The sequence below is a fragment of the Heterodontus francisci genome, chromosome 32 (genome assembly GCF_036365525.1).
Source record: "Heterodontus francisci isolate sHetFra1 chromosome 32, sHetFra1.hap1, whole genome shotgun sequence".
Lineage (NCBI taxonomy): Eukaryota > Metazoa > Chordata > Chondrichthyes > Heterodontiformes > Heterodontidae > Heterodontus > Heterodontus francisci.
Genome location: NC_090402.1, coordinates 12,441,581 through 12,664,551, shown reverse-complemented (window position 1 = coordinate 12,664,551; position 222,971 = coordinate 12,441,581). Strand labels below are relative to the sequence as shown.

General features: G+C 45.1%; 3 protein-coding genes across 5 annotated transcripts; 2 read left to right on the top strand and 1 right to left on the bottom strand.

The window, feature by feature from the left end:
- The first annotated feature begins 48,903 nt into the window (after positions 1–48,903).
- Positions 48,904–152,510, top strand: LOC137347636 (ral guanine nucleotide dissociation stimulator-like). Of its 3 annotated transcripts, none has more exons than XM_068012251.1 (18): positions 48,904–49,195; positions 121,311–121,421; positions 123,268–123,461; positions 124,264–124,335; positions 124,965–125,158; positions 126,956–127,077; positions 127,711–127,926; positions 128,836–128,939; positions 130,972–131,056; positions 136,926–137,003; positions 138,333–138,419; positions 140,764–140,796; positions 142,048–142,169; positions 144,191–144,286; positions 146,052–146,250; positions 147,381–147,626; positions 150,378–150,492; positions 151,355–152,510. In XM_068012251.1, exons 1-18 carry the CDS (start codon positions 49,112–49,114, stop codon positions 151,528–151,530), a joined length of 2,334 nt encoding a protein of 777 aa, XP_067868352.1. In that variant the 5' UTR covers positions 48,904–49,111; the 3' UTR covers positions 151,531–152,510. The 3 variants fall into 3 exon arrangements, with proteins under 3 accessions (XP_067868352.1, XP_067868351.1, XP_067868350.1); XM_068012250.1 differs by lacking the exon at positions 48,904–49,195 and adding an exon at positions 95,278–95,688 and having other exon boundaries at positions 147,555–147,626; XM_068012249.1 differs by lacking the exon at positions 48,904–49,195 and adding an exon at positions 95,280–95,688.
- A 13,958-nt stretch (positions 152,511–166,468) lies between these two features.
- On the top strand, positions 166,469–185,263 carry ptrh1 (peptidyl-tRNA hydrolase 1 homolog). The gene is made up of 5 exons (XM_068011854.1): positions 166,469–166,603; positions 168,165–168,384; positions 171,651–171,750; positions 180,321–180,366; positions 185,099–185,263. The coding sequence occupies exons 1-5, from the start codon at positions 166,469–166,471 to the stop codon at positions 185,261–185,263; spliced, it is 666 nt and encodes a 221-aa protein (XP_067867955.1).
- A 2,263-nt stretch (positions 185,264–187,526) lies between these two features.
- On the bottom strand, positions 187,527–210,205 carry cfap157 (cilia and flagella associated protein 157). Its single transcript, XM_068011852.1, has 9 exons — positions 209,969–210,205; positions 202,583–202,854; positions 199,110–199,263; positions 196,687–196,954; positions 194,980–195,110; positions 193,601–193,751; positions 190,336–190,550; positions 188,122–188,323; positions 187,527–187,750 (listed from the first exon to the last, which is right to left on the bottom strand). Exons 1-9 carry the CDS (start codon positions 210,094–210,096, stop codon positions 187,652–187,654), a joined length of 1,620 nt encoding a protein of 539 aa, XP_067867953.1. The 5' UTR covers positions 210,097–210,205; the 3' UTR covers positions 187,527–187,651.
- Positions 210,206–222,971: the final 12,766 nt, after the last annotated feature.

Genomic DNA, 222,971 nt, shown 5'->3' with positions numbered 1-222,971 from the left:
TATGTCTTGTTTTCCATTATTATTGACATTCAGGGCGGCACAGTGGTGCAATGGTTAGCACCGCAGCCTCACAGCTCCAGTGACCTGGATTTGATTCTGGGTACTGCCTGGGTGGAGTTTGCAAGTTCTCCCTGTGACTGTTTGGGTTTTCGCTGGGTGCTCTGGTTTCTTCCCACAGCCAAAGACTTGCAGGTTGATAGGTAAATTGGCCATTATAAATTGCCCCTCATATAGGTAGGTGGTAGGGGAATTGAGGGAAGGTGGGGATGTGGTAGGAATATGGGATTAATGTAGGATTAGTATAAATGGGTGGTTGATGGTCAGCACAGACTCGGTGGCCGAAGGGCCTGTTTCAGTGCTGTACCTCTACAATAAAAATTTGAGTTGTTGCTCTTAAGGTATTGGGCTTTTGACTAAATTTTTAAAATGGTACTTATTGTTAATTAGGTTGCCGATGCCTGGTATAGCATGAATCAGCCATTCAGAGGGTGAAAGCAGATAGTATAGGAAAATGCAAGAGGAAACCAGATAATTTTTATTTAGCAAAGAAAGTGACTGAGGGATATAAGAGGCAACATATAGCATGGGATCAAAGGTTATAAGAGACTAGTATGGGATTGAGGGGCATAAAAGATAAAGGATGGGATTAAGAGGAATACAGTAGGGGTTGGAGGGTTATAACAGATGGAATATTGTATGGGATTGAGAGGTTTGAGATTAACACAATACTGTATCTTTTGAATTTTGACACCAGTCTGATTGACTCCCAGATGGTCTGCACACTCCTGTGTTCCAAGTAAAGGTTCTTTGATTTAATTTTGGAAACACCTCACTGCATTAATTTGATACTTCAGACTAGAAACATGACCAACCAGAGAAAGAAGGAACAGTGTGCATTCTGGAGCAAGGAAATGCAGGGGCATAACCCATGTCAAAAAGGAATCATGTCCTCTTCATTCTTCTCTCCCCCTCGTGCTTTGGACTGAATATTGACGCCTTATTTGTGGACAAGTTATGTACAAAGGTCACCAACTTTGTATAAGTGAAAGCTGAGAGCTTATGGTAGGATGTACAATGCTCCCCAATGACTCAATGGGTAAATATTCCACCTGGGGCACTACTGAACCATATGGGCAAGATAGATCTCAAGATGAATCCCTGGTCCCTGCTGAGTTTGCTAATCAGAACTGGGATATTGCTGGTGTGGCATTTTTCTTTAAACTGAACACCACCCACCGCCACCCCCCCCCCCCGCCCCCCCGCCCCAACCTTTCATTTTCACAAGGCACTGACTTCTGCAATTAATTCCTACAAGTGCTGGTGACCCTCCAGATCTTTGCCCCAGTGATTATTTCTCTGCATGATTCAATAGCAAATGCCAACGGACTGTTTGACCATGGAAGGAATTGGTGCCCAAGCCAGATCTCGTTGCCCAATGTCCACATATATACAGGGATGGCCCTGGTCTGCACAACTCATTGCAAACACACATGATGCACTTGACCACAGAACCATCCGCCGAGCAGGAGCATCCCAGATTTCTCTCACCTGCTAATTTCGCCAGCTGCTGTCCCTACAGACATCTTGAATGGTCTGAGATGTGCATGTCATCATGCAATGTAATCATAGAGTTAGCCATTAGCAGCACACTTGCCTCAGAGTTAGAAGATTATAGGTTTGATACCCACTCCAGATGTTTGAACACAAAATCTCTGCTAATGCTCCCAGTGCAGTATTGAGGCAGTTCTTCACTGTCAGAGGTGCTGTCTTTTAGAATCAACCAGGGCCCTGTCTGCTCTCTCTCAGCTGACATAAAGGATCTCAAGGTTCTATTTCGAAGAAAAGCGGGATGGTGGGGGGGATTTATCCTCAATGTCCTGGCCAATATTTATCCTTCAATCAGCATCACTAAAAAAACATTATCACAAGCTGCTTGTGGGAGCTTGCTATGTACTAATGGGCTGCAGTATTTCCCACATTACAACAGTACTTCAAGTAATTCATTGACTATAATGTGCTTTGGGTTATGTTAGGTGCTTAAATAAATGCAGGTTCGATCACTTTTTTCACAGAGACGGTGCATTGTTTTCGATTCCTATAGCTTTCTAAAAACAGGGTGCATTTTCCAAAACAAAAGCAATAGACTTCGGATGCTGGAAATCTGAAATGAAAGCAGAAAAAATTCTGGAAACACTCAACAGGTCAGTCAGCATCTGTGGAGAGGGATCCAGAGTTGCAAGCCCATCAACCTGAAACGTTAACATAAAATGTTAAAAGTTTCCAGCATTTTCTGCTCCTACCAAAAGTTTCTTGCTAGGAGTGGCCAGATGGGTTGTGATGATCTATTCCAGTCCTGTACGTTCTTTGTCTCCTATTTTGTGCTAAAGATCCTGCAGGATCTTTATTTCTAATTTTCTCTCTTGTGTTTCTGCTCAGTGGTGGGTCCACGGCTGTCAACAACCCTGCAGTACCTTACCCAAATAGCCACAGTTCACTGTTGAGTCTTGGTGACATTGAACAGCTGCCTATTCGCCCACAGCGACCATCACAGCTACTACGCTCCATTCTGCCCTCATCTAACATAGAGAAGTCTGCACTTTCCAGCAAGAGCCACTGGATGGCGATCGGGAGCAGCTTATTTTTCCTATCCTTGGTCTAAGGAGCGTTGAGACCAGTTGTAAGAAAGCACCTACATTTATATAGCGCCTTTCACGACCTCAAGACATGCCAAAGCACTTCATAGGCACTGTTGTAATGCAGGAAAATTGCAGCCTAACTACTGTCGGTCCCAACTGGAATGAAGCTAACTGGGAGTTTCCCGGTTGTATCGCTCACCACCGCATCTTAAAGAGGGGGTGGAGGGAGAGGAAAAAACATCAAGGATATCCATTAAAAACTCATTCAATTCTGAAGCAGGATATTTATCTGAAATATGAAGCTGTCTTCTAGCTGTTGATAGGCCCGCTGTGTAACTCCAGCATTCACTTATTATTTTCACATTCTCAGCATTCGCACGCTTTCTTTGTAAAGATGAAAGAATCTGTTCCAGTTTCATCAGCTTGTTAATGTGCAACTTTTAGTTTTATTTCCCCAAAGTGCCGATTCCCAGGGGGATTTAAGTGCTTAGGTTGCTCCTAAAAACAGCGACGCAGTTCCCCGGTGGACTGCAAGATGCAAAAACCAACAGTAATTCTCCATTCCCCTTGCCCTGCTCCCAGCATGGAACAGCTATAGTGTTGCCATGGTGACAAACAGTAAAAGGGTTGTGACACACATTTCCATGTCACCTCTTTACAAGATGCAAGCAGCAAGTTGGAACAATGCAGCATCAAAGGCTGTTGATTGCTCCCAGAGATTACTGAGCAACATTTAACAGAAGGAATGAATTATTAAGAGTTCCATTTACACTTGACCTACATTGCACACGACTGAGCTTGATTGAAGACAACTTGATGCTGTCCCAGTGCCTGTCATAAATCAATCATAGGAAATGGAGTGTGCAGGGCAGTTGAGCGCTTTGGTTAACAAGGTTAAGGGAAAACTAAAGGTTACTGAGTGAGTTCCTGGTGTAGTGGGCTATATATGTTCATAATACATGCAGAAACCTTTCAATGTGTTTAACAATCTCTAAAAAAACAAAAGTCTTGGGACATAGCCCTTGCAAGCAAGGCTGTGATTATGGCCCATCCCTAGTTGCCCTGAGAGGGTGGTGGTTGTCAGCCGTGACACTCCCCTCTGAGTCAGACAGTCTGGTTTCAACACCCACTCACAAGAGACTTGAGCACAACATCTAGGCTGACATTCCCAGTGCAGTGCTTGAGGGATTATTGCACTTTGAGAGGTGCCGTCTTTCGGATGAGATGTTAAATCCAGGCCCCGTCTGCCCTCTCAGGTGGATGTAAAAGGTCCCGTGATGCTATTTGGAAGAAGAGCAGGGGAATTATCCCTGGTGCCATGGCCAACATTTATCCCTCAATCGACATCACTCTAACAGATTATCTCACCGTTATCACATTGCTGTTTACGAGACTTTGATGTACGTAAACTGCTGCCACGTTTATCTAGATTACAACAGTGACTACACTTCAAAAGTATTTCATTGGCTGTAAAGTGCTTTGGGACACCCTGAAGATATAGAATCCTACTGCACAGAAGGAGGCCATTCAACTGGCCATTTCTGTGCCAGCACTTTGAACGGATTGCCCAATTCAGCCCCACACCCCAGCGTTTCCCCCCATGACCTTTTACAAATCACAGGTTAAACCTCAGCTGGTGTAGTGTGTACAGTTCTGGGCACCACACTTTAGGAAAGATGTCAAAGCCTTGGAGAGGGTGCAGAGGAGATTTACCAGCATGATTTCAGTAGTCTGTCTACGTACGCCCGAGCCTACTACTATCCTGTTCACTATTTACTACATTACCTTTGTTTTGTATCACCTGCAGACTTCAAAATTGTACTCCCTATACCCAAGTCCAAAAAAGAAAAAGTAATGCTTGCATTTGTGTCGTGCCTCTCACAATCCCAGGATGTCCCAAAGCGCTGTCTGTAAACTTGAGGTCATCCAAAACTCTGCTGCCCATGTTTTAACTCGCACCAAGTCCTGTTCCCCTATCACTCCTGTGCTCGCTGATCTACATTGGCTCCTGGTCAAGTAAAGTCTCAATTTTAAAATTCTCATCCTTGTTTTCAAATCCCCCATGGCCTCGCCCCTCCCTATCTCTGTAACCTCCTCCAGCCCCACAACCCTCCGAGATATCTGCACTTCTCTAATTTTGTCCTCTTGTGCATCGCTGACTTTAATCGCTCCACCATTGGTGGCCGCGCCTTCAGTTGTCTCAGCCCCAAGCTCTGGAATTCCCTCCCTACATCTCTCCACCTCGCTTTCCTCCTTTAAGACACTCCTTAAAACCTACCTGTTTGACCAAGCTTTTGGTCATCTGACCAAAAATCTCCTTTTGTGGCTCAGTGTCATGTTTTATTTTATAAAGCTCCTCCAAAGCAGCTTGGGATGATTTTTTTATGTTAAAGGGGCTATATAAATATAAGTTGTTGCCAATCCTGCCTCAAATCAGGAGGATCAGATAGATGTGATGAGGGTCAGCACTGCACTATACCCTAAGGATGCCAACTAATCAGAGACTGGACTTCTGATCTCTACTCACCAGGGCTACCTGCAGGGGTTTCGAATCAATAACCTGCTAGCATGGAGCCAAGGCTCATTCCCTTTGCTGTCACTAACATGGTGAAAATGTATCTCTCCGAATGGCTCCTATTAAAACCTGAAATCAGTTTTATAAATCAAACACCTTGTCTTTTTACAGTGTAAAATTGATTAGCTCAATGCTTTTTTAGCATGTTGCATTATAGTGGAATGTGAATTATCTACGAGAACCACAAGGTGGTTCCTTGCATAAAGTGCTATCCCATTGCACAGCTTCTCCTCTATTTGTATTTCATCTTGGAGAATAAACCCAAGCAATGCTTATTGTGTTATTTGCATTGCCGGGGTTATTGGTACCTTGCGTGTAAACTGGGCCCTCCTGATTATCTGCCAATTTCCATGATCTGCTGGGGATCTTGGAGAATACTCGAGGTTTGCTGTTACTTCAGAATTGATTGCAAACTCTTTACACCCGATGCTCATTATCATTTTTCAAAAGCCGGACACTTGCAATGTTAACAAGATTTTCGGAAACTTCGCTTATCTGTTGACAGCCAAAAGTTTCCTCCAATTCTGGCCCCTTGTGAATTTGCCAATTTGTAAATTAAAGAAGCTGCAAAGCCAAGACATGTATTGCGGTGCCAGGAGATGAGGGTTCAAGACTTGAGTTCAGTTAGCCAGTCTGTCTGGCCTCAGCGCCCACGGGGTACGAAGGGGAAAATTCAACAAGGGTTCTCCCTCCTCTGTTCACTACCACAGTGACCCTGGTCAAAACTAGACATGTGCAGACTACGGATAAAACAGTGTTGTCCAATCGAAATTGCTGGCTAGCCATTGGTGTGGTTATGGTGACACCATTTTCACCATGTCCTAATTTTAACAGAAAACATACTACACATGATACAGCTATATGTACTACACGTGTATATTCACATAACATCTACCCATTCAGGAACCAAGGAAATAATGTACTCACATTGATCAAAAACAATCACACTTTGCTTTTCATCGTATCTTTTTGCAACAAACACACAAAATGGTTAAAATTCACAAGCATATCCCATGGCCATATCAGTATTGAGATTAGATGCCTCACACTTTCTATCATACATCAAAAATACAATTAGCCACATCTGGATTCCACATGTGGCTACTGGCTAACATACAGGATGGACAACACTGGGATAGAAACAAGATCCAGCGTGATGCCCTCCGTGGTCCAATAGCTGTCGACACTCACTGCCCGTTTGTCTACACACACGATGAACAGTGACTGGCACCAGGGCTACAGCCTCCTAAGGAATGGTACCCAAGAAATCTTTGGAAGGGTTGGCGCTGAGGTTGGAAACTGGGATAAGGGGGAAAAGAACTCCACAAACATAGTCACACCGGAAAATTCACTTGTAGTGGAAGAGGGAGATGGCCTGAATTCACCCAAGGATAAAATCAGACTTCAATAAGAGGTATGCATCAAACGCAATCCTAGTGCTATTTGGATGAGTTTAATCTAAATCCATTAGTGTCTTAATTTATTTGGGAGGGTCAGCAGATTACATCTATTAATAGTGTTAATAGCAGGGCAGCTGAAGGAATTGTATCGAATCGAATGCTTTTTTATGGATTTAAGGAAATGGGCGGTGAATTTGCCGAATCCTTGTGCAATGGATTAATACAAAGCTCTTCCACGCCCCCTCCCCACGGGAGAGCAGTGATGCTGTTAGACGCTGTCAACGTGCGTGGGACTATTTCGTCTTGTTTAAAAAAAATCTGGAGAGAGATAGGAGGTTATTTAATGTTTGGAGAGGCTGAGGGGAGAAGGAAATGGAGTTTCATCTGCTTTTGATCTGAATGCAAAGGGTGCTGAGATTTGCAATGTGGATATCGGAGCATTAAAGTGACAACATTTAATCTGGCTGTACCTGATCATCAACAACCTGAGAGAGAGAGACAGGGCAGGAGGACAGAACAACGACACTGGGCAAATCCTTCCATGACAACCGAGAAACGAATCTTCTCTCATCATTTATACAGTAGATCTTGGATTTTTTGTGCTTAATAGTTCTGCACACTAAAAATTGTTTTTGAATAATTTATAAAATTGTTCCCAAAGGCTGAATATTTTCACCCAATCTGCCTCAGTTATCAAGCTATAATTGTGGCTTTGCTCCGCTCCTCCTGAAAGAGAATTTGCAATTGTTCAGGTTTAGTGCTGGGTTATAAATTTTTTTAAATCTATAAGTATGGATTCGTTACTGGGATAGGGACATTTTCACCCAGGATGGAAAGTGCAAAGAAGACAGAGTGGGGGAAGAGCTTGTAAAATCATTCTCTCCCCTTCATCCACCCTACCCCCCCCCCCACCCCCAAAAAAAAACCAGACTGTGGGCTTCATCATTCGCTGCTTGGGGAGATGGAGGGGCTGCACTGAGCACATTTGGAGAGATTATGTTTGGAGATGATGAGGTGGAGCTCTCAGGTTAGTTATCAATTCCCCTTCCCCAGTTCCTGCTACATCAACAAGCTGGAAATGACAGATACTTCTGGAGATTGTATTGTCTTTCAAGGTGATCCCTGTGTGGGATCCTACTCAATTATGATTTCAATGTTGTGTCAACCCAACTCAGACAATCCTGCTTTATTTTATCATGTGTTTTTAAAATAAATGTATTTAGTTAGAATTAAGGCTTAACGTTCAAAGATTAAGTAGATGGACGAAGATGTATTAGCCCAGGTTTGAGCTGCTATATTTTCTTCTTAAATTGTGTAGGGTTTGAGGGACAACCCGCCGAACTCGGTTTCAGGCTCGATCGCTGCCGTGCATTGAAAAACAACATTGCTTAGTGTTTGTTGCTCAGCGTCGCCCGTTCCCATGTCAGTGACGCCCAGGTTTTGAATGATGTCATGCTTGTTAGCACAATAGCAGCTATTTCATTTGAAAATGCACCAAGTGGAAGCTTTTAAATCTCAGGAGCATGTCTGTGTCTGCAGATGTGTCGTTCTCCCCCCTCCCCTGATAGGGTAATACCTCTGGGTAATGATGCAAGCTCTGACTTTTATCCCAGATTGCAATCCTACTGAATTTCCCCCACGTGGTAAAGGGTTAACTCCAAGCTGTTTTCTATTTGTCCCATCTCTAACTCTGAGGCCATTCTTCAGGACTGAGCCTAGACTGTAAGTGGGGGAAGGGTGCACCAATATTGGGTTGGGAGACAGGTAATTGGTAATGCAGTCTTTTCAGGGAATCTAGCTGAAACACTCCTTCCCGCTTGTGTTGTGTGAAGGGTGAACAATCACGATGCAATTAGTGCAAGTTTGAGAAGTGATAATCCACACTTGGTATAAACACAAAGGAACAAAGTCCCGTCTACACTGTAGAACAGGGACGGGGCTTTGTGTGTTAAACTAAGGACAGGCCGGATGGAAGATTGTTTAACAGTCTTCACTCAGACGGCCTAGCCATAATCTATGAAGACATGTCTGACCATTATTGAACAATAAATCAACCCTGGGGATATTTCAACCTGATGTAGGTCATTGAGCAGCCTGGTAACTAATGGTGTATTTCATTTCCCTGCTTTGCTGTGGGCAGTTCTGCTTTGGTGCTAAACTAGCTTGTAAACCTCGTGCCATATGAGGAGGTGATGTCTCCCGTACTGAATCTGGGGAAGGCAATCAAGTCTGCCTTTGAAAAGAAGAGAGACCTGTAACTTCGGGTCATCCCGCATGTTCAGCAACTCCTTGAGTCTCCTGAGGCCTAAACATAACAAGGGCTGACCACCGTTCTCAACCCTACTGCAGAAATATCAAGGAGGTTTTTTAGTTGACCAAAAAGAAGTTATATCACTGGCTCTGAGAATATAAGGAGACTGCCTTATAGTAACAATGGCAATGGAGGACATTACAGCAGTGGCTACACTTCAAAGGTGTTTCATTGGCTACAAAGGGCTTTCGGATTTCCCAAGGTCGTGAAAGATGCTATATCAATTCACCGACGTCTCAAAGCACTTTACAGCCAAGGAACTACTTTTGAAGTGCAGTCACTGTTGTGATGTAGGAAACATAGCAGGCAATTTGCACACAGCAGCTCCCACAATAACAATGTGATAATGACCAGATGATCTGCTTTTGTGATGTTGTTTGAGGGATAAATATTGACCAGGACACTGGGGAGAACACCCCTGCTCGTCTTCAAAATAGTACCATGGGATCTTTTACATCCACCCAAGCAGGCAGATGGGACCTCAGTTTAACATTTCTTCCAAAAGATGGCACCTCTGACAGTGCAGCACTCCTTAAAACTTGCACTGGAGTGTTAGTCTTGATTATTGCACTCAGGTCCTGGGGTGGGACTTGAACCCAAAACCTTATGAGTTAGAGATAAGAGTGCTGCCAACTGAGCCACAGCTGACACACTTATGCTACTTTTGTATAACATCATTCTGTGATTCTAAGTCTTGTCTTTTTTCCCCAAAGGATTTCAGCAGTTTATTCAGAGGGGTGCTGATGTTTATTTGATATTGTATGTGCACTGAGGTCACTCTGTGGAAGCTACAGTTTCCTCTTCATTGCAGACCCTATTGAAGACTACAGCTTCCACAAACCCCTCATTCTTCATCTACCAGGCCCCAATGCTCAAATCAGGTAGAAGCACTTCTGAATAGCAGTGGACTTTGAGACAAATACAGAAAATGCTGAAAATACGCAGTAGGTCTGGCATCATCTGTGGAAAGAGAAGCAGAGTTAACGTTTGAGATCAGTGACCCTTCTGAGTTCTGAGTTCTGATGAAAGGTCACTGACGTGAAACGTTAGCTCTGCTTCTCTCTCCACAGATGCTGCCAGACCTGCTGCGTATTTTCAGCGTTTTCTGTTTTTATTTCATGACCTTTCATTCATTTTCCACAGTATTTTGCCTTTGTGTTAGTGGACTTCTGGGATATGTTTTAAGGTCTGGACAAATGAGTAGAGGCTTGTCTAATGTGTACATAAGCTGCAGCTCCCACATGCCAGGTGTAATCATGAGTAAGGAGCCACTGTGACAAGGCACACAGGTGTTGGACTTTGGTAGTGTGCACTCTATATTACCATCAGTCTGTTTGGTGGGCTTGCTTACTGCACTCACTGCCGCCTCAGTTAATCTGACAGCAGTCAGTTAGTGCTACCAAGCACAGAGCATGTAACTGGCTAAATGTGAGTCTTCACATTAGCTATGTGTTGTTGGACATGATCCGTGTAGTGTTGAATTGATAGATTTCAGTGAGAGAGTCAATAGATTATCGTTTGCTGTGGTGGAAAATGGGCGTTTGTAATTTTTCTTTTACGTGTGTCTCTTGTGATAATGGTGCCATTGCTTGGGGGAAATATTGATTCAAAGCAATCAGAATTTTTATTTTTGGCATAGTTCTGTGCTTATTGAAGTGAGGGATATTAGTGCTGGGGAATTGGAATGCTTTCCTTTTTCCAGGTGCCCCCAGGTCAGGTACAACGCAGTCGGATATAGAGTACATCTGCTCCAACAGTAAATCTCAGCCCCAGCCTCTAATACCCACTGTTGAAGATAAAGAAAAGACTTGCATTTATATAGCGCCTATCATGAACTCAGGACGTTCCAAAGCGCCGTACAGCCAATGAGTACTTTTGAAGTGTAGTCACTGTTGTAATGTAGGAAATGCAGCAGCCAATTTTGCGCATAGCAAGATCCCACAAAGGGCAATGTGATAATGACCAGATAATGTTTTCCTCTTGTGATGTTGGTTGAGGGATAAATATTGTCCAGGACACTGGGGAGAACTCCCCTGCTCTTCTTCACATCGTGCCATGGGATCTTTTATAACCACCTGAGAGGGGCAGACGGGGCCTCGGTTTAACATCTTCCCCCGAAAGACAGCATTTCCGACAGTGCTTCAGTCTCTAGAATAGGACAATTGTGACATGTTTTCCATTTCCATGACCAGCAGCTTATGAACGAATGTATGTACAATATGGCTTTTCTGAGTACGATTGATGCTTTATGTGCGGTTGCCAACCCTCCAGGATTGCCCTGGAGTCTCAAGCAATTAAAGTTTAATCTCCTGGACATTGCTTCCAGCAACTCTGGATAAAAATTTAGGTGGGCAGTAAACAAAAATGTTCCTTTTCATTTTCTTTGAACACACTGATAGTTATAAAAATGTTAGGAGATGGAGGGAGGAGAAAAGGCTGCTTGACTGACATCCAAGGGGTTACTGAGGAGTCTGTGAAGTTTCTGATTGCTTTGGAGTGAGAGAGTAGTTGTGTTTGAGGCACCAATGGAGGGAGTGGTTTGAGATGGGAGGGTCATGTGATGATACAAGCCAATGATATGTCCAATTAGAATTGACAACCCTCTTTCTGGGGCCTTACTGGGGCAGATGACAGAGTGGACTCTTCCGCAATAGAAACAAAATAAAGACTCTCCAGAATCAGTCTTGGATTCAAACCATCTAATCGTCTGAATTCCTACAGACTTTTCTTTCTGCCCTCATTTGGCGCCTCCATGCCCCTCCCCTGCCTCCAAAATAGGTAAATGGTGCAAAATATCAGACTATCCAATTAAACCCATTCTCACATTGCCTAGCCACCCTCCCTCCCTACCCTGGCCTCACCTGCTCAGGAACTGATATATTCCACACAGCAATTGGCCATCTTTTCCAGTACTTCAGTCCCTGACGCTCAGCTTCATTTCCAGGGACCATTTTTTTAAATGGCTTTTTGTAACTCCCTTTGGCTGGAGTCCGGTCACCATTGAGTCAAGACCCCACCATCTGTTCAAGTTGTATTTGATGAGGGAAGCAGAAGGGGCTGGGGAGAGAGGGTTGGAATTAAGTTCATGTGTCCCACGTGTGTGATCTTTCTGCCCCTTTATTCCCCTCGTGGGGTGGCCTTGTCTCTCACTAAAACATCTCTTTCAAACACAGGAAATTCATTGAAATCCAACAAAAGGTTGCTGGTGTTTTCAACAAATCATGGAAACTGAAATACAACACAACAGCTTTTATTCTGGACTGAAGTTAGTTGTAATACATTCCACCCTTGTAAAAACGCCAGATGTGGGAAATTTTGGAATTAGCCCAACTTCTTGAGTTTTTATAAACCAGATGTTCTTCAGGATTTTCTTTTCTCCTCCAATTCCTCCCCTTCCTCTCTCGCATGGTCTGATTCATGACAGGGCCACTGTTCCACACACACTGGCACCCTCTGGTACTTTTAACAGTGTTCTGTGAACTGGTCCTCCCGTGATGGGGTATCACCAATGAGTCTGTCCCAGTCTTCACCTGATATCCACACACACACACTTTCTATCAGGTATAGAATCACAGAATTATTACAGAACAGAAGGAGGCTATTCGGCCCATCGTGTCTGCACTGGCTCTCTGAAAGAGCAGTTCACTTAGTTCCATTCCCCCGCCTTCTCCCCGTTACCTTGCATATAGTGTGTAACAATCAGGAGTTATCTGTTATATAAAAACAAGAAGTGCTGGAAAATGCTCAACAGGTCTGGCAGCATCTGTGGAGAGAGAAGCAAAGTTAACGTTTCAGGTCAGTGACCTTTCATCAAAACTGGCTAAGGTTAGAAATGTAATAGGTCTTAAGCAAATAAAGTGGGAGTCGGGCAAAAGATAACACAGGGGAAGCTGCTGATAGGACAGAGGGTCACAGAGAATAACTGACAAGGAGGTCATGGGACAAAAGGCACAGGCAAAGGGTGTGTTAATGGTGTGGTGAAAGACAAAGCATTAGTGCAGAGAGGGTGTTAAATGACAGAATAATGAAAGACCTACCCAAAAGCACAAACATGAAAAAAAACAGTGGGCAGGCACATGGTTAAAAAAAATGAATGATGCAACAAACTAAAATAAAATGAAATTTTAAAAAAGTAAAAATAAAAATGGGGGTGGGGGGGTCAGTCATGCTCTGAAATTATTGAACTCAATGTTCAGTCCAGCAGGCTGTAGTGTGCCTAATCAGTAAATGAGGTGCTGTTCCTCGAGCTTGTTCACTGGAACACTGCAGCAAGCCCAGGACAGAGATGTGAGCATGAGAGCAGGGGGGAGTGTTGAAATGGCAAGCAACCGGAAGCTCGGGGTCATGTTTTTGGACTGAGTGGAGGTGTTCCGCAAAGCAGTCACCCAATCTGTGTTTGGTCTCCCCAATGTAGACCACATTGTCAGCAGCGAACAGTATACTACATTGAAAGAAGTACAAGTCAATCTCTGCTTCACCTGAAAGGAGTGTTTGGGGCCTGGGATAGTGAGGAGAAAGGAGGTAAAAGGGCAGGTATTACACCTCCTGTGATGCATGGGAAGGTGCCGTGTTATTTCTTCCTCTCCTTTCTAGCCAACCAACATGGGCTAATTGCAGCATCGCTTCTGCCACCCAAGCCTAGATCAGCGAGCTTAGTACAGGCTTGACTTTAGTCTGGGACTTTCCTGGTCCCTCTCGCTTGGTTTCATACTGGAGAAGGACTTTAACACTGAGCCACCAGTGGGGGAGTCAGTGAACCCAGGCCTAATCCAAGTGACTGGACCAGCTACGTTTTCTGCTGAGTTTCCATCAAGTAATGATTATATTAACAGCAAGAAATCGATGGCGAATGCAATTTCAACGACCATTACCCTGAGTGAGGAATGCTGTGTCTTTAATTTTTGCTCTATACCTCATCAGCCAAACCATTAACCGTGAGTGATCTCCTGTCCCAGCAAGTCCCAAAAGGTTCGGCTACATTCCTCAATTGAAAAACTTGAACTGGTTCTCAAAACAGTCCACCGATGATCCAGTGAAGATTGGTTAGTGGATTCCCGTTCCTGGAGACTGGGTATTGCAGTCCAGGTTCCAACCTTTCTGAATGGGCTGTCTAGAAATGTTTTAAAATGTAAACTAGACGCCAACACGTGTCTTCTACCATCAGCTAACTCACCTTCTCCCAGTATTCTGTCTTACCATAGAACTCAAACCTTGATCAAACCTCCAGTTCCCTCCTATACAGTTTCGGACTTTGCCAAAGGTCCTCGCCCCAGTCCTAATGGGTTATAATATGATTCATTTAACTCTGTGGCTGCACTCCAAATCATTACTGTTTTGGCAAATCCTGTTCAGTTGCCTACTTCAATTATAGAATATCTTCAACTCCTGTGGAAGGGTCTGGAGTCTGGTTAAAAATTTAGCAATTATCCAGTGAGTGATTGTCTTAAATTCCATTGTTCCGCATGGCAATCTAAACTTTCATGTATTGTAAAGCTTTTCCATCATTAAATATTAACATATGTCAAGGCTATATTTTATCTTAGCCTAACCTAGAGGTTTTGAGCTTTACAGCTTACATTGAGCTGTAATGTTTATGGTAATCCAGTGTTGTACAAGGTCTAGAGCTAATATTTAAGTGTATCTAGACCCAACATATAGTGTATGGGGGATGTGCCAGCCTATTTATAGTTGATGCTTAATAATCTGGAGTTGTTTTCGCAGTTTAAGTCAGTTGAAGTTATTTCTGTTCTCCAAACACAAATGGCCAACCTTGTACATTAAATCCCTCTCCAAGTGTAGTTTTCGCAGTTCAAGGTTGGAATTCAAGGTTCAGCTTGGACACAATGCAAAGAGGATTGTTCCCACAGTGATGCTGTGCTACCTCCAGGAAATCTAACTGCAAAGCTGCTTCCCTGATTAACGTTCCCATGTGGAACTATTTCACTGCAGGATGTGAGGGAAAAGTTAACCTGTGCTTTGGAAGTCAGTAGATTCTCAACCTTTAGCATGTTCACATGTTGAAGTGTTCATCACCCCGTGCCCAATTGGGAATGGAAGCGAGGAAGGCCGGGAAGGCAATATGTTTCTGTGTGATGTCCCGGATAAATCTGTCACAAGATGTAGTCTGAGGGGTTTTTGCCTCCAAATAACATAATTTTTCTGTAAATCCAATTATAATGGGATTTTTATTGACTTATTAAATATTGCAACATCACACAAACAGATGATCTTGTCATTATCACATTGCTGTTTGTGGGAGCTTGCTGTGCGCAAATTGGCTGCCATATTTCACAGTGATAGCACTCAAAGTATGTCATTGGCTGTAAAGCGCCTTGGGGCGTTGGAGGTTGTGAAAGGTGCCATATAAATGCAAGTCTTTTCTTTCTGAACTGTGCCATTGCAGATAGAAGGAACTTTAAAATCCGAGCACTGGGGTCCGCTGCCCGACTTATTGTGTGACTGCCTGTTTAAACTGTGCCAGGGTGTGCCCATTTAAACTACCTGCAGTGCCCTGGCACAATTGGGTTCTGGTGCCAATTGTCTTAAAAGGTACAACTTATGTGGAGCATCTGTTGTTAGCAACATATTTTACAATGAGATCACGTATGCCAGCTTCCTACAGATGCAGGGGCATGTTTTAACGGCAGTAACTGATGGCTAGAGAGAGGGGTTTCTGAACTAAAGGAAGCCAACATAGTAACATTAATGGGGATTTTAGAAACTGCCGTCAGCAAGTTTGCTGGCTACAGATAGTAGGGAGCTTGAGGTGAACATTGGGATGAGCTGGAGCTATACTGTCTCTTACACCACAGGACCTCTTCAACACAGCTCCTGAAGCTGCCACCTCCACCACCTAGAAGGACAAGGGTAGCAGATTCACGGGAATGTCACCACCTCCAGGTTCTCCACCAGCCCAACCTCAACATATAATTTCCTTTACTACAACAGTGACTACTCCTCAACATCACTGGCTGTGAAGTAATTTGGGTTGTCCTGAGGATGTGAAAGACGCTATATAAATGCAACTTCATCATATATCGCTGTTCCTTCACTGTCGCTGGGTCAAAATCCTGCAACTCCCTCCCTAACAGCACTGTGGGTATACCTATACAAAATGAACTGCAGCGATTCAAGAAGGCAGCTCATCACCACCTTCTCAAGGGCAATTAGGGATGGGCAACAAATGCTGGCCTAGCCAGCGACGCCCACATCCCATGAAAGAATAATATTTAAAAAAAATTGGAGATGGGTAATAAATGTGAGTGTCGCCCACATCTCGAGAACTAATTTAAAAAGAAAGACACTGAGCTCTTCTGTGAGCTGATGCAATCCAGCAGGAAATGCAGAGCTTCTTGTCTTTGTGGGTTTCTTGGGTTGGGTTCTTGTGAAAGCCACAGCTAACATGTAAGTCCTCGCTCCCATTTGTTTGCATGGATCTCAGGCTGATACCGACACTCCTTAACTTTCTGATTTTAGAATTGATCCAACAGAAGGTATATGTGGCAAGAACAAGCCAGCAGACCCACCGAAGTCAAGAAGGACAAACCAACATAGAAGAAAAATTAACAAAATATTTGCGGGTTCCTGTGCCAAATCGGGTCACGGCCTGTAATCTGGCCAGTCCTGAGGTTCAGCACTCCAGATAATCATCCAAAGCTCAAGTTTAAGTTCCTTCTATCTCCAAATGCCCAATTTAATAAGCAATTGTATTTGTACCAGCAGATTATTTTTAACATTTCCATTAGGATAATTACGGTGGCCTAGAAATTCAGCTGCACAGTAACTGTTCCTCAGGCACAAAATGGCCTCCTAAGCCTCCAACATGGCGGGCAGAAAGCAAACGCTCATTACGAGCAGTGAGTGTGTCATCTGCCATATGGGTGTAGGCAAAATAAAATCGGCACCCAAGCCCCGTGCCTGAAAAAAGGCGTTAGGCCCTTTGCATATTCAAATAACAGACCTAGCACCTTCTGAGGACCCCTCTTCAATACTGGGTTTCCTTGAATGTAGCTGGTTGCACTGAGGAAAGCCAGGCCTACATGTGGCCTAACTGGCAGACTTGAAAGCATTGGTTGTAGGCTGCAACCAACAAGGTAAATGTTAAAATAGACTTGCTCCTCCTGACCCCATGTTAAAGATGGCACAGGCTAGTTTCCCCATCGCGACCTTTGACCCACCCTACCCCACCAGTGCTGCCACTTAACAAAACCCCCCTCCTGGCCAGATCCCGACTTGTGCCTTTCCCCTGAACCCAGAGTCTGCTGTCTCGTGTTCTGGGCCCTGCCCTCCCAGAGTGACTCCCCTTGATCAGCGCTACTGCATCCCCCTCCCCACCGCCAACTACCTGCCTGATTGATCACACACCCCCCCTCGCCCCACTCCTGACTCAACACATGCAGTCATAAAAAGAGGGGGGGAAAAAATGAATTCTGGGTGATGATAGCTACTTCTAACTGATGCTGGCAGCTTCTGTTTGTGCTGTGATTTGTTCTTTGCATCCCAATGTATTGAGGGAATGAATAACATGGTCTGGTTTCTATATGTTATTTCAGTGCATGTACAAAGTAATTTTTTTAAATTTTGTACTGTTCAAATGAATCAATCATTTGGAGCGTTGTTGAGGTGACTCAGAAAACCCCAGCTCCTGCCTTCCAGCGTTATAAATAATTCCTCATGGTGTCTGACTCATCCTGTCAGAACATGTCTGTGTCATGTCTGCACTTGTACAGTTTAAATCAGCGTGAAATGTCCCGGAACATCACTGCTGTCTCCTCCCGATGACTCCTTAGGTAAATGCACAGCTCAGTCCACAGCCTGTATAACCTCCACCCGCCCTCCAACCCTTCAAGAACTCTGCATTCCTCAAATTCTGGCCTCTTGTGCATCCATGGTTTTAATCATCCACCACTGGCAGCTGTTCTTTCAGCTGCCTGCGCCCTAAGCTCTGGAATCTCCTCCCTAAGCCTCGTTGCTTCACTACGTGTCTTCCCTCCTTTAAGATGCTCCTTAAAACCCACCTCTTTGACCAAGCTTTTGGTCACCTGCCCCGATGCCTCCTTATGTGACTTTGTTAAATTTTATTTGTTAATCGCGCCGGAGAAACGCCTTGAGACGGTGTATTGTGTAGGAACTGAGCTGTACTGACTTATAGGGGCTCGGGTCAGTAGGTGTGGACTTCACTGGCAGTGAGATGTCCTGTGAGGCTCCTGCCCCTGTGGGGTTGAAGGATCAGCAAGGGTTCCGAATACTGATTGTTGCCCGTGGATCCCATTGTGCGGGATGTCAGGGCAGGACAGGAGTGAGCTCGGCGCTGTGAAACCTCACCATGGTTGAATAGTCCTCTGATACTTGCTGCACACTAGGGTTTTTGTTGTTTTTGTTGTCACCACACTCCTGTACTGCAGAGAGACCTGCACTATGTATCAGCGAAACGTCGGAGTGCTAGAGAAATTCCATCAGAATTCCTCCGGATTCAATGGGAGGACCGTCAAACAAACACTACTGTCCTTCTTGAAGCCAGCTCCACAAGTGTTCAGGCAAAGCTCCTGCAAAACCAACTTTGATGGACTGGACACTGTGTCCGGATGATGGAAAACCGTCTCCCCGCCAGGTCCTGTTTTCTCAACTCTCAAATGGCCAGCGTTCCAGGGGAGGACAAAGAAAAACGCTTCAAAGACACTCTGAAGCTCTCTTAGAAGCACGGCAGCATTGACATTGATGACTGGGGTGGGGGGGGGGGGGAGTTTGCTACCAATCGTTCAAAATGGCAACAATTTGTCCATCAAGCTGTGTCACGCTTTGAGTCCAAACGCCTTAATGATGAGGCAGAGCAGCAGCAGAGATTGAAAGAAAAGGAAGCAAATCCTGCACTCCGGATCCCACTACCTCATGGGACGTCCTGCCCCATGTGCCCAAATATCTGCAGGTCCAGAATCGGCCTGTTCAGTCACACGAAGACCCATGGCAGAAACTTGCGACCTTGAGTAGACGTCACCCTCGAATCGAGGGACAGCCGACGATGATGACTCGCTGAAACTGGGCATCACGTCAGAAGGGTGAAGGTGCTCGTGGAATGTGCCCCAGAATGAGTCAGTGCCTTTAGTGGGGAGGGCGGATGAATAGTACTCCATTTTATTTAGATAAATATGACTGGCAGGCCACCCTGTGTCACGGTGCAGCTTATGTCAAGGCTTTACATGTTTCAAAGCAACTCTCTGGCTCTCCTCACTTCAAAGAAACCCCAGAAATCACCAAGCCTTCTTAGATCCATAGAAAAGCACAACGCTGGATAATTCTTGTAAAATAAATGTGGTGCTTTATGCGTTCATTTCCACTGCGGTCAATGGGGGAAGCCTGGGGAATTAGTCACATTTCAGTGGCTGCAATCCTATTCCTGAAAAGCACATCTCATGCTCCATGAGAGGGTAGAAGAGAAACTGTTTGTTTGACAGCCACTGCTACTCTCTCATCCAGCCTCTCAGGTGGACGTAGAAGATCTAATGACACTCTCTTTTGAACAAGAGCAGGGGAGCTCTCCACGGTGTCCTGGCCAATATTTACCCCTCAATCAACATCACAGAAACATGTTATCTGGTTATGATCACATTGGTGTTTGTGTGATTTGGCTGTGTGCAAATTGACTGCAGCATTTCCTACATTACAACAGTGACTACACTGTAAAACACTGAGATGTTCTGAAGTCGTGAAAGGCACTATATAAATGCAAGTCTTTTTTCTTTGTCACCCCCCCCCCACCCCTTTTATTGCTTTTTTTTTACTCAGTAGACTCTATTAGTCATTTCAAGTAATTGTGGAATAAAGGCAGGCAAATGCAGTTGACGTGCAGATCAACCATGGTTTAACTGGGCTGCACAGGCTTGAGGGGCTGAATGGCCTACCCCTCCCCCCCCTCCTCTATGCTCCTGTCTAAATCCGTCTCTCTGAGACCTCTTGAGCTGTTCCCTGTACAGTGAGTCACTTCGAAATGCGGTGACTGTTAGAGACAAATGGTCTGCAAAGATTCCATAAATTTGCTTTCGTCTGATCGAGGTCTTTCACTGGAGTGCCAGCCTAGAGATCATGTGATCAAGTGCTGCAGTGGGGCGTGAAACTGTAACTTTCGGACCGGGAGTGTAGCAACTGGAATAAACTGACATGTTTCTCCTCTGAACACTGCTCTCTTCCTTCTGTGTTGAGATCAAAACACGTTGCACCAACTCCAACTCTGACTTATTCCTTCCCAGAGGCACAGTTCCTCAACTCCCCGGGGTTTTCCCTTCCTCGTACTATCCGAAGGGTTTTGAAATCCGATCTTGTGTCACCTAACCACTGTTTCATTTACTCTGTCACTCTTCCCGACCTGCATTCTCATTGTGATTTTACTCATTCGGTGCAGTCTGCTTCCAGACCATCAGGTGGAGCCATTGTCTCACTCCCAAAGCAGCAAATCTCATCTCCTCTCTCCTTACAACAACAACAACTTGCATTTACATAGTGGCTTTAGTGTAATAAAATGTTCCTAGGTACTTTACAGGAAGAGGCCATTTAGCAACCCCACCCCGAGCCTGTTTCGCCATTCAATGTGATCATAACTGATCTGTGGCCTAACTCCATATAGCTACCCTTGCCTGCCTCCTTCAGTACCTTTGGTTAACATAAACCTATCTAACTCAGATTTAAAATCAATAATTGATTAGCAGTGTTGGGCAGAATTTGACACCAAAACAGAGATATTAGGCCTGGTGACCAAAAGTTTTGTCAAAGTGGTAGGTTTTTAGGGGTGACTTAAAAAGGAGGTGAGTTGAAATTATTGTTATGGTTGAGGTAATGAGCATGTCAGAGTTTATTTTATTTTAGTTTCTACGTCCACTGGTAAGAATGGAATAATTTTGTTAAAAATCTGCTCCCCATATCCTAACTCGCTCCAAATCCAGCTCACCCATCATCCATGTGCTTGCTGATCTACATTGGCTCCTGGTCAGGCAACGCCTCGATTTTTAAAAATCTCATCTTTGCTTTCAAATCCTTCCATGGCCTCACCCCTCCCTATCTCTGGAATCTACTCCAGCCCCACAAATGTATTCAAAACCAAAGAACAACCAAAAGTACACTTGTTGGTTAAGCGTTGTTGCAAATAGCATGCGCTTGCTCAAGTTTCACAACAGCATTATTATGGATACTTTTTGCACTGATTAATCCCACAGGGATACGGATATCACAGAATCAATGGAATGGTGTTGAAAGCAGAAAAGCTGCCAGATCACCTAGGAACTATTTAAAAACAATTTACACTTGCTAGAAGCTACATATATTCATACGCAGGGACCTGTCCTCTGCAGCCAAAAGGAACATGTCCAGGCTTTACCCCTTTTTTTTTTAATTAAGCGAAGTGTGGGGGACAATAGTTCCCTGGTGCATTCTCCATGGCAACGCCTTGACCAATCAGCACCCTTTTCTCATACAGTATAAATTGTTGCTCCCTTTGAAATTTGGCCTTCTTGCGTCTGCCCTGATGAGTGCAAGATGAAAAGCTTTGACAGCATGTCTTTTTCAGCAATACTCAAGTTCTGTACTACCAAGGGACTATTTATTTATCTCTCAACTAACATCACTTAAAAACAGATTATCTGGTTATTTGTGGGATCTTGCTGTGTGCAAATGTCCTACCTTACAACAGTGATCACAATTCAAAGGTACTTCATTGGCTGTAAAGTACTTTGGGGCACCCTGTGGTCACAAGAGGCACTCTATAAATGCAAGTTGTTGGCAGTTGAAAATTGTTGGGGCAATTTTAACCCTTCTGCCCAGTGGAAACTGGGTGATTTACCCTCCAATATCCCGCCATCTTTTTTTAACGTGCTCTTCTGATCAGGCGCAAAAGAACTAATCTGTTAATGATTGTCTTGTTTATTCTTGACATAGGCTTCCCTCTTACCTGTAAAGCTATTGACCATTACTCATCATTCCTTGCTTACAAAAGATCTCTCCTTGTTGACAAAGCATTTTCTTGGTAAATGTCATCCATGCCCCCACAGCATTCTGGGAAAGAACAAATTGACCATTTTATTATCTCTCGCTACAGTACATGTTTACAAGCTATTTAATAGCGGTGTTCAAAATTGAGGGTTTTGATAAGAGTAAATAAGGAAAACCTGTTTCAACTGGCAGGAGAGCCGCTATCCAGGAGACACAGATTTGGCAAAAGAACCAGAGGGGAAATTAGACCTTTTTTCAACACAGCAAGTTATGATTTTCTGAAATGCACAACCCGAAATGGAGGTGGAAGCAGATTCAGTAATAACTTGAAAAAGGGAATTGGATAAGTATTTGAAGGGGAAAATTTTACAGGCTTATGGGAAATGAGACTAACTGGGCAGGTCTTTCAAAGAGTGAGCACATGCACAACAGGCTGAATGGCCTCCTTTTATGCTCTATCATTCTATAATTCAATCTGAGAGGCTTTCTTAAATGCATGCCAGTGCCATAACCTGTGATCATTTTAGCCGACATTCAGGAAATAGCTCAATCGCTGTATTGATTAATGATTAGACGCTATTAGATAGGCTAGTGCTTCCTGTGCCGTGACTATAAAAAGCTTTATACTGATTATAACAGGACTCTCCAACAGTCTGACAATCGATAGTTGTCTATTTACAACACAACGTTATTTGCTCTGAGGTTCTCCACTATCGATGGTGAGATACAGTTCCATGGGCTTGGGTCCTCCCTGCCGTACCTTGGTGGCCATCCCAAAAACAAATAAATAAGGTCAGGCAAGGTAGGCCAATCAATGCAGCACTTCACACCAGAACCAAGTCTCCTCCCCACCCTCTATTGACCAACATTGGCAGCTGCTGGTCGGTGAGTTCTTCAACCAAGTTTGTCTTCTTTATGAAAGGAAATAGTGAGTGGTTCAGATTATTCAAAGAAAATTTGAGGAGAACAGGACAATATATATTCAATTAAACAATTCTTTTTAATTCATGAATGGGATGAGAGCATCGTTGGAACACTTATCAGCATTTATTGTCCATCCCTAATTGCCCTTGAGAAAGTGGTGGTGAGCTGCCTTCTTGAACCGCCGCAGTCCATGTGGGGTAGGTATACCCACAGTGCTGTTTGGAAGGGAGTTCCAGGATTTTGACCCAGTGACGGCGAAGGAATGGGGATATAGTTCCAAGTCTGGATGGTGCGTGACTTGGAGGAGAACATGGGTGGTGTCCCCATGCGTTTGCTGCCCTTGTCCTCCTAGATGGTAGAGGTCGCAGGTTTAGAAGGTGCTGTTGAAGGAGCCTTGGTGAGTTGCTGCAGTGCATCTTGTCGATGGTACACACTGCTGCCACTGTGCGTCGGTGGTGGAGGGAGTGAATGTCCCAGTGTGATGGATGGGGTGCTGATAAAACTGGCTGCTTTGTCCTGGATGGTGTCGAGCTTCTTGAGTGTTGTTGCAGCTGCACCCATCCAGGCAAGTGGAGAGTATTCCATCACACTCCTGACTTGTGCCTTCTAGATGGTGGACAGGCTTTGGGGAGTCAGGAGGTGAGTTACTCGTCTTTTTAAAATGTAAACATGCTTCTAAAACCAGACTCAAACACACAACAGACTTTTTCTCTTAAACTGCATGGAGGTATATCTCCATGTCAAGGTAAGTACTGAATTGTAAATCACAATTACAGCTCTCAGTCATCTTGAATATTCTATTTTACAAGTATTCCCATTTGGAGGGATGGGATGGATGTTCTGTGGTAACCTGGACTATGGAGGGGGAACTTCCTTGATGCTCAGTTCCTTCTCTACTTAGCAGCAGATTGTAGGGCAATGTTTGAGTCATGTAGCTTTGGGTTTTAGTCTGTAGAAAGTCCGAGGGAAGAATACCCGTGACTGAATTAACAAAACAAACAGCAAGGAGTTCTCCCATCTGCAGTCAACTTTCCCCTCTCAACCAAGACTGTCAAAAGTAAAACATTAGTCTTATCTTATTTGTTGCTTGTGCGATGTTGCAGTGCACAGATTGGCTGCCACATGGGTTTAGACAACAACAGTGACTTGATTGGTTACCAAGTGTTTTTGGAGTGTCAGGAGAAGTGGCTGTCACTGTTGTCGTGATAGAATCGTGTCATAGATTGGGGATAAGGAGTCAGCTGTTTAGTACTGAAATGAGGAGAAATGTCTTCACTCAGAAGGCTGAGAGTCTTTGGAATTCTCTACCCCAGAGGGCTGTGGATGCTCAGTCGTTGAGTATATTCAAGACAGAGATCAATGGATTTTTTGACACTGAGGGAAATGAGGGATATGAGGATAGGTTGGGAAAGTGGAGTTTAGGCAGAAGACCAGCCATGATCATATTGAATGGCAGAGCAGGCTCGATGGGCCAAATGGCCTACTCCTGCTCCTATTTGAATAGCAGAGGGGAACCTGACCTAGCCCACTGGGGCAGTCTGGAAGCAGACATTTTGTGTAGAGCTGTTCCTGTTGTGACGTCATGCTCCAGTGACATCAAATTCTGCACAAAATATCTGCCTACACACACTCTGTAAGTAGCAGTTTAAAGTGTAAAACCCACTAATGAGGGCTGACAAGGGGACACTGGTAATTTTTCAGAGAGATGTCTACATAAGGTACAGGGCGAAGTGACAGTTCACACTTCCTCGTTCATTTCTCTCATTGGCAGAACAGGCTCAAGGGGCTGAATGGCCTGTTCCTGTTCCGAAGAGTTTAGTGCTAAGATATAAAAATGATTGGGTTAAACATTGCAAGCCATTTCCTGGGTTTGTGAAATCCAGTTATATGTTGAGGATGTTTTCTCGCTCACTGACAAGCGTGCCTGGTACAGTTAGGCTACAGAAAGGAGTTATAGTGTTCTGTTGGGTCACTTGTCCAGTATTGTAGCATGACCCGTGTTTAAAGCTAGCAGCGATTTCCCTGCTCTTTGTAAAGAGGCAGCCATACGACCAGGAGATTTACGTAGTTGGCCCTGTCTCTGATCCTTTGTTGTCTCCGGTTGATGGCCATATTGATTATCCATTTAGATGTGAGCAGGAGAGGGTCTTCAGACTCGATGTTTATTTGTGTTTTCTCCCAGTCCTTATTACTGATGGAAAGCCAGTTTCAGGTGGGATATTGAAAACTTCCACATTGGAGAAAGGAATTTTAATAGAGGAATTTGAAAGCAGAGTTTGATGAGATGTAAAACCATCCTTGCTCGACATTGTTCAGACCACTTTTTTGACTAGCTTGTTAGTCATTCTGACCCTGACATATCTTCTCCCATTCCATAAAAAGCTACGATCCCTCCTTCTCATCCTGCCCTCTGTGACATTCTCCGAGAACCAACGCGAGTGGTCATCCTCCAGACATGAACTTAAAACAGGGAAGCGACGCTGGTGGTATACTTTTTTTTTACTCACACTTGTTGACAAGGCCAGCATTTATTACCCATTTCTAATTGCTCTTGACAACTGAGTGGCTTGCTAGGCCATTTCAGAGGGCAGTTAAGAGTCAAACACATTGCTGTGGGACTGGAGTCACATGTGGACAGCAGACTTCCTTCCGTAAGGGCATTAGTGAACCAGATGGGTTTTTACAACAGTGATAGTTGCATGGCGCCATTACTGAGCTTTCAATTCCAGATTTTCTATTCATTAATTGAATTTAAATTCCACCAACTGCCATGGCGGGATTTGAACCTGTGACCCCAGGGCATTAGCCTGGGCCTCTGGATTACTAGTTCAGTGCCATTATCACGACACCATCGCCTCCATTGCTGTGGATTAAAGAGTCTCATATGGGCCATACCAGGTCAGGACAGTAGATTTCCTTCCCTAAAGGACATTAATGAACCAGATGGGTTTTTATGACAATCTGTGGTTTCATGGTCACCATTATTGATAGAAGCTTTTTATTCCGCATTTAATTAATATCAACTGAATTGAAATTCCCCAGCTTTCAATGGTGGGCTTTGAACTCCTGTCCCTGGGTCATTAGTCCAGGCCTCTGGATTACTAGCCTAGTAACATAGCCACTATGTTACAATAACAGATACTACAGTATTCATCTGTGTGTGGCATCACATCCAAGCTCTTAAGAAATTGGAGCCTGCTCCGTCATTCAAGAAAATTGTGGCTGATCTGTGATCTCTACTCCACTTCCCTGTCCTACCCCCTTAGCCCAAAAAATCTATCGAACTCAGTCTTGAATATACTCATCGACTCTCTCTGTCTCTATCGCTGTCTCTTTTCCTGCTTACTCTCATTATTCCTTTCTCCTAAGGGAATGTTAGCCTTTATAAAAGGGATAAAGTTTTGTTGCAGTTATACAAAGCCCTGGTTAGACCACATCAGGAGCACTGTATACAGTTCTGTGCACTGCAATTGATAAAGAATATATTGGCCTTTGAAGGAGTGCAGTTCAGATTCACCGGAGCGTTACCAGGGCTCCAAGGGTTAAATTATGAGGAGAGATCCCACAAACTAGTCTTGCACACCCTGGAATATTGAAGGTAAACGGGTGATTTGATTGAGGTTTTTAGGATTTTTGAAAGGAATTGATAGGGTAGATAGAGAAAAACTTTTTCCACAGCTGGGGGAGTCGAGGACAAGGGGACAAAACCTTAAAATCAGAGCCAGGCCATTCTGGAATGAAGTTAGGAAACACCTCATCACACAAAGGGTGGTTGAAGTGTGGAACTCTCTCCCACAAAGAGCAGTTGATGTTAACTCAATTAATAATTTCGATCTGAGATTGATAGATTTTTTTACTCGACGGGGGTTTCACAGAATCACAGAATAATACAGTGCAGAAGAGGCCCTTGGGCCCAGCGAGTCTGCACCGATACATTAAAACACCTGACCAGTCTACCTAATCCCATTTGTCAGCACTTGGCCCATAGCCTTGAATGTTATGACGTGCCAAGTGCTCATCCAGGTACTTTTTAAAGGATGTGAGGCAACCTGCCTCTACCACCCTCCCAGGCAGTGCATTTCAGACCGTCACCACCCTCTGGGTAAAAAAATTCTTCCTCAAATCCCCCTTAAACCTCCTGCCCCTCACCTTAAACTTGTGACCCCTCGTAACTGACCCTTCAACTAAGGGGAACAGCTGCTCCCTATTCACCCTGTCCATGCGACTCATAATCTTGTACACCTCGATCAGGTCACCCCTCAGTCTTCTCTGCTCCAGCGAAAACAACCCAAGCCTATCCAACCTCTCTTCATTGCTTAAATGTTCCATCCCAGGCAACATCTTGGTGAATGGCCTCTGCACCCCCTCCAATGCGATCACATCCTTCCTATAATGTGGCAACCAGAATTGCACACAGTACTCCAGCTGTGGCCTTACCAAAGTTCTATACAACTCCAACATGACCTTCCTGCTTTTGTAATCTATGCTTCAATTGATAAAGGCAAGTGTCCTATATGCCTTTTTCACCACCCTATTAACCTGCCCTTCTGCCTTCAGAGATCTATGGACAAACACGCCAAGGTCCCCTTGTTCCTCAGAACTTCCCAGTGTCAGGCCATTCATTGAATACTTCCATGTCACATTACTCCTTCCAAAGTGTATCACCTCACACTTTTCAGCGTTAAATTCCATCTGCCACTTTTCTGCCCATTTGACCATCCCGTCTATATCTTCCTGTAACCCAAGACACTCAATCTCACTGTTAACCACTCGGCCAATCTTTGTGTCATCCGCGAACTTACTGATCCTACCCCCCACATAGTCATCTATGTCGTTTATATAAATGACAAACAATAGGGGACCCAGCACAGATCCCTGTGGTACGCCACTGGAGACTGGCTTCCAGTCACTAAAACAGCCGTCTGTCATCACTCTCTGTCTCCTACAGCTCAGCCAATGTTGAATCCACCTTATCAAGTTACCTTGTATCCCATGTGCATTTGCTTTCTTGATAAGTCTCCCATGTGGGACCTTGTCAAAGGCTTTGCTGAAATTCATGTAAACAACATCAACTGCACTACCCTCATCTACACACTTGGTCACATGCTCAAACATTCAATCAAATTTGTTAGGCATGACCTCCCTCTGACAAAGCCATGCTGACTATTCCTAATCAAATTTTGCCTCTCCAAGTGGTGATAGATTCTCTCCTTCAGAATTTTCTCCAATAGTTTCCCGACCACTGACGTGAGACTCACTGGTCTATAGTTCCCTGGCTTATCTCTACAACCTTTCTTAAATAGTGGGACCACATTAGCTGTTCTCCAGTCCTCTGGCACCTCCCCTGTGGCCAGAGAGGAATTAAAAATTAGGGTCAGAGCCCTTGCAATCTCCACCCTCGCCTCCCACAGCATCCTGGGACACAAATCGTCCGGACCTGGAGATTTGTTCACTTTTAAACCTTCCAAAACCTCCAATACCTTGTCACTCCCGATGACAATTTGCTCAAGAACCTCACAGTCTCTCTGTCTGAGTTCCATTTCTACATCCTCATTCTCTTGGGTGAAGACAGATGTGAAGTATTCATTCAACACCCTACCAATGTCCTCTGGCTCCACCCACAAATTTCCCCCTTGGTCTCTAATGGGTCCTACTCTTTCCCCAGTTATCCTCTTTCCATTGATATACTTATAGAATATCTTGGGATTTTCCCTACTTTTACCAGGTTTGAGGAATATGGAGCCAAGATGGTGGATGGAGTTAGGATTCCAGTCAGCCATGAGCTCTTTCCCTCTCTCTCTCTCTTTTTCTCTTTCATTCATTCTTCTTCCACACACTATATTAACTTGCACTGATAACTTAGTAAAACATCCCAAGATACTTCAGGAGTATTATGAGGCAAAAAGTAACACCAAACCAAAGCAGGAAACGTTAGGACAGGTGACCAAAAGCTTAACCAAAGACATCGGTTTTAAGAAGGGTGTTAAAGAGTGGGGAAGTGGTGAGAGAGAGGTGGGGTGATGTAAAGGATAAGAAGAGGAATTCCAGAACTTGGGACATGGACAGCCCTCTCTCTCTGCCTCAGCATTCATAGCTGAGGCTCAGATGTGAATAATAACCAGGGGCGCGCCTGGTGCCTGTAAAAACATAACTCAGCACCTTCAGGGTGTAGGAGTGGGGGAAATATGCACTGTTGCATCCTATAGCAGCACTAACAGGGCTTCGGTGATTAGTTTCCCCACCCACGTAATTATCTGTCTGCGTGCGTGGGTGTGCATTGTTCATTCCCCACGATAGAATTACGCACTGAGCTGTCTGTCTGAGAGTGAGTGTATGGGAAACTATATCAAGCCCTGTTTATTTTTTGCTTTGCCTGTGTAACATGCCTCTCGGCTGTGCCAGCTTTCCCTGGTGGTTTGCAGAGCCCAACAGAGCCTGTCTAGAGGGCATGCATACAAAGAGCTGCCAGCAAACCTTCTGCTGCGTCAGGACAGCCCAGCACAGCGTTGCCTCTCTCTCACTAACCACCAGCCCGCACCCCCACTCCAACCATCCCTCCAGAAAGAAACAGACTGATGGGTTACACTTACCACGGATGCCAGCTGCTCAGGAACCTTGCCCACGCGTGAGCCTGAAGGGACTGTTGATGGGCTACTCGACCGTGCAGGGTGGGGTTTAGCTGGTTATTGGCTCCTGGAAGAATGTGTATTGTCACCTGAGACCAGTTGTAAGCTCCTACATTCTCAATGGAGTCAGAAGGTTGCAGGTTAAAGCCCCAATCCAGAGATTTGTGCACATAATCTAGGATGGCACTCCAGTGCAGTGCTGAGGGAGTGCTGCACTGTCGGAGGTACTGTCTTGCGGATGAGACATTAAACTGAATTCCCATCTGCCCTCTCAGGTGATGTAAGAGATCCCATGGCACTAATTAAGGAGAGGAGCTCTCTCTCTCTCTCTTTCTCTCTCTCGTATCCTGGCCAATATTTACCCCTCAATCAACATCACTAAAAAATGATTATCTGGTTATTATCACCTTACTGTTTGTGGGAGCTTGCTGTGCCCAAATTGGCTGCCATGTTTCCTACGAGACTACACTTCAAAAGTGCTTCATTGGCTGGGACATTCGGAGGTCGTGAAAGGCACTATATAAATGCAAATCTTTGTTTTTCTTTTGCTTTTACCACACCCAGTTGAGTTCAGCAAATAGACCTCGGGCCTATCTGGCTCTGTCTGTGTCACTCACTGGGTGATGCATTTATCTATTGAGCTGCGATTGAAAATGCAAATTAAGCAATTTTTAAGAATGGCTTTAAGTGAAAGGTCCTTCGTCCACACAAACGATCCCTGTGACCCTTCAAGACCAAAAGTTTAAAGTGCATAGTTAACCCCTTTCCTGAAAAAAAAATCATAGATCTGAGATGTCTCGTCATAAGCCAGTAGAAATGTTGTGTGTTCTGAAGCAGTTTTATGGTGAGTCGAGGTTTTCCAAGTAAATGCTTGCTGTCTCCCACCACCCACACTCCCAGCACTAGCTGGGGATAGGTTGCCATTGTCCTGTGTAAGGCACTGAGGAAAGATGACACTGTTTACTATATTGGGCTATGCCCAGGAGGTGTACCACAGACTGTAATTGGAGTTGTATATAATTCATTGGAATTTCACCTCAGAAGCAGGCGAATAAATATCAGCTTGTGTCAGCAGAGTTTTTATAAAAAACCCTTAGGAAGACTTTAAAGCAGCACTGCAGCTGGCTCTGATTAGGTAACCCTTCCCAGATGCACTGCATCTGAGATTTGATATCTCAGTGGGCTCCCGAGAGATTTCAGTTATCGAACCAGCTGCTTCGTATTTGTACCAGAGGACCATAGTCTGATTGTTAGAGGTTCTAGCAGCATGACTAGATTGAGGAAAAGGGTCAATAGCCAGAGCCTGGTTTGATTAACGTACTCCGATACCACAATTGCTGGAAATCCGAAACTGGTAAAGCCAGAACCTGATAGGTTAATAGTTCAGGAGTAAATGAGCGCAGCCATGGAGCGTTAGATCAGAAACACTGACCTTTATCTCTGTCAGAATCTGACTGTCTTATTGGCTGGTTTAGGAGTGTGGGCAGAAGAAAGGCAGGTGCCAGGATCTGGTGAAGGGTTCTTAATGATCCTCTGTTTTATTTAGACATCTAAACATTGATTTTTAGTCTAAGCTGCCCAGTGGGGAATGGGTTGGGTTTGAGTCTACACCCTGACCGGTTTTACTCTGCATTGAATAGTAAGATCAGGCGGGTCGCGAAAGTGGGCGTGCGATCCAGTCTCACGCTCTGTCACCCTCTCCACCCACCAGCAAACGTCTCCCAGGCAGGTTAGGCTTCGGATTGTAGAAGCAAGCCCCATGTGGTGCAGGACACCACCCAATGTTAAACAGAGTCAGAGTGACACACCAAATTTGAGTTTTTGATTTAAGATTGCTGTAGGCAGGGAAAATTGAGGCACGGGAGGAGTCCGACAGTTTTTAAGTCCTATAGACTGAGTTGGAGTTGCAGCAGCTGGGATAAGCATTGAGCTTATTATAGTGAGGAGGAAAAGTGTGTAAGACATTGTCATAGATTCAGTAGGGTTGATTATATAGAGACTATTTCCTTTATTTATTTATTTCGAGATACAGTACTGAAACAGGCCCTTCGGCCCACCAAGTCTGTGCCGACCATCAACCACCCATTTATACTAATCCTACACTAATCCCATATTCCTACCACATCCCCACCTGTCCCTATATTCCTCTACCACCTACCTATACTAGGGGCAATTTATAATGGCCAATTTACCTATCAACCTGCAAGTCTTTGGTGGTGGGAGGAAACTGGAGCACTCGGCGAAAACCCACGCAGACACAGTGAGAACTAGCAAACTCCACACAGGCAGTACCCAGAATTGAACACGGGTCGCTGGAGCTGTGAGGCTGCGGTGCCAACCACTGCGCCACTGTGCCGCCACTGTGGAGCCTAGAGCAAGGGAGGATAACCTTATAATTAGAGCTAGGAATGAAATCAGGAAGCACTTTGTCAGATAAATGGTAATGGAAAACTGGAACTCACTCGCCCAAACGGCAGGGACAATAGAAATTTTCAAGACTGATTTTTGTTAGGCAAGGATATCAAGGGATGCAAAGGTAGTTCTAATTGACTGGTGAAACAGCCTTGAAGGACAGAATGGCTTCTTCTGTGTCTATGTATTCAGTGGAGTCTTGATTGGAGTAGTATGAATAGAACAGAGATAAGAAATGGTGTGATAAAGAAGGACGATGGACGCAGGAAGGGAGAGAGGGGTGAGCTATCAGATGACCAGCTCACTCTTCCATCCTGTCCAATGGGTTAATTTCAGCAACAACAGTTAAAGGGTTTCTCTGTCTTTTCTCTATATGTTTAGAGAGTAAATGATAAGCGAGCCAATGAGACTGACGTGTTCTTTTTCATGAAGTGTGTTTGTAAACTGTAAGCAGCAGTGCAGACCTCGACATCCCACAAATATGATTGCGGATGCCATTCATTGCAGGGAGGATGGAGCTCCATTGGGAATTGTAAGTGCAGTTGTTTTGAGTCAGCTTGGCTCAGTCAGTAGTGCTCCAGTGTTGCTCTGGAGTCAGTGGGTTATAGATGCAAACCCCAGCGTAGGATTTGAGCATGTATTCCAGCCTGGTGCTTCAGTGTCGTGCAGAGGGAGTCCTGCAAGTTTGAAGATGTCGTCTTTCAGACGAGACGTTAAATCAAGGCTCTGCTGGCCGATTCACGTGGCCAGAAATGGTCTCATGGCACAATTCCAAGAGAAACATGGGAGTTCACTCTCTCTTTCTCATCAATGATACAACATCATCATTGACCTCATTTGGCGTTTGTGCAACCCTGCCTGCACAGATTGGCTGCTGTGTTTGTGAACATAATAACCGTGCCTACACTTCAAAGTAATACGTTGTTAGTGTAGGCTGTGCTGAGGATGTCATGATGGGCTATATAAAGGCAAGTTCTTTCTTCCCTCTTTAACTTTTGATACTGTGCACACATTGTGCTGACGTGGATTTGTCAGCACCAGCAACAATCTCATACAGAGTCCATACTTTTTCAGTGTCACTCGGACAAAATCACGTGAAATTGGGGCTTGTGGTCATAAAACAAATAATCCATCTTTTATAAAAAGATGAACCTGCATTTATGTAGCACCCGAACATCCCAAAGCACTTTACAGCCAATCGAGTGCTTCTGTGGTCACTGTTGTAATGTGGGAAACTGGGCAGCTGGTAATGGGACATATAAAGAAACAAAAGATGATTCTTGGAAAAGAAAATGGTCAAGAGCAGAATTATTATCAGCAGCTGCTGTCCAAGAGAATGGGAGCAGTGGTTATGATCTGGAATTGTTGAACTTGATGTTGAACCTGGACCTGTGCCCTTGACACAATAAATAAGATTGAAACACCTGACCACTTACAGAGTGAAATTCAGAGCACTTATCATCAGAATGCTTTTGAATTGGGTCCTTCAATCAGCCACAAAACACACTGGAACTGAGCTGGCATTCAGTCCCGTCCAGTTTGCAGTTAATCCAGTTCAGATATTCTTTACAGCTCTTAAGTCTGGCCACTTGAGGTGGAGCTTCAGTAATAGCATGTGGTGCAATGAGCCTTTCACCTCTGGGACCTGGGTTCCCATCCAACATTACCGGATAACCACAATGAGCTTCCACTTTGGAAAATCCCGCTAGCAATAAGACCAAAACACAGCAGAGAAATGTCCATCATTGAAACGGTGAACAGTATTAAACAATCCTGGGATGAATTGGAATGAAAATACACACGCTTCAGGCACAAGTATGTCTGGGAGCGCCTCCAAACTCCAGAATTGTGAGGACGTCTCCCTGCACAGAAAGGCGGAGAAGCAGTTCCCAGACATTTTTTTCTTTTACTAAGTGACTCCTGACAACGCAGAGTGATCGCAGACGTCATCAATGTGTGCGAACATTTGCCAGCCTGCCAGTATGAATGTGCGCATGTGTGTGCATGACATCACCACGCAATGACATCACCACGCAATGACATCACCACGCAATGACATCACCACCCTCAATAGCCGTCTCCATTCACCCGAATGGCATCCCGCTCCCTCCCACCATCCCTGCTTCAATCGCCGCTTCACCGCCCCGCCCCCCGCCACTCGCCCCACTGGCTGCTCTCCCCCCTCAGCCACTCACTCCAGGTCTCCCTTCCCCCCCCCCACCCCCCCACTCAGCCACTTGCTCTCGCCAATGATGCTTTCTCTACCCCTCCGCCGGCCACTTCCCCCCAGCCGCTTGCTGCAGATCTCGCCACTGCTCGCACCCCTCCCCTCCCTCCCCTCGGTTGATCGTTCCCCGCTCCTGGCTTACCCCCCCACCAGCTGCTAGCTCAAGGTCGCACTGCTTCCCACCTCGCGGCCACTCGCTCCCACGTCGCCCTGTCACCACTCGCAGCCCAGTGGGGAACAACTGAATGTGGCTGAGAGGAGGGAAGCAGCGCGGGCTGGAGCAAGTGGCTGGGGGTGGTGGGGTGGTGGAAGTGGGAGCGAGCAGCCGGAGGCGGGCGGGGAGTGGTGAAGCCGGAGCAAGTGGCTAAGGGAAGGCAGCGGGGAGCGTGAAAACGGGTGCAGGAGGGAGCGGCGAAGAGAAGCGCAATGGCAGGAGGGAGCAGGGGACTGTTGGGGATGGAATGGAGGCGGCGATGGCAACCATTGAGGGGACTTTCGGGTTGAATTTGTTTTTTGTGATAAATTGAGCAGCGCCATCTTTAATCCTGGCACACGTCTGAGACGCCACAGACAGTGACGTTTCAGTGGAAGAGGCTGCATTTGCGCAAGTGCTAGTACTGCGCCACCTACTGGTTGTGTTGTCAGCAAATACAGCCTTTTTTAATTCTTTCATGGAATGTGAGCATCGCTGGCAAGGCCAGCATTTTTTGCTTATCCCTAATTGCCCTTGAGAAGGTGGTGGTGAGCTGCCTTTTTGAATCGCTGCAGTCCATGTGGGGTAGGTACAGCCATAGGTGCTGTTAGGAAGGGAGTTCCAGGATTTTGACCCAGCGACAGTGAAGAAACGGCGATATAGTTCCAAGTCAGGATGTTGTGTGAGGGGTTTACTGAAGCAGCGAGGATTCTAATGTTATATCTGATGAGGCTCCACATTTTATCTGAACAGGATGCAAAGGTCAACTGCAGATTCTTGTTTCTTAAGATGGTAGACTCTTGGGACACATATCTTGTGGGTCTCTCCTGGTGACTCCCGGTGCCATCGTCTCCTGCTTGGAGATATTCCTGGAAGTTTCATCACATGACCTCTTGCATCCAACCGCTGCACCCGGTCGAACAGCCTTTCTTCCCCATTTCCAAAATCTTTACAACGAATAAACGAAAGAAAATGGAGTAAAAAGCGCAATCTTTTTAATGCCCCAGTGACGAGTGTTCCTCAGAGCAGTATCCAAGAGATTAATCTTCCATTACTGGACACTCCTGTAGAGGTAGCGACCCTACTATAGAATATAACAACATTTAACATAGCAACCTCAGCACTGGAGATAGGCCCCAGGACACTGCTGAATGGACCTGAAGATTGGTTGCTGTGTGGATGGCTAAGCCTGTTGTGTGTACTGATGTGTGTTATCTGTACTCCCTGAATCCTGAGTCACCGAACTCGACACATTGCTGACGCTGGGGTGTCAATCAATAATGAAAAATGTAACATTCCTGCTGTGTCAAGATATACTTTGAGGGCAATCTGTAGAATGTCTAAGGAAACAGTGAGGGGATAAAGACAGAACCGCTTCCTGTATCTTCATTCTCTGTCCCATATCCCCAGCCTCCAGTTCACTCCCATTTTAATGGTGACAAACCCCTTTCCAACTGCTGTGCACACTTATTAATGTGAACTTGCATTTCCATAGCACCCTTCATGACTTTGGGATGTCCCAAAGCACTTTATAAGCCAGTGGAGTACTTTATGAAGTGTATTCACTGTTGTAGTGTAGGAAATGCAGCTGCCATTATATGCACAGCAGCTCCCACAAATAGCAACATGACATTGACCAGATATTATGGTTTAATAATGTACAGTTATCTTAGTGAAATATTCTGTGTCAAATGTAAGAAGCTGAATCTGCTGAGAGATTAAATCTCCCCGTGCCTGGCTAACTTAATTACACCCGCAACTTTCTGAATTTGGCCGTCTTCATCCTCACAACCTGTGTTGGTTTGGTAGGTCCGATGTAAACATGTCCTCAGTTTGACACCTGGGTAGAATCTCTGATTTGTTCTCTGCAAAGAAAAATATTGTCTACCCTCTGTACAAGACATACTGACTGTAAGTCTCCAGGCTGGTAAACAAACTCCATTACCTGTGTCATACTGCGCTGATTTCCTTTGCTGCTGTTGTGTTGAGGATTGGTTTCTGTTTTGTTGTGTTATGTCAGTGTTTGGAGTTTCTGTTTGGAGTAGCTGGAAGTTTCTTTGGCCTAACAGAAGCTCTTACCCTCACACAATCAAATTGTGAAAGGCTGCACCCTGCAGGGCTCAGGGCAAATGATCAAATTCATCCCTCCGGTAGACTTGCTTCTTGCAAAGCATAGTTCAGTATCCAATATGTTCCTTCATTTCACTGTAAACCTGCTCCAAGTTTGGATCTGATCCCAGTTGGAAGGTCTGATGTCAATGAATGTTGCCCAGTGAATATTACAGCACAATAGATGTTGACTTGTCTTGTGAAATCCACCTCTTTCCTCTAAATGTTGGTTAGATTGTCTTTTCAGTAAATCCATGCTCATTGTGCAGGCTTTAAGAACAAGATTCACTTTTTGCAGGACCCTGAAACTGGAACTCCTCGCCTTCTAAGTGCAATCTACGACTTTGCGTCAGGCATTAACCCAGTCTGCTTACTCAGGCCTTCTCGTGAATGATTTAAAGAGCAGAGCAGTTCTTGCTACCTCCTGGCCAGCACCCTCTCTCAAAAAAAAAGAAGACCGCCACCAAAAGAAAGTACAGATTGAATCATTAGTTGTCTCATTTGCTGCTCATGGGATCTTGCTGTGTGCAGGGTAGATGGAGGGTAGTGCAGGGTAGTGTAACAGCAGGGACTGGAAAATAATGCCAAAAGTAATTTATTGTCTGTGGAGCACATTGAGATGTCTCTGTGGGAGATGGTAAAACGCAACTTTTTGTAAATATTCAGACCAAGCTGAGTATCACCTAACTCTGGCATCTAAATTTACCTAATCTGCTACCCCATTCTCTTCAATCTCAGTGGTGTCCTGTGCTGTGGTAATTTCTTTTCCCAGAGAGTCCTTGTAGGGGTTCTTATAGCTCTTCAAAAGGGAGTTGGACTACACGTTCCTGAGAGGAGAAAGCTTTGCCCCTCCCTGCACTGCAGGAGCCCACAAACAGCAGTGGGTTAACTAATTAGTCGATGTATGGTTTTTTTTTTTTGCTAATGGTCTTGCTGACAGGAGATATATTGGTCAGGGCACTCCTGCTGTTCATTTAATTGTTCATGGGATGACCTGAACAGAGAAAACAGACCGGCTAATGTCTGATCCAAAGTTGTAGGCTGTACCTGGATGGAAATAGACAAGTCATAAAAAAGGTAAGATGTCGATTGCTGACTTTTTTTGCCCCTCCTAGAAGATTGTGTCACTGGGAGGTCAGGTGGGAGTGAATTGATGGCGTTTGTGGCAGGGTGGGGACACACTGGATGGGACGGGCTGTGTGGGACGGGCTGTGTGGGACGGGGAGTGTGGGACGGGCTGTGTGGGACGGGCTGTGTGGGACGGGGAGTGTGGGACGAGCTGTGTGGGACGGGCTGTGTGGGACGGGGAGTGTGGACGGGGAGTGTGGACGGAGAGTGTGGAACGGGCTGTGTGGGACGGGGAGTGTGGACGGGCTGAGAGGGGCATTTGGACATTTCCTTCCCTTTTTTCCTCTGCTCTGACATTGATTTGGACCTCCCAATTGAAAGAAAGGTTCTGATATGAAGAACAGTTGGGTACCCCAGGGTGGCCCGGTGCTTGTGGAACTGCACCCCAGGATGGACCGGTGCCTGTGGAACTGCACCCCAGGGTGGCCCGGTGCCTGTGGAACTGCACCCCAGGGTGGTCCGTTGCCTGTGGAGCTGCACCCCAGGGTGGTCTGGTGCCTGTGGAGCTGCACCCCAGGGTGGGCCAGTGCTTCCAGGAAAAAGAGGGGGGAAATAAGAACAGGGTGGGGATGAACTCACACCTGGGCTCTCCCTGCATTCTTGAGGTGTTGAGCCCCCTCCTCCTTGGACCAGGGGCAGAACATTTAGCAAGGAAACCCATGTGCAAATGCTGAAAATCTGACTGAAGGCTTGCACCTGTATTTGCAGCAATCTTTACCCCAGGGACAGTGTCGCTTTAAGAGCCGTGTTTGGTGATGAATGACATCCTGTGTTGATTGTCAGAGATCTTTACTTGCTGGGAGTATACACCTAGTGATGAGAATAATACAATGTTCCAGTGTTTTTGATGCCATCAGTACAATGAGAAGTGATGGATGTCATTGGTATAAATGGCATGTTATTATGGACTGTTCTCTGAATTATTACCATGGAAATCTATTTATTTAGTATCAAGGAAAATATGTTGGTTTCTTGCCTCTGGTGGTTTTTGGCAACTGTACCTGAGGCTCAAAATATGCTGAGGGGAGTGAGTCATCGCTGATCATTTCAATTGTACAACTATGGAAAAAAAACAGCGATACTGCAGTTCTGCAAAAATAAAATATTTGTGCTGACACTGAAATGACGCCCTGTGGAAATATTTTCTGAATAGCGGGGGGGGGGGTGGGGGGGGGGGGGGGGATGGTGGATGCCTTTGGCAGCTCACTGGGTAAACACGCCAACCAGTGTGGCACAACTCCAGGCCTGTGCTTGAAGTAGTTGATCTAAACAGTGAGACGAAAATGACAGACAGGAACAACCCGGTCCAGCCTACCCGGTGCAGTTGTGACACCTTGGTGCGTCACCTTACTATGCAATCCCCATCCTAATTGGCACCATGTCATCGTAGATTGGATGATGATAGCAGTCCTGGCATTCTCCTCAGTCTCATGCCCTAGGGATGGGTAAATCAGCCAGTGCTCTTTCTGCTGGTTGCCTCCACTGACTCTCACTGGAATATGAGTGTTTGTAGGGCCAGGACCATGCTAGGCTGTGAGGCCCATGTTCTTATAGAAGTCAGTGTTTGGGTACTATGGGGTATGGGATGGTGCGGGAAGGTGGAGTTGAGGTAGATCAGTGATGATCTTGCTAGATGGCAGAGCAGGCTTGAAGGATCGAATGGCCTCCTGCTTCTATTTCTTATGTTCCTAACCTCCCTCCCCCTGTCAAAAACCCTGCTAATGCTGTCTTAGCACACCCTTGCCACTTTGTACTAGACGGTGTCCTGTGGCCCAGCAAGAGTCAGCACATTGGAAAATTAGAGGAGAAATCGCAGTTCAAAAAAAAGGACAGACGTCTTACTAAGAAGCTGCAGTAGGTGTGTGCGGATCGAAGTAGTTTCTTGCTCTAGGCGTGTGTTGTTCTGCAGGGACACGATTCTCCTGAGGAAGCAATTTGCATTTATACAGTGCCTTTGAATGTTGTAAAGCATCTCAAGGTGCTTCACATGAGAGGGGGCATCAGACCCAAGCTGGACGTAGGAGAGGGGTTGGGTGATATAGCCCAGGGTACTGTCTAAGAGGAAGGCTTCACGGGGCCTTTTGAAGGCAGAGGGAGGCATAGCAAGGCAAAAAGGGTTTAGGGAGGGGGAGTCCCAGAGAGTGAGAGCAAGATGGCTCTGTACCCAATGGCAGAGCAGAGCAGTGGGGAACAGATGGGAGACTAGTGTAGAGCATGGAGCCAGAAGAGATTGAAATAATAGGGAAGATCAAGGGAGATTATTGAATACGAGGATTACGAAACTTAGCGACTGAGAAATTGGAGCTGAGCCAAGGTCAGGGTGATGGGAGCTTGTGCAGGCTACAATGCAGGCAGCAAACGAATAGTACTCAGGACTGTTGAATTTCCCAGGCCGATCTGTACATGGCCCCCTCCTCCCACCACTTGATGTCTTCAGCCTCATGGTAGGCAGTTGCTTCTTCCAAATTTAGAATTGTACCTGATGTTCAAGTTAGTTGACATTGTGTTCGCACAGTTCAAACAAAGGTCTGTCTGTCAGAACCCTCCCTGCTTCTCTGCAAATAAATAAATAGAGAAGAAGCAGCCCTTTGTCTTGCCAGACGTTGATGGACCTGTTGTGTTGTCAGCGTGTTATTTTTCTCTTGTCTCTCCATTTTGTGGCCATTCACCCTTTGAACTTCCTCTTCCATGTGCTGAATATGTCACCTGAAACAGTTTTCCTACTTTCCTCAGTCTCTCTAAGTTGAAATCAAGACTCATTTGGATTGAATTTTCAGGCCTCCTGTGAACAGAGCAAAAATGCTTCAGAAATATCGGGTAATGGCCTCCTGCCCTGTAACCACCATCACCGTGGCGACGGCAGTGTTCCTTCTGGGACCTGTTGCTGAGTAGTTGAAGCAGGCCTCTTGAGTCAGGTACTAGGCCCACTTGGAAATCAGGGTTTTATAATGCCAGTATTATCCTTATTGCCACTATCTGGCTGGAGTGCGCGCTGTTCTGGCTTTAAGCCAATATCAGCTGGCAGCCCATCTCAAGGACCCGGAGGGTGAGTTTTACACTTTTATGTTTTGTGGGGCTTGGAGAAGCAGAGGGAGTCCCAGGCCGAAGCTGCTGCCCCCGACTCCCTCCCCATCTCTTCAATCGGTATCTGGGCCCCCCCCCCCCCCCCACCGATCAACCACCCCTGGCTCCACCCACACCAGAGGCTGTCCCAGGGCAACTGATCTTCAGTTTTCTCCTGCCTTTCCTGGTGCTAATGAGGCCCGGCACTCAGAAAAGATCAGGCCTCCTGCTGAAACAACCGGACCTCTGGTCGGTACTTTCCATCGCCCAGCATCCTGAAGTTCGCTCCGGGAATGGTGGGGGAGGGTCGGATTGGGATCTACCACATTGTATTGTCTCCTGCTTTCACTCATTAATGCCCTGGAGCTGAACATTGGAAATCCTCACCCCTCTCAGTCTTCCTTTCCTTCTACATTCTTCAGGCTTTCAAGAGAAAGAATCTCTTGTATTTATAAAGCACTTCTCACGACCTCAGGATGTTTAGAAGTGCTTTACAGCCAATGAAGAGCTTCCAAAGTGTAGTCACTGTTGTAATGTAGGAAGCACAGCAACCTATTTGCACACAGTAAGCTCCCACAAACAGCCATGCGGTGATGACCAGATCATTTGTCTTACAATGTTGACCAAGCTTGGCCACAACTAAACACTGCATCCCCAACTCCCTTTGAATTATAAATAAAAACAAGAAATGCTGGAAATACTCAGCAGGTCTGGCAGCATCCGTGGAGAGAGAAGCAGAGTTAATGTTTCAGGTCAGTGACCCTTCATCAGATTTCCAGCATCCGCAGTATTTTGCTTTTTATCCCCTTTGAATTATCCTGTCTTTGCTTTTATTCTTTCCGACTTGGGTGATATTCCTGCATTGAGTCTTGGGCCTTGAGCCTGTCTCGGAATAATCATTTTTAAAATAGCGCGCTTACTGTGCTAGCCTATTTCTTTGACCTGAATCAGCCTCCACCCCTGCCCGCTCCCCCCCCCCCCGCCCCCCCAACTGCCCTCTCGTTGCAGGATTTTAAGTGAGACGCTGCTCCGAGTGGTATTTTTAACTGGTTGTTAAGTTGGCATTGCATGGAAAATATTTCAGTATGTCAACAGACTTTTAACTCATTTCAAATCTGGGAGTTCAGAGTAAACCAACAGCTGTTGAATTGCCAATAGCATGAGACAGGGCTTAAAATCTCTACAGGTGGTGACATGTACATCATACCAAAATTGGGGGGGGGGGGCGGTGGGGGAAGGGGGGGGCCGGGGAGGGAGACTGTTGCCAGTGAACCAACTTGAAAACAAATGACAGGGTTTATGTAAGGGGAGTGAGATTGGGAATAATTGACTGCAATGATGCTGACAATGGACACGTACCCAAGTCAGCTGATTCCAATGGAAAAGAGAAGTAATAGGATTTTCTGACAGATTGAATAGGAACGAGAGAGAATGTACAAGATTACACACACTTCCTCTCTGAGTAAAATTGCGAAAAATAATGAAAAGCATTAAACAATAGTCATAACATTTCATTTTACAACAGTTTTGATGAAGCAGCAATGAATGATCCTCCGGGACCCATATGAGAACCAGCTCATTGAAACTTGATCTTGGTACTGCCTCGAATGAGTAAACGCAACCTGGTGAGGGGGATAAATGAACAACCAGCTTTAGAGTTGCTCATCCAACTGTTATACAGCGATCACTGAGTCAGAACGGGTTAGGCTTGGGAATCCTATCCTTCACTCCTCATAGCCAGCGGGCAATCAGTGCCAAGGTTCATCAATTGCTAATAGTTCATTCCAGCATCACATGACGAATTTACCCACTGAGCCATAGGGCCAATTACTCACCTCATTTTAATCCTTCAAAGGAAATAAGTGGCAAAGCAGAAACAGTGAAAACCCACCTCCCAGTCTAATAAAGTTGGGTGGAAACAATTGCGAAATTTCTAGAGTACCTAATTACATGCTCTCTTCCCCTCCCCACCCCCAAAGCCTCACCAGGAGGTCTCAAATCACTTTACATGCAATGAGTTACATTGGCTGCTGTTGTGTAGGCAAATATGCTTGCCATTTTGCACAACAAGATCCCACTAATGGGCTTAAGGTGAACAACCAGTTAATCTGCGCTTGTTTTGCTAGCAATTGTTAATTTTATATCAGATTGATAGATTTTAAAGGTATTAAGAGATATGGGGCAAAGACGGGTATATGGATTTAGGTCACAGATCAGCCCATGATCTCATTGAATGGCAGAACAGGCTCAAAGAGCCTAATGAGGAAAAACCTCTTTATGCAGCGAGTGGTTAGGATCTGGAATGGATTACCTGAGAGTGTGGTGGAGGCAGATAAATCGGGGCTTTCAAAACAGAATTGGATAATTATCCGCAGGGGAAAAATATGTGGGCCTTGGAGTGGGACTAGCTGAGTCGCTGTTGCAGAGAGCTGGCATGATATAATGGGCTGAATGGCCTCCATTTGTACTGTTACCATTCAATGTTCCTAAGCTTAATGGTATTGATTGACCAGGGGGCAAAACATTTCTCTCTCCCCTCCAAGCATTGCTGGGGGTCTTTCCTTTCAATCCAACTCTCACCCAAAGAATAATGGAGCATTCCGTCAGTGCTGCACTGGAATGGGCAGCCTAGATTTTAGGCCCAAGTCCCGGTGTGGGATTTGAACCCACGGACTGTCTCCTGACTCAGGTGCCAAAATGCTACCAACAGGAGCAGCAGCCTTGAGGAATACATGACAGAAAACGAGTTATAAGGCTGCTCTTCCATGAACCTCAGAGCGCCACTCAATCCGAACACATCAGTCAGCTGGTACAATGATGTTACAACTTTTCTCTTCCCCTTTTCAAGCATTTGGTACTTGATTACTTGTTAGAAAAAGTAAAGGCGGTTTTGCCCCTTGTGAAGTAAGAATAACGAGAGACTATTCCACAGACGGGTTAGTCCTTTGTGATGATGTGATGTTAATCCAATGGCAAGGGTGTTTATTATAATTCATAGTTTTAAGTTTGCCCCCTCAAAACACAGGTGTAGGATCAAAACCCACAAGAGGTCATCACCAGGGTTGGAAAGAGGAGTTCAGCAGCAAACTTGCATTCATATAAAGTCCAGAAACTTTATAAAAGGCAGTGTAGAGCAAAAAAGTAGGGGTTATGTTTTAAAGGCTCGCTGATTATAGGAGAGAAGAGTGGTGGGCAAATGGGGGTGGAGGGGGTAAGTTCTATATTTCTTGGTCTTAGGAAAGAGCAAGGGTGCTGTGACCGCAATGTTAAAATTGCTGCCTGACCAACCGCCAGTGAAAGGCAACATGAGATTTTACAGTGGAACTTGGGTTGATACCACAGTGCGGTGTCAAGCCAAGCTTAAAAGGTGTTGAAGGGGACTCCACTTCCCCCGACCCCAACCAAAACCCCATCCTCGGCAGCACCTTCCAGTTAAGATAAATTGTTAGAGAGTGCCGACAGGTCCCATGCTACAAGATTCAAACACAGTGAGAATGTAGGGAGGAATCCAGCTGTGGTGCAGTGGGTAACATTCTCATCTGAGTCAGAGGTTGTGGGTTGAAGTCATGCTCCAGAAACTTTGAACACATAATCTAGACTGACACTCCAGCGCAATACTGAAGGAGTGCTGTACTGTCAGAGGTGCTGTCTTTCAGATGAGATTTTAAACTTAGGCCCTGTCTGCCCTGTCAGGTGGATGTAATAGGTACCCATGGTTACTATTTGAAGAAGAACAGGGGAGTTCTTGTTTTTGTCCTGGCCAATATTTATCCCTCAATCAAAAACGGATTATCCGGTCATTGTCACCTGGCTGTTTGTGGGATCTTGCTGTGCACAAATTGGCAGCCGTGTTTCCTACATTACAACAGTGACTACACTTTAAAAGTACCTCATTAGCTGTAATGTGCTTTAGGACATCCTGAGGTCATGAAAGGTGCTATATAAATGTAAGTTCTTTCTTATTAACCAGTTTCACTGGGAGATTATCTCAAATTCCACAAATAGATTGGAAGAATCTGACCCCAGCTCTGTGTTCATATGATAATATTGCACGATAAAATTTTAGTGCCAGAAAATCTTATTAAATTATCAAGAAACACTGTCATAAAATACTTTCTGTGCCTAATAATAGAGAAAGGTGGGAAACAAAAAATGCAGAGAATTCAGGAAAGGAAATAAAAGAAATTGTGTTTATATAGCACCTTCCCCAACCTCAGGACCTCCCAGAGTGTTTTACACTCAATGAAATAGTTTTTAAAACTAACATGGTCACTGTTATAATGTAGGAAACACTGCAGCCAATTTGCACACAGCAAGATCCCACAAACAGCAATGTGATAATGACTACATCATCTGACTTTAGTATTGGCTGAGGGATGTGTATTGGCCATGGTACTAAGGCACATCCCCTGCTTGAGAATATAGTACCATCCTTTATAAATGTCTGTAAGAGCATATGGGGCTTCAGTTTAACATAACCACTGAAAGACAGCACCACTGACAATACAGCATTCCCTCAATATTGCACTGGAGTATCAGCCTGAGTTTTGTGCTCAGTTTTCCAGAGTGGGATTTGAACTCACAACTTTCCCAATACACAGGAGAGAGTGCAACCCATTGAGCCATAGCTGATACCTGGATCGCCCAATCAGAGCTGGGGGAGGGATGGACTAGTATTCATTAACAATTTTCAGGATTAAAGTAATTTTGAAGTTCCAAGAAAAGGCAGGGACATGATTTATGTTTTTCGCTTCAAGGAGCTTTGTTAATGCGATTGGCCCTGTAACCACGGCAACCAAGTGTCAAAAAGGGCCAAACATAATTTTCTGAGTAGGTTGCTTTTTGTTTTGCAGCAGCAGCTGAGGAATGTTTCTGAACTTTAACCTCTAAATCCATCAGCCTCCAATAAGGAAATGAGGAAACACGCAGATACTTGTCATAAACAAGTGTGGCTCATTTTACATAGCAACAGTAGCCAAGTTTTATCTGAATTCAATCTGTTTGTCCATTTATAAAAATCTAAAAGTTATCTTCACAGGAATCCGTGGCATTTTAAAGGAACCGTGTCATTTGACTGTGGAGTTTCACGAAATGTTTTACTTTTGGAAGAGGCCGCTCTGTGAAGCTCTATCAAGGACACAATCCTGCTCGGTGCACTTCATTTACTTTACAGAGACAGTACCTGCCACCATGTACCGTCTTGCCAAACAACTCTTGCATACTTTAGGTCAAAGTTTTGTGGTGGTGAATGGATGCACACTTACTTTCCCCGCCACTGCTGACCTGAACTGCATCCACTATTGCCCCCGGAACTGAGAGGTTCCCTCTGGAAGAGGGAAGGCTGAATTGAGGGGGTGGAAGGGTTTGACAGGGTGGACATAGAGATGTTTCTGCTTGTAGGGAGTCCAAAACTAGGGGGCATAAATATAAGACAGTCACTAATAAATCCAGTTGGAAATTCAGGAGTAATTTCTTCGGCCAGAGAGTGGTGAGAATGTGGAACTTGCTACCACAAGGAGGCAATGTTTAAAACACGATGAAAGATGAAAACATGAGGGAGAGGGATAGGATAGGAGAAGGCTGGTGTGGTGCTTAAACACTGGCATAGTTCATTTGGGCCAAATGGCCTGTTCCTGTGCTGTAAATTCTATGTAATTCTATTCAGTAACCCTGTTAGGAGAAGGGCTTCAGTATTATTGGGCTGACACCAGACCAAGCTGGCTGCCTCGATAGATTTGTAAAAACAAAAACAAAACCCAAGAGAATGCTGGAAATTCACAACAGGCCTGTTATCTAATAGAGAAGAGATATGTTAACATTTCAAGTTCCGATGAAGGGGGATACACAAAGTGTTAACCAATCTTTTGCAGGCTTAAATTCTTGTCTGTACCAATCCAATGTGTTATTGTGTTCTATCCCTGTCTGGAGTAAATCATTTTATTCTCTTAAGTATTAGAGCTTGTTTTTCCAGCCAGATGAGGATACAAAATGACACATTGTCAATATTGGATTGAAAGTGGCTCGGAGTCAGAGTGAGTTAAATCAATAAACTCTGCTGGTCTACCCATCATCCACATCTAGTCTGAATCTGTATTTTAATAAGTCAATCTGAAGACTATTTGTCAATTATACTTTTCTTTCACAAGTCTTGTGTTTTCTTTAGTCAAGGCCAATGGCTGCACACTATATTTTGTTGTATCATTGAACATATTGTTAGGAAAGTGCTTCTATTTTTTTGTCAAATATTTTTTGATGACTTATTTAAATTGTGGAAATGGATTCATTGTGGAGGCTGAAGATTTCATAGATGCTAGACTTAGTTTTTTTGTTGAAAGTTCACTGAAAGGACACTTGAGATGTGTTTGAAAACCACCTTTACTGGCTATCGCATGCCTTAAGATAAATAAACCAACAGAAACCTTGGTAACTTGGGGAGATATTTACAGAGAAGTAACGTGTCAAGATTTATGAGGGTCAGGGGGTGGTTTTGCTTCTGAGATATGGTTCAGTTGGGATGTGGAGAGTGTTGAAAAGCAATTGGTTTTGTAGCCTGCTGAAAAAAACCCAAGCTCATCTTCCCTGCAGCTCTCTAAGAGACCCTGAGAAATCCAGGGCGTCAGCTCCTCTTTCTATACCTCTTTGAAAAAACCCTGTGAATCCAGACTGCTAACTGAAACCCCTGATGCCACATTTCTACTGGAAAGCCTACCAGTCTCATTCTCAACATCTCCAGAACGAACTGCTTCTGAAAAGATCCCAGTGACCCATCTCCGTATACCCGGCCGCCAGACAAAAAGGGACAACTGACATCCTTCCATATCTTTTTTTTCTTCAAGCATTAACAAGTATTTGGCCAAAGTATTCTTGTTTTGTCTTTTTTTGTAAAAGAGCTCTACAGAGAAAATTTCGTTATTTTTCTTTAACCAGTGTGTGTGTGTGTGTTAGGTCTTTAGAAAGGGAACTTTCATATTCCAATCTGTTAATGCTTTGCTCCTTTACTGAATAAGTCTTGTTTTGTAATAAACCGATCATTTTGTTGTTCATTGAAGAAAGCTGGCTGGTGTATTTTATTCTGGGATGAAGAGTAGAATATATGATTGACCGCATTGGTAACTGGGTAAACATTTAGATATATGTTGTGACCTGTGGAGAAGTGGAACTAGAAAAAACAGTGCACTCCTCCCACCTCAGTCGCAACAATATTTTAAAAAACCATTCAATGTGCTATTGTGTTGCCTACAGTAAATTGCAGCATCTGTTCATTCTCTTACCTGCTCCTCGCGTGTTTGCATTGCCGTTTTTCTCTCTTCGTGTCTTTTCCTTCTACTGACTCTCGCCTTTTGTGCATTCTCCCTCCCCTCACCCCACTATTGGTAGCCATGTCTTTACCCATAGCAAGTGGAACAGGGTGACCCAGAGACCCATTTTTTAAAAAAGGCTTAAACTTATATAGTGCCTTTGACAACCACAGGACATTTCATAGCGTTTTACGGTCAATTAAGTCTTTTTTAGTGTAGTTACTGTTGTATTGTTGGAAATGTGGCAGCCAATTTGTGCACAGCAAGCTCCCAGAAATGGCCATGCGATAATAGCCAGATAATCTGTTCTTGTGATTTTGATTGAGAGATAAATGTTGGCCCAGGACACCAGGCATAACACGCCTGCTCTTCCTCAAACTAGTAGCCATGGGATCTTTTACCTCCATATGAGAGGGCAGACAGGTTTAATGTCTCATCTGAAAGACTGCACCTCTGACAATGCAGCACTCCCTCAGATCTGCACCAGGACAGTTGCTGTCTCGGGTGGACAGTGAAAATCCTGGGGCACTATTTAGAAAAGAACAGGGGCTGTTTTTTTCTGGTATTGGGGCCAGTATTTATCCCTCACCTAGCATCTGAAATGGAAAATGTGGTCATATCACATTGCTGTTTGTGAGAACTTGCTGTGCACAAATTAGCTGCCCCCACATCCTACATTACACCAGTGACTACACTTCAAAAGTACATCATTGGCTGTGAAGGGGCCTTGGGACTGCCTGAGGCCGTGAAAGGCGCTATATAAATGCACGTCTTTCTTTTCTCTATACGGGCACTCTTGCAGGCAATTGTTTCAAGAGAAACAGAGCAACATATCAGCTAGATGTAACTTATTCGATTTGAGTGATAGCAATCTCAGAGTATAGATGAGCTACTACAGTCAGTCAAGAATGGGAATGAACTGTGTATCGTGCATTGTTATGAGATCTGAGTGTTACTTGTCAGCAAGATGCAAATCTGGGAGCATGTTGCAGCATGATAAGGGAGGGCGACAAGCTAGCTAGCTGAGAGCTGCAGTGAAGCAGGAGTTGAAAGGAAGGAAGCTTTGTCACAGCATCCGCCAAATTCAGTGCGAAATAGAAAGTGGGGGAATTTCCTCCAGTCAGTCACCGGTCACGGAGGTCCCTGTGCAGCTCACAACGTGAATGCTTGGAAACAAGCATGTGAAGTACGGCTGAAGATTCAGTTATTTGCAGCACAAGAGAGGGAGAAGGAAATGGAGACAAAATCGCTCTTTAATCTTCAAACAGCACTGGCGCAGCCTGTCAAAGTCTGTATGTTTGACCTGCTCAATGGTTTGGTAAGTCAATTTCCAAATCTCCCTTTGCTACTGGGTTGAAAGTCCTCTGTCCCAGTTCACACTAGCCCGAAGTCTTTGGAGAAATTCAGCACCGGGTCTATCTCATGCACGCCTAGATCAGGGAATACTGACAGCAGGAGGAGGAGGGAGCTGAGCAACCTGTACAAGCAAAAATTGGATTCTATTGAACCACAGTTTGCTTAACAGTGCTTCCCCATTCTATGGGCCCCACAGTGTTTTGCATTCAAGATTTATCACCTTTTACAGTAGAGAGAGAATTATACTTTCAGCTTTTAATTTAACCCTGGGGTGTGCTGGGGGAGGAACTGCAGCAACATCAAAGGAAGAATCATGTTATTAACACGTCCACCGATTTATACAGGGCGTTAAACCTTGGTCGTTAACACTCCTGTGAAACCACTTTGGGATGTTTTACCATGTTAAGGGTGTAATATAAATACAAGTAGTTGCTAAGGAGATTGTATGGTGGGGGTGCGGATTTGTACATTTTTAAGTCTGCTCTCTTCATTTCTCGGTGTAAAACCATCGAGAACGCAGCTGCCTTTGATGTCCATCGCCCAACAGTTAAAGTCGGAGCAAGTGTAAGGAATGCTACTCCTCCTCCCAAAACCCCCACCCCTAATCCCACTCCAAAATCCGCGAGGAATGACTCAAATTTGTGGCAGGGATGAAGAGACGATTGTGGTGTTTGAGTCTCCTCCTGCTGGACCCGCCCCCTCCCACCTGGTGGGTATTGGAGGTTGGCAAAAAAAAACTGGAGTCACATAGAGCTGAGCAAGACCCCAGAGACAGTTGTCTAGGCTTTAAGCTCTAGAATGCCCTCTCTAAACCTCTCCACCTCTCTCTCTCTCTCTCTCTTTCTTTCAGCCGCTCCTTAAAACCAACCTCTTTGACCAAGCTTTTGCTGACCTGTCCAAATATCTCCTTATGTTACTCTGTCTGCCACAATTCTGTCCGATAACATTCCTGTGAAGCGCCTTGAGATGTCTTACTACATTAATGGTGCTATGTAAATGCACCTTGTTAATGTAGACAGAGCATTGAAGACAATCCACACAAATTTTAAGAAAAAGGAACATTACGAGCGGGGATTTGCTTGGGACAGGTTTTGCCGCTGAACTTGTATTAAAGTTACATCAGTTGGGAATAGTCCTGGGGAAATTAAGGGAAGAGGTTATTTTATTCACCGAGGAAATGAGTGATATAAGATCTAAGATGCCCATTTGATCCTGTCCCATGTAAATAAATAGAATAGATGAGTGTCTGAAGTGGATGTGTTATATTTGTTGTTGTCCTATCTTTAGTCTGAAATTGTGAAAGGATCTGCATGATGTTTAAGACTCTGTCAGACCTGAGCACATCTCCACAGCCATAACCATCTTTGATACCAGCCGACATGGTGGGGCGAGGATTTTATCGGCTCCCACAATTCATATGATGAGTATCACTCATGGACCAGACGCCAGCATCCTGCTAGATGTCAACTCAGGATGGAGGGAGATTTATATCTCAGAGCAAACTACAGACTTGTCAGCTTAACATCGGTGGTGAGGAAGGTATTGGAAACCATTATCAGGAACAAAATAAACTTTCATTTCATAAGGCATGGGTTAATTCAGGAGAGCCAGCATGGACATGTTAAAGGCAAATTGCATCTGACTAACTTGATTGTATTCGTTGAGGTAACACAGAAGGTTGATCAGGGCAGTGTAGTAGATGTTGCAATTTGCCTTTAACAAGTCCATGCTGGCTCTCCTGAATTAACCCATGCCTTTGGAAGGCATTTGACAGTGTTACACAGGAGGCTTATTAAGAAGATGGAAGCCCATGGAATTAAGGGGGAAGTAGCAGAATGGCTCAGTGACAGGAGGCAAAAGGTGCTGGTGGATGGATGTTTTTCAGACTGGGTGGCGATTTGCAGTGGTGTTCCCCAAGTGTCAGTTTTAGATCTGTTAGTCTGTTCAATTTTCCTAAACAACCTAGACTCAGATGCAGGGAGCAGCATTCTAAAGTTTGCGGATGAGATGAAACTTGGCAAAGTAGTAGATAGTGGTGAGGATAGTTACAGGTTTCAGGATGATATGGACAGGATGGTGAAATGGACAGAAGCATGACAGATAGAGTTCAATGCAGAGCAGAGTGAAGTGATCCACATTGGGAGGACTATTATGGAAAGCCAGTATAAATTTTGAAAAGTATAGATGAGCAGACAGACCTTAGTGTCCATATACACAAATCCTTAAAGGTGACACAGCAAGTTGATTCGGTGTTTTTTTAAAAAGGCATGTGGGTTAATTGTATTTATAAATAGAGGAAGAAAATATAAAAGCAAAGAGATCATTCTAGAACTTTATAATTGCTAGTTAGGCCTCAGCTGGAGTATCGTGGACCATTCTAGGCACCACACTTCAGGAAAGATGTAAAGGCCTTGGAAAGGGTACAGGGGAAGTTTACCAGAATGTTCCCAGGGATGAGGGACTTCAGTTATGAGGAGAGTTTGGAAAAGGTTGGACTGTTTGCCTTGGAACAGAAAAGGTTAAGAGCTGATCTAATAGAGGTTTTAAAGATGATGAGAGGGTTTGATAGAGTAGATAGGAAAAGAACAATTCTCCCTGGTGAATGGTCCAATAACCAGAGGTCATAGATTTAAAATCATTGGCAAAAAATCCGGAGCGGAGATGAGGAGAAAGTTTTTCACTCTGTGTTGTCAAGATCTGGAATAGTTGCCCTGAAAAGGTGCTGGAAGCTGATTCCATAGATAATTTTCAAAGGGAGTTGGACAGGTACTCGAGGATGAGGAACTTACAAGGTTATGAACAAAAAGCAGGGATGGGGGAACTAAGCACGACTGCTATTGCAAAGGGCCAGCACAGACACGACAGGCCAAAGGGCCTTCTGAGCTGAAAGAGTGTGATTCTTATGTCTGGCACAGCTCTGTCACAATCTAGACAAAAAACCATCATTTTGTGCTTGTTTCTTCTGCATAAACTTTTCTGCATTGTAGCAGACGAATCATACACTGTGTTGTTTTTCTTCTTCGGCCTCCTTGTCTCGAGAGACAATGGATACGCGCCTGGAGGTGGTCAGTGGTGTGTGGAGCAGCGCCTGGAGTGGCTATAAAGGCCAATTCTAGAGCGACGGACTCTTCCACAGGTGCTGCAGAAAAATTTGTTTGTCGGGGCTGTTACACAGTTGGCTCTCCCCTTGCGCTTCTGTCTTTTTTCCTGCCAACTGCTAAGTCTCTTCGACTCACCACACTTTAGCCCCGCCTTTATGGCTGCCCGCCAGCTCTGGCGAACGCTGGCAACTGACTCCCAAGACTTGTGATCAATATCACAGGACGTCATGTCGCGTTTGCAGACGTCTTTAAAGCGGAGACATGGACGGCCGGTGGGTCTGATACCAGTGGCGAGCTCGCTGTACAATGTGTCTTTGGGGATCCTGCCATCTTCCATGCGGCTCACATGGCCAAGCCATCTCAAGCGCCGCTGACTCAGTAGTGTGTATAAGCTGGGGATGTTGGCCGCCTCGAGGACTTCTGTGTTGGAGATACGGTCCTGCCACCTGATGCCAAGGATTCTCTGTTGTTATACACTGTGATATACACTGTTATAGGATGTAACTCTCTGACTCTATAAAACAAAGTAACATGCGATTTACAGTGAGCAATGTCTTGGGAGTTTTGACAGGAAATATAAATGTACCCAATTACAGAAATATCTCCAACTATCTATAAAGGTAAGTATGTGTAATTGTATAAAATTACTTATCTTTGCATATAAATAGATCATATTATTGGAAGTAACTTTATATAATTTTCTCTGAAATCTGTCTGTAATTTCCTGCTGCTTGCTCTAGTGTATATTTACATGTACTGTGCCTTGCTGATATCGTTGCTCCCTGACTTGTCTTATTTGCTGATGTTATAGCCTTGGTTTACCATTTAGTCTTGAACAAGCAGCTGCCCATCTGACTGTACTGTTCAAGTCTGTCCTACCCTGGCCAGACTCTCCTCTCTCAAGACCCTTGACCTGACTAAGCTCTCAGACAGGACGCGACTGACTTTGCTGTCAGGCAAGAGGCTGTTCCAGACCCAGTCTTGGGTTGAACGCCAACGACATCCCACTCCACCCCCACCTGTCAGACAGAAATGCCGCCTCAATTGAACCCTCTCCCGCTCCACTGAAAGTTGCGACTGTCTCTGATATCCACCGCCCCCAGCCTCCTAACAGTGGGACCAGGCCAGCTCAGGTTCTGCCCAGGGTTCAGTGAGGCTGGGATGAGCGCTGCCAGTATACAACTATGACGATGCCCACAGTGAGATGGTGCTGGTCTGGCTACATACATTGTCTGGGCCTAGTATGGGCCATGCAGGGCAGGAGTGCAAGTTAGCGGCAAGGCATAGCGTGAGGTTGGTTAAGTTGTGGTCTGGGTGCAAGGGCTGTCCATTGGGGAGGATTTGCAAAAGAAGGAAAAATTACAAAGAGAGTTTAATCCCGGGAAGCCGGTTCAGGCAGAGGCAGGCATGGAGAAGAGGCCGGTTCCTTAAATCTGCAACAACTTGCATTTATATAGTGCCTTTTAATGTAGTAAAATTTCCCGAGGCGTTTCACAGGAGTGTAATCTGATTAAGAATTGACACTAAGCTAAAGAAGAAGATATTAGGGCAGATGACCAAAGGTTTGGTCAAAGAGGTAGGTTTTGAAGAGGAAATTCTAGAGCTTGGGGCATGGATAGCTGAAGGCAAGGCTGCCAATGGTGGAGCAAAGGAAATTGTGGGTGGACCAGAGGCTAGAGTTGGAGGCACACACAGTTCTTGGAGTCCCAAGCTCGGGCAGCTCTACATCACTGCAGAATTCCAAACACCGAGCCCATTTCGACCCATTGTCCCACTGCTAGCACCATGCGTGGGACCTCCCTACTCTAGTTTCACTTGTCTGCTCTTTGCTTGCTCGCTTTCAGTATTTTTCTTCCTCGAGTGTTTCTGTAACTCTCTCTCGAGAAAGAAAACAAATTCCACTGAGGGAGTAACTTTCACCTTCAACCCCAGGCAGTAATTAAGTAGGTTGGATCACCCCTCCCTTGTAGAATCCACCCAATTTTCAAACCCTTGAAAATCCACTCTGCCAAGTTCCCAACCAGATGGACTGCAGCGGTTCAAGAAGGCAGCTCACCAGCACTTTCTCAAAGGAAATTAGGGATGGACAGCAAATGCTGACCTTGCCAGTGATGCTCCCATGAAAGAATAAAAAATCCCCTACAAGTGAATCGGCTTCAACGAACACTTGTGGTAATATTGCCAATATTCTGATAATCCTTTATGTATATAAATCTCCTAATCCTCCCCTTTTATGCTTCCAGAAGTGATCCTTCCCCCAGTTCAAGCTGGCACTCTTCACTCTCTCCCAGCTCATGCTGGCATTCTCCTTCCTTCTGCCCCCTCAGTTAAGGTCCTTTCCTCCCAGTTTAACTGTCCCCCTTCTCCCCTCCTTTCTCTTGGTCCACTCCCGCAGCACAGCTCCTAGCTTTTTCCTCCCAATTTCACTAAGCACACTCCCTGCTTCTCCCCCCTGCCCCCACCCATTGTCCCGCTGCTAGCACCATGCGTGGGACCTCCCTACTCTAGTTTCACTTGTTTCTCTCCCCTGTCGAGCACATACCTACTGGCACTAGTGCAGTAAGTGATCACTGCTGCTGTTGTGGCTTAGACAAGATACTTGTGCACGTGTGTTTTCACCCATGAATGCAAGTACGCAGTTTCTTGGAACACCTCAGATGGGGATGGTTAGCATGTATGTTTAAAGGAGGTTTGGGCTTTCTGCTGTGAGGAGGTGAATGTTGACAGAATACGGGGATGAAAACCTTGCGATACTGTCTTTGGAGGTTCTACCGAAAGCAGGCTGTTGCTCTTTTTGTATATTCAGACTCTTTCCCCTGGTGAATAGTATGATGCAGTGGAGGGATCTGCATGCTAATTAACAGTCCTTCCATGGCCATGATCATCTTTATGCTGGCTTGACAGGGTGCTTCGTCCTAAACTGCATGAGTGTTTTATGGGCTGCCACAATGCTTGCATTGGTGTCAGCTGTGGTTCAGTGGGTTGCACTCTTCCCTTAGAGTCGGAAAGTTATGGGTTCAATCCACTCCAGGACCAGAGCACAAAAACCAAGGTGGATGCTCCGGTGCAGTACTGAGGGAGTGCTGTGCTGGCAGAAGTGCTGTTTGGCTGAGATGTTAAACTGAAGTTCTCTCCGGTGGACATGAAAGATCCCATGGCACTATTTGAAGAAGAGCAGGGGAGTTCTCCCCGGTGTCTTGGACAATATTTATCCCTCAATCAACATCACAAAACAGGTGGGAGCTTGCTGTGTGCAAATTGGTTGCTGTGTTTCCTACGTTACAACAGTGACTACACTTCAGAAGTACTTGATTGGCTGGAAAGCAGTTTGGAATGCCCTGAGGTTGTGAAAGGCGCTATATAAGTACAAGACCTCCTGCCTTTCCCTTCCGACAAGAGGTGCCACCCACACACACCAAGTGGAGGTATCCTGGCGAATATAAACCCAGAATTCCGAGCTGACAATCCAGCCACCTCTCACCGGGACTGGCTGGAGAGGGGTTCAAATCCTCTTCTGATTTGGATGGGAAAGGAAGCAGGTGACGAGCACAGAGTGTCTGATTATGGATTGTTTATTCGTGTGAGATATGGTGCTTGTGGTGTCAAAGGTCACTATACCTCAGAGCACAGCAGTGAGGGATGTGTAATAAAGAGGGTGTTTTATGTAGATACTCATCAGAGAGAATACCGTAAACATTGTGCAATAGACAGTTCACGCTGGGCTGGCTTGGTTGTTCTATTTTAACACGGGGACTTTTCATTTAGGACAGATTTGAGTGTGATGTTGGCCTGTGTGGCTTTCATTTTCCAGTCTAAATACAGTAAAAACATTATGACTGCACTGTAGTAATAGTGATACTGAAACCTTCTTTTGGCACCTTAGTCTAAGTTTACTGATTATTTTTACCGCTCTCCAATCTTCACTCCTGAAGAGACAAAGATTGTTGACTGGTTTTTTTTCCTCGCCACTAGAAAGGGAAAAGGTTGGAGGAGGGGGCTGGTGAAAAATGGGCAGAAAGTGTTGGGAGGTGGGTGGATGGAATTAAAGGAAGGAGGGCTGGAAGTAAGTGAAGAGAGAGAGAGAGAACGGGGGTTGCATCTACATTTAGGAGCATTCTTGAGCTTCGGGTCTCTGCAAGTTGAAAGGAAGGAGAAAAAATAATTTGTTAAAGGGAGGGATGAAGAAGAAACTAAAACTGAGGACTGGGACTGTCTACAATGTAGGTTGAGGCAATGCTGCTGGAGAGAGGTGTCACAAAAGTGTATACGATGGCATATGGTAGAGAGGTTGAATTGAACGAAACGCTGAGGGTCATGGACTGAGGGCGGTGGAGTTTTTTAATACATTCACAGAATATAGGCAAGACCAGCATCTATTGCCCAACCCTGATTGCCCTAACTGAGTGGCTTGCTAAGGCATTTCAGAGGGAAATTAAGAGTCAGCCACATTGTGGTGGGTCTGGAGTCACATGTAGGCCAGACCAGGTAAGGATGGCAGATTTCCTTCCCCAAGGGACATTAGTGAACCAGTTAAGTTTTTTAAGACAATGCAATAGTATCATGGTCCATCATGACTGATGCTAGCTTTTTATTCCAGATTTATTTAATTAACTAAATTTGAATTCCTCAGCTGCTGTGGTGGAATTTGAACTCATGTGCTGGATCATTAGTCCAGACACGTAACCACTATGTTGCCGTTCTCAGTAAGTAAAGTACTCCATTCAGATTTGAGGTGCTTGTCCTTTTTTCCTTTTTATAGCTTCTGAATAGGGTATAATGCCAGAAGGTGTGGTACATTAAGTGTGGCAGCGAGACACAGCAACAACAACTTCTATTTATATAGCATCCTTAATCTAGTAGAACAACCCTAGGCACTTCACAGGACAGATCTGCTTTTCTATATTTTTTCCAACGACAATAAATACTTGCATTTATGTAGCACCTTTAACTTAGTAAAATAGTCGCAAGAGCATTGTCAAACAAAATTTGACACCGAGCCACTTACGGAGATATTAGGACAGTTGGCCAAAAGTTTGGTCAAAGGGATAGGTTTTAAAGGAGGAGAGAGAGATTTAGGGGGCGTACTTACAAAGTTTAGGCCTTAGGCTCGGCTGCCAAAGATGAGGTAAAGGGCGTGGGGGATGCATAAGAGGCCAGAGCTGGAGGAATGCACAGTACATGTCTTGGAAAGCACTCTTCTTGTGAATGAGTCATAAATAATGTCGGTTATATCAAGGGCTATGGCACTCCAGAGAGTGGAAGGGTTAGACAAGGCTTCTCGTGGATTTGAGTTGAAGCTGTAAATAACATGGACTGTGCCAAAGGTCACAGCTAATGTGAAGGCAGGAAAATTATCAGAGCACTGTTTTGCTGTAACATTCATTAACTTGGATTTTTTTTTTAATTATTCTTGGCAAAGCCACATTAATAGCTCTCCTTGAGCAGATGGTAACTGTTGTGATGGTGCTCCCACAATGGTTTTCGAGAGAGAATGCCAGTATTTTGACCCAAAGATGCTGCAAGACCAGTGATATATTCCCAAGATAGTGTGAGACTTGGAGGTGCTGGTGTTCCCGTGACATTATTTTACTCAATAAGTTTACACTGTTACCTTCTTAAAGGGGCACTGTCATCATGAAAAAATATTTAACATGACTGGTTTGATTTTAGCAAATTTATCCAGTGAGTTGCCAAGCCATGCAGTCTTGGATAAAAGCAAAATACTGCGGATGCTGGAAATCTGAAATAAAAACAAGAAATGCTGGAACCACTCAGCAGGTCTGGCAGCATCTGTGGAAAGAGAAGCAGAGTTAACGTTTCGGGTCAGTGACCCTTCATCGGTTCCGAAGAAGGGTCACTGACCCGAAACGTTAACTCTGCTTCTCTTTCCACAGATGCTGCCAGACAGGCAGTCTTGGAGTCTGGTTGAAACACTGATCTGTGCTATTAGTTGGTAAAGGCAGCAATAAAGAACTTGCATTTATATAGCATCTTGCACCACCTCAGAACATCCTAAAACGCTCTACAATCAATAAAATACTATTTGAAATGCTGCAGATAGTTTGTGCACCGCAAACTCCCACAAACAGCAATGAGCTAAATGACCAGACCATCTAGTTTTTAGTTATTGGTTGAGGGATAAATGTAGGCCAGCACACCGGGGGATCTCTCCTGGTTACAGCCAGGGTGGCAATAAGGGCTGTAAAATCAGTCTGCAGGCCTATGAATTATACAGCATGGAAACCGGCCCTTCGGTCCATCCTGTCTGTGCTGGCCATCAAGCACTCTAATCCCATTTTCCAGCACTTGGCCCGTAGCCTTGTATGCTATGGGCGTTTCAAGAGCTCATCTAAATACTTCTTAAATGTTGTGATGGTTCCTGCCTCTACCACCCCTTCAGGCAGTGTGTTCCAGATTCCAATCCCCTCTGAGTGAAAAAATTATTCCCCAAATCCCCTCTAAACCTCCTGCCCCTTACCTTAAATCTATGCCCCCTGATTCCGCTAAGGCAAAAAGTTTCTTCCTATCTAACCTATCAATACCCCTGGGGAGGAAAATGAGCCAGGTTTCCTGCTGCTGGTTTTTATCTGATAAATCTCTACTGGAAAATACATGGATGTGGATGCTGCAATTAGATTTGAGTTGAAGCTGTTCTAAAACCGAGAGGTTGAGAACCTGTGGAGATTCTCGCGATCGTCTGCTATAACTTTGCCATTTCTCCAGTGTTCCAGACCTCCATGTCTGGGATAACACTTGCTAAATGGTCACTTGGACAATGCGCTGAAAGGCAGCCAGCATCCGTGGAAGTGTACCCCAACGGGAAATCACTGCCTTCAGAAGCAGAGGAAAAAAAACTGGAGATAAAGAGAGGAAATATAATCCATGAACACAGGTTTTTGGTGCAGAGAGGTTTTCAGTATCATAATCCTCACAGTGCAGCCCGACTGGAAAATTAAAACCACAGAGATAAACAACATAGTCAGGCCTGCTAGAATTGAATAGTCCTTTTCACAAAGCACAACACACAGTCACCCTGCAGCATGACCTGTCTCTCACTCCTTGCCTGTGGGAAGCAGACAACTGATTTTTAATTGCACACTTTAACTGGTTTAGATGCACTGGCAAAGAGCCAAATTTTCATCTTGAAGTATCCGAAAGAATATAGTTCTTTATTGATTTTAAAATTCAGAATATAACGGTAGTTTCACTTTAATGGGATACTAAATTGGTAATATAATTCTGGAGAAGAACTGTATGTCAGAAAGGCAGCTCAGCTCAGTTGCTAGCTCTGCCTCTGAGTTGAGGACATAATCTAGGTTGAAAGTCCAGTGCGGTACTGAGGGAGTGCTGCACTGTCAGAGGTGCTGCCTTTTAATTGAGATGTTGAGCCAAGGCGCTGTCTATTCTCAGGTAAATGATCCCATTCAACAGCTTCAGCAGATGCAGTGTGAATGGTTGTGATGTCACCAGGAATGGATATCTCAGGGCATGAGTTCAGTATGTGGACGATGGTCTGACTTGGATGGGCACAATTTGAGCTGTAATAAAACATCCCAAGGTGCTTCACAAGAGCATTACAATATTTTAATATGATATGACTATCTATATATAATCACTCTATCTGTTGTCTGTTCCCACTCCAAATTCCGTTCCCTAGCTACCGACCCCATTGCTCTACCTGGCTACAGTCTGTGATTAAGCCAGTCTGTTCACGACCTTGGTATCACATTTGACCCCAAGATGAACTTCTGCCAAATACACCACCACTAAGACTGCTTATTTCCATCTCCGTAACATCGCCTGACTTCATCCCTGTCTCAGCTCACTTGCTGCTGAAGCCTTCATTCATGCCTTCATTACCTCTAGTCTTGACTATTCCATCGCATTCCTAGCTGGTTTCCCACATTTAAAGGCTTGCTCAGGTCTGCAAAAAAAAAACCCGACCCGACCCAACCATCAGTTAACTTACCTTCCGTTTTTCACTTTGTTGCTGATCTGCACAAGCTTAAAATAACTAGCAAAACCACCTTTCTCGTCCAAAACTTAAATTAACAGTGGAGCCACTTACCTGAGATAGAGCGTGTCCGACACAGCCCGGCCCGAGCCCGAATGCCGGACCCGGACCCGAACCCGACACATGTTGTCTGTTCCGGTCGGGTAGCAGGCCTTTATCTCACATTCTATCCTCCGTAAACTTGAGGTCATCCAAAACTCTGCTGCCTGTGTCTTAACTCGCACCAAGTACCATTTCCCTATCACCCCTGTGCTCACTGTCCTACATTAGCTCCCACTCAAGCAACATATTTGATTTTAAAATTCTCATCCTTGTTTTCAAATCCCTCACCCCTCCCTATCACTGTCATTTTTCCCAGCCCCCATAACCCTCCGAGACGTTTGTGCTCCTTTAATTCTGGTCTCTTGTGCATCCCTGAGTTTAATGGCTCCATCATTGCTGACTGTGCCTTCAGTTGCCTGGGCCCTGAGCTCTGGAATACGCTCCCTGCACCTCTCTGCCTCTCACTTGCTTTCCTCCTTAAAACCCACATCTGACCTAATATTTCCTTATGTGACTCGGTGTCATATTTTGTTTTGTTATGGTCCTGTGAAATGCTTTGGGATGGGTTATTACTTTAAAACACTAGATAAATACAAGTCGTTGTTATTGTATACATTATAGAGAATTGTCCTGTATATATTATTAAAAAGCATCTTGTGGCAAATTCAAACCTCATTTGGGGTTCAAATCACACTTATAAAAAGCACAAGCATTACTTCTGGGGTTTGTGACACCATCAAAGGCCTTGATGAGGTACCTGTCTTGCAGCTACTGCTCCGATGCTCTGTGTCCTGCAGCTCCTTCTAATTGGGATGAGTGGGAGAGAGAGAAACTCCGCTTGGAACAAAGGATCACAGAATCCTCCAGGGAGTCACGCTGCCCAGTGCAATAATTACGCGGTGGTGGAACTGACAGGGTTGTCAAGTCTGAAACTCGGGCTCAGTATGTAATCCCTCATAAATAATACATGCTTCATGGGGAATCCTAAGATTATCCAGTAAATGGGAATGATTACATGGTCCTGGAATTTTTCTCCAAAACGGAGTGGATTTGCATGGCAGTGTTGGAATTTTCCTGGCCTGTTCTCCCCTGCTGTCTATTAGGCCTCATTGTACAATGTGCAGACTGCCATCTGAATGTATCTTTCAGATGAGACATTAAACCGAGGTCCCGTCTGCCTTTTCAGTTGGATGTAAAAGATACCACAGCATTATTTAGAAGACAAGCAGGGGAATTATCCCCAGTGTCATGGACAATATTTATCCCTCAACCAACACCACTTTTTTAAAAAAAACCAGACTATCTGGCCATGATCATGTTGCTGTTTGTGAAAGCTACATTACGAGCTACGTTTCCTGCTTTACAACAGTGATTACACTTCAGAAATTAAAAGTGCTCTATAAATTTAAGTCTTTCTTTTCATTCTTTACATTAGGGCGGCACAGTGGCGCAGTGGTTAGCACCGCACCTTCACAGCTCCAGGGACCCGGGTTCGATTCCAGGTACTGCCTGTGTGGAGTTTGCAAGTTCTCCCTGTGTCTGCGTGGGTTTTCTCCGGGTGCTCCGGTTTCCTCCCACAAGCCAAAAGACTTGCAGGTTGATAGGTAAATTGGCCATTATAAATTGTCACTAGTGTAGGTAGGTAGGTGGTAGGGAAATATAGGGACAGGTGGGGATGTTTGGTAGCAATATGGGATTAGTGTAGGATTAGTATAAATGGGTGGTTGATGTTCGGCACAGACTCGGTGGGCCGAAGGGCCTGTTTCAGTGCTGTATCTCTAATCTAATCTAAATCTAATCTCACAGGTCACCTTTCTACAAGTGTAGATCCTGACTTTGTGCTGTTCAGTCATGTGGGAGAATCACAGCCAAACCAAGTGGTTCAGTCTTTAATAAATGCACTGCCTGGTGCAGTGGTGGAGCCTCTCGTGAGCAGTGAGATCCTAGTTTCCATTCTCCATCAGTGTTGAGTTTGCTCATGTCAGTTGGGGCAAGGAATGGGGGGTAACCGCGATTAACCTCAGTGCCTTGACTGGCAGGTAAGCCAAGGTTCCTTACCATCCAATAGTGTCTGCTGGTAACCATGGAGATGTTGGGTAAGGACTGGCACCAGCTTTCCTTGCGGACAAACGCTGACCCCTTTCACATCCTTTTCACAATGCTCTCGAGAGCGGGGAGCAGTTTGGAGTGAAATTTGTGATCAAAATCAACAGGACAGATAGGGTGGTAAAGTAGGGTGAGTTTTCCAAACCAGATCAAGGGCGACTCTAAACGAGTGAGACTTGAATCATTGGCAAGTCTGCTTTCAGCTCCATGCAGGTTGAGAAGTGTGACTGTGAGGCATGTACTCAGTACTGCTCAGACGGCACAGAGTCAATCGACATGGTTATGTTCTTATGAAAGAAATGGGCACAGAGGAAGAAACATACACCAGCTTTTGACATGAGGTCAAATTCCAGCCCTCCATTTAGTGGAATGAAATCTAATCTCTCACTGTTTCTCCTCAGTGCCTTCTCCCTACAGCAGTACATATGTCGGATTTGATCGGTAAGACACATACGTTGTTAAACTGAAAGGGGGGGAGGGTTAGAAGTAGCAAGGTAATGAATTAGACTATGAGTTGGCTGTGTTGTGTGTTTGCCGGGGCTCATTTGGTAGCACACTAGCCTCTGAGGTGCAAAGTTTTAGGTTGAAGTCACACTCCTGAGACTTCAGCACAAAATTCTTGGCTGAGACTCCACTGTAGTACTGAAGGAGTGCTGCACTGTTGGAGGTGCTTATTTTCGGATGAGTGAAATCAAGTCCCTGACTGCCTTCACAGGTGGATATAAAAATATCCCATGGCACTATTTCTTAGAGCAGGGGAGTTCTCCCCACTGTCCCTCAACAAACGACAAGAAACAGATTATCTGGCTGTTTGTGGGAGCTTGCTGTGCACAAATTGGCTGCTGTGTTTCCTACATCACAACAAAGGCCACACTTCAAAAGTACTCGATTGGTTGGAAAGCTCTTTCAGACTGCCCAAGATTGTGAAAGGCGCTATATAAATGCTTGTCTTTTTAGGCAAATGCATTTCAAATTTGTTTCAATTCTGTATGAAGGAACATGCTGAAAGCAACTGGATTCAAGTTGTTGGTACCTGGGGGGGGAGGGGGGGGGGGGGCGGTGTGATGGGGGGGCTGCTGGGCATGACTTTCTTGGCACAGACCTTAATGTGGAAATTCTTGCCTGATGAGGTACCGAACAGTGTGTAACGTAGGGCAGTGGTGACTTCACTGTTACAAAGCTGTACCTTTTTAATATTGCCCTACATTTACACAGTGCAGACAAGTTTCCTTTCCCAGTCTTATCCAGGTTAACTGACCTCAGTCAGGGAGAGTTGGGTTGAGGGACAGAGACTAAGTCCATGTCATTTGGGCCTCAGCACTCAAGTACCATGTGTGGAAGTCAGGCTCGAACAGGATCCGGCTTGGCTGTGACGCTCCCTATGGTTGAACAGCCTGCCATCATTCACTCTGCGATAGTGGGCAAGTTATCCAAAAGTCAGCCGGTACCCTTATAGATGCATTTAAGGGAAAGCTAGAAAACTGTACAAAGGAGAATGGAATAGAAGGATATATTGATATGGATAGATGAGTTGTAAGGTGTGAGGATCAGTTAGGCCAAATGGCCTGTTTCTGAGCTGTAAATTCTGTGAAACCTTTCCTCCTCTTAATCTGAGTCAGCACTTGTTGGAAAAAAATCCTTGTCTGAGAAACAATCAGTTTGAGCAATCTTACATTCCTGTATTGTTCACTATGAACAAAGGACACCTTTGAGTGCTCTACACACTGCTGGACAGCGAGTGGGCATGGTTCAAATGTCTTTCTTTAAATTTGGCAGAGGTATCGTAAGCCTTGCAAGCATCACTTAATTTCTTGCTTTGTACATTTATGAAGACATATTCCTGGCTTGCAAGCTATAAATCATCAAAATGATTAGCTCTTGCATGAAGCAGCACGGAGAGACCCTTAACTGAGAGCCAAGGCACTGTGGGAGGGGGCATGGCCTGGTCTTGCCTGTCAATCATCCAGCTTAAAATTGTAACAATTAACAGCTAATCTCATTAACCAGCTCAATTAACTTGGGCAACCTGTTTGCAGCAGAGCTGAATGGGCTCCTCTTTCCGATCAACCCTTCCAATCAGGCCGACACTGATGAACCGTTACCACAGCCCAAGTCTGATTGTAGGATCTCTCTCATGCTGTTCCAGCTCTGATCATCTGACTGGGCACAGGCTAGAACCTGGTAGCTGTTCTGATTCCGTGTGGCTCAATCCAGCACGGTGCACTGACAGTTGGTTGCCGTCCTTATGAAAGATGATGGACATGCAGCTACACAGAATTACATCGAATGTACAGCACAGAAACAGGCCATTCAGCCCAACTAGTCTATGCCAGTGTTTCTGTTCCACACCCCATCTCCGCCTATCAGCATATCTCCTTTTCCTTTACACATGAACATAAAGAGGAGCTGCAGTTGGCCCTTTTGAGCCTGCTTTGCCAATCAATATGATCTTCTACCTCATCTCCACCTTCCCCGCACTATCCCCACATCCCTTAATTCCCAAAAATCTATTAATTGCAGCCTTGAATACACTCAATGACTGAGCATCCACAACCCTCTGGGTAGAGGATTAGATTCACAACCCTCTGAGTGAAGAAATTTCTCCTCATCCCAGTCCTAAACGGCTGACCCCCTTTTCTCGAGTGCTTATCTAATTTCTCCTTAAATGCATCCATGCTAATTGCAAGAGCAAAAACAACTCAAAAGAGTGACATCCAGAGAAGAAAATGTCAGTTTCAGCCATTTGATCAGAGCTGAAAAGCTACAGAGATCTTTTCAAGAGGGCAAAATGGACAGCAGCAGAAAGAGAGGTCGACCTAGGCATTGTGGATGATGGACGTCACAGAGCAGTTGTAGACGAGCTACAGTGGATCTGTGAGGATGGCACGAGATAGACGAGCGTGACGTACCATGACAGCAGATCTCCTGCAGTAGTAGCTACAAGCAGCAGCAGCAGCTAATTGCCTCAACTACTCCATGTGGTATAACAAGTTCCAAATCCTCACCACCCTCTGTGTAAAGATCTAGCACTAACTTAGTGAACCAGACTTCTGTAAGAGTACACCTCGCTATGAAGAACTTCAGAAACCCAACCCAAAGGTACTTACTGTATGACTGACTGTCTGCTGATGGAAGCTTACAATGCAGTGAGACAGGAAAGGGTTAACAATATTTGTTGAGTGTGGAGAAGCCGCTTGATACTTGACGTTTCTGATTGCCGGAAGTTCACAACTTGCCAAATGAATGTGAAAATTTGTGGCTAACAAACGATTGATTATACATTGGATCTATGTTTGCAAATTCTCATAAATGTCAGTGGTACAGAATATGTGGAAAGCTAAACTGTAGGAATCGTGGAATGGATTATAAAATGTTCTGTACATATGCCAAAGAAGCTTTTGGACAGTTTTGTTAACATACAGGCAAACTCATAACAAATGATAATGCTGGGTAGGACCAGGAATTGAGGGAGAGAAGGTTCTGGAAGGGTGGCACCAGTGAAAGGGAATGAATGTGAGTAAGGTGGCAACAGTCAGGATACTGGCTAGGGTGTCAGGGGTACAGTAGCCTAGTGGTTATGTTGCTGGCCTAATGATCTAGAGCTACAAGTTTAAATCCCAGCACAGCAGCTTAGGAGTTTAAATTCAGTTAATTGAAATAAATCTGGAATAAAAAGCTGGTCTGAGTAATGGTGACTCTGAAACTATTGGATTGCTGTAAAAAGCACCCTGTTCACTAATGTCTCTTAGGGAAGGAAATACTTATACAAGCTCCAGACCCAAAGCATTGTGGTTGACTCTTAACTAACCTCTAAAAAGCTAGTAAGCCACTCAGTTGTATAAGGATGGGCAATAAATCCTGACCTTGCCCACGTACTAGGAATGAATTAAAAAACACGGTAGAATCATGATCTGTGAGGAAGAGATGGGATTGGCTAATGTGCAGGAGTGGATGATGGCACTGAGGCAAGTTGTGATGGGAAGGATGGAAAAGTGTCACAAATTAATGGTAGTGAAAAGCTGACTGTGTAATAAGGTGTGTTCATGAACCAGTGAGATACTTATTGGTGCAACTTAAGTGTTCCTTGATTCCTTGTCATGGCAACCAATGCAAAATATGTTTGCCATTTTTTTTCTCCTTGCTTTTCCCAGTTTTCCACATTGTAATTACATTAGAAGCAGTGTTTCTTGAGTGGTGTCAGGTGACATCAACCTTTGATCAATTAGGGACATTCCTCCTCGGAATGGGGAGGAGGTGAGTGAGAGCTCCTAGGATTGGAGATAACTCCAAGATGACGCAGAAGATCAGGCCCAAGTCAACTCCCCTGGTTGATGATCTGATACCAGAATCGGGCAGTGTTCCAAGGCATGGTAGATTGACCTGTGAACTGGGCTCATTTATAGATCCAAGACTGGTTATTTGAGGATGAGATTATTCCTACTCTGTGCCAAAGCCCTAATGGGTCTGATACAAATAGTGGGAAGCTCACTAGTGCTGGTGAGCTGCATTGTTTCACCTGTGGAGACGCCTCAGTAGTTTTGGTGCAAAGACTCTTCAATAAGATTCATCTGCCTGATCACAGAAAAAAATTGATACCATCCTTTTAACCTCCATTGATTTACATGTATTTCACACCCTGCATGTTTTTCCTGTCGGGAGATCGAATGGGTCGGGTGAGTGTGAATTGCACGGCAGTGATCCAACCTCATAGATATCAGCTCCAGCATCAACGAGCTTTGCAGAAGCTCAGAGTCCAATTTGGCAGGTGAAATGAGCAATTCAAGGTGTGCAGTGCACAAAGATTAACAAGCTGCTAATCAATGGGCATTAGATGATGGGTTAAATGAAAAGAAAAAGCTGCAAATCTGAAGTAAATGTGGAAACTGCTGGAAATGCACAGGAGGCCCATCAGCAACTGTGAAGGTGAAAGGCAGGCTGTGCCATGTCGAGTATGCATCCTTCATCCTAGATGATTATTGTCAGCCACACCGCTTAGATTTAGAACACTGGGACCTTTCATGACTTCAGGACATCCCAACATGCTTTATATCCAACAAAGCACTTCCGAGGTGTAGTTACTGTTGTAATGTAGAAAGTATGGTAACCAATTTGCACACAGCAAGCTCCCAAAAAAAGCAATGAATTAGTGGCCACAGGTAATGTTCCAGGTATTGGTTGGGGGAATAAATATTGGCTGGGAGAACTCACCTGCTCTTTTTCAAAGTAGGGCTGTGGGATCTTTTATATGCATCTGAGGGGGCAGATGGGGCCACAGTTGAATGTCTCATGCAAAAGACAGGACTTCCAACAGTGCAGCACTCTCTTAGTACTGCTCTGAAGTGTCGGCCTGGCTTTTGTCACTAGAGTGACATTTGAAACCACAAGTTTATGACTCAGAGGTGAGTGTAAGCCTCAGCTGGCACTGGGACTTTAGGTTACTGCAAGAGAGGTGAAACATCACCGTGAAATGTCCTTGATCAGGCAGTGTCCACCTTAAATCCCCTGCAAAGTGGAAACTGGGCTCTTGAAGCTTAGTTATTCATAGAATAATCCAGCACAGAAGGGGACCATTCAGCCCATCTCAACTGTGCCAGCTCTCTGAAACAGCTATCCAATTAGTCCCAGTCCCCTGCTGTTCCCTCATGGCCCTGCACAGTTTTTCCTTGCAAGTATTTATCTAATTCCCTTTTGAAGCTTTGATTTTAATCATGGTAAACGAGGTGTGGTCTCTGAACGTCATGGTGTTCGCCTATCAAGGCTGCAAAGACAGGGGACCTGGATGGCTTTGAATGAGCCCAGCTAATCTGAACTCCTTAAAATACATTGTTTCATGTGTCAACATTTTGAGCAAAATAGGCCATCAGTTTAACTTAACACCTAACTGGTGCCTCTTGTAGTTTGGCGAAAAGTCGATTGAGTTAGCTAGATGGTAAATGGCAGGTAATTTGGTGCAGATGTCGAACACAATAAATAAACTACTTTAAAATGCCTGATTTTTTTTTTTTTGCTTTTATACAGCATTTAGAACAAGATATTTATGATGGAGAGAATTGCAGAATGTAATCCTTAAAACATAGGTTCAAGCAATCTCCCAAATAATAAAAATGGAATTTGACTGCATGAGTCACCAGAATCAAGACATGATTATAAACAGATGGAATTGCAGAATGTGATACCAAGAAATACTGGTTTAAAAAAAAACTGGAATCTCCTAATTGAAAACAGAATTTGACTAACTCACCATCATTAGTGACTGTGCCTTCAGCTACCTAGACCCTAAGCTCTGTAACTCCTTCCCGAAACCTCTGCATCTCACGCTCTCTCTCTCTCTCTCTCTCTCTCTCCTTTTAAGATGCTCATTAAAGCCTACCTCTTGGATCAAGTTTTTGGTCACCTATCCAAATATCCCCTTATGTAGCGGCACGATGTCAAATTCTGTTTGATAATTGCTCCTGTGAAGCACCTTGGGATGTTTAACATGTTAAAGGCGTTATATAAATGTTGTGGTTGTAATTTTTGTGCTGTAAATCAGTGGCCTTACTTACAGAATGTGAACACACGTCCCAAAAATAAAACTGTTGCTGTCGATGAGAGTAATTTCCACAGAGTCTGCTACATTTCTGGCTCGCCTATTTACAGTGTTAAGTAATTAAGAGTTGCCACAAGCACTTCTGTTTTACCTGGAGCTGCTAATTGTTACTCATTAGACGGAAATATCAGTGTTTCTCACAGGATGTTCAGAATGAAAGTGCTTTTCGGGTAACTGGTAATGTGTTGCCAGGTGTGCCTCCTGCTGAAGCCCATTTGCAAAGCACCAAGCAAAAGAAGGCATATGGAATCCTTTCCTTCATTAGCCGAGGTATAGAATATAAGAGCAGAGAGGTTATGCTGGAACTGTATAAATCATTGGTTAGGCCACAACTGTGTGCAGTTTTGGTCACCTCATTACAGAAAGGATGTAATTGCACTAGAGAGGTTACAGAGGAGATTTATGAGGATGTTGCCGGGACTGGAAAAATGCAGCTCAGAGGAAAGATTGGATAGGTTGGGGTTGTTCTCCTTGGAACAGAGAAGACTGAGGGAAGATCTGATTGAAACGTACAAAATTTTGAGGGGCCTGGATAGAGTGGAGGTGAAGAGTCTATTCACCTTAGCAGAGAGGTCAGTGACGAGGGGGCATAGATTTAAAGTGATTGGTAGAAAAATTAGAGGGGAGATGAGGAAAAGTTTTTTTTTTCAGACAGAGGGTGGTGGGGGCTTGGAACTCACTGCCTGAAAGGGTAGTTGAGCCAGAAACCCTCAAGTCATTCAAAAGAAGTCTGGATATGCACCTCAAGTGCCGTAATCTGCAGAGCTAAGGGCCAAATGCTGGAAGGTGGGATTAGAATGGGTGGAATGTTTTTCGGTTGGCACAGTCACAATGGGCCAAGTGGCCTCTTTCTGTGCCGTAAACTTTCTATGATTCAATGAAAAGTAATAGCTGTCTTCCAACCACTTCCTCCAGTTGTCTCCCTTGATCTATGAAGGTTGCTGTTTCTGCTGGGGTAAGGTTCCACTGGCATTTCCCCCCTACCCCCACCCCCCCCACCCCCCATCACTAAACTCTGCTACCCAATTTAAGTGCTTATTCATCAACAAGCATGAATCTGCACTGAGTGTGACCCCTCCCAGCAGTAACCTGTCCACAACTAACAGCCACATCTGTTGACTTCCTTCCCCCTTTAGCCCTATAACACTGAGGTCAATTATGAAAAGAAAGACTTTTCAGTGCCTTTCAGGATCTTGGGACATCTCAAAGTGCTTATTGCTAACTAAATGCTTTTGAAGTGTGATCACAGTTGTAATGAAGGAAAACTGTGCAGGAAATCTACACCCAGCAAGGTTTCACACAGCAATGTGATAATGACCAGATAATGGTTTTATGCTGACTGAAGGATAAATATTGGCCTAGACACTGGGGAGAGCTCCCCTCCTCCTCTTCAGATTAGTGCTATCAGATCTTGTATGTCCACCTGAAAGGGCAGACATGGTTTAACATCTTATTGGAAAAGTGATACTCAGACAGTGCAGCATTCCTACACTGGAGCATCAACTGGAATTATGTGCTCAAATCTCTGGAGTGGGATTTGAACCCACAACCTTCTTACTCGGGAGAATGCTACCAACTGACCCAGGATCATACTTCCACCAATCATCTTCTTAGGCAGTCCCTCGGAAACGAGAATGACTTTCTTCCACTCCAGGATTGTGGGTCCTTAGGTGACTGAATAGTCCAGTTCTGGATCCGCACACTCTGCCACTAGGTGGTGTTCGGTGAGGCAAGTGAATGGGATGCTCGAGTTTCCAAACTCTCCTTCCACTGTTTACACTTGGTCGCTACCTGGGCATGTCGACATTGCTCGAACTCGCTGGCGCCATCGCAGATGCTTCTTCTCAATTTTGGGTGGTCTCAGGCAAGAGATTCCCATGAATCTGTGGAGATGTCACATTTTTTCAGGGAGGCTTTAAGGACATCCTTGTAGTGTTTCCTCTGCCCTCCTTGTAACCACTTGCCGTGATGGAGCTTGGAGTAGAAAGCTTGTTTTGGGAGTCTTGTGTCAGGCATGCGGACGATGTGGCCCACCCAGCGTAACTGACAAGCCATGACCAGTGTCTCGATACTGGGGATGTTGGCCTGAGAGAGGACACTGATATTGGAGTGCCTGTCCTGCCACTGAATTTGCAGGATCTTGCGGAGGCACCGCTGGTGATATCTCTCCAGGGCTTTGAGATGTCTGCTGTACAGTCTTCATGTTTCCAATGCATACAGGAGGGCAGGTAACCCTACGGCCCTGTAGACCATGAGCTTGGTGCCAGGTTTGAGGTTTTTGTTGTCAAACACTCTTTTACTCAGACGACTGAAAGCAGCACACTGGAGGCGATAGATACTTCCACTAGAAATGTGAGGCCAGGAATCGAGCCAGCCATTGCCTTGGTTTGCACAGTGCAGGAGGGATCTGTTTGTGAATGCTTGCAGAAGGGAGCAATGCTTACAGCAAGATTATCTTGGGAACTCACTGGCTCCTCGTCGGTTATTTGTCCAAATGAGTTGTTCCGATTGGGCAATGCCAGATTGTGACATCAAACAACCTTACATCTGGATGATCCTTTGACCTATAATGAAGCAAAGGAGCCAACCAGTGGTCCCTTGGAGTGTCAGCCATGGCTCTGTTGGTAGCACTCTCACTTCTGAACCCGGAAGGTTTGGGTTTAAGTCCCACTCCATAGGACTTGTGCAAAAATCAAGGCTGATGCTCCAGTGCAGTACTGAGGGAATTCTGCACTGTCAGAGGTGCCGCCTTTTGCATAAGATCCATCTGCCTTCTAAGGTGGTTGTAAAAGATTGCGTGGCACAGAACAGCAGGGGAATTATCCCTGGTGTCCTGGCCAACATTTAATCCCTCAAATTGAAATCATTTTAAAAAAAAAGGTTATCTGGTCATTATCACATTGCTGTTTGTGAGAATTTGCTGTGTGCATTTCTTACATTACAACAGTGACTACACTTCAAAAGTAATTCAATGGCTGTAAAGCACTCTGGGTTGTCCTGAGGTCATGCAAGGCACTATATAAATATAAGACTTTTTTGTTTCCTTCCATTGTTTTTTAGCATCTAAGTAACCCTGAGAGGACCTGGGTGCTACACTGTCCATTGATCGACAATCACTTGGGCAGGTGGGACCAAAGTAAGCTGTGACGTTAAGTGAGTTGAGGGGCATTTAATAAGTGGTGGATCACAGGAAAAGCTACATGGAACAGCACAGAAATAAAACTGCTGCAAGTGACCTCAGAGTCCTGGAATTTTCTGTCATGAATCTTGTGCTAATTATCAGTATGAGATGTCAGTGCAAGGAACAAAACACTTTGAGGGTTATTTTGACAGGCTGAGATTTTGAAACGGGTGATATCACATCAGCTGCCCAGTTAAACTGCCCTTCTGATTAATGAAAAGCTGAATAGAATGTATAATAGTGTAAAAATGGGCGATATTAATTCAGCTATTACCCAAAGTCCAAATGAGCCCCTTTTTCTGTTTGGGACACCCATTATCGATATTCAGGCATCCCCATGTCCTGGATTATTCTAACCTACAGTGCGAGATTGCTTTGTGTGAACACTGGCTGCCTAAAGAGGAAAGATTCCCCCTTTATATCCTTTCTCCGACTCAATTTATATCGCCAATGACCCCTGACAGGATTCGGCTGAAGTGTTGGGTGATTTGAAGAGCAACAATACTCATTGCGTGATGGTGCCGAGATCCACTGAATCACATCACCACTTGGACAGGTTACGAGTTTAAAAAAAAAACGCAGGAAAAACTCTGAGCATTTCCCATCAACTCAGTAGGATGAGATCACACAAGATGTTTTGTTGAAGAAGGCCTATCAGCCAATTTGATTTCATTTTCCAGAATACCAACATTATACCATTGTCTTGACACAGCATCAAGCTGCTTCTTAAATGAGGTCAGTGTTCTGGCCCCCAAACCATTCTTCCTGGCAATGACTTTCAGCTGTTCACTTGAGCTCTGAAATACTTCCTGGCATCTGTCCCAAACTTGCTCTTATCAGAGTAGAATGCTTTGACTCCTGCAGAGTCGGTGCCCATTTACTGCACCATCTGTGGTTCACAGAGAGCCATTTGGCTGGTAACTGGGAAGATAGTGTCACTAAACTAGAATAACCTGTCTGTTTCGGAGCCAACTGGTACCAATCCCAGTGGGAGTTAAATAGCTGTTTATCATCTCCAGAGAACAAAAATTAACGCTTTAAAAGGAGGGGTCTTTTTTAATTAATGAGAATATTTGGGGAGGTAAAAAACAACTTCAGTTCTTCTTTTCAGTCCTCCCTCAGTCTGCCAGCTAGGGTGGGGAGTTGGCATGGCATGAGAACAGCCAATGTTGTCACAAATAGCTCCCCACAATGGCAGAGAAATCCCTGACTTCATCTCATTCTCACCTTCTGTCTCCCCTCAGTTCCTCCGACTGTGATTTTAATCACTCTACCATTGGCAGCCGTGCCTTCAGCTGTCTAAGCCCCAAACCCTGGAATTCCCTCCCTAAGCCTCTCTGCCTCTCTCTCCTCCTCAAAGTCTATCTCTTGACCTGTTCTGTAATCTCCTGATTAGGTTCAGTGCCACGTTTTGTTTGATAATGCTCCTCTGAAACACCTTGAGACGCTCCAATAGGTTAAAGGTGCTATATAAATGCAAGATGCCTTTTACATCTGCAAGATATCTCAAAGTGGTTAACAGACAATGGATTTTATTTTAAGTGCTATGTTATATCGGCCAATGTGACAGCCAGTTTGTGTACAGCAAAATCCTCAAAAACAACACCTATTCATAGTTGAGGGAAGATGTTGGCTTGGGAACCAGCTAAACTCCCTAACCACCTTCATATAGTGCCATGGAATCTTTTACCTTTATCCAAGTGGGCAGACAGTACCTACAGGAATGCAGCACTCCCTCAGTGCTGCAGTGAAATGTCAGTTTAAATTATGTGCTTAAGTCTGTAGTGGGGCTTGAATTCATGAGCTTCTGGCTGCACAGTGAGAGTGCTACCTACTAAGCTGAGTTAACACCATCCAATACACCTGGGGATGCTGGGTGAGGACAGGGTGAAGTTCGGCCTGATACCATGGTTACGTGGCCTACTGTGTAGGCTCGCTTTTTACTGGTTCAGCTAAGCTACTGTGGAGGACTTTGTTCAAAATTATACATGAACCAGAAAGACTGCCTTCAAGAGGGGAGGGAAGAAAATAGGGGGTGGGGTAGACTTTTGTTTACAGTAACAAACATTAAGAGGAACAGGTAGGGAGTATTGTGGTGTCACTGTCAGCTGCTGGCAGTGAAAGTTTTCTCCCCCATGTATGAGGAGGTCAAGGCTTATTGTCGCTCCCCTCCTCCCCCCCCCCTCATGGACGAATAGCTTACTTGACTAGACTATGAATGAGCCTTTGGGTGGAATACTGAAGGCTAGCCTACTCACTGCTGTGGGACTGTACTTATCCAAAACTCTCTGGAGAAGGAGGGGAAAGTTAGAAGAGGAAGAGTAAATATTGCTTTTAGAAACATGATATAGAGGTGGTGCATCCGGGACCCGGATTGGCGGCTTCCCAATTCAGAAGTTATGAAATGGACGTGAAATTGCTAAACTGATCTTTGGGAGAGGGATTACAGTGCCTGAGAGACTGTGCTATTTGTGACAGCGAAATCTACTTATCCGCTCAGCTCATTCCTTTGTTCTGCCTGTTGTTAAACTGGTAAATGTAAATTCCACCTGACTTGGGTGAGAAAGGATGTTTCTGCGGCAGCGACCCAAACGAGCAGAGCCGTTGAAAAGAAAAACAATAAAGCGGGCAAAGCAGTGTGCTAGGGTAGGTACAGAGCTGTTCTGTTTTACCTCGGGCTTATCTGCTTTTTTTTAGCTAAGTGTCAGTCACAATTTTTCATTCATAAAACTGTTGTATGTGTACAGATCCCTGCGAAGGAATATCGTTTCATTTATAACAATATTGTATGTGTATACATTATTTTTATGAATGAAGCAGTCTTCCTTCACAGGACCTAAATCGGCTCTGGGGCCAACCTGCACTGTCCGCTTTGAAAATCCGTGAGATTGTTGACTGGCAGTGTTCTCTTTAGAGAAAAGAAGGTTAAAGGAAGATTTAATAGAGGTGCTCAAAATTATTACAAGTTTTGATAAAGTAGGTCGGGAGAAACTGGCAAGAGGGTCGATAGCCAGAGGACACCGATTTAAGATGATTGGTAAAAAAAAAAGCCAGGGAGGAGATGAGAATTTTTTTTTACGCAGCGAGTTGGTGATCGGGAATGCACGGTCTGAAAGGACGGTGGAAGTAGATTCAATCGTAACTTTCAAAAGTGAATTGGATGCGTACTTAAATAAGAAACATTTGCAGGGCCGGTTGGGAGGCGTGGGGGTGGGCGAGAGCAGGGGAGTATACAGCACGATGGGCAGAATGGCCTCTTTTTGGGTTATATTATTTTTCAATTCTGTTCCAGTCCAGACTTGAACAAAGCCCAGGTCGCGGTCAACTTTCTCTTTTTGTTTAACCTGGAATTTCTCCCTTCTGCCTCCGAAGTGGAGAAAAGTCCATTTCCAGGAAAACATGAGTTCACTTGCTGCTGGAAACCCCTCGCTAGGAATGTCCTGGGAATTAGCATTAATATTCCCTGTTAAATCTCTGTTGCTGATTTATAATTGGCACAGCATGGCAAATAAAGAAAGCAATTTAATCTGGGCCTGTTTGGGGAATTCCATTTAATACAGGCTTTGTGTGTTGTTTTTATATCGAGCAAGCCAGAGTGCAAGAGAACACCAAGGCTGAAAAAAGTAGCAAAGGAAAATCGGGGAGTAGCGATAAGGTGACTCCAAACTTAGGTTTTCAAAGCCTGTAGATTTTTGGAGAAAGAGGTAAGATGTTTAGACATCTTGGAAAAGAACGAAGTGGATTTGTTACTGGACAGTATACACTGAGTTTGGTACATACAAGAAACAAAATCTTACAGGAGTACTAACAATTGTAGCACTTTAAAACAGGCAGCCATTGCCCATCTGAAAGGTAGCACATTTGGCAGTGCAGCATTCCCTCAGTCAGCCTGGACTTTGTGGCCTAGTTTCTCAAGTGGGACTTGAACCCATAGCCATCTGACTTATCCCACGTCAATGGGACCAACAGACTGTATTGTCTTACAAAGTGCTTCTGTGTAAAAAGGGCATGTTAAAGGAGCACCCTTGACAACAGACACACGATCCTCCTGCCTTAGCAATTACACTGAGGGACAAGAGGGTACTTACTTATGAATTTGTGCTCCCAGTGTGAAGCTGTGCACTCTGGGAATGCACATAAGGAATTCGGGACGTTAATGTGTCTACCAGGAGTTGCGGCATCCTACCAGGTACACTGACCTCCATACCTAAATTCCCTCAATGCTCTCCTAACACACATGCACAACAGGCAATATAGCTCGCAGCTCCCTCTTTGTGCACTGAGGAACGATAGACACTATTCACTGAGTCATTATGTCACTTAGTCACCACATACACAATGGGGTAGGTGCCTACGGTATTCTGTAGCCATAGACACTCCATACCACCTGACTGTCAGCAGACCCTATGTTTCCAGTCATTCTAGCTGCTGTTCTAATTGTTTTTAAATGGAACGTTTCTCCCAGAAACTGTAGCATCACAAACATAAACAGCACTTGAGGTTGTGACTCTTTGAGTGTTGCTTCCCTGCGTCTATATCTATGAAACCAATATCGCTAAAACAGGTTATCTGGTCGTGAATCACATTTCTGTTTGTGGGAGCTTGCTGTGTGCAAATTGGTTGCCGCATTTCCTACATTACAACAGTCATTGCACTTCAAAAATAGTACTTCAGTGGCTGAAAAACACTTTGGGATGTCCTGAGGTTGTGAAAGGCAGTCTGGGAATGCCAGTTCTTTCCTTGGTTAGTTATGCAGAGTGCTCTAGAATGAAGTACCAATCTCAACAGTTGAGGTCATTATCTAGGCTAACACTTAAAAGTACACAAACTGGCGGAGTGTTACATTATCGGGCTTTCACATGAGGCTCTGTTTACCTGTTCAGGTGGATGTAAAGAGGCCCCTGGCACTACTTGAAGAAGATGTGCCCTGCCAGCATTTATCCCACAAGCAAGTTCACTTTTTAAACCGATTAGCTGGTCTGTTACCTTGTTGCTGTTTATCTGCACTGTTTTGAGATGGGGTTTTTCTCAATGGGAGATTTTCTCCAGACAATTGGAGCAAATGGAAACTCCAGACTAGACCTAAGAGGTTGGACAGCCACGTCGAGCTGCTTCTTGCTGAATCTCATGCTGTGCTGCTGGCCCTCAGCCAGGCCCTCGCTTGTGCTGCTATCCGTGCCTGACAACTGATACATTCCCCATTTGCTTGGGGCCTGGCTTTCACTGCTGTCAGTGCAAGGTCGCGTGGCTGCCACGTAATGAAGTGTTTGGCCTTCTGTATGCCCATAAACAGAGTCAGCGTGCTTCAGGCACTCGCTGTGTCAGAGGAGCGTCTCCCTCCCTCCCTCAGGGTTGGTGCCTGTGTCTCGGATGCCTGTTCTCTGAGTCACATCTTGTAGCAATTCTAAAGTTAGCTAAAATAAATGTGCTGTTTGTCACAGGGTTTTTCAGTGCCAATTGGACGTTGTATCTGCCGTGTATAAGGTCTATATATTTAAAAGGAAAAGTGTTGGGAAGGGAAACGAAAGCATCATATTTGACTCCCCATGCCTACCTGCCTGTCCTCACTCAAACTCCAACAAGGGACCACTCACTCAGCAATCACTGGAGCAAGACTGTTGTCTTCTCCCTAGCTCGGGGAGGAACCCCACGGCCCAACACCAGGATTACCCTGGGGTAACCAACCCTTTAGCATTGGCTGGCGTCTCCAGGCATTGAACATTAATCTCCTGGACACTGCTGCAACCAGCACCAAGGAGAAAATTCATAGGGAACTTTAAAAAAAGCGGTGGTAAATTATGCTCTACCCCGTGACGAGTTTGGAGTTGGTGAGAGGGCATTTTATTGGGCAGGATGGTGGTGGGTCAGTTAAGGGCTTCTTCCCGCCCCCTGCTGGGATTAACCAGCAGCAGACAGGCCTGTCGCCACGCTGGGAGCACGACATGCTCCGTGCGGGGCTGCTTGTTGTCTTCCAGGAGTGGTCCCTCGTTCAAAGGCCTTGGGTAGTTCCACGATCCTGGGCATCTGCTGGGTGTATTTCGTGCAGCAGCCACCGCCTCCCCAGTGGCGCTGCCGAGCAAAACCTCTGATTGGCCAGCAGCTGTCGACAGGCGGGACTTCCCATTCCCAGAGTCCTGATCCTGGGAAAGGTCCGCCGGTATCCTCTCAAGTGCCTGATTGGTTCATGGTATGGCAGGCCTTCCCCAAAGGAGGCAATGCGAGTCTCTCGCCTGCTTTCCTGCTGGCAGCTGAGACCCCAGTCACCTCCATAGAATTCCCTCGATTGGTGTTTTTTTAAAAAAACATTGCTGTTCATTAGTTATAAAAATATTGGAGATTGGGATAATAAAAGCAAAATACTGCGGATGCTGGAAATCTGAAATAAAAACAAGAAATGCTGGAAATACTCAGCAGGTCTGGCAGCATCTGTGGAGAGAGAAGCAGAGTTAACGTTTCGGCTCAGTGACCCTTCTTCAGAACTCTGACCTGAAACGTTAACTCTGCTTCTGTCTCTGCACAGATGTTGCCAGACCTGCTGAGCTTTTCCTGCATTTCTTGTTTTTATTGGAGATTGGGAGTTTGGATGATTCTTGACTGTTAATCGGGTAACAAGTCTTTTTGCTTTCCAACTAGCCTTAGGAAGGCAGGGTGCTGTGAGATGGACATGCACGTTGGATGACCATTGGCTGGAGCGTGGGGGCAGGGCACTGATGAAACCTCCAGGAATACATTCAGCCAGAGTTGGCAACCTTCAGACCTAATCGAACCCAGTTTCGTCTACGGGCCTCAACCCCACAAGGGATTGTCTGTAAACTAACTGAGCTGCTGCAGGAGCTATCTAGGCTTCACCTAAACGGATTTAATAAGTTTAGTCGCAGATGGCTGACTTCCTGATTGGAGATGACGGGGGTTGGCTGTGGGGGTGGTTGGTGGGCTGTAATTTTAACCTAACCTGCCTGGCGGAAGGCTGATTGGATCAGGTTGGGCGAACATTTCCCCCCCCACCACCCCCAATTTTACTCTTCTCTTACTTTTATCTTAGTCAGCCCCTCCCACACAGTCAACAACTCTGGCATAGCTCCATCACTCAGAGATGCACAGCAACGGAGGAAAGACTTAAAATCTGATTTTACTTGCCACAAAAAGACGTCAGCTGCTTTTCAGGAAATTCCCCAAGAAGGGAATTCTCTGAACGATTTTATTTTATAATTTATTGATGTGTTCCCTTTTCAATCGGCCATTCACATTTAAAATATGAACTTGAATAATAAGTAAATCACTGAAGAGATGCCTTTTCATCAATCCTGCCAGCTTTTGCTCATTTTAATTTAACATTGTTGCCTGCTTTAACATATCTGAATAAGCCCAGCTTCTTGTGCTTAATGGATGTATGCAGTCTGCCTTACTCTTAAGCTCAGCACTGACATTTCCTGATATTCATGGCTGGACATGCCCTGTACATGGTTTGACACTGAGGCTACAAAAGCTGTACAGTACCAGATGTGAGTACATTGCCTGCTTTTTACCCATTGAGAACAGTACTTACACTGGAGAGTACAGAGGGGCATGTCATCTTTAATTTCATTGAGAAGCTTGGGTGTAAGGTCAAGGGTCAAAGTTCAGGGCACCGCTAAGATTGAAAGTGTAAGAGAAATGATTGGGTAAATCAAGAATTGTTCTTGTTCCAGAAAAATCATGTGATGGAGAAAGGAAAAGAAGAATTTGCTGATGGGGTCAGATGAAAAGGGTGGGAGGGAGGCTGGTGTGGAGCATAGCACCAGCATGGACCAGTTGGGCTGAATGGCCTGTTTCTGTGCTGTAGGGCTGTTTCTGGGGAGTGGGAGAGGGAGGGAATGCTTTTGAATCACTTACTCCAGCATAAGCTCAAATATAGAGGCAAGAAACGGAGCATGAAGAGCTTGTAAAGATGGCATTTCCTGTAATATTTTCAGAACATGCAATTTATAATGTAGTTACTGCACACGTCACCAGATAAAAAAGGTCTTCCTGGTTTAATGCCTATTTAGTTTTCTATTATCTTTCTCTGATGAAAGGTTATTGACCTAAAAGGTTAACTCTCTATCTCTCTCCATGGATGCTGCCTGAACTGCTGAGTATTTTCAGCATTTTGGGTCATTTTAACTGATATGGATGCAGTTTAGATTCCGATTGCTATTGGTGGATTTATAGAAAGAAAGACTTGCATTTATATAGTGACTTTTACAACCTCAGGACATCCCAAAGCACTTTACAATTGATGAGGTACTTTTCAAAGCAGCAATGTGGTAATGAGCAGATAATCTGTTTTATTGGTGTCAGTAAATGATAAGTCATGATCTAATTGAATGGTGGAGCAGGTTCGATGGGCTGAATGGCCTACTCCTGCTCCTATGTTCCTGTGTTTGAGGGTAAATGTTAGCCAGGGCACTGGGAGAGTTCTTCTTCAAAATAGGCAGTTTTTTACATTCGCCTCGGAGAGCAGGTTTAACATTTCTTCTGAAAGACCGCACCTCCAACATTGCAGCACTCCCTCAGCCCTGCAATGGAGTGTCAGCCTGGACTTTGTGCTCCAGTCTCTGGAGTGGGACTCAAACCCACAACCTTTGGACTCCTAGGTGAGAATGTCATCCACTGAACCATGACTGACACTCAAATGGTTATTGCTGGGCTTAGAGAGCCTCAACTGTGGTTGTGCTGCTTGGACCCAAGTTTCTGAAGTCACCCACTAGCATAACAAGGTCCATATTTGGACTGGTGTCAAGAGCACATGACTGGTTGGAGTAGACAAATAGTGCTTAAGTGAAATTAAAGGGAGGAAAACAAGTAAAGGGAAGTGGCAGAATAGGTACAAAAATTCTGAAAGTCTTTTCAGGAAAGGCAACTCCATCCATTAACAGCCTTTTGCCAAGATTGAATAGCAAGGGGACTAAGCCATGGGAGGAAAAAATGAGGGAAAGGAGACTCAAGGGGCAGGCCATATTGGCAGATATGCAATGGTGGAGCCCAGTACCTAACTCCCATTAGATGGGGGCTAAAGTAGTGCTGAATGCGGTATTTGCCACTCGATTGCACCTTCCTTATGGAGGTGGAGGCTGCAGCTGACTGCTACTGATGTTGGCTGAGGACGATGGTGAGGGGGGAGGGGAGATAGTTACAAAATGCATGACTACAAAGGCCTCCCACCTACCACCCTCCATAAACTCTAAAATCATCCAAAACTCTGCTGCCCATATCCTAACTTTCACCGTGCCATTCACCCATCGTCCTTGTGCTTGGTGATCTACATTAGTTCCCCATCCAGCAACACCTCAATTTTTTAAAAACTCTCTCTTCCTTGTTTTCAAATCCCTGAGGGCTTCATCGCTCGCTATCTCTGTAACCTCCCACAGCCCCACAAATCTCCAAGATTTCTGCAGTCCTGCAACTCTGGCCTCGTGGTTACCCACGGTTTTCATCGCTGCAACATTGGCTGCTGTGCCTTCAGCTCCCCAGACCCTAAACTCTGCAATTCCCTCCCTAAACCTCTCTCAACTCCTTGATAACACTCCTATCAAGCGCCTTGGGATGTCTTAGGATGTTAAAGGTGCTATATAAATGCAAGTTATTGTTGTATCGTCTTATTAGTGTAATTGAAATGGAATTCCTGCCACCTGCACATCCCTCATCACTATTCTCGCAAATGAGCTTTGGTTCGAAGGGTGAGTGAGAGACTGTAGACTGCACTTCATGCCCCTTTATCCGCAGAGATTGCTAGAGTGAAACTTAGTTTAATAATGCGTCCTGGTAATGCGTAAATCTGATTTCAAGTCACACAGGGGCACTATGGAAAGATGGGTATTTATTCTAATGGTATAGATTGAGATGCTCAGGCTGTGATTTCTCCAGAGTCTCCGTAACTTCAAAGGGAAATCAATATCATCTGCAAGAACATCCTCATCATCCCAGCGTTGGCTGGAACGCAGATGATTCCAGCCTGAATTATGAAAAATTGCCCTGCAGGAATCCTTGTGTTTTGACAAGAGATTAAAGACAGGAGTTGAAGGGGGGAAGTTTCATTTTACTAAAATCCATTGATAATTTATCTCATTAGTCAATTATAAACCTTGGCCTCCTTTTTATCTAAAGCTCTTTTTTTTGGTTAGCTGTAAAGTTGGCTGGGAAAAATAAAAATGGATAAACGGGGAATTGCAGGCATGAAGCTGAGGTCTAGCATCACTCTGGTGTTTCGGGAAGGGACGGGTAGCCACATGTGTCTACATATGGAGACAGGGTGGATCACCATGACAGTCTTACAGTTGTCCTGGTGACCTTGGTATCAGCAGAAACACGATCCAGTCAGTCAAGGAAACTTGTTTACCAGGGGGAGGATGCCAGGTAGTGAGGACATTGACCTTGATCAAAGTCCTTCCCCAAAACAACCTTTCTCTTCCAACCAGAGACTGTGAGGGCCCTCGAGAAGGTGCAGAGGAGATTTACCAGGATGGTTCCAGGGATGAGGGAATTGAGCTACAAGGTTAGGTTGGAGAAGCTGGGGTTGTTCTCCTTCGAGTGAGGGAGGTTGAGGAACGAATTGATAGAGGGGTACAAGATTATGGCAGGTTTAGAGAAGGTAGACAAAGAAAAGCTGTTCCCATTAGCTGATGGTACAAGGACTAGGGGACATAGATTGCAGGCTTTGGGCAAGAGATGGGGGGATGTGAGGAAGAACCTTTTTACATAGCGAGTGGTAATGACCTGGAACTCGCTACCTACAAGGAGATGCTTTCAAAAGGAAATTGGATGGGCACTCGAGGGAAATAAACTTGCAGAGCTATGGGGATAGAGCAGGGTAATGGGACTGAATGTATTGCTCAACAAAGAACCGACATGGACTGATTGGGCCAAATGGCCTCCTTCTGTGACATTATGACTCTTAGACCCATCATCACCCTCCTGCAAGGTCCCCCATCATGTCACTGTTGGAGATCCATTAGTCCGATGGGGAAGGCTCACTTCAGATTGACCTGAGAACTAATCCAGAGCCACTTGACCCCAGGAATCTGGAGGAATAAATTTGCAAGGAAATCGGGTGCAAAAATGATAGGATAGTTATGATGGGGGACTTTAATTATCCAAACATAGACTGGGATAATAGTAGTGTAAAGGGCAGTTAGGAGCAAGAGTTCCTAGAGTGTGTTCAGGAAGATTTTCTACAATAGTATGTTGCTAATCCAATGAGAAAGGAGGCACTGCTAGACCTGGTTCTTGGGAATGAGGTGGGCCAAGTAGATCAAGTATCAGTAGGAGAGCATTTAGGGGATAGTGATCATTGTATTATAAGGCTTAGGCTGACTATGGAAAAGGACAAAGAGCAATCCAAGGTAAGAATAATTAACTGGGGGAAGGCCAACTTCAATGAGGTAAGAATGGAGCTGGGGTGAATAAACTGGAGTCAAAAGCTGGCAGGAAAACCAGTAAATGAACAATGGGCTACCTTCAAAGAAGAGATAGTTTGTGCACAGTCAAGGTATGTTCCCTCGAAGGGGAAAAGTAAGGCGAACAAATCCAGAGCTCATGGATGACAAAAGAGGTAGAGATTAAGACAAGGAAGAAAAAGTGTGCTTATGACAGATGCCAGGTAGAAAATACTATTGAGAACCAGGCTGAATATAGAAGGTCCAGAGGGGAAGTGAAAAAGCAAATAAGAGAAGCAAAGAGAGAGCATGAAAAGAGACTGGCAGCTAGCATTAAAGGAAATCTCAACGTTTTCTACAGACATATAAATAGTAAAAAAGTGGTAAAAGGAGGAGTGGAGCAGATTAGGGACCAGAAAGGGGATTTACACATGGAAGCAAAGGGCATAGATGAGGTATTAAATGAATACTTTGCATCTGTCTTTGCCTGAGTTGCATCTTCTTCCTTGGTAATGTTGAAAGAGGAGGTAAGTCAGACACTAGAGGGTTTTAAAATTGATAAAGAAGAAGTATTAGATAGGCTGTCTGTCCTTAAAGTGGATAAAGAACCATGGCCAGATGAGATGCATCCAAGGAAATTGAGAGAAGTGAGGGTGGAAATCGCAGAGGCACTGGCTATAATTTTTCAGTCTTCTTTAGACTTGGGGGTGGTGCCAGAGGACTGGAGAATTGCAAATCTTACACCCTTGTTCAAAAAAGGGTGTAAAGATAAGCCCAGCAATTACAGGCCAGTCACTTTAACTTTGGTGGGAAAACTTCTAGAAAAAATAATGCAGGACAAAATCAATAGTCACATGGACAAATGCGAGCCAATTAAAGAAAGCCAGCATGGATTTCTTAAAGAAAAATCATGTTTAACTAACTTGCTGGAGTTTTTTGAGGAGGTAACAGGGAGGGTTGATGAGGGCAATGCTGTTGATGTGGTGTGCATGGACTTTCAAAAGGTATTTGATACAGTGCCACACAACAGACCTGTGAACAAACTTGTAGCTCATGGAATTAAAGGGACAGTAGCAACATGGATATGAAATTGGCTGAGTGACAGGAAACAAAGAGTAGTGGTTAATGGATGTTTTTCGGGCTGGATGAAGTTTTGTAGTGGAGTTCCCCTGGGATCAGTGTTGGGACCCTTGCTTTCCCTGATATATATTAATGAGCTAAACCTTGGTGTACAGGACACAATTTCAAAGTTTGCAGATGATACGAAAACTGGAAGCATTGTGAACTGTGAGGAGGATAGTGCGAACTTCAAAACGACATGGTGGAATGGGCAGACGGGTTGCAGATGAAGTTCAATGCAGAGAAATGTAAAGTGATTCATTTTGGTAGGAAGAACATGGAGAGACAATATAGAATAAAGGGTACAATTCTAAAGGGGGTGCAAGAGCAGAGGGACCTGGGTGTATATGTGCATTAGTCATTGAAGGTGGCAGGACAGGTTGAGAAAGCGGTTAATAAAGCATACAGTATCCTGAGCTTTATTAATAGGGGCATAGAGTACAAGAGCAAGGAAGTTATGTTGAATTTGTATAAGACACTAGTTTGGCCTCAGCTGGAGTATTGCATCCAATTCTGGGCGCCGCACTTGAAAGACTAGCGGGCAAAGGAGAGAGTACTGAAAAGATTCACAAGAATGGTTCCGGGGATGAGGAATTTCAGTTATGAAGTTAGATTGGAGAAGTTAGGACTGTTTTCCTTGGAGAAGAGAAGGCTGAGAGGTGATTTGATCGAGGTATTCAAAATCATGAGGGGCCTGGACAGAGTAGATAGAGAGAAACTGTTCCCATTCGTACAAGGATCGAGAATGAGAGGGCACAGATTTAAAATATTTAAGAGAAGCAAAAGCGACATGAGGAAAAACTTTTTCATGCAGCGAGTGGTTAAGGTCTGGAATGTGCTGCCTGAGAACTTGGTGGCGGCAGATTCAATTAAAGTATTCAAAAGGGAACTGAACAGTTATATGAAGAGGAAGAATGTGCAGGGTGATGGGGAGAAGGCGGGAGAATGGAACTGAGGGAATTGCTCTTTCAGAGAGCCGGTATGGACACGATGGGCCGAATGGCCTCCTTCTGCACTGTAACAATTCTGTGAATCTTGAAACTGAGGACTAATTACTGTAATTAGAACTTGATCTGACTCATTTCACACAAAGGTTGGGATATCAAGCTGCAGGTGACATCATTTCAGTCACTAAGGGTGAGGTAGTATAGTGGTTATGCTACTGCAGTAGGAATTTAGAGTCTTAGATTCAACATCCAGAGATTGTGAGTTCAGATCCCATCGTGGCAGTTTGAGAATTTGAATTCAATTCTTCAAAAAAAATCTAGTAGAAGTAAACACGAAGCTGTTGGATTTTTCTTCACTATTGCCCTTTAGGGAAGGAAACCTCTGTTGGTTCTTAGTCTGCCTTATATGTGACTCCAATGGTTCAAGAAGGTTCACCGACACCTTCTCAAAACCACTATGGATAGGCAATAAATACCAAGGATGCCCATAATCCCAAGAATTAGTAATTAAAAAGAAGCTTCTACTTTTACTGCTCCACTCAGATCTGTCACATCATTAACCAAATTAGACATAGCTGACTCAACATGAGGATTTATAGACAATATTTAGCCATGCTTCCAAAAGGACTGGGTGGTGTCTTGATAGAGTGCAGTGTTCCTCCCCTTTCAGGGTCTGGACTGAATCCAGTCCAAAGTGGCAGGGTGCGAGTATCTCCTCTGCTGGTTGTAAGAGTCCTGTATGAAGTGAGCTTGAGCGGGTTTAACTTTGTGGGTATAGGCACTCGGGAAAATTGCCACAAATTACAATTCCGATCTATGTGTTGCCCTGTGTATAACACACCCACCTAGTCTTGTCCAGTGTGTGACGTGCTTCCACCTGTGAGTGGTCCTGTGTGTAATGTTGCCTGGTACCTGCGATCACTGGCTCACTGATATTTTTAGCCCTAACCTTTCTCCTTTTAAGAATGAAGTACAGAGGGGACTGGGAATACACATTTGATTTCCGTTGCTCTCAGCCCAGCTCCCTGGAGTCTGAGGCGCTCAAATTAGCAGTTTTATGATCGCTGTGACTGTTCACTGGGAGCCGGTCTGGAATGAAATGCCAAAACCCATTTCTATGGCGATTATTAACAAATGTCAGTGTTTGGTGACCTTCACTGCAATATCAAATGAAATGTTTAAAGGTTCTGCATTGGCCTAAGCTCTGCATATCAATAAGTCTTTTAAGAAATTAAAAAGAAACTTCAGATTTTGAATTTGAAACATTGCAAAGGTGTTGACTCATGTTGAGGTCCTGATTTATACGGTGCTGGCACCCATAGCCTTTGTGTAAACCCAGGCTGTTCCACCATGAAAGAAAGAACTTGCATTTATATAGCTTCTTTCCCAACCTCAGGACACCCCATTTTACACCCAATGAAGTACTCTTTTTTTTTTTGAAGTGTTGTAATGTAGGAAACACGGCAGCCAACTTATACACAGCAAGCTCTCACAAACAGCAATGTAATAATGATCAGATAATCTGTTTTTGTGATGTTGATAAATATTGGCCAGGTTACCGGGGAGAACTTCCCTGCTCATCCACTTGAGAGGGTAGACTTGATTTAACCCTCTCATCCAAAAGACAGCACCAATGACAGTGCAGCACTGCCTCAGCATTAGCCTTAATTTTGTGCTCACGTTTCTGAAGTGGGACTGAAACCCATGACCTCCTAACTCAGACAAGAATGCTATCAACTGAACCACGGCTGACAGCTGTACTGAAGGGGGTGGAGGGATCATAACTGATTCTGACATCCAAGTGTGCACTTTCCAATATGAGTCACTAGGCAGATTATCAGTGGGATTCCTGGCTGACTCTCACCTTCCAGCTCAGAGGTACTGAGGCTAATTGTAGCCCTTTCTCCAGCTGAGATTAACTAACAGCCCAGGTTAAACCTGGAACTTTCTTGCCTCCTTAACCAGGGTAGGGTTTGTGTTTTCCCCTGGTCAGGGGGAATCCCTAACTTCTGCTCAGGCGAGTCCCCCTGTGAAAATATCCCTAAACTGGGTTTTGGAAACTACCTCCTGAACTGTCAACAACAAATTCAGGGTAATTAACGTGTCTTGCCAATTGCACAGGCAAGGAACAGAGTTTTAACCTTGTTCATAATGAACCGAGGAAAATACTGTGTGATAGTCCTCGTTAATTACCAGTGCATAATAACGTGCAAAACTTTCACTTTCAATTAGACATTAGAGATGAAAGGAGAAACTGCTTAATGAATCATACTGAACAGAGCTGCACTGAACCAGAGAGAACCATTATGAACCATGCAAACTTACCACTGGCGATGCCCCTCGGTTCAGTCCCAGCATCTGCGGGAGAGACAGCTGAGAGTTTCAGCCACTGTATTAGAGCTGAATGAAGAACCTTCACCCAAACCAATAACAGGCCTTCTCTCCATCAAATGCTGGCAGGCCTGTTATGTCCAGCACTTTCTGTTCATGTGAGCGATACTCACCTAGATGTGGAAGCCACTGTTACAGCGTGTTTGTAATTGATAGGTTTTCCGTGTAATGAAGGAGGACTGCAGAGTGTTACTGGTCGAACACGTGCTGGTTCCCACAGCTCCCCATGGATTAAGCCTGAGCTCGGCAGCTGCATTTGGGGGAGGGGGCTGGGCACAAACCATTTGCTTAGTGCCTATGGCCAAGGAAGGAAGGTCACTAATTGAGCCCCCCCCCCCCACCACAAAGTCTGCTCTCCAGCAGCTGACTATACAGCAGGAGAGAAGCCCTCCTCCGTGTTTTCTCCCAGTGGGAAGGGGGGAGGGGATGGACCCTAGGGCTGTGAGATCAAAATTAATAAGGGCAACTGATTTATATTTTAAACAGCCTGGGGAGAAGGTCAGAGAAAATCACAGTCAAATCATTTCAACCAGCACAATTCTGTGGGGACTAACCAGCCATGTTCGTTCTGTTGGATCGCACATTACACACCACTTCACAATCCTGGACCGCTGGTTCATAGACAACTGTTAGCAGAGTGAACCATGCTGAATAGAGCAGCAATGAACCATGCTGAAAGAGTGACACTGAACTATACTGAGAACGGAGGTACTGAACCATATGGAACAAGGTGACACTGAGCAGTGCGGAACAGAAAGATCCCAGATGTGGGCCTTCGTCCATACTGCATTTGTCGATGTCAGTCAGCGTAGGTGACAGAAGTGCCATATCAATGTACCAGAGGGATGGGAGATATTCAGCCTGGGCTTCTGACTTGAGATCACTGTCCAGTAACGCTTGCTGGAAGTGAGCGTGTTTTTACTTTAAATGAGGATAGGATGAGAATTGGGCTGACTTCCTGAAGCCAACCATGATCGAGCAGCTTGCCAGCCATTCAGTGTCTAGACTCAAGTACCATCTCAAAGCATTATCCCCGATTTTTAAAAAAACACATAGGATGTAATGTACACACAAGTGTAAACCACCGTGTCACTGTATCAACTGACAACTGCCGTCTTCCTTTGACTGAATGTTGCAGAGAAATATATCATGTCACTATTATTGTACTGTGTTGATCAGCATGAATTCTCAAACCTCCAAAGGACTTGCAGTGCTAAAAATGTCCTTTGAGTTATACTCAGTTTGATTGATGCCAATGAACTGCATCACTGGTATATCATGAATGCTTCCACTGGGTGTTCCCTGAACATCTAAGACACAATTTCTTTGTTTCTGATGTATGTGAGTCCTGAGGAACTTGTCAGTTTGGAAAGTGATATTAATAGTGTGACGAATGAGGTGGGAGGAGTGCACTGTTAATTCAGTCCCACTTCTCCACAGGTCACAGCATATCAATAAATTTTCCCACTTACTGAAACAGCCAATTAGATACTCTATTTGTCCCCAGAATAAAGCACACTAACCAGGTTTCTTTAATAAACAACAAAATTATCCGTTTATTATAAAATCAAGTCTTAACCAATAATGAAGTAAATATATATACGAATTGAGATATTAAAGCTCCTTATTTTTTTCCCTAGCCCTCATGCACAGACGCACACACATCAAACAACCAGTTAACTGGCAAAAAAGGGATTTTTACTTACAGCTGCATCAAGTGAATAAAAAGAATTTTTAAAAATGACTTAGACTATAAAGATCTGGAAGGAGGTTCTTTGTTTTGGCGAGGTGTCCCAAAGTTGAATAGTTGGATACCACTTGGAGTCTTTCCAGGCGATGTTGATAAACAGTCTGTTTGGGTAGGCGTTCAGAGAAATTCAACTACAGAAGGCTTCACATAGGTCTTTCATCAGGTGTCAGCATCAAGGATCTTCTTAAGTCTTACACATTTGATGAAAGTCCTTTTTTAAAAGATGAAAGACTTCTGCAAATATTCAGAGTTTCTTCAAAAATGCAGGAAGCAACAGGACCACTTCATACAAGCTTTTGTCTTTCAAGAGCAGGAATTCTTTAAAGAGAGGTAACAGCTTTCTGGGTTTTCTTCTGAACTCCTGGCAGGTCCATCTCAAATTCCAATTGCCTGCTTTGTCCAAACCCACTGGCTTTTTAAAGTTCAAAAATGAAACTAAAATTTCCCAGAAACAAGTCACATGCGAAGTCATAAATTCTTTCTTGTCACACACAATGTAGCTCTTAGGTCAAACCACTCCACCCCCCACCCTGTGATTTCCTTGAAATCAATAGCTTTCCGGTCCTTGTTTACAAGTTCAACTTCTGTTGAACTTTCTTTCAAAAAATACAACCAAAAGATCAGCCTCTTAGTTTTAAAAATACAGATTCCGAGTTTTTCCAAAAAAAATGGAAAGTCCGTAACAATAGGCACATGGATGAAGGAATTCTCAATGTAGTCAGAGAATTAAAAACCGCCAACCATATGTTTGTGACGGCAGTGTTTGTCACTGGGATTTCAGCAAGGAATGATTGGTGGGTGACCTGAACTGGAGCTCAGAAACTCTCGCCATACAATCAGAGATTTTGCTCTTCCAAACTTGAATTGTGTTTGGAAAGAGTATTTGAGCAGTGTAACACCGGAGTGAGATACCATTGGAGACATGAGCATCACTGGTGGTGTGAGCACTTTGAAGATCCTGGAAAGTAGCACTGCTTCAGAATTACACTCACCTCTCTCACACTGTTTCTTCTTTGAGACTCTGCAATCCAGCTCTTGCCCCGTACGCAGTACTGAGACAGTATTGATCCAAATTACAAATGGCGTCCCGTCCAATTGTGCCCATGGCGCTCACCCTTCTCAACCACTTCACTGCCTTAGGCACGAGTTGCACTGCTCACTCCTAATTCTGCTCATATAAAATCTGCAGTGAGACAAATATCACCTTCAATTGCTTCTGCATAGTCATCTATGGTGTATCTCAAGTTTCATCTTTGGGCCCATGATTTTTTTTGTTACTAAAATCATCTGAATCACCCAGAAGTGCATGGATAATAGCTCTTCCTATCGGCCTTCTCCATTGATCCAAACACTACCCCTCCCCCATCCTCTCCAAGCTCCAGCATTCCCCCATCCTCTCCAAGCTCCAGCATTCCCCCATCCTCTCCAAGCTGCAGCATTCCACCATCCTCTCCAAGCTCCAGCATTCCACATCCCCATCCTCTCCAAGCTCCAGCATTCCACATCCCCATCCTCTCCAAGCTCCACCATTCCACATCCCCATCCTCTCCAAGCTCCAGCATTCCACATCCCCATCCTCTCCAAGCTCCAGTATTCCACCATCCTCTCCAAGCTGCAGCAGTCCACCATCCTCTCCAAGCTGCAGCAGTCCACCATCCTCTCCAAGCTCCAGCATTCCACCATCCTCTCCAAGCTCCAGCATTCCACATCCCCATCCTCTCCAAGCTCCAGCATTCCACATCCCCATCCTCTCCAAGCTCCAGCATTCCACATCCCCATCCTCTCCAAGCTCCAGCATTCCACATCCCCATCCTCTCCAAGCTCCAGCATTCCACATCCCCATCCTCTCCAAGCTCCACCATTCCACATCCCCATCCTCTCCAAGCTCCAGCATTCCACCATCCTCTCCAAGCTCCAGCATTCCACCATCCTCTCCAAGCTCCAGCATTCCACCATCCTCTCCAAGCTCCAGCATTCCACATCCCCATCCTCTCCAAGCTCCACCATTCCACATCCCCATCCTCTCCAAGCTCCAGCATTCCACCATCCTCTCCAAGCTCCAGCATTCCACCATCCTCTGCAAACTCCAACATTCCACCATCCTCTGCAAGCTCCAGCATTCCACCATCCTCTGCAAGCTCCAGCATTCCACCATCCTCTGCAAACTCCAGCATTCCACCATCCTCTGCAAACTCCAGCATTCCACCATCCTCTGCAAACTCCAGCATTCCACCATCCTCTCCAAACTCCAGCATTCCACCATCCTCTCCAAACTCCAGCATTCCACCATCCTCTGCAAGCTCCAGCATTCCACATCCCCATCCTCTCCAAGTGCCATTAGTAGGTTGACTTCAAATTTGTGGTCTTTTGTTTTCAAATCCCTCCATGGCCTTGCCTGCCCTGTTTTAGTGACTCCTCCACCCCAACCCTCTGTCACTGCCTGCTTCTTCCATCCCTCTAACACTGGGCTACTTCTTCATCACTTCTCCCTTCCTTCACACTATGATTGGCAACCACTTGCACAGCTACTATGTTGCTGTCCTCTGGAACTCACTCCTGAGCTCCTTGTGCCTTTCACCTTCCTTCTCTGCTTTCAAAAACCTCGTCAAAACTGGCTCCGTTCTACTGGTTCCCTCCTGCTTCACATCTTTGTCATACTGTACACACCTTCGAGACATATATTGAGCATGATAGAATAGAAAGTTGTCGTGGTTGATACCTGCAACAGGAAACCTAATTAGTTCAAGTGCTGTTTTCGGTTTGGCATTAATTCACTAAAGAAGCCTTGTGATGACACCGAAGAGACATACAGTAGATTTGTGGGAATGATGAGGGGAATTGTATGGCAGCTCATGTTTCAATGTATTCTGATCATACTTGGATTACCTAATCTGAGTGTAGTGATGTGTCCCATCTGTCCGGATCCTGTGCATTATGGAATGGTAGGACATGGGGATACAGCCCTGCAATTCTCTCCCTTTCTGCCAGAGACCACCCACTCTCGCTGTGCCCTCTTCTTCATGAATGGTTTGCGACATGGGGGGACCTACAACAGTACAGTGTCATGTGAAGGCCGGGTAGGGTGAGGATTGGGGTGGTAATTGTTGTGCCCGCCAACAATCATGGGTCATGCTCATACACTTGTGCGAGATAATTGAGTATGTATGGTATGTGCCAAGCAGGACTAGGTTCAATCCCCAGTTTGTGCTGTCAGCTAATCCCAGTTTGGGTGGTATTGAGGGGAAGATAATTTGCTCCAACATCCCCAGGTGAGAAGGACCAGTTTGGGTTGCCTCTGTGGATCACTGTATAGCACACATGTGTGGATATTGGGTGATAACGAGACCAAGCTTGACTGTTGCACCCCATGATCTAATAGTCTGATGATAATTATGGTAAGGTCATGAAGAATGAAATGTTTCAGCAAAGGTGCTGGTCCCAGCATGTTTGAGTCAGGTGGCAGTACTGAGAAATAATACAGGATTACATTTCCCTTCCAAGCTATCCTATAGGAGTTATAGGGATCATACAGCACAGAAGGAGGCCATTCGGCCCATCATACCTGTACCAGCTATCCAATTAGTCCAATTTTCCCACTGTTTCCCCATAATCCTGCAAATATTTCCTTTTCAAGTATATAACAAATTCTTTATTAAGAGATATGACTTGAATCTGCTTCCACCACCCTTTCAGGCAGTGCGTCCAGATGATTGTAACTCATAAAAGTTTTCAAAAAAATTCTCTTCTCCCCGTGGCTTTTGTGCCAATTAAATCTGTGTTCTCTTGTTAATGACCCTCCTGTCAGTGGAAATAGTCTCTCCCTATCCACTCAAGCAGAACCCCTGTATGAGGCATGTACAGTAGGACTGAGACAAGAGCATGTGCTGACTAACAGGTAGGGTCAGGTTGCGAGAGCTTTCATCCCACTCTGCTGCACTTCTCTCCCTGCAGTGTGTTCCTGCTGCCAACTGCTACAGAAAACAGTGTTAATCATTAAAACCTGCTGGATTGATGACTGAATCTAATTAAAGTTGGTCACTGCTGGACTTCCATCAGAGAGTAGACCATTAACCGAACAAAACAGTGAAAAGAACAACATCGCAAAGGCTTGCCAACTCTGTATTTGACGTATTCCAGGAGGTCTGATCACATGATGTAATGATTTTAAGGACTAAGCTAGGTAAAGTGAGACAGCTCTGACTTTATGGGAGCACTGTAATTTATAGTAGCAGCATACCCACTGCTCATGTTACTGCTTCAAAAATGTCAAACAGAGAGAAAGGGGAAAAGGCAGGGGAGTGGGACTAGCTGAGTTGCTCTTGCAGAGAGCTGGCACAGATACAATGGGCCAAATAGTCTCTTCCTGTGCTGTAACCATTCTGTGTTTCTATGAGAGGAAGAACAAGATAAATCTGACATCCTATTCAGTATTCATTTTGAGAATTCCTGATGATTATTCTCCCAGGCTGTTTGCAGCAGTGCCCAGGAGATCAGTCTTTCATTTCTGGAGATGCCTAGACAATCCAGGTTAGTGGGCAATCCTAACATCACAGGGAGATTTCCTGCTGCATTTTTACCATCCGATACCAAATGAGATTGTGTAGAGGCTCGGCCTGTCCTGACTTCCCTACATGGCGAGTTCTGCATCTCTGTGCTCCATCTGTGCAGGGTGCTGGGAGAAAGCCACGTACTCTCCTTGTGTGGGAAGCCAATCAACACAGGCTGCCTGGATTGAATTCCCAGCCAGTGATCACAGAGGAGAAAAGAAAGGAAGAAACAGAGAAAGCCCCCAGGTCATCCTATAGCTAATGAAGTACTTTTTAAAGTGTAGCCACTGTTGCAATAGAGGAAGCACAGCAAGATCCCAAAAAACAACAGCGATATTTACTGGGGAAAACTCCCCTGCTCTTTAAAATAGTGCCATGGGATCTTTCAGCATTTGTTTACAAACTAGTCCACTTGGGGAACTCCCTGCAAATACTGACAGGATCCCCCTTAATGCACTAGAGCCCGCTTGTGTACTATCCACTTGTGGTTCAGTTCGTCTGTCCTAGAACTGCCACAGCTCCATAAATAGTGAAGGAAGGTAGCGCAGACTAGATTCCAAGATATTTGAAGCAACAAAAGTTGGCATATTTAATACACATTTTTTTATATATATATATATTTATGTATGTATATAAACTCATGCTTAATTTCTTATTAGTTCATCTTTTAAGAAGAAAACATTCCATTCCATTAAGTTTATATATTTGAATCGATATGTTACTATTAACTTGATGCCACGTTTTATTTTAACAAGTCTTCGTTCTAGTGTAATTTGAACTCTTTAATATTCAATCCACTCCAGTGTCTTCAAAACTCCAGTCCATTGTTGGGAGGCTGCACCACTGAACAATGGTGACATCATGGCCTGCCCTCGAGGGGCGGGATGTAATTGCAGTGACTGGCTGCCACATCCCATTTATGGCTTAGCCACGGTTCAGTGTCTTCAGAGAGTGGAAAGGCAGGGGAGGGACGAGAAGGAGAGACGTCTCCCTTTAAAAGATTCAGCAGCCTTGTTTACAAGCAGCTCTGACAGACGAAGAAGGATGGTTCGTTTCATGCCATTTTAAGAGACGAGAGAACCAGCCTTTCACATGGTTCGCCTGATGTGGCCAGAGTTGCAAAATGACTACGCAGCCAGCGGGCAAAAGATGTTTGACGGCTCCAGACGCATGAGGCACATCTGGGATGGAGTGAGGCTTGAGGTGACGGGAGATCCCAGCTCTGTGGTCCTTAACAGCTTCACCCAGCTGGATCCCGATCTCCCCCTCACTGAGGTAGGGTGGCTCCTAGATGTTCTTATGCACTTCTTGTGAGGAAAGAGCTTGTGAGCACTAGTATTCAGAACCAGTTGCTATGGAGCTGTGAGTGATCTGTGCACGATTTGTTTACGTGATGGTATCTTAACTTGTATCATGAGTTGCCAGTTATTGTTGTACAGTCAGATGTTTAACTCTCACTGTAATCCAGAGTGCAATCACGTCTTTAAAAAGTTGGTGGGGAATGGGAGGGGGAGGGGATTGTCGGGATTAATGAGGACAAAATCCCACATTCCACCTCCGTCCATTGACTGTCATTTTGCTCCACTCACTGATGATCATCGAGGAAGTGGGGCTTGTAAAGTATTAAATTCTCAAAGAGAAATGTACCAGTAAGTAGGATCAGATAAATTGCACAAATAAATTGAATGATATGTATTATTATATAGTTACCTTATTGCCTCTTTTCGCACAATAATTACTTCAGGAGTGCATTGACTGTTATGCATTGCACAATAAGAGATTTCCCCTCCTTGTGTTAAGAAATCAGAAATCCGTTTATAAGCAAGGGCTTTATGATCTGGTATATTAGCTCACTGAGGGCCTCTTCTGAGATCTCAGATGATGGGTGGCAAGGAGACAATTAGATCTAACTTGCTCAGTCAGAGGTCCTGCCCTCTTGGGCTGAGACTGCAGAACTTGAGAGGCTCATTTAAGTTGGCAGCTGTGAGCTGGATGATTGACTTCGACCTCATTTTTTTAACTGATACCCAAGTTCAGGCTGTCCTTGAGTTTCTGGGATGTGCGGAATGACTGCACATTTTAACAAGTGACAGACATACAAACACCCCGCTGTGGGTTTCTACTCCTTCATTTGAAACCTTGAAATGGGGGGGAGGGGCGGTGGGAAATGCTTCAAAACATAAACACATGCCCGCTAGAAATAACTTGTGTGGAGTCTTTTAGAGGTTAACATTGTGGAGGGAGAACTGTCTCAGCGTAGTACAGCCTGGAACCTTGTGACAATTTTATTTTGTTAACGATCTTTGATGCTTTCAGAGACTCACAGTCCCTATGCTACATCAATTCAGGCCAGCTTGATAACGATAGCCACGTTAGAGCCTACACATCACAAGGGTCCGGGAGGCTCTGATGAAGTTTGGCTTCTACCTCTGCGGCAGAAGGTTGGGCGGGGTGGAGGAGGGGGGGGGGGCGGGTTTCATAATCCCATTATATAAAGTTGGGCACCTAGTCAAGGCTAGTTCAGTGCAGCTTTGAGGGAGGTGCCACATTGTTCAATTTGCAGAGAAGATGTTAAATCCCTGTTCAGATTAACATAATGGCCATGAAATTCAGCAGCGCCTGTTGTCCAGGAGCTAAAGGGCCTCTTGAGCTTCCAATATGGCGAGAAGGAAGCACAAACTCATTACGAGCCAGAGGTGCGTCGGCCACCATGTCGATAAAGGCTTAAAAAAAAATGCTGTTCCTAGGTCCTTTGCGTATGCAAATAAGGGGGCCTAATGCCTGTTTGAGGCCCCTTACCAGAAGGCTGGTTTGCCTGAGGGAAACCAGATCTAAGTATCTCCTGTTCCCTTTAATCATTTACCTGATATTTCATTCCCCTTTGCCAGTGAGCTGCCTGTTACTGTCCACAACTCCTGAGGGCCAAGACCCAATATTGGGTGCACCTTGGCCCTACTCTTCGAGCATTGGAACTGTTCCCTGCGTCCCTGTCTACTTAATAATGGACGTCCCCGAATTCCAAGGCCATTGTCTCCTTGAAGAAGAGCAGGGAAACTTCTCCCAGTAACCTGACCAAAATTCTACCCCCAACCAATACCATCAAAAGCAGGTTAGTTAGCTACCTGCTCTTTTGTGGGATCTTGCTGTGTGCAAATGTGGGATCTTGCTGTGTGCAAATTGACTGTTGCGGTTGCCGACATAGCTACAGTGGTTGCCGTTGAGAGTTAATTCATCGATTGTGAAACAATGTGGAACACCCTGAGAGTGTGGAAAAGTGCTGATGCCTGGGTGAGGTACCAGAGCCTTTGGACCTTCGCAGGAGTTGGCATCGTCAGGAGAGACGGCCAGAGAATTGGGCATTAGAAAATTAAAGCCAGTGTGACGCCGAGTTCTTGCTGCTTTATTTTCAGTGCCAGTGCCCAATACCCATTAACTCAGTATCTCCATGTTGCTGTGGGAATATCCATGATGGCCAAGGTGATTCAGACATTCCTTGTTTATTTGGGGAGATGGGCAAAGCACACATGTGCATGTGTGTGAGTGTATGCATGCCAAACACATGCATGTGTGTGTATACATGTAATTAATTTCTTACAGGTATCAGTTTCCACAGTCTGTACAGATGTGGTACACGAAACTACACCTTCTCGACCTTGTTATATTATTTAAAAGGGCATTGCTGGCTTGGTTAAATGTTCTAGCGAGATGCATGTTGCTGTCAGGTGTGATTGGTGATGTAATTGACTATTTTTACCACCCTAAATAAATTCAAAACTGCATTACACAAAACTCCCACTCTAACAAGTATTAAGACCCCTCAAGCACTGTATAACATAACTGAAAAACAATAACATGTATTTGCCATGCCTTCAGTCACCAGGCCTGTCTGCCCTCCTGCCTGTCCAAATCTCCCTACAAAAATGGCATGGGATGTTTCGTTACATAAATGTATGTTGTGCAGATAACCTCCATGGCCTCGCCCCTCTCTATCTCTGTAACCTCTTCCAACTGTCCAAGAACTCTGCATTTCTCCAAATCAAGGCTCTTTGTATCCCCAATTTCCATTGGTTCACCATTGGCAGCTGTGCCATCAGTTGTTTAGGCCCTAAGCTCTGATATTCCCTCCCCATATCTCTCTGCCTCTCTCCTCCTTGAAGACACTGCTTAAAACCTACCTACCTCTGATAAAGCTTTTGGTCACTTGCACTAATGTCTCTTGGCACGTCAATTATTTTTGATCCAATTATATTCCTTTGAAGTGCCTTGGGATATTTAAAATTGGTTATATAATTGCAAATTGTTGTTTTTGTTGAGATGCATGATGTGTAGCATCCTTCCAGTGCTCAGCACAAATCTGTCTCTATCCTCCCCTCTGGCTCAGTACCAAATCAGGGCTTAACCAGCAAGCCAATCAGGTACTGGCGTACAGCCCTTCAACGGCTGACAGAACATTTTTTTAAATAATTTTTTTTAAAGAAAGACTTCCATTTATATAGCACTTTTCACTACCATCGGACGTTTCAAAGTCCTTTACACTGAATGAAGTACTTCTGAAATGTAGTCACTGTTGTAATGTAGGAAACACGGCAGCCAATATGTGCACAGCAAGCTCCCACAAATAGCAATGTGATAATGACAGATAATCCATTTTTGTAATGTTGAGTGGTAAATATTGTCCAGGACACCAGGGATAACTCCCCTGCCTCTTCAAAATGGTGCCATGGGATCTTTTATGTCCACCTGAGAGGACAAACTCGGTTTAACGTCTCATCCAAAAGACGGTACCTCTGGCAGTGCAGCACTCCTTCAGTACTGCATGGGAGTTTTGGCCTTGATTTTTTTGTGCTCAAGTTCTGGAGTGGGATTTATGATTCAGGGAAAATCACAAGTTGAAAAACTAGCCCATGTTTCCTTGCAACCTTGGTGGGAATGTACAGAAATGTAATCTTCTGTACAGATGCTTTTATTGTGTGTGGTTTTTGCTTTGCTCAAGGACACTAGCTTTAAAAATGAAATGGCTAAAAGGAAACCACAATTCTAGGAAATTAACTCAGTAGTGTTCAACAAAAATAATATTGGCAGCAGAGCTGGAAGGTTTGCTACTTTCAAAGGATCTTCCTCGTGTTGCTGGGAAGAGGGAATTCTCTGGGATTTGCTGACTCTGTTCATTAGTCGGTGATGGCTGCCCCACCACTCCATAATGTACAGATCATTGGCCCTTTCTCTTCTCTGAAGCCTTGCATGAGCATGGTTGCTCAGCCAAGCTGCCATTCTTCACGTGTGGCACTGAGCTAATGGATATTGGCAGGCTGTTCAACCATGGAAAAGGGAATGGATTGTAGCCAATCCTGATCATGCCCTTTGCCCTTACCCAACATCAAGGCTTGCACAGACGCTGGCCGTAGGGGAGCTGCTAAGAGAGGGAACTCCCTTCCCTAAGCCAGGTCAGTGGTAGCAACCCTATCACTATGCAGGCTGAGATGAACCAATTCACACTAATGATCAAACCTGGTACCCTCCAATACAGCTTGGTACCACAATTTACCAAAAGGACGCTTAGGGGTGGCAACTGCTGACATTTCCTACTTTACAACTGTGACCACAATTCAAAAGTACTTCATTTGCTGTAAACTGCTTCGTGACGACTTAAGGTTATGAAAGCCGCTATGTAAATGCCAGTCTGTCTGTCTGTCTGTATGTCTTTCCTTTCAAACCTAGCACCTTAAATCAAAGTCTGATGGATGGGTTTACTGTCTCCTTCATCTGGTAGTTTGAGTGATTTTTAACCCTATTCTTAGTCAGATCCAATACGTATATGCTCATTTGGAGAGCTGGTGCAGCCGCGATGGGCCGAATGACCTCCTTCTGCACTATAACAATTCTGTGATTCTGTATTTGGCATTAATTCGCAGCCTCGCTTGAGTGAGACCAAAAGGGATGGCAGAAATGGAAACCCCACACTCTGCTATAGGGGCCACTGCTCTGTGGGGTGGGAGGGAGGTGGGGGAGAGGGTGTGGGTGATGCCAGCACTGGGTACAAAACCAGAAAATATTCAACTCTCCACCCACCACCACCCCCATGTGTAGACATCTCACTTTGATGTCGAAAGTGCCCCCTCTCCCAATGAGAGAGAAAAGTGAGCTATATTTTGTGAGATTTATTCATACAGTTTCTCAGATAAGTACGTTTGACATACTTTTGTACCATCTATCAGATTAGAGAGGCTGCAGAGTCAGGGGACTTTGCCTTGCAAATCGACAGTTTTCAGTTCAAAATTTTTTTTTATTCGTTCATGGAATGTGGGCATTTATTGCCCATCCCTAATTGCCCTTGAGAAGGTGGTAGTGAGCTGCCTTCTTAAACTGCTGCAGTCGGTACACCCATAATGGGGCGGCACAGTGGCGCAGTGGTTAGCACCGCAGCCTCACAGCTCCAGCGACCCGGGTTCAATTCTGGGTACTGCCTGTGTGGAGTTTGCAAGTTCTCCCTGTGTCTGCGTGGGTTTCCTCCGGGTGCTCCAGTTTCCTCCCACATGCCAAAGAATTGCAGGTTGATAGGTTAATTGGCCATCATAAATTGCTACTAGTATAGGTAGGTGGTAGGGAAATATAGGGACAGGTGGGTATGTGGTAGGAACATGGGATTAGTGTAGGATTAGTATAAATGGGTGGTTGATGGTCGGCACAGACTCGGTGGGCCGAAGGGCCTGTTTCAGTGCTGTATCTCTAAACTAAACATAATGCTGTCAAGGAGGAAGTTCCGGGATTTTGACCCAGCAACACTGAAGGAATGGTGATATAGTTCTAAGTCACATGATGTTACAAGATAATAAAAGCAAAATACTGCAGATGTTGGAAATCTGAAATAAAAATAAGAAATGCTGGAAATACTCAGCAGGTCTGGCAGGATCTATGGAGAGAGAAGCAGAGTTAACATTTCAGGTCAGTGACGCTTCATCAGAAAGGTTAAGTCTCTCCATAGATGCTGCAAGAACTGCTGAGTATTTCCAGCATTTCTTGATGTTAGAACATGCTTTGCATAGCATGGATAGAGTTCCCTTGTACTAAGCTCAGAATGCTGTAGAGTAATGTAATGAAGGTAATTAAAAAGTTGCAGTTTGACATCTGGTCAATGCAGTGGCACTCTTATGGGAAGGGCAGACCAGCAAATGAGACTAAATGACTAAAATGAGACACTAGAACAATGTTCAAATTAATGAAAAGCAAACTTTGGACTTCGATCAGGTGGGGGAAAGAAAGACTTGCCTCTTTCATAACCTCAGGATGTCCCAAAGTGCTTTCTTTACAGACAATAAAGAACTTTATGAACTATAGTTGCTGTTGTAATGTAGGAAACACAGCAGCCAATTTGCGCACAGCAAGCTCCCACAAACAGCAATGTGATAATCAGATCATCTGTTTTTAGTGATATTAGTTGAGGGATAAATATTGGCCAGGACACCAGAAAGCACTCCCCTGTTTTTCTTTGGAATTTCTTTTTACATCCACCTCAGATGACTGTCAGTGGCTCAGTTCAACTTCTCATTCGAAAGACGGCACCTCTGACAGTCCAGCACAGTCTCAGTACTGCACTGGGGGGTCAGCCTAGTTTATGTGCTAGTCACTTTGCCACAATTGACACCTCAGGGAAGGATATTAGAGGCGGAAACGCTGGAATTATTTAAGAAACAACTGAATGCTGCAGTGAGAAATGGATGAACTGAAGTGGGACTGTAATCTGTAGTTGTGATCGTTTGCATTGTTTTGAGATAGTCGAAGATTAAAAGGCTCTCTGTCTCATGATTACTTTGAAAAGGAAGGAAACTTGACTAAACACAGACACTGAAAACAAATCAGTTTGCATTGAGTATCAGGTTACCTTGCTGCAGCCACTATATTGAACGTAAATACGTTTGAACAGATCCCAGTTGAATCTGTGCTTAATTCCTATTTGCAATGTCACCTCTGGTTGTCAGGCATCATGTGGAACAGAAGCAATTACAATAGGGCTTCCTAAAGGGTGTCTCACCAACTTGTGTGGGATGGGCAGGTTAGGGCCAGTACTGTCATGCAGGATCTGTTCTCCACCTGCCACTGGTTGCAAATGTCCCTTTATATGGGGTGCATTGTAGGACAATAGAGCTCAGCCGCGTGACAGAGCCTAGTTTACATAACCGCAAATGAGGGGTTGGATCCAGCTGAGTAGGAAAAGTGAGAATTTAAGAAAAACTGATTAATTGCTAAAAGTAAGGATTTCCTTGATCCAGTGCATACCCAAGGAATTTTAGTACAGGCCCAAAGGTTAAGTGATGACTCATTAAAGTTTGTTTTTCTAGAGTTTTTTTTGTGGCCAATGAGGTGGTCCATCCTGCCCCACACAACTTAGTGTTTTATTTCTCATAGGAAGCTTTGAGGTTGACTGAGGTCTTTCTGGTTAGTGATAACTATTACAAGTTTCTGCCTCACCATTGAGGTCCAGAGGCTGTGCCTGGAGTCGGGAAAGCGAAAGGAATTATGAATCGGTGGACAACCTCTGTCCCCCATCACCAAGCACTGATAACTAAAGGGAGTTCACAATCAACTCAAATAATGGGCAGTCCAACCAGCGATCAGACTGCCTCAGACCGAGTACGACTCTGTTCCAAAGTACAGTGAACCTTCTGCCTCACTACCTTATTCCTGCTGGATCTAAGCCCCTGCCAGAGAATCAGCTCAGCCCCTACCAGAGAATCAGCTCAGCCTCTACTGTCAGCCAGATACATGGAACTGTCAAAGATACTGTGTGTATCTGCAGATAGTATGGAAGCACTTTTACATTCGTTTCTGAATCTTATGCTCATCAAGGCCAAGGTTGGGAATGATACCTCTTCTGTTGTTCAGATGAGATGTTACACCGAGGTTTTGTCTGCCCTCTCAGGTGGACATAAAAGATCCCATGGCATTATTTTGAAGAAGAGCAGGGGAGTTCTCCCTGATGTCCTGGACAATATTTATCCCCCAATCTACATCACTAAAACAGATTATCTGGCCATTATCTCATGGCTGCTTGTGCACAGCAAGGTCCCACAAAGAGGCTGTCTATATAACAACACTTCAAAAATTGGCTGAAAAGTTCTTTGGGATATTCAGAAGTCGCAAAAGCGGCTATGTGAATTCAAGTTCTTTTTTTCCGCTTCAGCGTAAAGAGCTCGGAGATCAAGGTCGTAAAGTTATTCTGTCCCGGTGAGCGCTCTTAGATCAGTCCCATCAAGGTTAGATGTGGAGCTGTTCCCACCACACTCCACAATATGCCTAACGGAAAGCCCAGTTGAGCAGCCGTACTGCTGCATTCTGACATTTCCCCATTACCAAATCCAGCCATCCTGTCTGAGCAAGATTGCCAATTTAATCCAATGTTGTGTGGTGAGTCTTAATGCACTGGGAGATGGACTGCGATAGGCCAGACTCCTATCACTGCTGTGTGACTACAAGCAAATGGGAAAAAGATTTGTCAAAGACCTTTTCATGAGGACTTGTCTGCATTTAATCACCTAGTAAATTTGGCTTACAAGGCAGCTTATCAAAAATGACGCCACCCCTTTAAAAGGATATTTACAGGGCTGTTAGAGCCGCCTGAACAATGGGATGTGTGTGTGCCAATATGAACCTTGACCTTCCCGACCAAAGGGAACTTATTCCACTCTTCCTGGCTCTTTAATCATCGAAATGTTGACAACAAGCCATCCTCTGCCTGCAGTTAACAAACACCCCTTTGCTGTTCATCCGCAAAGGAAACTACTGGAATATGCACAGAAATGATGGGCTTGGACAAATGAACTATTTTATCTAAAAACACGGCACTGCAGATTGACTACTGTGCTGGTTTACAATCCAGAGATTCGATTATGCACAATACAGAGGGGGTTGGAGGAGTGTATGGGAAGGTGAACGCCACCTTTTTGTGAGCGTTGGTTCTGTCCTTGTTGTCACTTGTCTGTTTGAAAAACTGGTTGCAGCCTGTTTTAAAATTAAAGGAGCTCTTAAAGGGGCAGTGTCAGTTTAGTTTATAAAGGAGAGTGGCATTATTCTGCTGGAGAGAGTACAGGAGATGTACAGGGGACAGTGAGAGGTCAGGTTGGAGCTCAGCTGTGATGCCCTACCTTCATTTGCGCGCGTGCAACACACACAACACATGGAGATAGTGCTCTAACATTCACAGTCTCTCTAACCTCCTCCAGCCCTGCAACCCTCCGGGATATCTGTGCTCCTCTAATTCTGCCCTCTTGTCCATCTCCATTTTAATCGCTCCCCCACTGGCGGCTGTGCCTTCAACTACCTGGGCCCTAAGCTCTGGCATTCAAATTTCTCCACCTCTCTACCTCTCCATCCTCTTTTAAAATGCTCCTTAAAACCTACCTCTTTGGCCAAGTTTTTGGTCACCCGGCCGAATGCGCAGTGGTTAGTTCTCCCTGTGTCTGTGTGGGTTTCCGCTGGGTGCTCTGGTTTCCTCCCACAGCCAAAGACTTGCAGGTTGATAGGTAAATTGGCCATTGTAAATTGCCCCTAGTGTAGGTAGGTGGTAGGAGAATGGTGGGGATGTGGTAGGGAATATGAGGTTAATGTAGGATTAGTATAAATGGGTGGTTGATGGGTCGACACAGACTCGGTGGGCCGAAGGGCCTGTTTCAGTGCTGTATTTCTAAACTAAACTAAACTAAAACTAAACTAAATAAATATCTCCTTTTGCGGCTTGGTATCAAATTTTGTTTGATAATGTGAAACACTTTTGGATGTTTTACTATGCTACAGGTGCTAACTCACTGCCTGCGAGGGTGGTGGAAGAAGAGACAATGAATGATTTCAGAAGGAAATTGGATGAGCGCTTGAAGGAAATGAACTTACAGGGCTATGGGGATAGAACTGGGGAATGGGACTTGATGGGCTGAATGGCTTCCTGCCATACCGTAATGACTCTTGACTGTATAAATGCACATTGTTGTTGACTAAGCTCTCTAAAAAGAGCAAACTCTTGACTGAGACATTGGATTTCCCTGGCACAGTGGAAGGATAGTGGAGGAGAAGTGGGGGTTGGGAGGGAAGAACATTGGAAGAAAAGAAATTAATTGTTAAACCACCCTCCATCTCCACTGGAGATGGTGGGGGACCAGGGAGAAAAGAGGCATTTGTGTTTATGAGCACAAATGGTTGGAAAAAAGAGGGATCTGTCCTTCCTTCACTCTGCCCCATTGATTAACAAGATGCCTGTGTTTTGAAAAAGCTCCTTTCTTTCTCGGTACATTCGTGCCTGTTCCAGCGTGACTCAGCCACTGTATATCATTGACACCAGCCTGTGCTCCTCTTGGTATAGAGAAAGAGAAAAAAATTGCAGCGTGCTTACATTTCTTTCTGTGTCCCTGTATTTGGTTGAAAGCCTCGTCCTATTTGTCAGGCCTGTGCTGAACAAGATAACAATACATTATTGAGCGAATGTGTTTTTGAAAATCTGCTCTCATAGACCCAGTATTGTGTACGGCAATTTGCGCAGCTTATGAATACTGCTAGTCATATGATCTGAACTGGTTTTGCAGAGCGAGCAGGGATTACTGCAAGGCATCAGAGTAGGCATTAATAGTGTAATTGTGAATATGAATGTGACCTGACTGAATTAGCATTCAGTAATTGAAAAGATCTATGACTCTTAATAGCGCTGCTGATACTGAGACATCAGTGAACTGTATTCATCTGAAACGAGACCTTTTAGGGTCTTTTACACTGTCGTACTGCAGCTGAACACTGAGACCATGTTTTTGCCCTGTTGCCTGGTCTTCTTAGAAGAAACATAAAGGCATGAAAATGTGTCTCTGCCGTTGTGTAAGAAGCTTGAGCCCGTAAAGTCCACTAAGGGAGCTGCTCCCCCATGTTTGGACTTGGGTCTCTGCAATGCACTAGTGTAACTGTCACCTGACTAAAAGGCTGTTGGGGGGGTGGGGGGAGTGGGGGGAGGAGGAGTGGGGTATGGGGAATGCTCTCCCTAGACAGGATCCGTAAAAATAGGTGCCTAAGGATTTGCCTCACTGCCCGAACAGTTCTGTTATTAAGTGTGTTGCACAGTATAGGACTGAGCTGCAGAGATCAGGAGAAATGATTCTTGGTCTTTGCTGAGTTAGGTCAGAAGTGACGGAGGTGGCAGCAAATAGACTTGATCACTGTTCAGGGTCCCAAGCAGGAACATGCCTTTTTATGTCAATGTTAGGTGAGGATAGAATTGGACTCAGCTTTGATTCCCTTTACCATGAAGTAGTCTGCTGATGCTTGCCGTCTGAAAGAAAGAACTGACATTTCTATAACAACTTTCACAACCTCGGAACGTCCCAAAGCACTTTACAGCCAACAAAGAAAGTACTTTTGAAGTGTAGTTACTGTTGTAATGTGAGAAACACAGCAGCCAATTTGTGCACAGTAAGCTCCCACAAGCAGCAATGTGATAATGACCAGATAATCTGTTTTTAGTGATGTTGATTGAGGGATAAATATTGGCCAGGACACCAGGGATAACTCACCTGTTCTTTGAAATAGTGCCATGGGGTGTTTTCTGTGTACCTGACAGGGCAGACAGGGCCTCAGTTTAACCTCTCAGGCAAAAAACAGCACCTCTGACAGTGCAGCCCTCCCTCAGCACGGCACTGGAATGTTAGCCTAGATTGTGTGCTTGCGTTTCTGGAGTGGGACTTGAACCTACAATGTTCACGGGCGAGAGTGCTACCAGCTGAGCCATGGCTGATGCCAGTGCTCCCATATGAAGATTCAACCCTTGAGTGTGGTACTGGGGAGTGGGTGGCACCTGTGGAGCAGTACCCCAACAGAAATAGACCATCTCAGGAGACAAGGAGGAGGAACTGGGCAAGAAAAAAATGGGTATAATTTTTTCTTTTACCAATTGTACTGGAGATGAATTACACTTAAAATACGGGGCTCTGAAAGTTAATAGGAAAGGTGATTTAGTTCAGGGTAAGGCAGCAATTTTGATGCACAATGTTTCCACAAACCTCACAATGTGTTATTGTGGTTCTCTGAGGAATGTTGGACAGCAGGACTGTCTGCTTCTCTCATTCCTTGGCATTGATCTGCTCTCAGTAACCAGACAGGCTGAAAAAACACAGGCACCAGAAAACTGCTGATTCTGTTCGTTCCAGGTGATGCAAATACTGGAAACTAATTTAAATAGATATTGAGGGATGTTCTGACCAACTTAGTTCTTTCAAATGACTCTTCCAAAAAGTTCCCTATCTCAGCTGCCAAAGGCATGTCTGTCCTTCGGTAGATGTAATTATCAGTTGTATGACATGTGTTGCCATTCCGGTTTGTGTTCTTTTTTACTCTTTTTCATATTTATTTCTTGTGCTTGCCAAGATGAGGTATAGCAGTGTTGGGAGTGAGCTTACATTTCCCCTTGGGCTATCTAATGCCCACATCAAGTTCAGGGCTCGTGGGGACTAGGTATGTAGGATTCAGTTCTCTCCATACTTTCTATTTCACTTTAAGCTCAATCTCAGAAGACTGACAACTGCATGAGGATTTTCTTTTCCATTTCCTATCAGAGGTGGGTGGTGGAGGGTGCAGAATATTTGTCCAGAATCGCTGCTTCTGGCGCTTTCTGTTCGATTGTGCGCATGTGCACATCAAGTACCAACAGGATTGGTTCTGTGTGATGCCTGCTTCAGTCGAATACCCTGCCAGTGCTCACTCTCAAAGCTTGTAGATGAAGGGTAACCAAATGGCTGAGCATATCGTGGAGCACCTGGAGGCCATTGGACTGGGTGGGTCAGCATCTCGGGGAGGGGAGAAAACGAGCAGTGAGAGGGAGGAACTGTACTATATTCTGGAGAGCTTGCAAATGTCTTTTCATGCTGCAGGCAGCAACTTTGAGATTCTGTTTGTTTTGAAGTGAGGAGCATGATGATTGCATTCCAACCCAGTTCTCCCTACATTGTTGTCTGTCTTTTCATTTGACCCTTGAGGAAATGGCCTTATAGCTGCTGAGAATTTGGTTTCTTAGCATCAGGGTATTGCATGTCTTGTGATCAAACATATGTCCTGATGGAAAGTCTGCTCCAAATACTGTATTGACAATTATCCGCATAAACTAGTTCAACAAGCTTTGTCTAACCCTGTGGCTGGTACAGTTGAATGTAATGTTACAAAACGATCGAGTTTGAATGGTGCTACTGTATCCCAGCAATAAATAGCCAACTTGGATATTTCCAAGTTCTTGTGATTCCTCCTTTCCATCTTGTGCTCTTGAACTTGATGCAGGAAGTTGTGAGAAATTGAAGCTCAGAGAGGGTCTACGCATTCCTTCTGCTGCAGGCTATTCACCTTTCGGTTTCATTCTTGCATGAACTCTAGGACTAAGTCGTCCTCTTACATGAAAGGGTTATTTGTATGAGCGCTGCATCTACTGAGCCTCTCTCTGTTTAACGACCAGAATCTAGTTTGGGCACAATGGGCGGCACAGTGGCGCAGTGGTTAGCACCGCAGCCTCACAGCTCCAGCGACCCAGGTTCAATTCTGGGTACTGCCTGTGTGGAGTTTGCAAGTTCTCCCTGTGTCTGTGTGGGTTTCCTCCGGGTGCTCCGGTTTCCTCCCACATGCCAAAGACTTGCAGGTTGATAGGTAAATTGGCCATTATAAATTACCCCTAGTATAGGTAGGTGGTAGGGAAATATAGGGACAGGTGGGGATGTGGTAGGGATATGGGATTAGTGTAGGATTAGTATAAAATGGGTGGTTGATGGTCGGCACAGACTCCGTGGGGTCGAAGGGCCTGTTTCAGTGCTGTATCTCTAAACTAAACTAAACTAAACAATCAAAGAAGGAAGCTTTAGCATTAGACCTAGATGCCAGGATTCAGTCTGTTGCAATGAACTCCAAGAGAAGGGCGATGTCCATTTAGTGGGCATCACGAGCTCTGAAATTCTGATATTTACTCTAGTGTTGATGAAGTATATCTCAGGCCATGTCTTCATCCTTCCTACACAGATCAATAGAGGAAGGGCCAAGGCTCCGCTACCTCATCCCAGTTGGGGCAGGTGGCAGTTCCGGACGTTGCATATTCCCTCAGTGCCCTTGAGCAGTGGAGGGGAGATGTTGACCAGGGTGACTGCTCATCTGAGCCCCTTGCTGGGGAAGCACGAACTCTGAACGAAGACCAGGGCGAGTCCAGCTGGGGTTGTTCCCTCACAGCCCAGCAGCCCGTCCACATTCCCTATCTCAGCTCACATACAAAGAATGACCGCAGCACTGAGGGCTGCTGGCACCTGTGAACCCCTACAGTGACGGAGAAAAGGGGATGGGGGACCCTCGCTGCACACCAATCAATCTATATAGAACTAAACTGTAAAAGAACCTATTCATTGACAGGAAATGGATACTTAATTTTCTGTTGAAAAGATCAATTTGGATTGCAAATATTTATTGTAACCATGGTGCCTCATCTGGCATGGTCTCAAGGGACTACGATGTGAAGCAGTGTAAGTAGAAGTCCCCAGAGAAAAAAAACACAAATTTATTTTATTGTCAGTTTAAGATGTGGGATTGAAACTGTCTCAGGTACGTGTGTGTGTATGTACGTGTGTGTGTATGTACGTGTGTGTGTATGTACGTGTGTGTGTATGTACGTGTGTGTGTATGTACGTGTGTGTATGTACGTGTTTGTGTATGTACGTGTGTGTGTATACGTGTGTGTGTATACGTGTGTGTGTATACGTGTGTGTACATGTTCGTGCTTTTGCATATTGTTGAACAATTCAACAAATGGAAATTTTAACCACAGCAATCCTTCCATAAACCTAAGCACGAAAGAATCCAGTAAATATCATCACGCATTATATATTTTCCAAAAACATTTTGAGATGGCAAATGGGCGAGACACAGACAGACTTGCATTTATCTGGCGTCTATAAAATCTTTCCAAAGCCCTTACACAGATTACCTTTGAAGTGTAGTCACTATTATATCTATAACCGCAGCTGCCAGCTGGTGCACAGCAAGATCCCACAATCAGAAAACTAGATGAGTAAATCTGTTTTTGGTTGAGGGAGGAATGTTGGCCAGGACATCGGTGGGGAGCGGGGGGGGGGGGAGGAGGAGCTCTTTTTTGAACAATTCCATTAGAATGTTTTAGCATCTCCCTGTACAAGGGAGCATCAGTTTAACCTCAAGTCTAAAGGGGTGGGGTATTGGTGGAGGGTCTTTCAACAATGTGGCACTGCCTCAGCACTGCACTGAAGTTCAGCTGAAGATATGTGCTGAAGTTACAAAGCGGGATTGGAACTCAGTCTCCTGACTTGAATGAAAGTGCTAATTACTATTGGAAACTCTGCGGCCAATTTTTGCACAGCAAGCTCCCATAAGCAGCAATGATATGACTAGATAATTTGTTTCAGTTTCGTTGATTGAGGGATAAATATTAGGCAGGACACTGGGGAGAACTCCCCTGCTCTTCTTCGAAATAGTGCCATGGGATCATTTACATCCACCCGAGAGGGCAGATGGGGCCTCGGTTTAATGTCTTATCTGAAATACATATCGACAGTGCAGTGCTCCCTTGGTATTGCACTGGAAGTGTCAGCCTGGATTATGTGGAGCTAATTTATATCTAAAGGTGCACTTAATTTAAGAACTGCACCCTTCCTTCGTCTCCAGCTTACCTCGTAGCAACTGACATGGAGTCGAGAGCAATTTTTGCCTGATTATGCTACTGTGAAGCAAGTGTCTTGGGAAGTTTTACTATGTGAAGGGCGCGGTATGTCGAGAGAAATCTGCCGGCTTGACTCAGCTGTTGTGCAAATATTTTTAAAACCAGGGAATGTGGCTGCTGCGGCAGCATCTGTGACACATCATATCGAGGGAAACCCCAGTCACGTGAAGCACGAGGTAAAAATAAACTCCGTGACCAACCGAGAAACGGAATCTAAGGAAATAGACATCCCAAAAATGACTGCACTGGGGAAGGCAAGGGGAAGTATTTGTGCCATCTCGTCAACTTTCTGTGAAGCTGATGTTGTGGAAAATCTTTGTGGTCACAACCTCATCAGAATTTACGGAACTGCAGGGACCCAACGGTCATAAAATTAGCAACCGCTCTTCTGAAACATGGATGTCCCAATAATAGAACTCGTGCTGTAACTGGTCAGCAGATTTTAAAAAAATATGCCAGCACCAAGAAAGAACAAAAAACAAAACCGCCAGCTCGCAGTTTGGTCCCGTTCTGCCTAGGTTTCCTTTTCCTCATTTTCTACTGAGGGTGTTGACTTGTCCTCGGAGTGTTATTCTGTAGGCTGGTTTGGAATGGTGGGAGACTGGGAAATGTTTGCATTCAGAGGGACCCGAGTGGCCTTGTACATGAATCACGGAAAGTTGACGTGCAGGTACAGCAAGCTAAGGCCGAGTTAGATAGATTTTTGTTAGACAAGGGAATCAAGGGTCTGGGAGGGCAGACAGGAAAGTGGCATTGAGACCATAATCAGATCAGCCATGATCTTATCGAATGGCAAAGACTTGAAGGGCCAAATGGCCTACTCCTGTTCCTATGTTCCTTCCTAATTAGGGAGGCAAATGATATGTTAGCTTCTGTTACAAGGGATTGGAGTATAAGAGTAAAGAAGTCTTATTACAGTTATACAGGGAATTGGTGAGACCACACCTGGAGTACTGTAGGCTCTTTGCCTGAGGAAGGAAATACTTGCCCAAGACAGAGTGCAACAAAGGTTCACCACACTGGTTCCTGGGATGAGGGAATTGTCCTACAAGGAGAGATTGAGTAAACTAGGCCTATATTCTCTGGAGTCTAAAAGAATGAGAAGTATCTAATTGAAACATAGAAAATTCTTAAGGGGCTGGCAGGGTAGATGCTGAGAAAAATTTTCTCCTGGCTGGGGACTCTAGAAAACGGGGTCATAGTCTCAGGATAAGGGATCAGCCATTTAGGACTGAGATGAGGAGAAATGTCTTCACTCAGAAGGTTGTGAATCTTTGGAATTCTCCACTCCAGAGGACTATGGATGCTCAGTCATTGAGTCTCTTCAAGACAGAGGTCAATAGATTTTTGGGTAGTAAAGGGATTAAGGGATATGGGAATAGTGTGGGAAGGTGGAGATGAGATAGATCAGCCATGATCTTGAATGGCCGAGCTGGCTCGAAGGGCCAAATGGCATACTCCCAGCTCCTATTTCTTATGCTGTTAAGACCTCCTGCCCCACACCCCCTTTAGTTTTCCCAATTGGCCACTCATAACTGGTGAGATATTTAAACTGAACAGAAAACAGCCAAGCCTTGCATCTATATAGCATATTATTACATCATCAAGACATCCCAAAGTGCTTCACACTGTGAATTACTTTCAAAGTTCAGCTGTTCCAATTCTGGCCTCTTGGTATTCCCAATTTTAATTGCTTCACCATTGGCGACCGTGCCATCAGTTGCCTGGGGATTAAGCTCTGGAATTGCCTCCCTAATAAAGCCTGGCTACCCGACCCGAACCCAACCAAACCTGACTACATGTGTCCAGCTCGGGTGAGATCGGGTCTATATTCTGTGTCCAGCATTTAGGCTCGGGTCGGGTCGGGTCGGGTCGGGTCGGGTCGGGCTGGACTGTTTTTGTTTTGTATTGTTTTCTTTTTGACGCGATTTTTTTCTGTTTCAATAAAATGTTTGATATTGTCGGGTTGGGCATGAAAAGAAATTAAAGGACTCGGATTCCAGTCAGGTTCGGGTTGGCTGTGGTCGGGTCGGATTTTAATTTTATACCCAAGCCAGGCTTTGCTCCCTAAACCTATTTGCCTCTCTGTCTCTACCTCTATTTCCTCCTTTAAGACTCTCTTTAAAACCTACTTCTTTGACCAAACATTTGGTCACCAGTCCTAACATCGTCTTATGTGGCCCGTTGTCAAATTTTGTTTTATCATGCTCCTGTGAAGTGCTTTGGGCGTTTTACTTCATGAAAGGTGTTATAAATGCAAGTTGTTGTCTAGGCAAAGCAAGCAGTCTGTGTGTATCATCCAACAGGCAGCAATAAGATAAACAACCAGTCAATTTGTCTCTGGTGGCATTAGTAATCTAACTCAGGCAGTTTCAAGCATTCTGGTCATGGATTGGGAGCATCATAGCTGAGTCCAATTCTTCCCTCCGCCCATATCCATGCAGACAGTTTCCAGAGCCACTAGATAGACAAACGGGATGTTGGCCTGTATCTCAAGGGTTTGGAATATAAAGGGAAGGATGTGATGCTTCAGTTGTACAGAGCCTTGTTCAGACCCCACCTGAAGCATTCAGCCTCTGGGCACCGCTCTGCGGGAAAGACATATCGGCCTTGGGGGGGTGGGGGGGTTCAGCACAGATTCGCCAGATTGATATCAGGACTTAGTGTCAAATTGTGAGGACAGGTTGCATAAACTTGGTGTTTAGTCCCTTGAGATTGGAAGGTAGATCCACTTAGTTCGCTCAGAGGCTTGTGAATCTTTGGAATTCTCCATCCCAGAGAGTTGTGGATGCTCCATCGTTGAGTATATTTAAGGCTGAGATAAATAGATTTTTGGTCTTTCAGGGAATCGAGGGATATGGGGAGTGGGCAGGAAAGTGGAGTTGAAGCCAAAGATCAGCCATGATCCTGTTGAATGGGGGAGCAGACTCGAGGGGCTGAATGGTCACTCCTGTTCCTATTTCTTAATGTTGTTAGAAAGGGACAGCTTTTGCGTTTTCAGAAGCCGTTTGTTAAATCGTCTTTAAATGTGTTTACATGACACGATGAAATGCAGCAATGGCAACTTCAGCATATGAATGAAAGTAACAACTGTCGTTCCTCTCTTCCGCAAACAAAAGATAAAATTGCTGAATGCTTTATCGTGAAGACATTGGTATCTTTGAGTAGGAAGTTAAACTGACGCCACATCTAACTGTTTAGTTGGGTGTTAAAGATCTAAGAGGAGGAGGCTGAAGTGGTGATGGGACCCACTCAGCCCCTGCACTTGCATCAGGTCCTTGAGCCAGTCAGAGGCCTCGAGCATCCAGGGAAAGCACATACCTACTCAATGCTATTAACTAGTCGTTTTGTCAATTATTTCTATATTGCCTCTTGCAAAATGACCTTTGCATGATCTAAGTGTGCAGATTTGATGCCAAATCAAGTATAGAATCATACAACACAGAATGAGGCCATTTGGCCCATCGTACCTTTCTGGTAGAGCTCCCCTCTCTTTCCTCATAGCACTGACATTTTTTCTCCCTGACTAGTATTTATCCAGTTCCCTTTTGAAAGTTACTATTGAATCTGCTTCCATCACCCTTTCAGGCAGTGCATTCCAGATCACAACAACTCGCTGTATTAAAAAAAAAACCCAAAAATTCTCTTCATCTCCCCTCTTATTCTTTCTGCCTAGGTAGTATTTAGTATCACCGTCTAGTGAAATGTAGGGACCCCAAATCGAATCTTTCCGCGGGGCTCCCTGCAAGACAAACACCGCCCCTAAGAGCAGGGAGTTTCCCTTGGTGTCCTCAATTAGATTCATCCCTCAACTAATATCACTAGAGACAAATTAACTGGTTGTTTATCTCATTGAAGTTTGTGGGAAACACCAGGCACAGAGTGGTTGCTGTGTCTGCCTAGATAACAGTCACTGGACTTTGAACATAGAAGCACTTTTAAGATGTTTTAATGATGCAATATGATGCTGTCCAGTTAAATAGATCACTTCACAAAGAATCTAGTCCTGGTTTTGTTATAGACCGCTCTGTTTAAAAAGCCCAGAGACGGTGCATGGTTCAGTGAACTCTTAATTTGTATGTAAGGAAAAGGCCAAATTAGAAAGGATACTGCTCCCAAGACTGTGCAGACGCTGCCATTTCAGAAAGGAACCTACCCCTTTAATTGTTGACCGAAACTGGAGTAACCATATAAATACTGCTAGGAATCCTGTGGTGAGTAACTCACTTCCTGACTCCCTAATGCCTGTCCACCATCTATAAGGCACAAGTCAAGAATGTGGGAGTGTGATGGAATACTCTCTACTTGCCTGGATGAGTGCAGATCCAACAACACTCAAGTAGCTCGATTACCATCAGGACAAAGCAGCCCGCTTGATTGGCACCCCATCTACAAACATTCACTCCCTCCACCAGTGGCAGCAGTGTGTATCATCTACAAGATGCACTGCAGCAACGCACCAAGGCTCCTTAGACAGCACCTTCCAAACCCACGCCCTCTACCACCTAGAAGGACAAGGCCAGCAGATGCATGGGACCACCACCACCTGCAAGTTCCCCTCCAAGCCACACACCATCCTGACTTGGAACTATATCGCCGTTCCTTCACTGTCGCTGGGTCAAAATCCTGGAACTTCCTTCCTAACCGCACTGTGGTTGTCCCTACCCCACATGGACTGCAGCGGTTCAAGAAGGCAGCTCACCGTCACCTTCTCAAGGGCAGTTAGGGATGGGCTATAAATGCTGGCCTGGCCAGCGATGCCCACATCCCATGAATGAATTAAAAAACTTTTTGCTCACAAATAACATCCATTTTATCTAAAAGGTAGGGCAGAGCACTGACTGTAGAGGTCATGCCTTCTCTGGGTAGATCACTTCCATACTGCAGTGACAACAACAAATTGCATTTATATAGTGCCTTGAACATAGTAAAATGTCCCAACATGCTTCCCAGTGATTATCAAACTAAATTTGACACTGAGCTACATAAGGGGATATTAAGACAGGTGAACAAATATTTGGTCAAAGAGGGAGGTTGTAAGGAGCATTTTAAAGGAGGAGAGAAAGGCAGAGCGGTTCAGGGAGAGAATTCCAGAGCTTGGGGCCCAGCCATTGCTGCCAATGGTGTAGCAAAGAAAATCAGGGATGTATAAGAGACCAGAATTGGAGGAGCGCAGAGATCTCCGGAGGGTGTGTTACAGAGCAGGCTGATTTCTTCTTCCCCAGCATGTTACTGACTGGGGGGGTGGTAAATGGTGATGGAGTTCTTCTCAGGCACAGGAAAGCAATTCATCTACGCTCTGCTAGTGATAGTGATTACGCTCGACAAACTTTGCTTTGATCTTCCCAGCTCGGAAATACACCCTGCGCCGTCTCATTTCTGACCTGTATTATGGCCCTGGAAGTCTCCAAGAATTTGCGAATAATCTCTGCTGCAAGCAAACTGAGAGAAAAATCATAGCGGCATTCACAAAATTGTCTTTCTCCAAGAATTTGCGATTAATCTCTGCTGCAAGCAAACTGAGAGAAAAATCATAGCGGCATTCACAAAATTGTCTTTTTTAACACTTATTTGCTGTCTGTGAAACTGTTGAAGAGGGGGGTGGGGAAGAAAAATGGTTGTTTGACAGGGTGGGGAGGTAGGAGGTCCTGTGATGAAACCTCCAGGAATACTTCCGGCCAGAGTTGGCAACCCTGCTGGAAGTGCATTCAGACACTTAATGACACTCGAGAGGTTCAGTTGCTGTGCCCGCCCAGCTGGCTGGACATACAATTATGTAATAACCCTTTCCTATTCAGCAAAATCCAGTATGAGAGCTCTGGCCGCCCCCAGGCAGAACAAAAATGGTTGCAAACAGACATTCTGTATTTTCACATTGGTCACCATGGGCTTTGCTCTGTAGGGAGGGAATGCAATCACGTTAGGAGGTGCTCAGTTCCCTTTGAAGGCATGGATGCCCCTTGCTGCTTTCAAAGCCAGGATCGTGGTCAGCTGGGACTGTAGAGTCTCCTCCATTTTTAGGCATCAGGACCTGAGAACCTCCATCACGTACTGACCTACTGCCCACTACCTCTGTCAAAGCAGACTGTGCTTCACTAGCCAGGTAGAGCCTTGGGAGTCGTGTTTTAGGTTTGAATAGGGTAACCCACACTACGGAATAGATTAGTTCGAGCCATGTCTCTGAAACCTGGAAGGAGAAGGGCGAAAAGGTTCACTGGGATGTCTAGAATCATTGGTTACGGCCCGGAAGGAGCCCATGCTGGCTCTCTGCAAGAACTATTTAGTTAGTCCCACTACCCCCCCCCCACCCCCCCACCCCCCCCAAATCCCCTGTCGCCCTGCAATTGCTTTGCCTTTGAGTGCTTATCCAATTCCCTTTTGAAAGCTATGATTGAACCTGCCTCCACCACACTCTCAGGCAGTGCATTCAGATCCTAACCACTCACTGCTGAAAAAAAAGTTTATCCTCGTGTCACCTTTGTTTCTTTCACTCTAAATCTATGAGCTCTGGTTTTCGACCCTTGTGCCGACGGGAACAGTTTCTCTCTATCTACTCTGTCTAGACCCCTCTAATTCGGAACACCCATAAACCATATAGCTATATGAATACCGTGGCTACAAGAGCAGGTCAGAGGCTAGGAATCCTGCGGCGAGTAACCCACCTCCTGACTCCCCAAAGCCTGTCCGCCATCTACAAGGCACAAGTCAGGAGTGTGATGGAATACTCTCCACTTGCCTGGATGGGTGCAGCTCCAACAACACTCAAGGAGCTCGACACCATCCAGGACAAAGCAGCCCGCTTGATTGGCACCCCATCTACAAACATTCACTCCCTCTACCACCGACGCACAGTGGCAGCAATGTGTACCATCTACAAGATGCACTGCAGCAACGTACCAAGGCTGCTTAGACAGCACCTTCCAAACCCGCCACCACTACCAACTAGAAAGGCAAGGACAGCAAATGCATAGGAATACCACCATCTGCAAGTTCCCCTCCAAGCCACGTACCGCTTGGTCTAAATCCTGGAACTTCCTTCCTAACAGCACTACGGATGTACCTACCCGACATGGACTGCAGAGGTTCAAGAAGGCGGCTCACCACCACCTTCTCAGGGGCAATTAGGGATGGGCAATAAATGCTGTCCTAGCCAATGACGCCCACATCCCATGAATGCATTAAAAAAAAATGTATTCTGACCATAAGAATTTGCAGAAACTGATTTTTTAAAAAATGGGCGAAAGGGCTGAAAGCACAGCTGCAGACTCGAAACTTCCTTTTAACAGGAAGGGGGCAATATGAAAAGGGGCAGGAACCATCCAAGATGCAAACTGGGGCTTGACAAGATATGGGTGGAGGTGGCAAGACTGCATTTATCCCACAACATAGGGGCCAGAAGTAGCAAGTACCCTCAGCTCTGAGTATTTGTATTGTATAATAACAGTCATGCAGTATCCAGGTAATCGTAGATCCCTGACAGGTAAAATCATTCATTGAATATCCATCTACAGCAAACATGATGTAAACAGTAAATACTGATGGACAAGATGCACGCACAGTAAGAGCTTGCTGACGTTTGACTGAAAGAACCCACTCTGCTCACGAGTGCACAATGGGCGTGGTTTCTGATTGTGGTGTTAGGAACCATCCTTAAATCTCATCCTTAGCCACAAAAGTTCAAAGATATACTTTTTTGTTCTCCCTAGCATGCTTCTGCTGACAGTCTAACGCTGAAAATTTGTCGCTAATATAACACAAAATGTAGATGACTCCGCTCTCAAAGCATCTCCTTTTGCATAACAAGTAGATGTGATGAGATTAGTGGACGGTCCCTTATTGTGATAATGCTCCCAGGTGCAAGAGATGAGATATGCAAAAGGCAAGGAAGTGTTTATTGTGTATCGAGCACGTAGTGCACTTGGATTCTGGAGAGCTGATTCATTATTGTTTGTTTGAACAAGTTTCATTATCAATTGGTTCACCCTCTTATATTGTTGCAGCCCTTGTGCCCAGTGTTTGGCAATGATGCTATAGAGATAATAGGGCCTTCATTCCACAGAACTGGCACCCTCTGACTCAACAGCCATTTTTCTTCCTCTCCTGAAAGTGCTGGCTCCTACTTCGAGTTGCCAACCCTCCAGGACTGTCCTAGAGTCTCCAGGAATTAAAGATCAATCTCCTGGACACTGCTGTGAGCAATTCGGAAGTAAAACCATTGTTACATTTAAAAAAATTACATGTGGTTTTTCATTTTCTTTGAACCCTTGCATTTATTAGATGTAAATATATTGGAAATAGAGGAAATGGCTGTATGACTGGGCGGGGCGATTGAAGGTGGAAGGGTCAAAGTGATGGAAATCTCCAGGAATATGTCCAACTAGAGTTGGCAATCCTACTACTGGGATACAGTTCTATGATGTCCCTAGACTTCCAGTACATCATCCATGTGGTCAGTCTTCATCAGTGGTCTTTATTGGTAGAGGCCTATTGACGGACAGCTCACTGGGGCGGCGCAGTCGTTAGCACCGCAGCCTCACAGCTGCAGTGACCCGGGGTTCAGTTCTGGGCACTGCCTGTGCAGAGTTTGCAAATTCTCCCTGTGACTGCGTGGGTTTCTGCCGGGTGCTCCGGTTTCCTCCCACAGCCAAAGACTTGCAGGTTGATAGGTAAATTGGCCATTGTAAATTGCCCCTAGTGTAGGTAGGTGGAAGGAGAATGGTGGGGATGTGGTAGGGAATATGGGATTAATGTAGGATTAGTATAAATGGGTGATTGTTGGTCAGCACAGACTCGGTGGGCCGAAGGGCCTGTTTCAGTGCTGTATCTCTCTATGACTATGACAGCCATCCCAATCAAGACTGATGTCATCCTTACTCGATATTCCCATACACTCCAGCACTAGGACCTCGTGTGCCACTTGCCTGAGACCAGCCAATTGCGTCCTAACTCTTCATGCATCAGACTAAGAGTAAACAAAGAGGAATATAATAAATTTTAGCAACAAGAAAAAACCATTATGCCCAACAAGTCTGCTCCTATTTTGCTAAAACAACCTCCTTTTGGCATTTGAAGCTATTGCCACGGTAGCCAGTTTACCTGGGTCAACACTCGTCAACCTCCTTCATACTCTTTCAAATTTTAATGAGGTCCCTTTTGAAGTTTCCTTTTCTCAGAGAGAAGGTTATGGTAGGAATTGCTGGATAGGATGCTGAGTACAATCTGTATCCCAACAGCAGGATATGAATGGGCTGTCCAGGGGAATACTGTTCCCATATCACCATGGTGACATCCTCTCCACTTTTCAGTGGCTGTCCAGCCATCCATTAATATTTAGGGCAAGGCAAACAACAGAGAACAATTTAATTACCCAAAAAAACCACCTTGCTCAACCAACAGGAGGGACAAAGGAGAATATGGCTGCTGTAGAGCAGCTTATTGTCATCATATTGGACAGTCTTTGTTATAGGCCCTTCATCGTCTTATGGGAGAAGCAGCTTTCAGCTTCCCTTGAAAAATGAAGAGTGACAGTCTTTATTTCTTTGTCCCCGTTTACTACTCATGAATTGTAGCAGAAACGATTTCTTTTTAAACCCTTCCGTCTCCCCACACAGCCCCAGTTCTTGCTGGTTCAACATTCAACTCACCATTTCTGGCATAGGCCTGTTGGGCCCGAATTGGCCTCTCCCTGTTTCTAATTTTCTTATGTTCCTCTTTTGTTTTAAGTTCCCCTCAGCTGGTGATGAGCGAAGCGTTGGGACTTGCTGATCTCAGCCAGAGTTCCACAAGTGGGGGAGGGGCGGAGGGAAAGTCAGCTGGAGTTCCTGCTCTGATTCAGTGTTGGACCAGCACTGACCAAGTATCATGGCTTGGTCTATCAACTAGTTGCATGCGATGGAACTTAGGTCACAGTGTTCTGATTTCGGTTTTAGCCACCCATCGAGTAACAGCATTCAGAATAACCAGCCCTTTCCAAACTCCCTTCCAGGCCCCATGAAATTCAAAGAGGGCAAAGCAGTGAATTTTTAAAAAAAGGACAAAATTTAAGCACAAATGCAACTGAGTTGGATGAGCATCATGGGTCAGCGTGCCTCGACAGTGAGCGGCGGCAAACTATTCGGCTGTGGGGGGCATTGCACTCACAGATTTGTTTTCTTTTCAGAGCGCTGCGCAGGAGATTGGCGAAGAGACCGAAGATGGCGCAATCTATACGATAACGCTCAGGAAAGTTCAGTTGCACCAGGCAGCGAGCAAAGGGCAGCGATGGCTCGGGGTAAGCAGCAATCGCGGACGAATAACCACATGTAATGCCGCAGCACTAGGAGGAGAACACCTCACTGACCTCCTCGCACCCACTGATTGGCTTTTTATTCCTGAAATTCCACGATTCCCATCACTATCCTTTCAATGCTGATGACATCATTTTCACTAAATATTTTTGAGAACAAGTGTTTATTAAATTTGAGACTATAGAAAGAAAATGGAAGAGCTTTCATTTCTGTAGCAACTTTCACAACCTCAGGACCTCCCCAAGCACTTTACAGCCAACCAAGTACATTTTCGGTATGTAGTCGCTACTGTAATGCGGGGAAGGCAGCAACCAATTTGCACCCAACAAGATCCCAAAGACAGCAATCAAATAAATGACCAGATAATCAGTTATGTGTTGCTTGAGGGACCAATAATGGCTAGGACACTGGGAAAACCTCCCCCGCTCTTCTCCGAATTTTGCCATGAAACCTTTTATGTCCACCTGAGAGGGCAGACGGAGCCTCGGTTTAACATCTCACCCAAAAGATGGAGCCTCCAACAGTGCAGCACTCCCTCAGTACTGCACTGGAGTGTCAACCTGGATTCCGTGCTATAGTCCATGCATTAAAAACTCCCTTGTGGATCAGACTATAAATGCACTACATATTGTGAAACTGATCCACACACACATGGAAAGTCCCAAGTTACAACTGTGAAGTCTTAGTAAAGCATCCAGTGCTGGGATGTGAGGCCAGACCATTCGGGAAGCCATTGCCACATTCAATCAGTCTGCATTCAATGTCCTTGTGAGCACTGCTCCAATAAAGGGTCACTGGATAATGATCAGGAGTGGGAATGATGTCCAATTCTCTTCCTCTATAACCCAAAGTTAATTGTCCCATGTCAGCTGTGGCTCAGTGAGTGAAACTCCAGTCCCTTGAGGCAGAAGCTTGTGGGTTCAAGTCCTACTCCAGAAACATGAGCACAAAATCCAGGCTGACACTTCGCTGCAGTACTGAGAAATGTTCCCTCTAACTTCTGTTTGCTGTGGGTGGCCGGCTTGTTGCACTGCCTGGTCCCTTTAAGATTAGCGCCCAGCCGTGCATACACGCATCTTAAATGGAATGTTGCTTACGTGTGGTCTCATTGTTGTCTGCATGGTACGTTCCTGATTGCTGTGTGGTCATGCACCTGTGCAGCTTAGAGGGAACAGTGGTACTGAGGGAGGGTGCTGCACTGTTGGAGGTGCCATCTTTCGGTTAAGATGCTAAACAAAGGCCCCGCCTGTCTGCTAAGGTGGACATAGAAGACTCTGTGGTACTATTTCCAAAAAAGAGCAGAGGATTTCCTCTCGATGTCTTGGCTAATCTGTATCCTTCAATCAGCACCTAAAACAGATTATCTGGTCATTATCACATTACTGTCTGCGGGACCTTGCTTTGCGCAAACTGGCTGACGCATTTCCCTACGTTACAGCAGTGACTATGCTTCATAAAGTACTTCATTAGCTGTAAAGTGATTTCTGACGTCCTTTCATTACCACATACCCATTTGAGCTCCCTCTGCACAGTTGAGCGTGAGGCTTTGTTGGTTTCTATTATTCAGCCACTCCCTGGATAAGCTTGCCTGAGTCATCAAGGGAGCTTCATTTAAGGTACTATTAATATTTTGTTGTTGCTCATGCTGTACCAAACAACAATGGACAAGAAGCTCATGTTGTACCAGACTACAAGAACAGCAGCGATAACAGGGTGTTCAGTTCACTCACTTGTGTGTTTGGGAGCAGTATGTCCTTCCCGCAGTCTAACTGCCTCTAAAACTGGCAACCACCCAGGTCACCGCAACATGCATTTCTTTCCTCTTAACAGGTGGAGAGTGAGTCTGCAATGAACCTGTACGAAACGTGCAAAGTGCGGACCATCAAAGCTGGGACGCTGGAGAAACTGGTGGAGTACCTGGTGTCTGCCTTCAAAGGCAATGACTCCACTTACGTTACCATCTTCCTCTGCACCTACCGGGCCTTCGCATCAACCAAACAAGTGTTAGACCTGCTACTGAACAGGTAACGGCAACAGAGGCAGACAAGGAGAGATACCAGAACTGAGGGGTTAAACCTACCAGGAAATAATGAACAGGCTCAGGGTCTGATCACTAGAAAAGAGAAGGTTGCGGGGTGACCTGATATTTAAGATTACGACAAGGTTTGAAAGGGTAGACATAGAAAAGATGTTTCCATATAAGATAGCCACTAATAAATCCAAACCTCTTTACCCAGTGAGTGGTTAGAATGTGGAACTCACTACCACAAGGAGTGGTTGAGGCAACTAACATTGAGGCATTAAAGATGAAGCTAGACAAACACTTGAGGGAGGAGGATATGCAGGTGGGGTGGGAGGAGGCGCGTTGGCATGGATCAGTGGGCCGAATGACCTGTTTCTGTGTTGTACAATTTATCTAACCAGCAGATTTCACTGAGTTGCCCAAGGTGACTTACTTGGTAAATAGGGTGATGGGACACGTGGCAAGTGGAGGCACTTTAGCCTTCTGGTGGCCATGGAAGGGAATACAAATGGCCAGGGTTCTCATGCTAATGGTTGTTCACTGGACCCATCACTTGCTGAGGCTTTGTCTAGATTCTCACATGAAACATGGCCATTTGGGTGAACTATCAGATGGTGAAACCATACCCGGAAAAGTGATTGACCCCTGTCCTGGACCAACTGACCCAGTACAGACCATGGAATTTTGAGACCTTTGGGACAGTACAGAGCAATCACCAACTGATAGAGTCCACAAAGCTGTCAACTCTTTCTTTTCAAACAATACTGTCTCCTTGGTTCTAACCTCTCTCTCACATCTTACAGATATGGAAACTTACATCAAATGAATGGAGATATATCCAAGCTTACGCCAGACGACAGGGTGGAATTGAAAAAGTAAGGCTGCCTTCTGCTGGTAATTCTTGCAGTGCCATATGAGTCATTGATGCACAGAATGTCGAGTAACAAGTTTGTTGCAACTTGCCACATTCTTAAAAGGATGGTGCCTCCATATTTGAATTTTCTCTTTTATGGGGAAGCCGAAACATCTTGTTTTGAGGTGATAGATTCCAAATTTATCTCCTCCGCACATTTGCACTGTGATGGGAAGTATGCCAAGGTGATTCAATGCTGGGAGTACGTTTCATGTAATTTTGGAAGCCATTTGTCTCTAATTGACCTTTTGTCAAGAAATAACGGTAGACAGAAGTTGTGAAAATTGGGCTTTGTTTATCTTTGGGGAAGCAAGAAGGAAGGCCATCCTCAGGAGATTTATTAGCATAGATTCCATGATAGAGTCAACTGTAGCTACTCGGTGAAAGAAAAGGCTATGATGAAGCAGATGAGCTTCCTCGCTCCTCCTTTCTTATGTCCATGTGTCCTGTACACTCTCTCTTTGACCACCCATAAATTCTAGCCATGGCAACCATAAATTCTAGCCATGGTAACCAGCCCTTTTAGGGACTGGCAGAAACCATCAATTGTCCTTTGCAGAGTGTCTAGATGCCTCTCTCCTCTTCTTCCAGCACCATTTCATCCATCCTTGGCGCCTGGCTCGATCAGTATTCCGAAGATTTCAGGAAACCGCCAGATTACTCCTGCCTGAAGCACCTTTACGCCTACGTTCATCAGATGTTTCCAGGTTCGGATCTGCAACGTCGCGCCCATATCCTCCTTGGCACATTCCAAAGGCACAAAGAACCGGAACCTGATCAGGACGGTAAGTCTAACCCACAATCCCCCTCCCCAAACCTAACACTGAGTCCTGCTGGGGTACAGTTCCACTGCTGTAATTGGCAGCAATTGGTACCTCAACCAAGTGCCCATTTGTCGAATGCAAGTACAGACAATGATCGTTACCAAACTATTTTAACTGTGAGGGGCACCAGGCCTGATCCTGTTAGGGCCAGACACTGCCACTTCCCAACAAGTGCTGGATAGCAATCAGGACCACGCACGATGTTGTTTGAGGATAGGATTGGGCTCTGCTGTAACACCCCCACAATGAAATAGCCTGAAAACACTTGCTATCTGGGCTCACCCATGTAGAATGGACATTTAGGTACAATGACATAGAATTATATAGAATGTACAGCACAGAAGCAGGCCTTAGGCCCAACTGGTCCATGCCTCCTCCCGCTTCATCTCAGCCTATCGGCATAACCTTCTACTCCTTTTTCCCTCATATGTTTATCTGAATTCTCTTTAAATGCATCTACACTATTCACCTCACTGCTCCCTCTGGTAGCGAGTTCCACATTCTCACCACTCTCTGGGTGAAAAAATTTCTCCTGAATTCCCGATTGGGTTTATTATGACTATCTTATGTTTCGTTTTGCTCTTCTCTACATTGACCCTATGAAACCTTTTCATAATCTTAAAGATCAGACCACTCCTGAGCCTTCCCTTTTCTAGAGAAACAAACCCCAGCCTGTTCAATCTTTCCTGATAGTTGTAAGTTCTCAGTTCTGGTATCATCCTTGTCTCTGCAATTGGAGTGAGGAATCAGATAACTGCTGACAGTCCCTCTACCAATATGAGGCAACTCCATGCAAATAAAGAGGGATAACTGGAAGGAGAATTGGAGAGAACAAAAAATATAGACAAAGACATGAGTTTTGTCATCACCTTTGTGAATGCAGATAACTTCAGCAATGTTTCCTGAGCTAGCCATTCTGTTTTAATGTTCAACCAGTGTCACTCTGTTTTCAATATGTTTATACACAGTATATCCACATAGTACAGATGGCTAGTCCTTGGGGGCATTGTCTGTTCCTGGCTGTTTAGATTGCAGTGACTCCCAAACAATTGAACAATAGCAACCTGTATTTATATAGTGCCTTAATCATAGTAAAATGACCTATAGGACTGTTTTTTTAAATTTAGAGATACAACACTGAAACAGGCCCTTCGGCCCACCAAGTCTGTGCTGACCAACAACCACCCATTTATACTAATCCTACATTAATCCCATATTCCCTACCACATCCCCACCATTCTCCTACCACCTACCTACACTAGTGGCAATTTACAATGGCCAATTTACCTATCAACCTGCAATCCTTTGGCTGTGGGAGGAAACCGGAGCACCCGGCGGAAACCCATGCGGTCACAGGGAAAACTTGCAAACTCCGCACAGGCAGTACCCAGAACTGAACCTGGGTCACTGGAGCTGTGAGGCTGCGGTGCTAACCACTGTGCCACCCAACTGTGCAAACTATCAAAGACAATTTGATACCGAGCCATATAAGGAGATATTAATGCAGGTGAAGAGTTAGGTTTTCAGGAGTGTCTTAAAGGAGGAGAGAGAGATGGAGAGGCAGAAAGGTTCAGGGAGGAAATTCCAGAGCTTAGGGCCTAGGCAGTTGAAGGCATTTCCGTCAATGGTAGAGCAATGAAAATCAGGGAGAGGCCAGAATAGGAGAAGATCCAAAATGGTCCCCTAATGTGCGATTCCTGATCTGTGTGTGTGAGGGATAGCTTTAATAGTTAAACGTATCTGGTTGTGTCATTACAGTGGCTGATCACAGTAGCTGCACATTCACAATGGTGGAGGAGAATGGACTTGCAGATGGAAAGACTGACTTCCTCTCCTTTTGCGCTAATGTGGTGGCTGAGCAGTTTACATTAATGGATGCGGTAAGTAATGCATAAGGCTTGTCACTTATTCTGTTGCGAAAACACTTGAATGATCGAGTGTGATAACCAGCCAACACTTCCTTCCTGTGCTTTCAGAAAGGTTGTTGTCCTCGGTCTTAGTTTCATTCCAGTCACATTGTGTTTCCATTATCTAACAACCTTACGAGCTTTTGGCAGTTCTTTATTTTCCACCCAATGGTTTAGATTCAGCACTGGTTGGTTTCCACAGCAACCATTTTCTAAAACCACTAGCACCGTTGCTGACTGAACATTTTCACTTTGTAACTCTTCCGTCTGCGGGGTAGATTTCACGAGCTGGGAATGTTTTGAGGTTAAGGAGCCGTGCAAGACTTCCACTTTATTCATTTTAAAGGATGATCTCTGCACCCACATTCACGAAATGTGCACCAAGCTCTACACTGGGCCATGAATTTGATCATTTACATTGGAACTCAGGAACGGGAGCAGTAGTCCATTGAGCCCCTCAAGCCTGCTCACCTTATGATCCAAATGCTCTTATACTGTTGATTAATTATAACACTAATCAAACAAAGTAGTTTTTGGAACATAGCCAAATTTCAATGATCTATTTTACAGAGGTGTTAGTTATGAAATTCTATTTCTTTTACGCAGGAGTTGTTCAAGAAAGTAGTTCCATATCATTGCCTGGGAAGCATCTGGTCCCAGAGAGACAAGAAGGGGAAAGAACATTTGGCGCCCACAATTCGCGCTACCGTCACGCAGTTTAATCGAGTCACGAACTGCGTCATTGCAACCTGTCTGAGCGACAAGACCTTGAAACCGCAACAGAGAGCTAAGATAATTGAGAGATGGATTGAGGTGGCCAGGGTAAGTAAATGAGAAACTGGACCTGCTTAATGGTAGTTCAGTTAGGCCTGAGGCTGAATACAGAAGGATTAGATGCAGAATGGTACCTGTGATTATCCCATATGGTTGGGATCCCAGTCTTACCCTACACATGTCCTCCTCCCTACCTCACTTTCCTCTGTTAAGCCACTCCTTAAAACCTACCTCGTTAACCAAGTTTTTGGTCTTCTGTCCTAATATCTCCTTATGTGGTTCAGTGTCACATTTTGCTCTTTAAAGCACCTGTGAAGCGCCTTGGGATGTTTTATTATGTTAGGCGGTATATAAATATAAGTTGTTGTTAGATGGTTCACTGGAGAGGGGAAATCATGGATCTGTCATTGTCCCTCTTAAAGGCTGAGATTGATTAAAATGCCCATGAGTTGGAAGGGTTGCCAACTCCAGTTGAATATATTCCTGGTGATTTCATCACATGACCCCCTGCCTCCACAACTCCTGCCATTGGTCATCTGGCTTGTCCATCCTCACAGCGCCTTGCCTTCCCAGAGACAATTGGAAAGACTCTTCATCACCTGATTGACAGCCAAGAATTATCCAAACAGCCTCTTTTCCCCTATATTCGATATTTTTATAACGAATAAACAAGAGTTCAAAGAAAATGAGAAAAATCTTTTTTTTTTAAGAGGTCCAGGATTTTCCTCAGAGCAGCGTCCTAGAGATTAATCTTCAATTCCTGGTGACGCCAGGCCAATCCTGGAGGGTTGGCAACCTTAGCAGGAGCAGTTTACTTTGTTCTTGGTGAGCACTTGGGCAGCCCTGGGATGGAAAGCTAAAAAAGAATCTCTTGAAAAAAGTAAAACATCAAGGATCCTGAGTTTAAAATGTTACTCCCTATCAGCAGTCTTCATTCCTTGTTTCTCTTTGCCACAGGAATGCAGAATCTTCAAAAACTTTTCATCGCTACGCGCCATTCTCTCCGCCTTACAATGCAACTCGGTTCACAGGCTCAAGAAAAGCTGGGATGAGGTATCGAGGTAGGAGCCGGATAAAGTTTTCATTTTTATTCTTTTATTTTGTCACCTGGTTTCCCCCCATCATTCTGAAGGTGCTGACTCACACTTGGATGTGGTTTTATGCTGCTGAAGCACTCATCCCTGCCATTGTTACTTCTAGAGTTGATTTTTAAAAATTTGTTCATGGGATGTGGGCATCGCAGGCTATGCCAGCATTTATTGCCAGTCCCTAATTGCCCAGCGACAGTGAAGGAATGGTGATATAGTTCCAAGTCAGAATGGTGCGTGACTTGGTGGGGAACTTTCAGGTGGTGGTGTTCCCATGCATCCGCTGCCCTCGTCCTTCTAGATGGTAGAGGTAACGGGTTTGGTTATTCCAATGCTTTCCTGACCGGCTCCCATCTTCCACCCTCCCTAAAATTGAGCTCATCCAAAACTCAACTCACCTAACTTGCACCAAGTGGTGTTCACACAGCACCCCCGGTGCTCGCTGGCCAACATTGGTTCCCACACCAGCAACACCTCAATTTAAAAATTCTCATCCTTGTTTTCAAATCCCTCCATAACCTCACCCCCTACCTATCTCTATAACCTCCTCCTTTTATGTGTGAGTGGGGCTACATATTTTTATTTTATTTTATTTATTTAGAGATACAGCACTGAAACAGGCCCTTCGGCCCACCGCGTCTGTGCCGACCATCAACCACCCATTTATACTAATCCTACACTAATTCCATATTCCTACCACATCCCCACCTGTCCCTATATTTTCCCTACCACCTACCTATACTGGGGGCAATTTATAATGGCCAATTTACCTATCACCCTGCAAGTCTTTGGCATGTGGGAGGAAACCGGAGCACCCGGAGGAAACCCACGCAGACACAGGGAGAACTTGCAAACTCCACACAGGCAGTACTCAGAATTGAACCTGGGTCGCTGGAGCTGTGAGGCTGCGGTGCTAACCACTGCGCCACTGTGCCGCCCTGCATAGCCCAGCCTTATCTCGTCCCCACTTAATATTGAGTCCTACTCGCAGCTGGGGAGCAGGAACCGATTGTACTGCCCAGCTGATAGCAGCTAACACAGCAGAGACTGTAGATTGCACCTGGAACCTTCCGGTCTTAATGCTAACCAGCCGCTGCCTTTAAATATCTAGAGTTTTGATGATTTATTGATATTTGCCATATTTTGGGATCTTTTTTGATCGTTTTTCCACAGAAAGGATTTGGATAAAACAGTTGCTTTACTTTAAAGGTTGTGTTTTAAAGCATAGTGCATTCATGCAAGTTTAAAAGAAATCTGCCACACAAACACTTTACAGCATGGAATCTGGGTAGTGGAAATCTTGGCTTGATTTTTACCATCCAGTCCTAATGCCAATTCTGCTATCCTGATTCGCAGTTGAGATGTGATCAGCTAACTCATGATAGACTGGGATTCCCTGGCACCTTCCTGCTCAGTGCGGCTCACTCCCACGCTCCCACAAGTCATGCACTTGCCAGCTGTCCTGTTTGGAGCCTGCTGTTGGCAGTGTAACTAACACCCTTCACCGGTTAATGTAAATAGGAGATGGTGGTTTAATTCCTACTTTTTAGATACCAAACTTTGAAAACTGGTCCACTAGCCGGCGATTTTAAATTTGTCGACAGGCATTTGCGCTTGCATGGTTTCTGTGGAAGTTAGTCATGAAAGCATTGGTCAGGAATCTGTTGTGGCTTGTAATGTGTTACATGCAGCACTATATTGTAATGAGCACCACACATTCCATTGTGTCCCTGTGCAGCTGCACATGAATAAAAACTCTAAATTGCAGTGAACAGGTTGGAAATAGTTCCACCTTATCTTGTAAATAGTCTGTGTGCTCAGCAATGCAGTGTGTGTGACAATTCCAGAATCTCCAGCTCTCAATGCCTAGAACAATGATTTGGCCTTTTCTGCTAAGTCTATTTCAGCGAATTGATAAGCATGCCGTGGTTATCAGTTTTCTTGTGCATATCAAGTAGGATTGTGTCATTTCTAACATTTTGTGCCTTTGGTTGGAATTGCACAGAGAGAACATCCGGATATTCCAGGAATTGTCGGAAATCTTCTCCGATGACAACAACCACTCCTTGAGCCGTGAGCTCCTCATCAAGGTAAGAGCTTGCCATTCATCTTACGAACCGCCTAGAGCTTTCTTTCCCCTGATTTTGGTTGGTTCCATTAACTGATCCCAAGTGGCCAGTCTGTGTGAGGCCACACTTGCGGGAGATCACAGCCAGTTTTTAATTACCATGTACAAACACACACATGCACACTCACCTTCCAGCAGGATAGGTCACTGGATAGTAATCAGTGGCAATCCTGACTGAGCTCCTCCATTCCCCAGCCCAGGGACATTGAGACCAGTTATAGCACCCCTTGTCTGTCCCAGCTGAGATGAGCTAACCCAGTATAGACCACATATTGAACTTGGAACCTTCTAATGTATTCTAATATATTTATAGGCGCTGCCTATAAATGCGACACTGTCATAGCATCAACTAGAGTTTTGCTGTTTCATTGCATTGTTAACGGCTGTTGTGTTTTGGGATCTTTTCCACAGAAAGGATTTGGAAAAGGAATTGCATTTAATCATTTGAGGGGTGGGGGGGGGGAAAAGAGTTACTTTAAATATTGTGCTTTATTCATGTAAATTTTTTTAAAGGGTTCTGAGATGATGGTTGGTTAAAATGCTAGTGTTTGATGTTTCGTCATAGACTGTAAATAATAAATCATTTGTTATTTTGTCTTGGCAATAAATGCTTCACGCCCGTTATCTTGGGAAGTTGCAGATCTCTGACGCTTAGGAGAGGCTCTGGGAGGTCTTCCCTTGCAGACAGTGGCAGAAAAATCACACAAGCAGTCAAACAGAGATTTTTTTAAACAGAATGATGTGAAATAGGCAGGCTGTAAGAAGGCTGGCATATATTAGGGAGCAGTTAGATGCTATTTTGATTAAATCAAGCAAGGCAACCCTGTGAAATAAAGCAGCTTATTGATTCTTATCAAGCTTGGTCTTGTCAAGTGTTTGCTCACTCCACCTTCGCAGAGATTGAAGATGCATCCGTGCAAAAGACAGTATCCAATTCAGATCATAAGGGGCTATGATTAATATGCCTCTTGATTACACTACCATACATGTAGATACAGGGAAGTGTGCATTTAACCGCTCATGGGAGCTGGTGACTCCACTGAAATTCCCACTCTTGTGTTCAAATCCCTTCATGGCCTCACTATCTCTGTAACCTCCTGTAGCTCTACAATACGCTGAGATCTCTCTGCTCCTCCAATTCTGGCTTCTTGTGCATCCCTGACTTTCATCACTCTCTCTACCTTTGGTAGCCATGCCTTAAGCCATGTAGGCGGAATTCCCTCCCTAAACCCCTCTCCCCTCCTTTAAGAGGCTCCTTAAAGCTCCCTTTTTGACTAAGCTTTTTTGCAGCCTGCCCTAATATTTCTTTATATGGCTCCGTGTTAAATCATGTCTGGTAATGCTCCAGTGAAGCGCTGTGGGATATTTTAATATGTTAAAGGCACTATATAAATGCAAGTTGTTGTTGGTGAGCTCAAGAGGCTATTTATAGCAGATGAGTATCTGTAATTTGGTACAAAGTTAGTTTAACAACCTCACAAAGAATGTTACCAAAGAAAATTAAAAGCATTTGGCATCAATAGTGTTTTTAACATTAAAACAATCTTGCAGAAAGCCTGCGGGTATTAGATGACCAATTTAAACTACTGTATAAGGCTTGCAATGTGGTTAGAAGTGAAGGTTACAAGCACTAAATTTCTTGGAAATAAACAATATGGTCAGTATTTTCATGCTTCTTGTAGATACACTGGAGATCAGATGCAGGATGTGGTTGTACGCTCACTATTCAATGAATTATGTTTTTAGATATGCTTCTTTGCTCTTGCAGATGCCTCTCCAGGAGGTTGCTCTCCTAAAGGTGGCCGGCTGGTTGCCTGAGCGTCAAGCTCTGAAATGGGCCAGTGGGGGAGTTTTCAACCCAACCCAGTTCCTGGCAAACCCCGGTGATTCGGCCAGGGGAAAGTTTGCACCGCAGTATATTTAAAAAAAAAACTTATTACTAGATATTGATTTTCCCTCCGATCACCCAACCCACAATCCTCGTCACTCATTTAACTTTGCTTACATTAAGTTTGCAAAGTCAGCGGAGTGGTGGGTTTGTGGCTGCTATCTCTGAATCATTGACTTAGTGATGAAAAGGAGAGTCACTCATTTGGAACTGCCCTTACACACTCCTGAGCAGCCAGTAAGAGGACAGCACCTTAAGTTAGGGGTGAGTGAGAAATAGAAAAATGGGAGGGCAGTCCAGTGTGGTTTTGAGTCATACAGATGAAAAGGATCTCACATTCAATCCCTGGTCTGTGTTAAGTTAATTGATCCAACATAGAATCATAGCATAACAGAAAAGGTTTAAAGAGAATGGTTCTAGAGATGATAGACTTCAGTTACGTGAATAGGTTGGAGAAGCTGGGGCTGTTCTCTTTAGAGAAGGGAAGGTTGAGAGGATACAAGTGTTCAAAATCATGAGGGGTTTGGACAGAATAGATAGAGAGAAACTGTTCCCATTGGCGAAATGGTCAAGAACCAGAAGACACCGATTTAAGGTGTTTGGCAAAAGAAACAACAGAGATATGAGGAAAGACTTTTTTACGCAGCGAGTGGTTAGGATCTGGAATGCACTGCCTGAGAGTGTGGTGGAGGTACATTCAATCGTGGCTTTCAAAAGTGAATTAAATAATTACCTGAAGAGAACAAATTTTCAGGGCTATGGGGAAAAGGCAGGGGACTAGCTGAGTAGCTCTTACAGAGAGACGGCATGGACACGATGGGCCGAACAGCCTCCCCCTGTGCTGTAAGACTTTATGATCTCAGGCACAGTAGGGGGAGGGAGGGGCAGTTACCGATGGTTTCAACATGCTGAGGCAGGAAGGAGTGAAAACTAGCCAAGCTTCCTGCTGCTGCTCCTGCTCACTGTCCAGGGAGCCTTACTGGAAAGTTGTGTCTGTGTGTGGACGGGATTGGGGACCACGAGCTCTGCTGTCATGTCCTCCATGGTCACGCACCGAATGAGTCTAGTCTCGCATGTGAGTAACGGGCTACTTTGGTGAGAAGTCACGGAGCCAGAGTAGCAAACTGGTAGCACGTCTCACCATATTTAGTAGAGGAGGGAGAAGAACTTGTGGGGGTTGGGTTGGGTGGGGAGGAGCAGGGGGAGGGAGAAATGAAAATGGAAAGAGCGGAAAATAATTGCTAGCTTAGAAAAAAAAAGATTTTTAAAGGGCTGCTACCTTCGTGCAAAGGTGTTTCGCAAATGAGAGAGAAGAGACGGGCAAAAATGTATCATTTCCTTGATGCTCATAAGTGCTGTGATGATATGTTTGGCATCTTGTCGTTGTAAACAAGCAAGAAAAGGATTGCCAAACACTCCGTCACGCCTTCTGTTCAATCCAGCACTGTAGAGAAGAGCAGATGCACTAATCGACATCTCTGGCAGATACTCACTGTCGAAGGTTGTTGAGGAGTCACAGTCACTTCACTGAAGGCCCAGAGGCTAACATGGGCCCACATTGCTTCTCTGAGCAGAAGGACGGGGGAGAGATGTGGCAGAGACACAGTGTCACGAAAAATACCATGATGGCTTTTACATAGGACAGCACTGTCAAAGATGTTGTCTGGGAACCACAGGGGAGGAGTCCGTCTATAGAGCTCCCCCAAGCAGATAGTGAAGAAATTCATGCTGGGAGGGAGATCCCAGTGCTGTATCTTTTGAAACAGAAATGGCTGTGTTCCAATATCTGTGTGGGCCTGATAAGTAGTGTGATGAAAAGCTGGAACATTTATCTGTCCATTTCCTTCTACTGACATCAGAATGGTCACAAATGAAGGTTTTAAAAATGTTTTGTTCCCTTTCATTTAAGTTTCGGGTAGGGCAGCTGTCTGCATACTAGGGACAGGGATCTCGCTCCTGATTACCACCCAGTGATTACTGCTGGCAAGTTTGTGTGTGTATGTGTGTTGGGTAAGGTCTGGGTCAGGCTGAGCCATCATGCCATTACACTCAGATAGACACATACTGCCAACACTCAGGGCCTGGATTTAAGAACTTGAGAAATAGGAGCTTGAATCGGCCATTTGGCCCTTCGAGCCTGCTCCACCATTCAACAGTATCATGGCTGATCTTCTACCTCAACCCCACCTTCCCACACTATCCCCATATCCCTTAATTCCCTCAGTATCCAAAAATCTATTAACCTTTGTCTTGAATATACTCAATGACTGAGCAGCATCCACAGTTCTCTGGGATCGAGAATTTGAAAGATTCACAACCCTTTGAGTGAAGAAATTTCTCCACAATTCTTCTCAGTTGTGCGCAGGAGTTGGTCAGGCTTTTAAAAAAAAATTCATTCATGGGATGTGGGCGTGGCTGGCCAGGCCAGCATTTATTGCCCATCCCTAATTGCCCTTGAGAAGGTGGTGGTGAGCTGCCTTCTTGAACCGCTGCAGTCCACCAAATACGTTTGTCGGTAGGGCCAATGAAGAATGATCAGGAGTAGGAAGTCTAACTGATTTCTCCCTCTTTCCCCAGTCCAGAGACATTAACAACAACAACAACAACAATAACTTGCATGAATTGGAGGAGCGCAGCAATCTCAGAGGATTGTAGGGTTGGGGTGGGGGTGGGGGTGGTGGTTTACAGAGATGAGGAGGGGTGAGGCCATTGAGGGATTATACTAGTGCTCTAGGGTTGCCCAGGCTGAGACAAGCCAACTCAGCATGGACTGTTGAACGAGCCTGGTCTGTGTGGCTCAGCTCATCAGTGCACATAAAGGAGCCTGTTTAAGGCTGTTCTGGAATTATGTCACCTTTTTAAAGGTAGGGGTGGGGTGGAAGCAGCATCAGCCTTTGTTGGTTTTCTAGTCTTGCATGTGTCAGGCTTGGCTATGTCCCTTGTTAAGATATTCCACTAAGATTCAATAGCTAGGCCTACACGTGTAGAACAAGAACCCAGCTGAGCTATCAGGGAAGTGCTCAATGGCCATGCTTTGGGAGAGCCAGAGGTCAGTGGACGGGGGGGGGGGGGGGAGGGGGGGGGTTGGTGGGGGGAGAATGTAAAAACAATAAGGAAATACAAAACTAAACTGAAAACCTGGCTGTGTTGCAAATAGAACATGTCCAGGCCAAAGTGAAATATAATAAATATTCCCACTTGTGTGCTAGTTGTGAAAATATTTCTCCTCAGCTGTGGATCAGTGAGCAGTGAGCCAAAAGATGGTGGGTTCACAGTCCCACTCCAGAGACTTGAGTATAAAATCTAGGCTGAGTCTCCAGCGTGGGGCTGACGGAGTGCTGTACTGTCGGAGTTGCCTTCTTTGGGATGAGTTAAATTAAAGCCCTTGGGTGGACGCAAAAGATCCCATGGCATTATTTTGAGGAAGAGAAGGGGAGTCATTTCCCCCCTCCCCCACCCCGTGTCCTGTATAATATTTATCCCTCAACCGACATCACAAAAACAGATGATCAGGTCATTACCACAGTGCTGTTTGTGGGAGCTTGCTGTGCGTAAATTGGCTGCTGCATTTCCTATGCTGCAGCAGTGACTACTCTTCAAAAAGTACTTAATTGGCTGTAAAGCGCTTTGGGGCATCGTGAGGTTGTGGAAGGCGCTATGTAAATACAGTGGATGCCAAAAGATTTACTTCCTTTGTTTCTTTTTTCTTTCTTTTGGGCCTCCTTATCTCGAGAGACAATGGATACGCGCCTGGAGGTGGTTCCTTTGTTTATATGCCAGGCAAAATACCATTGTCAAGCGTAGTGCTGCCACCCATTGGAAGTGACTGGTTTAGCAGCTGGTACTTGTGGGAGTGTCTTCATGTGACACATGAATGCCTGTCCTGTTCCTAGGTGCTCACTGTACTTGTCTCTCACATCTCATTTTACCTCTGAAACTCTAGGAGGGGACCTCAAAGTTCGCCACACTCGACATCAACCCAAAAAGAGCTCAGAAACGGCAACAGCAGCAAAAGGAACTGGTAGGTTCGCTGCTGAGATCTATTTGCAGGTCATGTGGCAATGAAAGACTGGAACATTTTGTATTTTTAAATCATGCTCAAACCATTCTTATATCAAAACCTGTGAAAGAGCCAAGTTTCTTTAAAGATTGCATGTTGGAACCATCCTGTATTTTGCCCATCTGTGACGATTCACACCCCTCCCACCAGCTCATGGAAATTGGCAGATGGAGTCTCCAGCTGATTATTCAAAGTTGTTTTTTCTTGCACAAAAAAATCAATAATTTGAATTAATAGTGCTGTAGCAATTGGAGAGTCAGAATGTGAATTAAACAACTTTTGAATTAAGAGGAGTGGATAGCGATTAAGAGGGCAACAGGAACACTGGTAATTGAAATCCCACTAATTTTGTGAATTTCCTCAATTTTGTTTTGGAGGTTGAGGCTCTCTCTATAACGTGTTTTCTCCTCTTCCTCTTTCTGAGGCCTTGTGCTGCCCTGTGGGCCCAACGAAGAGGAGAGGCCTTCTCCGAGGCCTCCACCATTACTGCTAGGAAGCTGCCCCCGTGGGAGTATGTCTCACTGTTTTGCCTCCCACTCTAGGTTAGGGTTGCCAACTCTAGTTGGACGTATCCTTGGAGATTTCATCACATGATGTCCCACCTCCCATTGCTCCGCCCCCACGCTCCTGCCATTGGTCTACTCGGCAACTGTCCTGACAAAGCGAATGGACACTTCATGACTCAACTGGATGATTCTTGACTGTAAACGGTCTTCCCCCACCCACCCCCCACCCAACTCCTTTATTTTTATAACTAACAAAAGTTTGCAAAGAATATGAGGGCAGAAAAACACAATTTCTTCAAATGCTCCTATAATTTTTTTTCCTGGGTTAACTTGCACCAGTGCCCTGGAGATAAATCAAGTCCGAGAGACTCCAGGGCAATCCTGGAGAGTTGGCAACCATACTGGTCTTTTCCCTCTTTCCTAGGACTCTGCCTGCTCCCCTCTTGTGGTGGTTTGCTGTCCCTTTACTCTACATAGACTGATGATCCTGAGCATGCTCTAACTCCCGATGGCTAATGCAAAATCTCCCAACAGGGCAAGGGACCAGTGCAATCAGGAGCTCGGTGCCTACACAGGCAATGTGGGATCTTGTTGGACAGGTTGGGGAATTTGAACGATATCAGGAAGGCAGTGTACAAATCGCTATGGCAACAGACTTATCTGCTGCCATTTTCCATTGTGCTCCAACACGTTGCCCCACCCTCACAGTGTTGCAATATGATTGGTAATCTATTCGAAGAGCTGTCTTTACCTCATAATATAGCTGTCTACTGTCTTTCTCTAGGGCGTCATGCAGGGTACGATCCCATACCTAGGAACCTTTCTCACTGACCTGGTTATGTTGGACACAGCAGTGAAAGATCATTTGGATGTAAGTGAGAAATAGTCTGGTATATTCTTCCAAATGAGGCTGTCAATATATATAACAAACGCTTATAGCCTAGAAACCATTGCTTGTGATATTTGAGTAGCAATTGTAGATGCTTAATGTGTTCTTTTTTCACTGATTTAACTAAGGAATTAATTAACTGTTGCTTTTAAATGGGTCGTTGCCTCTGTTTAAATGTCACATAAATGTGTTAATCATTTGAGAATATCTTTGGCTATTGTAGGACTGAGTCACACTGATCAGGAGAATCACAGGCTTTCATCCTGGTTTTCAAATCATTTGCTGGCCTCATCAGCCCTTCCCCACCCCAGCTTTGTAACCCCCTCCAGCTGTACAACCCTCCCAGACCTCTGCGTTTCTCCAGTTCTGGCCTCTTGCGCATCCCCGATTTTCTCACCCCACTACTGGTGGCCGTGCCAAGACCCTAATCACTGGAATTCCCTCCATAAATCTCCCCGTCTCCACTTCTCTTGCCTCCTTTAAGATGCTCCTTAAAACCTACTTCGTCCTAATATCATCTTATGTGGCTCAGTGTCAGATTTTCTTTATAACACTCCTATGAAGTGCCTTGGGATATTTTACTCTGTTAAAAGCACTGTATAAATGAAAATTGTTTTTTAAAATTCATTCATGGGATGTGGGCATCACTGGCCAGGCCAGCATTTATTGCCCATCCCTAATTGCCCTTGAGAAGGTGGTGGTGAGCTGCCTTCTTGAACCTCTGCAGTCCATGTTTAATCTCCAATCTGTGCTGTTGAGTCCCCACCTCCACTCCAATAGTAATCAGCTAACACTGGACTAGAGAAGAGAAACATCATCCAGGGTTTCCCTGCTAGAAAGCACATGTGGCTGGATGTCAGCTATGGACAGGCCCAGGCTCTTGCACAATAGGCCCCTGTGACTGAATATCTAACATCTCATCTCACACACATGGAAAGTTACCATTTGGGTGAGGCTGTTGGCACCTGTGGGTCCAGTAAAGCAAGGGGAAGCACTGGGGACAATCACACATCAGTAACATGGGTTTATAAAAGCAAAATACTGCAGACGCTGGACATCTGAAATAAAAACAGTGCTGAAAATACTCCACAGGTCAGGCAGCATCTGCGGAGGGAGAAGCAGAGTTAACGTTTCAGGTCTGTGACCTTTCATCAGAACTGGCAAAGGTTAGAAAAGAATTAGGTTTTAAACAAGTGAAATGGGGGTGGGGGGGTGGGGGTGGGGTGGTTTAGTGGGGAAGAGAACAAAAGGAAGGTATGTGATAGGATAGAGGGCGGGAGAGATTAAATTACAAAGCTGTCATGGGACAGAGGCAAAGACCGTGTTAATCATTCTGGTGATAGACAAAGCATTAGTCCAGAGAGGGTGCTAATGGCAGAATAATGAGCAGCTCTGTCCACATGAAAAAACCAGACACATGGTTAAAAAATAAACTAAAATAAAATAATTTTAAAAATTGAAATATATAAAAAAGGCCAGTCATGCTCTGAAATAGTTGAACTCAAGGTTGAGTCTGCAAGGCTGCACAGTGCGTAACATGGGTTTGATACATGTGTGGCTCGTTGGACTCTCAGTTTGACCACACTAAAGTACAGCTCCTGACAGAATGGTGTGATTTCCGTAGTGCCTGGCAAATATTGCAGCCAGCCTTAGGGATTGTTCTAATATATAAACAGAAAATGCTGGAAATACTCAGCAGGTCAGGCAGTATCTGTGGAGAGAGGAGCAGAGTTAACGTTTCAGGTCTGTGACCTTTTCATTAGGCATTGTTCTGTTTGTTCCGAATGAGTGTCATGCAAGTCTTTTAATGTAACAGTCCCACTCCTACTGCTTATGGACGACTAATGGTTTGGAGCTATGTTCTTAAAGGGACTTCCTCCAAAGGAAGTTCTGGTTTTGAAGCTGAAATAGGAATAATCAAATTAATTGGCCTTAATGCCCCATGCTAAAGAGACAAAGAATGAACCAAAGCCCCACCTCAGCCCTGCCACTTGGATTCACTATCTAGTGACTTTTCCCCACTCCCCCTATCTGCCAGGTAGATCCCTCATAGTGATGTTGGGTGGGAACATATCAGGCTGGCCTGCGATGCCTTCCAAAGACGGATAGCCAGCCACCACCTACACTCCAGGAAGACACATGAAGGATGGTCACTAGGGTGAGTTGTCAAGAGGGTGGCTGGTGCCTGGGAATTCCATACCCTGGGGGTGTTGAGGGGTGGGGGGGGAGGGGAAGAGAGAGAGAGAGAGATTGTGTGGAGAGGGAAATATCCAGATACAACAGGCAGTGTTTGACCTCTGCTAATCTGTTCATTTTTAATTCACAGGGAGGCTTGATCAACTTTGAAAAAAGGAGAAAGGTATGAGATTTAACAGGCTGGTTCATTACTGAGTAAGGAACAAAATTCACTGTTCGGCAAAGATGGGCACTGTTGCAAGGCATCTGTTGTCCATGAATAAGATATGGGCAGACCACTGTATCAAAGGGCTTGGTAGCAGAATGGTTATGTTACTGGAGTAGTAATCCAGAGGCCTAGACTCATGTTCTGGAGACATGAGTTCGAATCCCAGCAAAGCAGCTGGGAAATTTAAATTCTGTTCGTTAAATAAATCTGCAATGAAATTGTAGTATCAGTGATGGTGACCATGAAACTACCAGACTGTCATAAAAAGCTGTCTAGTTCACTAATGTCCGTCCTGCAGGGAAGGAAATCTGCCATCCTTACCTGGTCTGGCCTACTTGTGACTCCAGACCCACAACAATGTGGTTAACACTTAACTGCCCTCTGAAATGGCCGAGCAAGCCACTTGGTTATATTCAAGAAGGTGGCTTGCCACCACCTTTTCAAGGGCAATAAATGCTGGCCTAACCAGCGATGCCCCCATCCTGAGAATGGATTTTTTAAAAAACCTCACAGAGGTCTGATCTCCACTAAACCATCAGGTTGGCACCGAGCAGAGTTAAACCCCACCCTGTCCCCCAACTCGAAGTCAGTTTTCCACACCACTTACAGCCCATTTAGACTTACAGCTTTGCAGGAGCGTTGTAATATAAATAAGACCATGTATGTACATACCTCTAGAGATACTGAGCACCAACTTACGGGGTGAGTTTCCACCCTGCCCTCAGGTAAATGAATGTTGGAACAGGACAACAGAGCTTCCAATGTCTTTAGCCAGACTGTACAGGACAATACTAGGGTTCTCACATTGCTATCTAATGCGGACTATTCCCCACACCCCCCCGCACCCCGCCCAACATTGTGGAAGACAGAAACATAATCTCACAAATGTGACTTTTAAGTAACACTGAAGTGCAAAGATGATGCTGGTACTTGGAAACTCGCCCCTGCCCCCTGGCACTGTCTGCAGAGAGAATATAGCACACAAGCACCCACCCCTCCATACTGTGGAACAGCTCCCAAGTTTAAAATGAGATATTTAAAGGCTGAGTACAGCGTAGCATTGATAGAGGCCTGGAGAGGAAAGGAGAGGCAAACTTTATGCAACAGATGTTACTCCGTTTGGAAGAGTTGGAATTGGCAGTTCTTTGCTCAGCATACTCCTGCAATATTAATTAATGGGTTCAATGAACATTTGTTTTTTGCCAGGAGTTTGAAGTGATTGCCCAGATTAAGTTGCTGCAGTCTGCCTGCAATAACTACTCGTTTACACCGGACCATCGGTTTGTGGATTGGTTTCGAAGCGTGGAGCGGCTGACTGAGGCTGGAAGGTAGGGGACCGCTTGTGCGAATATGGAAAGGACGGCAACTGCAGCAGTTAGCGCTGTTGTCAGTTCACACCTTTAGAGAAAAGAACTGGGTAGTTCAGCTGGCGAATATGCCTGGGGTGAGCCACACGACACGGGCATGTCCCCCATTTTGGGCTGGCCTAAGCTCATCTGGAGAGGCAAAACTGGCCATCATATCCTGGACTAAGGAGGGGGGAAGAAAAATAGCCACTCTTGATTAGTATCCAGTGTTGGAATGTGAATCAAGCAAGACCTGGATTGCCCTTGCATTGCCATCACCATCTAGGTTCATACGTGAAGCATGTGCTTGGATGGTCTATTGTCCCCACTCCCCCTTGCCATGGAGCCATGCCCCATCAAAGAATAGCAGTGGTAGTTTTTAACTTGCTTCCTGAACATTAAAACCAGTGCTGCAGGCCGGACACCTGTTAGAGAAATTCTCCAGTTTTCTTTTCCGTTGATTTCAATGGCAAGGAATATCTGGCGGTCTCGCTAATGGAGTTGAGATGCAGATCAGGCAGGATCTAACTGAATGACAGTGCAGGCTCGAGGGGCTGAATGGCCCACTCCTGTTCCTATGTTTCCGTAATGGCCCCCCGACACCAGTTTTACGCTCCAGCAATAAGTTGAAAATTACCCTCGGCATCCGCAGGATAAAACTGTTGTGGAAGGAAGGTTGCTGGATGAGTATCTGGTTAGAAATGGGATTGAGGTTTGTAAAGATGAGCTCGGGTAGAGTTGATTGAAGGATGGAGCCTGATGGCTTCTGAGCTGTTCCAATCAGGAAACACCCATCTAAGGAAGGGGAACAGTTCATGTATGAGTAAACACAGGATGTCAGACTGGATAGACAGCCTAGAGAGTTGGTCAGCTTACCTTTGGGGAAAGCTGTTAGAACTTTTCCTCAGGGTATCAAACGGATTGGACAGAATCACAGATGGAGTAGATTGTTGGTCTGTGCAATGCTGCATAGCCTTTTCTTATTCAGTGTTTTCTTCTGTTTCTACTGGCAAGGACTTTGTGAGCTGTGCTCTGGACTGTTGCAAAAAGCAGTCCCCTCTCTCTCTCTCTCTCTCTCTCTCTCTCTCTCTCTCTCTCTCAAACATCATGTATTAAAAAAGGACCCTGGGGGGAGCTGGGCAGGTGCCTTTGACCCCTGCTCTACAGGGCAGGTGAAAATCACAGTGGGTTAGCTCCCAGAAAGTCGAGGGTGGATAACGGATCCAGGTGATTTTTACCACCCATCTGCCTGGTTTCTGCTGAACAGATAGGATTAAACTTCCCCCACCAATTCTCTCTCACATTCAGACACCCATGTGCAAAACAACAAACATTCTTCAATAAAAGCAAAATACTGCGGATGCTGGAAATCTGAAACAAAAACAAGAAATGCTGGATTCACTCAGCAGGTCTGGCAGCATCTGTGGAAAGAGAAGCAGAGTTAACGTTTCGGGTCAGTGACCCTTCTTCGGAACTCACTTCCGAAGAAGGGTCACTGACCCGAAACGTTAACTCTGCTTCTCTTTCCACAGATGCTGCCAAACATTCTTCAATGTTATTTCCCATGTTAGTTTTAGTAATATTGATCCTGATGGTTAAAGCAGTTTTGTTTATACCTGGGAAACTTGAATAAGGGACCGATTGCACAACAGTATCACTAAGAGATGATGAGTCAAGAGACTAGTTACTGGGTGATACCTAACTTGGATTTGAAAAGGTAGTTTGTTTGAGGTCCTGGGCGTGAGTGAGACAGTTTGGCAGATAGGCTGTATTTTAACCCAACAAAGATGCAGAGAGGAGGAAGAGCAGATAGGAGGAGCAGTAACAGTAGTAATATTGGTAAAACAGAGAAAGATTGAGGCTCGGGGCGAGAGAGCATCAGCCACCAAAAGATAGCCTTTCCCTTGTGTCTTGGCTGGGAGCATGAGAGTGGTGCTAGAAGATCAAGTGCTAGAAAGATTTTGTTACCTGTTATAATATCATTATTGTTGTTGTTGTTCCAGTTACAATCTATCCTGTGAAATCGAGCCCCTGGCAGAGTCAGCGAGCAACACTCTGAAGGCAAAAAAGAACTCGGGCATCATCAAGCGATGGAGCGAGTGAGTGTCATTTGCTGTGTTGCTTTCATTGCGCGGGAGTATCTGATGCAGCACAGAAGGGAGGGCATTCGGCACATCACACCTGTGTCGGCCCTTTGGAAAAGCTGTCATATTAGTCTCACCCTCTGCCCTTTCCCTTCAAGTCATAGAGTCATTGTTATTTACAGCATAGAAAGAGGCCATTTGGCCCATCGAGTCCATGCCAGCTCTCTGCGGAGAAATCCAGTCAGTCCCACTACCCCACCTGATCCCTGTAGCCTTGCAAGTTTATTTCCTTCAAGTGCCCATTCAATTTCCTTTTGAAATCATTGATCGTCTCCATTTAATCCACCACCCTCGTGGGCAGTGAGTTACCAGTAATTACCACTCGCTGCGTAAAAAAGTTCTTCCTCACATTCCATCTGCATCTCTTGCCCAAAATCTTCAATCTGTGTCCTCTAGTCCTTGTACCATCATTTGATTCCCTTTTGAAAGTTATTATTGAATCTTCTTCCACTGCCCTTTCAACCAGAACATTCCAGATCACAACAACTCGCTGCATTAACTAAATTTCTCCTCCTCTCACTTCTGGGTCTTTTGGCCAGCTTGGGACACCTTAAATCTGTGTCCTTTGGTTACTGAGCCTTCTACCACCGGAAGCAGTTTCTCCTTATTTACTCTCAAAATCATTCATGATTTTGAACATTTCTATCAAATCTCCACTTAACCTTCTCTGCTCTAAGGAGAACGATCTCAGTTTCTCCACTCTATCTGGATAACTGAAGACCCTCATCCCTGATACCATTCGAGCAAATCTCTTCTGCACCGTCTCCGAGGCTTAGACAACCTTCCTAAAGTGTGGTGCCCAGAATTGGTCACAGTATTCCAGCTGAGGCCTAACCAGTGATATGTAAAAGTTTAGCATAAGTTCCTTGCTTTTGTACTCAAGTCTCTCGTAAAAAAGCCAAGGATCCCATAGGTTTTTTTTAACAGTTTGTCTTACTACCTTCTCTCCAAAAGGCTCACTGGATGGTGTACTTATCTACTGAGAGCAGTACTGGAGCTCTTTAAAGCTCTTTATCTTAAAAACTGCTTAAACGTTCTCGCTGTGGCTGAATTAGTAACTGTTCTGCCTAGTGTGATGCTGAGCCACACAGACCTAGGTGTAGGCCCCACGTTTGTTTCCTGTTCCAGTCAGAGCTGGTTAATCCCAGCCTGGGCCAGTAGTTGGTGGTTGCTACAATTGGCCACATTGTTCCTGGGGAGGGAGAGGACAAAGTGGACAGGGGTTTCTGTTCCTGACCGCCATCCAGTGATCCCAGTTGGAAGGTCCCCATGTATGGCATGTGAGGTGAGGATAGAATTGGGCCCAGCTCTTGAGGAGGCGAAAGGGGGCAAAAGTCTCACTAGGCCAGAATTAAAGCATACTTTTAGTTGGTTAAGGATGAATGCTAGTCTGTCCCTGTAACAGCCCTCAGAAAAGTGCAGCTTGTTCCCTGTCCCCCGCCCGTCAAACCACACGTACCCATACAATGGGGTCATTATTTGAATTAAGGGATAGTGAGTTGGCAGCCTGTTTTATATTTGCATTGAAGTCAATGGAAATAGAAATTGGGAGAGATGTAAAGCGGGTTGCTGATTCGCTGCTATCCGCTTTTCACTATCACACGAAGCCAAGATCTATCCCAGTGGTAGGGTTCCTCAGTTCGACACTGGTTATGTCTTTGGATAAGTCCTTTTGGATAAGTTTAACTCCTTTCTGCTTCCTTTCCATTGACAACTACAGCAGGCAAACACCGACCACAGACAGTCCAAGTACAGGCGCCCAGTCACGATCCTGTGAGCAACTCAAGTATGGACCGTATCTGGGCGGTGGGGATGCGGCAGATTCGGTTAGCGTCACATCCGCTGGCTCCAGCAACTCCGACGTGGAAGAAATCAATGTCAGCTTCATCTCGGAATCCCCAGATTCCCAAGAGAAAAAGGTAGGGAAGTGGTTGAGCATTGCGTGAAAACAGCAAAAACGCATCCATTAATTCAGATGCCTGATAGCACAGGTTGAAAAGCTTCCATCCATTGGCACAGCAAAGGCAGGCAAGCATGGACTGCAGGGTGCCTGCTTGGGGAGGCCTAGTGTAAAGCAGCAGCCTGCCTCTCTGAAGAGGCTTGGTAGTGTAGATTTAATTACCACCAAAACCTGCCTTTGACTCAAGTGCAAGGGAAATCCCTGCCTTCTGCTCAATCTGTCTCCTACTGAAGGTCTAATTTGTGTTTTCCAGTTGACGTTGCTGTTCATTAGGGGTTGCCAACCCTCCAGAATTGTCCTTGAGTCTCCAGGAATTGAAAATTAAATTCCAGGACACCCAGGAGAAAGTTCACTGGGGCATTCAAAAAAATTCACCATTTTTGTCAATTAGTTCTAAAAATGTTGGAATTGGGAAAGAAAAGGCTGTTTGTCAGTCAAGAATCGTCCAATTGTATGGTAACCGAGAATCTATTCACTTTCCGATTGGTGCTGGAAGTTGTTGTGTCCCAAGGATTGGCATGTCGGGCGACCAATGGCAGGAGCGTAGGGGTGGAGCAGTTGGAGGGAGGAGCTCATGTGATGAATGCTCCAGGAATACATCCATCCAGAGTTGGCAACCCTACATCCTTTGTAGACCTACCACAGAACAATAACATTTGCATCGTGATTGCCTGCTACCCAAACTGCTGTGCTTCCCCTTCCCCATCCCCAGAGGTTTATTGAGGATGGGCAATAGGTACGCAGATGAAATCATTTAAAAAAAAGATAATTCAGAATTGTCCCCAATTCTTGGGCATTGACCGGAAAGTAGGTTGATGTGAATTTGGTTTGGCACCAGGTAAAACATTAGGGTGCCGATGGCAGTGCAGGGGCCACAGGTAGAGGTTCACTGTCAACCCACTGCAGTCCTGACCTAGAGGCTCATAGCCTTATTTTATTCCCTAGTATTTTCTTTGCACTGATCTTTGGATGGTACCAGTGCCGGCTTTAAAGCAGGAGGTACTACATTCCAAGACGGATTGGACTGAGCAATCTCAGTACCTGTCTGTCCCAATGGCAAACTTTATTTTTTTTTTTATTTTCTTTTAGTTCTGGGAATCAACGTCGCTGTCCTCATTGGACACGTCTGGAATCGGCTCAGGGTCAAGCAGTGCCTCCTCTTCCTCGGTCTCCTCCACACCCATAACGTCCTCCAGGACGCACAAACGCTCTGTCTCTGGAATATCCAGCTACTCCACACTATCTCTGCCACTTTATAACCAGCAGGTGGATGACTGCTGTATCATTCGGGTCAGCCTGGACGTTGACAACGGAAACATGTACAAGAGCATTTTGGTGAGTGTCTGGTCTTACGCGGGTCCAGCTCCTGTTGTATTTAATTGCGGAACGGGTGAGATGGACGCAGGAGATGGAGCGTAATGGATTAGTCTCTGAATTGCAAGACATTTGTCTGGTCAACCTGTTCAAGTAATCTTTCTGACAAGTTGTTAAACCCAGGCACCTTGCAACACCCAGTCTGCCCTCTCAGGTAGATGTAAAATGATCCCACGGTCACTATTTCGGAGAAGAGTGGAGGGAGTTCTCCCCACCCCGGTGTCTGGGTCAATATTTAGCCATTGAGCATAATCACAAAAAACTAATGATCTGGTCATTACCACATTACTGTTTATGGGAGCTTACTGTGCACAAGTTGAGGAGAGATGGTGACATAGTGGCCCACATCCCATGAATGAATTTTTAAAAAGTCACTGAACTAGCAATCCGGAAGTCCAGGCTAATAATTTGGGGACATGGGTTCAAGTCCCACCATGGCAGCTGGTGGAATTTAAATTCAATTAATTAATAAATGCAATTAATTAATAAAATCTGGAATTGAAAGTTAGTCTCAGTAATGGTGCCATGAAACTATCAATTGTTGTAAAAACCCACCTGGTTCACTAATGGCCTTTAGGGAAGGAAATCTGCTGTCCTTACCTGGTCTGGCCTACATATTACTACAGACCCACAGCAATGTGGTTGACTCTTAACTGGCCTAGCAAGTCACTCAGTTGTCAAGGGCAATTAGGGATGGGCAACAAATGCTGGCCTTGCCAGCGATGCCCACATCCCATGAAAGAATTTAAAAAAAATTTCCCACATTAGAACAGTGAATGCACTTCTAAACATAATTGGCAGTGTGGAATGTCCTGAGGTCATGAAAGGCACTGTAGAAATGCAAGTTCTTTCTTTTATAATGTTCATCAGCTGGAACCCCAGATCAAACCATGGCTTTAAGATCAGTGGCAGGCATTTTGCGCTGATAATGAAGAAAAGGTATTGCTGAAGAAAGAGACGTGCTTTCAAAGCTTTTCATTTTGCACTCATCAGGACAGACGCAAGAATGCCAAATTACATTAACAACCAATTTAAGATTATCAGTCGGGCTTGCAATGTGGCTCACTTACACTTGCTAGAAGCTACATAAATTCATATGCAGGGACCTATCGTCTGCAGGCATAAGGAACATGTCCAGGCTTTGACCCTTTTTTGAAATAAACAAAAGCGTAGGGACAGTAGTTCCTTGGTGCATTCTCCATGGCAACACCTCGACCAATCAGCACCCTTTTCTCATGCAGTATAAATTGTTGCTCCCTTTGAAATTTGGTATTCTTGCATCTGTCCTGATGAGTGCAAGATGAAAAGCTTCAACAGTATGACTCTTTTCAGCAATAATTTAAAAAAATGTATTATACAATAGATTTTTGCTGGGCCAGGGTATTAAGGTATACGGAATTAAGGTGAGTGGATGAAGTTAAGATACAGATCAGCCTTGATCTAACAAAATGTTGGAACAGGCTTGAGGGGCTAAATGGCCAGCTCCTGATGTTCCTTCCCATGTGCCAACTATCAGAGCAGTGACGAGCTGAGGTGGGAATGGTGTAATCGATGAAAGATTCTGATATGAATGTCGAAATAAAAGTGAACAATTGCTTAAATTCTGCATTAAAAATAAAACAGTGACAGCACTGTCTGTTGTGGAGGCCCAGCCCGCTCGGCTGCCAGTCCAAGCCATATCAAGAAGGGAGAGACTAATAAGAAACTGCAGTGCTTCCCAGCAAGGGCAGAAGGAGTTGTAAGTAGGAGTGCTGCAGGATTGCCCTAGAGTCTCCAGAAGTGAATTATCAATTTCCTGGACACTGCCGAGAGCAACATCACGGAGGGCAATTGCAGGAGAACGAAACATGTAATTTACTTTGAACACAAAAACAAATGGCCAGACTGAGTCTAAAGTATCCAATAAAAATAACGCTTAAAATTGTCAATGATATTCCTCTTTTCATTTTGAGAGTGAGCTACCCTCTTTAACATATCCTGCCACCTTCTCCTTCCTTCTGGTTCTCTATACCACACACACTATTGTCAGCTGAGCAGGTGGAGGCAGGCTGGTGCCCAGCCTTTGCAAATGCTGCTATGAAACTGTCTACAAAGAGATGTCTGTGGGTGACTTTACTACCCCATGGGGAATGGGCTTCCAGCTTCCACCCAGGACCCCCTCCCCCCACCAACTGCCAGTGGCTGAGCTGAGAACTGCCGATCATATGATGACAACCATTGCTGCAAACTCGGCTTCTGTGCCTTCCATTCCATTCATTAAGAAAGGTTGAGGGGGGAGCCTTCCACGGTGGGGATGGTCTCAGACCCAATGGCCAGGCTGGGCTGAGATAGCTGACCCTCAGTTGGGGCATTGGTAGGGAAATCCACCAATGTTCCATATCTTTACCACTGCCCTGACTAACATGTGTGACTGTGGTTCCAGGACAGAATTGGGCTTGCTTGTGATACTCTCTGTGATCAGGTTTCCCGCTGTCATCACCTTCCAGTCTTAAGCATCAAGAAGGGGCCACACACGTGAGATGCCAGCTCCCATGAAACTGTAACCATAACAAGATTGGGTGCCTTACAGAAAGGAGCGCAGAAAATGTGTAGGAGGGCATAAAAAGAGAAAGGATGATGAGAAAAGCATCTACTTAATAAGCAGTAATGTAGCTGGTTAGCATGCAACAAATGTTATGACTGGTGCTTTAAAAGATTAAAATTCTGTTCCAGGTGACGAGCCAGGATAAGACGCCCGTTGTCATTCGAAAGGCTATGGCCAAACACAATTTAGACGGGGATAGGCCTGAGGAGTATGAGCTGGTGCAGATCATTGCTGAGGATAGGGGTATGTATGTGGCACAAGCATGCGGACTGTACAGTTCAATTTGGATCAGTAACGCTGTCCGAGAGTACATATGATATGGAATTCCTTTTGCTATGTAGAAAGAGCTGCCTGCACAACACCCAGAGATTACTATATGGTTGTGGTAATCTGGTGTCAAGGAATCAGAGACAATCAGACTTGCTATCCAGCATAGGCAGAGCTATTACCCCAGAAAGTGCATCACCAATTTAGCTAACAGCCTCTGTTACTGCTGGGGTTAACTGAGATATTTGGAGACTTGTCTAAGCTCCACTCACTTACAAGCCCTCTCCACTATGCTATGAGATCACAGCAGTTTGGGATGTTTCTGTTTTCCACTATGCTGGTGGCCAGGTTCCCATACCATCCTGACTTGAGGGAGACAAATAGTGAACAAGCTGGGGTTGGGGGTGTAAAAATGAGGCATTTAGTTTCCCTTCTGGCATTGCAGGTGAGGGCACCAGTCAGTGCAACACTGATAGACATTATGATCCCAGGCTAAATGTGCAGCCTGTGTTAAATTAGCTGATCCCAGCTGAGGCAGCAGTTGAATCTCTGCAGTTGGCTTTTGCTGCCCCTGGGATAGGGAAGGCTAAAATCATTCAGAGATTCCACTCACCACCATCAACCAGTGACAACTGTCAGCATCGCCCGAATAGACTCTGCTGTGATGCAGGTAGCAGTCAATACTCCACTCCCTTGCTGGCACACAAACAATGACCACTGAGTGAGATGCTGGCATTTGTAAAATGGTACCCCTAGCAAGATACAGCACCTTCAGCTGAGGAGGGGAAAAGATTATGGAATAAAAGGGAATTTAACACATTAAATTTTTCTATCACAGAGCTGAAAATCCCTGACAACGCGAACGTATTTTATGCCATGAACTCGTCCGTCAACTATGACTTTATGCTAAAGAAAAGGGGTCACTCAAAAGCAGGCAAAACAAAGCATGTTTCAAGCTCGACTCTCCCTAGAATGAAACAAAAGGGACTGAAGATTACAAAAAGTATCTTCTAACTCCTCAGAGCTGGACCGGCTTACTGTGTTTGCTGGATTCACTGAAACTTTATATTTAAAAAAAAATCAGTGTTACGAATAAATGTGCAATATTGTCTGCGACTACAACTGCTGGAAGCATCATACTATGAGCACCTATTCAGTTTAACTGGAGTCTGAAAGGTATCACACTCGAACAGATTATGGAGTTGAGAAGGAACTCTCTGTGATGGACAATTTGGGGAGAGGAGAAAGTGTCCTTCCCAAATATGGTGAGAGAAAGGTCATGTATTCAGTGAAGTGACTATGAATAGTGAGCGGTAGTGTGAATGCAAGAAGATGGGACTGTCTTCTTTATTTGGCTGATGGAGGGGAAAGTTCCAGAAACACTGGTTCTCCATGAAGATGGGAACCATTGTCCCTCAACACCTGCACAGTAGATTGCTTTGTCCAGGATATTAGAGGTTATTAAAGTGCAAAGAGAACGCTAAACTTGTCATTGTAATATAGAAACTTTTGGTGCCTCAATTGCAGAACTCTTAGCTCAAGGTGACTCACCTATTTCCTGCGCTTGTACAGTAACCCAAGATGTGCCCTGAAATTCTGAGGAGAGATAAAGAAGAATGATAGCTTTTGACCAGGTAGAAGAATCCTTCTGACAGTCTGAGTCCCGTTTTTGAAGAGTCCTCCACCTTCGTGGTTTCCTGACATCAAAGAGACCCCATCTTAATCCACAGTAGAGTTAACACATCTAGCAGAAGGTTTATCCAACTACATGTTGCGTGGAACTCGAGGGAATTTTAACCTGGCAAGCAAGACTAACGTTCTTTTGGCCTGACGTCACCAATCAGACCACAGACTGGAAGACATCTGCTAAGAGATAGTCAACTACAGTAGGTCAAGGTGACCAAGAAATGATGGTCAACACTCAATGATTCATTACTACATATTAACAAATGGTCAATCCTTATTGAATAATTAGTGTGGGGGGGGGGGGGTGGGGGGGGGTGTTGGAGCTGATGGAATTGTACAGTTAATAATCCAAGCCATTCTTTGGCTGATACAGGAAACATTTTTTTTTATTTGCAAAGAATATGACTCATTTTCAAATGAGCTGTGTTGACTTTTTTTTTAAAGTTTGTTTTGTAAAGATAATTGAATCTTTTTGGGGGCAATATTTATTCATTGTACAGACATTATATTGATGAGCGGAATTGTAAATTTCTTACTGTTGAATATTATTTAATATATTGACCTGTTACTGATACTTCTATTTATCTTGCTGTTTGCTCAATGGATATTTCCTTGTCCAGTGAAATGTGTTGTCTTTGTTACTTTTTTGTATACTGTAAAAAGAGGGACGATCATGAACACAGTTTCAAATGAGTCATTTTCTTGCGATTGTTTGTGTGGGTTCTAGTCAGTCAAACTAACCAGGTTGCTGTATGTGGCATAAGGCTTTGTTAACATGTTTTCCCCTCTGTCAGCTCCCACAGTACTCTGCCTATGGTCACTCTTCCATTTATAGCCCCTGAATAGTGCCAGTTTTGGTTTTCCATCACCTCAGACACGTGCCATACATATCCTACATGTTGCACTTAACCCACTACTGTGTTTTTCAATTTCTGCATATGGTCCAGTTGTTACTTTAACTAAGATGTCAGTCACTCCAGCCCTTTCAGCTGATGCCCAACATCCTCTTTGCCAGACTGTTTCAATAGCAGCATAACTTCACTTTCAGAGGCAGGATCTAGCTCTCAATACCGTGTACAAGTGCTAACTGGACGCTAGCTTGAGGTACTGCTTTGGTACCAAAATCAAACCTCATACCTTACCCCTATGTGACTTTATGAAAGCTGTTATATCATCGAATCATACAGCACAAAAAGAGGCCGTTTGGCCTTTTGAAACTGGTTTTTATTTTATATTGTACCTCCTCTCCTGCTTGTCCCCTTTCCTGCCTCCCTGCAACACAAACCTTAAGCAGGGGTCTGACTTGCTCCCAAAGCCTCCCCCTCGCACACCGCCCCTCCTCCCCCCCCCCCCCCCTGCTGTTGTACAACCAACTCCACTCAACACCTTCTGGCAATGACAAGATTGAGATTGGAAACTCACCGCATGTGGAATCATGAGTGTAAACCCAGGCACTGCTACTCCAGCACACAGTTCATCCCCACCGTATATAAGAACGACATTGTTATTGACCTGTCTATATTGTAATTCAGAATTAAGAAGGGACAATTTAGTACCAACTGGGATTTAGGCTGAGCTAAAAGATCTTACTCTATATATTGCCTGATCACGATGTTCCCAGAAATTAGGTATTGCTTAAGAGCTAAGGCCAAATTGCATACGTCATTCCAAACATACACAACATGGCAGATGTGTTTGGGGGGTTGATTTAAACTTCTTATTTTCTAATTTACTACTTTGACAAAGGAATTACCCATGACATGTACTCCCAAGAGTTTTGGGCGGAATGAACAATCCAGGAGCAACTTGTGCTCAAAATTGCGCTAGTTTTCAGAAGTTTTGTTTTTGCTCAAGTTTCCATTCAAACTCATTTACATATAGCCAAACATAATATCTTCTACCAACTAACGCAATTGGGCGGCAATTTTAGAACATAATTTTTGAAAAATTGCATTAAAAAATTCCTTGATAAATTTACGAGTGGTGACCTGATGTAATTTTTATTAATGTGGCTGAAAATGAATATCACAAAGAATAGTATTTTTAATCAGTGTGTTTAGTCCACTGCCCGTTAATAACCCAATTTAAAATGACTAAAAGTGGCTTTAAAAATACTGACCCATTTACTAGTTACATTAAAGTTCCTAAATGGTGCCTATTGGTGTTCTTGTGCCCAAAGGAGAAAAAAATGCTTAATTTTAAGCGCTTCCTGCAAGGTCCGCAAACGAGCACAATGGGCGAAAACACACGATTTTTAAAAAAATCAGCATGTAAGATCGTGGAAACTCAATTCGTGCTGAAGGCAGTTTACGCTTGAGGTTCTTTGATCTTTTGCGCTGGTTTGGCCGATTTCAGGCGAACTGCACTGAAAAAACCAGCACAACCCAGTAGAAATTCTTGGTCAGAGCATAATTAACACAAATAACCAGCAGAAACATAGAGATCGGAACTGTTCCCTCAACTCGATAATAATACCCAGTATTTGTCTATTATTATTTTTCTGAGTGGTCGGTGGGTTGACTGGTGCCCATGGAGGCATATGGGGCGTGTGAAAGACTGCAGTGCATGAGGCATGTGTGGCTGCCAATGGTCAGTGGAGGCAGTGGGATGGTGTTGGAGGGGGGGGGGGGGGGGGGTGGAGAAAAAGAACAGTGGAAGGTAAGGGGATCCCAACAAGATTAGGTATCGCTTAAGAGCTAAGGCCAAATTGCATATGTCATTCCAAACATACACAACATGGCAGATGTGTTTGGGGGGTTTGGGGAACAGCATGGAAGGGGCAATGGTGTGGGATGGGGTTGGCATGGGTTGGGGATGGCATGGTGGGAGGGGGGGGGAATGCCATCGCAGGGTGGTATGGAAAGGATGGACAGGCAGGATTGCAGTGGGACGGACCCAGGAAGGTACTCCCACCACCCCATCCCCATGTTAAAGGGTGAAGCTGAGATTGTGTTCTACTTTGAGAGTCAGCGCTGCCTTGTGTTTAGTTCAGGCATACCCAATCCTATTGAATTTTAATTAGATAATTTTCAAAATGTCAGCCGAGGAATTGCAGGGCAGGGGTGGATAGTCAAGGTCAATATGGAAAAGTGTTAGGATGGGGATGGAATGGGATAGGGATGGCATGGGAGGAGAGGATGCAATGATTGGTTAAATATACTAAGTTGACCCCGCAAATGATCTCTGCTAGTATACAGTAATTTACAAGTTACTGCCCAAGAGCTGCAGCCTCCAGGTATTGAGAAGTACATGTGTGTTTCAGTTTGATCCAGTGATTCTGAAGGGCAGTGCCTCCTATTCCATTATATGTTACAACCAAGGTGGGAAGAGTGCACTGTCTTTTCTAGTCCCACTTCTCCGCAGGTTGCAACGTATATTTTAAAAATGTTTACCCCGTTACCGATTCGGTCAAACATATCTTTATCATACTCATTATCCCAGAATAAAATGCACTAACCATGTTTCTTTAATAAACAGCAAAATTATCAGTTTATTATCAAACAAGACTTATCCAGTAATGAAGCAAAGCATTAACACAGATTGAAATATGAAAGTTCCCTTTCTAAATTCACCCCCCCCCTCCTCCCCCCCCCAAACACACACACACACACATACATACAAACACACACACTGCAAAAATACAGAAATTCTCTCTGCAGAGGTCTGTTGCAAAAAAGACAACAAAAAAAACATTGGCCAAATACTTGCCAATTCTTCAAGAAAAAAAAGAAGATATGGAAGGAAGTTGATTGTTCCTTTTGGTCTGGTGTCCAGGTATATGGAGATGAGTCACTGGGAACTTCTGTTAAGCGATTCTTTTCAGGCAGTGTTGAGAATTAATCTGGGAAGTTTTTCCAGCTTCTCAGGAGAGATGCAGCACCAGGGATTTTAGTTCACCCACACTGGATCTTTGCAGGTTTCTTCAAAGAGATAAAGAGGTGAGCTGGATGGTTTTTCCTTGGCAAATTAATCTCCAACTGTATTCAAAAATAGTTCACACCCAAACTGAATTGAAAACAATATCTTCCCCAAACAGAAAGTCAACCTTCTGACCTCCATAAATCTTGGCATGTGACTGCTCTGTAAAAATCTCCAGGTCACCAAGGTTGCTGTTGTTTATTGAGCTTAAAGCACATGATTTCCAGCACAGATTGTTTTCAAACAACGTCTCAAGTGTCCTTTCAGTGAATTTGGTAAAAAAAACACATCCATGGAATCTTTTCAGTTTTAACACAAGTCCTCAAAAAATAAAATATTAATAAATGGAAGCACTTTCGTAACATAACAATCATGAGTAACCATGCGGAGAACCAGCTTCCTCGATTCAGTGGTACCACTCTCACCTCTCAGTCAGAAAGTAGTGGGTATAAGTCCCACTTCGGAGATTTGAGCATAGAACCTAGGCTGACACTTTGGTGCAGTAACGAGGGAGTGCTTCACTATCAGATGAGACAGTAAACCAAGGCTGCATCTGCCCACTCAGGTGAAGATAAAAGTTTCCATAGCACCACTCAAAGAAGAGCAAGGGTTTTGTTGGGGGGTGGGGGGGGGGGTCCCAGTTTCCTGGCAATATTTATCCCCCTCCCCCAACCAACATCGCTGAAAAAACAAATGATCTGGTCATTATCTCATTGCATATTTGCTGTGTACAAGTTGGTTTCTGCATTTCCCTACATTGTAAGAGTCACCACACTTTAAAAGTACTTAATTCGCTGTGAAACACTTTGGGACATCCTCAGGTCGCAAAAGGCACGACAGAAATGCAAGTTTCGTTATTCCATAATGAAAGGGACATCCACCTCGAATTGAAATGTGATTGGTTGCAAAGCCGTTATAGAAAGCTTTCATGGGGGCGGGGGGAGTGGGTGGGTGGGAGAGTGGGTTAAAGCAGGGCCTGGCATAGGGCTGGTATCAAAACCCCCTCGGCATTCAAAGTAAGTCAGAACTACACCCTACATTATTCTGCCATTAACACTCTCTCTGGACAAATACTTTGTCTTTTGCAATGGCTATTACTACTCCCTTTGCCTTTTATTCCATGACATCTTTGTCATTTAATCTCTCCTGCTCTCCAGCCTATCACAGACCTTCCATTTTGTTCTTCTTCCCCCCCACCCCCAACTTTTACTTGCTCAAAACCTATTACATTTATAACCTTTGCCAGTTCTGATGAAAGGTCATAGCCCTGAAACGTTAACTCCATTTCTCTCTCCACGGACCTGCTGAATATTTCAAGCACTTGCTGTTTGTTTTTCAGCACTAGACCCTCTCTGATTCTATCCAGCGAGCCCTACCTATTGGATAGTGTGTGTTTTGGCTATAGGCAAGGATAGGAGCAGGCGAGGCTGAAACCTCCTTAGTCGAATAGCCTTGCACTGGTTGGGTTGATGCATGAAGAATGCCGCTTGAATGGGGCACCGAGGGGGAGATGGAGCCTCTGGAATATCAGCAAGCGACAGCCCGCACTTGGGGAGAAAAGGAAAGAGAGACTGGCACACGGTGTGCATTTTGATCTGTTTTGAGCATCAATGCCTCCCATTCATTAGTAAATGTGCAGCAAGGCGAGAAAGGAATCTGCCCCCATTCAAAATAGGGACTACTGGCTTTAAAGCAGTTCCACAATGTGATCATACATCACCCAAGGAGAGAGGGCCAACCTAATCACCTGGATTTCTTATGCTAATAAATGGAGAAATCTGCTTCACACTAATAAAGAGCAGATTAAATATCACATAACGTCCATTAGGACAGAGTGAAGTGCCTTTCCATTGCTCTGTTGGTGTGTTCTCAAAGGGACAGCAGAGTGATAGATGAATGCAGGAGCCTCAATTGTACTAAACCAGTTGCCATGGAAACACTGCTCAGCCATAACTCGTGCTGCAGCACTTGCTTTGAACATCTTTGTCGCACCGTTCTAATCTCAGTACACAAAGTGGACTGCAATTGCAATTTGCCAGGGTGGCAAAACGGGCAAGAGTGGACTCACTAGCAGTTATACCCCCCGTCCGATTATCATTTCTATTGAAGTCAATTGACGAGTCAATCCACTAACTCCCGTTCTGTGCCCCTGCCAAAACTGAATTTCACCCTCAATCTCCCTATAATTATAAAGAGGGTTCCCCAGTCTCTGAACTGAAGGAAATCAGTATTAGTAAAGAAATGGTGTTGGGGAAATTGATGGGATTGAAGGCAGATAAATCCCCAGGGCCTGATGGTCTGCATCCCAGAGTACTTGAGGAAGTGGCCCTAGAAATAGTGGATGCATTGGTGGTCATCTTCCAAGATTCTATAGACTCTGGAACAGTTCCAACAGATTGGAGGGTAGCTAATGTAACCCCACTATTTAAACAGGGAGGTAGAGAGGGAATTATAGACCAGTCAGCTTGACGTCAGTAGTGGGGAAAATTCGAGAGTCCATTATCAAAGATTTTATAGCAGAGCATTTAGAGAAGTGGTAGAATTGGGCAGAGTCAGCATGGATTTACAAAAGATTTACAAAAATCATGCTTGACAAATCTACTAGAATTCTTCGAGGATGTAACTAGTAGAGTTGTTGAGGGGGAGCCAGTGGATGTGGTTTATTTGGACTTTCAGAAGGCTTTCGACAAAGTCCCACATAAGAGATTAGCATGTATAATTAAAGTGCATGCGATTGAGGGTAGTGTATTGCGATGGATAGAAAGTTGGTTGGCAGACAGGAAACTAAGGGTTGGGATAAATGGGTCTTTTTCCGAATGGCAGGCAGTGACTAGTGGGGTACCACAGGGATCAGTGCTAGGACCCCAGCTATTCACAATATACATTAATGATTTAGATGAGGGAACCAAATGTAATATTTCCAAATTTGCAGATGACACAAAACGGGGCAGGAGGGTGAGTTGTGAGGAGGATGCAGAGAGGCTTCAGGGTGATTTGGACAAGTTGAGTGAGTCGGTTAATACATGGCAGATGCAGTATAATGTGGATATATGTGAGGTTATACACTTTGGTAGCAAAAGCAGGAAGGTAGATTATTATCTGAACGGCTATAAACTGAGAGGGGAATATGCAGCGAGACCTGGGTGTTCTCGTACACCAGTCGCTGAAGGTAAGCATGCTGGTGCAACAGGCGGTAAAAAAGGCAAATGTTATGTTGGCCTTCATAGCGAGAGGATTCGAGTACAGGAGCAGGGATATCTTGCTGCAATTATACAGGGCCTTGGTGAGACCACACCTAGAATATTGTGTGCAGTTTTGGTCTCCTTATCTGAGGAAGGATGTTCTTGCTATAGAGGGAGTGCAGCGAAGGTTTACCAGACTGATTCCTGGGATGGCGGGACTGATGTATGAGGAGAGATTGAGTCGGTTAGGATTATATTCGCTGGAGTTCAGAAGAGTGAGGGGGGATCTCATAGAAACCTACAAAATTCTAACAGGACTTGACAGGGTAGATGCAGGAAGGATGTTCCCGATGGTGGGGGAGTCCAAACCAGGGGTCATAGTCTAAGGATATGGGGTAAACCTTTCAGGACTGAGATGAGGAGAAATTTCTTCACCCAGAGAGTGATGAGCCTGTGGAATTCGCTACCACAGAAAGCAGTTGAGGCCAAAACATTGTATGTTTTCAAGAAGGAGTTAGATGTAGCTCTTGGGTCTAAAGGGATCAAAGGGTATGGGGCGAAAGCGGGAACAGGTTACTGAGTTGGATGATCAGCCATGATCATAATGAATGGTGGAGTAGGCTCGAAGGGCCGAATGGCCTACACCTGCTCCTATTTTCTATGTTTCTATAATATCAAGAGGGTTCCCCAGTCTCTATAATATAGACGGAATATATAACATAAGGAAGGAAATCTGCTGTCCTTACCTGGTCTGGCCTACATGTGACTCCAGACTCTTAACTGCCCTCTGAAATGGCCTAGCAAGTCACTCAGTTGTCAACGGCAATTAGGGATGGGCAACAAATGCTGTTCTTACCAGTGACACACACATCCCTTGAGAAAATAGAGAAAACAAAGAAAAAACACACACACACACACACACACACACACACACACACACAGTCCCACATACACTCATAAGATGCATACACACAGGCAAAGACAACAAGCAGGAGTAGGAAACTTTGCCAATTCATCCTCTCTCTGGCCCAAGGATAATGAGACAGTCTGCATTGCCCTTACCACCATCCTAGATTGGGATCAGCTAAAACACAGTGACTGTGGATTGAGCCTGTGATCCTCCCAGCCTATCTCTCTCTCTTTGGCCTCCTTGTCTCGAGAGACAATGGGTAAGTGCCTGGAGGTGGTCAGTGGTTTGTGAAGCAGTGCCTGGAGTGGCTATAAAGGCCAATTCTAGAGTGACAGACTCTTCCACAGGTGCTGCAGATAAAATTGGCTGTCGGGGTTCTTACACAGTTGGCTCTCTCCTTGCGCTTCTGTCTTTTTTCCTGTCAACTGCTGTCTCTTCGACTCGCCACACTTTAGCCCTGCCTTTATGGCTGTCCGCCAGCTCTGGCGATCGCTGGCAACTGACTCCCATGACTTGTGATCAATCTCACAGGATTTCATGTCGCGTTTGCAGACGTCTTTAAAGTGGAGACATGGACAACCGGTGGGTCTGATACCAGTGGCGAGCTCGCTGTACAATGTGTCTTTGGGGATCCTGCCATCTTCCATGTGGCTCACATGGCCAAGCCATCTCAAGTGCCGCTGACTCAGTAGTGTGTATAAGCTGGGAATGTTGGCTGCCTCGAGGACTTCTGTGTTGGAGATACGGTCCTGCCACCTGATGCCAAGTATTCTCCGGAGGCAGCGAAGATGGAATGAATTGAGACGTCACTCTTGGCTGACATACGTTGTCCAGGCCTCGCTGCCGTAGAGCAAGGTACTGAGGACACAGGCTTGATACACTCGGACCTTTGTGTTCCGTGTCAGTGCGCCATTTTCCCACACTCTCTTGGGCAGTCTGGACATAGCAGTGGAAGCCTTACCCATGCGCTTGTTGATTTCTGCACCGAGCGACAGGTTACTGGTGATAGTCGAGCCTAGGTAGGTGAACTCTTGAACCACTTCCAGAGCGTGGTCGCCGATATTGATGGATGGAGCATTTCTGACGTCCTGTCCCATGATGTTCATTTTCTTGAGGCTGATGGTTAGGCCAAATTCGTTGCAGGCAGCCGCAAACCTGTCGATGAGACTCTGCAGACACTCTTGAGTGTGAGATGTTAAAGCAGCATCGTCAGCAAAGAGGAGTTCCCTGATGAGGACTTTCCGTACTTTGGTCTTTGCTCTTAGAAGGGCAAGGTTGAACAACCTGCCCCCTGATCTTGTGTGGAGGAAAATTCCTTCTTCTGAAGACTTGAACGCATGTGAGAGCAGCAGGGAGAAGAAAATCCCAAACAGTGTAGGTGCGAGAACACAGCTCTATTTCACGCCACTCAGGATAGGAAAGGGGTCTGATGAGGTGCCGCTATGCTGAATTGTGCCTTTCATATTGTCATGGAATGAGGTGATGATACTTAGTAGCTTTGGTGGACATCTGATCTTTTCTAGTAGTCTGAAGAGACCACGTCTGCTGACGAGGTCAAAGGCTTTGGTGAGATCAATGAAAGCAACGTAGAGGGGCATCTGTTGTTCACGGCATTTCTCCTGTATCTGACGAAGGGAGAACAGCATGTCAATGGTCGATCTCTCTGCACGAATGCCACACTGTGCCTCAGGGTATACGTGCTCGGCCAGCTTCTGGAGCCTGTTTAAAGCGACTCAAGCAAAGACTTTCCCCACTATGCTGAGCAGGGAGATTCCATGGTAGTTGTTGCAGTCACCGCGGTCACCCTTGTTCTTATAAAGGGTGATGATATTGGCATCGCACATGTCCTGTGGTACTGCTCCCTCGTCCCAGCACAGGCAAAGCAGGTCATGGAGTGCTGAGAGTATAGCAGGCTTGGCACTCTTGATTATTTCAGGGGTAATGCCGTCCTTCCCAGGGGCTTTTCCGCTGGCTAGAGAATCAATGGCATCACTGAGTTCCGATTTTGTTGGCTGTATGTCCAGCTCATCCATGACTGCTAGAAGCTGGGCTGCATTGAGGGTGGTCTCAGTGACAACATTCTCCCTGGAGTACAGCTCTAGGTAGTGCTCAACCCAGCGGTCCATTTGCTTGCGTTGGTCAGTGATTGTGTCCCGATTTAGATTTGAGGGGGGCAATCTTCTTGATGGTTGGCCCAAAAGCTCTCTTAATGCCATCATACATTCCTCTGATGTTTCCGGTGTCTGAGGCCAGCTGGATATGACTGCATAGGTGTTGCCAGTAGTCATTTGCGCAGTGCCTGGCTGTTCTTTGTGCAGCACTTCTGGCTGCTTTAAGTGCTACGGATGTTAACTCGCTGGGGGCTTTCTTGTAGTTCAACAGTGCAATGCGCTTAGCGGCTATGACAGGTTCCAGCTCTTCATTATGAGATTGAAACCAGTCTGCATTTCTCTTCACACTTTCTCTTCCCAGCCTATAAGTGCTCAGTATCACACGAGGCAGTGCATCTACCAGCTGAACTACTTCGGAAGCCTTTAACGTACCACCTTTGAATGAAATATATACAGAGGCACTGCAACTTCCTGCAATACTGCAGGATCTCATCTCCTACCTGCCGTAAGGTTCTGCCCTTCCTTCATCTGTGAGCAGTTAAGTGGAGAATGGTGAAGATTACAGTGGAGAAAAAAGAAACCTGTCCTATTTATTATTCATTAACAGGGGCAACGGCAGTGTTTCACGGCAGTTAGCTCTTTGCTGGGTCAGTAGCTGACCCGTTGGCTGGATGTTGAACTCTCTCAATGCTTCTTGCTGCTGGAAGTCACAATAAGAAAAGAAGACTTGCATTTATATAGCACCTTCCACAGCCTCAGGATATCTCAGGATACTGCCGTGAAGTACTTTTTTTTTTGAAGTGTGATACAAACAATGTGAAGGGCACAGAGGGCACAGATTTCTTGAACTGCATTCAAGAGAACTTATTTAGCCAGCATGTATGAAGCCCAACGCGAGGGGGTGCAATTCTGGATTTGGTCTTCGGTAACGAGGTTGGGCAAGTAGCGGGGGGTGGGGGTGGGGGGGGGGGGGTGACCATTTTGGAGATAGTGACCATAATACAGTTAATTTTAGCATAATCATGGAAAAGGACAAAGATAAAACAGAACCAAAGGTCCTAAATTGGGGGAAGACAAATTTTACAAAACTGAGAGGTGATCTTGTGAAAGTGGACCGGATTCAGCTACTTAAAGGAAAATTAATGGCTAGCCATTGGGAGGCATTCAAAAGCAAGATTCTACAGGCGCAGTGTAGGCACGTCCCTACAAAAATAAAAGGTGGCACGGCCAAATCTAGAGCCCCCCCTGTTATCTAGAAGCATACAGGGTAAGTTAAAGCAGAAAAAGAAAGCTTATGATGGTCACAAAAAACTTTATACTTTAGGGGTTCCGAAGAAGGGTCACTGACCCGAAACGTTAATTCTGCTTCTTTTTCCACAGATGCTGCCAGACCTGCTGAGTGGTTCCAGCATTTCTTGTTTTGATTATACTTTAGAAAGCCTGGAGGAGTATAGAAGGTGCAGGAGTGAAGTAAAAAAGGAAATTAGAAAAGCAAAGAGGGGACATAGGGAGGAGAAAATAATTGGCAGGTAAAATCAAGGAAAACCCAAAAATGTTTTATTAGTACATTAAGAGCAAGAGGATAACTCAGGAAAACGCAGGGCCTATCAGAGATGTACAAGGGAACTTATGCGTGGATGCAGAAGATGTGGGCATGGTTCTTAATGAGTTTTTTGTTTCTGTCTTCACAAATGAGAGGGATGATGCAGACATTGTCGTAAAACAGGAGGAGCGTGAAATATTGGATGATATGCTAATGAGAGAGGAAGTACTAGAGGGTCTGACATCCTTGAAAGTGGATAAATCGCCAGGGCCGGATGGATTGCATTCCAGATTGTTAAAGGAAGCCAGGGAGGAAATAGTGGATGCGCTGAGGATCATCTTCAAATCCTCACTGGCTACGGGTAAGGTGCCAGAGGATTGGATGTCTGTGAATATAATACCATTGTTCAAAAGGGATAGGCCAAATAATTACAGTCTGACTCTCTCTTTGCCCGATTACATCTCTCTCTTCCTTTTAAAGCTTTCTGGTAGCTTACTCTCTGACGGTGCTTTAGGCTGGCTTTCCTTAACTTCACTCCTGCTTCCAGCTTAGTAACCACCATTCTCCTGTTAAGTACCTTAGACTATTTTGAACAGTCAACTCGAGCGGGCTGTTTTCCACCAACCCCTATTCTGTGCTACTGAGGTAAAATTTAACTGCTCCTAGCACCACTCTGGCTGAGATTAACTGGGTATGGATAAGGATGAAACATTGTAATTTCCTGGATCTGCATGGGTTATGTGTTTACCCACTAAAGCATCAAGAAATATGATAGCAGTCTTGTAAGAGAACCAGAAATAAATACAATAGTTAATTATCGGTTTGCAGAGAGTCCTCGATGATGAAAATTATGTAGTGCGGCTTTGAAGGTCCAAATAACCTTTTATTTGTTTCAGTTTGAGTCTGAGAATAAGGGCAAACAGGAAGCTGCTGCCATCTACTGGTGGAAATCAGAGAATTGGGCCAGTTTTTATATTAATGGATCTAAGGAGGTCTTGCCACCAGAAATCCTTTTAAAAATCAAAGAAATCCGTTTAAGCTCATCCATACGGTGCCAGGAAGGTCTGAGATTTTAGCCCTGGTTTGCGTTAAGTTCTATGGTTCTAAGATCTCAAGCAGGGGAGAAGTAGGGGGTACTACAATTGGCCTCAGCACCCCTAAGCCTGGGAGGAGAAAATTTCGCCAGGGTTCCAGGGGCTGGTAGTTACATAGCACTTCCATGCTGCACAGTGAAACTATGTGGATAGTGGTTGCGGGCAGGATCATATTCAGCTGTGATGCATGCTCGTGATCATACACCCAATGTGCGGGATCACCCATGAGGAACGACTACTAGGGTGCGGTATCTTAGGGCTGACAGTAGGCCATGGTAATTGTGACTCAGACAGGTCAATGCCTAGAGGGAGAAACATCAAAGTGTAGAATTTTTAATAAATCGAGGAAAAGGGAAGCTGAAATATTTTTGCATTTCATCTTTTTTTTAAATCTCTTTTAGAATTCACCATAAAAAGAACCTAAATTACGGTGCTAATTGCAAAACGAAGATTTACTGAGCCTGGCTGTGTAAGGGAGCTCAAGTAATAATGCACAATAAGAGAGTATGGACCAGTGGCGGCACAGTGGCGCAGTGGTTAGCACCGCAGCCTCACAGCTCCAGGGACCGGGGTTCGATTCCAGGTACTGCCTGTGTGGAGTTTGCAAGTTCTCCCTGTGTCTGCGTGGGTTTTCTCCGGGTGCTCTGGTTTCCTCCCACAAGCCAAAAGACTTGCAGGTTGATAGGTAAATTGGCCATTATAAATTGTCACCAGTATAGGTAGGTGGGAGGGAAATATAGGGACAGGTGGGGATGTTTGGTAGGAATATGGGATTAGTGTAGGATTAGTATAAATGGGTGGTTGATGTTCGGCACAGACTCGGTGGGCCGAAGGGCCTGTTTCAGTGCTGTATCTCTAATCTAATCTATTAAAACAAAACGGCAATAATCTCTCCTAAAAAATCCAAACTCAAAAGACAATGATGCACATCAGGTTAATACATCACATGATATCATTGTGATGAAAATGATTTCTCGTTAGCTTCTTGACCAATTCTCCAGCGCCTTTCTCAACTTAAATTGCCAAAATAAAAAATCAAATTTCTTTGCAGTGATGTTCCTGAAATCTTACCGATTGATTCCCCAAAGCATAAGAACACATCGAATTGATCACGGTGCAGATTTATAATAGCCCAAGAAAGCTGTAGATACAGTCTAGAGAAAGGTGGAGAGAAAATAAAGAAAGAAACAGGCAGGAGAGGGAAAGAAAATTCCAAGAATAATCAAAGGAGAAAAAAAATCCTGCGCTTTGAAACATTTTCCTCCGATTTAATAGCCCCTGTCAGGGTAAAAGGGTCAGCTGAGCGAGCACCAGGCCGACGGGTGATGTCTGTTTGTGTCGTTACTGTAAATTGCTACGTTTCCAAGCAGCAACGAGATGCCAAATTTTATTGCACGAGGGGGGATTGATCCCGTCAGCCTTCGTGCAGAGATCAGCTCAGTTTGATGTAAATTCCTCGTATCTACCGCTCCTTCTTTATGCCTCGATAGGGAGAAATCGCCGAGGGAATGGCCGGCTATATTCAGCAGACGGGTCTGGACCACAATGCGGGCGCTGCCGTCTCTCTATGCCCATGTTTCTGCCACTTCTGCGGGCTCCAAAGGATGGAACCGCCGCCTCCTGACGGTCTGCACAGGATAATGGTGCGCCGCCGCTGTGTATTCAGGGGGTATTTACATTGGCGAAGGCTTTTACATACTGGGGGCATTTCCCCCATTTCATTACACGAGGAAGTACTGAGATATTAGGGGCATTTACACCTGGGATCACTGTGAATCTGGGGTATTTACACCAGTGATCACTGAATCTGGGGTATTTACATCTGGGATCACTGAATCTGGGGTATTTACACCAGTGATCACTGTGAATTTGGGGTATTTACACCTGGGATCACTGAATCTGGGGTATTTACACCAGTGATCACTGTGAATCTGGGGTATTTACACCTGGGATCACTGAATCTGGGGTATTTACACCAGTGATCACTGTGAATTTGGGGTATTTACACCTGGGATCACTGTGAATCTGGGGGCATTTACACCAGGGATCACTGTGAATCTGGGTGCATTTACACCATGGATCACTGTGAATCTGGGGCTTTTACACTGGGACCACTCCAAATCTGGGGGCATTTACAACAGGGATCACTGTGAATCTGGGGCTTTTACACTGGGATCACTCCAAATCTGGGGGCAGTTACTCCAGGGATCACTGCGAATCTGAGGGCATTTACACTCGGAATTATTAAGAATCTGGGGACATTTGCACTAGGGATCACTCGGAATCGGGGGTGGGGGCATTTACACCAGCAATCAGTCCGAATCTGGGGGCATCTACACTCGGAATTACTCAGAATCGGGAACATTTACACCAGGGATCACTCTCAAATACTAGGAACACTTAAATAAGCAAGAACTAACTACAGTGTAAAATAGTTCTGAAGAAGGGTCACTGATCTGAAACGTTAACTCTGCTTCTCTCTCCACAGATGCTGCCAGACCTGCTGAGTATTTCCAGCATTTCTTGTTTTTATTACAGAGTAAAATATACATGAACTAACAGCATTACATAAAATTTACAGCGCAGAAACAGTTTAGTCACCCAACAGGCATTTATGTTCCATACGAGTCTCCCTCCCTCTCTATTTCATCTAACTCTCCCTCATGTACTTATCTAGCTTCCCATTAAACGCATCTATGCTATTCGCCTCAAGTACTCCCTGTGGATAGTGAGTTCCCCATTCTAACTACACTATGAGCAAACAAAGTATTAATGTGTAATAATTTACCAAACATTATTTCTTGATGATCAACCGTTGACCATTTCTTGGTTGCCCTGCGATGGTGACATCAGTGTATCCTTGGCCTCACCAACAGCTTCGACCAGTAAACTGCAGCCCCCAAAACTGAAGAAAGCCCCTATAAGCTTATTGTAAAACAGTGAGTTTAAGGTATGTTTACCGTTACAAACTTATACTGCAATCTCATAGTGGTATACTTCAATCCTCCCTTTTTTGAGAATTGAAACACATCTGAAGAGCCAGGGTCTCTAGGTCAGGTCACCAAACAGAACGAAAAGCGTTAAAGAGAAACCAGGAAGTATCGTCTGGATAAAACCAGTGCTTGCATTAACAAGCAAAGAAACAGGTTTTAGTGAACACGCTTTCCAAATTCTTCTCTGCGTTACAAGTTCAATTTCTTTTAGATGGTCGGATTGGGCAACTATCAGATACAAAGCAGTCGGTGCAGTGTGGGAATGGCAGCTGTAAATATTCTGGCGAAAAAGCTGAACGTCGACACGAACTGGTTTTTTGATCGCAGATGTGTCGGGAAGATCACGGTTGCAACACGTGGGCACCATCAAATCATCCTGCTGAAACCGCAGCAGTTTACGAAAATGAATGGATCCAGTGTCAAGTTGGCAGGCAAGTCATTTATTTTTTTTTGTTTCACCGCAGATCTTGTGCATCACAGGACAGAACCCATCATGAGTTCAATCGGAGGTCTTAATAAGCGAGAGTGAAATTGGGAGTTAAGGGCGACAGATTTGCTTGGGAATAGACTACCAGCTTCATTCATGAAGTCTCAGAATTTTGAGAGGGCACTTAAGATATACCGTAGAAAAGTGTGGGATTTTTTAACGAAGACCAAATGGTTCCAGAAGTAAAACAAAATGCAAGACCATTTAAGCCTGTTGCACCAAGGTATAGCTTCGGAGGCAACCTTGTCTTAATTAGGCAGCCTAGAACGTGAGTGTCAGCACGTTGCTGAAACATGGGGGCACACACAAAGGGCCGAATTGCCTCCTTCTATGCTAGACTATTCAATGATTCTAAAAGAGTCATGCCCATTCCTGTCTTCACTTGACGTCCAGCAGGGGTCACTGGTTAGCAATGAAGAGCAGGAATCCAGCTTCATTTTCCCCTCCATAGTCCGGATCACTGACTCAAATTGTAGGCTCTCTACTGTTGCTCTGATGGAGATCAGTTAGCTCTGTGTCTGCCAGGGATGAACCTGGGATGACTCAGTACCACAGAATGTGCTGCATTTACCCCACTGAGTTAGCAGCAATGCTGTCTTTTGCTTTCTATTATGTTAGAGACAAGAGAGAAGCACTCTCTGCCCCAAAAGAGCACAAGTTTGTATGACCTGTTCTATTCATCGTGCTTTTACTCTTCCAGAAATGATCAAGCTGCTGAAAAGACCAAAATATAGGAATATGTGTTAGTAATTTTAAGAACAACTGAACAAGTAATTAACCTGCAATATATCGGACAGATGGCATTCCAGTCCGTGTGTCTTATATGCACCACTTCGGTGAGAGCTTTGGCTCGTGTCTGAGTCAGAAGGTTGTGGCTTTAAGTCCCAATCCAGGACTTGAATTTATAATCTAGGTTGACACTTCGGTGCAGTACTGAGGGGACACAGTGTTGTCAAAGGTGCTGTCTTTCAGAAATCACTGTGCTGTGATAAGCCCACATTCATCTGTTGATTTTAATTTTGTTTCCAATAATCTTACTTCTTAATAAACTTGATTTATAGCTTTTAGCCTGAGATCTATGGTCTGTTGGAGCATTACATGTCCATCAGCCAAGAGCACAGGAGTATGTAATGAAATCCCACACTGGCTGCAGTGCATATATTGATGTGAGTTAATTATTCTCCTGGGCCATGCTACATCCCAGATTACCCTGAGCATAAGGTTATGCTTGCCTTCATAGGCAATGAGGACCCACCTATTGCATTAGCCACAAGGAAAATTATCCAGAGCGAGCACAAATCATTACACCAAACATCAAAGATTGGGTGGGCAGGGAGCAGGAAGGAATAGGGTAGCAGAAGGCAGGTAAAACATTGAATCAGACAATCAGGCTGGCACAGAGAAGCAGACACTGCTCTCACCATTTTAGCAGCTGGCCCAGATGCTTAGTGCTGCTGCAAAGCATCTTTCAAGAATCCTGGATTTACTACTGACTGGGGATTATTATGGGCAAAGTGTGAAGGGAGGCACCAAACCAGTGCTGTGCTAATAAGAGACGCCTGTTTGAATGTCCGGATTAAGCATGCAATTTTTAGGTTCTTTGCACCCACTTCCACTGAAGGTATGGAGTGCTCTGCCTGGCACACTGTGGCACATTGCAGGATGGCTTAGGGACTGAGGGAGAGAGGGCATAGGTTGTTGGATATAGCATTGGAGGTCCTGGTGGAGAGGGTCCAGAGGAGGGGGGGAGGGGGGAAATGTCCTGTAGCCACAGTGGGGAAGGAGTCCATCTCCCCCCTCCAATCCATCTCTCCTGCAGCAGCTGGTGCTGCTGTGCCTGGCCTCATGTCCTCCTCCTATTCCTCATCCAGATAAAGGAGGACCCCTTGCCAATGACCAAGCACTCCCTTTCTTCTGGTGAGTCATTATGTGGAGCAGAACAGGACTCTCTCTTTTTGGGTGAGGTCCTCAAGAGAACTTCCAGAATAAATTTTTGCTTGAGTGTTGAAGGCTTGATGAATTTGTTCTAGAAAGTCTCTCAATGTGTTTCAGAGGTCCTCTTCACAGCTCCAGCAACAATGATCATGAAATGGCATGTATCCCTTTAAGTAAGTTCCCCTGACATTGGGGGGGGGGGGGCGTAAAATTCCAGCCAAAGAGCAGGATGGCGGGGGGCGGGTCGTAAAATAGAGTGGGAAGCTCGGGGGGCCCTTCCCTACCTGCTCCCGTCTCGCCGCCATTTTACGTGGGGCGGCAGCGGTGAAAAACAGCCTGCCCGTTCAAGGCCAATCAAGGCCCTTAAATGGCCAGTTAACAGCCATTTAAAGGACCTCTGCCCACCGCTACGGGCACTTTACCATTGGCAAGTGGGCGGTCCAGGCCACCTGACAAAAGTAGGTTACCTTCTGATGGCCTGGGGGGGTGCCCCAATGTCCCAACCACCCCCAACGCGCCACCCCAATCAACCTCCCCCCTTGCCCCACTGGGGCCTGAACGATCACCCCGGCAAAGCCCCAAAAACTCAGCTCTTTTCAGGGGCTGTCCTTCCTGTTCATCTTGAGGCTGGGTTGCAGTCCCAGCAGTGGCCACCACTCCTGGTGGAGCTGCTGGCCCGCTGATTGGCCAGTAGCTTCATTAGGCGGGACTTCCTGGCTCAATGAGGTGAAAGTCCCACCTTACACCACTTAAGGGCCTGGGGACCGTAAAATGCGGACCGGATCCCCAGGCTGGACAGAGGCGGGATTGACACCGACTTTTCAGTTGGTGGAGGCCTCCCGTCCGACGAGCGTAAAATTACAGCCATTGACTCAACACTGTGCTTCCTCTCATACAGCTGGTCACCATTAGGAGAGGGCATTAACTTAAGTGCAAGCCACCAAAATTCCGTGCAGCCTCTTTAATGAACGCTTACAGGCGTTTTGAGTGGCAAACACCTGTTTAACTAACCTCTGGCAATTGGGGAGGGGGGTTTCCTAGCATTGGCTTCAATGCTTTTTCCAAGATGGTGTCTTGTACTAAACTCGGGCTAAACTCCCATTTCAGCTAAGGTCCCAACTTAGCCACCTCTTTACTGTTTAATGTATTTGGCGAATATTGCAACCCCATGTCTTACAATGCAATTTGTTTCAAAACACAGGTATATTTATAAAATAGGTGAAGGTATGTTACATACTTTATATATACACAATAATCCCCTTTTTCTCTTTTAAGCTGAAATATATCAGGTTACACCAGAGGATATTTATATGATTCACGACCAAATATTTGTACCCCTGGGTCAATTTGTTGTCGTAAAAGGAGGAGGTCCAAGGTACAGTACCTTAATTGTTTAAGGACTATCCATAGTTTCATTGATTTCTTTGCCTTGAAAGATTGAGAACATTGAATCAGTTCATTGCCAGTAATGGCATCTTCTCCAGTCACCTCTGGAGTTTCCCAGGGTTTCATCCATGGCTCCTTCCTTTTTCCTCATCTGTATCTTGTCCCTTGGTGAAATCATCTGTAGCCACATGGTCAGCCTCTGTATGTATGCTGGTGCAATACAGCTCTATCGAGCTCTCCACTGTTTCCCTCACAATGGCAATCACTGCTGTGGTATTAGATCATGGATGAGCCAGATTTTCAACTAATTGGACATTAAGACCAAAGTCATCATTTTCAGGCCCTGCCATTAACCCCACCACGATGCCCAGCTGCTCACAGGCCAAACCACACTACTTACACAATGCTGAGCTTGAAAAACCAGTATCCTGTCCATCACCTAGGAACTTTTTTTCCCCAAAAATATACTTTATTCATAAAAATCCGTAAAAATCCGTACATTACAAAACAGTTCAAAACAGCACCAAGTTGACATTCCAAAAAGTGCAAAGGAAATCAGTTTTCTTCGATACAGGAGTGAGTTGCCTCACAACCCTTCCATTCCATTTTACATGCCATGTACATTTTACAGCAAACCCATTTTTTTCATTCATTCATGGGATGTAGGCGTCACTGGCCAGGCCAGCATTTATTGCCCATCCCTAATTGCCCTTGAGAAGATGGTGGTGAGCTGCCTTCTTGAACTGCTGCAGTCCATTTGGGGTAGGTACACCCACAGTACTGTTAGGAAGGGAGTTCCAGGATTTTGTCCCAGCGACAGTGAAGGAACGGCGATACAGTTCCAAGTCAGGATGGTGTGTGACTTGGACGGGAACTTGCAGGTGGTGGTGTTCCCATGTATTTGCTGCCCTTGAGCTTCCAGTTGGTAGAGGTCGCGGGTTTGGAAGGTGCTGTTTAAGGAGCCTTGGTGCATTGCATCTTGTAGATGGAACACACTGCTGCCACTGTGTGTCGGTGGTGGAGGGAGTGAATGTTTGTAGATGGGGTGCCAATCAAGCGGGCTGCTTTGTCCTGGATGGTGTTGAGCTTCTTGAGTGTTGTTGGAGCTGCACCCATCCAGGCAAGTGGAGAGTATTCCATCACACTCCTGACTTGTGCCTTGTAGATGGTGGACAGGCATTGGGGAGGCAGCAGATAAGTTACTCGCCTCAGGATTCCTAGCCTCTGACCTGCTCTTGCAGCCATGGTATTTATATGGCTACTCCAGTTCAGTTTCTGGTCAATGGTTACTCCTAGGATGTTGATAGTGGGGGATTCAGCGATGGTAATGCCGTTGAATGTCAAGGGGAGATGGTTAGATTCTCTCTTGTTGGAGATGGTCATTGCCTGGCACTTGTGTGGCGCGAATGTTACTTGCCACTTATTAGCCCAAGCCTGGATATTGTCCAGGGGCTTGAGGACATTCCGTACAGACCACTGCCTGATGGATTGGTGGTCAAAGGTGTTTTTCCGCAGAAACTTTCCCACGAAGGATAGGTGGTACGGCAGGTTCCAACTGGATGGAGCGTTCTGTGGCAATGTAACCAGACCCATCCTTCGTAACACTGGGGACAGATAAAATCACAGCACAAAGTGACACTTGGTGTTTACGTACTGGGGCTCTACGCACAGCTTGATGCGGCCGCACACGAAAGTGGTCATCAGGATGAGGGCGACGTTGGGTACATTTTTCCCACCCTTATCCCATGGTTTGAACATCGTGTCCCTCCGGACCCGGTCCATTTTAGATCTCCAGATAAAGCGGAAAATGGCTCGGGTGACCGCCACAGCACAGGAGTGGGGTATGGGCCAGACGTGCGCCACATACAGCAACAATGTGAGTGCCTCGCACCTGATGACCAGGTTCTTACCCACAATGGAGAGAGATCGCTGCTCCCACATGCTCAGTTTATGGTGTACCCTGGCTACTCGCTCCTTCCAGGTTTTAGTGCACGCCCCGGCCCTTCTGAACCATATCCCCAGCACCTTCAGGTAGTCTGACTTGACGGTGAAGGGGACAAAGTCAGCCCAGTCCCCAAAGAATATGGCCTCACTCTTGCCGTGGTTAACTTTGGCTCCCGAGAACAGTTCGAACTAGTCGCAGATGCTCATCAGTCTGCGAACGGACAGCGGGTCCAAGCAGAAGACGGCGACGTCGTCCATGTACAGGGAGGCTTTGACCTGAGTCCCTCTGCTGCCTGGGGTTGTCACCCCTCTTATGCCTGCATCCTTCCTAATAGACTCAACCAGTAAGCCATCGCTTCTGGGAGTTTTACTCGACTCAAAGGACCTGACTGCCTTCACCAGCTCATCCAGAGTTAGCGGCTTGTCCAGTCTCTCCCTCCTGCTGTCCTCTAAGACCTCTGTGATAGATGACAGGAAGAACTGGGAGGCTGTGCTGTCTGTGGGCTTCACGTCGTACAGCCCAACATAAAAGGATTTGCTGATCCTTAGTATGTCAGACTGCGAAGACGTTACCGAGCCATCCTCTTCCTCCAGACTGCTGATCTCAGAGCTCTCTCTGTGTACCTTTTGGAAGAAGTAACGTGAGCATGTCTCATCCTGCTCAATGGAGAGGACTCTGGACTGCAAGATGATCTTGGAGGCCTCCATGGCAAAGAGTGAGGCCTGCTGGCCTCTTGGAGGTCCTCCTGGACCTCGAACCCCATCGACTGCAGCCGGAGTAGATTTTGCATTATTTTCTGGAGTCGGAACATTTCTCTCTGTCTCTCTCTCACCCTCTGAACACCTTTGAGGATAAAGAACCTCTTGATGTTCTCCTTGATCGCCTCCCACCAGTGAACTGGAGACTCAAAGAGGGGTTTCACATTCCTTCAACCTTTATAATCCCTTTTGAGTTCCTCAACGTTCTCTGAGGTTAGCAGTGTAGCATTGAGCTTCCACGTCCCTCTGCCAACCCGCTGGTCATCCTGTAAGTGACAGTCGGCCAGTAAGAGGCAGTGGTCGGAGAAGAACACCGGCTTGACGTCGGTGGATCCAACCTTGACAGCACGGGACACAAACAGGAAGTCAATCCTGGAACGGGCAGACCCGTCCGATCTTGACCATGTGTATCTGCGCTGTGCTCCGTCTGCAGGTTTGCTGAAGACATCGTGCAGTTTGGCATCTTTTACTGTTTCTATTAGGAATCTGGAAGTAGCGTCCAGTTTGCTGTTGTCACTGCCGGATCGTCCAGCTGCATCGATGATGCAGTTGAAATCACCGCCTAGGATGACCGGCCTGGACATCATCAACAGCAGTGGGAGCTGCTGGAAGACGGTCAGCCACTCGCTGCATTGAACCGGGGCGTACACGTTGATCAACCGGAGCGGAGCGTTGTTGTACATTACATCTGCTACGAGGAGGCGACCGCCCACCACCTCCTTAACTTTGGAGATAGTGAAGTTACCTCCCCACAGCAGAATACCCAGGCCGGAGGAACGGCAATCATTACCCCCTGACCAGATCGATGGCCCATGGGACCACCATCGCAACCACTGCCTGTAGGTGCTGAGGTGCGGTATTCCACACTCCTGCAGAAACAGTAGGTCGGCTTTGACCTTGGCGAGGTAATCCAAGGTTGAAACACATCGCGTAGTGGATTTACTGCTACGCACATTAATTGAAGCAATCCTTATACACATTTTTTTAAAGTTAGTTGTTGCTTCCCATATCATTTGTCCTTGCTAGTCTCAGTCCTTCAGGATGTTACTGCATACCCATAGCGTGCGCAAGCTGTTTCACGTTCTTTGGGCTCAGAAACCCCTCCTGGCTTTTCATGCAGGGTTTGTTCCGCTGGGGTGACCTCGGGGGGGGGGGGGGGGGGGGTGGGGTTTGTAGGCAGCAAGGATTGGGCTGTCCTCTGCTGTTCCCCTTCGAAAACATCACTGCTCCCGGCTTCACGGAGCTGAGGTGCGCCAGACGTGTCTTTGCTCTCGGTGTCCTGGAGCTGGGATGCGCTGGCCTTGTCGCTAGGGTGTGGCGCTTTGGGGTTGGGGCACGCCGGGCCCACCACAGCTTCCAGTGCCTGGGGGCTGGGGGGCTTTGTCCTCCAGCTCCTTGAAGTTCTGCCGCCTCTTTGGAAGGGGCCGTCGTTCCAGCACTTCCTCGTCCAATGAAGCAGAGCTGCTGTAGTCTGTCTCAGATGTTAGCCTCCTCCTGCCACTGGTTTGGGTGGTGGCCTGTTCCGCTTTTGGAGGTCTTTTCTTTTGGTTTTCCTTTGTACCACTTGCCACTGACCTGTTTGTTCATCTGCTGCCTCCTCCTCCATTGATTCTGTCTGTGGAGGAGGGGTTTCCGGGTGCAGGGTAGGTGCTGGGTCGCTGGTTTCAGCTGCCTCCCCTTTCTTCTCCTTCTCAGGTTTAAGTTCCTCACTGCGGAGAAGGTTGCTTGTCTCCTTTCCAGCACCGGACGCCTTCGTAATACCTTCTCCCGGACTTTCCTTGGACCTTGCCACCTGAACATAACTGAGGCAGCGTTTGGAGCAGGTTTTGTCGAGATGGCCTGCCGCCCCGCACAGGTTACAACACTTAGTCTGCTTACAGTTCTTGGTCTGATGGCCTTCCTCCTTGCAGTTCTTGCAGACAACCGTGTTGCAGTTAGCTGCCACGTGACCAGATTTGCTACAGGTGCGACAAATTCTGGGCTGCCCAGCGTAGACCAAGAAGCCTCAACTTCCCCCGATAGCGAAGCAGGAGGGAGGGTGGATAATGGCTCCACTGGCATCGACCTTCAAGGTCACCTTGACCTGCCACTTACTGGTCCAAATCCCAAAGGGGTCCTTGATATCAGTGCTGCTGCCGGCCACCTCGATATACCTGGCAAGAAAGGTGAGTACATCCACCACAGGAACATGGGGGTTGTAGAGGTGAATCGTCACCACCCGGTCACGTTGTGACGGAAGCTTGAAGAGCGGCTCCAGGTCCCCTTTCTCCTTGAACGCCTTCAAGAACTTCATGCAGCCTGCCACATTCTTGAACGTCACATCAAAATATCCACTGCTGGGGAAGTCCTGCAGGCAGAAGATGTCCGTAGCTTGGAATCCACAGAAATTGATGAGGATTTTCTTGATGAAGAAGGTGCGATCAACCGGTGCATCTCCTTCCTTGTCCTTCACAACCACCCGAACGGTGTTACGCACTCCCTGGCCTGAAGCTCGTATATTGGTTATAGCCATTTTACTCAAAGCATACCCAGGATCAAAAACCACTGATCATGGCCTCTTAAATCCAGCCATACACCATTATCTACCTCCTTCCCATCACTGCCAAAACCCTTATTCATGGCTTGTCACCTGCAACACTTCAACATGATCCTGGCCCGTCTCCTACTCCCCCTCCCTAAACTTCAAATCATCCAAACTCATCCTACATCCAGTCCCACACTAAACCACACTTACTCACTATTCCCATCCTTCCTAATGTATACTGGTTCTCCCATTCTCCAATTGATCTAATTTAAAATCTTTGGCCTCATCTACATATCCATTTACCACCTTTTCCCCTGCCCTTAACTCTAGAACCTCCTCCAGCCTTATGCCCCACCCCATACCTTCCAGGCCTCTAACTCTGGCCTCCTCCCTCCATGCCACCTCTGATGGTAAAGCTTTCAGCTGCCTTTGCCCTACCCTCTGGAATGCCCTCGGTAAGGCTCCTCCACCTCAATCCCCCCTCCCCCTCACCTTTAAAAGATTTAATTACCTGAAGTGAAAAAAAATCACAGGGCCACGGGGAAAAAGGTGGGGGAGTGGTACTATGTGAGTTGCTCTTGCAGAGAGCCGGCACAGACACAATGGGACAAATGGCTTCCTTCTGTGCTGTAACCATTCTATGATTCTCCAGACACAGATCTTTGACTCCCTCAGTCACCTCTCCTAATCTACTCAAAAGAGTGTCCACTCTTTTTCTCTTCTGTGAAATGTTTTGGGATGTTTCTCCATGCCAATGATGCTATATTAAAATGCAAATTGCTGTAGTTATCATTTTCATGAGTGGTTTTATGGAGAAGTGCACCACGTGCTGTAAAGCAAGCCACCGAAACCCAGTTTTGTGCTGAATGATCCGACCTGCAATTAGCCACAACACTCAGTGTGAAGACTCATGCGTGCAGATGACTATTTGGGTAAGGGACCAAAGAACTGCTACTACCAGTGGGACTAAGTTTGCATAAATTGGTGGCTTTAGGAGAGGAAGGAGCATAGCACACAGGAAAAGGAGGCAGTCATTTAGCCCCTTGAGCCTGTTCCACCATTCAGTGAGATCATAGCTGATCTGCAATCTAACTCCATATCGCTGTCTTTGCCCCATATCCCTTTGGATAACAAAAACCAACTAATCTCAGATTTAAAATTAATAATTTATCCAGCATCAATTGGAGTTTTTGGAAGAGTTTCACACTGCAGGAATAAAGACAATACCTACCTGATTAACGCAGCACGTGAATGTCCCAGGTTTGACCCCCACTACTCTGTGTTAAATCAGCTGATCCCAAGCCAGGTAATAGGTGGTGCCAGTGTTTCTGACACAACAGAGCAAAAAGACAAATAGTCATGGTTCTTAGACCTGACTGTTACACCCCAACTCCAGATGGAAAATGTTTTGTGCATGGATATAGAATGAGGACAGGAATGACTGAAATAGTCTGTCAATATTTCCAGTCTGGACTCACATGAAAAATATCCACATGGGTGAGGTACCAACTGCTGGTCAGTGCCACTCAACAAAGGTCACTGGCATGACGACATTTGGGAGAACATTTTTTAAAAGTAAGATTTTGAATATTTGTAGTGAAGAAAAAACAAGACTTGCACTTATATAGTGCTTTTCATGACCACTGCATGTCTCAAAGCATTTTACAACCAATTAAGTACTTTTGAAGTGTAATCACTGTTGGAATGCAGGAAATGTGGCAGCCAATTTGGGCACAGCAAGCTCCCACAAACAGTAAAATGTGATAATGACCAGATAATCTGTTTTTGTGATGCTGATTGAGGGATAAATACTGGCCAAGACATCGGGGATAACTCCCCTGCTCTTCTTTAATGTCCACCTGAGAGCAGACAGGGCCTTGGTTTCATGTCTCATCCAAAGGACGGCATCTCCAACAATGCAACACTCCATCAGTACTGTACCAGAGTGTCAGCCCTAATATTTGTGCTCAGGTCTTGGAGTAGAGACTTGAACCTACAACCTTCTGACTCAGAGGCGAGAGTGCTACCCACTGAGCCATGGCTGGTCAAAAAAATTAAGAGCTTTGGAGTTCCATGCCAGATAGTGTGAAAGGAAAAGGAAAGAGACATTGTATAAATCAACATAATATATGATATACAATGGATGGTAGGACCCTAGGAAGTAGAGAAGGCCAGAGGGACCTTGGTGCACTTGTCCATAGATCACTGAAGGCAGCAACACATGTAGATAAAGGTGGCTAGGGAGGCACATGGGATACTTGCCTTTATTAGCCGTGGCATAGCATATAAGAGCAGGGAGGTCATGATGGAGCTGTATAAAACGCTAGTTAGGCCACAACTGGAGTACTATGCACAGTTCTGGTCACCGCACTATAGGAAGGATGTGATTGCACTGGAGAGCGTGCAGAGGAGATTCACCAGAATGTTGCCTGGGCTGCAGCATTTCAGCTATGAAGAGAGACTGGATAGGCTAGGGTTGTTTTCCTTACAGCAGAGAAGGCTGAGGGGGGAACCTGATTGAGGTATACAAAATTATGAGGGGCATTGATAGGATAGATAGGAAGAAACTTTTTCCCCTTAGCGGAGGGGTCAATAACCAGGGGGCATAGATTTAAATTAAGGGGCAGGAGGTTTAGAGGGTATTTGAGGAAAACAATTTTCACCCAGAGGGTGGTTGAAATCTAGAACACACTACCTGAAGGGGTGGTAGAGGCAGGAACCCTCAACATTTAAGTAGTATTTAGATGAGCACTTGAAACGCCATAGCATACTAGGCTATGGGCCAAGTGTTGGAAAATGGGATTAGAATAGATAGGTGCTTCATGGCCGGCACATACACGATGGGTCGAAGGGCCTTTTTCTGTGCTGTATAACTCTATAATCGCTACTCCCCAACTTTTTGTGAACAGCCACACCAAACCAGTGTTTTTCTCAGCAGCCCCTCTCCGCAAGGCTGCAATATATTATGCCATGGTATAATGGGACATGGGTCCCTGCCTGTGATTCTTAGACAAGGTAGGGAAAAATAAATTATAGGACAGACAGTTACAATAAATATCTCAATTCCAAAAGGGCCCTTTATGTGCTGCATGGAGAATTGAATTTCGAGCCTCCTAACAGCAATTTTTTGCCTTCTTTTGCTGAAGCACAAGAAAAGGGGAAGCAAACAGTACTTGATCAACATCCCTCAGCCAGACAGGTCATGCATGGAGGCTTAGAGACACAGCAGCAGGTCTGCTGATGGACATGGGTGAATGGGAGATTGGCCACAATGTCTACTGGATCCTGTTAATTGTAACACCGTTCTAAACGAACATGTGCTTTTCTCCCAGGGAACACAGTGGAGTAATCTCCTGCATAAACAAAATGAAAAGTGATGTAAGTATCTGTATGGCAGGAGGACCAAAAAAAAAGACGACAATTCTCTTGGGTATGGTTGCGTCTCAGCAGCCCTTTCATGACCATGATGATCTGGTGACCAGACTTGCTATCTTTTAGAAAGAGGCCAAGAATAGGCACGAAGCAATAAGTTTGCATATGCACAACCACACTGTGAGCCTATTTTATGTGTTGTGTATGTGCAAATGGACCGGTTTGATCAGACCCCAGTCCACACATAACGTGAACCAGACTGTGTTTCATATTTGCATGTTCAAGTTCTATTTAGAACATTACAGCGCAGTACAGGCCCTTCGGCCCTCGATGTTGCGCCGACCTGTGAAACCATCTGACCTACACTATTCCATTTTCATCCATATGTCTATCCAATGACCACTTAAATGCCCTTAAAGTTGGCGAGTCTACTACTGTTGCAGGCAGGGCGTTCCACGCCCCTCCTACTCTCTGAGTAAAGAAACTACCTCTCACATCTGTCCTATATCTATCACCCCTCAACTTAAAGCTATGTCCCCTCGTGTTTGCCATCACCATCCGAGGAAAAAGACTCTCACTATCCACCCTATCTAACCCTCTGATTATCTTATATGTCTCTATTAAGTCACCTCACTTCCTCCTCTCCAACGTAAACAACCTCAAGTCACCTGGCCTTTACTCGTAAGACCTTCCCTCCATACCAGGCTACATCCTAGTAAATCTCCTCTGCACCCTTTCCATAGCTTCCACATCCTTCCTATAATGCGGTGACCAGAACTGCACGCAATACTCCAGGTGCGGTCTCACCAGAGTTTTGTACAGCTGCAGCATGACATCGTGGCTCCGAAACTCGATCCCCCTACTAATAAAAGCTAAATTCTATTCCATCTGGGTGCAATTAGGCACCATTTCAAAATCCTGAAGGGTCTGGACAGAGTTCAAAATGATGAGGCGTCAGATTTACGGTGATTGGCAAAAGAACCAACTGTGACTTAAGGAAAAAAATTTACACAGCAAGTGATTAGGGTCTGGAATGCACTACCTGAGAGTGTGGTGGAGGCAGATTCAATCATGGCGTTCAAAAGAGAATTTGACAATTATTATCTGAAGAGAAAAAATTTGCAGGGCTAAGAGGAAAAAGGGGAGTGGGACTAAGTGAGTTGCTCTTGCAGAAAGCCCACATGGATACGACCAGGCCAAATGGCCTCCTTCTCTGCTGTATGATTCTATGATTTCAAGCATACATGTAGTCTGATCCAGTAATAGAAACCAGGCATTTTCAAATATCATAATTACAATGTGGCCTTTTCAAAATTCAGACTGATTCATAAGCAAATGACAGATCATCTGATGTTTATTTTTTTTATTTTTTATTTAGAAATACAGCACTGAAACAGGTCCTTTGGCCCACCGAGTCTGTGCCAACCAACAACCACCCATTTATACTAATCCTACATTAACCCCATATTCCCTACCACATCCCCACCATTCTCCTACCACCTACCTACACTAGGGGCAATTTACAATGGCCAATTTACCCATCAACCTGCAAGTCTTTGGCTGTGGGAAGAAACCGGAGCACCCGGCGGAAACCCATGTGGTCACAGGGAGAACTTGCAAACTCCGCACAGGCAGTACCCGGAACTGAACCCAGGTTGCTGGAGCTGTGAGGCTGCAGTGCTAACCACTGTGCCACCCTAATGTGAGGTACAAATGATTTCTGTGATAAAAATGAAGCACTTTTGTCAATGAAAACCTTGATTATGGTTTTCTTACCATTAAGCATATACTTCAATTCCTTCTTTTTCCTCCCAAAATGTATTAACTCATACTAATTGACATTAAATTGCATCTGCCACCTATGCTGCTAACTTGTCTGATTCCATATTTACATTTCATATCTCCCTGTCAAATTTTTAAAGAGCATTCCTCAGCTTGTCCTGTTCAATTTGACACAGAAGTATTCAATGAATGGCCTGACGCTGGGAAGTTCTGAGGAACAAAGGGACTTTGGTGTGTTTGTCCATAGATCTCTGAAGGCAGAAGGGTAGGCTAATAGGGTGGTGAAAAAGGCATATGGGACACGTACCTTTATCAAACGAGGCATAGATTACAAAAGCAGGGAGGTTATGTTGGAGTTGTATAGAACTTTGGTAAGGCCACAGCTGGAGTACGGTGTGCAATTCTGATCGCCACATTATAGGAAGGATGTGATTGCACTGGAGGGGGTGCAGAGGCAATTCACCAGGACTATGCCTGGGATGGAACAGTTAAGCTATGAAGAGAGGTTGGATAGGCTTGGGTTGTTTTCGCTGGAGCAGAGAAGACTAAGGGGTGACCTGATCGAGGTGTACAAGATTATGAGGGGCATGGGCAGGGTGGATAGGGAGCAGCTGTTCCCCTTAGTTGAAGGGTCAGTTACGAGGGGACACAAGTTTAAGGTGAGGGGCAGGAGGTTTAAGGGGGATTTGAGGAAGAACTTTTTTACCCAGAGGGTGGTGACGGTCTGGAATGCACTGCCTGGGAGGGTGGTAGAAGCGGGTTGCCTCACATCCTTTTAAAAGTACCTGGATGAGCACTTGGCACGTCATAACATTCAAGGCTATGGGCCAAGTGCTGGCAAATGGGATTAGGTAGAGAGGTCAGGTGTCTTTAATGCATCGGTGCAGACTCGATGGGCCTCTTCTGCACTGTATTATTCTGTGATTCTGAATTTGATTGTTCATCCAAAGCCATCAGACACAGTGTTAGATAGGCCAAAGAAACTCCTTGGAGAACCAGCAACAAACTGTTGGTTAATATGCAAGGACCTGTGTCCAGTGCTGTTTAGCACAGCAAACAGGACTACATTTTCTATCTTTCAAGGAGAGATGGTTAAAACTTCAGTGTGTCAATGCTTCTGTTTACTTATCCAATAGCCAACTATTTGGGCAGTTTACAGCCTATACCACAGTCTAGTGAAATATTTATTCTATTAACTTCAGAGGTTGAGGGAGATAATATGAGGGCACCTATCATTCTAGTTACCGCAGTTGAGTAATAAAGTTGGGGCCTGAGATGTTGAAGCTCAGAAATATAGCTAGAGTGTAACAATTCCCCATCCCACATAAAGCATGGCAAATTTAAATAAATGGACATAATTACAGACCACATATTACACAGAATTTACAGAACAGAAACAGGCCATTCTGTGAAAAGGAGAGGAAACCTTCACCCTTTTTACTTTATCTCTCATATGTTGGGGGTTAAATGAAATAGGGTGGAAAGAAGCGCTTGTGGAGCATAAGCACCAACATAGACCAGAATGGCCTGTTTCTGTTCTGTAAATTCTGTCTAATATGTGGTCTGTAATTATGTCCATTTATTTAAATTTGCCATGCTTGATGTGGGATGGGGAATTGTTACACTCTAGCTATATTTCTGAGCTTCAACATCTCAGGCCCAAAAACTTTGTTAACATACTATAAATATGATAGAAACATTGCCACTCTTCACTATTTTAAATAAATTAATAAAAAAAGTGTGCTAACCTAATGCATTTGCGACTTCAGTAAAAATAGTGTTTTGATATTGCGAGTGGAAGGAACCTTCTCCCAACTGCCTTATGTTCCATCAGGTCCTTGATTTTGTATATTTAGAACCTGTACAGCATAACTAGCAAGTTAAGGGTGCTGGAACGTGGAAGGCCCTCATGAAGGGAATGGGAAGCCTGAGGCAGGGGATCTGAATTGTTTCCTTGCCAAAGTCTTAAAGTTGTCCTACGGTGTAATGATGTACTTGAACAGAGCTTAAAAGGGGAAAGGGGAGAGATTGGTATGGTGGCAGCATTGATGCAGTATCACAAACCTGCTTGAAGTTTTCAAGAGTAGGAAAGCATAGGCAAAGCTGTTTCAATGGGTTCTAGTATCAGGGATACAGGTTAAAAATGAAAGAGTAGAAGTAAGAGGGGAAGCCAAGCTGAACTTTTTCATGCAAAAGGTACTAAACTTGTTCTTACTTCACCAAGAATCAGTACCTTCGTGGCAGGGGTCTGGGGAGGCAGGGAGGACAGGGAAGGGAATACTGGGATGATTTGTGGTTGTCCTATAAGCTCCTATATTCCCCTTACATTATAGTCATTATACTCCAGAATTGGCCTTTATAGCCACTCCAGGCGCTGCTTCACAAACCACTGACCACCTCCAGGCGCGTATCCATTGTCTCTCGAGATAAGGAGGCCCAAAAAAAAGATAGTCATATTATTTCTTGCTGAAATTCTGATCAACGATGCCATCTTTATTTTTTGTACAGTTGGGGCATGAAACACTCATCAAGCACCCCAGGTCAGACATATATGGCCAGGTGCAAAATAAAGCTCCCCCTTTCCCTTCTTTTGCTACAACATGTCTCCATTCTAAACTCAAGACAGACAGCACTGCACCAGAGTGAACTTTAGGCATTTTCCAGGTCAGCCCCTGTGAGTGAGAGTGCTGAATTACAGGCAGCTTTTGACCTATGAGGACTGGTGTGAACCTGTCCAAAACTCATTGCTGTACAATTGTACCAAAAGATTATCAGTTTTGGTTAGATTTGAATCCAGGTCACAGAGATGAAAGGCTAGTGTTGAAGCCAGCTCTCACAATAACTAGTCTTTCTTTAACCAGTGGCCGTTAGTCAGGTGCCTGCTTCAAATCCAGCTTCCTTTGAGTTAATTTTGAAATACCTTCTATAATGTAATAATCTATTTGTATCTTTTAAGCTTATGCCATGTCTGATGATAGGCATTGGCTCTCCCCCGCACAGAACAAAGCGTGGAATTCTTCATCATAAACTGGGACGTTTCAGCGAAAGCCAACAGTGCAATCTGATGCAGGTGCTGGAACAGTGCACTAATGGTCTGCTGGAAGACTTGGATAAGAATTAGAAGCTGAGGGTTGTGGGGGTTGGGGGTGGGGTTGGGGGGGGGGTATTGGGGGGCAAATACACAGACACGTACCAAATGAAGGAAATGTGAAATGTGAAAAGCTGTTGATGTAAATGTTAAGCATCATCAAGGCCAGCAGTAAGGAGGAAAGACATAGAAAAGCAATAAAAACAAGGTGGTGTTCCCCCTGTTGGTTTCATTTTGTTTCTTTGGGGTGATGTGTTTATGTTCTCAAAGCACCCTCTGTTTTCTGTACTCTTTTGAAGCTTGGCTTTTTGCCTGGACGTGCCAAAACCCCCAACAGAATTTAATCTGCTAAATTAGTTTATAAATTTACAATATTTTTCCCTCACCCAAAAGGTGCTAACGTTTATTAGAGGGTACACGTGACCACTTTTCATATAGGAAAAGAGACATCAGCAGGCAATTCATCCATGTAAGGCATCAAAACTGAGCTGGATCCTGTTGCATGCACTTTCCAGTGGGGGAGGGTCACTGGATACCTTGGAACATAGGAATTGCTAGATAAAAAAAGACCCAAGTGCATCAAGTCCGTTTTTTATCATCCTAGTAGTCGCATGAGACAACAGAAATGGAGTTGACTAACCATGGCAATTAATCTCTATCGACTAGTCTATAACAGAGCCAGAAATGACACAAGAAAATCCCCAGTGGTGGAAATCTTTGGGAGCCATAGGTCCAAAGTTACACCTTCCTCCCAAGGATGCTACACTCGCCACATGTCATGACTCAAATTATTCACGTACTGCATTCCGAAATATTACTTTCTAAATGAAGTCTTGTTTACATTTGACTGAATTAAAGCGAAATGCTTCCAACTCTTCCTCCGCTTCCATAAATTGACCATTGCCTCAATTAAATAAGGTTTCCATAGATTAGTTTTGAATTTAACCCCTCTTCAAGGGTCCTCTGGGGTTCTACTGTTCTAGTCAACATGGAACAGTTTACCAGGAGCTACATTATCTAGTCCTTTTACAATCTTAATAACAGCCATCATGTCACCTTTCAGCCTTCTGTTTTCCACTGAGAATATGACCAACTTATGTAATCGCTCATCATTATCCAATCCCTCTATCCTCTCTTCAACCATCCAGTTACCCTCTTCTGTATCCTTTCAATAACTGCAATATCCTGACTTGATTTTTTTCCATCCCTATCTCCGAGACCCCGAGTTCAGTTCCAGCGCCCTTAATCCTATGTAGGGGAAATTGGGTGGAGGACAGAATTGGGTTAGACTGTGATGCGTACTCCGTGCTGAGCTCGCACATAAAGAATAGCCTCTTGAATGAGAAGCTGTACAGCAGTAGGTCTCAACGGTTTCAGCAGAGGACAGGGGTGGCAGAAAATTAGAGGGATTAAAAAAAGAAACACTGGTATATTCCAAACAACTGGAGGTAGCTGCAGCTAACTAGTCACCCACACCTGACTGTGCCATTAGGTCACCTCCCAAACTCATGGTCAATGCAGAAATTCATCCTTGTGAAACACCTTTGGACATTTCAGTACGTTAGAGGGGCTGTATAAATGCAAGTTGTTATGACCTGAAGGAATGATCCCTGAAACTCAGGTAAGTGGTTGGGAGGGAGTTTGGAAGGGCCGCGCGAATTGGAATGAGCATGGGAAACCTGGAGAAGGGGATCTGTATAGTTTCCTTGTGGGACTCGAAGAAGCACTCTGATTCCACTAGGCCCCACAAGGAAAATAAAAAAAAAATCACGTCGCTCTCTTTTGGGACTCTTCTGGCCATGGCCCCTCTCGCCACCAGGTTATCTTGCTCAGTGCCGACCTCTGATTAAAATAGTAGTTAGGCACCGATGACATCAACAGAGCCAACCTGTACGTTTAAAGAGGAACCCCAGTGGCTTCCAACGGGTGTCCCATTCCCCTGCTCTGAAGAATAGGTTAAGATCGAAACCCGTTTGCGGGAAAGCAGCAGAATTTCACCACCTCAACAGCCATTTTAACTGTCCATCTGCCCTGTTTCTGCCAGGCAGGCAGGGTTAAAATCATCTCTAGTGTGTGCAATCTGCCCATCATTTGTGCAACCCATCATCAGCCCTCTGCTGCATTACAGAACTGCTTATTGAAGTCAATGTACAAAGGAAATAAGATGGTCCCTAAAAATTGAATTGCTGATTTCCAGTTTATAGTCTGAACAAGTTCCTTAAAAACAAATCATTGTAGTTACTGCCTCAAAGACAACAGCAATGAAGTTTTATTTTTAAAAACTTCTAATTTTATTAATTTCTTTTGAACAGGAAATAGATATCAAAATCATGGACAAAGAACTATAAAGTCAGTGAGTACACTAGTTGATAATTAATCTAATTGAGTTTAGCTACAAAATTTGCTGATGATCACTAAAATCTAACTAGTTTGGTAGCAAACTTGGTCTTGAAGGCAGGACGCCACAGCAATATTTGGCAGGATTGTGGCCTGCATTCCATGATCTGCAGTAGCTGAATCCTACAAATAACAAGGGGGAAAGAAATATTAAGTCTCTGTTTTTTTTTTTAACCATTATTGAAAAGCTGAGGTGAAAAACATAGTTTCACAGTGCAGAACACCACAGTGTTAACATTTGCAATCCTCCAGTCCTCTGGCACCAACCCCTTATACATGGAGGATTGGAAGATTGTGGCCAGAACCTCTGCAATTTCCACTCTTACTTGCCCATTGTTATTTCATACAAGACCCTTAGAACCAGCAGATAGAGGCACTCCTCCACTGGTACAGGTACAGACTGGAACTGAATCTGCATTCCAAAGATGAAAGTTACTGTCACTGAAGCAGCCTTGAGTCCACGTTAAGTGTTTTCAGAGCAAATGGAGATTTACCTTGGACAAACAAGTCGTTTGGGTTGGAGCTGATGTCGAAAATGGTCTGAGCAAACCAAGACGTGTTGTCTTCGACAGCTGGCCCACTTTGTCAGCAAGGCTAGGAGGCATTTGCTTGGGCCTTGGAACCAGTCCCAGATCACCTACTTTATAGTGGGGAAGAATGCCTGGTCCTTTGATGGGTGGAGAGGCAGAAGCATATCTGTGGAGAAAATGGGGAATGTGGTTTGGGTGATGATAATTGTTACTGGTAGTGCTATGGTTACATGCAAATTGCTACAGCCAAAAGATACCTATAAAGAACTACACATAAAGCTGCAACCAAGACCAGGTGGATAATGGAAACAACTGGTAAAATACTGATCCATACAGGCCAGAGCATCTTAGGTTTGATTACTGTACTTTGCCATGTTAGCTGATCTCAACTGGGAGAGCACATTTTACAGTATCATTAGTCGCAGCACCCTTCAGCAAGGGAGAGGGGGTGTAATCAGGCAGGATTTGGGGCTCCTGACTTCTGCAGAAAGTGTATGTGTGTAGATTTCAGGATCCCATTTAGTTGGGATGCCTTCAATGGCTAAATAATCTGCCGCCCCGGGAATAATTTCAACCTAACCCACCACGTAAGGAAACTGACCAGATCGGGTGCAATGTTGGTTTCACACCCCACCAGAAGAATGACTCGGGTGAAGCACAGGAGAGCTACCTGCACCTGTAGAATAGTATCCCAAGATAAATCAGCACCTTTGGGAGGGGAAGGAGAAAACTGACAACAGAAAAAATTACTCAATTTAAGAGTGCATTGCCAGCCTGGGAGGCTAACACTGTGGGCTGGATTTCACGGTCAGCATCCATACAATGGTGCTCACCGCTGAAGAAAGCAGCCCACAAAGATCTAGCAATCTGTGGTGTGGATTTCCCTTTTCCCGACATCAGTTTGAATCTGGCGCCAAGTCAAGATCTCCAGGCATCCAGCAACAGTGATGGCATCAAGCAGAGTAATCAATCACACTGAAGTATTCTTACAGACAGCAAAGCAGGAAGTAAAAATCTCTAAATCACTTCACATTTAGTTTTACAAATAGAAAAATAAATGATTGGAGCATATATATGGGATTAAGCTAGAAGATAAGATATCATAAACTTAATTTTTTTTTAAATGTGTAATTTCTTAACATACTGGAGAAATGGGGCATTCAACAAATATAAAATTACTCTTTCAGGGCCAGTGAGTCTGTATAGCAGTAATTATAAACTCAGTACGCTGTTACAAACTCAGTTACACCACATTCAACAAGGTGTAACTTTTTCCAAAGGCTTTTACACAAGAATAAGAGTATTAGAATGGAAGTTCCCATCAGTTCAATGATTTCTAATTGATTGCACTCTGGGGGTGCGGAGGAGGGGGTACGGGACTTCAACGACGCACCCTATGGAGAAACATAGAATCACTGACTGCAATTTCTGGGTTTCCATGTTTAACTGCGCACGCACAGATTCCAGAAGTCGCTGTCAGTTTCAGAGGAGTAATGACACTAGACGCTGGCAGTTTCGCTGTGAATACTACCGCAAAATCGGGGCCATTATTTCAGGGAGTAGTTTTTAATTTCATATGTACAGGAAAATAAAATATGCTAAATTAGAAGGCTGTATTATTTCCTTAAATTCATTTACATGTCATAACATGTTGATTTTTTATTTAAAAAAAGATTGCAGTTGTGCTCTCCCTAAGAACTCAGTTGGTAAAGTTACCAACTTTAAGTGTAAAGTGGAACTGAATGGGTTTAAACCTTAGACTGTGCTAAATTAGATGATCTCAGCTGAAGTGGAGTTGGGTGTTACAACTGGTTTCAGTGACTGAGCTCATAAGCTTTCAAATGAAATATTCCAGAGCTCAAGCTAATAACCAACCAGTAACTGTTGTTAGAAACTGTGTAAGAGAAAAGTCGAGCCTGTTGCTTTCCCTGCAGCAGGGCAAGGCTGCTGATATTCACAGTCTTGGCTCACGTACAGAGAACAGCCTAATCCAGGAAGACACAGCAGCTACAAGGCGAGGAATAAAATTGGAGAGAAACTGGATTTTAAAATGAGGGCACACTGGGGAAATTAAATCAATGAAAATCTTTTCAAAATAACAAAACAAATGCAGGCAGCAAATTCTAGTAAGATTAATGCTGCCCCTTGTTTAATTCTTAGACTATGCGTGCAACCTACGTCTCCTGAAGGTTCGCAGGTTTGTGTTCTAGGAAAGGCAGCTTGTCTTTACTGAATTCCCCCAGCGAAGGCCCAAGTCCAAGTACGGCTGCGCTGTTCAGTAAGAGTAACAGTTTCTCCATCATTTGACTGCGATGAGCGTACAGCAGCACCTCAGAATCTGTTTTCTCTTGATTGGTGGTAGGAAAGGTTTCATCTGCACATTCTGTTTTGTCCTGCAAAGAAAGGGCATGGCACCATCAGAACATGCTCAAGATAAAACCCATTCCCAATTCTAGAAACGTTCACACCAACAGTTGCTGGGGTTTCAAAGTCAGAACACAAAAAATAGGAGCAGGAGTAGACCATATGGCCCATCGAGCCTGCTCTGCCATTCAAAAATGATCTTGGTTGATCTTGGGTCTCAGCTCCACCTTCCCATCCACTCGCCATATCCCTTGATTCCCTATGGATTAAATGAGGCGGCCAGGTTGTATAAACGTGGCTTGTATTCCTGAGTATAGAAGTATTAAAATGATTTCGGGATTTGATAGAGAAGATACAGAGAAACTATTTCCTATAGTGGGAAATCCAAAACAAGGGGGTGCAATCTTAAGAGTATATGGCCAATATTTCTTATGGCTGAAAAATCAATCAAGAAAACAAGGAAAAAATACTAAAATAACCAAACTTATACAATATAAACTGTTTTGGAATGAGGAAGCAAGCACAAGAGTGCATAGTTCTTTTCATTAGCTGCAGAATGTGGGTTTCTGATGTAGTTTATAAGAGAGATTATCCTCAGATCTCCTTTTAACTCCTTCACACAGAGTGAAGCAGGGAACTGAAAACCCCCAAGGATGCTCCTGGATTGTACACGAGTAAAACAATATAAAAAGTAAGTTCTTTGAAGAGTATCCTCAACAAACACACATCACGTCAAACAACTTGTCAACGGCCCAGAAAATGAGCATCAGCCTGGTAATGTTTACATCTTCCCAGTAAAGGTCCTTGACACCCAAAAAAAGAGACAGTCAACTCCAAGTGGAATTCACAGCATTTTGTGTAGGGTGATCTGCATTGCAACAGCAAACAAAACCCATTCTCACTGAAAACAAAAGCAAAATACTGCAGATACTGGAAATCTGAAATAAAAACAGAAATGCTACAAACATGCAGCAGATCTGGCAGCATCTGTGGACATAGTAGCAGAGTTAACGTTTTAGGTCTGTGATCTTTGATCAGAACTGGGGTCTGATTGCCGACTGCCACAAAAAAGGACTTCCCCACTCAAAGTCAAAGCTTTTTTCTTTAAATTCAGCTTTATCTAAAACAGTAAGGATAAAGAGAGAACGTATAGGTTCTGTCTTTAAGAAATGTTAGGAAAGTTGCGTGCTATAATAGTATTTTTTTGATTATTAATTCCAGCTTTTTATTCTAAATTTATTTAATTAATTGAATTTAAATTGTGTCAGCTGTAGCTCAGTTGCTGGCACTCTCGCCTCTGAGTCAGAAGGTACCGGGTTCAAGTCACATCCTGGACTTGAGCACAAAAATCAAGACCGACACTCCAGTGCAGTATTGAGGGAGTGCTGCACAGCAGGAGGTGCTGTCTTTCAGATGAGATGTTAAACCAAAGCCCAATCCTCTCTTTCAGGTGGGCATAAAAGATTCCATGCTACTATTTTGAAGAAGAGCAGGGAAGTTATCCCCGGTGTCCCGGCCAATATTTATACCACAATCAACAGCACTAAAACAGATTATCTGGTCATTATCACATTGCTGCTTGTGGGAGCTTGCTGTGTGCAAATTGGCTGCCATATTTCCTACAACAGTGACTACACTTCAAAAATACTTCCTTAGCTGTAAAGAGCTTTCAGACATTCGGTGGTTGTGAAAGGTGCTATATAAATTTAAGTATTTCTTTCTTTCTACATTCCTCAGCTGCCATGGTGGGATTTGAATTAAAGTCTCCAGATCATTAAGTCAGACCTTTGGTTTACTAGTCCAGTGACATGACCATCATGCTACAGTACCCCTCAAGGCTTAATGAATGAAAAGCATGTCTGCTGGGATGGATATGGTGTGCAAAGGAGAGACAAATCAAATACTGCCCTCTCTTCCTCTATCTCCCAGATGTTTATTTATTAAGGCTTGCAAGATCTGCAATGAGACCCTTCCAAACAGCTGCAAACTATTTAATGTAAATACAAAGCAGAGTCAGATTCCAATAATGCAACACAACAGCTAAAACCTGGTAATAGCTGTATTCTTGTAACAGATGTGAAAATGGTCAGTCTCGACAAGCAGGAAACTGAAAAGCTTCCTCACAGTGGCGGGGGGGGGGGGGGGGGGGGGTGGAGGGCGCGGTGGAGGGAAGAAGAAAATGAGCTTAAAACTAGGTGGGTTCAAGTGTGCAAGTGACGACTACATGCTTAAATATACCATAATGGTTTCTTATATGCTACTAAGCAAAAACTGCACTTTGGGCTTGGTGCAGGCTTGTGGGTAACAAGAAGCATGCTCCAGCTGTGCTAGCCTTTAACCTCATGAGGGCCTTTCACAGTTACCAAATTGCAGGAAGCTCCTAATATAAATTAATTTGAGAAAGATTTTGAGTTGAAGAAGTTAATGTTCTAATTCCAACAGGAAGAACAGTGTAATTAATCTTTGGCTTTTATTTCTGCAGGCACTGAATCATGCTACCATATGGTCCCTAGGACCTTGGCAGTCCTTCGGTACGGAGTCCAAGCTGTGAGCTTGAACAGCGAGTGCTGGAAGTCTAATCCTTCACAGGGAGCCCCCTGCCAAATTTAACCTTTTCCTCCTCTGACATCCACGTACACTTTTCTGCAGGGATTGCTGGATAGAGTTCAGGAGCAGGAACCTTCCCTAGGCTAGTGATGCTAAGGCCATTCATAGCATCTTGGCCGAGGCCAACTAGTGGAACCCAACTCTGATCATGAATCAAATCTGGCACTTCCCTACATCTCAGTGGTCTTCACTTTGTACCTCGACACCCTGGTACTGCCAAGATCAGAAGCCAATGACAGGGACAAAGCATGGCTGCAAAATACATAGTAGCAATCCATGGTGCAGCTTGTTGGGTAGAGAAATTAGCTGTACCACTAAATAAATAATAGACCATTTCAAAGGGTGTCAGGAATCTCACAAAAGTGGACATCTTTCTTTTATGTCAGGTTTCTAAGTGGGCACCATGCACTACTTTTGTAACCAGAGGGCAGCAATAATGAATCTACTCTCAAAATGGAAGTGTTTATTTTACCAGTAAGGCATCTTTCAAAGCATAAGCAGCATCAGACAGGACTTTCTCCACCTGTTTCTTGCGCTTTTCCTGTTGTTCCATGAGTGTCTTCTGAGCCTCCAAATGAGATTGCTTTGTCTGCAGCTCCTTCTGAAGGAAGGTTATTTCTTCCCTGAAGATTATGTGAGGAGAGATCAGAGCAAGTAATCTTTAAACATAACTGCTCATTAACAAGGGTCAGTAATTCCCTATTTCCTATACTGACCAAGGCCCACTCCTCCCCCAACCACTAGGGTTAACTCTCCCTCAATGGACCCCGAAATGTGCAGAAAACCATTACAATGTTTAACAGATTATTTCTGTTTGCTCTATATAAAGCTCACACTTGTAGGAACATTCCCCATTTAATTATATCCAGACAGCTTAGACTCAGATTGGATGAGCAAAGTTTAGGGACCCCCACAATTGTGCTACCCCCACAAACCAGCTAAAATGGCATAGTTTACTAGCAGAGAGCTTTGGTCAGCTTCTGAAATGAAAACAGAAAATGCTGGAAAACACTCCGCAGGCTAGGCAGGGTTCTTGGGTGATGGAATATCTCTTTTTGAGAGAAAGTGTTTACAATAGATTAATTTATTCTCAGGAAAGAGAGGAGCCATTGAATTTAATACAACTATCCTGTAGGTCCAAGTCTGCAGTCTTACTGGGAAAGATATGCAGAAGATTCCAGGCAAGGTTAACAGCAAGCCACTACAAAGAGTTGTGGTCAGGGATCTTGCCTGGTCCAATTTGCTCTTTTCTACATTCTGAGGAGGAAAACTGTCGTTTTTTAAAAAATTCATTCATGGGATGTGGGTGTCGCTGGCTAGGCCAGCATTTATTGCCGATCACCCACTGCCTGGGAGATGGTAGTGTTGAGCTGCCACCTTGAATCACTGCAATCCTTGTGGTGAAAGTACACCCACAGTGCTGTTAGGGAGGGAGTTTGTGGATTTTGATATAGCGACAATGAAGGAATAGCAATGTATTTGACTTGGAAGGGAACTTGGAGGTGGTGGAGTTCCCATGCACCTGCTGTCCTTGTCCTTCAGGAGTTTGAGAGGGTGCTGTCGAAGAAGCCTTGCGATTTGCTGCAGTGCATCTTGTAGATGGTACACACTGCAGGCATGGTGCACCAGTGGTGAAGGGAGTGGATGTTTAACATGGTCGATGGGGTGCCAATCAAGCTGGCTGCTTTGTCTTAGATGGTGTCAAGCTTCTCGAGCCTTGTTGGAACTGTACTCATCCCAGAAAGTGGAGATTATTTCATCACATTCCTGACTTGTGCCACATTCGGTCAAATGCTGCCTTGATGTCAAGGGCAGTCACTCACCTCTGAAATTCAGCTCTTTAGCACATACCTTAGCGATTCATTCTGTCCCTCGAGTTTCTCAATGGCCAACTCAAGTTGCGGGATCATCTCCTCTCTCTGCACACTGTTTTCCATTGATTCCCGCTGCTGTTTGCATTTCTCAGTCAGCATTTGGATAACCTGAAATTCAACAAACAATTGACTCCAGTGGATTGTAGGGAGGAAACTTGCATAATGGTTAGACCATTGAAAATGAGAAGCAGATCTTCCTCCAAAGACTCTGGTTGAATGTATCCCATAGTGTAGTATTCAACCATATCAACCAGAAGTGGCGAAGGGGCTGATAATTGGCATCTTATAGGTTGCATGTGGCTCTTTAATGGTTTTCAAAATGTATTTGATAAAGTATTACAAAATAGACTTAACAGCAAAATTGAACCCCATGGGATTACTGGCAGAATGACAGCCTGGATACAGAATTGACTAAGGTTCAGGAAGCAGAGACTAATGGTAAATGGTTGTTTCTTGGGCTGGAGAGAGGTTTACAGTGATGTCCCCCAGGGATTGGTATTAGGAGCACTGCTGTCTTTGATGTATATTAATGACCTGGACTTGGGTATACAGGGCATAATTTCAAAGTCTGAACTTGACACAAAACTTGGAATAGTACTAAACAGGGAGGAGAATAGTCGCAGGCTTCAGGAGGACATAACAGACTATTGAAATGGGTAGTTACATGGCAGATGAAATTTAACTCAGCGAAGAGTGAAGTGATGCATTTTGGAACAATGAATGAGGAGAGACAATATAAACTACATTATACAATTTTAAAAGAGGGTACAGGAACAGAGAGACCTTGGACTGCGCAGACAGAATCTTTGATGGTGGTGGGACAAGTTGATAACGTCGTTACAATAGTCTGCTGAATTCTTGGCTATACAAATAGAGGCATAGCGTACAAAAGCAGGGAAGTGATGTTCTACCTTTATGAATCGCTGGCTAGTCCTCAACTGGAGTATTGTTTCCAATTCTGGGCATCACACTTTAAGAACGATGTTCAGGCCTTAAGACAGGGTGGAGAGGAGATTTACTAACATTGTACTAGGGATGAGGGACTTCAGTTATGTGGAAAAACTAGAGAAACTGGGACTGCTCTTCTTAGACCAGAGAAAATCAAAAGGGAGATTTAATAGAGGTGTTCAAAATCATGAAGAGATTTAATGGAGTAAATAAACAGACAATTTCCATTGGCTGAAGGGTCGGTAACCAGAGAACCCACTTAAGGTAACTGGCAGAAGAGCCAGAGCTGAGGAGGGGAATTTTCTTTAGACACTGAGTTATTTTAATCTGGAATGCACTGCCTAAAAATTGGTAGAGTGGATTGAATAGTGAATTGGATAAATACTCGAAGGGGAAAAAATTGCAGGGCTTTGGGGAAATGCAGAGGTCTGGGACTAACTGGATAATTCTTTCAAAGAGCTGCCACAAGCATGGTAGGCCAAATGGCCTCCTTCTATGCATAAGATATGACAATTACCACCTCCTCCTTTAAGAATCTCCTTAAAATCCAACTGTTTGACCAAGTTTCTGTTCACCCCTCCTAATATCCCCTTTTTTGGCTCAGGGTCATATCATTATGAAGCACTTGGGACATTTCTCTAATGTTAAAGATGCTGTATAAATTCATGATGATGCTATTGCAAACTAACCAGCACCCCCACCCCATGGAACACTTCCTCCCAGATAAATACCAAACCTTCAGGTTGCTGAGATTCTTTTTGGCCAGCTCTTTCTGACTTTCCTCCAAGATATGAATGGTTCTCCATTGCTTCTTTGCTTCCATTTTCAGCTCGTCATTTTCCTTGATTATTTTCAAGCTTTTGTCTGACATCTTTCCCAGCTGGTTGCTGATAGATGCATTTTCACGGATGGCCCTTTTTGTTGTCTCTGCCATCTGCTTTTTTGAGATACGGCGGAACTCTGCAGCTACAGCGTTCACTCGCGAAACCAATTCCTTCTTTAACCTACAGGAATAATTTAGTAGGTAATGGTTACAGATTCGACTCCTGCTTTGTGCTGAATCAACTCGTGTCCTTTCACTAGGTGGCTGAAATACTCCAATAGGATCAGGGCCCTTGGACTAGGGAAGGGAAAATATCAACCAAGCATCCCGCTTTCGGATCACTGTCCAATAACTCGTTGCTAGAAGGCACATCCACGTGGACATTGGGTGAGAACAGGACTACTGTTACCTGTATTGCCCTTCCCCCCGCCACCACCAGCATATGGTATTTTGATACTTGACATCAAGGTTCACACGTGACAAATGGCCAAGAAACAGGAGGGCTGACGGTGCTTGTGGAACCATACCTCAATGAGAGTCAGAGGCCTAGAAACTGGACCAAACTGCACTGGTTTTTCAAGGGTCCAATACAGCAGATGGCGCATGCATGTTCATTCCAGGGCAGAAGTGTGCCACTTTTGTCATTTTGGTTAGGGCCGCTCCATAGGCATCCAGGATGTGCACCTGAAACTGCCATTAGGTGCTTTTCATATGCATATGGGGGCACAACACCCATTTGAAGGCCCTTTTGCAAATTGCAACTCAACTAACCACCACAGCTTGCTACAGTGAGTTTCCTCAGGTACTAAGCAGTCAAACTAGTGGTCCTTAGAGGCTGGGGTGGGTACAGTGTTGAACTGGGATCAAACTATCTTTTCTTTTCATAGAAGCTGATGGACCTGCTGTGTATTTCTATAATATGCAGTTTTAAAAAAAAAAAATTCAAAACTTGCACATTTAACAAAAAGTTCAACCACAATCTAATTTTCAGGACAGTCCAGTGCTTTTAAGACAGCAGCAGAAAACACGAGAGCAAACATGAACAGTGGAATATCTGGGAAATAAATACTTCATTTTTGTTTGGCTCAAACCATGGGATGTCAATTGTGGGAACTGAAACTCTCGTTTCTGTTTTTGACAACCAGTCTCAAATCGGATACAGTATTGATTTATACAAGTGAACCAACCTGACACCACACCAGCTTGTGATCTTAAGTGAAACTGGTAGTTTACTATCAAATTATGAGTGATGGGAGCAGTACTGCAATTCACCTTAGCATCACTGGGCTGGGGACAGAGGAAAATATTAGTTAGGGTTCTCACTCCTAAACCCTGATGGTAAGCATTTGTGTGTAGATGTCAGGTGAGGACACTCTCTGACTTAACTGTGATGTCCCACAGTCAAGTAGCTTGTCATCACCCACTATCTGTGCTCACAAATAAGCTAAAGGGTAAAATTCTAAAGCGGGTGCAAGATGGGGATATGTGTGCACAAATCAGTGAAGGTAGGAGGGCAAGTTGAGAAAGGGGTGTACCTTCCAACATGAGTCACTGGACAGTGATCAGGAAGTGGCATGCTTGGTTGATATTTTCCTGGGCTTTATAAATAGAAGAATAAAGTACAAAAGCAAGCAAGTTGCGAACCACCTTTATAAAAGACTGGTTCAGCCACAATTGGAGGATTGTGACCAATTCTGGGCGCCGCACTTTAGGAAAGATGTAAAGGCATTAGAGAGGGTGCAGAAAAGACTTATGAGAATGGTTCCAGGGATGAGGGGCTTCAATTATGTGGATAGATTGGAGGAGCTGGGGTTGTTCTCCTTAGAGCAGAGAAGGTTGACAGGAGACCTGATAGTGGTGTTCAAAATCACGAGGGGTCTAGACAAAGTAGAAAGGTGGCGGAAAGGTCGAGAACCAGAGGACACAGATTTAAGGTGATTGGCAAAAGAACCAAAGGCAGCCTAAGGAAAAACTTTGTTATGCAGCAAGCGGTTATGATCTGGAATGCACTGCCTGACAGGGTGGTGGAAGTTGATTCAATCATGGCTTTCGAAAGGGAATTAAATAAGTACGCAAAGGGAAAAGAAATTGCAAGGCTACTGGGAAAGGATGGGGGAATGGGACTGGCTGTATTGCTGTTGTAGAGAGCCAGCACGGACTTGATGGGCTGAATGGCTTCCTTCTGTGCTGAACCATTCTGTGATTCAAAAAGTGCAGAATGCCCACTTGGACAGATTACTGGAGCATTGCTGATACCCGTGGAATGGTTCCCTCAACAAAATTCAACAACTTCAGGACAGGAAGAGCTGAGTTAGAAAAGAAATGAAAGATCTTACCTATCTTTATCCACCACCGCCCTCCTCTCCAAGTTGTAAATAATGTCACTGTGCTCTTTCTCCTGCTTCTGTAACTGTTCTTCAAGTGCAGCAAACTTTGCCATCAATTCCTCCTTCTGAACTCGAAACTCCTCAAGTGCATCTAGCTTGCCAGCTGTAAAACAAGTGGAGAGCACGGAATAGCAACCTTCCTAATAAAATTCCATCACAAGCTAGGATAGTGGCCCAGTGCGCTTCTGCCTTAACAGACCTTGACATGGACTTGTAGGAAGCAGTTGTTGTTTCCTTTCCCATTATTCTTGGTGAGTATCATGGCTTTGCTGGTGCCAACAAGTCGATGCTCTGGGTAAAGGCAAGGGACTTCCCCATAGGGAGGGGAATTACAACACTGATCACTCCCATCTGCTTTTAAACATCTATTCCAACTCATTTGCACAATTTCTAGAGCAGATTTCTTGCCTGCCATTTTGATTGGGAGTGGTAAATAGTTTTCCCTTCCCTCCATTGGTTTATCTTATTTCTAACCTCTGGAGTCTGCTGGCACTTGTACATCATCCTAGGTTTCAAGGCAAGATGGAGTAGGCCACAGACAGTTATCTATCCTTGCATCCTTCCCATAAAGCCTGAACTCAACAGATTTGTGCAACTTTCTGATGCAGAAAACAGGAGAGTACTTATGTCTGGATAGGAGCCTTCTTTTGTGCCTGAGTTCACTTGGAAGCCAGTTCTATTATTGGAATCTCCTATTTGAGAATAAGGGAGATTATATCTTTACCTGCCCTTGAGAGAGTTTGGCGACTTATAATGAGGTATAGTTCCCATAGGTAAACACTAGCCCCCTAGAATATTGCAGAAATTACCAGATTATTCAAACATGAAAGATTTCATAACTGTGATCTGTCCTGTCCTCATCCAACATTCCTAGTAGAGCTCTGATGAAGGATATACATCAGAAACATCAAACCATCTTTTCACAGAAGCTGATGTTTCCACAATATGCAGTTTTTTTGTTTCAATCTAAAACTTGCATTTACATAGTAAATTTAACCTAAAAAATCCAAAGATGCTTCAGTGAAGCGTAATCAAGAGCCAAGAAAAAAGCTAGTAGGTGACTAATAGTTTGGTGAAAGGTGTGCGCCTTTAAGGAGGTGAGGGAGGCAATGAGTCAGAGGGGGTTAGGAAGTGATTTCTAGGGTGTTCACCTTGGAGGAGGGGTGCAATTTGGCCAGAATCAGAGCAACAGAGTGTTCTGCTGATGTGGGGAAGGGTGAGGTGGGGATGGGGGTAAAGAGTGCTTGCTCAAAAGGCAAGAGTCAGAGCTATAGAGAGTTTGGGGAGGGGACTGTAGCACTACAAAGATAGGGAGGAGTGAGGTCATGAAGGGATTTTAAATTTGAGTCGCTGGGTGACCAGGAACCAATGCAGAAGGCAAGAGAGAGTAAATAACAAAAGAGATGATAGTGCAAGGCAGAAGGGGATAGTAAAAGGGGACAGCTAAAGTAACAAAAGATGGGTCTAAGCAAGGTGCAAACGACAAAAGCAGAATCATTGCCAACAGCTGCTATCGAAAAAAAGGGAGCAGAGGTTATAATCATGAATTCCGGAAGGCAGTAAAGTGCCTAAATGAAATATGAAGTGCTGTTCCTTGAACTTCCATTGAGCTTCATTAGAACAGTGCAAAAGACTGAGGATAGAGAGGTCAGAGTGGAAGTGGGGGCAGAGAATTAAAATGACAGGTGACCAGAAGCTCAGGGTCACACATATAGACTAAATGGAGGTGTTCCACAATCACCCAATCAGTGATTGTCTCCCTGATACAGAGGAGACCACATTGTGAGCACTGAATACTACATATTAAGTTGAAAGAAGTAATAGTAAATCGCTGTTTTACCTAGGAGGAGTGTTTGGAGCCCTAAATGTTCAGAAGGGAGGAGGTAAAAGGGCAGCTGTTGCATCTCCTGTGCTTGCATGGAAAGATGCTGTGGGAAAGAGAGGGGGTGCTGGGAATGATTGAAGAATGGCCCAGGGTATCTCAGAGGGAACAGTCCCTTCGGAATGTTAAAAGGGGAGGGGAGCGGAAGATCTGTTTGATGGTGGCATCATGGTGCAGGTGGTGGAAATGGTGGAGAATGATCCATTGAAGGTGTAGGCTGCTGGGATGAAAGGTGAGGACAAAGGGAACCCTATTGTGGTTCTGGGAGTGAGGGGAAGGGGTGAGAGCAGGTGCGGGAAATGGGACGGACACAGTCAAGGGCTCTGTCAACCATGGTGGGGGGGGAATCTTTGGTTGAGGAAAAAGGAAGACATATCGGAAGCACTAGTATGGAAGGTGGCATGGTCAGAATAGATGCAACAGAAAAGAAACTGGGAGAATGAAATACAGTACTAACAGAAGTGGGGTGGGAGCAAGTGTAATCAAAGCAGCTGTGGGAGTCAGTGAGCTTATAGTCTATTTTTCAAAATAGAAATAGAGAAGTTGAGAAAGGAAAGGGAAGAGTCGGCGAGTGCCATGTGAAGGTGAAAGAAGGGTGGAAAGTGGAAGCAAAAGTTGATGAAATATTCCAGTTAGAAGCGAGCAAGCAATACAGCCATCAATGTACCTGAAAGAGGTCAGGGTGTTGACCTGGGTAGGACTGGAACAACGAGCGTTTGACATATCAAATGAAAAGCTAGGCATAGCTAGGATGCATATGGGTTCCCATAACATCACCTTTTATTTGGAGAAAGCAAGTAAAGTTCAAGGAGAAGTTATTCGATGACTGAACAAGTTCAGTCAGGCGGAGGGGGTGGTGGTGGATGGTGTCTGGTTGGTGATCTGTTCAAGGAAGAGGCAGAGACCCCTCAGGCTGTCCTAATGGGGGATGGAGGTATGCAGGGATTGGATGTCCATGGGAAAGAAGAGACAGTTACAGCCAGGAAAACGCTAAAGTGGCAGATGTCGTCGGATGAGTTGCAGATGTCAGTGGGAAGAGACTGGACAAAGGGAGAAAAAAAAAAAGAGTTGAGATAGGAAGAAATCAGTTCCGTGGAGCAAGAGCACGCTGAGACAATGGGTCTATTAGATCAGTCCTGTTGTGGATCTTGGGAAGGAGGCAGAAGGAGGCTGTGCAGGATTGAGAGACTATGAGGTTGGGGGGGGGGGGTCAAGAAGAGAAGATATCCCAAGGAGATGAGGTCAGTGATACCTGGGAAAAAATAGCTTGATGTTCAGTGGCAGGGTCTTGGTCTGAGGGAGGTAGGAGGTGGTGACCGAGTTGGTATTGCATCTCTGCAAGGTAGAGATTGGTCCGTCAAACAACACAGACAGCACCGCCCTTGTCAGCGGGTTTAATGACAATGTTGGGGTTGGACCTGTGAGAACTCTTGGCTGTCCATTATTGGCTGTTAATGCTACTAAAATTATATCTGAAAAATTCTACAAAAATTACTACTTATTATAAAGGTAAATAAACAAAAACCCTCATTTTATGTACCTAAAATCATATTCTCTGATGTGAGCTGATCCTTCATTTCCTGAGACTCTTGATGTAACTGTGACATCTGGGTTTCATAGGCATCCTTCTCCGTTTCCTTGGCTTGTTTCAAGCCAATCAACTTGTCGTTCAGATTGGCAATCTCATCAATTTTCTGATTCAGGCCTTTCTTCAGGTAGGCAATAACATCGTGTAAGTCTTTGCCAATCTGCTCACGCTTCTCGTCAGAGTCATTTTTTGTCACTTCCAGTTCATCTAATCTCCGCTGGTACCTTAACAGTATATGCCATTATGCATCGATTAGAATCAATACAAAAAACTGACAACAATTTCTATAATTGTCATGCAGACCCCCACCTGCCAAGAATGAAGCATAGTAATTTTGTCATATGAACATTGATTTTAAACTGTTGCTGGAGAGAGGAAATGACTTGTTAAACAGATCAGTTGTGGCTGGAAAAAACATTTACATACTGACAGACAGTGCTTGTGGAGACAAAGGACCATTCCCCGACACATTAAACCCACAATGTACTTTGATCACCAGACACTGAAGGTGAGGAAGCTTACATTCCAGGATGACTGCTAAGATGGGTGAATCCACAAATAGACGTGGTCAAACCAGCTAGTCACATCTCTAACCTGCTGGGCAACCTGAGTTTTTTTTGAATTGTACAGACAGTTTGAGACACAGAGAGAGAGACTGTTTGTTCCTGGACTGTAAAGACCTCTCCTGTCTGCTCCTTTCTCTTTCTCACAAACCTCTGGACCCACTGAAGACAAGTGAACCTCAAGGAGAGAAATGTCTCCTACATCAAACAAGGTTTAGTTTAGTTTTAGTTTAGTTTAGAGATACAGCATAGAAACAGGCCCTTCGGCCAGAGTCTGTGCCGAGCATCAACCACCCATTCATACTAATCCTACACTAATTCCATATTCCTACCTGTCCCCACCTGTCCCTATATTTCCCTACCACCTACCTATACTAGGGGCAATTTATAATGGCCAATTAACCTATCAACCAGCAAGTCTTTGGCATGTGGGAGGAAACCGGAGCACCCAGAGAAAACCCACGCAGACACCGGGAGAACTTGCAAACTCCACACAGGCAGTACCCAGAATTGAACCCGGGTCGCTGGAGCTGTGAGGCTGCGGTGCTAACCACTGCACCACTGTGCCGCCCCAAAGAAGAATACTGGGCCCCAATGAAAAGCAAGACATACCTACAATCAAGGACTCCACAGCGAGCTTGAAGAACAGTAACCAAAACCATCTTCAGATAGTGCCTCAAACTTTTCCACTTTATTTCTTCTGCTCTTTTCTATCTCTATTTGCATGTGCATATCGCGTATGCATGCTAGCGTGGGCGCGTCACGTATCCGTAGGCGTTAACCGAATTAGAGTTTAAGTTCAACCTTTCTTCTTTAAACCTAAGAAAACCTGTTTGGCTGGTTTCTTTGCCTTACAATTGGAAAGCAGTGAACAAAGATTCACTAAAGGGGAGCTAAAAACATGGTGTGTTTAAAATTAAACCCTGTTATGGTAAGAACAGGTGAAGGCTGTGAGGGATCCCTAGACCTCTTCTCACCTGGTCATAACAATAATCCTTACAGGATGTGCTATTTATAGATTATTTGAAGGCTGTGCTATGTTTTGGCATCCAACTGTGGAGTATTACACAAGAAACATGTGGTTATTACTTCACAGCTATTAAGCCTATAGGTTGGGTGGTATCAAAAGGAATTACCATTAAATTCTCTTTCGTCTTCTCTCTTTTCCTTTGTGCACAGATTCATAAAGGGACACCGTTCCATTGGTGACAGACACCAAGTAACCATTGAGTTTAGACAATAAGTGACAGCAGACAATTGTCATTAGAGAGGATTACAGCCAAGTCTTGTCTCTACCCAACAACCACTTATTCTATTCTAAATTAAACTCTAGGTGAGTTTCGAATCCCAAATCCTCTAAGTCACAAAGACCATCTACTTCCTCAGCAGGATCACCACCTCGACCCTGTCTCAACCCATCTGCAGCTGAAACTTTTGTCCATGCTTTTGTCACCCCGAGACTGGACTACTTCAATGTTTTCCATTTTAGCAAATCCAAAACTCTGCTATCTGTATGCTATCCCACACCAAGTCCTGTTCAATCAAATGCACATATTTATACCTTATAATTAATCTGTTTCACGAATGTCTCAAACTTAAAATTGTCATCCTTGTGCTTAAATCCCTCCATGGCCTAACTCCTTCCTATCTCTGTAAACCTCCTCCAGCTCTGCAAATCTGCTCTCCACTCTTCTGACACCCTTTCTCTTATGCAAATTCCCTCAACTTCATTCCACAATTGAGGGCCATGCTCTGGAGTCCCTCCCTAAATCCTCCACTTTCTGCTCCTCCTTTAAGACCCACCTTTTTGACCAAGCTTTTTGTCATCCTTCCTAACAACTCCTCTGGCTCAGAATCCTTTCTTCCTCCTTAAACCTCTGTGAAGCATTTTTCTATGTTAAAGACATTATATAAATGCACATTGTTATGGTTTATAACAGAACATAAATTTTTGCATTTGCTGTAATATATTCCTTGTACAGTACAATGGTTTCACATTTGCTGCAATTACTTACACACAATATATTCTTTATAGAAAACAGTTACTTCCATTTTCATACAGTATTTCCATTTTCTTTACACAATGTATTATAGTTTGAGAAACATATTTATCATTTTACCCAAATGTATTCCATATACAGTGAGGTATAGTTACTGCAGTATGCTCAAGATACAGTATATTTGCTCCTTTACTTAATGTTCCTTATAGTGGGCTATAATGGCTGTACTAGTTCCTTAGAAATCATATTTGCACTTCTACTGTATGTAACAACTTGTATTTATAGAGCACCTTTAACAGAATAAAACATCCCAAGGCCATTCTCAGCAGCATTATAAAACATTTGATACCAATCTACATAAGGAAATATTAAATCAGATGACCAAAAGATTGGTCAAAAAGGAAGTTTTTAAGCAGCATCTTAAAGGAAGAGAGGTGGAGAGGTTTTGCGAGAGAATTAGAACCATAGAAACCATAGTAAAATTACGGCACAGAAGGAGGCCATTCAGCCCGTCGTGTCCATGCCGGCTGCAAAAATTAGCCACCCAAACTAATTCCACCTTCCAGTAGCTGGTCCATAGCTTTGCAGGTTACAGCACTTCAGGTGCATGTCCTTTTTAAAGAATTGAGGGTTTCTGCCTCCACCAGAATTCCTGGCAGTAAATTCCAGATACCCACCACCCTCTGGGTGAAAACGTTTTTCCTCATGTCCCCTTTATTCCTTCTATCAATCACCCATAATCTGTGTCCCCTGTAATTGATCTCTCTGCTAGGGGAAACAGGTCCTTCCTGTCTACTCTATCTAGGCCCCTCATAATTTTGTACACCTCAATTAAGTCACCCCTCAGCCTCCTCTGTTCCAAGGGAAACAACCCTAACCTATCCAATCTTTCCTCATAGAATCAACTTTCAAGCCCTGGCAACATTCTTGTAAATCTCCTCTGTACTCTCTACACAGCAATTATGTCCTTCCTGTAATGTGGTGACCATAACTGTACACAATACTCCTGCTGTGACCTAACCAGCGTTTTATATAGTTCCAGCATTACATCCCTGCTTTTGTATTCCATTTCTTTGGCCTTCTTATCTCGAGAGACAATGGGTAAGCGCCTGGAGGATAGGAAAGGGGTCTGATGAGGTGCCGCCATGTTGAATTGTGCCTTTCATATGGTCATGGAATGAGGTGATGATACTTAGTAGCTTTGGTGGACATCCAATCTTTTCTAGTAATCTGAAGAGACCACGTCTGCTGACGAGATCAATGAAAGCAATGTAGAGGGGCATCTGTTGTTCGCGGCATTTCTCCTGTATCTGACGAAGGCAGAACAGCATGTCAACGGTCGATCTCTCTGCACGAAAGCCACACTGTGCCTCAGGGTAGACGCGCTCGGCCAGCTTCTGGAGCCTGTTTAGAGCGACTCGAGCAAAGACTTTCCCCACTATGCTGAGCAGGGAGATTCCATGGTAGTTGTTGCAGTCACCGTGGTCACCTTTGTTTTTATAGAGGGTGATGATATTGGCATCGCGCATGTCCTGAGGTACTGCTCCCTCGTCCCAGCACAGGCATAGCAGTTCATGTAGTGCTGAGAGTATAGCAGGCTTGGCACTCTTGATTATTTCAGGGGTAATGCTGTCCTTCCCAGGGGCTTTTCCATTGGCTAGAGAATCAATGGCATCACGGAGTTCCGATTTTGTTGGCTGTACGTCCAGCTCATCCATGACTGGTAGAGGCTGGGCTGCATTGAGGGCAGTCTCAGTGACAACATTCTCCCTGGAGTACAGTTCTAGGTAGTGCTCAACCCAGCGGTCCATTTGTTTGCGTTGGTCAGTGATTATGTCCCCTGATTTAGATTTTAGGGGGGCGATCTTCTTGATGGTTGGCCCAAAAGCTCTCTTAATGCCATCATACATTCCTCTGATGTTTCCGGTGTCTGAGGCCAGCTGAATATGACTGCATAGGTGTTGCCAGTAGTCATTTGCGCAGCGCCTGGCTGTTCTTTGTGCAGTGCTTCTGGCTGCTTTAAGTGCCACGGATGTTAACTCGCTGGGGGCTTTCTTGTAGATCAACAGAGCAGTGCGCTTAGCGGCTATGACAGGTTCCAGCTCTTCATTATGAGATTGAAACCAGTCTGCATTTCTCTTCGCACGTTTGCCGTAGGTGGTCAAAGCTGACTCATAGATGGCGTCTCTGATGTGGGCCCACTTGGTCTCAGCATCCCCTGTGGGAGTGTTTTGAACAGCTGTTACAAGTGAATTTAGAAATTTTTGTAAGAGCTGTGGATGAGAAATTCTGCTCGTGTTGATGCGCGGGCGGCCCTTCTGCTTGGAATGATGCAACCTCTTTGGTCTGAGTCTAACCTTGCTGCACACCAGGGAGTGGTCGGTGTCGCAGTCCGCACTGTGGAAGCTGCGTGTGACTGTTTAAGGAGGCTGGCCTTGTGACGATGAGGTCTAGCTGGTGCCAACGACGCGATCTTGGGTGCCTCCATGAAACCTGGTGACAGGGTTTAATGTGAAAGAACGAGTTGGTAATGCAGAGGTTATGATAGGTACACAACTCAAGCAGTCTCTGCCCGTTCTCATTCATCCTTCCAACGCCATAGTGCCCAAGGCAGGAGGGCCATGAGTCATGGTCGGCCCCAACCCTGGCATTAAAGTCCCCCAGCAGGAACAGGTGTTCGGTGTTGGGGATGCTGCTAATGATGTTATGGAGTTCCTCATGAAACTGGTCTTTAGCTTCAGGTGGGGAGCAGAGTGTTGGAGCATAGATGCTGAGAAGGTGTACTGGACCAGAGGTGGTGAGCAGTCAGATGGACAGAATGCGTTCCGAGCCATTTGAGGGAGGCTCTATCATGCTGAGCAAGGAGTTTCTGATGGCAAAGCTCACTCCATGCTGTCTTGGTTCTTCAGGATCCCTGCCTTGCCAGAAGGTGTAGTCTTGCTCTGCTAGAGATCCACTCGCGGGGAGGCGTGTCTCCTGAAGCGCTGCAATGTCTACATTGAGTCTACTGAGCTCGTTGTTAATGATGGCGGTCTTCCGAGAATCGTTTGTGTAAGTTCTTCCGACAGGCCAGGACATATAGTTCTGACGTTCCAGCTTGCAAAGCGAAGGGCTGGTACCTTCTTTCCTTTTTTCATGTTGTTTGGTGCGGTGTTGCAGTCCACCTTTCGGGCAATGACCCTGAGCTCCAAGCACCCATTGAAGCAGGTGGACTGTGGCGGGACAGAACCTCATTGGTTCTGCTCGGTTTGAGGCGGACGGTAGCTGTCCAGTGAGGTGCGATCACCTCTCCCACCGACAAAGGCAACCCGTGGCGCCCAATCTCTACACCACTTTAGCTGGACTTATAACCTGTAACTGCTGCCTTCCGTGTTGTTTCAGTCGCTGTGAGGCAACTATGGAGTTGCCCAGGCATGTGTATTCCATACCTCAGGCAATAAAGGAAAGCATTCCATATGCCTTCTTCACCACTCTATCTACCTATCCTGCCACCTTCAGGAACCTGTGGACATCCATTCTAAGGTCTCTCACTTCGACCCCTCTCAATATCCTCCCATTGTGTATTCCCTCACTTTATTTGCCCTCCCCAAATGCATTACCTCACTCTTCTCTGGATTGAATTCCATTTGCCACTTTTCCACCCACTCAATCAAACCATTGATGTCATTCTGGAGCCTACAGCTATCCTCTTCACTGTGTCATTAGAAAATTTCCCAATCATGCCTCCCACATTTAAGTCCAAATCAATAATATATACCACAAACTGCAAGGGACCCAACACTGAGCCCTGTGGAATGCCATTGGAAACAGCTTTCCGTTCACATAAACATCCGTCGACTGCTATCCTTTGTTTCAAGAGCTTGGGGTCTAGGCAGCTGAAGGCATGGCTACCAACAATGGAGCGATTAAAATCAGGGATGCCAGGAAAGAGAGTTTGTGATGGGAACCAAAGACAATGGCTTCGGTTTTCCCAATATTTAGTTGAAGGAAATTTTTGTTCATCCAGTATGTGGGACAAGTAGCATGACAATTTGGAGACAGTGGAGGAGTCAAAAGAGGTGATGGTGGTGAGGTAGTGCAGGGTGTCATTAACATACATGTGGAAACTGATGCTGTATTTTCAGATGATGCCATTGTGGGTTAGCAAGTAGATGAGAAACAGAAGAGGGCCAACGATAGATCCTTGGGGGACACCACAGGTAAGGGCGCAGGAATGGGAAGAGAAGTCATCGCAGGTGATTCTCTGGCTACGACGAGAACCAGGTGAGTGTACTACTTCCGGACTGGACGATAGCAGAGAGGCACTGGAGGAGGATAGTGCGAGTCAAATGCTGCAGACGGGGGGGGGGGGGGGGGGTGGTGGGAGGGACAGTTTACCTTTGCCACAGTCATACATGCTGTCATTTGTGACTTCGATAAGAGTCATGGTACTGTGTGTGGGGGGGGGGGGGGGGAAGGGGCAGAAATCTGAACACAGAGATGGTGTTGAGGGAAAGTCAGGCACGGATTCGGGAAGTGACAAGGACTTTGGGGAGGAAAGGGAGGTTGGAGACGGTGGTGGGGGGTGGGGTGGTTGAGGGAGAGTCAAGGCCTGGTTTATGGAGGAGAGAGTGATGACAACAGATTTGAAGGAGGGGAACAGAGCCTGAGTTCAGGGAACTATGGACAATGCAGCCATGAAGGGAAGTTCTATATTCCTAATTCAATGCATTCCAGTTGTGGTCTGTCCCTTATGCAGTATACACAGCATTGTTCTGATGGAGAGCCATACTCACTTGACCACCTTGCCCTCCAGGTCTTTGATCTGGATGAGGTACAACTCCCTCTCCATGACGGTGAGCGGCTCCGGTTTATTCTCCTCCATGAGCGGAACAGCATTTTTCTCCTTCTTTTTGGGCGGCATGTTTACCCTACTGCTGCCGGTGCCGTCCTGCCGCTGCCTCTGAGCTTCCCTTCCCCCGTCCCGGGGCCTCGCCGCTCCCCTGTTGCTAGGAACCGCCGGTCCATAGCAACGGGATTATTCCTGGCGCATGCGCGCATTGCGCCGGCGAGTGGGCGGGGCACGCAACTCTCGCGATATTTCTATTGTTGCCGCTGTAACCACGTGCATGGTGGAGCCCAAACCACGTGCTACTCATTCCAGGGCTTTATTGCTTTTAGTTGCAACTATGGTTGGCTTCATTGGTGGATGTATTCATGCATTTAATGAGTGCCTTTTATATTCGCAGGGGGCCCCAGGGTGCTAGAAAGTCAAAGAATTACTCCTTTACGTCTTCAAATGTGGCCACTATTTACACAAATTACATTTGCATTCCCTGGAGTGTAGGTTAAAGGGGTGATTTCATCAAAGTTTTCAAGATATAGGAACAGGTAGTTTAACCAGAGAGAAACTATTTGCACTATTTCCACTAGTTGGGAAGTCTAGCACTAGGAGACATAGTCTAAGAATTAGTGGATGACCTTTCACGAGTGAAATTAGGAAACTTTTCTCGCACAAAGGCTGGTGGAAGTTTGAAACGCTCTTCTGCAAATAGAAATTGATGCTAGGCCACTAACCTACATTGGTTCCCGCTCAAGCAACATCTTGATTTTAAAATTCTCAAATAAAAGCAAAATACTGCAGATCCTGGAAATCTGAAATAAAATGAATAGCATCTCATTTACCGATTAGGTATGCTACAGCCTGCTGGACTGAACACTGACTTCAATAATTTCAGAGTATGAGGCCCCCACCACCCCACCTTTTTGTTTTCAGTTTTTTTTTCTTTTTTCTTTTTCATTTTTATTTTATTTCAGTTTGTTTCATCATTCATTTTTCTTACCATGTGCCTACCCACTTTTTTCATGTTTGTCCTTTGGGCCAGGGCTGTTCATTTTTCTGTCCATTAACACCCTCTCTTCACTAACGCTTTGTCTTTCAACATACCATTAACATTCCATTTGCCTTTGCTCCATGACCTTCTTGTCAGTTATTCTCTGTGACCCTGTCCTATCAACAACTTGCCCCACCCCCACTTTATTTGCTTAAAACCTATTATATTTCTAACCTTTGCCAGTTCTGATGAAGGGTCACTGACCTGAAACGTTAACTCTGCTTCTCTCTCCACAGATGCTGCCAGACCTGCTGAGTATTTCCAGCATTTCTTGTTTTTATTTTCAAATTCTCATCCTTGTTTTCAAATCCCTCCATGGCCTCACTACTCCCTATCTCTGTAATCTCGTCCAGCTCCACAACCCTCCGAGATATCTGCGCTCCTCTAATTCTGGCCTCTTGTGCAACCCCGATTTTAATCGCTCCACCATTGGTGGCCACACCTTCAGTTGCCTATGCCCTGAGGTCTGGAATACCCTCCCTACACCACCCAACTTCACTTTCCTCCTTTATGCCACTACTTAAAAACAACCTCTTTGACCAAGGTTTTGGACATCTGACCCAATATCTCCTATGTGACTCAATGTCATATTTTGTTTTATAATGCTCTGTGAAATGCCTTGAGACATTTTATTAAGTTCAAGGTGCTATATAAATATAAGTTGTTGTTAATAAATTTGAGACTGATAGATTTTTGTTAACTAAAGTTATTAAGGGATATGGGACAAAAACAGGTATACGGAGTTAGGTCGTGGTAGACTCCTTGTTGTTCGAGTAAGTCCAAGCTGTAAATCATTTCATCATCTTCTGTCGGCCCTCTCATGACTGAGGAGTTTGATGCGGGATTGGCATGGACATCCACGGAACTAGAAGTTCATACTGTTGATGGTGCTTGGGGAAACATCTGCAGTCACGCCACCTCTGGCCTTCCTGAGGCCACATCAGATGTTGCGGGTTTAGCATAAATGGTCCTTGAAACATACTGAACCGAATTTCAGTGCTTGCCTCCACGTGGGCTGGTCGGCCGCAGTGTTTTCTCAAGAGAGATGGTCTGAAATGTTGACATTTGTAAGGCTCTTTTTTAGGGTGTCCTTATATTGTTTGTATTGACCACCTTGATGTTGTTTACCCAGAGACAGTTCCCTATCGAAGATGTGTTTGGGGATTCTGTAATCATCCATGCGAGAGACACGACATCATCTAAGTCGACATGCTGTTGAGCCCAGCATGATGGAGGACCTCATTGTTTGTTATTTCATCCTGCCATTGAATTCTCATGATGGACTTCAGGTGTCTTTAGTGGAAGCATCCACAGCTTTGATGTGGTGCCTGTAACAGACCCAGGATTCTGCGCTATACAGAAGGGTGGTAAGGACAATGCCCTAGTAGAATTTGATTTTCGTCATCAGTGTAATGCCATGCTGCTTCCAGACATGATCATGGAGTCAGCCATTGGCAGAACTTGCTTTCTGGATGCGTGCACAGATATCTTCATCAATAGTGACATCCCTAGAGAGTACGCTATCAAGGTTTAAGAATTTTCTACAGCCATGAGACTGGAGCCATCAAAGGTTATGCCTGGTGCTTCATCGCATGCACCGGGTGCTGGCTGAACCATAACCTCAGAGAAAGTTGCAAATCCACCTCTGCTGAAGGCATTAATTCTTGCATTGGCTGTACTCCAGGACCACATCTAAGTGCCTATTCCTCACGCTTCATTCTAGAGAGTGAGTGTGATCAGGTCATTTGACTGTATTGGTACTACAAGTAAACCTATTCCAAATCACTGGTGCTGATTTACCTCATCCAACCTCACTTCTTCTGCATCTGCCTCTGGAAATGACTCTTCCCCTCTTACTTACCTGGCAGGGGAGAGACCATGATCAGTGGCCTTTGATCCTGTTCTAGGTAGGTTTTGAGTAAAATGGCTCGAACCAATTCTAGAGCTTCAGACCAGGGAGTGCATAACACCGTTCAGGTGGTGGTGAAGGACAAGGAAGGAGATGCACCGCTTGATCGTACCTTCTTCATCAAGAAAATCCTCATTGATTGCTGTGGATTCCACCCTGCAAACATCTTCTGCCTGCAGGACCTCCCCAGCAGTGGATATTTCGACGTGACGTTCCAGAATGTGGCGGGATGCATCAAGTTCCTGAAGATGTTCAAGGAAAAGGGAAACCAGGGTGCCGCTATCGATCCTCACAGTGGAGCCACTCTTCACGCTGCCGTCACAACGTGACCGGGTGGTGACAATTCACTTCTACAACCCCCATGTTCCTGTCGTGGATGTACTCACCTTCCTCGCCAGGTACGTCGAGGTGGCCAGCAGCAGCACTGATGTCAAGGATCCCTTTGGGATTTGGACCAGCAAGCGGCAGGTCAAGGTGACCTTGAAGGTCGATGCCAATGGAGCCATCATCCATCCTCCCTCCAGCTTTGTAAAAGGGGGAAGTCGAGGCTTCTTGGTCTATGCAGCCCAGAGTTTGTCGCACCTGTGGTAAATCTGGTCACATGGCAGCTAACTGCAACACGGTTGTCTGCAAGAACTGCAAGGAGGAAGGCCATCAGACCAAGGACTGTAAGCAGAGTAAGTGTTGCAACTTGTGCGGTGCGGCAGGCCACTTCTACAAAACCTGCCCCAAATGCTGCCTCAGTTATGCTCAGGCGGCAAGGTCCGAGGAAAGGCCGGGAGAAGGAACAGTGAATGCAACCCGCTCTGTAGTGAGGAAAGTCTACCTGAGGAGGAGAAGAAAGGGGAGGCAGCTGAAACCAGCGACCCAACACCTACCCTGTGCCCGGAAACCCCTCCTCTACAGACAGAATCAATGGAGGAGGAGGCAGCAGATGGACAAACAGGCCAGTGTCAAGTGGTACAAAGGAAAACCACAAAGAAAAAACCTCCAAAAACTAAATAAACAGAACAGGCCACCACCCAAATCAGTGGCAAAAGGAGGCTACCGTCTGAGACAGACTATGGCAGCTCCTCCTCACTGGACAAGGAAGGGCCGGAACGACAGGACCTGCAAAAGAAGTGGCAGAACTCAAAGGAGCTGGAAGATAAAGCCCCCCAGCTCCGGGGCACTGAAAGCATGCCCCAATCCCAAAGCGTCAAAACTAGCGACATGCCCAGTGCATCCCAGCTCCGGGACACTGAGAACAAAGAAGCGTCAGGTGCACTCCAGCTCCGGGAAACCAGGAGCAGTGATGTCTTCGAGGAGGAACAGATGGGAAAGATACCAACAGCAGAGGACAGCCCAAGCCTTGCTGCCTACAGGACCCCCTCTCAATGTCACCCCAGCGGAACAAACCCTGCATGAGAAACCAGGAGGGGTTTCTGAGCCCAACGAACATGAAACTGCATGGGTATGCAGAAACATACCGAAGGACCGGGACTAGCAAGGACAAATGGTGTGGGAAGCAACAACTAACTTAAAAATAGGTAGAAGGATCGCTTCAATTAATGTGCGTAGCATTAAATCCACTACGCGATGTGTTTCAACCTTGGATTACCTCGTCAAAGTCAAAGCCGACCTACTGTTTCTGCAGGAGTGTAGAATACCACACCTCAGCACCTGCAGGCAATGGTTGCGAAGGTGGTCCCACGGGCCATCGATCTGGTCAGGGGGTAATGATTGCCGTTCCTCCGGCCTGGGTATTCTGCTGCGGGGAAGTAACTTCACCATCTCCAAAGTTAAGGAGGTGGTGGGCGGTCGCCTCCTCGTAGCAGACGTGATGTACAACAACGCTCCGCTCCGGTTGATCAACGTGTACGCCCCGGTACAACGCAGCAAGTGGCTGACCGTCTTCCAGCAGCTTTCACTGCTTCTGGCGATGTCCAGGCCAGTCATCCTAGGTGGTGATTTCAACTGCATCATCGATGCAACTGTTGTCCAGCAGAGACGACAGCAAACTGGACGCTACATCCAGATTCCTAACGGAAACAGTAAAAGATGCCAAGCTGCATGACGGCTTCAGCAAACCTGCAGACGGAGCGCAGCGCAGATACACATGGTCAAGACCGGCCAGGTCTGCCCGTTCCAGGATTGACTTCCTGTTTGTGTCCCGTGCTGTCACGGTCAGATCCACCGACGTCAAGCCGGTGTTCTTCTCCGACCACTGCCTCTTACTGGCCGACTGTCACTTACAGGATGATCAGCGGGTTGGCAGGGGGACGTGGAAGCTCAATGCTACACTGCTAACCTCAGAGAACGTTGAGGAACTCAAAAGGGATTACAATGGTTGGAGAACCGTGAAACCCCTCTCTGAGTCTCCAGTTCACTGGTGGGAGGCGATCAAGGAGAACATCAAGAGGTTCTTTATCTTCAAAGGTGTTCAGAGGGCGAGAGAGAGACAGAGGGAACTGTCCCGACTCCAGAAAAGTATGCAAAATTTACTCCGACTGCAGTCGATGGGGGTCGAGGTCAAGGAGGACCTCCATGAGGTGAAGAGCCAGCAGGCCTTGCTCTTTGCCAGGGACACCTCCAACATCATCTTCCGGTCCAGAGTCCGCTCCATTGAGCAGGATGAGACGTGCTTGCGTTACTTCTTCCAAAAGGTACAGAGTGAGAGTTCTGTGATCAGCAGCCTGAAGGAAGAGGATGGCTCGGTAACATCTTCGCAGTCCGACATACTAAGGATCAGCAAATCCTTTTATGCTGGGCTGTATGATGTGAAGCCCACAGACAGCAGAGCCTCCCAGTGCTTCCTGTCATCTGTCACAGAGGTCTTAGATGACAGCATGAGGGAGAGACTGGACAAGCCACTAACTCTGGATGAGCTGGCAAAGGCAGTCAGGTCCTTTGAGTCGAGTAAAACTCCCGGAAGCAATGGCTTACTGGTTGAGTTGTATTCGGCCCTGTGGGACTGGGTCGGCCCAGACCTGCTGGAAGTATACGAGAGTATGCTTCTGGCCGGCAGCATGTCAGAATCCATGAGGAAAGGCATCATCACCCTCATCTACAAGCGGAAGGGGGAGAGGGCAGAAATCAGAAATTGGCAGCCCATCTCACTGCTTAACGTTGACTACAAGTTTCTGTCCAAAGTCATCACCAGTTGAGTCAAGTCTGCTCTGGAGTTGGTGATTCACCCTGACCAGACCTGCACTGTACCCGCAGGAAGATCACTGATAGTCTTGCGCTACTCAGGGATACGATCGCCTATGTACGGGACAGGAGGGTGGACACCTGCCTCATCAGCCTGGACCAAGAGAAGGCTTTTGACAGGATTACGCAGGATATTTTGATGGACGTGCTTTCCAAAATGTTTCCCGATCCAGTCTGGAGTCAGACAGGGCTGTCCTCTCTCCCCTGTCTTGTTTGTTTGCTGTATTGAACCCTTTGCTGAGTCTATTAGGAAGGATACGGGCATAAGAGGGGTGACAATCCCAGGCAGTGGAGGCACTCAGGTTAAAACCTCCCTGTAGATGGATGACGTCTCCTTCTTCTGCTCAGATTCGCTGTCCATTCGCAGACTGATGAGCATCTGCGACCAGTTCGAACTGACGTCAGGAGCCAAAGTTAAGCACGGCAAGAGCGAGGCCATGTTCTTTGGGAAGTGGGCTGACTGATCAGTTGTCCCCTTCACCGTTAGGTCAGACTACTTGAAGATGCTAGGGATATGATTCGGAAGGGCTGGAGCATGCACCAAAACCTGGAGGGAGCGAGTAGCCAGGGTACACCATAAACTGAGCATGTGAGAGCAGCGATCTCTCTCCATTGTGGGTAAGAACCTGGTCATCAGGTGCGAGGCGCTCACGTTGTTGATGTATGTGGCGCAGGTCTGGCCCATACCCCACTCCTGCATTGTGGCAGTCACCCGAGCCATTTTCTGCTTCACCTGGGGATAAAAAGTGGACTAGGTCTGGAGGGACACGATGTTCAAACCTCTGGATAAGGGCGGGAAAAATGTACCCAACGTCGCCCTCATCCTGATGACCACCTTCGTGTGTGGCTGCATCAAGCAGTGCGGAGAACCCCAATACGCAAACTCCAAGTGTCACTACATGCTGAGGTTCTATCTGTCGCCACTGTTGCGAAGGATGGGCCTGGTCACCTTGCCGCGGAACACTCCATCCAGTTGGATCGTACCGTACCACCTATCCTTCGTGGAAAGGTTTCTGTGGCAAAACACCTTTGACCACCAATCCATCAGGCAGTGGTCTGCACTGAATGTCCTCAAGGCCCTACGGGAAAAGGAGATGATGGATCCTGTTGGATGGTTCCCCGAGCAGACTGCCAAAGTCATTTGGCGGAATGCCTCATCACCAGAACTCTCAAACAAGCACCAAGATGTAGCTTGGCTGGTCGTGAGAATAGCCCTCCCCGTCAGATCCTTCCTGCAGGCCTGGAGTCTCACCCCCTCCGCACAAAGCCCTCGAGGTGGCTGTTGTGGGGAAGAGACTGTCGTCCAGCTCCTTCTGGAATGTGCCTTTGCAAAGCAGGTGTGGAAAGAGATGCACTGGTTTTTGTCGAGGTTCATCCCAAGCAGCTCTGTAACACAGGAGTCTGTGCTCTATGGGCTGTTCCCAGGGACGCACACCGAGATAAACATCAATAGCTAATGGAGGACTATCAATTCGGTGAAAGACGCCGTTTGATCTGCCTGAAACTTGCTGGTCTTCCAGCGCAAAGAGTTGTCCATGACCGAGTGTTGCAGACTGGCACATTCCAAGGTCCAGGACTACGTGTTGAGGGACGCACTAAAGCTTGGGGCAGCCGCAGCAAAGACTCAGTGGGGAAAGACCACAGTGTAAGGTCCTCCCACCAAAGTGAACTGAGGGGCTGGATCCATGGAAAACCCCTCGGGCTGTATCCAGAAAATATGGATTTGTTGCAAAATGTACATGGCAGGTAAAATGTAATGGAAGGGTTGTGAGGCAACTCACTCCTGCATTGAAGGAAACTGATCTCCTTTCCACTCTTTGTATTGTCAACTTGGTGCTGTTTTGAACTGTTTTGTAATGTATTTTTTACAGATTTTTGTGAATAAAGTATATTTTGGGAAAAAAAAGAAACGACTCTTCCCCTCACGTACAACACTAGACTTGCAAACTCCCATCTGTTTAGCTGTTTGCTTTCCATTTTCCACAGTACTTTTGCAGATGTTGATCGGCTCAACCACTCCCATAGCTTCATCTTTGATATCATTGTCCCCAGTAAAATCATTATTCTTCCCCACCCTAGGCAGTCTACCTGATGTGCCCCCCCCCCCCCCCATCTTCACTCCAGGTTCATGGGACACAGATTTGACTATATCAGATATACAACTATCCAGCACCAGACCAACAGGTCCAAATCAAATGCTACTGGGCCACACTCTCCTTTATCATAACTACCCACTACCTGAGGATCATCATAGAGTGCAAAGATAATCCCTGGTCTTTTCCACCATGTGGAAACAGGAGGAGGCCATTCAGCCCCTCAAGCCTGTTCTGCCATTCAGTGAGATCATGGCTGATCTGTGTTTTAACTCTTGTGGTAGAACCTGCCTGTCACAGCCTGCCTTGGCTCCCTATCCTTTTATACCCTAGTCCAGCAAAAATCTATCACTCTCAGATTTAAAATTATCAATTGAGCCAGCATCTACTGTTTTTTTTTTGTGGGAGAAAGTTCCACACTTCTACCACATTTGCATGAAGGAATGTTTCTTAACATCTCTCCTGAATAGCACGGCTCTGATTTTAGGGTTATGTCCCTTTGTCCTAGACACCCCCACACTACCAACTGTCTCCCTGGCCCCTCCACTCTCATCTCCAACCAATTGTGAGGAGCTCATGGACTTTTCTTGTTGCTTAGATTGAAACCATCTGTTCAGTTTCCTCTGCTGCTTAGCCCCTTCTCATGGAACCTAATTTCTCTTATGGCGTAGACCTTTTTTTCCCACAGTAACAACACAAAAATATTTACACAAAAATAGCTAATCATAACTAATGTCACAATCCTGCCTTTTCTTGAAGCTTCTGAAGGAGGTGTTACTTATCCAAAACTCTGCTGCATGTAACCTGGCCTGAAGAGTAATTAGTTTAAGGTTCGTCCACCTTACTAGTATAGGAATGGACGTGACAAAAGTTTATTAAGTTTTACTCAAACTAAAGCAATAAACTCAGGCAGCAATTTACAGTCTAACCCGGGATATATACTTCCTGTGTTAGTCCAGGATGGGGAACGGACATCTTCTCTTGCAGCTTTTGGTCTTCGAACTTCTTTCCTTTTTGCCTTCTTGTTTCTAGTGCTCTCCACTATGTTGACCCAATTGGGTCTCTTTTATCCTGGCTGTTATCCAATTAGCCCATCCCCATCCCCAATCATGTTCATCGTCGAGGTGCTCATGCCCTGTGAATGCTTTTCTTGACCAATCATGCTAACCTTACATAATGCCCTTTTAGTTCACCTAAAGTGAACTAAAGTCACCTGGTCCTTTTTCCCCTTATCTCAAGATTTCTACATCCCATGGTCTCTTATCTCAGAGTCTCCAGCACTTCTGTTTTTCAGCTTGCACAAGCAGTCTTCAAGGACTCTAGTCTCTAGCTGCAGGAAGTTTTTGTTACAGCTTGACATTGTCTCCCGGAATTCATCTACTTTGACGTTATTTAATAGTATGGCCTGCTTCTGTATGCTATCCGAATAAACACATTCTAAAAGGCATCCCTAATTTCCTACAGCAGTAAATTCCACTTGCACAAGGGGTATCTGCTGACCGATGACACCAGTGTGCAATTCACCCAATCATGTGCAGCATGCATACAAATGGAAGCCATTCTCCCACACAAAATGTGATAGAGCAGACCATTGGCATGCTGAAACAATGCTTGTGCTGTCTGCACCGCTCAGGAGGAGATCTGCAGTACTTGGCAGATCGGACGTCAAAATTCCTGGCGGGCTCACTGACCTGCGATGGGTCCCTGTGCTTTAGTTCATTCAATTGAAAATCCTTATTCTTGTCCACAAATCCCTCCATGGCCTTGCCACACCCAATCACTGCATTCTGTTCCAGTCCTACTGAACACTCTGTTTCACAGACTCCAGCTTTCCCAAAACTCCGCCGCTGGTAGCAGAGCCTACAGCTGCCTTGATTCTACTCCCTGGAACTCCCTCCATGAGCTTCTGTGCCTCCACATCTTTAAAAACTGAAAACCCCTCCAAATCACATTTTTTCTATTATCACTGCGCGATTTGAAGTGCCTAAGCTGTTTTCCACATTCAAGGCATTATATAAATGCAAGTTGTTCTTGTACCTCAACAGTCACAGAGAAAAGGGGTGAAATTCAACTTCAGTAGCTGTGCAAAAACAGACAGTAGCAGATTGTCAGCATCCTTTCATCTCCGTGAGAAGATGGACGTGCAGCAAATCCATTGATGATGGGATAGTTTCACATGGTGCACTTTTGCTGATCGCTGAAGAGACCAATCTGTGAGAGGCAGGTTCTACCACAAGTACTGCATGTGAGGTGGTTATCAGGTGTCGTTGCGAGGTGCTGTTTTCAGCATTGGCGCCTGCTGTCAAGCTGCTGTAGTCACTGATCATCCTGATGGTGCACACCAGCCCACGGGTAATGTCGCCATTCCCCTCTGTTGTTGGCTAATGTCTCTCTCCCATGTGTGGAAATCGATGTTTAGGGCCGTCACACCACCCTCGCAAGCATCCTTGAAGCAGAGCCTTGGGTGCTCAAATGGTCTTCTGGTTCCGGCTACCTCCTCATACAGAAGATCCTTGGGAATGTGTCCGTTTTCCATCCTGCAAACGTGCCCGAGCCAGTGAAGTTGCCTCTGCTTGATGAGTGCTTGCATACTTGGGAGATTTGCCTTTGAGAGGTCTGTTGTATTTGTGATTTTGTCCTTCCATGATATGCTGAGAATACGCTGCAGACATCGAAGATGAAAATTATGCACCTGCCTGATCTTCCCTTCCATTGAGCTCAACGGAAAGCAAAATTGTGCAGGATTTATAATGGACAGCCAATCCATTACTGACGGCTTTGCACTCCTGCTGAACTTGCATTTCATCTCCAGAGTGTCAGCATCAAGATACCTTTTAAAGTTACATTGCCATCTCAACACCCTTTCAGCCAAAGTATCACAATCGATACCCCTTTAAATGGGCAAGTACATGGCCTGGCCTAGCAAGTGAATGGCACAAAATGATATAGACCAGAAGAAGCCAGTTTCAGTTCTCCTTTATCTACTGAGGTCGCTGTTCCTAGTTGTACTTCTACAATTGGCCCCAGCTTCTGTCACGTAGCCATTGTATCTCAATTTACCTCACCTCTTCGAAGTGTGTCAATGTCCGTGGAGCCAAATCTCAGCAGGAGCCATCTTCTCGGGGAGGAAAAAGACATCAAGACTTTTTTTTTTGGCCAAATCCAGAAGCCGATAGGATAAAGACAAGTCAAATACCTGAGTTCTGATGTTTTCCTTGCTGTGTGAAAAATGTATTCACAAACTTTAGTGGAAATAATGGCTACGTAGGGCCGGATTTTCAAATGACGACAGGATCAGGACTGGGTGCAGATGGGATTTAAAAATCGCGGCCCCAGAGGTTGTCTCTGCATTCTGACTCCTCCAGTACAGACCTCAATTTTTAACATGAGGATGGTGGGAGAGGGAAGGGGGAATGCCTTCAATTAACGGCTCACTAAGCTCCGAGAGGAGCCTGTTAAGGGGCCGGGGAGGTCGGGACTGTCATTTTTAATTTGCATTTTGGTGAACCCAGTCTTGCTGCCTGTTAACAGCAGGTTGAAGGGAAACTTTGTTTGGTAACCTTAAAAATTGTGGGGCCCTCAGGAACTTTGCACCGGATCATGGCCATTACCTTAGATTTGGATCTTTCATCGATGTCTTCCTCTTTTATGCTGCTGGTCCTGTAAGGAGCTGCCCGCTCTCTTCGGCAAGGTAGCAGCAACCAGCATCATGGGCGGCACAGTGGCGCAATGGTTAGCACCGCAGCCTCACAGCTCCAGGGACCTGGGTTCGATTCTGGGTACTGCCTGTGCGGAGTTTGCAAGTTCTCCCTGTGACCACGTGGGTTTTCGCTGGGTGCTCCGGTTTCCTCCCACAGCCAAAGACTTGCAGGTGATAGGTAAATTGACCACTGTAAATTGCCCCTAGTGTAGGTAGGGAATATGGGATTTCTGTAGGGTTAGTATAAATGGGTGGTTGTTGGTCGGCACAGACTCGGTGGGCCGAAGGGCCTGTTTTAGTGCTGTATCTCTAAATAAATAAATAAATGGTTGCTATCTGCCTTTGCCGCTCACAATCTGCAGGCAGCTCCCACCTCCTGGAGACAATCGGCACCACTAATTGGGCACTGAGCTCGCCTCCTACCCACTTAGGGCATTCACATATCAAAATACCGACAGGGCACACGGTCGGGAGCCGGGCATTGGGCTCCCTACCCTGTTTTGAAAAGCCCGTAGAGTCATAGAACAATACAGCACAGGAGGCCATTCAGTGCATTACATCTGGGCTAGCACTTTGACAGAGCTATCCAATTTTCCAACTCGTCCCATGCCCCAGCACTTTCCACCTAGCCCCGCATGCATTTTAGAATCCAGACTTTTGACGTCATATTTCAGAAACCTTCTGGAGCCTATTCAAATAATCAGCAGGTGACCGTCCAATGCTGGTCATTTCCCTAGAATCCTCCGGTTTTTAAAAAAAAAAAAGCAAATGTTATATTTTTCACGAGGCTGATTTCATTTTGGAAATAAATTAGGGAGGCTGCTCGTCAATGAACCTCTTCCCGTCACCTGCCCTCTGGAATTCTTAAAATGGATCATAGTTTGAAACGCTAAGAAAGAACGTGCACGTATTACATAGAATTTACAGCACAAAAACAGGCCGTTTGGCCCAACTGGTCCATGCTGTGTTTTTCCTCCACACCAATGTTTTTTCTAGATCTCTCTAACTTTT

Bases quoted from the DNA above. Each gene is read 5' to 3' on its own strand.
- LOC137347636 (XM_068012249.1), top strand. From the start codon at position 95,506: ATGGTTCGCCTGATGTGGCCAGAGTTGCAAAATGACTACGCAGCCAGC. The intron at 95,689-121,310 runs GTAGGGTGGCTC...TTTTCTTTTCAG, and splicing joins CCGATCTCCCCCTCACTGAG to AGCGCTGCGCAGGAGATTGG. The intron at 138,420-140,763 runs GTAAGTGAGAAA...TTTAATTCACAG, and splicing joins CAGTGAAAGATCATTTGGAT to GGAGGCTTGATCAACTTTGA.
- ptrh1 (XM_068011854.1), top strand. From the start codon at position 166,469: ATGGCCGGCTATATTCAGCAGACGGGTCTGGACCACAATGCGGGCGCT. The intron at 166,604-168,164 runs GTGCGCCGCCGC...AATTTCTTTTAG, and splicing joins ACGGTCTGCACAGGATAATG to ATGGTCGGATTGGGCAACTA. The intron at 171,751-180,320 runs GTACAGTACCTT...CTTTTCTCCCAG, and splicing joins GTAAAAGGAGGAGGTCCAAG to GGAACACAGTGGAGTAATCT.
- cfap157 (XM_068011852.1), bottom strand. From the start codon at position 210,096: ATGCCGCCCAAAAAGAAGGAGAAAAATGCTGTTCCGCTCATGGAGGAG. The intron at 188,324-190,335 runs GTAGGTTGCACG...TTTTCTCCACAG, and splicing joins CCTGCGAACCTTCAGGAGAC to ATATGCTTCTGCCTCTCCAC. The intron at 187,751-188,121 runs GTAAATCTCCAT...TGTTATTTGTAG, and splicing joins AAACGACTTGTTTGTCCAAG to GATTCAGCTACTGCAGATCA.